This window comes from Rhinatrema bivittatum, chromosome 3, assembly GCF_901001135.1.
Source record: "Rhinatrema bivittatum chromosome 3, aRhiBiv1.1, whole genome shotgun sequence".
Taxonomy (NCBI): domain Eukaryota; kingdom Metazoa; phylum Chordata; class Amphibia; order Gymnophiona; family Rhinatrematidae; genus Rhinatrema; species Rhinatrema bivittatum.
The window spans coordinates 573765922-574054279 of record NC_042617.1 but is presented as its reverse complement, the minus strand read 5'-3'; the positions used below and the strand labels follow the sequence as shown (position 1 = coordinate 574054279).

The 288358-nt window shown below is 43.4% G+C and overlaps 1 protein-coding gene across 4 annotated transcripts; it reads left to right on the top strand.

Annotated features, from left to right (window-relative positions):
- Positions 1 to 79427: 79427 nt before the first annotated feature.
- On the top strand, positions 79428 to 268020 carry RGS17 (regulator of G protein signaling 17). Of its 4 annotated transcripts, none has more exons than XM_029596572.1 (6): positions 79428 to 79803; positions 146029 to 146061; positions 181056 to 181196; positions 207336 to 207413; positions 250323 to 250557; positions 266972 to 268020. In XM_029596572.1, the coding sequence occupies exons 3-6, from the start codon at positions 181081 to 181083 to the stop codon at positions 267158 to 267160; spliced, it is 618 nt and encodes a 205-aa protein (XP_029452432.1). In that variant the 5' UTR covers positions 79428 to 79803; positions 146029 to 146061; positions 181056 to 181080; the 3' UTR covers positions 267161 to 268020. The 4 variants fall into 4 exon arrangements, with proteins under 4 accessions (XP_029452432.1, XP_029452430.1, XP_029452433.1 ...); XM_029596570.1 differs by having other exon boundaries at positions 79431 to 79803; positions 207324 to 207413; XM_029596573.1 differs by lacking the exon at positions 266972 to 268020 and adding an exon at positions 252854 to 253035 and having other exon boundaries at positions 79433 to 79803; positions 207324 to 207413.
- Positions 268021 to 288358: the final 20338 nt, after the last annotated feature.

Genomic DNA, 288358 nt, shown 5'->3' with positions numbered 1-288358 from the left:
GAAGATTCTTCTTCTGAATCAGAAGCTAACAGTGCCAGCGCTACCTTGTCACCGCAAAGTTTTGCAGGACACTTCTGTCCCCTGGATGCTCTTGGGTGTGTAACTTTTGTCTGGCTAGACTCTGCCTCCTCTTCACTCTCCTCCAAAACTACAGTGCCAGAAACAGGTGCTGGCGATTGCAAAGTTTCATGGTCTGATTTCTTTTTTTTTGCCATGGAACTGCCATCCCCTACAAAGACGTTTGATTGCGACAGTTGCCTTTTTACCTGTACTGGTGGTGTTGCGCTGGTGTCTTTTGCGGTGCCTCCGCTGCCATTCCCACTAAGTCGCTTGCATCTCCCTTTCCCTGACATTATGGATTTAATGTCAATGAGTACTAGTGGTAACACTGCCCACTGTCCCACAATAATAATGTTCGGTCAGTTTAAAATAACTAAATTAACAGACCCACTCAAGAAGAATGCTCAGTCTGTTTAAAATAACAAAATGAACGGACCAAGTCAAGGACAATGCGGTTAAGTCTGTTTAAAAATAGCAGATTGAACAGACTCGCTGAAGGCCAATCTTCACTCTGTTTATGCCCACTGCCTGCCTGGCAATGCACGGAATGTGTCTGTCTGTGTGTGTGCAGTGAGTGCACAGAGAACAAGCTTCCTTTTCAGTAGATATGAGGCAGGGTACTCCCAGCCCTGGAACTGCTGCCCACCCAGCACTGAACCACTCAAGGACAATGCGGTTAAGTCTGTTTAAAAATAGCAAATGTAACAGACTCGCTGAAGGGCAATGTTCACTCTGTTTACAATGCCCACTGCCTCACTGTCTGCCTGGCAATGCACGGAATGTGTCTGTCTGTGTGCACTGCAGTGCACATAGAACTAAAGTAGATAGGAGGCAGGGTACTCCCAGCCCTGGAACTGCTGCCCAGTGCCCACCCAGCACTGAACCACTCAAGGAGAATGCTTTTAAGTCTGTTTAAAAATAGCAAATGTAACAGACTCGCTGAAGGGCAATGTTCACTCTGTTTACAATGCCCACTGCCTCACTGCCTGCCTGGCAATGCACGGAATGTGTCTGTCTGTGTGCACTGCAGTGCACATAGAACTAAAGTAGATATGAGGCAGGGTACTCCCAGCACTGGAACTGCTGCCCACCCAGCACTGAACCACTGAAGGAGAATGTGTTCACTCTGTTTACAATGCCCACTGCCTCACTGCCTGCCTGGCAATGCACGGAATGTGTCTGTGTGTGTGCAGTGAGTGCACAGAGAACAAGCTTCCTTTTCAGTAGATATGAGGCAGGGTACTCCCAGCCCTGGAACTGCTGCCCACCCAGCACTGAACCACTCAAGGAGAATGCTTTTAAGTCTGTTTAAAAATAGCAAATGTAACAGACTCGCTGAAGGGCAATGTTCACTCTGTTTACAATGCCCACTGCCTCACTGCCTGCCTGGCAATGCACGGAATGTGTCTGTCTGTGTGCACTGCAGTGCACATAGAACTAAAGTAGATATGAGGCAGGGTACTCCCAGCACTGGAACTGCTGCCCACCCAGCACTGAACCACTGAAGGAGAATGTGTTCACTCTGTTTACAATGCCCACTGCCTCACTGCCTGCCTGGCAATGCACGGAATGTGTCTGTGTGTGTGCAGTGAGTGCACAGAGAACAAGCTTCCTTTTCAGTAGATATGAGGCAGGGTACTCCCAGCCCTGGAACTGCTGCCCAGTGCCCACCCAGCACTGAACCACTCAAGGAGAATGCTTTTAAGTCTGTTTAAAAATAGCAAATGTAACAGACTCGCTGAAGGGCAATGTTCACTCTGTTTACAATGCCCACTGCCTCACTGCCTGCCTGGCAATGCACGGAATGTGTCTGTCTGTGTGCACTGCAGTGCACATAGAACTAAAGTAGATATGAGGCAGGGTACTCCCAGCACTGGAACTGCTGCCCACCCAGCACTGAACCACTGAAGGAGAATGTGTTCACTCTGTTTACAATGCCCACTGCCTCACTGCCTGCCTGGCAATGCACGGAATGTGTCTGTGTGTGTGCAGTGAGTGCACAGAGAACAAGCTTCCTTTTCAGTAGATATGACGCAGGGTACTCCCAGCCCTGGAACTGCTGCCCAGTGCCCACCCAGCACTGAACCACTCAAGGAGAATGCTTTTAAGTCTGTTTAAAAATAGCAAATGTAACAGACTCGCTGAAGGGCAATGTTCACTCTGTTTACAATGCCCACTGCCTCACTGCCTGCCTGGCAATGCACGGAATGTGTCTGTCTGTGTGCACTGCAGTGCACATAGAACTAAAGTAGATATGAGGCAGGGTACTCCCAGCACTGGAACTGCTGCCCACCCAGCACTGAACCACTGAAGGAGAATGTGTTCACTCTGTTTACAATGCCCACTGCCTCACTGCCTGCCTGGCAATGCACGGAATGTGTCTGTGTGTGTGCAGTGAGTGCACAGAGAACAAGCTTCCTTTTCAGTAGATATGAGGCAGGGTACTCCCAGCCCTGGAACTGCTGCCCACCCAGCACTGAACCACTCAAGGAGAATGCTTTTAAGTCTGTTTAAAAATAGCAAATGTAACAGACTCGCTGAAGGGCAATGTTCACTCTGTTTACAATGCCCACTGCCTCACTGTCTGCCTGGCAATGCACGGAATGTGTCTGTCTGTGTGCACTGCAGTGCACATAGAACTAAAGTAGATATGAGGCAGGGTACTCCCAGCCCTGGAACTGCTGCCCAGTGCCCACCCAGCACTGAACCACTCAAGGAGAATGCTTTTAAGTCTGTTTAAAAATAGCAAATGTAACAGACTCGCTGAAGGGCAATGTTCACTCTGTTTACAATGCCCACTGCCTCACTGTCTGCCTGGCAATGCACGGAATGTGTCTGTCTGTGTGCACTGCAGTGCACATAGAACTAAAGTATATATGAGGCAGGGTATTCCCAGCCCTGGAACTGCTGCCCAGTGCCCACCCAGCACTGAACCACTCAAGGAGAATGCTTTTAAGTCTGTTTAAAAATAGCAAATGTAACAGACTCGCTGAAGGGCAATGTTCACTCTGTTTACAATGCCCACTGCCTCACTGTCTGCCTGGCAATGCACGGAATGTGTCTGTCTGTGTGCACTGCAGTGCACATAGAACTAAAGTAGATATGAGGCAGAGTACTCCCAGCCCTGGAAATGCTGCCCAGTGCCCACCCAGCACTGAACCACTCAAGGAGAATGCTTTTAAGTCTGTTTAAAAATAGCAAATGTAACAGACTCGCTGAAGGGCAATGTTCACTCTGTTTACAATGCCCACTGCCTCACTGTCTGCCTGGCAATGCACGGAATGTGTCTGTCTGTGTGCACTGCAGTGCACATAGAACTAAAGTAGATATGAGGCAGAGTACTCCCAGCCCTGGAACTGCTGCCCAGCCAGCACTGAACCACTCAAGGAGAATGCTTTTAAGTCTGTTTAAAAATAGCAAATATGAGGCAGAGTACTGCCAGCCCTGCCTGGCACTGCCCAGGATAAAATGTACAGACTCACTCAATAAGAATGTTCTTTTTTTTTTTTCCCTAACAAAGAATCTGTTCTGTGTTGTCTATCAAATCTGGTTCTGTTCTGTGTTGTCTATCAAATCGGGTTCTGCTATCTTCTCTGCCTCAGCCTGCCTAAGCCCACCCAGCACGATCCCAATCCCACCTCCCCACTGAATCGCTGAAAATGTCCGTCAGTCCTCGTGCTGCTGCTGCTTTTATAGTGCTGCTGGCTCGTCAGGAAATCCTCAGAGAAGCACGGAATGACAGCGCGATTCGCTGCATTCAGTGCTTCTCTGAAAAGGTGAACGCAGATTCGCTGCGTTCCGGTATCCATGCCGACCTGTCCCACCCTTTCCTGTGAGTCACTGAGACTCACAGGACAGGGTCAGACAGGTTGGCATGGTTACCGCAGGGGCGCCGCCATTTTCAGGTAATCCGGGGCTCCGAGCTCGAGTCGCAGGTAATGGCGGCGAGAAAGCGCGCGCATGGCGATTCGCCGTATCCGACATATCTATGTTCATTTATGTCGGAAATCTGCTCGTATACGCCCCATCTTTTTTTTAAGTTAAAAAAAAAATTTGAGTTGCGTTTTCCATATGCGGTCAATCCGAATGCACATCCCTACTGGACTCTGCCTTGCCTGCCACCTGCCTCTGACCCTGCTTTGGATACTGGACTTTGCCTTGTCTGCCGCCTGCCTCTGACCCTGCTTTGGATACTGGACTTTGCCTTGTCTGCCACCTGCCTCTGACCCTGCTTTGTATACTGGACTTTGCCTTGCCTGCCACCTGCCTCTGACCCTGCTTTGGATACTGGACTTTGCCTTGTCTGCCGCCTGCCTCTGACCCTGCTTTGGATACTGGACTCTGCCTTGCCTGCCACCTGCCTCTGACCCTGCTTTGGATACTGGACTTTGCCTTGTCTGCCGCCTGCCTCTGACCCTGGCTTGGATACTGGACTTTGCCTGCCTCTGACCCTGACTTGGATACTGGACTTTGCCTTACTGCCGCCTGCCTCTGTCCCTGCTTTGGATACTGGACTTTGTCCCTTTGCTGCCTGCCTCGACTCCGGTCTGTCTATACTACTGCCCTGCTGGTAACTCCGGCTGCCGGCCCTGAGGTTCATCTCCCGCCGACGAGGAATCACGGTAAGCCTTTCTACCTTGTCATTGCGGCCCAAGGGTTCACCGATTCATGGAATTGTAACACTAAAGAAATAGATACACAAATAGGCACAAAGTAGATGAGAAAGAACCCAAGTTTTATTAGCAGACTTTTCCTGACAATAGAATATAAAGTTGATTTTTTAACCATTTTCCAGTTTAATCATTACAGCATAAGTAAAAAGAGATAGTAATGTCATTGAACACAACTGAAGCTGCACTTAGAGAATAGCCACTGCCACTGCCATTAGCAATGGTAACATGGAATAGACTTAGCTTTTGGGTACTTGCCAGGTTCTTATGGCCTGGATTGGCCACTATTGGAAACGGGATGCTGGGCTTGATGGATCCTTGGTCTGACCCAGTATGGCATTTTCTTATGTTCTTATGTTCTTCCTCTCTCTCACTGACACACAGCATAAACGTTATTCTGTGAGGTTCATAATTGTCCTCTCCTTTCTCAATTGTATATCAAAAGGGTCCTTTTGTCATTAATTTTCTCCTTCCTTTCTAGACAACATCTCAAAACAAGCCATTTAAACTTAAAGTTGACTCTACGCAGGGAATACAAATCATAAGCCTAATCTCAAAATCTTAGATTTCTATTGCCACAAATTAATCCACAGTACCTTCCTGAGTTTTATATCTGCAATTACTTGTTTGGACATCTTCTCATGCTGTGCTGAAATCTTGCATTGGTTTCAAGTTGTTTGCTCCACACTGGCAAATCATACCCTGCTAAAATATAATTTTTGTGTGATATCTGGAGGAGTTAAACTCAGATTTTTTTTACTGACCCATTCTACCCCTCTCTTTCAGTTTCCTGATTTTGTTTCTAATTTCTAAGCAAGGAAATATGTTCCTATCTCACAGAATGTAGAAGTTAATTGCCTGTCTCTATGAAATGGATTTAAAATTTTTAAGTATAGAAAGGTAAAATAAATTATATACAAATAAAAGCTTCTATGAATTCAATTTAATGTACTCTCTGCCGGCTGTCGGACACCAGCAGTTGCAGTATTCCAAAACACATCCAGGTCTTTGAAAATGATGTATGATTCACCACAAATGTATGCATAAAGTAGGTTTTAACTTATGGCTAATGAAAACCAAATTTTTGAAGTCTATGTTATTTGGGTTTCTTTTTATTAACCATTTTGCTGAAATTAGATATGTTTTTACCACATTTCAAGAATTAACACATCTATTCCAACATAATTTATGTCTTGGCTATAATTAAATTACCCCTCAAAGAAAATATATGGTATAGAGTTTTTAATTCATTGCCCAGTGGTCCTGTATTCTTAGAGTATGGCCAAGATAATTAATCAATTTCACAATTTTCCTGCCATTAACTCCATTATGTAACTGAATAAAGCTGAGCAAAGAACCACATTTCAACCTTTTTGTGGGCAAGAAGGATGGGACCCTCCATGCATAGATTATCATGGCTTGAATGCCATAACTCTGAAAGATCGCTACCCCTTACCTCTAATTTATAAGCTATTCAATTGCCTGCAAAGGGCCACGATCTTCTCCAAGTTGGACCTCCAGGGAACATATAATTTAATCTGGATACAAGAGGACGACGAGTGTAAAATGACTTTATGAATATTTGGTCATGCTGTTTGGACTGTGCAGTGCACCAGCCATCTTTAAAAATATGATGAATGAGGTTTTCAGAGATCTTCTCTATGAATGTGTGGTCGTATACCTAGATGACATCTTAGTGTTCTCTAAGGACCTGCAGACCCATCACCACGATGTCTCCAAAGTTCTCCAATGTCTGTGGGTTAATCATTTGTATGCTAAACTGGAGAAATGTTTATTCAAGAGAGAGAGAGAGCCTTCCATTCTTGGGCTATAAATGGGGGTTCCAAATAGACCCTGAGAAGCTCAAGAGTATACTGGATTGACCACAGCCTAGTGGCCTGCAGGCCTTACAGAGGTTCCTTGACTTTGCCAATTATTACTGCAGCTTCATCAAGAACTACTCCAAGCTAGCAGCCCCACTCATGGCCCTGATTCGCAAAGGGGCCAACACCAAGATGTGGCCTCCTGAAGATGTATAGGCCTTTCAAGACCTTAAGGCAGCTTTTCTCCAGGAACCCTGCCTCTGGCATTGGAATCCTCAAAGTCCCTTCATTGTGGAGGTAGACGCCTCTTCCAAAGGAGTAGGGGCCATCTTGAGCCAACACTCGCCTTCAGGGACCCTGCACCCCTACTCGTTTTTCTCAAGGAAATTTTCTCCTGCTGAGCGGAATTATGCTATTGTCGACAAGGAGCTTTTAGTCATCAAACTTGCACTTGAAGAGTGGTGCCAGTGGTAGAGGGAGAGCAGCATCATATTAAAATCTATACCGACCATAAAAATCTTGAGCACCTCCACCAGGTCCAGCATCTGAATCCAGGACAGGCTATTATAGACCTGCTCCCCCAGAGGGGAGGAGTTAGCAATCTGTTATAGATCTGCTCCCCCAGAGAGGAGGAGTAGCAATCTGTTATGAATCTGGCTGCTGGATATTCCGTTGAAGGAGGAATTAGCAATCTGTTAGTGAACACCCTGCCAGAGGGTGCAGTTAGCACTCTGTTACGGATCTTGCTAAGGAGTAGTGATCTGTTAGTGCTCTGCCCCTCCAGAGAGGAGTAGCAACTGTTATGCGTTGTTCCTGTAGAAAGATGAGCCAGCAACCTGTATGATCCCCACGGGAGATAGCTATGTGATATGGATCAGCTTCCGCAGAGAGAGGAGTAATGGTCTGATGTGGGTTGGCTCCCACAGAGTGGCATATGATAATTCCACTCTATTAGTGTAAGAAGTAACACTTAGTAGAAATAGTGAATCCCTGGGCCGATGGCAGATGACAATCCTCAAGAGGAGATCTTGAGAGGGACCACCGGCTAGGCTGGAGTATTGAGACAAACACAGATAGTTCTTTATTAGACTGGAAGTAGAACTACCAGAGGTGGCAATAGTGAGTTGATATGCCCGACAGGGCTGAAGTCCCTCTGATACTGGAACTACGATCTCTGAGCTGCTGAGCTGTAATGAGAGACTATAGGTAGTGAGTATGCTGGACATAACCTGTGATAGATGATACACTCACAATTGTAGATCTCTGTAGTGTCTTCTTTATGCAACAGAGAGTCTTCAGTATTCAGGAACAGGAGCCGCAGGCGAGTACTGGTTCCTATAGGCAGTCTGAAATAGAACTCACAATAACTGTGTATGGGATGGCTTCTGGAATAGAAAAGAGGCTAGAAGAGATTTAGGAACATAGGACCTCGTGGAGCGAGTACCAGTTCCTGTCTGTTAATCTGTAATAGTAATCCTTAAGATATTGGTATGCAATATCTTCTGAGAAAGGAATTAGGAACATAGGCTCTCGTGGAGCGAGTACCGGTTCCTATCTGCAATCTGCAATGGTAGCTCACGATCTCCGTACCTGCGATAACGTCCTTCCCCTATCTAACCCACCCCCCAGCCCTACCTAAATCCCCCTCCTAACCTTTATCCAGGAAGTTACGCCTGCCTCCAGGCAGTTGTAACTTGCATGCGCCGAATGTCTGCTGGCGCAGCAGGCCCTGACAAAGGCCGCTGTGTTGGGGCACTCAGCCATGCCCCCGGACCGCCACCATGCCCCCAAAACGTCCCGAGCCGACGTCACGCCCCCTGGCCACGCCTCCAAACCGCCCCTTTTTGCAAGCCACGGGACATATGCGCATCCTGGGGCTTGCGCGCGCCACCGAGCCTATGCAAAATAGATTCGGCGCATGCAGGGGCAGATTTCCTCAGGTTACGCCATATGTTACGTGCGTAGCCTTTGAAAATCTGCCCAATTATATCCAATCATGGCACTTAATTTACAGTAAAATACTGGAAGGCCCCCCTGTAAAAAATTTAGTATCACTCTGGATTTCACGACAGCCTACCATCCACAAGCAAATGGTCAGATAGAAAGGACCAACCACATCCTAAAGCATTTCCTCTGAGCTTACGTCAACACTCGTCAGGATGACTGGGCTGATCAACTCCCCTGGGTAGAGTTCTCACATAACTCTCATCCCTGCGCCACCACAGGTGTTTCTCCGTTTCAAAGAGTATATGATAAACAACCTCCTCTGCCGCTTCAATTAAAGGTTCCCTCACCAGCAGCACAGATGACCGCCGATGAACTAAAAAGACTATGGTGCCATACACAAATGATGCTGCAAAAAGTAGGTCTTAAAACAAAAAGGTTCACTGACCTTCATCAGAGACCTGCACCCCAAACAGTGAGAAAAGGTGTGGCTTAGTACTCCCCACCTTTGACTCAGAGTCCCATCTATGGGGCTTACCCCCCACTACATTGGTCCATTTTCGGTACTCTGTCAGCTGGGCCCAGTAACTTACCAACTCCAGCTACCCACATCGCTTGGATACATAACTCCTTTCACATCTTTCTGTTGAAGCCTTTGGTCTTATCCTGGCCCTCTCAAAAAAACTCCAGAACCACAAGAAGTAGCCTCAGAGAGTGACAACACATATCAAGTGTGGGAAATCTTGGACATGAGGAGACGTGGTCGGAGGTGGGAATACCTCCTCTCCTGCGAAGGGTACAGTCCAGAAGAAAACACCTGGGAACGGCCTCCAACATCCTGGACAAAAATCTGATCAAGCAGTTCCAAGCCTCTCACCCCAAGAAGCCGAAAACCTCAGGAGGGGGGATTTAGAGGAGGGGGTACTGTAATGCTCGCCAGCTGTGGGCTCCCACGACCAGCCTCATCTACCCGATGCTGCACCAGAGCAGTTGGGCCAGCCCTGGGCCTCTTGATAGTGGCGGGGAGTAGCCGCCACCACTGCCGCACTTCTTCTGGCTCTGAGCTGGCTGCCCAATGCCACTGATTCCACGGCCCCTAGCATCCAGCCTGATGCTGTGGACTCCCCTTCTTCACGGCAGGAATGCTGCCGACACTGCTGAGTCCCTCCTGCTTCTGGTGTCCTCCTAGGCGCACGCTTCTCTATTCCTCATTTAAGGGCCCGCGGCCCTCCTGGATGACATCATTGCTGGAGGACTATTTAAGGCTGGACCCTGCTTCCAGCCTTTGCCTTGGCAACAGGTCTCCTTGCTCTTTGCATTTGCATGTTGCTGCCCTGAATTCCTGAGTCCCCTGCTTCTTCTTTGTTCCTTGGATTGCCTTGACTTTGACTTCGGACTGGAACTCGACCATGAGATATGCCACCTGCCTTGACCCCTGCCTGGAACCCAACCATGAGATATGCAGCCTGCCTCGACGCTTGCCTGGAACCCATTTACAAGATACACCACCTGCCCCAACTGTTGTCTAGAACTTGCCCTCGTACTCTGCTGCCTGTTCCTGAACTGGGCCTACTCTCCAGTACCTCCTCTTCTTCTGGACTTCCATTGCTGCGGAGTCCTCACGTAAGTCCAGCTGACCCCAGCACCCAAGGGCTCAACCTAAGGGGAATGTGGGCTAGTAGTGGTGAAGCTCCAGCAAGGGATCTGCTCTTCATCAGCCTCGCCTACCGATGGTGGGGACCTGTGGGGCTCCTCCCCACAGGTGGCATCAACTCCCCCTCGGTCCAAGGGTCCACTAGCACAACAACTATTATGACTGATGCTTTATATTTCTTGATTTTATTGTTTGATGTTTTCTGAGGAAGGATGATACTTTAGTTTTTCCATATGTGCACCTCATACTGCCTGACTTGTTGAAGTTTCCAATTTAGTTTATGTCTGTACTTTTCCATTTATACTTTAAGGTCACTTTATATGGTGAGGATCTATCTGTGTTCTGCATGTGTGATTGAAGGTAAGTATTCTGCTAATGTGTCATTTCTATGTAGGGACCTATACAAGCTTGGGTTGTTCTGTTTTCCTAATAGGAGATATTCCACTAATTTATCTGATTACAAACGCACCCTCCACAACTACAGGATCACCATCTTAAAGACAAAAAGAGACTTCTATGCCCACAGAATACACGACCTTCAATTTGATGCCAGGACCCTATTCTCTTACGTCTCCCAACTCACAAAATCCCCTACACCCACCATTCCAGACGACCAAGCACAAACCAAAGCAGACGAATTAGCACTCTACTTTCAGAAAAAAACTGCAGACACATTAGCACGCCTACCGAACAATGCAACTCCACCCTCCATAATTTTCAATTCCAGGACTTATATTGGGGCCATCCTTGATTCCTTTGAACCTACAACACCACTGGAAATCGAATCTATACTTAAGAAACTAAAACCATCAAACCACCCAACAGATCACATTCCAACTAAACTACTGCTTCTCATCCCGAATACTATTTCCAGAGCATTGGCCAACATTATAAATTGCTCACTCTCCCAAGGAATCTACCCGGACAGGCTGAAAATCGCATCCCTCAAACCTCTCCTGAAGAAACCTAACCTCGACACAAGTGAACCCTCCAACTTCCGCCCCATATCCAACCTCCCTTTTTTAGCAAAAATCATGGAGAAAGTTGTTAATACACAACTTTCCGTATACCTGGAAGAGCACAATATCTTTCACCCATCCCAATATGGCTTTCGTAAAGCAGCTAGTACAGAAACCCTACTTATCTCCCTTGCCGACCACATCCTCATGGGCCTAGACAAAGGTCAATCTTTTATCCTAGTCCTTCTGGACATTTCATCCGCATTTGACACCGTGAACCACTCCATCCTACTAAATCGCCTAGCAGAAATTGGATTAACAGGATCTGCACACAGCTGGTTTAACTCCTTTCTAAGTAACAGAAGCTTCAAAGTAAAAATCAATAACAACGAATCCCCAGATGTCAAATCAACATTAGGAGTACCACAAGGCTCTTCCTTGTCACCCACACTATTCAATATATACCTCCTGCCCCTCTGTCAACTGCTCACGGACATAAAATTAAAATTCTATCTATATGCAGATGACGTACAGATTCTGATTCCCATTACAGAATCTCTCCCTAAATCTCTCGCCTTTTGGGAAATCTGCCTCAAATCTATAAACAGTCTGCTCACTAACTTGAATCTAGTTCTGAACACAAATAAGACTGAACTCCTAATCATCTCCTCGGACCACTCGGCCTTAATCAATCCACCAGCAGGCAACACCCAGATCACGCAAGTAAGGGACCTTGGAGTAATCATTGATAACCGTCTGAATCTTAAGAAAGCCATCAATAATACTACCAAGGACTGCTTTTATAAATTACAAGTCATGAAAAGGCTCAAACCCCTCCTCCACTTCCAAGATTTCAGGACAGTGCTCCAAGTCACACTCTTTTCCAAAACAGATTACTGTAACTCTCTTCTCCTCGGGCTCCCTACTTCATCTATCAAACCATTACAGATGCTCCAAAATGCTGCGGCAAGAATCCTGACTAATACCAACAGAGGAACACACATCACCCCCATACTACAGAACCTGCACTGGCTGCCAATCAAATATAGAATATTACACAAGGCTCTCACTATAATTCACAAAGTCATTCACAACCAACAACAACTAGACCTCCAGATTCCCCTCAAATTATACACATCAGACAGACCGATTCGAGAAGCATATAAAGGCACCCTGCAACCCCCTACAACGAAATCTACCCGCCTATCATCTACCAAAGAACGAACCTTCTCTACAGCTGGCCCAGCCATCTGGAACAAGATGCCCACAGAACTCAGATTAGAACCATGCCCGTCTACCTTCCACAAAAAACTTAAGACATGGCTCTTCATCCAGGCCTTCACTTAACCAACAGTTCCAGCAATTCCTCACTAATTCAGACACTGACTCCTACCTAAACTCTATGACAAGTGTAGCCTATACACTTACGCCTCTTCTCATCATATTATTGTATTATATATCTAATTTACATATTACTCCTTTTGTACCTGTACATATTACTCCTTTTTGTACCTGTTTTTCACCCACCCACCCTCCCCCCCCGCCCCCTCCCCTGTCTCGACCACCCCTACCCCTCTTTCCACAAGTTTGCTAGTTTTGCTCTGTTTCTGAGCTATGTTTTAAACACTGTTCCTTGTAAAGGCTCTGCCTACATATCTTTGTTTGTAAGTTATCTGTAAACCGGCACGATGTGCAAACGGTTGCCGGTATATAAAATTAAATAAATAAAATAAATAAATAATTTGTTCAGTTATGCTTTCTATCGCTCCGGCTATTCTAGCCCTCCAGGTTAATACCCCTTGTTATATGTAACTTTCATTTCATTTCTTGTTATATGGTTGACTTTGTTATTCCCCTCATGTTATTTGTAAACCGATCTGATATGAATTTCTTTCATGAAGGTCGGTATATAAAAATGTTAAATAAATAAATAAATAAAATATATTGGTGTTTTAGGGCCTGCTGTAATGTTTGCAGGGTTACCTTTTCATAAGGTGGTAACTGTTTGGGTGCTGACAGTGCTGTTTTGGAATGGGAAGTTTATCATATTGTAATTGCAATTTAACTTGCTCATGGACCAAGACCACACCCAACATGTGTTACAATAGTCCTAATACCATATGAGTTACAAGAGTCTTTTTGGCTTTTATGCAGGGTTTTCTGGTTGATACCACAGCAGTACATGCAAATGTAATATACATGCTGATGTGATATTTTTATTTCAAAAGACTATACTTTGGGTGTCCTTTTTCAATTAAAATATTTTATTATAAATGTGTAATTTTAAATTGTGTGCAGAGAGGGCCATGGTAGGGGGAAGCTGTAAGATTCACTTATGGTACCTAATACCCTTGCACTGACCCAGATTAGAAAAAGAATACAAATAAAATGTAAAAAAAAGAAAAACAGAATGAGGAAGGGCCAGCCCAGTAATTGTTTGCCCAGGGCTGCAGAAAATTTAGCACTGGCCCTGCATGGCGGCACCCTGTGGTGACTGCTGGCTGGGTTCTCACCCTTCGCCAGTGAAAAGAGATCCCACACAGTTGTGCCATGCAGTGATGCAATGGTGATGGACAAAGGGAGACAACAAACATGCATTGGCCCGGAGACCCTCACTACACTTCAGCCTGGGTGGTAGATTTTTTAAAATGTAAATGCTATCCTTTTTTGATGATACTGAATATCCATTGATCAGTAATAACTGTGTTTTAACAACCCCCCCCCCCCCCCCCCCCCAGAGGAAGGAGCACTGTATTTGCTTCTGACACGGCTTTGGCCTGCCTGTGTCTGTTGCCTGTCTCTTGCATGTGGTCTGGATTGAACCTGTTGCTTTTTTTGCAGGTGGTAACACTGTCTTTGATAGTGTTAAGAAGCAAATCACCTACATGAATAGTATCAGTGCTTTCTGGATGGCTGGTAGCTTCTCTGGGAGGCTGAGGGTTCATATGAAGAGTCTGCAGCTTTATACATTGTGCATTTATAATATTTACAGTTTCTCTTATTTTATCCGTGAATGGATTATCTCCTGTACATCTGCTAATTTTTCATACACATCTTGTGTTAGGTGCTTTAAACCATGCCAATATTCTGGTTGCTATAACAACCATCACTGCTCTGAAAGGAGTTTCAGACTTTATTAGGTGTTTTGAACACTTATTTGCTTCTTGCAAGTTAGAATGAAATTTTTGCTGGAGCTCTGGCAAAATCTTCTCTGATCTTCTGTAAGACATTGTCTAGATATTATGTCATCTGAAATTGAGGAGTGGAGATTCTGCTCTGAAGCGTTACCATCTGGTAGAAATATTTTCTCAGTGGTATCTAATAATTTGCACTGTTTCCCTGGCGAGATAAGACAATAAACATTTTATTTCTATGCTTTCTTCAATGCTGATTCCACAACTACTGAGTTATGTAGCAGTTGTAACCTGTCATGACTTGGGTAGCCCTTAATCTTATATTTAAGGTCAATTCTTCTTGCCATCAATGGTATCCAGATGTCTGGCTTGGTGCTTTGAACTCAAGTATCCCAGAATATTCTTCTAATGGATCTGGTTTATCTTAAACTGAAAATGGAATTCAATCAGAAATTTTTTGAATGAAAACCGGGCATCAAAGATACTTTAGATGTTACTGCTCTCTATTTCTGATAAGGATCTGGCAGAATTCCTGGGAATTCTAGCAACTGATCCTCTGAATAGTCATCATAGAAATCCTCAGTTCAGTGTGTGGCAGTGGTAAAAAAAGCAAACAGAATGTTAGGAATTATTAGGAAAGGAATGGTGAATAAAACAGTGAATGTCATAATGCCTCTGTATTGCTCTATGGTGAGACTGCATCTTGAATACTATGAGTAGTTCTGTTCACTGCATCTCAAAAAAGATGTAGTTGCACAAGAAAAGGTACAGAGAAAGGCGACCAAAATGATAAAGGGGAAAGGCTAAAGAGGTTAGGGATGTTTAGCTTGGAGAAGAGACAGCTGATGGGGGGATATGATAGAGGTCTTTAAAATCATGAGAAGTCTAGAATGGGTAAATGTGAATTGGTTATTTACTCTTACGGATAATAGAAGGACTAGGGGGCACTCCATGAAGTTAGCAAGTAGCACATTTAAAACTAATCTAAGAAAGTTTTTTTCACTAAACGCATAATTAAGCTCTGGAATTTGTTGCCAGAGAATGTGATTAGTGCATCCTGTTTCCAACAGTAGCCAATCCAGGCCACAAGAACCTGGCAACCATTGCTTGAGATGTAAAAGTCAAGACAGCAGCGGTTCACAGCACGTTCAAGTAGTTTGGAGACAAAAGGGAGAAGGGATATGGGATGATAATTGGCAGGACAAGAAGGATCCAGTGAGGGTATTTTAAGGAGTGGTATGATCACAGCACGACTGAAGGCAGCAGGGAGAGTGATAGATTGAGGATGTGACAGATGGCAGGGATGATTGCAGTGGAGATGGAGCTGAGGAATTGGGCGGGACCAGGGTCAGAGGAACAAGTAGTGAGTTTGGAGGAAGTGAGAAGATGAGCAGTTTCCTCCACTGTGACGTCAGGAAAGGAGTGGTGGAAGCTAGGAGAAGGGTAGAGGAAAGGAGTGGAGGAGAGGCAGGTAAAGGTGAAATAGTTGAAAACTCAAGACTAATTTTGTGAATCTTGTCAGCAATAGTCTAGGCAGAGAGAAGAGGAAGGAGGGAGGCAAGGGATGTTTGAGGAGAGAATTGAGAGTGTTTCTCACACACAAACACGCAAACATACACATGAAGGATCTGTCCCTCACACACACACACAGGCTCTGTCTATCACACTCACATGCAGGCTCTGTCTCTCAAATGCACACACACACACACACACACACATATGCAGGCTCTGTCTCTCTCATGCACACACACATATGCAGGCGCTCTCAAATGCACACACACACACACATATGCAAGCTCTGTCTCTCTCATGCACACACACACACACATATATATGCAGGCTCTGTCTCTCTCATGTGTACACACACACACACACACACACATATGCAGGCTCTGTCTCTCTCATGCACACACACACATATGCAGGTGCTGTCTCTCTCATGCACACACACACATATGCAGGCTCTCATGCACACACACACATATATATGCAGGCTCTGTCTCTCATGCACACAGACACACACACACACAACATATGCAGGTGCTGTCTCTCTCATGCACACACACACACACATATGCAGGCTGTCTCTCTCATGCACACACACACATATACATGCAGGCTCTGTCTCTCTTATGCACTCACACACACACATATGCAGGCTCTGTCTCTCTCATGCGCACACACACACACACATATTCAGGCTCTGTCTCTCTCATGCACACACACACATATGCAGGCTGTCTCTCTCATGCACACACACACACATATATATATGCAGGCTCTGTCTCTATCATGCACACCACACACATATGCAGGTGCTGTCTCTCATGCACACACACACACACATATGCAGGCTCTGTCTCTCTCATGCACACACACACCACACAGGCTCTGTTTCTTTCACACATGCATGCAAGCTCTGGCTCACAGCCACACACACACACACAAACACATATGCTTGCAGGCTCAGAGCTTCCCTTTCTTCAATTGCCCTCTTCTTCAGCTGCCAATGGAATGGGTTCCTCTGGTGTCCTCTGTTCCTTCTGCTACAGTGGGAGGGACTCTGTGACAGGCTGCTGGCCTCCCTCTTAAAGCTGCCAGCAGGATGGGCTCCGCTGGCTGCCATCAAGTCACAGGTTCTTTTAAATTTTTTTTTTTATGGCGTGGGTCATAAGCGGCAGCAAGAATGGCATTTAACCATATGGCCGATCCACAGATCTTACCATGAAATAGGCCCTGCAGCAGCAGAAGATGATGTCTGTTTAAATGTGACTTCTTCTGCTGGCTAGGGGGGGGGGGGGGGTGGGGAGGTGGATGGAAGCCAGGGATCACGTAGCTGATGGCTGCACCAGATCGGGCAGGAGACAGCAGGAGATGATATCGATTTGCCAACCTTAGCCACAGTGGCCTGTGCAGTTGCACGATTGCACACCCCAAAGACCAGCTATGCGTGAAGTAATAGGTTGTGCAGCATACAGCAATGATTTAGAAATATTACTAGGCTTGATCTTAGCCAAAAGGTCCTTCATCCTGGTCTCACTATAGGTTGCTAGATATAGTTGTTGAGTACGCTTACCTCAACATGACTAGATCAGATCATCACTGATTAATGGGATGGCTGAAAGGGGAGTGCAGCCATAAAATTGTTTTTTGTTCATTTTTATTTTTTCATTCATTTCATTGATTTTTCATTTAATTTGCATTTCTACTTAGTGCACACTAAAAAAAAAAAAATTTACTGTGCACTAAAAAATGAAAACAGAAAAATAAATACACATCCCTAGAGGCAGAATTCGGCAGCAGACTTTCAATGGGCTAGTAGTAGCCCTTTTCTGGTTTTGGCTAGTAGCCATTTTTATGTTAAGGTTAACGATGAAATATTTGATCCGAGGGTTGGAAGAGAAGGTCATGCTTGATATTTGTTGTTATAGGACATTTTAACCTTTCAACTGAATCTCAATGTTTTATCATATTGAATAATAAAGCTGTGGCCCTATTCTTCCACTTTTCAACTGTGAGCTTATTCAGTTGGGTGACTAAAGTAAGGGGAAAATGTGAATGCCTATGTTAAGAGACTAAAGGCATCAAGCATGCATATATATATTTAAAGCAAGACAATAAAAAAGATATTGTGCTCTTCTTTCCAATTAAACAAGTTGTTTCTTTGTCTTCTATTAGCAGTGGAGTCTTCCTTCTAAGAGACTCTCAGTAACTAGCATTCCAAGTCTCCTGATTGATGAACTGCAGTGTTTTACTGCCTTCTTGTGTTGATGCTTAGAAATGCAGAATGCTTTGTCTACCAAAACACTATGTTCACCGTGCGAAATACATTTTGTGACAGGCCAAGGAAACTGAGCATGTTCCCAAGGACCTTGCTTTTCCAGGAAGAGAATCCCAAGCTATCTACTGAATAAAAAAAAAAAGAAAAGAAAATTCTGTAGCAAGAAGAAGCAACAGAACTGAGACTCATTCCATCAGTTTATTTATTTATTTTTGAGGGGGAAAGTCTGACGAACAATCTCGTTCTGGAATCCAAATGTCTTGCTTTGTGTCTTGGACATGCAATCCTGAGAAAAGGCTATGAAACGTAGCACGGATTTCAACAGACACAGGAGGATGTATGAAATGAAAACTAAAACTACCTTTAAAGAAAAATGATTCTTCAAGTTCTTTCTAGAGAAAACACAGCCAGTTATTATGCTGGAGTGGCCTAACGGCGAGACCAGTGGGATAAAAACAAGGGTTCCCACCCCTCTACTCCTACTGACATGCATTAGGAGTTTATACAAGTCGCTTCATCCTCCATTGCTTCAGGTACAAACGTAGGTGCCAGTGCAATAAGTTGGATGTTAAAACTGAGTGCTGAAATTTAACTCCGATTCTTAATGTATGTAAACCTTACCCGGAGTATTTAGCCCCAAGGGCACACAATTGATTTCAGGGCTACTCTGGCTAGCTGACTCCTTCCCAGCTTGACTCTTGATCCCTGGGGGGATTCTTTCTAGGGATGTGCAGAGGCACCATCTTATGCTCCTACCATGTGACAGGGGCTGACCAATGGCACCGGTAGCCCCTGTGACATAGTAAGGGCAAAGGCTATCGGTGCCATTTTGATTACCGGCAGCCGATGGTCTGAGTGCAGGAGATCACTCCAGGACCCCCGCTGGACCACCAGGGACTTTTGGCAAGTCTTGGGGGAGGTCAGGAGGGTGGGGGTTTTGTTTAAATTTGCTCCTTTAGACGGCCGAGTAATTTGGTGAAGATTCGTTGTATTCGTGGGAATGGCGATACTTTCGCGACGCAACGAACACAACAAATATGGCCCTATATGTTGCGGATTGCCAATACGTTGCAAATGAATGAACAACCTTAATTCTTTCTATGGGGGGAGAATCTTGTCTATGCCCCAAGCAATGGTCTGTGATTCTGTGTGTGGTTGTAGATGTGGCATCCCTGGGAGGGAGATGCTGTGAAAAAAAACAGGCAGGACCCAGGAGCTGGGTCTTAAATAATAATTTACTGATTAGTTTAAGGCCAAATAAAGTCCATCATTAAATACTTGTGCAGTTACAGCTTATCTCTTTATAGAGAGAGTGTTTCAGTATGGCTGGGTGTTCTTTCACTTCAGCAAACTGGTTGAGCTTCCCACGGTGGTGTAAATTGTGCACTCAAAGCTCTCCCAGCAGCTTAACCAGGATTCCTAGGTCAGGTTCCCTCTTAGCATAGCAAAAACCCTACCTTACATCAAGCCCTGTGTCCTGGTCCCATGCTGGTGCTGGAGATCCGGATGGGGTCTCCCTGGTCTTACTTGATTCTTTTAGTTCTTCTGAAAAGTGACTCCTCGGGCTGAAAAGTGTTAGAGTGGGAATCTGCTGATCCAGCCAGGCTCCCAGTGAGGAGGGGAGGCCAAAAAAAAAACTTCCTCACAACAAACGAGTTATACTTTCTTCTACAAAAACCTTTATAGACTGGACTTCTGCTGTCACAGGTGCTTGCCACATTCATGGGGAGAATGGGCTCTTTGGTGTTCAGCCTCTGACCCTGGGTGCAGCCTATGAGGATGACTTTCCCCAAAGGAGCAGGGTGAAGTGCAGTCCTTTTGGGGTAGAGTTCTGCCAGCCTTCACGCACCTCACACAGCCAGACCTGTCACAGGCGCTTGCCACATTCAGGGAGTGAATGGGCTCACTGGTCTTCAGTCAAGGAGTGCAAGTTCCAAAAGGATCCAGGCCAAAAAGGATATCCTTACTGTAATTAAATGCCTACAATCCACTGGCAGTTTCTGCACAGTCCAAAAAGGGACGCTGGTGAGGCAGGGAGGCCTCACCAGGGAGGGAAAAAAATACTACATCTTGTCTCTCTGGTGCTTACTCTGTACTGACTCTAGCCACACCTCTTACTACAAAATGGCTGGTTGCAAAGGGCATGAATAACCAATCCCAGCTCTCCTAGGTGGGAGGAAGGCAAGAATTTTATTAACTTAAGATGCTTAGGCCACTATGAGGAAAGGCTAAAGAGGTTAGGGCTTTTCAGCTTGGAGAAGAGACGACTGAGGGGGGATATGATAGAGGTGTTTAAAATCATGAGAGGTCTAGAACGGGTAAATGTGAATCAGTTATTTACTCTTTCGGATAATAGAAGGACTAGGGGACACTTCATCAAAGCACATTTAAAGCTAATCTGAGAAAATTATTTTTCACTCAATGCACAATTAAGCTCTGGAATTTGTTTCCAGAGGATGTGGTTAGTGCAGTTAGTGAAGCTGGGTTTAAAAATGGTTGGATAAGTTCTTGGAGGAGAAGTCCATTAACTGCTATTAATCAAGTTGTCTTAAAGAATAGCCACTGCTATTAATTGCATCAGTAGCATGGGGTCTAATTAGTATTTGGGTACTTGCCAGGTACTTGTAGCCTGGTTTGGCCACTGTTGGAAACAGGATGCTGGGCTTAATGGACCCTTGGTCTGACCCAGTATGGCATGTTCTTATGTTCATTAAAAAATGTTTTACCTCAAGATCTTTTTCACACAATGGCACAGGCCCTGGTATTGAGCCACTTGGATTATTGTTGTGCCCTGTATGTAGGACTCCCTGAGAAGTTGACACGTGCTTTACAATTGGCTCAAAATGCTGCCACCCAACTTTTAACTGGTCTTTAAAAAAGAGAGCATGTTACCCTTTGCTGAAATGGTGGGTCATGTTCAGGTTGGTGACAATTGTTTTTAAACTTTTAACGAATGTGCCCTCTTGTGTTTTAAGAAATTACATAGACTGGTAAATTCAAACACAATCATTGAGATCAGAGGGTACTCATTTGTTGACTATTCTTTCAGTCAACAAGTATAAGTAGGCACAAATAAGGTCAAGAGTTGTTTTCCTCTGTTGTGGCAATTGAATGGAATAAATTGCCAGCAGGTCTCCATTTGCAGCAGGGCATGAAGTTGTTTAGAAAAGGCTTTAAGACCCTCTTTTTTGAAGAAGTGTTTAGGTGAGATAGGAAGGATTTAGCATGATTGTACTCGTGTTTTTATTTTTGTTTTACAAATATATGTGTGGCTATGTGTTGTATTGTGACAATTTTATGATTGTGCTTTTGTAATCCGTGCTGGAATTATATAAGGAAGCAGCGGAACAGAGTTTAAATAAAATAAATACATAAATAAAATAAATGGATAGCTCAAGCTGTTTAGAAAAGAGAAATGGGACTAAGGCATATAGTGATGGACTGGGGGGTCTGGTCACTTGTACATAATAAAAAGTAATTTAATTCCTGATGCAGTAAGCAAATGTTATGCTAATGCATCATGAGTTTTTAAAAGTGCATCAACCCACAAATTTGTATGATAAATACTTAGCGTACATAAAATCATGATTTATGCATAGAAGCCATATTTTCCGCATATATAAAATGGTTTGTGTGCACAAATCTGTTATGTGCACATTCTGCAGGTTCCGCCCCATAGATTAACACTGGCTCCAGAAACCTTACTCCGCTTCTGACTGGGAGTTAAATTTTCAGCTTTAGGAAACATGGGTTAAGCTTACACTCCCCTCTGCATTGAGGGGTAATTGATAATGCATTCATTAGCATCAGATTTCCATACAAGGATGCTAACCAATATATACAGGTTTGCAGGCACATTTTTTCTGTGCAAAATTCCTTACTGACTCAGGAGTAAAGTTAGCACACAAAGAATTGGTGCACAATTAAGGGTAAAACTGTGCACGCTGCCGAGCTTACCTTATTGCATGGGGCCCTTAGATTGTGGGTCCTCCCTGGGACAGAAATATACCTACTGTTCCTAAAATGTAACTCGCTTTGGGTTTAGAAAGGAAAGCAAAGCAATAAGAAACTATCATGCATACAATTTGGAAACCATTTCAAGTATTTTTGCCCAGAAACTGTTTTTGAAACATAGCTTACTGCTTTCTCAGCTGCTCAGATGTGTACAGATGAGCAATTTGTCTCAGCGATCATGCCTGCCTGCCTCTGTAAACAAAATTGTGATTAGATCAAGAGTGATCCAAAAACGGCAAGCTAAACTACAATCTGGAAACTAGCTGCTTCAGTAGGATTGGTTGATAATTACATGCTTCTGCCATCATTTTTCAGAATTAGGTGTTTTCATTATTTTGTTTCCTTCAAATTTCAGATATGAAAATGCAGGGAGGTACCATAACATTACATCAGCACATTGCACTACAAGTGAAATAAACAATCACACTGATATTCTTAAACCTCGGCCACAGAAGCTGACAACCCTCCAACACAACCCTCCCCTGGAGGCACATTTATCCAGTCAAGATTTGAGGATTACCACAATGAATATGCATGAGATAGATGGGCAGACAAAAAGTGTCCATTCATGAAGGATATTCCTAAAAGCTGACTGATTAGGACCTTCCAGGAGAGCGTTGTAGATCGCTGCTCTAACATGTGGTTTAGCTTTGATGGCTTTCTGTGGGGTAAAAGGAAAGACGGTGGTCTCCACATTTGCCATAACTAACTTTTTGTTCCCTTGTTCATGTGCAAACAGTGGAAAAGAAGAGATAGGTACCACTGCACAGAATGCTTGCACCTTACTGCTGGAAGAGAAATATTATCCATTTATTCATGCTTCACGTCATTTTTTTACTCAACATTTCAAGCATCCACCTCCTCCTTTGCAAATTATCCACTTTTCTCCCATGAGGTTCAGCATCCATTCCCCTTCCTTCTTTTGCTCTTCTAATCAATCCCCCCCCCCCCCCCCTGTTTCTGAGCTCTCAATTTCCTGTCTACAAAAGACACTGGGTTCGATTCACCCAGTTTGAGGCCAGGTAAAATGCTATGGCAAATAGTTTAGCAAAGAAGAGGAAATATTTTGGATACTATTTACCAATTGAAATGCGACCGCATTGGAGGTCAAATAGTGATGAATCAGCTATTAATGAATATATAGGGGCTGATGTAATAAGCTGCGCTAAGCCAACTACGGGTTTTGTACTCTGGTTTTAGTGAGGATTTTTCGGCACTAACCTGTTTTATGAAATAGAGGTTTTACCACTGAAAAAACCCCACACTAAGAAGCCCATGATATGCTTAGCATGGATGTCTGCAAATCACATCTAAACAGAGCTGTTAGCTATTACAGAGCAATGCAGAGAGCCACATTAACAGGGAGACATTTTAATGTGTGTTTTTAAATGCGGAAAATGCCAAGGTCGGGGCAGGAATAAAACTTATAGCACATTTCTGGTGGCCACTTGAATCTATTGTGTTCCTTGCTGTGAATACTGCAGTGCTTCTCCCTTGCCAAAAATGGTCTACATTTTTTTTTTTTTTATGGTTTGGTACAATTTGCAGGTGAGCTGAAGAATTAGATTGGCAGAAGCAATAGCACAAAGAAGAGAGAGGGAAGAGTGAGGAAGAAGTCACTTCACTGCTGAAGGAGAAGGGGGGGGGGGGTCCTGAGAGGAGCAGGCTGTCTAGGTTCAAGCCGCTTTCAGAAGGGCTCGCAGCCGCGGGCAGCATATATTTTGCCTGAAGCCAACACTGCTGGGATTACCAGAGACAGATGCGGTTTGAATGTATAGACTGAGCTCCAGGGCAATTATTTCGCTCCATGAAAAAATCAGAGTTGATACTGATCATCTAACTGACCCTGGACGTGTCATGCCAGGCTTGGTCAAGCTTCTCGCTACCTTGCAATTTTTTGCCACTGGCTCATTCCCAGAATACATGCAGCGGCCGGGGTGACTGACATGGACCAGTCATCGTTTTCAAGGCATTTCAGCCAGACACTGAGGGCTTTAATGAAAAAGGTTGAGTATTCATTTAACTGGCATTCGAAATGTAATGGGTGCAATCGATTGCAACCATGTCACTCTCACCCCCCCCCCCTTCCCCCACACACATACACACATGGGAAACAAATGACATATGGTAACGAGACCTAAATAAATAAGAAATCCAAAAGTGCAAGAATCCACTTAATCAGTCTAGAGGTCTAGAATGGGTAAATGTGAATTGGTTATTTACTCTTTCGGATAATAGAAGTAGGGTACACTTCATGAAGTTAGCAAGAAGCACATTTAAAAGTAATTAGAGAAAATTCTTTTTCACTCAAAGCACAGTTAAGCTCTGGAATTTGTTGCCAGAGGATGCGGTTAGTGCAGTTAGTGTAGCTGGGTTTAAAAAAGGTTTGGATAAGTTCATGCAGGAGAAGTCCATTTACTGCTATTTATCAAGTTGTCAGAGAATAGCCACTGCTATTACTGGCATCAGTAGTATGGGATATACCTAGTGTTTGGATAATTGTCAGGTACTTATAGCCTGGAGTGGCCACTGTTGGAAACAGGATGCTGGGCTTGATGGACCTTTGGTTTGACCCAGCATGGCAATTTCTTATGTTCTTATGTGATCTCACTTTATGCGATACAGGAATTAATTTATCATAGGACAATGACCTTCATATGGCACAGGACTAACACATATTGACCATGTTTTGAAGTGCTCTCATATGTGCTCAAATTATAATCATCATTCATGTAATATAAATTGTATTGCCTTATGGTCAGGTAAGTATTTTTTAAGCATATTATCTTTTGCAATTAAAACTCAAAGACCGTTGCTAACTTCAAATCTTATAGGAAAAAACAGCACTTTTGAGTATTTGTGCTTGTGCAGAAGTTTCTGAGTGCATCAGCAATCATTGATATTTTCTTCAAGATCCTTTTTCAACCCGACACTGCAATGTTTCGGAATGGATCTTCCTTTCTCAGGGATCATCCAGAGTATTAAGGTCTTCCTTCACAAAACTCCCGGGTTCTAAAAAACGCAGCACAAGAGTTTTAAAAACACGTAACTGATAACTTTAATAAAGCCCCATTGCATCGCTTATACGGCACAATGGTGTTGATAATAAGAACATCTCATAAAATATGTGTTGTAATGATCAAGAGACATACTGATATCAAAAGCTTTATAACACTAAAGAAGTTGCTGCTGTTGTCATCCGTTTTTGCGCTCTGTCAAACAGTTACAAGGTGGAATTGGTGGCCATTTTAAAGTGAAAAAGCACGTGAATGGTTCACTGTCAATCAAGTATTTGCAAGTTGAATCACATCGTATACCAGTTATCTACGAGGTCCCTAAAATCCATAAAACTTTTTTTTTTATAATTCTTTCTTTATTAGATTTTCAAAAAAGCTTAACAGCAATTCTTACATTATACATGCATAAATCAAGTAAATTGAATATAACAGCAATAATTCACAAAAGAAACAATTTCATACATAAAAGATTCTGCTATATTCAAGCCTTATAACTTGGGGGCCTGTTAAAGAAGCATCTTACATTTTCAAATAACTATTTATCAAGGAAGCAGGAGCACTAATTATTATTATTGGCTCAACGTTGGTGATTCTTTGTTCTCTAACTTTGCTTGAGTTTTATCCGTCAAACAATTCTCCAAATGTGAAGGTTGTGAAAAAATAATTTTTTTCCCCTGATAATTAATGCAGCATTTACTGGGGTACTTTAAAAAAAAAGTAGCCCCCAGTTCCAAGGCTGCATTTTTTAGGGCTAAAAACTTCCTTCTCCTAACCTGTGTTGGTTTGGAGACGTCAGGAAAAATAAAAACCTTCTGTCCACAAAACAATATATCTTTATTCTTAAAGAATGTTTCCATAATCATCTCCTTATCTCTCTCTAAGGCAAAAGAAACGAACAGGGTTGTCCTCTTAGTTATTAAATCTATTGATTCCTCCAAGAAGGTAGATACACCCGGAGAATCTTCTACCTCTCTCCCTGGTGCAGTATCTAATTGGCGTGGAAAATAATAAATTTTTGAAATAGCTGGAACCTCTTCACATACTAAAATTTCTCTTACATATTTCAAAAACATTTCTAAAGGTGACAATAATCTGGTAATAGGGAAGTTGACAATACGGAGATTTTTTATTCGCATAAAATTTTCCAAATTTTCCATATTTGCATGCAATATAACATTATCTGCCGTGTGTAAATCTTCCATTTTTTTAACATTATCTACTTCTATAGATAAATTAGACATAGTTGTTTCAATTCCATTTAACTTCTTCCCCTGTTCTTGTATTAAGATCTTATTACGATTTACAATTGCTTCTAAAGATACATTCATCTTTTGCAGGTTGGAGTCCAATTTGATCATCATCCTCCATATATCCCCCAACGTCACATTGTTTGTGTCAACGGTATCTAACCTTGCACTTTCAATGTTAAATATTGGAGAATCCTCACCCACATAAAACTCTTTTAACAACCCTCCTTGTAGACCTCCTTGATTCTGCGAATTGGTCTCTACGGGAACTTCTTACACATTTCATAGATTTATTTCTACAACTTTTTGTTCATCAGGCTATATCCTATGTCCAGGACACAGCACACATGTTAAGAAAGTTATCAACTAGTGGCTAATTAACTTCAGAAACTTTTCTAGTCAGCCTTGATGTAGAATCATTATATACAAGTGGGCTGACCTTGGGGGCTGTTACAGTCATTGCTGACCCCCAAGGAACCCTGGACCCATTTGTCTACTGACTTTGTGGTGGACGTCCCCCTCTCTAATGGCTGCAGCACAATTTGGGTCGTTATTGACCAAGTCTCAAAAATGGCTCACTTTGTTCCACTTCCAGGCCTTCCCTCAGCACCTGAATTTGCCCGGACGTTTACTAACCATATTTTCTGCATGCACGCCTGCCTAAGTACATCATCTCTGATAGAGGCCCACAGTTTACTGCCAAGTATTGGTACTCCCTTTGCCAGAAGTTCAATATTACATTGAATTATACCACCGCCTACAACCTGCAAGCCAATGGTCAATCAGAATGTACTAACTGGATCTTGAAAACCTTCTTGCGAGCCTATGCCAATGATCGCCAAGATAATTGGGCTTCCCTCCTTCCATGGGTAGAATTTTCAAATAATTCCCATGTTAGCATTGCCACAGGAGCCTCGCCTTTTCAGATTGTGTATGGGAGGCAACCTTCACCTCCACTGCCAGTACCATAAACCGTGCCATCTACAGCAGCCCAATTAACCGCACAAGAACTCCAGGATCTGTGGGTTCACACTGAGGAGATGCTCCGGAAGGACCAAAAGAACAATGGATGTGCATCGAAGACCCATACCACAATTTAAACCTGTGGACAAGGTGTGGTTGACCGCCGGCACATCCAACTTCGAATGCCTTCCATGAGACTCGCACTTCACTATGTTGGGCCTTTTTCTGTTAAAGCACCAGGTAGGGCCCATGACCTACCAACTGGGCCCACCCCCCTCTCTGGGAATCCAAAAGGTTTTCCATGGCTCCCTTTTTAAACCTTTGGTCCTCATATGGACATCCCGGAGGCAGCCCACACCCTAAGACATCTTGACTGAAGAAATCCAGGTTTGCCAGGTGAACAAGGTACTGGATATACGACGGAGGAACATAAGATGGGAATACTGCTCTCATGGGAGGGGTACGACCCAGAAGAAAATACATGGGAACCTGCCTCAAATATCCTGGACAAGAACCATCTAAGGGCATTCCATGCATCACACCCTAAGAAGCCTTAGCCTCTTGGGGGGTTTAGAGGAGGAGGAACTATTGTATTTGGCCAGGTTGGTTCAGTGACTGGCCACTCTCACCTCTCTCCTCGGGCTGCAGGGGTCCTGCCAACACCAGAGGGGCAAAGTTGCAGCCGGCACCGCAAAGGCCTGATGCACCACACTAGGGCTGCCTGCTGACGGCGAAGTGATACAGAGCTCCTCGCAATGGGAAGCGTTAACCTTGCCTCGGTCCAAGAGTCCACTCAGAGAGTCTGACCTATTGCCGAGGCATCTGATGCAGGTCAGAGCCTTAAGTAGGGGAAGGCCTACTTAAGGCTTAAAGGGCCCATGGTGGGAAATCCTCCATAGCACCCTGAGATGATGTCATAGGCCTTCCCCAACTTAAGGCTCTGACCTACATCAGATGCCTCGGCAATAGGTCAGACTCTCTGAGTTGCTGTTCCTATCTCTGCTCCTGTGCCTTGCCTATGTGTTCCTTTGTCTTTGGTGTTCCTTTGTTCATCTTCTGTGCCAAGCCTGCTTTGTGTTCCTGCCCTTCTTCTTCAGATTAACTCCTTATCTTGACTTCAGATCTCTTTTTGACCACTGTGGACCTCCGCCTATCTTGTGAACATTGCTTGCTACTTGCCTTCTAGAATGCTGCATGTCCTGTCCTCGGCCTCCTACTTGTTTTGCTGCTGGCTCCGACCTCTGCTTGGACTGAATCGTTTCTCTGCTCACTGGCCAACCATTGCTCTATCCACGGATTCATCTCAGCTCAGATGTCCCTGTCTAAGTCCTGTCGGCCCCAGCACCTGAGGGCTCAACCTAAGGGGAATGTGGGCTGTTAGTGGTGAAGTTCCCGTTGGGCCTCTGCTTCAGCCAGCTCTTCTGCTGATGGCGAAGTGATACAGGGCTCCTCGCAATGGGTAGCATTAACCTTGCCTCGGTCCAAGAGTCCACTTCTGCAACACCTGGAACTTAATTTTCAAACTTTAAGTAAATATTTCTTTGAACACCATGCTCGGACTCCATTGTTCTTTGCGACCTGAATGCCCAGTGGAAATAATTCCCACCTGAGAATATTATTGATCAGTGACCAAGAAGAGTGGGGTGAATGTGATTTTGATGACTGTAGCCATGGTTGAACCAGTGGCCCAGAGGTTTACACTTCCCCCCACCGCATGAACTTTCTGCAAGGCATGTATATGAAAAGGAGAGGTCCAGGACATAGAACAGCTACCTGAGGAACTTTTTGACACCCTAAATTCAATGCACCACACAAAGGGGTGATTACAGACATATTTATTGACAGATAGGTCTTGTTCTTCATTGGCATGACTCCATTTTGTCACATCTCTCTGATCCCTGGGCCACCAGTAATAGGTCCTGTACCCTTGGCTATGAGGTTTTCAAGCTGGTCTTGGAAATCTCTCAACCAAGGATGAAGGACCTGTGACACCTGTGAAACATAGGCCTGGAAACCACTGGTTCGATAGGCCCATGACTCATCACAGGCTGGCCATCTTTGTATCTGATGTTACTAGACTGTTCTGTAAATCACAGGCCAAAAGAAGAAAAGGAAAGGAAAGGTCTGTGATCCATTTGCAATCTGAAAAAAAGTCACAAGTAAAATTTTCAGATTGTTTACTTGACTTAAAAAAAATTGCACAAGTAAAAATTTAAGATTATCTTAAAAGTATTTGCATAAAATGCATGGTTGCATATGCAACAGAAGTCTACAAATTCTATCAACAGGTCCATAAATTGGAGAAACATTTGGAAGACACAAGCTACAGCCTGGCAAAGCAGATGAAGCATCACCCATCCAAAGGAAGAGTTGCAGAGCCACCATTTCAGCAAAACAGTGGTGATGAGTGAGCAGGAATGGAAGCACCATTTCTGCAGACTGCAGTGATGAGAACTGATGATGAAGATGTACCAACCTGCAAAAACAAGGGAAAAGAAAATCAAAAGTAAGACATGCAAATCAGAAGCCTAGAGATGGACCATTCAGTGCCCACTGTGGAACCAGTAAGAATAGTACACAGGAATATCAGTGCATACAATAAATACTCACAGGAGGAGAGGAGACCAGTGTTGGAAACATGGTGAGTGCTAGCTCAAGTACAAAAAATGGGTACATTTGGTGCATGTCGAACATCCTCAGCTCGGTACTCACCCATATGTGAGGACTACCATCCTGCTTGTCCTGTGAGAAAGCAAATGTTGCTTACCTGTAACAGGTGTTCTCACAGGACAGCAGGATGTTAGTCCTCACGAAACCCGCCCACTGCCCCGCAGTGTTGGGTTTGTAACATTTTGTTGTTTTATTTTTCGGCACTGCCTGTAGCTTTCAAATAAGACTGAAGGGGGACCCCTGCTGGCTGCAGGGTTAGTGCCATGCTGGGCATGCCCAGTAGGGGCCAGTCAAAGTCCTGGAAACTTTGACAGAAGTTTTCCGTGATTGGGCTCCATCCTGATGATATCACCCATATGTGAGGACTATAATCCTGCTTGTCCTGTGAGAATACATAATACATACCTACTCACAATTTATACATATGACACATAACATAAATTTTTTAAAAACCCACCCCAAAAAGTCTCATAACCCCCACCCCCAAAATCTCACTCTCTTCTCATATGCCCATTCATACACACACACACACACACACTTGTTCACTCTCCCACTTGCTCAATCATACACACACATGTTCATTTGCTCTCTCTCACGTGCGCAATCACGTGTCGTAAATGTATCTGGTCCATGCCAATACATGTTGAAAAAATGGTGCAGTGTATAAAAAAATGTTCTTCAAAAAGGCCATATACAAATTAGCTAAACTTGGGGCCATAGAAGCACCATGGCAGTGTCGTGAATTTGTTTGTAAAAAACATTATCGAAAATGAAATAACTATCATGTAGTGCTATAGTGGCTAATGACACAAGAAACTCCGTAGGAATACGATGAGGACATGATCTTGATGGAACATATTCACTGTATGATTTTGGTGAAGACATTTTTGGTTTCAAAATGACCTATGATTATAAATAAGGCAGAGCAGTAAAGTGTCTTTCACTAGTGATGACACCTAGTATGATGGTCATTTTTAAAATATCAGCATCTTCAATTCTTTGCAATATCTTTGAAGTAAGGTGGTTTATTTCATTTTTCAATACATCCATCAAACATACTGTGATAGTGCCTTACACCATGGGAAGCTCTGTGCAGTTTCTGCTGTAAATGCTCTGAAAAGGAATGCAGAGTGGTACCCTACCTGCTGCTCTACTTTAACATGTTTGTATCTTTCCCATCCCCTCTTTATACATCCACCCTACATTTACCCTGACAATGTTGCCTATATATATATATATATATATATCCCCTTTTTGAAAATATGTAACCTTTTATCCCCCTATTGAAATATGTAAACCATTGTGATGGCATTACCAAATGACGGTATATAAAACTCAATAAAGAAATAAATAATAAAGAAATGTTTCCCCCGAGTCAGTCAGCTTGACCCGGATTAGGAATGCTGCAGAGTCAGGGGTGAGGGAGATGCCTCTATGTGCTAGGGAAGAAGCCTCTCAGAAGGGTGGGTAGCTGGATGCTTCCAATGCACTATGGGAAAAGCTTCTCAGGGCCCAGGATTCTTGCTATGTCAGAGGTGGGGAGGTGGTGCTCAAGATGCTTGGAAAAGCGGGAGCTTCTTTTTATCTCTGGGCTTTGGGGAAAAGGAAATCCCCCCAAATAAATGTACCTCTCTGTTACTGTTACGGACTGGATGGTGGACCCTTGTGCCGGCCTGGCGGAACCAAAGCTACGCAAAGGAAGAAAGGCCGGGAGGCGGAACTTGGCTGGTGGGTCAAGTGAAGTCTTCGCCCTGGAGATCCGAGATCCCCCCAGGAGGAGCCCGTGAGGATCCAGACCGCTGGGACTTAGGTGATGGCAGCGAGGTATCAAAGCAAAGGAATCTTCACCCTGGAAGTCCTCGGTCCCCCCAGGAGGAGCCCGTGAGGACCAGGACCGATGGGACTTAGGCGACAACAGCGGAGAGGACAAGACGATTCAGAAGTCGGGGTGGGCAGCAGGCACGGAGAATCAGGAGCAAGCCAGAGTCGGAACCAGACGAGCAATCCAGTGGAAGCGGGTTCAGGAACAGCAGGAGCGGATTCAGGAACAGCTGGAGCGGACTCAGGAACAGCAGGAGCGGACTCAGGAACAGCAGGAGTGGATCCAGGAAAAGCAGGAGCAACTAGACATTCACAAGGAGAGACCTCGTTGCAAGGCGATTTGGTGAAGGCAGACGCCGGCTTAAATACCCTGCCGGCGTCTGATGTCATTTTGGGGGCTGTCCAGCACTTCCGGGTGCTGGACCTTTAAATAGCTCCCCCTCACGCGCGCGCGTTCCTTAGCAGGGGCAGGGCCAGGATCGGGCCTCGGCGGCGTCTCCCTCATGGAGACGCCGCCGCAACGCGGCCTGGCAGGCCCGGACCACGGCGGGTCTCGGCACGGCTCGGAGCGGGGAAAACGAGGTAAGGACCCAGTCGCTAATCTAGCGACCAGGACCGCAACACCTCTCATTTTGGGCTGGTTAGCATGGGGGGAATTTGGACTAATATGTGTTAACATATATCTTAGTAACCTTGGCCATGCTGCTGAGGGAATGTTTTACCATGCTGTCAATAAATAATTTTGCATTGCAAGTTAAGGCCTGTTTTAACATGAATAGAACAATTTTATCAAACTGCATTATAAAACTGTTTTTCCATGAGTTTTATTACATTGGCCCCCTCAATGTCACAAGGAAAGATAAAGGCAAGAAACATATCAAACCACTTAGGGTAAACTGGAAAAGTCATACCTTTCCTGAGCATGCTACAGAGGATGGTAGTCAAGGTTAGGAACTACATGAAAAGATACCTGCAAGCAAAAAGGCAAGATGCCCTGCTGCACAACAATAGTTATTATGATGGACATTATATTCCCCTGATTAATGCACAAAGGGGAAAGTAATGTAATGTAAGGAAAGCCTGGGAAGGAGATCCAGTAAGTATGTAAAAGCCTACAGCACCTGTTATTCCCAGGTGGTCACCCATCCATGTACTAACCAGACACAAGATCAAACAAGCAGTGTGGCTGTAGGCCCAGTATTTAAAAGAAATCAGAATAGGAGTCGGACTCCAACTCCCAGAAGGCATAGGGATTTTGGAAAGAGGAGGAACTTCCCAGGCTTTACCCTATCGAGAGGACAAGAGAGCCCCGGCGTGGTGGGAGAAGGGCATGAGATTGTCTGAAGGAGGTGTGGGGCAGGAACAGTAAGCAGCTCTACTAAACAAGGAGACAGAGAAAATGGAGGCGGAGATGAGCAGCCCTGAGGATGAGCTGGAGTCGATGGACTCGGGAGATCCCTCTAGCAGAGGACATGGAGATTGCAGGTCAAGAGCTTTACCTGAACACTGGTAAAGTGGGTGGATGGATGTAGTTGCGACCATAGTGAAAGGGGAGTTACAGACCCCGGCTGCAGATTACAGTGGAAGGTGGCAGTAGGGCCTGGTTCCCTAAGAGCCAGGCCCCTAGGGCACAGACAAGCTTAAGCTATGGAGAAAGCAACATGCAGGAGAATTAAAGTGAGAGTTTCTGTCTTATGACTGTTGTGGTTTGATAAAGCTAAACCACAGAGACTTTAAACTAAAGGGACAACCTGGGACCATGTTTGTTTAAGCCCAGCTCATCAACTGAGGTGAGAGGATTTGAACTTGTAGCAGCGATGCCCTGTGGAAGGAACAGGGTGGGAATAAGCAAGAGAGACAACCAGGGGTTCAGTTTCTTTTGTATCCAGAAGATGCCAGCCAGATTGTGACTAGAAAAGAGTGACCTGTGGCACGAACCTGCAACAATAAATACAGGGAAATACTAACAGGGTGGCTATAGCAGATCCTTCATAGGTGGTCTTCCAGACTCTTGCACTCCTAAACATTCTTCTCCATTGGCGTAACCGTAGCCCCTTTACTTCAGTCTTCTTGCTAACAAGAAGGCAGGGTGTTCTGCTTCAATCACTAGCTCAAAAGCAGTGTTGTTTTGAGGTTGAAAAAGCAAGAAATATATTAGTGGACTGAGGGCTGCTTTGCAGCAAAGTAATATTCCAGAAAAACTCTTTCATGCAACCTGCACACACTGGACCAATCAATTATTTGTGACAATCTGCAATCCTTCTTACACAGAGAGCCAAAAGATACATTTTCTGAATCAGAGGAAAAAACTCTTAAAAGAATCAGTCCAACAAACAAGGAAAAATAATTGGCAAAAGCACAAATACAATGGGAAATTCAAAGCATTACTTCAGAAACCTGACACGGGAATGATTAAGGTAAGTTTAAACCTAAATATGAACGACTATTAATTCCAGAAGAGGACAGTAAACTATAGATAAGATGATTCACAGCCAGCATAGAAAAAGAACAGTGAAACATACAAATGAGATTCTGTAAAACAGAACTCCTCCAAGATAGTTCACCTCAGAAGCTTTCCAAGTTGCCCACCCAACCATCAAGAAACAAGTCCTACCAATTCACCAGTAAGAGGAACATCAGAGCTCTTCTGCCGACACTGCAGCTTCTAAGGAGTGACGCTAATAGAGGTGCTTCGTTACTCACCATAGATATTCTCTGCCCCTCAAGATTGGTAAACTCTGTTTCCAGAGGGTTCCAGCAGACTGTTGGTGGTACGTCTTTGGAGGGGAAGTTTCGTAAGTGGGGGTAGGTGGATGCTTCTAAGCAGCGAGAGGATGCCTCATTGCGGGGGGGGGGGGGGGGGGGGGGGGGCAGAGATAATGCCTGCTATGCACTGGGGAAGAGCTAAGATTCTTGGGGGGCTTCCTTTATACCAAGGGGGTCTTGTTTGGGGGGGGGGGGGGGAGGTTAGGAAGGAGGACGATTTTTCATTGGGATTTGAGGGAAAGGAAATGCCTTAAGCTAAACGGTCCTTTCACATTGGATTAGATAACTCATGGAATTTTGGACTGCAGCAGGTATTACGTTTTTTTTCTTTATCAAGCTCACGGCAAATAGCAGGAGACAACTCTGCATAACCTATTTTATGTGGGCCTCTGGTAAAGCCTAATCTGCATATAATGCTCCCTCATTTACATGACAGTAAGAGCTAATTTTTCTCACTTTCACATTAAATCTGATGTAGGCTACCTTTATATGCAAGTTAAGGGGGTATTTTTAAATAGGTCACCTAGCTACTTTTACAGGGCAATTTTTAGACTGGTTTTAGAATTTGCAGACCCACGGGGACATTATCCCTGTGTGTCTGTATTCCATTTTCAAAAAGGAAAATGTGCACAGAGGACCCTTTACAAAATGCAGCCAATCACAGGAGCTCGATCTTGTTTTGCCACAGATGCAAATATATGTGACACAATTATGTACAGAGCTTTCAAAATGAAAGTCGTATGCATAGCTTTCCTCTCCCAGTCTCCCTACGTTTTTTGGGTTTTTTTTGCCATTTGGTAAAAGGATCTGTGCTGTGACTAGCATGGGTACTTTCACCTGCAGAGGAGGATGGACAATTTTCAGTGAGGCTTTTTACATGAGTAAATAGCTGTTTTACTTGTGTAAAAATCTTTAAAAAATTGTTCTCCCCATACACATACATTATGTACAATTTAAAAAAATAAACTATGCACCTTATTTCCCTTTGAAAATTAGGACATGCAAAGCACACACACTAAAATTGTGCATGTACTTAGCATGCATACAATTGAAAATCAAATGTATGTGCGTGCCATTGTATTGTAACATACTAAATGACGGCAGATAATCTTAATGCATCAGTTGGTCGTTCTTTCTCTGATTTTCTACCAATCTGAGTAAATGAGCAAAAAATTCCCATACACAAACCAATACCAGGTCCCCACCTGGTATTGGTCCCCCCCTCAGGTGGGCACCAATACCAGGTCCCCACCTGAGCCCTCAGCCTCCCTTCCACCACTGCCCTCCACATCTGACCCAAGCATGTACAAAATCTGCATCATTCCTGGCTTCTACCTCCCCTACTTGCAGGCCACCTCAGACTCTTTGATTCTTATAGACCAATACTAAAGCCAATAGCCTGATCCCCTTCCATATCTTCCTACCCAAAATTAGAGAGGGTGTTGTCCAAAATATCTAGCTTTCCCATGTTCATTTATATATGGATTTTAACCATCATAACATCATTCAGGTTACTACAGCCTTCTTGGAAGTCCAATGCATCGGCACTACTTTTGTTTCATGTTTTAACCAATAAAAATGTGTATTTGTTTGAAATGAATGGATAAAATGCAACAAATGAGACCATTTTCATTTCATTCATGGATTCCTGAAACAAATGGTGATCACAATTTTAAATAAAAATGTTTTATTTGTTTGTTTCCCATTTAAGTCTATGATCCATTAAAAAGTGCTGCAGATAGATTGGTAACTACAGCAACCAAGCAATCCCTTGTGAGATAGCAACAGGATTGGAGCTGAGATATAGGCAAGTAGACAGGATGAAGGGAGAAGTAGGCAGGTAGACAGTATGGAAGACCAATCAAAGTGAATCTTTTTTTAAACTAGCTTATAATTGATATCTGGGTCAAGTGATGATGACATCTTCCCACTGAAAATTCTGTGCATGTGCAAAGAAACTCCATGTCTTTGTTGGATTTCACAGGAAAAGGTTGTCTTTTCAGAAGACTGAGAGAGGCAGAGGCACTGCTTTAGGTCTCTGAGAGAGGCAGAGGCACTGCTTTATGTCTGTTCAATGGGGCAAGGCAGTGAACTGGAGATATAGAAGCAGTGAATAGTATTGATTTTTTTCTGTTTCTAACTCTGCACAATGTACTATATTGGTTATCCACATACTGATTGCAGTGAAGAGAAATGCAACCTTGCCAGCCTTCTCAGTTTATTCTCTTTGTGACAGTTTTTTTGTGTGTATGTGGAGTCAGTCAGCAATGTACACACATACACTGAGTATTTGTATGTATGTGTGTGACAGTGACATGTTTGCACACTCTGTGAGGGATAACCCTAGAAGAGTAGAGACTCAGTTTGTGCCAATTGCAACCTGTTAACTCTGCTTGTCACGTTAGCACTATGTTAGCTAAGTACTAAATTAAACTTAATCTGTCAACTTATTTGAGTGTGTGTATGACAGACAGCCACTTGGTCAATATTAGAGTGGTACTAGTCCACTCTCAACATCAACACAAGTGCCTTGTTGTACTCAAGGCCTGGGCTGCCGTTGACCCTCGAGTCCGGAGAACTTCCGTGTCCCTGGTTTCTGTCGATCCAGTGCCTGTTCCTATCTTCCAGCCTTGTTCCAGCTCCTGCTCCTTCTTCCTTGGATGGATTACCTTGGCTTGACTTTGGATTGGACCTCATGCTTCTTGCTTGCCGCCTTCCCCGGACTTCGGATTGGACCTCATGCTTCTTGTTCGCCGCCTGTTCTGGACTTTGGATTGGACCTCACGCTTCTTGTTCGCCGCCTGTTCTGGACTTCGGATTGGACCTCACACTTCTTGCTCACCACCTGCCCTGGACTTCGGATTGGCCTTCACGCCACTTGCTTGCTGCCTGCCCTAGATGTCGGATTGGACCTCACGCTTCTTGCTCGCCGCTTGCCCCGGACTTCGGATTGGACCTCACGCTTCTTGTTCGCCACCTGTTCTGGATGTCAGATCATCAGCGTTTCATCACAGGGGCCCACCTAAGTCCTGCCACTCCCCGGAACCCAAGGGCTCAACCTGCGGGGAACGGGAATGGTAGTGGTGAAGCCTCAGCCAACCGGCCCCTGTCATCTGCCAGCCTCGCCTCCTGACATTGGGAACCTGTGGTTGGTCTTCCTCCCAAGTGGCGTCAATCCCAACTCAGGCCAAGGGTCCACAACCTTCTTCAAGGTCTCAACAGTTTGCCAAGTCCATGGCCCCGGCAGAGGCCTCACCTCAGCAGGCCATACCAGGCCTTGCTCAGAAAATCCTAGAACAGCAGAAGGTCCTCAAGTCCCTTGCTTCGGCAGTGGACCGCCTCAGCCAATGCCTGGATTCCACAATATAACAAGGGCTGTCTGCTCCTCCAGCTAGGAATCTCTCCCCTTCCATGCCTGTCGCACGGCTGGTCCTACCGTTCCCAGCACCTCCATGCTTTGCCAGGGATCCCCAGCTGAGACACGGCTTCATTAATCAGTGCCACATGCACTTTTGTCTGTAGTCCGCCTTTTTTCCCATGGACCTTACCAAGATGACCTACATTCTCTCCCTTTTGGACAGTAAGGCCCTGGCTTGGGCCTCCCCACTGTGGGAGCGAGCTGACCCAGTCCTGCAGGATCCCCAAGCATTCTTTTCACTCTTTCAAACCATCTTTGACGACCCCTGGATGGCAGACAGTCTCCAGTACCACTTTGCTGCACTTGTGACAGGGGTCCCGTCCTATGACGGACTATGTAATCCAGTTCTATACTTTGGCTTTTGAACTTCTGACGCAGCCCCAATATAAGAGGGCGAAACTCGGCCTGAGTCAGGCTTGTTTAAAGATATATGTCTCCATATAATGATTCTTGAGTGGACATTTCTGGCTTCTAATCCACTTTCTTATCCATAAAGTGTCTAGGGTTAATCATACTAGCCCGCTTCCACCACAATATCCCCGTAGGCCACCTGCAACTTCAAAGCCTGTGTGATACCTGTGTGATACCAAAATGGCCCCTGCCACACCATGACTGAAAATTATCTTCCAACAGAGAAACTGGCAGCAGTGGGATATGGACCCACACCTCCTGAAAGACTTAATATGGTGCCTTAGACTGTGCGGCCGTGCTACCTCAAAGAACAGTGTGCACCTCGCTCAGAGTGCAGCCTAGACACCACCGGTGTCAGTGAATAACAGTCTGCCGCAGACCCTGGATGCTGTAGGAGCATCAACTACCGTCCACCTATGTGAAATCCTTTGAATCACTCACCAAAAGGCCCCTGTTTCAGCCCAGAACCCATAAGTTCATGGTACCACCAATGCCCTGTACTGACCTCCTCCAGAAAAGGAATGTCATCCTCTGTGATATGTGATCAAATCAAAAACAAATCACCTCGTTAATATTTTTCATACATGTAAGCAATGCTCATTATATATACACCCCACAAAATGGGTTATAAAATAATATGGTAATTTCACGATAAACTCCGGAGTCTTTTCTGATTCCCAGAGTGATATGTGCACAAAATTGGCTCCAGAGTACCTCTTCCAGGAAGTGAGCTCCCTCTCGCACTAGCCTGCTCACTTCCTGTTGGGCACTCCAAAACGCTTGCTGCCACCTCCAAATCTGCCCACACCCAAAATGGCCTTGGACGAAGACTGCTCTCCACTAACATGGCCACTGCTCCATTCCTGTGCCCCGAACAAGGTTGACCACTTTTTTTTTTTTTAATGTCCCTATCTCTCATCAGTCTCAGGGCTGGTCCCAGTTGAGGACCCAGTGGTTAACGCCTCCCGCCTCCGAATCACTATCTCCACAACACGTCCCGTCACCTCCCCACGTAGGCGTGAGAAATAGCTTGCCCAAGGTCATAAGGAGCATTCGTGAAATATGAACCTTGGCTTCCCTGTTCACAGCCCCACGCTCTAGCCACTAGGATACTCCTCCACTCCTTTTAGTGGCTTGTCCAAGGTCATAAGGGGGTGACAGTGGGATGAACCCTGGTTTTGTTGGGTGTTACTTCACTGTTCTAACCACTAGGCTACTCCTCATCTCTGGCATGTCCTGCTAACATCGGGGGCACTGCCTTCCACATGGCCCCCAACCCCGGCAGCCCATTGCTACCACCGAAGCCGCCCCCTACTTAGGTCTCCCCGAAAAGGTGGCAAAACCACCCTGATGCAGAGCTTCACCCCACCTGGCTCCCCACCACAGGTCCGACATGTGAGCAAAGTCATCCCCAACAAGACATGGACCAAGCTGCATTGCCCTTGGGGAGAGGGGCTGCCCATGACAGCCTGGCCCAAACCCAGCAGATCCACACCAGCTCTACATGATGCCTGTTGCAGGTGCCAAGTTCAAGCATCTGCTCTACACAGGCTGCAAGTGAACCGTGAGAGGCCAGCCGTAAAGGCAGCCACAAACAAGTGCCCTTTTTTTTTTTTTAAATATTACAAACTGACCCAATGGGAAATAAGAGGGAGGGAGCCATCCCACCCATATTCCACTTTTTGGAGTAGTCACTGGTCTATCTTGGTGCCCAAGAGGGAAGAGAGCACCCTTAGGGGGACAGACCCTGGCTCCCAGCTCATTCTCCCTGGCGCAGGGCCCCACCACCACCACCAGTGGCGCCGGACCCAGTCACCCAACACCCAGCCTGGCCTCCTGACCATGGCACTCCACTAGCCCAGCACTGCCCCCAGCTTCCTCTTCACCCCCAGGCCACTCACGGCCATCTGCTCTCAGCCCCCAGGCCAACAAGGCCCCCCCCCCACTGCACCTACAGCTCCCTCCCACCAGGGCATGCCCCATTCCCTGGATCCCTGTGAAAAGGGACCACATGCAGGCACTTCCCCACTGCTGAAGGGGTCACAATCAAATTCACACCCAAAACAAATGGAGGGAAAAGCGACCTACCCGAAAAGGGAGTGGAATCCAAGGACCCGGTCCCCCCCCCCCCCCCCACATCCCCCAGGCACGGGAGACTCCAACTCCCGCCTCCCCCCACCCACAGCAGGGGCTGCGCCACCCCCAGCCTCCTCTTTCCCCTGCAAAAGGCCCCGGCCCCCACCCATGGCAGGAGCCATGCCGCTCCCATCCCCCTCTCCTCTCCATGCTGCCGCCTGGGCAGGAAGCACCCGCAGGGCGTGGGCAGCAATAGAAGATGGACAGGAAGAGCTCTCACCTCTCAGCTGCGCCCTCGGCTTACCTGCCCAGCCGCGGCCAAGACCCGCGGCTGGGCAGGCCCCATCACAGGCATCCTCACTGGTAGACACGAGCCGGTAGACCAGCACCTGATGCCGGCGTGAAGCCCAGGGCTCCTAGCTTCCATGAGAGCTCGCGCCAAACCAAGGTAGAACCCCTGCATGCACCCTGAGCCCCAAACCATCAAAAATCGGCATGAGAAAGAGGATACTGATGCTGGCCAGAAGCGAAAGAGGCTGGAAGTGCCTTGGTTGCAGCCCTTTAAACGGGCCGTTATGTCATTGGACTGTGACTGCTTCTCCTCCTCCCTTCGCCTGGCCCCGTCAATGACGCGCCAGGCTGCAGAAGGGGGAAGGGAAGCCATGCCATTGCACTGCTCGCCACGGTCTGGAGTCCTACCGGTCAGGTACAACCGGACTGCCCAGCATGGCACGCGATTATAGGTGGGCTCTGGGCACGGGGGCACGAGCCCACCCATTGAATACATTATTACAGTAAACTGTACATAAATCAATACAGGTAAATAGGAGACAGATAGAAATAAAGATAGAACATTAATCAAAGAACAATAAAGAACAAAAGAACAGAAGACGTGAACACTTTCCTTATTCTCCCTCCTCTATATAAGCCAGTGTTCATGGGAAATCTGGAAGACTATGAAGAAACACCTCTGGTCTGGTCTGGTCTGTTCATCTCATCCAACTAAAATAAGCAAATGCTATGCTTATTTATTTTATTTATTTATTTATTTATTTTTTATTTTTCTATACCGAAGTTCCTGTACGAATACAGATCACACCGGTTTACATGATAACAACAAAATTCGCTTAGGAGCGTTACATATAACAAATAACATATAACATATAACAGAGAGCAACATAACTAAGGAGGCATCCAAATATGAAAAGAGTTTTAAACTTAATATATAAAGCAGAACATATCTAAATATAAACATGATATATAGTATAAACTTAGGGGTAGATTTTAAAAGAAGCGCGATCAGCCTACTTTTGCTTGCGCATCAGACTCAAGCAAAAGTACGCTGGATTTTAGTAGATACGCGCGGAGCCGCGCGTATCCACTAAAATCCTGGATCGGCGCGCGCAAGGCTATCGATTTTGTATAGCCTGCGCGCGCCGAGCCGCGCTGCCTCCCCCCGTTCCCTCCAAGGCCGCTCCGAAATCGGAGCGGCCTCGGAGGGAACTTTCCTTTGCCCTCCCCTCACCTTACCCTCCCTTCCCCTACCTAACCCACCCACCCGGCCCTGTCTACACCCCCCCCTTACCTTTGTCGGGGGATTTACGCTTCCCGGAGGGAGACGTAAATCCCCGCGCGCCAGCGGGCCTGCTGCGCGCCGGGCCGCGACCTGGGGGCGGGTACGGAGGGCGCGGCCACGCCCCCGGACCGCCCCGGGCCGTAGCCACGCCCCCGTACCCGCCCCCAAAACGCTGCCGACACGCCCCCAAAACGCCGCGACGACCGGGCCCGCCCCCCCGACACGCCCCCGACACGCCCCCCCTCCGAAAACCCCGGGACGTACGCGAGTCCCGGGGTCTGCGCGCGCCGGTAGGCCTATGTAAAATAGGCTTACCGGCGCGCAGGGCCCTGCTCGCGTAAATCCGCCCAAAACCGGGCGGATTTACGCGAGCAGGGCTCTGAAAATCCGCCCCTTAATATATAGTAAGCAGAACATATCATATCATATAAATTAACTTCTCGTAAATATGTATCGGTGGAAAACTATGGAAGGGTGGGTGGGAAACAAAGTGTGAGCCAATTACGGTGGGAAGAGAGGGGGAATAAACAGTCGGAGGTTGCCGGAACTAAGAGACTATAAAGGCTGGAATCTGGATTATGAGATTATTAGGAGTCCGGGAAGGCTAAGCTAAATAGCCAAGTTTTGAGTCTTTTTTTTGAAGGAAGATGGACATTGTTTTTGCCTGGAATCTGGATTATGAGAAGAATAGCATTAGGAGTCCGGGAAGGCTAAGCTGAATAGCCATGTCTTAAGTCTTTTTTTGAAGGAAGATGGACATTGTTCTTGCCTGAAGTCTGGTGCCAATGTGTACCATTGATGGGGTCCTGCTGTCGAGAGGGCCCTCTTTCTTAGGGCTGATTTTGCTTGTGGGGAAAACAGGGTGTCTTTATAGGCACTTCTAATGGGTCTGGATGAGGTGTGAGGTGTGAATTGAATGGTGGTGTCGATGGATGTGAGGTTGTGTTTAGCTTTATGGATAATCATGAGGACTTTGAAGAGGATTCTGAACTTGACGGGAAGCCAGTGGAGGTGCTGAAGAACGGGGGTGATATGATCTCTTTTTTTGGTGTTGGTGAGGATCCTAGCGGCTGAATTTTGAACCATTTGAAGAGGTTTTATGGTGTTAGCTGGGAGTCCGAGCAGGAGGGAGTTGCAATAGTCCGGTTTTGAGAGGATGATGGATTGCAATACCAGTCTAAAATCTTGGAGGTGAAGAAGAGGTTTTAAATTTCTGAGAACTTGTAATTTGAAGAAACAATCTTTCGCTGTGGTGTTCACGAAGTTCTTTAGGTTAAACTGATTATCTAGGATCATGCCTAGATCTCTGACAAAAGGAGATGGTTTGATTGTTGAATTGACCGAATGAGTTGGGGATGGTGATGTTGGGGGTTTGTTGAGGATTTATTTGAGATGATCAGAATCTCGGTTTTGTCACTATTTAGGACCAGGTTGAGTGTAGCAAGTAGTTGGTTAATTTCTTGGAGGCAAGTGGTCCAGTGGTTCAATGTTTTTTGAAGAGAGTTATTGATCGGGATGAGGATTTGGACATCGTCCACGTAGAGGTAGTGGGAAAGTTTTAGTCTAGTGAGTAGGTGGCAGAGTGGTATAAGGTATATGTTGAAGAGTGTTGGAGAAAGGGAAGATCCTTGAGGGACACCTTGGTTGGAGCGAACAGGGGGAGATTCTTTATTGTTGATCCTGACTTTGTAGTATCTATTGGATAGGAAGGATCTGAACCAATCATGGGCAGGGCCTTTGATGCCTATGTTAGTTAGTTGTTCCAGCAGGATGTTATGGTTCACGGTGTCAAAGGCGGTGGACAGATCAAGGAGGGCGAGAAGATATGTTTGTCCTTTTTCCAAGTTTAGTAATATAGTGTCTGCTAGTGAAATGAGCAGGGTTTCAGTACTGCGTGTTTTACGAAATCCGTGTTGCATGGGGGAGAGAATGTTATGCTCCTCAAGATACTCTGATAGCTGTTTGTTGACTATTTTTTCCATGATTTTTGCTATCATGGGAAGGTTGGCTATTGGACGGAAACTCGACGGTTCTGTAGGAGGTAAGTTTGGTTTTTTTAAAATAGGTTTGAGAATAGCGAGCTTAAGAGGGTCTGGTACTGATCCTTGGGATAGGGAGAGGTTAATGATGTCTGAGATTGGCTTGGAGATGGTGTATGGGATATTAAAGAGCAGGTTAGGTGGTATCGGGTCCGAAGGATGTGAGGATGGTTTTAGTTTTTTGAGGATATTTTCTACTTCCAGTGATGAAGTTGGTTCGAACGCATCGATCATGGAGTTCGGTTTTGGTAAAGAAGGGAGGGCGTGAGTAGGTATTCCATGATGGGTGTGCAACGTAGCGGTTAGGTTGATGATTTTTTCCTCGAAGAATTGTGCAAGTTCCATGGCTTTGTTGAGTGCAAAGTCATCTGGGATGGTAGGGGGTGGTGGCTTAGAGAGTGCCGAGACATATGCGAAGAGAGCTTTGGTGTAGTAGATGAAATGGTGGATCTTTTTTGCAAAGAAGTCTTTCTTCATTTTGAGGATGGTGATTCTATAAGCGATTCTGCTTTATATATCCCTTTATATATATATAAGGGTATATATATATTTATTTTTTTTTTTAATTTAAATTCTTTTAATATACCGATGCTCAAGACCAGGTCTTATCGTACCGGTTTACAGTGTAACTGGGGGAAATCAATTAACAAATGTACAGAAGGTAAAGTTACATTAAACAGGGAGCAAGAACATGGGAGTTGGAAGACAGGAAAGATATATAAACGAATACAACTAGAGAGTATTAAAAACAGTTAGATAAAACAGAATAATATATATAAAGGGATATATATATATATATATATATATATATATATATATATATATATATATATATCCCTTTATATAAATGCTTTATATATAAGGATTCTGCTTTATATATCCCTCTCTGCAAGTTAGGAGCTTCAATTTTGCACTTTTACTCAGGAAGGTATTTCAATACCAGTCTTTTGATCTTCCATTTGGTAAAGGACATCAGTTGTTTAACTTATTATCAGCTCATTGGTATGGGTACTACTCTTTAGTATTTGATCTTCCCAGGTGATAAGAAATACTAAATGTCTTAGTCTTTGATGTCCCCAGAGATACTGAATGTTCTTTGGGGACATCCCAGCTCTTTATCAGATTGTTGCCAGAATGTCTCAGGAAGGCAGGTAACAATTGATAATAGTGTCATGCCTTTGTACATTCTTTGTACTTATATGCAATATATTGTTTCATACCTATCAATCATTGGAGTCTGTTCTCATCCATTGCTGTCTATTCACGGTACAAAGTCTTCCAGAGATCTAACTAGTGTCTAAAATTTATTTATTTATTTTATTTATTTAAGGTTTTTCTATACCGGCATTCATGATAAGATCATATCATTCCGGTTTACAAATAACAGGGGGGTGCAATAACTTTGTTCTTTTAACAAGTGCAGAGGAAGCAAAAGTTACAATAAAACAGGGATGTAGAACTGGGGGAGGAAGGAGAAAGAATAGACAGGAGTAAAAAATCTTTACAGAGGTAACTTATTTACATTGTGCAGTAATGCCTGTTTGTGGCACTTGAAGACTGGAGTTTGCCATCACCGTGTTAGAAAGTCATAATGGTGAAAGTATGACAAGCACAGTTTTGGAGCATTTAGTCAATGAAAGTAAAGTGAACTTTAGCAAGTACAGAGGACAATCATATGACAATGCAGTACAGAGGACATTGTCAGACAGATATAACAGCATGCATTGTACATCTAGTGTGCAGGACATTCATTAAACTTCATTGGTAGAGCAGCAGCTGATTGCTGTTTGTAAGCAGTTAATTATTTTGCTGTCGTGCAACAAATTTACACTTTTTTGGTCCACCAAACATTTGGCAGTGTTGACATCCTGTCTGAAATGTGATTCATCCATGCCAAAAAATATATCAGATACAAGATAGGAAGTGTTGCAAGCCCTGTCTGTGCTTGGCCTGCGCACAGGCCTGCTCACCTCTCCAACTCCTCCACAGGTCCAGGGTCGGCCTCCCCAGCAGCAGCTGCAAACTCCTCCAGGCCTCGGCGTCCCGCGGCGGTGGTCACTGAGTCTTCCTCAGCGCACCAGGCCTCACGCGGGGCTTGTCATCCTCTGTGGTGTTGGCCCCGCCCCTAGGCGCGCATGCGGCCTGCCCAGTATCTTAAAGGGCCAGGGGCTGGTCCTAGCTCCGCGACGTGTCCTGATTGAATGCAATACAAGAGGAAGTGCCTGCCTGCACTTCCTTGCCTTGGCAATCGGGTCGACACCTTGTGTGTTCTAGTTTGCCTCCTCGTCTCGTCGCTTGTTCCAGTCTCTTTCCAGTGTCCTCCTGTTCCAGTGTTCTTCTGTTCCAGTGTCCTTCTGTTCCTACGTTCCCTCAGGTAGTACCTCTTGGACTGACTCTCTGGTGCTGACCTCTGCCTGTTCTTGACTACATTGATCGCCGCCCAGATACTGACCTCTGCCTGCTTGTGACTATGCTGACCACTGCCCGGATACTGACCTCTGCCTGTTACTCGACCATGTCTGACCTCTGGAACCTGACTTCTGCTTTGGCTGACTATTCTCAGACTGACCTTTGGAACTTGATCTCTGCTACTACTGACCTCGCTTCCTTGATTCTGGCCTTGATCCTAGCCTTGTCATCTCAGACACTGTTCTGGCCTTCTCTGGTCCCTCGGACCCTTAGCCTTGACGTCGACTGCGCACCCTTGATCCTGGTGGACGCACCATTGAACTTCCTTTCTGGGAGACCTTGCGAGGCCCAGCTAAGTCCAAGTGGCCCGAGACCCCAAATGCTCCACCCGGGGGTGACCACGGTATTCTAGTGGTGAAGCTCCAGCTAGCCACTGTCTCCTCCTGTGCTCTGCCTCCTGGTGGCAGGCACTTCCTGGGCCCGACCAGGGAGCCTACCAACCCTGCTCCAGAATAAGGGTCCACCTCCAGGTGCAACAGGAAGCACATGCAAAAGTAGGTGAATCAGAATCAAAGAATTATGACTTAATTGTTGCTGCACAGGAACAACTTTACGACAACACAATGAAAAACATAATTCAAGAAAAGAAGCTGGTATTATTCAAGAGAAAATGGAAGAATTAAGAATTTGTGTTCACGCTTAAACTTTGGAATAGTTTTTCAGTTTCATAAAATGAGCAAGGCTCTACAGGAAACTAATATAGCACTTGGGACATGTGCAAAGCTTTATGCATCACTATCCCAATTAATCACTGAAACCCATGACAAGTTTGATGAAATACAGCTAAAAGCTAAAGAAAGACTACCAAATGTGAAACACAAATGCGCAGTTAAAAAGAAGGAAGTAGAAACATATTGATGATGATAGTACATAAGAAGAACATAAGAAAATGCCATACTGGGTCAGACCAAGGGTCCATCAAGCCCAGCATCCTGTTTCCAACAGTGGCCAATCCAGGTCATAAGAACCTGGCAAGTACCCAAAAAAAGTCTATTCCATGTTACCATTGCTAATGGCAGTGGCTATTCTCTAAGTGAACTTAATAGCAGGTAATGGACTTCTCCTCCAAGAACTTATCCAATCCTTTTTTAAACACAGCTATACTAATTGCACTAACCACATCCTCTGGCAACAAATTCCAGAGTTTAATTGTGCGTTGAGTAAAAAAGAACTTTCTCCGATTAGTTTTAAATGTGCCCCATGCTAACTTCATGAAGTGCCCCCTAGTCTTTCTACTATCCGAAAGAGTAAATAACCGATTCACATCTACCCGTTCTAGACCTCTCATGATTCTAAACACCTCTATCATATCCCCCCTCAGTCGTCTCTTCTCCAAGCTGAAAAGTCCTAACCTCTTTAGTCTTTCCTCATAGGGGAGTTGTTCCATTCCCCTTATCATTTTGGTAGCCCTTTTCTGTACCTTCTCCATTGCAATTATATCTTTTTTGAGATGCGGCAACCAGAATTGTACACAGTATTCAAGGTGCGATACAGAGGCATTATGACATTTTCCGTTTTATTCACCATACCTAACACTGATGATCTATTCACACCAAGAGACAAGTTTTGAACACAAACTTTCCTTCCTTTTATTGATCAGTTACAGGCTAGTTTGAGCAAATGAGCAGTATTATTTGAGGTCATCATTAATACTTTTTCTTGTTTAATTAATTTAGAAGCTTCAGAAGAGTAGCTGTATGAGGGTGCAACATTGACAAAAAACTATCCTGAAGACATTGATCTAAGCCTTGTAGGAGAGTTGAAGCTATTCCATACTTATGGGAAGACAGCTTATGCAGGAAAAGGCAGCTTGAGCTTTCTTAAGTTTTATTAAGTTATCTACAGAGATAAAATTCAGTTGGCCTTTCCAAATGTTGAAACTATTTTGAGGTTATTTTTGAGTTTAATGATAACAAACTGTTCTGCAGAAAGGTCATTTTCACAGTTGAAAAGGATCAAGAGTGACCTGCAAACTACATTTCATCTAGAAAAGCTTTCTGCATTGAGCATTTTCTGTATAGAAAATGACAAAGTTTGCAGTCTTCCAATTGATGATATAGTGAGTGATTTTGCAGTTCATAAATCATGACAGAAAATTTTTAACAGCTTAGAGTTTATTTTACACTGTGCATAGAATATACTTGCATTTACTTGTCATGAACTTAAATACATGAGACATTTATGCTTGATCTCTGCTATAAAATAAATTCAACCACTTACTCTAAACTGTAATGAATTATTCTTTTTTTTTTTTTGTGAATTTGTGATATTCATTCTAAAGTGTTTTCATTTATAAGGTGTCCATTATCACTTATGTTTTTACTCCAAGACTTAGACAAACATTTTTTGAAGTAGCGAGGGCCTCTCAAATATAAATGGCTTATGGCCTTGCTAAGTATAAATCTGGCACTTCCCGGAGGATCCAAGTTCCACAAGCGCCACCCTGGGTGGGGTCATCTTCATAGTAAATATTCTGGAGGAAAAGTTAAAGAGTTTCCGTGAGCAAGAGGGAATGAAAGCAAAAGTGTTGCAGTTTGTGAATTCCTCTGACAGAAAGCAATACTTACATGTTTGCCATGGTTTGTGACCCAGAGTTGAAAGGGAGTATCTCCCTCTGATTCCAGAGTCTCACTTACAAGATGGAGATACTGGCAGCTATGGTACGTGGAATAGGGGTGCCAGAGGATGTAGTGCAAGAATGTAAGGGCATCCCAGAGAGTAGTGTGAGCATGAGCAGTATTCTGTCAGCTACTACTTCCTCCCCCATCTCAATACAGCACAGTCACATTGCTCCCACAGACCCATATCTCCTGACACAGGCTATAGCTAAAGCACCTGACAATAGACACCCTTGTCCACTCCATCAAAGGAGACCACTTAAGAAATGTATGTGACATTCTATCTAACAAAGCCCATTGAGGACATTGGTATATCAGGCACACAAGTCTTCAGTCTGGCAAGACCCGGCCAAAATGACTCAGCATTATCTTTCCTATCCATTAACTAGTGTGCCCAATGAATGGGTCTTCTCAATGGCAGGGGACATTGTGAGCCTTCATTGTTCAAGGCCGGTGCCAGAGTTCATGGAAAAGTTGGTCTTCTTGTAAAGCACTCTGCCTTTGGTTTCTAGAATTTCCATGTGAGAGACAGGTTGACTGAAAGCAGCTCGGTGAAATGGCTGCCACTCTGCCTAGCTGTCATGATCCTGATGCTCACCTTGGGAGTTTTGATATCTCTGTGTTGTTTGTCGTTTGGATCCCAGCCTAGTTCTCCCACCCTATTTCTTTTTTTGTTATACTGTTGTGTTTTGTACCCAAATTAAATTGTAAAAAAAGAAAAATACAAGTGTCTCTTCCACCCTACCTCTTTTGTGATTCTTCACCTTACTATTTTGTTTCACCCCTTGAGGATCCTGGCCTAGTTCATCTACCTTAACACTCTCTTGTTTATACTGGGGTATTTTCTCTCCCAAAAGACATAATGTTAAAAAAGAAGATACATTTCAAGTCTCTATTCTTATCCCACCTCTCTCCTGGTTTTATGCCTTGCTGTCTGACAATATTACTGCCAAGCCTGCCCCAAACTCTCTCTTGCTGCCTTGAACACCTGCCACTATGGGCACTATATTGCTGCTTTACAATGCCTTGGATTATTTATTCTATTATTGGTGCTACCTTTGCAGCTCTTTTGGTGCCTTCACTACCTTGTATTATTTATAAAATTATTGTTGGTTCCTTTGTCCCTCTCATGATGCCTTGTGGGTTTTGATGCCTCCATGCTATTTGTGATTCATCGCACTCTACACCTTGGGGGTTTGATGACTCAAAGCTGTTTATAATACCCCCATACTCTATGCCATGGGGTTTTTGATGCCTTTGTGCTGTTTGTGGTTCCTTGTACTGTACACTTGAGAGATCTGATGCCACTTAGAAACATAGAAGTGACGGCAGAAGATCATACGGCCCATCCAATCTGCCCAGCAAGCTTTCACAGTTATTTTTCTCATACTTATCTGTTACTCTGACCACTGAGGTCAGAGCCCCTATTGGTAACTTTTTGGTTCTAATTTTCCTTCCACCCCTGCCACTGATGTAGAGAGCAGTGCTGGCGCTGAATAAAAGTGAAGTATCAAGCCTAATTGGTTATGGTTAGTAACTGCCTCCATAAGCAAGCTACTCCCAAACTTATTTTACCCAGCCTGTGCAATTTAGTCCTTGTTGGTTGTCTTAATATAAATCCTCTTTTCTTCATTCCCCCTTCTGTCGAAGCAGTGAGCTGCACTGTATATGTATTCAAAGTTAAGTATTGGTTCGGGGTAGTAACCGCCGCAACAAGCAAGCTACTTCCATGCTTATTTGTTTTCCCAGACTATGCAATTCAATCCTAGTTGGTAGTTGTCTGACTGTAAATCCCCATCTTCATTCCCCCCTGCCGTTGAAGCAGTAAGCTGCACTTTATATGTATTCAAAGTGAAGTATCAGGTTTAATTGGATAGGGGTAATAATTGCCACAACAAGCAAGCTACTCCCACGCTTATTTGTGAATGCAAATCCTTTGTCCCACATTTCCTCTTGCCGTTGAAGCATAGAGCAATGTTGGAGTCACATTAACCATGTGTATGTTTATTGAATAAGGGTATTAATCACCAGGAAGTAGCCATCATTCCCACAAGCCACCCCCCATGCCTCTTCTCTTCATTCACATCCTCTAGACTTTATGGATCCACAGTGTTTATCCCATGCCCCTTTGAAATGCTTCACAGTTTTAGTCTTCACCACTTCCTCCAGAAGGGCATTCCAGGCATCCACCACCCTCTCTGAAGAAATACTTCCTGACATTGGTTCTGAGTCTTCCTCCCTGGAGTTTTAAATCGTGACCTCTGGTTCTGCTGATTTTTTTGAAATGGAAAAGGTTTGTCATTGACGTTAGATCATTAAAACCTTTCAAGTATCTGAAGGTCTGTATCATATCACCCCTGCTCCTCCTTTCCTACATATTTAGATTCTTCAATCTCTCCTCATAAGGTATTCGATGAATACCATACACCTTTTTGGTCGCCCTTCTCTGGACCACCTCCATCCTGTCTCTGTCCCTTCGGAGATACGGTCTCCAGAACTGAGCACAGTACTCCAGGTGAGGCCTCACCAAGGACCTGTACAAGGGGATAATCACTTCCCTTTTCTTACTCAATATTCCTCTCTCTATGCAGCCCAGCATTCTTCTGGCTTTAGCTATCGCCTTGTCACATTGTTTCACCGACTTCAGATCGTTAGACACTATCACCCCAAGGTTTCTCTCCTGCTCCGTGCACATCAGCCCTTCACTGCCCATCGAATACATTTCTTTCCAATTTCCACACCCCAAATGCATGACTCTGCACTTCTTGGCATTGAATCTCAGCTGCCATATCTTCGACCAGTCTTCAAGCTTCCTTAAATCTCGTCTCATTCTCTCCACTCCTTCCGGGTGTCCACTCTGTTGCAGATTTTATTTATTTTTTATTTATTTATCGATTTTTATATACCATCGGGGTCACTATCACAATGGTTTACAGATCTTAGTATCATCCGCAAATAGACAAACCTTACCTTCTATCCCGTCCGTGATGTCGCTAACGAAGATATTGAACAGGACCAGTCCCAACACCGACCCTTGCGGCACTCTGCTCATCACCACTCTCTCTTCCAAGTAAGTTCCATTTACCATCACACATTGTATGAGGAAAAAAAAAGTGTGAAAGCTTGCTGGGCAGACTGGATGGGCAGTTTGGTCTTCTTCTGCCGTCATTTCTATGTTTCTATGTCTTCTGTCCTTCAACCAGTTTGCTATCCAGGCCAGCACCTTGGCACTCACTCCAAAGCTTCTCGTTTTATTCATTAGCCTCCTGTGCGGGCCTGTATCAAAAGCTTTGCTAAATCCAAGTAGATGACATCGAGTGCTCTTCCTCGATCCAATTCCTTAGTCACCCAATCAAAAAGTCTATCAGAATCGTCTGACAGGACCTTCCTTGGTGAAACCATGCTGCCTCTGGTCCAGCAATTCTGCTGCTTTTAGATAGTTCACTATTCTTTCCTTCAGCAGCAACTCCAACACTTTTCCTCTCTGCTCCCACTCTTGTGAAGAGGGACTACCACTGCTCTTCTCCAATCACTCGGCACCACTCCCGTTTCCAGGGATCTATTGAACAGGTCACTCAGCGGAGCCGCCAGCACATCTCTAAGCTCTTTCAGTATTCTGGGATGAACCTCATCAGGCCCCACGGCTTTGTCCACTTTCAGTTTTCCTATTCTTCCCATACATTCTCTTCCATAAACGGAGTTTCATCCATTCCACTCCCCTCCGGTTTCTTGTTAATTAGTGTCGGTCCTTCTCAGGGGTCTTCTTCAGTGAACACCGAACTAAAGTATTTGTTTAATATTTCTGCCGTTTCTTTGTCTCTCTCCACACACTGATCCTTTTCACCTTTTAATTTCACTATACCACTTTGGACTTTTCTCCTTTCACGGATGTATGTGAAAAATGTTTTGTCACCTCACTTTACCTCTTTGGCAATCCTTTCCTCCGCTTGACTTTTCACTTTCTTGATTAATTTCTTCATCTCCCTCAGTTTTACCAGATATTCTTCCTTGTGATCCTCCCTTTGGGATTTTTTATATTTCTTAAACGCTGTTCTTTTAACTTTTATTTTATCAGCCACCTCCTTTATGAACCAGATAGGTTTCATTCTCTTCTTGCTTTCCTTTACTTTTCTAACATATATATTAGTCGCTTCAGTAATTGCTCCTTTTAGTTTGGCCCACTGTTGTTCCACATCTCTCGTTTTCTCCCATCCTTCTAGTTCTTCCTCCAGGTACTTCCCCATTTCAACAAAGTCTGTGTTTCTGAAACACAAAACCCTGGTCTTCGTGCGACTTCTCCGTATCGTATTAGTGATATGAAACCATGCCGTTTGATGATCACTGGTGCTGAGGTGGGCACCCTTGGTCAAGGTTGTTATCAGGACTCTGTATCTGCAATTGAGTTTGATTAGACCCTCCCCCTGATTGGCTTACTAAGTTAAACTTGTACTTTGCTGGACACAAGAAGCTTTAGTGCTTTCCTGTCTCCTGGCTAAGTACAGCCCAAAGTATCAGATTGACCCCTGGGACAAAATAGCTCACTTTCAGGTTTTAATATCAATTCTGCCCCTTACAAACAGTACAAGGGACAAACCTTGGCAAATAGACAGCTCTATTACATTAAAGCACAGATAAATAAATAAAATTGCACTTAGATTCAGCAGAGGTTCTGGTTCCTTCTGTTTTATTCTGTATGATTACATCTTATTTTTTAATCTGCAGCTCTTAGCTTCAGAGACAGATGGCATTGAATACCACTCTGAGTCTTGTCCATGTCTTCTTTGTCTCACAGTTTGTGTGTATGCAAATGGAGGCAGCATACATACATAGTTTAAGTGAGACTTTTTTTTAACACACTACAAGAGTTAATGGGTGTGGAATTGTACTATTCAACTATAGTACAATACATAGGCATAGCCAGCAAGTAGAAATGTCTGCCATTGGCAAGTATTCTAACTCTGCTTTCTAAGCAGTGCTACTCTTTTTGCTGTATGGCTCTGTACCTACCATTTGTGTTATTAATTGTCAGCACCATTGCTACTGCTGGTGCTCCAAGTCAATCTTAGTACCATTGGTTGGTTCATATTCTGCTTCTGTTGCCTTTGAGGTTCTTTTCAAATCCCCTACCCTTATGGTGCTTGCTGTCTCTTGGTCTTGATCTGTTAATCTGATACGTTTTACACTTTCTGCACCACTCTGGGACCGATGGGCCCTTTATACCACCCGTTTGTATCAATTTGGTTGGTTCCCTTTGCCCCTCATTTGGATCCTTGGGGTGCTCTTACCACTGTGGGTCACAGATGTGCACCTCTCATGGTGCTATGAGGTTTTCATATATTTATTTTTTTTAATTTTGTGTAATGCTCTATATCTCCCCAGCGGTGCCCTCTGGCCGCAGACTCCCCCAACATAGGCTCTTTGCACCATACTGTATCCAATGACTCTGACCAGGAAGCAGATTGTAATCCCTGAGCCTTATAGGCTCTGCAGCTGGGACTTCCTGTAGTGCTGGCTGATGGCATCATCACTGCCTCGAGATATAAAGAAGCTCAGAGCACCTAGCCAGAGCCACAGCAAGAGGTCCTTCTGGGATTCTTCTGCCAAGGTGCTGTCATTGCTCCTGATCCTGTTTCTGCTGATCTACAAGCCTATTTAGCTGTGCCTGTCCTTCCACCAATCCTTGCTGTGTACCTGCCTTGCACTGCTCCTGTCTCCTCACTTTTCCTGGTTCCTGCTTGCCCTGCATTTGCTTTGCCTTTGGACTGATTTCTTGTTGCTGACCCAGTCTGGCCTTTTGATGTTGACTTGACTTGCTACCTGCCCTTAGCCTGCTTTTCATCTCTGCCTGAACTCTGCCAGCCCAGATCTTAACCTGCTTTTCAGCTCTGCTTGGATCCTGCGCATCCTGTCTGAAGCCTGTGAAATGTCGGGGCCTGGTCCATGCTCACACAAACTAGGCTGAACTAACCCGACAGCAGTCCAAGTGCTCCTCTTCCAGAAACACAACATTTGATTGAAATACAAAAGCAGTACAGAAATAAAGAAAGACAGTCGGTAGGAAACATGGGGATGAACAAAAATCAAATTCTAGATAAGCATAGAAGGAACTGAGAACAATTCAAATTCAAGCCATACAACTCAGAATCTACGTACAGAAACTATTTAGTAGCAATATAATCAAAAGCCCCACCAGATTGGTGAAAAACTAAAACTTAGGTGGATCAATAAGAAATAGCAGGTTCCCTCTTGATGTCAATAAACCCCCTCTTGACTCAAAATCTCATATAGAGGAGACGGAAATATTAGATTTTAATTTTTTGCTTGCAAATTTCAGAAAAGTATCCCAAATTTTCAGTATTGTAATATTTAACTCTCCAATAGAATGTAATAAGCTCCTCAGAGAACCCAGACCATACTGTTTGAGTCCATATTTACAGTGGCGGCTTGATCGGTAACCTTCAGTATTTAGCCACAGTATGTTTCGCTGCCAACAGTAAGTTAACCACTAAGAGGATACCTACCCTTACATAAAAGGGTAACACTTGGACACAAGAGACCTAACGAGATGGTTTCTGGGTCAAGCTTTAGGTTCTGCCCTGTAGCATTAGATATCCACAAAATCACTTCTTTCCAAAACATTGAGACTAGATGCAGCTATGTACATTACAAATGTACATAGCTGCAAAATAAGAGTATGATTCTGCTAAATATCATTGTAAATAATACAATAGGACTTACCGGAGGTTTAGTCAAAACTGCTTCCTGTAGATCAGATAGGCAAGGTAATCAGATGACAAATTTGTGCCCAAAATTATGATGATGATGATGATGAAGATTCCCAAGTTTCTGTGTTTTGAATCATTTCTTTTGTCTTTCAGGCAGTGTGTCTCTGACCATCATGGGTCATGTCAGCCCTGTCAGCCATGGGTCACACTATCTAAACTCTGGGCCTTACAATGTCTGCATGCACACACACAAGCTGAGGAAAATTCTCAGCAGTTTCAGCAAATAGGTTGATCTTGGCTTTGTAGTATTTCATTTTGGATCACAGAAGTTAGCAAGAGTGTCATTCTTAAGGATGTGCAGCCTCATTCTTGTGTTCATTTAGGGGTAGATTTTAAAAGGTGCGCGCGCTACACGGAGCGCACACATCCCTGCCCGATTTTATAAATTGTGCGCGCAGGCATGCACAAGTTATAAAATCCGCGCTGCCTTCCCCCGTTCCCTTACCCCCACCCTTTCCCCCCTACCTTTATCATGTTTTTGCTTCTATTTCAAAACTTTCTTCAGCCCTGGGGCTGAAGTAAATTGTGCGCGCCAGCAGTTGACGGCTCGTGATCCCAGGCACAGCAGAAATGGCTGCTGTGCCTGGAGCCTCTGGCCCCACCCCACCCCTGGACCGCCCCTTTTTGCAAACCCCAGGACTTACATGCATCCGGGGCTTTACGCGCGTCGCTAGGCCTTTTGAAAATCCTCCGGATTTACACATGTAACCTTTTGAAAATCCGGCCCTTTGGGGTTATTTTTTCATTTTTTGGATTTTTTCATTGTGCCCTATTAGAAGAGAGGGTACACTATTAGCAAAAAACTGTGTACTTTATTTATATACCAACATTTGATCTCAATTGAGCTATCACATTGGTTTACATTCAGGTACTGTATCTCTATCCCCAGAGGTCTTACAATCTAAATTTTTGTACCTGAGGCAATGAAGGGTAACGTGACTTCCCAAGGTCACAAGGAGTGACAGCAGGACTTGAACCCTGGTCTCCTGGTTCATAGCCACTGCTCTAACCACTAGGCTATTCCTCTTATTTGCTAATAGTGCACTTTCTTTGCTAACAAAGAAGGTACAGAGAAGGGCAACCAAAATGATAAAGGGGATGGAACAGCTCCCCTATGAGGAAAGGCTGAAGAGGTTAGGGCTGTTCAGCTTGGAGTTGGGATATGATACAGGTCTTTAAGATCATGAAAGGTCTTGAACGAGTAGATGTGAATCGGTTATTTACACTTTCAGATAATAGAAGGACTATCCATGAAGTTAGCAAGTAGCACATTTAAGACTAATCGGAGAAAATTCTTTTTCACTCAATGCACAATTAAGCACTGGAATTTGTTGTTGTTGCCAGAGGATGTGGTTAGTGCAGTTAGTGTAGCTGGGTTCAAAAAAGGTTTGGATAAGTTCTTGGAGAAGTCCATTAACTGCTATTTATCAAGTTTACGTAGGGAATAGCCACTGCTATTAATTGCATCAGTAGCCGGGGATCTTCTTGGTGTTTGGGTATTTGCCAGGTTCTTGTGGCCTGGTTTGGCCTCTGTTGGAAACAGGATGCTGGGCTTTATGGACCCTTGGTCTGACCCAGCATGGCAATTTCTTATGTTCTTAACAGGGCACACTATGTTGTGAAAAAAAATTACAAAATTTAATGTGTTTGAAACAAAACAAAAACAGGTTCATTTGTCATGTTTTACACTTTCATTTCAAATGAATGCACATGCCTATGCATCAGCCTGTAGAATTAATTGTGTCTGAAACCTTATCTTCCATATTACGTGCAATATGTAACTCAATAGAACCAAACTTGACTATCACAGTGCCAGTAGTTCATGCTTTTGCTCCCCATTCATTTTTGAAATACAAGAGGGATAGATTCAGGAAGAATGTCAATGGTATTTTTTTCAAAGAGAGGGTTGAGAATGCTTGGAATGCCCTCCCAGAAGAGGTGATGAAGATAAAAACAGTAACAGACCTCCAAAAACATGGGATAAACACAGAGGATCCCTAACTGCATGATAATGGTAATAAAGTACTGAGCAACTTTCACTGAGCAACAGTTACAACACAAGGCAGCAGTGATATGGCAGCATTGTGTGTCCTGGAAGGCATGGGGTAACGTGCATGGAGCTGTAGTTCCGATTCTACACAACGGGAGTAAGGGTTGGATTCCATGTGAAAACATGATCTATTCTGCAGAGATCATACAATTGCTGCCAGGTAAACTGGATGGTCCTTACCAGTCATCATGCACTAGGTTACAAGGATCTTCTGTTTATTTTTGAAATCCATTACTGTGTTAGCATCTACCACTCATTTTGTGAGGGCATTCCAGGAATCCACCCTTCTATGAGAGAAAACGTATACGGATATTTTTCAAAGCACGACTGCTAGTTCTGCAACTTCCTTTCAATCCAAACAGGTTTACTTGTGCATTATTAAATCCTTTCACATATTTAAATGTGTCTGTCATATCCCCTCTGTTCCTCCTCAGCTCTAAGTTGTGCCCATTTAAGTTCTTATTTCTCTTATATAGATGTCAACATTTAAAGGATTTTTCAGGCAACGTTTTGAGATACCCAGACAAAATCCCAGATCGAAATATTCCCCCTGCAGACTCACTATCCAGACAAAATTTATCCAGATAAAAAGGAGGTGATGATGAAGGGATTCCAGGGGCATCATTACATTTTAGTCAGGTAAGTCTGGTTGAAATAATAGCTGTCATAATGTTACCCAGGTAACTTTAACCAGGTTTATTCAGCAGAACATTTACCTAGACAAATTTCACTGATATCCGGGTAGTTTCCCGGGTAACCTTTAGGGAGGTGCTGTTGTTTAAATCGAAATAGAAAGGGGGTCAATATTCAAAAGTCCACGTGTCCATGTGCGCGCCGTTCCCGACACACACACATGGATGCAGCTATTTTATAACATGCACGCGCCAACCTGCGCACAATGGGCCGGATTTTAAAAAGGTTACGTGCGTAAATCCAGAGTGCAATTAAGAAGCGCACTAGGAGGGAACTTTCCTATACCCCTTCCTACTCTGCCTCCCTTTTCCTCTTCTTCCTGACCCCTAAAAGCCCTTTCCCTATCTATTTTTTTTTTTTATTTCGGAGCTGGCACGCCCCCTTTTCCATGGCCTGGCACTTCTGCGCATATTGGGGGATACGCGCATGGCTGGGCCGTTTATAAAATGCGTTTGGCGCTCACACGGCCCGGCCACGCGCATAACCTCTGGATTTTACATGCGTGGGCCTCTTAACATTCGAGCGAAAATGTCTACAACGTTTACTATTTTATTTCATTTCTGAAACAGAAAAAATATTAATGAAATGCTCATTTTGTTTTGCCACCAGTCTGCCATTAAAAAAAAAAAAAGCTGACATTTTTAAATATCCCCTCCAGGCTTCCTCCCTTAAGCCTTCCCCCAGCCTCTCCCTTACACACCTTAAGCTCGGGCCCTCAGCAGGGACAGAAGTGATTCCCAATCACTCCTTCCCCACCAGTGTCCTTTCTATGTACACCAAAGGCAAACACCATTATGATAAATGTGTTGCAGTCCGCTCCGCGACCCTCGCGTCCCAGCCCTTACCTCAAAGTTCCAGCTGGGCCACTCGATGCCTGAACCAGCTCCGTGAGCGTCTCCGCGGGGGAAACGCCATTACCCTGGGCTCCATAGGCGTGCGCGCGCGCAGTCACGGTGCTGATATAGCCCGTTTCCCGCCAGAGCGCACTCCGCCCCCGCTCCTGACGTCAGACGCCCTAAAACTCCCCGCGGACCCTGCTACGATGCCTTGCAACCGGGTCCCTTGCGGTGCCCTGAGCCCCGGCGTGTGACTCCCTTGCACGCCGTTCCTGCCTGCCTGCCTGCTTGGTCTACTTCGTGACTTGCTCGCACTACTAACCTTTGGTTCTTGCCTGCTTTAGCATCTGTCCAGGTTCCTGCCCGGTTCCGCTCTGCCTGCCTTCAGCTCGCTGACTGACTTCGGCCCGCCGCAGTTCCTGCCCGGTCTCCTTCATCCGCTTCAGCACTGGCCTACTCAAGATCCGGACCAGAGATCACCTAAGTCCCAGCGGCCGGGTTCCCCCGGGGGGACACCTGCTTCCAGGGTGAACCTCCTGAGTCCCAAGCGGCTGGGCTCCCAAGGGCTTCTCCCGGGGGAGTACCAGCTTCCGGGTGAAGCCTACTGTCTACATCAGCCTGGTCTGCCTACCGGCCTGCTGCCCCGAGACCATAGCCCAACTACCCCAGGTCTCCCGCAGGCCGGCCTAAGGGTCCACTGTCTAGCTAGTCCACAACAAAATGGCATTGGAGGAGCAGGAGCAACTGGGGATTGCACCTGCTCCCAAGGAGGGGGGGGGAGTTATATATCTAGCTAATAGTATGAAAGAGAGATTCTGGTGGCCCATAGGAGGTGAAAGGGAGTCTAATGGGGGATCTACAGGGTGTGGGAAAAAGCCTGGAGGAGACTATTTTTAAAAAAAAGTCAGCCAGGTTTTGGTTTTAGAGGGCACAAAACAAATGAAAAAGAATGAATAAAAATTAGCAAGGAAAATGAATGCTTCAAAAATTAAAAAAAAAAAAATGAAACCAGTACCATAAACAAAACAATACAAAATAAAAAAAATTCCCCTGAATAATCTTAGTTACTTTCCTGCTCCCTAGCCTACTGAATATTGACCACCAGGAGTATCTGCTCTTTGTAGATCTTAGACCCATCTGCAAAAAGGCAAACTTTGCCTTTAAACAGTTAGGGGCAGATTTTAAATACTTGCGCGATCGCGTACTTTTGTTCACGCACCAGGCGCGAACAAAAGTACGCTGGATTTTATAAGATACGCGCGTAGCCGCGCGTATCTTATAAAATCCGGGGTCGGCGCGCGCAAGGGGATGCACATTTGTGCAACCTGCACACGCCGAGCCCAGCGCGGCCTGCCTGTTCCCTCCCCCCACCTTCCCCTCCCTTCCCCTACCTAACCCACCCCTCCGGCCCTATCTAAACCCCCCCCCTACCTTTGTCGGCAAAGTTACGCCTGCTTTCAGCAGGCGTAACTTTGCGAGCGTTGGCCGGCAGCCCCGCTCCGTCCTCCGGTCCCGGGGGCTGGTCCGGAGGCCTCGACCATGCCCCCGGGCTGGCGCCACGCCCCCGGGCCTGCCCCCAAAACGCCGTGTCGTTTCGGGAACGCCCCCGGACACGACCCCTCCCTCCCCTTTTCGAAAGCCCCGGGACTTACGCGCGTCCCGGGGCTTTACGTGCGCCGGCGGCCTATGCAAAATAGGCGCGCCGGCGCGCGCGGGCCTTTTAAAATCCGCCCCTTAGTGAGTAAAGACCTTTTGGAAGTTCCAACAATTCATAAGGCACACCTTGGGGAAGAAAGAGACTGTTCTATCTCCGTGGCAGGACCAATAATGTTCACTTCAATGCCTGAATAATTAAGAATGACAACAGAAACTAAGAACTTTAAAAAAAAGTCTTGAAATCTTGGTTGTTTCAACAAGCTTTGGGGGCAATAGACCAAAACAACTCTGACCTTTTTTGGGTTTGGCAGATTCTATTGTTTTAGTGTGATGTGATATTTTGTTGTTTTATATTGTTTAATATGTATGTAATGGAGTATTACCTACATTGAACAAATACAGATTTGCCATGTATAAGATTTTAAATTTAAAAAAAAAAAAAAAAGAAAAGGATAAAGGACAGTTCATTCAATCTGCCTTTATAGTGTTGTTATGGGAGAAAATGAATGATGAATATGTTTGTAGATAGTTTAATGTCTAGTGTTTATTATATGTCATGTTTGATGGTTTTTTTTTTCATTATGTATGTTTTTACTGTGAACTTCTGTGACTATTGGAGTGTGCAGTAAATATATAATTTTAAATAAATGAATAAATAAAATAACCCTTCCAGAATATCACTCATAAGTTTGCTGAATAAAACCAATCCCAGTAACGATCCCTGAGGAACCTCACTAATTACCCTTCTCTTTTCAGAGTGAATTCCATTCAGCACTACCCTCTGTTGTCTATTCTTCAACTAGTTGTACAGTGTGCTGCGGCAGTCAAAAAAGCAAACAGAATGTTGGGAATTATTAGAAAAGGAATGATGAATAAAACGGAAAATATCATAATGCCTCTGTATCGCTCCATGGTGAGACCGCACCTTGAATACTGTGTACAATTCTGGTCGCCGCATCTAAAAAAAGATATAATTGCGATGGAGAAGGTACAGAGAAGGGCGACCAAAATGATAAGGGGAATGGAACAACTCCCCTATGAGGAAAGACTAAAGAGGTTAGGACTTTTTAGCTTGGAGAAGAGATGGCTGAGGGGGGATATGATAGAGGTGTTTAAAATCATGAGAGGTCTAGAACGGGTAGATGTGAATCGGTTATTTACTCTTTCGGATAGTAGAAAGACTAGGGGGCACGTCATGAAGTTAGCATGGGGCACATTTAAAACTAATCGGAGAAAGTTCTTTTTTACTCAACGCACAATTAAACTCTGGAATTTGTTGCCAGAGGATGTGGTTAGTGCAGTTAGTATAGCTGTGTTTAAAAAAGGATTGGATAAGTTGGAGGAGAAGTCCATTACCTGCTATTAAGTTCACTTAGAGAATAGCCACTGCCATTAGCAACGGTAACATGGAATAGACTTAGCTTTTGGGTACTTCTCTTAGTCATACTCTTAATTCTTGCCTTTTGGTCCTAATTTGGGCTTTACATGGATCTTCCTCTTGGGCTCATGCATTCTGAGTTTTGTCCTTGCTCCTGTGCTTTTGGTTTTATGTTCCTGTTTTGTCCTAGTGTTGTGTTCTTGTCTGTATGTAGAGTTGTTCTTATTTCAGTGGAGGCTTTCCTGTATCCTATTTATGTAGTGGTCCAGCCCTGCTCCAGTGGACACCTTCAAGTACCCTGGTGTGAGTGTCCCTGCTCTTGCTCTCTAAGTCCTGCTGGTCACAAGTACCCAAGGCACTCAATTTTTTTCATTTTTTAAATAAGTATGCCACCTACTACCAGAGCTCTAGGAGGGTCACATAATAAAAAATGTATAATAAAATATAAAAATAATTGACTCTCCCAATCTCCGCTGAAAGTGAGACCTAGCAAATATATATGTATCTCAAATGTTAATCTCACCCTCCTGTACCCGCCATTCAGAGCTGATTAAGCCTGAGAGAAAGGAATAACTAAAGCCATGGATCAGTGCTAGTTAGCACAAGGATAATGCCGAGGAAACCAGCACGCCATTGAATTAGCGTTTGCCATTTTGAGGCAGGAGATATTCAAATTTGGGCCAGGAGAAGAGTCTGCAGAACTGGCGGAACTTGAGAGCGCGTTCCATTAAAAGGATACAAACTCCCCTGAGGAAGAAAGGATACTTTTTCGAAACACAGCTGTGTTTTTCGAAACACAGCTATGTTGGGAGATAAGTGATACGTTTTCTATACCTTACTATCATGGCGTTCACCATGGACATTTTCCTAGTATAAAATCTTACCTTAAAGAGGTTCACACTAATGGCGTTTTGACTATAAATATCTTATACAAAGCAAATAAGCCAAAAGCCAGTACTGGCGTCATATAGAATAATTTTACTATTTATTCACACATTGATTAAAATAAAGAAGAAACATAAATAACAAAAGGATTGGAAGGTTGGTAAGCTTATGATTACACTACAAAATTGAAGCAAGGCCGAGGAGGCATGCATTCATATGTATGAAACTTACCTTTTTCCATTCCATATTATTATTTTTTAATTAAAACAAAAAAATTGATACATAAAAAATTGTTGGGTACAGGAGGGTGAGATTAACATTTGAGATACATAATAAAATATAAAAACATATAAATAGAAAACAATAATATGGACTGAAATAAGATAATTCAATACAATAAACCAATCTTAAACTGTATAATAAAACTGTAAACAAACGAAGACTTAACAGCAACCAAATTCTTCCACTGCTAATAAATAAAGATCAAACAAAAGCCTGTTGAAATAAAAATGTCTTCAGCATAGATTTAAAAGTTTTAGAACAAGAAATCATCCATAAACTTTTGGGAAGAGAGCTCCAAAAAATAGGTGCAGCTACTGAGAATGCTTTCTCTTTTGTTTCAACCAGCCTAGAAAATCTTATCAATGCAACATCTAAAAGTCCTTGCTGAGATGAGCGCAGTGCAAGAGATGGATTAAATATGCAAACCACTGTGTTCATCCAAGGAAAAGAGTTCAAACTCAGCAATTTATAAACAAGTAGTGCCACTTTGTAATAGACCTGCTAGAAAATCGGAAGACAGTGGAGTTCATAGAGAACAGGGATAATATGCTGCCTTAAAATGCAAACAGAGATCAACGAAGCTGCAGCATTCTGTAAAATTAGCAAACCTTCAAAGCATATGCAGGCAACCCCATATAAATAGAGTTGCAATAATCTATAAGGGGTAAAATCAACAACTGAACTACAAGCCAGAGATCAGAAGCTCTTAAGTGTGGTTTCAATCCACATACTACTCGTAATTAAAAGAAAAAATTTGGATTACTGATTTACTGCCTGATTCACTAAGGCTTTTCTCCCATTCTGTGTCTATGATAAAATACCTTAAAGTTTCAGGCCCTTAATTTGATGATTAAAAGTTAGACCAGAATCAATAAATACTCCAAGATTCTTCATCTTATCGGCAATTGGAATTTGTCTACTCTATATGCATGAAAGAAGAAAGTCTCTCAATGTTAAAATGCTGCAATACAATGAACTTGGTCTTGGAAAGGTTCAGAGAAAGCTTGTTGAGAGTTAGTCACTAAACAAATAAGATTCAAACCAGCATAACACAGATCCAACAATATCACATTCTTGAAGTCTATAAAGGAGGACTTGATACTCTAAGGTGACAAATACTGCTGAAATATCTAACAGCACAAGATCAAAACTTTGTCCAGCATCAACTCCTCTTCGAATAACTTCAAGGCTAGAAATTAGAAGGATGCAAGGCACAGGCATAAGACACCTTGTATTCACACCTGTTTAAGCCCATCTAATCTGTATCCAGCCCACTCATACTTTGGGGGTCATAGAGGTGGAATTTGTTGCCAGAAGATGTGTTTCATTAAAAGTAGCATATAGCTGGGTTTAAATAAGATTTGGAAATGTTTTGGAAGACAGATCCATTAACAAGTATAGGTCACATCATTTGGGGAACACCAGCTCATACTGTCTGGAGCTAGGAATGAATAATAGGAAATTAATATCCCAATTAAGATATGTTGGATACTTCTTCCAAGTAACCCAGATTGGCTACTTTCACATACAGGATGCTAGGTCTGATCCAGTATGGCATTTCTTATATTCACCTGAATAGAGGAGCCATGATTTCAACCCTATCAGAAGAAGCATGACTGAATCAAGAGTCCAAGAATACTGGAGTAACCTGCACAAAATGACCATTATTATTACCCAAATGAGAATGGGGTTGGTCAGATACTTTGGTGGCTGTTTGGATTATTCCAAAATGTGATGATAAGACACAAAAAGAGGCCTAGGTGTTGGCTTAAGTAAGGGATATTAAGACCTATTAGCTATATCTAAATTTGGAACTAACTCTGAGCTCAGATTTGATAAAGTAATTTAAATCTAAAATTCAAATCCAAAGATGAAGACCATAAGGCTTGCAATAGCCTAAAAATGAGGTTGTGGAGACCAGCATTGTTACAGAATTTAAACATGTTTTGGATAGATATAGATGGCAATAGTTGGACCAGGGTTGAGAAGTTAGGTAAGGGAACTGGTGTTGGTTCAAATATGGGAATTTATATACTCATCAACCCAGAGAAGTAGAGAACTAGAGATGAAAGCAACTCGGCCGAAGGGATGGGCCAACTGATCCTTATCTATCATCATTTACTATGTACTATGAAATGTGAGGACATATTTCTTTACTAAGAGAGTGATAGATTTCTGTAATAATTTACAAACAAAATTAGTGGAAACCAATACTGAAACAGAATTGAAGCCTGCTTAAGACAAGTACAAGCGCAAGGTTGACAACATGAGTACAATGGGGGTGAGGGCTCAATCTTCTCTCTCTCTCTCTTTTCCATAAGAACATAAAATGTCCCATGCTGGGTGGAACCAAAAGTACATCAAGCCCAGCATCCTATCTCTGATAGTAGCCAGTCTGGATCATTAGCAAGTACAGAGTGGACCCAATCCTTGTTGCTCATTCCCAAGGATAAGCAGTGGATTTCCTTCAGTCTACTTGGCTAATAATTATTTATGGACTTTTTCTCTAGGAACTTATCCATGACTCTTTTAAACCCAGCTATGCTAGATGTCTTAACCATGTCCTACAGCAACACATTCCACAGTTTACACTGAGTATTGTGTGAAAAAATACTTTCTCCAATTTGTTTTAAATCTCTTACCTGCTAGTTTAATGGAGTGTCTCCTAGACTTAGTACTATTTGAAAGAGTAAATAAGCCTATAAGTATTACCTGTTTCATACCATTCATGATTTTATAAATCTCTGTTATATCCCTCTCAGTTGTCTCTTCTCCAAACTGAAGAGTGTTAACTTGTTTAGCCTTTCTTCATAGAGAAGACATTCTATCCTCTTTATCATTTTTGTTGCCCTTCTCTATACGTTTTCTAGTTCTGCCCAATGTTTTTCCTCACATTGGGCAACCAGAATATCACATAGTACTCAAGTAGTGGTTACACCACAGATCTATACAGAAGCATTATGATATTCCAAATTTTATTCTTCATTCCTTTCTGAATAATTACTAACACATTTTCAATTTTCAATAGTCTGCAAGTCACCAAATTAATTTGTAAGTGCCAATATGGAGATTTATGATACAGCTATATCTGACAGCAACATACATTGTTGAGAGCAATGCTGGATGCCACTGGGAGCAGCATGATTGTATCTCACTCCTGGCAGCCTTTGAAGTTTGGGGGATTATGGATGGGATACTAGAGTGGGGATAGGTGCTAAAGGTGAGCTGGAAAGTTGTGGATGGTGTTTAGGAGGAGGTCCAGAACTGCTCTGGGGTTTTGTTTTTTTTAAATCAGAGGAGGGGCTGATGGTGGGTCTTTAAGCTACTATGGCCCACAACTTATTCACATTCTTTATGGAGGTTGGGACTTTGGTGGTAATTGGCCACTATGGCCTGACCTTATTGTGAGTTATTTCGAGATTTGGAGGATTGGGACTGCTGGCCCTGAAGGGTTTTATTTTTTTAATTGTCTAAATGTTGAATAAAGTCAGTTAAGGCTAAAATTATCCAGGTAATGGTACTCAACCTTAAGACTTCGTTGAGCATGAACCTACTTGGCCAGCTAGATTTAACTGAAGCTCTACACCTGGAACCCACCTTCTCCACCACCATTGCCTCCTTTTGATCAGGCTAAGCTTTCTAGCCAGTTCAAACCTTGCTAAACCGTATCCAGTCAAGTTTGTCTGGCTAGGTTCTTGAACTTAGCCAGAAAAGCCCTTAGAATAGAATATTAATTTCCCATAGTTTTATTATTACAAACATTATCTCCCTCTTCCCTCATCACTTCCAATTTTAGAGTTGCAGTTTTATAGTTATATCCTGCAAAATTGCTCAAAGTAATTTTTACAAATTTTATTTTCATACTTCCAGCTCTTTTCTAACTTACATGAGAGAAAATCTGTTCTGAAATTAGTTTGAGAATTTTTCCATTCACAGAAAATCTCTGTAAGATACACTCACCATCACTAACAGAAATTTTCATTTCAGCACTATGGACAGCTCCCAGAACATCATTTCCCCTTTTCTCAAAATGTTCATATTAACTCTCTTTTTTAATAATTTTTTTTAAACTCTCTCTCTCAACCACCTCACACAGCTTCATCTGTCTGTCAACTCTAAAACTGTCATCTGACCAACTGTCAATTTTAGCCCTAACTCAAATTCTACACAGGGACAGTAACTTTGAAATAGCTGAACAGACACACATGTGCATGTGCCTATGCCAGCCTGTGCTAAAGGATGTGACCAACCATAACATAACACATGCAAGTACATGCTTGCATGGTATAAAATAGATTATATGTGCGTGCGTGTGTGCACAATTTTATATGGATGTGCACATGTGTGCCCAAATACCACCTCTACCGCCTAAGAGGTGGGATTTTAGGAGATATGCGTGCTGACACAATTACCAGTTCCCCTGTTTGTTCACAGTTTGCCCAGGTAAAGGATAGGACTTCCTATACCCCCCTAGTTAATTAGCCTATCTTTTACCCTGTTAGTCCTAACCCTTAAAACCCCACTAACCTCATATACATTATCCAGTGTATACCTATATTTATTACTATGCAACTTTTCCACTCCATTCTCCTCCTGCTCCAAGTTTCAGGAACCCTCATTCAATGTAACTTATCTCTCTTCTCTCATCTCTTCTACCACCTTCTCCGGTAGCCTCCTAGTTACATTTATTGTTTAGAGTTTCTCTTTAAAGTTCTCTTTACCCTTGTTCAATGTAAACCGATATGATAAGATAACCACCTTGAATGTCGGTATAAAAAAAGATTTAAATAAATAAATAACCTGTTTAGCTTTCTTTCTTTCAGGGCTTACACGCCATCCATAGCAGAAGTAAAGTTCTGCAGTAGGGGACTCCAGTGCACACTTATGTGCATAAATATTTTCACGCAGATTTCATTGAGAAATCCCAGAACACCTATAGCCTGTCAATACTATGCCTACCCCCCATCCCTTTTTTTTCAAAAAAAACTTTTGTGCACATACAAGTAGACATGCACATACTCATACGCTTTTTAAAATCCACACAGCATGCACCAGCCCAACTTCTGCACATATCTCCCAGCTTTGGCGTGCATATGGATTTTAAAATTTACCTTTAAATTCTGCTCATGCCTCAAAAGTGTCCCCTTGAAATCCTTCACTTTTGACTCTGTTTCCAGAGTCTCAGACTTTGTTTCCAGTTTAGACCGTATTTGGCACAATATCATTGGTGATGCCTGGCACTTCTGGGTTCATTGATAGAGGATTCTCTCCATTCAATTGTTCCTATAGTAGGGGGTAGTTCCCCCAACTGCTCTGCCACTTTACTGCCTTATTTCCACTCCTAGCTGACGTGGCTTAGGAACACCACACCTTGTGTACACTTCTGATCTTGTGGCATGATGCATGACTCATTACAATCCTGTAAGACCAACTGGGTTGAGATCAACCTACCAGACAGATATGACAACATGGACTGCCAGAGAGACCCAGCTAAATAATGCCTGCAAATAGTCACTAGAAGGCCAATGTAGTCAAGGGTATTGAATTTTGCAAAGTCCAATTCACATGTAAAAATGACATGTGCCCTTATGTTTGGCATAGGTGCACAGTTTTCTTTTCTTTTACATGCATAACTGTTATGGCCGCCGGCCGCGGCAAAAGCGACTGGGGCCAGTCACTCACCGGAGTGGTGGGGCCAACCGCCGACGTTGAGGCCAGCGTCAGCGGGCCTTTTCCGCGGCAGTGGCTGCCGTCTCCAACATGGCCACGGCATCCTCTCCGCACGGCTAGCCCCGCCCCCTGAAGTTTCTTAGGGCCGCGCGGGATTTAAAGGAGACTCTACAGGAAGTAGGTTGGGTTCCTTCCTGTAGGCTCCATCATCGGGGAACTATTTAAGGCAAGGTCTGAGCCTTCAGACCTTGCCTTGGCTTCTTGGCTCTCGTGGTTTGTTCCTGTATTTTGTTCCTGCATTTGACCGGCTGCAGAATATTCTTTGGTTCTGGACCTCTGGACTGGCTGCGGATATTCCCTTGGCATTGATCTCTGGACTGTGCTTAACGATTCCTCGACATGCTGGAGGCGCCAGCTTCTGATCCCACGACCTGCTGGAGGCGCCAGCTATCTGGACTACACGACCTGCAAGAGGCGCCTGCATCCAGATTTCCATCTATCACCTCCTGTGATCCTCGGGATTGGCCTCGCCTTCTGACGGTGGGACTTACGTTCATCGCCGGACCAAGGGTCCACCTCCCAAGTCACAACAAAAGCATATATGATATATCCAATGTTGTCTGCTGCACATTTAAAACTAATCGGAGAAACTTCTTTTTCACTCAATGCACAATTAAACTCTGGAATTTGTTGCCAGAGGATGTGTTAGTGCAGTTAGTATAGCTGTGTTTAAAAAAGAATTGGAGAAGTTCTTGGAGAAGTCCATTACCTGCTACTAATTAAGTTGACTTAGAGAATAGCCACTGCCATTAGCAATGGTAACATGGAATAGACTTAGTTTTTGGGTACTTGCCAGGTTCTTACGGCATGGATTGGCCACTGTTGGAAACAGGATGCTGGGCTTGATGGACCCTTGGTCTGACCCAGTATGGCATGTTCTTATGATTTGTAGCTGTGACTGCTTCTATTACTGTTTTTGTATTTATTGTATTCCTCTTGTTAATTTATCTTTGTTTATTGAATGTTCATTTATAGATGCATCCATGCTTTAATCCACTTTGATTATAATTTCATGAGGAGACAGACCATTAAAAACAAATAAATAAATAAAATGATATTAACTGTCATAAGTTACAATCTAGATGTTAAAGATAGGATGTAATTATTTGAGCTTCTATCATATTGATAATGAGTCAAAAGCTACAGTTGACTTTATCCACTCTGCCTGCCTCCAGCCTGTGTTTTGTGTGCAAGATGGGCAGAAAAGAGGATTGATAGCACAGTATGAGTGGCCTAGGGAATGGAAGAATCTCCGAGCCACATTCTTTCCTAGAAATATTAAAGAAAAATTGTGTTGGGAATAAATGGATTTCATCCTAGCCCTGAGGTATAGAAGCTTCATAGCATCTGTGGAAACACTTTTTATAGAAATGTGGTGGGGAATCGAGAAATTATGTAAATTGAGTTTCCAGATTTCCATATATTTCTGTGTGTGAACTGGAAATTACATAAAGTGAAGACTTTCTGTCTTAACTGAGTTTAGTATACTTTTTGGACACATTTTAGTGAAAATGTGTTAAGAAAGCCAAGATAACCTTCAACATGCCCAGTTCAGAAGTCAGCAGATGTTATTGGTACCTTATGATTAATAAATGATTTCTGTGGAAAGTTCTGGAAGTTTTGGATTTAGAAAAGCTGTTTTGGACTCTAGCCTGAGTGGATGAGGAATGTGTTTTTAATTTTGTATGTGCCTTGTATAGAATGTAAATTATTTTTTATTGTAATTTCTGTTCTTGTGAAGCGTTTGTGAACATTTATTTATTTATTTATTTAACAGCTTTTAATATACCGGTGTTCGTGCGGGCACATCACGCCGGTTTACAATAAACTTGAGAAAGGAGGAAAATTACAAAAAACAGGGAGCGGGTGAGGGAGCAGGTGAGAAAAGGGGCGGAACACATGAACACAATGATCATCGGTGAGAACCTAATTGTTCTGTGGCAGGAAAAAATGTTGCTTTCAGTCCTCTGCCAATAAGTTCTATTTTACAAACAGAAGAATTCGGTAAGCGAATCACATTATACCCAGGCTCGGACTGAGGCGCATGCAATGTCGGGAAGTGCCAGAGTGCAGATCCCGCTGCCGCTGTTGTGGCCCTACTCGCTGTACAGAGCGGCGCTGATCCTACGGCACCCAACTGCATCAAAACACTTCAGCGCAGGGCCCGTGAGCCCCTCTAACCAGCCCTGCAGCGTCCCACCCCTTAACAAAGTTTCCATGGTAAAGGGGGAGGTGGGGGGGGCAGGGTGCCACAGATCTTGTCATCACACGAGGACCTGCAAGCTCGGGGATAAAATGCTTTGCTGCTGCTGCTGTGGGGTTGGAATTGAGGCCCGGGACCAGCGGCAAAGGTCAGGGACTGGGCAAGGATGAAGGAAGGGGGGAATTCTCCTCCCACAGTCTTGGGGGATACCCTCTGATTATAGAGAAACCTAGGAAACTCCTATAACCCCTCCCCAAGTGCCCATGGTTACTCAAATTTTTAAATCCGGCCCTGCCTTGACCTACAAAACTAGTCAGGGTATGAAAAATGTCACTTTCCAGAATTCTTGTGGAGATTTTTTTTTTTTCCTTTTGAAAAAAAAAAGTGAAAATTAAACAGATTCGCTGCTCTGCTGTGTGGCAAATTCAGGAGTTTAAGCCTCATTCTAAAAAAAAATGAAAGCTAAAAGCACGAAAGCTCAGCAGGGAACAATATAGATGGCCCATATCAGGGACAGCTGAAGAGAAACTGCTGCCTGAGGTGAGGGATGAAATGGCACCTCCCCCTCCCTCCCCCCCGAAAAGCATAGCACAGGTACAATTACTGGAGAGGGACAGGGGAGGGGGGGGGGGGGTCTCCTTTAGAGTTAGGCCCTTTCAGCGATTTGATATTCTGGGGAAGGCAAAGTCAGTGGCAGGGATAATACTTCTAGGGAGCTGGCAACCCTACCACCTGCTGCCCATGGTTTCACAGTTCCCTAGCATCTTCCCCCCCCCACCCTGGGGATTTGGGTGAATGGTGGGAGTCTGTGTGTGTGGTACACACTTTCAGGGCCAGTGCAAGGTTATTAGGTGCCCTAGACAAACCTCACAGCTGTGCCCCCACCCCCTTCAACCAGCCCTTTACACACACACACACACACACACACACAATTAAAATCATGCATTTATTTTAAAATGTCGTATTAACCAATTCCTCAACCCCAACCTAAAAAAAAGGAGATTTTGCATAAAAGGGGCATTCAAAGTGCAACCTTCTGAGACAAAAATATCACTTACAACAACACGATTGATTACATTTACATGTGCTGCTGTGACCAACCATAAAACCCTACAGAAAAACACTTGGAATCTATAAGGTATTAGGCATTATGCAAAGCACATTGGGTATAGGCTAGGCCCTCAGAAAGCCACGACTAAATGGAATTAAAATTTAGTAAACTTCCCATACCAAAACAGCACTAACTGCCAGCCCTCAAAACAGTAACAACCCTTAAAGGTAACAAAATATACCAACTTTTAGTTAAAACAGAACAAACCTATCTGCTATTGACATCTAAACAGGAACTAAACACTAGCAGAATACCTCACCCTCAGTCAGAAATGCAGAACACAGATAGAACCTCACCAAATAAGAATATAATGACTATCAAGTCAGGGCTGGATTTAAAATTATAGCACCCATAGACAGAGAAGTCAGGGTAGGGGAATTTTCCCCTGGAAATCAGAGAACAGTAAGGGGAGTCCCAGTTTTCAGGCACCTTCAGAATTTGGCAGCCAAGGCACATGCCTGTGTTATCTATTTCTAAATCTAGCCCTGCATAAAGAATAATTTAAAAGAAGCATACAAAAACTGAACAGGAAACCACTACAAGCCAGACTCATATGCAGTACAATAATGCAAAACCAGAAACATCACCATTCCTCATAAAACAAAATCAAGAAATATAAATCAATCATAAGTTGTAAACAATAATAGTAAAAGAATATTTCAAAACAGATGAGAAACAGAACATCTAATAATTAAGAAGACATTAAACATTTCCCAAAATTCAATTAAATATTTCAAAATAGCAGACACATCAAACACCACCCAATAATAAAATCTAATAACAATAAGAAAATTTTGCACTCTCTATACCTGGGAAACTTTTGATTTCCAGTCACTCGAGATTGCCATGTATTAGTGGAGAGGAGGTAGAGTGGCAGGGGAAGAAGGAACATTCAAACTTTCTCCTCTCTCTCTCTTATGCACACAACTTCATACATACACACACACACACACACACACACATACACACAAACACTTATACACCTTTTTTAACCTTTCTCACTCCTCTCTTCATCCCTTTCCTTCTCTTTCAATCATCTTTCAGTTATTCACCCCTTCCCTTCCTACTAACCTCCCTTTCCTCTCACTCACAGCTCTCTGTCACTCCCCTCCCAACACCTCCCCATTCCCTCCATACTCTCTTCCCATCACCCCTTCCCTCTCAGTCACTCCCCTCACTTCCCCACCCTTTTCCTTTCCCTCATTCTCAACCCTTCCCTTTCCTGTCACACAAACCCACTTCCCTCCAAGTCACTCAACTCTTTACCCCTCCCTCATTCTCACCCTTCCAATTTCCTCTGTCACTCACCCCCTCCCTCTCAGTCACTCACCTCCACTCATCCCTCCCTCTGCCCTTCCATTTCTCATTCCTATACCCTTCCTCTTCCTGTCACACACACCTTCACTCCCACTCACCTCTACTCACCACCTCCTCCATGTCACTCACATCTACTCACCACTCCCCTCCACACACCCCTTCCCTTTACTCTCACCTTCTCACTTCCTTGTATTCTCTGTCATTCACTCCCATTCATTTCTTCTCTTCCCTCTGTCACTTACCATCACCACCTTCTGTCATTCACCTCCACCCACTCCCCTCTCTACTCTGCCACTCACCCCTCATTTCCTTGCCTCCCTGTCACCCCCTTACTCCCATTCATCCAGCCATACTCCCTCCCATCCACACTCCCACTCCGTTCCCTCATCACGATACTGTTGTTAGTAGCACCATTTATTTTCTGTAAACCGATGTGATATTTCAGTTCAAATGTCGGTATATAAAAATAAATAAATCACCCTTCCCTTCCCAACTTTTCATCTCAGTCACAATCTGCCAAATAACTCCCCTCTTCCTCCCAGGTTCTCATCGTTGTCATAATCCTGCCAGCGGGTCACCACTGATGCTGTCCTACTGGACCTCATCTGGCTGGCAGGGGATGGGAACCCCACCAGCATGCCATTAGAGAGGGCCACCTCACGAGGCCTCATCGTGAGGTGGCCCTCTCTCAGACATGAGTCCTGAATTTAGGACTCATGTCTGCTCTGCCCCTGCGTCTGTGGGTACTGAGGCAGGAGGAGGTAGCGGGATTGTTTCCCCACTTGTGCCACCTCACTGCAAGGGGGGGATATGGCTTTAGGGGCATAGCAACTGCTTCCATATTCTGGGAAAGTGTCTTGCCAGGCGAGGCTGTCCCTTCAGAGTGTGACTGTTCCAAGTTCTTGGTTTTCCTCCTGTGCTTGCCAGGAGGTTTCTCTCCCCCTGCCTGTTGGGTGAAGCTGTTCCCTACCATGAAGATGACCGGCCCCTGGGGCAGCTGTCACGGTAATTGGAGGGCTCATCTTTTCTAGTAATTTTTTACTCTCTTTTTTCCCTTGGGAATGGTCCCAGGGTTTGGCTGGGTGATGCAAGCTTTTTTTTTTTTTTTTTTGGGGGGGGGGAGTGGTCATTTTTGTTTTCCTTCCCCTCCTGCCCTGCTCACCCACCTCCCTCCGGGCTGCTGGGAGCAGACGGGTTCCCTTCCTCATTCCTGCCGGTGTTCCTTACTGCAGTGTCTGTGTTTGACTCCACAGTAGGGGGGCATCTGAGGAAGAGGTGGAGGGGAGGGGGTGTCAGTTCTCTTCTTCGGGAGCTGTGACTCTTTCGGGGAGGGAGGGGTGGCCCGAGCCGCCACAGCTACCAGCTCTGCTGTTAGAGGGAGAGTGCGCATGACTCCCTCTTGGAGAATGAGTAACTCGGTCATTGTTATTAGGGGGGGGGGGGGGCGGATGGTGAAAGCAATTTAAGGAGAATAAAGATGTAGATGAGGAAAAAAATTCAGGTGGGCACGTAAAAAATGTAAATGGATTTAAGGCTTCTAGAGCTAAACTCAGCAATAGGAAAAGAAAGGAATAAAAAATGAAATAAAGAGGAAGGGGTTCTTAGCACCCAATTTCTGCCTCTCTCTCTTCCCTCTCCCGCCTCCTTTACCTGAAGGCGGTTTTTTTTTTTCTGAGGGAGAGGACACTCTTTCCTCAGGGGGTTATGCCAGAGTTAAAAGAAGGGATAGAGCGGGGCAGGGGAAACCAAGGCCCTATGAGGGTTTAATCAATTAGCTGAAGCAGCCAATACCTGGGGCAGGTGTTGCCTCAGACAGCAGTTTGCCTATGTGAAATCGGGAAAAAGACAGCATTTAGGAGGTTTGTGCAGTGCAGGGAGGGAAGCAAACGAATTAGTGCAAGGATTAAATAAAAACCAGTTTACGAAGGGTTCTGTACCTGAAAGTGTTTCAACTGACCAAACTTAAAACGTGAGGGGAAGGAGAGCAAAGGGAACAGGAAGGCAGGGGAGTCTAGCATGGGCGCAGGGGAATTAACAGTTCCAGCTGGCCCCTGATCCTCTCTCGGTCGTTACCTGACTTACTAGCCCGCAGGACTTGCCATGCCCCTGCAAGGGGGATATGGCTTTAGGGTCATACAGCCACAGGAGGGCTTGTGCTGTGAAAAGATGGAAGAAACCGTGAGGGAAGGGTTGTGAGAAGCAGGGCCAGAGGAACCACTAGGCGAGCTAGGCCTGTGCCTAGGGCGTCGAGACTTAGGGGGCGCCGCGGCAGGCAGCAGAATTTCGAAAGGGCAAAAAGTGCCCTTTCAAAATTCTGCCAGCCCCCGACTCGCCCTGCCTCCCCCCCCCCCCCCCCCCCCAATGCCACCCTCCCGACGGTCCAGCGGAGGGCCCGAGAGCGATCTGCCGCTCCCGGGGCCTCGGCTGCTACTAAGCAAAATGGCGCCGGTGGCCGGTAGCCCCTGTCACATGGTAGGTGCTGAAGGCCACCGGCGCCATTTTGCTTAGTAGCAACCGAGGCCCCGGGAGCAGCAGATCGCTCTCGGGCCCTCCGCTGGACCGTCGGGAGGGTGGCACTGGGGGAGAGGCAGGGCGAGTAGGGGGCTGGCAGAATTTTGAAAGGGCACTTTTTGCCCTTTCGAAATTCTGCTGCCTGCCGCGGCGCCCCCTAAGTCTCGACGCCTGGTCTCTGGCTGCACGATCTTCCTTTCTTCGGCCACTTTATTAGCTAGACATGCTGCGCCGATCTTCTTTCTGTGTATGTGTACATGAGAAAGGAATGGTGCTTCTGTGTGTGTGTGTGTGTGTTTGTGTATTTGTGTTATGTATGTGAGAAAGGAATCTGCCAGTTTAAAAAAATGAAATGTGATAATACATATACCTCAACTTTTGTGCTGGTAGCGCAACTTTTGAAAAGTTGGATGAAAGATGAAATTACTGAATTTTAAGCATCCCTCTTCTGGAAAATAAAATGAAACTTAAAGTGGGTAAAGACAAATACTAAAGCAAAAAAAAAATTTGAAGTATTTAAAATGTTCATCTCAGCAAAATCACAAATTTAAGATACTGATGCCAGGTGGGGTTTGTTTGGGTTTTTTGAAGCATAATTTAAGCATGAAGACTAGAATAGTTCCAATCTGAAACAGTTTTGCTTTTTTTTTTTTAAGCCTTTAGAAAATGTATATTTTTAAATTACTAAGACTGGAATCTTCCCATTTAAAAGGGAAGCTGACTAAGGATTTCTTTTGGTTCCATATCTCCCACATGAATAATCATACGACTGATAGTTTGAAGAAAGACACTTGCTTTATTGCCTGAAAGCGTAAAACAAGAGAAGCTGTACGGTGTGGGTGGCTGTTCCTTGGGAGAACAGAACCTGAAGGAAGGGTGTAATTTCGCCTTCTGATAGGAATGTGGTTTTCTTATTTAATGGTTGGGAGCATCACTTTCACTTTTAGTAAAAGTGAAAAATGCTGCAAATGAAGGCAAGGTGCTTCTGTGAGAGTGTAATGTGTATGTGAGACAGGGAGGGTGCTTCGTATATGTGAGACAAGGAGGGTGCTTCTGTATGTGTGTGGTGCATATGTGAGTCAGGGAGGGTGCTTCTGTATGTGTGTGGTGTATCTGTGAATCAGGGAGGGTGCTTGTGTGTGTCAATGTGTGTGTGCGAGAGAGATGGAGCATGTTTTTGACTGGCTTGTGGCTGTGAGAGGGCATATGTGTGATTGAGCCTGTTTGTAAGTGAGATAGAACATGTATGTGATTGAGAGCTTGTGTGTAAGTGAACTAGAGAGCATGTGTGTGATTGAAAGCCTGTGTGTAAGTAAGAGAGAGAGAGAGCATTTTGTGATTGAGAAACTGGCCAGAGAAGTGATGTGTGTATATGTGAGAGAGACTGATCAGGGAGATGACTGGTATGTGTGTGCTTGTGTGTGAGAGAGAGAAAGACTGGTTGGGGAGATGATTGGTGTGTGAAAGACAGAAACTGGTCCTGAGGGTGTGACTGGTGTGTATGTGTGAGAGAGAGAGAGGAGACTGGTTGTGGTCCCTAAGGAAGAGGACTGTGAGGACAGCTTCAACAGCTACTGCTGCTTCTGGTGTGGCCTGCAAGGGAAAGGAGTAGGAGAACTGCTGGAAAGGGTAAGTAAAGGTGGCTTTTTAAGTTCATTTTTCTTGATTGACTACCATTTTAATTATTGGGTAGTATGTGATGTGTCTGAAATATTTTATTGGCGTTTGGTAAAGCTTTCAAAATTTGCATGAGTCTTTAATTATTGGATATTCTATTCATCAGCTGTTTTGAAATTGTTTTATTTGTATGATTTTATAATTATGATTAATGATTTATATATCTTGATTTTATTGATTTGTTTCACGAGGAATGGTGAAATTTTTGTTTTTCCATTGTTACACTGTATAGAGTCTGGCGTGATGCGTTTTACAGTTCAGTTTTTGTCTGTGCATTTCTATTTATACTTTATGTGGCTTTATTCTGTATTTGGTGAGGGTTTGTGTTCTGCATGCATAGACTGAGATGAAGCATTCTTTTAGCATGTGGTTTCTCTGTAGGGATCTGTAGTAGCTTGGCCTGTTCTGTTTTCATGATAGGAGGTGTATTGATATTTTAGATTCTGGTGTAATATTTGTGGTATTCTCTCTCATAGGTGGGGTTGTTATTCTTTGAATGTTGGCAAATATTACTGTGTTGATACGGGAGGACCATGCCGAAATATATCACAAATAGCTATGATGCCATATGAATTCGAAGATACAAAGTTTTCTTGTTGGCATCACAACAGTGCATGAAATTATCAGAACGTGTATATTAATTTTACCTCAGAATGTATGGGGAGGGGGTGCCAGACTGTAAGGTTTGCCTAGCGTGCCTAATACCCTTGCACCGACCCTGGTGAGAAGGGGTGGTGCACACAACAAAAAACTCTAGAAAAATAAACCCTAGCTGCCGCAGCAGTGCTACTGGGAACAGCCCTTCTGGCTGGTAGAAAAAAAAAAGGGGGGACTGTGCCCCAGGCAGGGAAACAAAGCTATTTGATTTTCCTCTCTTCCTATCGTTGGGTGGGTGTGCTGGTAAACTCTACCGTCACTCCGTCTCTCCTGCAGGCTTGCAGGGATTTTAAGTCCCTAGAGACAGAAAGTTTCTGCTTTTATTCGGAGTCGTGTCACTTTTTTCTTGCCTAGCAATCAACGACACTAAGCTCCTCAGCGGAGGCTATGTTACTGCTTCTCCCCCTTAAAAATCCACAGAAAAAAAAAATTATAAGGGCCATAATTTTTTGGAAAAAAAAGAAACCCTGTTTTCCCACAGAGCTACAGTGCACTACCTAGCTGCAGTCCTTTACCTTTTCTGTGGGCCGCTCTGTCTACCGAGCTCCAAAGGCATCAGGCTCACCCAATACTGGTTCCGGGGAGGAGGGAGCGGGTGAATCACTGATTTCTGGGCCCCACTCTACTTCTGGAAGGAGCCAGCTGCCATCCCCCCCTTCCCGCGTGCCTTCCGCCCCTACCACAAACCTCGGGAGCAAAAGGGGGCGCCGAGCCACGAGCCTCTGCACGAGCTCCGAGGCAGGCGGCGGCGGCGGGAGAGCCCGTCCCGGGCGGCAGTGCGCACGCGTGCCCTCGCGCGCTCCCTCGCCTGCTGAAAGTTGGGCGGATGGCTGTGCTGCTGCTGCTCCTGCTCCTCTGCTAGAGAGACCAGAAGCAGCCTCTCTCGGAGCCGTGCCACCAGGGTGAGTATGCCGGGGGGACGCCGAATAGCATCAGCCTGGCTGCGGCTTTTCTTTGTCGGTTCTACCGATGATCATGTGAAGAGGGTGGGGGGAAATGAGGAGGGGAGGGGGTGGAGTGCTAGTGCAAATGTGTCCTCAGGAAAACTGCTTTCATGCTGGAATAAAGGGCTAGCAAGTGGATCGGGGGGCTAAAAATGCCATCGTACATATGGGGATGCCATTTGCTGTGTAACACAGATGCATTGGGGAAGGAGGAGGAGGAGAATTTACCGATGTGTTGTGCCTGATGACATTTTCTCCTTTGAAGTCCTCTTCAGCCTGTGCATTGGTGGGTGCAAGGGCTGGATGTGCTATGCACCGTGTACCCAGCAGCGAGAGGATGCTAGAACTGGCAGCTGCAAACGAAACAAACAAACAAAAAAAATCCCTCCTCGAAAAAAACCGGGGAAGCTTGATAAAACGTGAGACGGTATAGATGCAGATAAAGATGGGCAACGAAAAGGAGCAACATGATAATGATTCACAGGTCTAAGTTTTATAACGTGAACAATTGAAGGGGTGGGTTAGCTGTCTTCACTGATTTTTCCTTTTTTTTCCGAGGGGGAGGAGATGGCTAACGGTTCGGTCGTCAATCTATTTTGCAATAGCCAAAAATAGTCGCTGTTTTGCTATTTATTTGAAGAGCGTGAGGAAATTGTAGTTATTACTAAATAGAGCTTGCAGCTGGTTTCAGTTATAGCGTAAAAAGAAAAGAGATCGAGGAACGCCCACTAAATCTATATTGGCAAATTGTGTCCCACTGCGCTTTGCATCCTCTGTGTGCCATAGCTTCCCTAAAAATACAGCTTTAGCGCGATATCTGGAGGCGCAGTCGTTACAGGTATTTGCAGCTCCTTCTCCCCCCGTGCGATCTCTTAAAATGTCGGAGGAACCGATGTTACAGCTACCGAGCCGTGCTGCGGCTTGCTGTGCGTTGCAGCTGGAAACCAGCGACTGCCACATCCCGGCATTCAAACAAATCCGACTTCACCTAGGCCATCGGTGCCAAACGCTTGAGTTATTTTGGTGAAGAGAGAGCAGACTTGGCAATAAAGTGCATGTGATCCTCCCCCCGACGGTCCCTTATCCGGAGGCCAGGAGTTACTGTAGAGAAATTCTGGCTTACTCCCCCTGTTCTGGAGGGGGAAAAGAGTCTCTCGCACCGGCAGAGCCGATTTTAAAGAAGAACATGTAAATAGGAAAGATGAAGTTGAATCACATAGTCAAGGTGGTTTTTTTTTTTCTTTCCTTTAACAGTGAATCGAAGCCGTGAACATTTCGTTTGAACAAATTCATTTGAGACTCAGGGTTCTGAAATATTTTGTTACATGTTAGGAACACCTGGAGCCTGGTTTACTAGGCTTCCCCCCCCCCCCCCCCCCCCATAGGCACAGAATGGGGGTCCCTTGGTGTGTGTTTTCTTTTTGAATTGCATGTTGCCTGCTTCCAAGCACGTCTTGTTAAATGTTATTTACTTTTCCAAGTCCAATTCCGATTTGGATGATTAAAGGTATTTAATAAATGGTTATTTTCTAGAAATAGAACAAATGAGTGCTTGACAAAATATATTTGGGACATTAGGAAAAAGACAAAAATATTGCCTCTTTTTCAACATGACATTTTTTTTGAAGGTTTGTTTATACACATTTTTATGAGCACCTGAAGAATTATAATTAGAAAATTAGCAACTGCAGATGTGTAGCAATAATTACTTTTTTTCTAGTATTTTATTTTTTATTAACAGAAAGCCTTATTCAGGTGACTGGTGATAGCACTATATAGCTACATGTCAATTGATGCTGTGAATTTATTTTTACATCTTCTTTATGGAAAATGTGCCAGTCCACTATTACAGTTGCTTTTGAAATCAAATAGATAGATGGTTAAACTGATTTTCAGATAATGCCCATAGTCTGCAAATTAAAGAAATGTTGCCATGACTCTGTGCAGCTGTTTTCTGGTTAGTCTGAGCAACCTAATCTACATATGTGCTAATGCTTCACCATCTCCACTAATCTTCATGAAATTATCCATTTTTTTTATAACTATTCAGAGATGTTGTGAATAGCATAAGGTAGTAGCTGTCATCGCAAGATCAATTTAATGCTTTAAAATCATGAATATGAGAATAAAATATATTTTCATTAACGTTCTTATATTATTCAATGTAAATTCTTATCTACGTTCAGCACGTCAAACTTGACCGAAATACATAACTCAATCTCAAAGTGGGATGACATTAGGAGGGCGTGGGACCCTGAAATACTGAAATTATAGGAATTGGGGATTGGGCTGCCATGGTGGTGCGGGACCCAGATTGATCACCCTCCCCCCCCCCCCCCCAAATAGAAAAACAGGGGATCATAATGGTAAGATGGGGTAGTTTCTCTGTGATTAAATCATGTGTTCATCTGTTTCTTTCTGTGTTTTAGATCTTTGAAAGCTGAGATAGATTTATAGTGAAGGTATGCTCAGTGGAAACCCATCCTAAAAGAAAAGGCCAAAATATTCCTTTTATCTCCATGATGAGCATCAGAGAGTAAGGGGGAAGTGAACAAAATAAAAAAAAATAGCTTAGCAAAATTAAGCAATTTATTAGAATTTGTAAAATTACATTAGCTCTGTTAAAATAGGCTCACAAATGTTCTTAATTTTATTATGGCTTACCTATTCAGTTGAATGTTGGTGTAAATTTCTGAAGGCATTAGTTGAACATGCTCAAATCCAGCTGAATTTGGGCACTTATAGAAAATGAAGGAGAATAGCTGCTAAGTGTCAGCACAGCTTGGGACTGAATCTTATTAACAAACACCTATATTAGAGTAACATTACGGGTATAAAATAAACTCTTGTGGATATTGAAAGTTACGATGGCCACAGGATGTTCATAATTCAGGACCCCTTTTGTACTGTCCCATTGCATCACAAATGGTATCACACATAATTTTCTAAAACAAAAGAATATGGGGGGTGATCAATCATATCCATCTGCAGCTGGCCACAGTACATTGAAAAAAAACAAACCACCAATGGAATATATGCCTAAGCACAAAAGAGAACCCGTGTCTGGGAAGATGAAAAGGGTATGATTATAAAAATCTGCTCTTTATGTTCTACTACTGTTAAAGAAAAGAACAAAGCATTGTTCATTTTCCAGACCAATGCTTACCCATTATAATTAACTGTATAATATTTGCATTTTTAGACAATACCATGCTACCATGAACAGAACTGGTAATAAGTGTTTGTTCTACAAATATCACATTTGTGTAAACAGAGGTGGAAAAAATATTTAGAAAAAAATATATGCACCAGCCTAAACTGTTTTAGGAACCAGGGAATTTTTTTTTTTTTTTTTTACTTGTTTTGTCTTTTTAATTTAGTAAAAAATATATATATATATATATATTCTGGTTCTTTTCTTTTTTTTATCATTTGATTTATCCCTTCTTCAGACATTTAATTTATTAAAATTGTATATCCCTCCTGTAAAAACATGTTATCCGGTCAGTGGAACAGTAAAAACATACATAAATCATTCAAAAATTAAATAATACAATCAAATAGATAAATATAACATTTTACTAAATAAACTAAATTATTAGAACAGCAAATAAAACAAAAATACACAGGGTGCCCAGTTAAAATAATCAAATTGGGTAAACAAACAGCATTATCAAATAAAACCACACAATACCGCATTCAAAATTAACAATCCCTTACAGATACAAATAAGCCAGAAAGTAGCATGTCATGTTTTATGCTGTTAATCTTTAACCTGAAATACACTAAGATATAACTGAAACAAAACTAACATGTTAGAAAATGCTTGATTGAAAAACCATGTTTTTAACACTTCCCTAAATTTTAAATAATCAGTTTGGTTGTAGAATATCTGGGAGAAGAAGAGAGTTCCAGAGAGGAGGTGCTTGAAAGCTGAATGACGTGTCCCTAGCGGATTCCAAACCAATGACAGAGGGAGGCGGAATGTAAAGATAGCCAGCCTCTGGCGAATATAAAATATGGACCGGAACATAATGGCCAGATAAAGGGGAAAACTGGCAGAAAGAGCCTGAAAAGTTAAACACAAGCCCTTGAATTGAATTTGATAAGATGTAGCTGATTCAAAACGGGAGAAATATATCAAATTTACGAAGTCCAAATATCATCCTAGCAGCAGTTTTCTGAAGTAACTCTTTTTTTTAATTGGTAATGTGAAATATCAATCAGCAAAGACCAAGAGTGTCAGATCCTGAGAATAAAGCAATGGTTGCATCTGATGAATAGATCTCAAATGGAAAAAAAACCATTTTGAACTATGGTCAAAATGTCTGGGGTCCTAGCTAAATTAGAGTCAAGCTGTAAGCCCAGAGCAGTCCCTCCTTCCCCTGAATCCAAGCATTTATCTCCACCCTCCCCTCCACCCCCACTGTCAAGACCCTCTTCTGCACACTTTGGGTTTGATGTAATAAGGTGCACTAATATTAGCACAGGTTTTCACTCCTGTATTAGCACACATTTTTCTGTGGCAAGTTAATTCTGGTAAACTATTTAACAGGGGTTTTAACATTAAAAATGGGTTAAACTAGGAGGGAAAACTAGTGTTACAGTTACATGGGATTTGCATGAGCCTATGCTAAAAGGCATTAGCTGTTTCTGAATAGGGCAGATGGCATAAAGCACATTTTCTTAATGCTGGAACTGAAACTCCTGGGTCAGAGCAGGAGTAAAACATGACTCGCGTTTCTGGTGACCATGTTATGCTATTGCTGTGTTGCTGTGGTAGTGTCTAGCTGTTTCTATCAGAGTGGACAGAGCAAAAGAATAACTTTACCCACCAGAAATGTGAGTCAATGCCACCCCAGAGCCAAGAGGGTAATTTCCAGCGTAAGCTCTCGAGGTGGGTGCTTGCGGCCGAACAGTACACCAGTGTTGTACACCCCAAATTTGGCAATACTGCTTAACAGTAGATGTCCATCCCAGGGAGCTTACACTATGTCACTCCAGAGAGCAAATTCTTGCATCCATAGTCATTTTGGCAATGAATGGCAAGTAAAATCAAAGCCTAAGCTCTCTGGGATAGGCACCTACATCTAGCTTAGCAAAGCATAAACTCTCCGGGGGGGGGGGGAGGAGGATATGCAGCTGAATAGGATGCCAAAGTCAGATGCACAGTACCAAAGCATTCACTCAGGAGAGTGAGTTTATGCTTTGATTTTTCTTGCCCTGCCTTGCCAAAGTGGCATCACATGTGAGACTGGAGCTGTGCATCCCGACTTGTGGCACATGTTGCTCTCATTCGAGGCCATTTTGACAAGGAATGGCAAATATTATAATAATAATTAAAAAAAAGGCAACTACAACTAGGTTCATAGAGAATAGGCTGTCTGGGTGGACACCAACTGCTGAACAATGCACCCTTTTTAGCACGCTGCTTGTACTGTCCAGCTAGTCAGAAAGACAAAGAGAACCTGTGACTAGCGCCTGGAAATGTAACTCCTGGGTCTGAGGTACAGTAAACTTGCATTTCTGGTGGCCGTTGTGCCTAGTGTGGTGCTCCATCTCGCACCCAAGAAGGACTTACAGATTTCCAATGTAAGTTCTCTTCAGCTGAAACCCACAGCTGAACAGTATGCTAAAGGTCGGTATGCACAAAACTGTGCACGCCCCAGAGAGCTTATGTTTTGTTGGGCTTCAGCTGTAATCCCCAAAGAGCTTACACTAGAAATATAACTTAACTCCCTCTTTTTGGTCTGAGGCACAGTAAACTCCCATTTCTGGTGGCCGTGATATTCTATTGCCGTGCTCAGAGTGAAGAAACAGCCACTGCCACATGAGCACGGCAATAGAATATCACGGCCACCAGAAATGGGAGTTAGGTTCAGATGGAGTGAAAGTTACAGAATTAAAAAAAAACAACCCAAAAACGCAGGAAGAAGGAAGTAGGTGCTTGAAGTTGGAAGGCGTGTGACCAAAATGGCTTTGCATGCAAGATTGTGCCCAGGTTGGGATGCCCAGTGCCAACCTTGCATGCAAGGCAGCCACTGGGCAAGTCATGCCAAGTGAAATCAAAGAGCATCAGTGCAGATTTTTCAGGTTAACTCACATTTCAATGCACTTTTCATTTAGCTGCTTTTTTATTCTCCTGTTTGATTTGCATGCCATTAGCTTACTGCATCTCGTGGGGAACCCCTGTTTTTTGAAGAGTTAAGTAAAACCTATGCTAAAATTTAACTCCGATTTTTAATGCGGTTTTTATTACATAGGCCCCTTTTGTCTTTCTCCCACCATCCTTTCCAGCTACCCCCCCCCCCACCAGTCCAGCAATAGCATCCCAGCATCTGCAGCTGCCACCACTCTGTTTCGGCTACGATGGCTGCAGCCAGGGGCGGATTGACCTATCGGGGGATCGGGCATCCCCCGGTGGGCCGGTCGCTCCAGTCACATGGTCTGCCGAGAGCGGCCGTGACAGAGCCGCGCTCGGCAGACCACATGATGTGTCCTGGGCCGACCTGGGCAGCGAATACCCGGGCCGGTCTGACATCATGAATCCACCGTTGGCTGCAGCTCTCCATGGCTCAGACCTTGTCTGTCTCTCTTTTGTTTGACCCTAGACCATGAACTATAGATTATAGGAGTAATGAAGAGGCCTATCAGACAGCTTTCATGGCAGGCAGGAAGAGGGAGAAGGCAAAGAGGCAAAGAGGGTTTGTCCTCCCGAGCCTCTTCCTTTTATTGTACATTCATACAAAGGCAGATGATGTGTCATTACATGATTGGCTACTTTCCCATAGCAACAGAAGAGTCATTACACCATTGGCTTTGGCTCAGGGGGTGTGCACGGATCATATCATTGGCTGCTGAAATCTATACCTCCTGACTTTGTCCTGCCTCTGACTAGGGAAAACCCAGCCCCTCCCCCAGGAATTCAGGGCCAACAGGTATCCTTTCCCAGGCAGAGAGGCTTAAGCACAAGTGATGCTTTTATTCAGGCAAATGTCAGGGAGAAGGGAAGTTAGTGTTTAAACCCTGAAATGGCTTGCTGGCAAGCGCATATTTCCCACATCTCACCCTTTCTGTTTTTGTTTAGGAAGCTCAATAAAGCTTTAGACCCTTACTGAAATCTGTTATGTCTTGGTATGGGCTGGAAATAGGGGAAGAGGGATTATGGAGAGAAGAAAGCTATAATTCGACGTGGTGTGCCAGCTGTCGATGAGCTTCTGAATCTCCATATCACCCAGAGCAGGTGCAGGTGGTGTGCCAACGCTGCAGGGCTCATGATTCCCTATTAGGCATCTTACAAGACATCTTTGTATCCGGGCTGAGAGCAAGGTTTCAATATGGATATGAGGTTTGGGTATGCACTGAATACAGCATCACAGGCAAACAATTAAGATAATTACAGTAATTATAATAGAAATCACCCTTTTTGAGACCAGAAATATCAGGGAGCCAGGACCATAGCCAGTCCCATGGAGAAGTTGGTATTCTGTCTGAAAATGGTGCATCAGCAACCATGGTTTCTATCTGCTCTATGGTATGTGTGAGGTTTGCTTTATAGTCTGATATGTACACACAGCAATGAGATCCAATTGATGCACAAACACCACCCTTTAAGGCTAAAATGGTTTGTAAGGTATAGCTGTTCTGAATGCCACTTCTCTAATCTGAGAGACTTTTGTTGTGAGTAGTTTTAATGCATGGACTGTCTGACTAAATATGGCAGTCGTCCAGTTAGCTAGGATGTGTAAGTCTCTGTAATTCATATCTGTTCCCATTGGGGGAAACAGGCTTCTAGCTATCTGAGTTTCTGTATACTTTTCTATGGGATTATTTATCGCCTCCCTTTTGTTACAGAGCCTTGCTTTGGGTAAATTTTTGACTGCATAGTACGAGGGAAGGATGTGGCCTAAAGTGCATCTGTCTCTCCATCTTGGGGAAATGTACATATATGCTCTACGCCCACATAACATCCATATGTTTCCTAACAGATTAGTGGACATGTCATTGGTTATCATTTGGGCTATATAACTACAAAAGGTAAATCCTTCATCCCCTCTATACTTTCTGTACCTGCTTGGGTCTCCCACTGCACATCCTGAAATCTGCCAATTGCATACATATATGGTATAACTATGCAAGTGTTCAGTGATTAATACAAATGTTCAGTTACAATATGGATATTTCCCACCTGAATACCCTTCCCATCCCCTGTATCAATAGTCCCAACAAAGAGCGGCAGTCTCTTGAATACAGCTACCAATGTGTAGTATGGTATTATTAACTGGAGAGTTAATGAAAACACCTCTCTGTAAAGGATAATTAGTCCATACTGTAAGGTTAAATGGTACAGCATGCATCAGTAGTTCTCCGCGGGCATGGGTTGGCATGTGTGTGCAGATCCAACAGTCTGTTCGATACAACAGGTGTGAGAAGTTCTGTGCATGTTCTGTGCATCGAGGATGTACCTGTGTTCTGTCAGAGTCCTTGTTCTGAAATCGCCATAGCTGGAGAAATAAGGCAAAGGAGGAGGATGCAGAACACAATTGTTAATGAGTTGGCATTCAGGCAAGAAAAAGCGGCTAATAAGTTCTCTGGAGTTTTCTCAAGGCCTTGCTGTTCTAAGAGTTGTGCAGATTGGTTGGATAGGGCCTTGATCTGTCCCCAGGTCATGTGGTGCTGCTTTTTGCAAGGAGTCCGGTCTCTGTCCTTCTGAGGGCTGTGGAGGCTCAGGGAGAAGTTGGGGATCGGGTCCTGTAGACCTGGACACCTTTCCATCTTTCCATGGCTTGATACCTGTGGAAGCAAGCAGAGAAACATATCCTCGTTCCCCATTTTAAGGGAACGGGATCGTACCAGACATTAAATATTCTATACAAAACTGATGGCTGTGGGTGACTAACCCTAGTCCCATAATGATTACTCATGGCTGTGGTCTTAAATTTGAACCTGATATGTTTAGATGATTTAAAGTAAACAATACTTTGTTCAGGGGGAAAATCCAGGGGCAATCCCCCCTTTTTTCTTTTTGTTTGGTCCAGAGCTCTTAAGCTCTGGACCAAACAATGGCTTGGACCAAACAGGCAATGGCTTGCCCTGTGGTGTTGTAGGGGATGCCAAATAAGTATTTAATGTTCAATTATTGACAAAATTCATGCAAAGGAATGGCTGCAGAAAGCAGAGCCATTATCAGTTTTCAGGACAGAGGGTAGCCCCATTATCAAGAATTTTTTATGCAGTGATCAATTTTCATTCAGTAAATTAGCAATAAATGTAAATTAATCGTTTAAAGGAAAAGTCATTTGCTGTAAGCTGAATCAAATGACAAGTATATTAGACATTACATTAAACATATGTTACACAAGACTGACATATATTCATTCATCTTGCAAATATTTCTTGCATCAAGACAGACAACAGATAACACATAATTTGAGCTAAAAATCTTACCAAAAAGTTATCAAAAACAAAATTAGATCAAGGATCAAAAGTCAAAAGGCGTTAGAAAAATGTTTGAAAATGTTAAAATAAGCTGCAAAGTGTTCATCTTCACATCTCCTCATGGCAGTGTCAATCTGGAAAATATTAAAAACTGGCATACAGCAAAAAATTACTAAGGTAAGGATTAAAGTGAACTTCTTACTTTTTTAACCTTGAAGAAATCAATTCTATCATTCAATTTAATAAAATCAATTTGGATTTGCAAGAAAAGGCTTGGGAGGGATTGCTTTAGAAGTAGCAACCTCTATCAGTAAAAATTATAAGGTTCAGAATTCTGTAAAAATTTGTGAAAAAGAAAATAAAACTGAAGTGTCCTTAAGACATGAGGACCGCAGATCTGAAAAATAAAAACTATTATACAACAGAATTATTAAAACAATAATATAATATAACTTGTAGAATAACATAGCGCCTCCTAGTGGAGACCCCATCATTACTTTATAGATTGCAACTATTGTTCCAGGTTGCAATCAATAATACTCTGAGCTTAAATTCAATGTGGAGTATCAGAATAGAATTTCTTCTTATAATTATTAGAATAGGAAATTAAACACGCTGTTTGCTCAGCTCTGTCTGCTGCATGCTAAAGTTTGTAACTACTATTAATCTGTCTGAGTTATAACATATTTAAACTAGAGAGAAACTGCAGGACTAAGTCCAGTTTTTTTTTCTTTTCAAAAGTTCTCCCTCCCTCCCCCATGAGTGGCTAGCAAGAGTTACAGAAAAGGGGGGGAGGAGCAGTGTTTCTCAAAAGAAAAGAACTGCACCCAAGGAGTTAATCCTTCAGTCAATAGAAACTTAAAGATAGCTTTGTTTAACAATTGACCACAGACAATGGCTTGGCAAGGGCTTGCTGATTCCTTGCAGGCAGATACTATTTTTTAAAAATCTGTGCGCTGGCAATTCAAGCAATTGCTTATAAACTTAAATCTCAGAGAAATGGAGTCATTTTAAATGTGAGCCAAATAAACTTTGCAAAAGGGAAATTTTCACATGTAATTTATACAGTATATTGTTCAAATCTCAGTACAGTTTTTAACATAAGCTCTGCATACACTTTGTGGGGGAAAATACTCTCAAAGTATGCAGATTTTTTGTAACTGAATTCAAATACTAATAGAAACCATTTTTTCCAATTCTGTACTGTTAGTTAATAGAAACCATTTTTTTTTTTCATAGTGATATTTTCTTTGCTTGTAACGCAGGAGTCTAATTAAATCTTTTTTTTCATATTGATATTTTCTTTGCTTGTAACACAGGAGTGCAGCTGCCTGGCCCAAGGTCTTATATGCTGATTTCTTTGAAGACCTGTGGGCATAGTCACTGCACATGGCACTTGCTGCCACACCCAGCTCTTTAATCCCCTTTGTGGTGGGGGAAGGGGGTTGCAGGCAAGATGGAGGAAGGCTAGTTTTTCTGACCTCAGTGTTTTCTATTTCCTGGGGTCTTTTCTCTGAGGTGGATGCAGAGGAAGCCACAGGAGCCATGTGAGTGTGTGTCTCCAGATGTTCTATTTCATTTTCTGTCCCCCTTTGTTCATGGTTCTTTTCTGTGATGGTGAAGGCTTGAAGTCCTTCTAACAATTCTGTTTCTGTAAGGTTTTCTTTCTGCAGTTTCTGCTGAAATTCAATGCTAATCGCCCCACCCAGGCCAGGTGGTGGCTCTATTGTTCTCAAGGGTTGCTTTTCTGAAGAAATGGGGAAGGTGTGAATTGCTTGTGCTTTGGGTGTAGGTATGAGGAGCTGAGGATACAAAGAATTTGCTGTCTCTGAGGAAGACTGAGAAGATGGGGGAAGGGTATGTCTGCCTGCTTCTAAAAGCACATGGTTTGAAACTGCTGTTTTTAAACCTTTTTTTTCTGTGCGTTCGATGGCTTCTGTACATTTTTGCCAAATTAATCTTTGCTTTATGGGAGCTCTGGGAGCCGTATGAAGATAATTGCCGATTGAAATCCATTCCTGGGTATTTAGAGTTCCAGACTCCATCGAATACCAAGGGCAACGGCAAGCTATTTCACTTATTAATTTTTCTAAGTCCCCCAGGCTGACTTGCACTATTTTTCTTCTGGTGATGAAATAATGATTATTGATGATTTGCTGCAGCTCTCTGGCATGTAGCCGCTGCTGTACAGTCAAATCACTACCCATGCTTACGAGTGTGGGGAACAAACTTGCTGAGAAATACTTTTAAAAATTACTAAGAAGTACTTTTTTTTTAAAATATTACGATTGCAAATCTGTTGAACGGTACGTACCTTTAAGCTATGACCAGCCGAAATAAGCATGGAGTTTATCATCACTGTCGCGGGTCACCAGATATAGGAGTAATGAAGAGGCATCAGACAGCTTTCATGGCAGGCAGGAAGAGGGAGAAGGCAAAGAGGGTTTGTCCTCCCGAGCCTCTTCCTTTTATTGTACATTCATACAAAGGCAGATGATGTGTCATTACATGATTGGCTACTTTCTCATAGCAACAGAAGAGTCATTACACCATTGGCTTTGGCTCAGGGGGTGTGCACGGATCATATCATTGGCTGCTGAAATCTATACCTCCTGACTTTGTCCTGCCTCTGACTAGGGAAAACCCAGCCCCTCCCCCAGGAATTCAGGGCCAACAGGTATCCTTTCCCAGGCAGAGACTTAAGCACAAGTGATGCTTTTATTCAGGCAAATGTCAGGGAGAAGGGAAGTTAGTGTTTAAACCCTGAAATGGCTTGCTGGCAAGCGCATATTTCCCACATAGATTTCAAATGGGATTTTTTTCAGCCCTTTCTGTGAAAATATGCATTGAAATGATCACTTCTCAGCAGGGAAGGCCAAGACATTTTGAATTAAATCATTAAACCCAGATCTCAATAGGTCATGTTCTCAAACTGAAATACTTCTTTCTCTTGCTCTTTTATTTCACATTTGATCACTTATCACCTCCATATACTTGTATCAGCATCGGTTCAAAAGTTTTTTTTTTTTTTTGTTTTGTTTTGTTTTTTATCATGTTGGCCAAGCTTCTGGAATCATCTAAAGAATTATATTATAGGCGATTGTACTTCACGTATAGGATGTTGTCATGCAATAGATCACTTTAGTGATGGCGATGTAAAAGAGTGAGTTGTGGATACAGGGGTGGGAAAAATTAGATTTCCTGGCATTAATATCATTTCTTAGACATAACATTCTAACATAGTTTTTGTAACTGAATTTTAATTGTTTGTTTTTCAGTTCCTTAATAGTTATATAACAAGGTATTTCTTGACATTTGTAAATCTAAAGACCCATAATATTCTTCAGTTGGCATTAATATATTTCGCTATAGCAATGCTGCATTGTTCTATGTATGCCCTGTAATACTAAATGGAGTTGGTCTGTATAGTACTACCGTGATGCTATGTGCATTATCATCAATCTAGCCACCCTTACAATCATGAAATGTTAGGGAAATTATGTGGTTTAATTGATCAGCCCCCCTGTGAGCAGACTTGCATGTATATAGCAAAAAAAAAATAAAAATGCACTAACCCTTTTTGTATAATTTCTGTATGATTTATTCTATATTTTTATCAAAAAGAATATATGCTAGCCCATGCCTGGGAACACTTCTTATATGTATCTGTAGCTCTACTTTCTCACTCTCTCTCACATACCTTCTTAATTTGAAGTCCTTACAGCATGGCCAGGGGGACAAGGATCTTCAGGATGCCTAGTAGGTTCTTGGGTACCCCTCGATGCCATCTCGTCTTCTGGATTTCTGAAGAGTCAGTGGTTGAACTGGCTTGGTTACCAAAAACCTCCCATTTTATAGAGGTTTGCTCCATAGGCTTGAATATCTCAGATCATTGTTGGATATTGTGGAAGCCTATATGAGTAGTGTCTTCAGTGCCTTGTTAACTTCCTTACAGTTGGTGGAGAATGGGGCACCTTAATGACTCTGTAATGATTGGTGGGCTCTTGTTACCAAGAGATATAGTGTGTCCGAGTCCCACATCCTGCTTTTGCTAGAGTTTTGAGGCCCCCTCCTCATCAGTATTTGTGCAGAGTTGAAAGGTGCTGGCTATTTCCAATGCTGGTCTTTAGTCTTTTTTTTAAGAAGTTTAAGCTTGACTGATGAAACTTCTTTACTGCTTGTTGTGGAAAGTCCCATATGTTTCTCTAATATTCTCTTTGAGGCCTGCCCCTTTCAGGCTTTAGGTGCAAGGAAACCAGCTCGTGTGCTGGCTTAATTGATCCTTTTCCTATCCCTGATTGAAGCCTATTTCCTATTAGCCAGCCAAGCTCTCTCATAACCAGGTTTCAAACTCTGCTGGCATGACTAGAAGAGTTGAAGATCTTGATTTTTTTCCTGGGTCCTTCAACTCCTTTCCTTATTTGTCCCACCAGATCAGTCCAGACACGTCGGTTTCATTTACCTATCCGCAGATGGAGATAGAGAATAACTAGAACTCTGCCATCACCTTATATAGGGTTCCATGCAGCCTCCGCTCTCCAGTAATCTCTGTCTTTAGCAGATGGTAGACAGATGATGTTTTGTAGCTGTCACTGCTTATAGGAAAAAGTGTTTACTCGTGGGGTATGTTACTAAGGGATCACTCCCCTCCCCACCCCTAGTTGAGTAGAGCTAAGCAGGGAGAGGGAGTTTGGTGGCCCCTGACCCATACTGGCCTTCCAGCTCTGGGAGGGAGGTGGTGATAGCCAGCAGCTCTGGTTCCCTCCTTCCCACTCCTGCACCCTCTCTACCTTTTTTTTTCAATTTTTTGGTAGAAGCTAGAACCAGTGGCTTAAGAAGAAGGTAGCCTTGCCTGGCATGCTAACTCCAGGAGAGCCCTTTTTGCTGCAGCAATAAAGCTAAGCAAAATAAAAAAAAAAAAAAAAATCATTGGGCTGAAGGAAAACTAAGACTATTCATGGCTTTCAGGCCATGGAGGGGAGGTGTGGTCAGAGCTATTCTGCCCACATGGAACCTTGGCTGCACATTCTGAGCAGTGGCTTTGCCAGTCCAGAGACATTGATCTGTGTGCTTTTAATGGTACTTCTGGCCGCGTTCAGGCAACAGGGCTCATTTGCAGGTACCACCAAGGTAGCGATCCCACCGTCAACTACTGCTGTTCCTGCATCAGAGGGTTTGCTAAAAAGGTAAGCTTGGGGGATTCTCCTCAGTGTCAACTTTTATGTACCTCTGCAGGCCCTGAACCAGGCCTCCCCGAGGGAGGAGGGGAGAATTCAGCACAGTGGGACAGCAATCATTACGGAGGAAAACTGCTTCATGAAGGAACTGTTCCCGGGCACACCTTTTAATTCCCACGGTTTTGGACATGTTCTAGCAGATGGTTGAGGGGCCCATTTTGAGTAAATGGGCCCCAATCCTCACAACACTTTTTCTCACCCTGAATTGGGCTTTCTCCACCAAGCCTGCTGCCTCAGGCAGAGATTCCTCTCAGCTTCCTTCCTCACAGGGGTTTTCCAGCACTCGGGGCAACCTAAAAGGCCCTAATTGGGAGACAGATGAGGACCCAGAAGGCCAGGAAAAATGACTTGAAGAGGGGAGCTGGAGGAAGGGATATTACCAGCTGGTAAGAGTGGTGAAGCTATGGTGGTATTTCTCTTCAGAAGGACAGAGACAATAGGGATGTTGCAGGTATTCAGTATTCTTCTAGCTATTTCTAACTCCCAAGTTCTTCACAACCTATTTGCATTTGGCAGCAAAAACATCTACCTGGGAAGAGCTGCTGTCAATCTCCTATGCTCTGGGTACCTTTGGCATTTCCAAGAAAAAGAAGTGGGCAATGATTCTTCCTGGGACCTGATCCTAGAAGCATTATTGGAGACCTACTATTTATCTGGACGATTAGGGCAACAGGAAGGAGAATTAAGGTGCAAACAGTCCTTTGAAATTCCACGCTGGTCTCAAACATCTCAAACCTCTATTGTACCCGAACAACTTCAGAACAATTCTTCAAACCCTCATTTTCTCAAGCCTGGATTATTGTAACGCAATTTTCTTAGGGCTACCTAAATCTACTCTAAAACCGCTACAATTACTGCAAAATGCCGCTGCACGAGTGCTCACTGGCAAAAGGAAGTTTGATCACATCTCTCCAACCCTAAAAAACCTTAATTGGCTACCAATTTCACAAAGAATTAAATACAAGTCCTTAACCATTCTACATAACGAAATTTACAAAGACAACAATTCCTCTCTGGATAACATGATCGCAATTCACAAATCACCCCGTTCTTCAAGATCTTCTGACAAATTACAACTAATCATTCCCCCCCTGTCATCTGCGAAACTATCTGCTACTAGAGATAGAGCCTTCTCGATAGCAGGACCGAAAGAATGGAACTCTATCCCAGGTTACCTAAGTACTATCAGAGATTCCAAAACCTTCAAAAAAGAACTAAAAACATGGTTGTTTAGCAATCATTCACAGACTGATATGATTAATCTTAGTCTTCATCTTGAACCCTAACTCTTTCTTTAATAAGTATCTTCTAAATTTAGTTATAAATTGTCTCCTGATAACATGTTATACTCTGCTTTTTGCCGAGATGTTATATCTATTATCTGTAATTGCGTTATAACTTATTAGTTGTTCTTTGTATGAAGTTGTTACACTGTAAACCGGGGTGAAGGCACTCAGCTATACTTCGGTATATAAAAGAATATAAATAAATAAATAAAATATGTGGCAATTTACAGTGTTACTTGTCCAGCATAGGTTAGTGCTGAAGACAGCACCTCCTGGAGAAATGTATGGCAGACAGTGTTCAAAAGTTTTAAGGAGGCCACCCGCTGAGATGTGGGCAAAGCCTTCATAACAAACACAGTCTATGACCTCCATCAAGACCTGGGTGAGAAATAGGGCCTTGGTGTTTCTTATCAGGCAGCTATTGTGGCTCCAAGATTTATCACTGGATGGAGTTTCCAGGGCTTGCTTCAGTAGGCTACCCTTCCAAGAAGATTCCTCAAGAACTAAGTCAAAGAGTTGGGGGAGGGGACGCCAAGCCCCCCTGTGTTTCGGTTCTGATGAACCTGGATTCAAAGAAGCAAAGCAAAAAAAAAAACCCCCTCATTGCAGTGGAATTGCTTTTCTAGCCTATCTCTTTTATGGGTACAAGAGAGTCCCCTGCCTGAAATACATGATGAAGGTCAAGGGGTCCAGTCCCTTACTGTGTAAATAAATGATCGGCTTGCTAATTTTGACTATTGCGTTTTTTGTTTTTTTTTTTCATATACACACAAAGAGCCCTCCTATCTTGTTGAAAGTCAAGATCTCAGGATTAAAGTGCGAGACTGTAGCCAGAACCTGTCGTAAGGAAAAGAATTGGAATCTCCAATTAGGTTGATCAGTGTGACGAACGCCAACTGGAATGGCTGTCCTGCATACTGCTGAGGGGCATTGGAACTTGGTAGAATAAAATTGAGAGCCTTGCAGAGGTTCTTGGTGTTGATCTATAGAAAGGATACTTTCTGACAATGCTGAGGCAGTGGCATATATGAATTGATAAGTGGGCACAAGAAGCATTTGGGGGAGCTCTGGTTCTGGCCCTGGCCAACTCAGGACCAGTTAACTTGCAGGACCGCAGAGAACTGTCCCTGATATCTAGGTAAAAGATTAATCCCTGACCAATTGCTTCCTGTTTGCACATCCCTATTAACAGAAGCACATTACACCTAAGGTTATTGGTTAACAGATCTCTGACACAATCTCCTTTTGATATTGCCCTTACTATGTGGCAAGTATTGCTCTGTGCACATTGCTTTCAATCCCAAACACACATTAATTGCCTGGGATCTACTATAGTTGTGAAGTGTGTGTCGTGGAGTGTCTAGTAGGAGGTAGTCTGCAGGTTCTGGGTTCTTTGTGTGTCTTCACCAGACCCACATGCAGCGTGATGCAGAACAGTGCACTCTGGAGAGGTGGGGGATGGAAGGTGGACAAGCTTCATACCCTCTCAGCCCACATTGCAGGAATCAAGGATTTTCAGGCAGATTATCTGATCTGACGCATACTGGACCTGGCTGAATGAGAGTAGCTGACTTGGCCATCTCCCTGATCCTAGGAAAGAAGGGCAGAAAGGGTCACCAAAGTTCTGAGATCTATTCAGTCAGAGAAATGTTCAGGTCTCATTAGGAATGGACATCATGTCTCAACCATGGCCTCCTTGCAGCCTGCTATATGTTTTCCTCCATGGATGCTCATTGGAAAGGCTCTTTAGAGGATCTTAGGTCATCAAGGAATGGTACTTATAGCAGCTCCTGATTGAGCCCTGGGTGTGCTGAGTTCATGAGCCTCAGGGTATAATAAAGTCTGAGGTTCCTTAAGAAGAGAGTCTCATCACAAGACTCAGTCCTCTTGGATGTCCTTTCTCCAGTTTGTATCTGGGTCTGGCTATTGAAAGGATGTGATAGAAGAAATAAGATTACTCAGAGGTCATAGCTACTCTCTTGCAGATGCTTGAAAAACCCACTTCCCTACCTTGTGTCAGGATGCGGATACTATTTGGAATGTGGTGAGTGGTATTTCCTTTCCAGACTATTGTCCCATTGGTCTGTGATTTCTTACAGCATGACCTTCAGAAGGGTCTGATGTTAAATTCCCTCAAGGTTCAGATAGCAGCTTTAGCATACTAATCCAAGGAGTATTTTTTGACATCCTCAGAGTAATGGATCATTTTTGCCTTCAGATGGGAGCTAACACCTCCATGGGACTTTAACCTTGTGCTTAAGGATTTAACTCCTCCTCCATTTGATGCTGCTAGGAATATGTTGATCCAGGTTTTGGTACATAATGCTTTCTTGATGGCTGTTCTATGAGGAAAATATTAGATGCTGCAGAATCTTCTTGTAGGAAGCCATTCCTGCTTGGCTTTGACAAAATATCTATCTGAACAGTACCACTGTTCTTAGCTTCAGTGGTATCGCCATTATATGAATCACAGTCTTATTATCAGTCTTCGTATATGATGATCCCGTGGGGACTTTTGAGGACCTCATTCTCCTGGATATGTGTAGGACTTGACTATAATACTTATAGGTTCCAAATACCTTCAGGAGATTGAATCATTTAGTTGTTCTGTTTGCTGTCCAGAAGGAGAGAGAGACTGCACCTAAGTTGGCAATAATCCATTCGATTTAGAAGACAACAAGCTCGGCCTATATCTCTAAGGGGCATAGGTCACTGAAATAGCTGCCACTTCTTTTGATAAGGGTGCAAGTGAGTTCAGGGGCCAAACCTTATCTGATCCTTCAAGGAGTAATCTGCAAGGCATCCACTTGGACCTCTTTGTTTTCCTTCTCTGAGTGTTGCTGCTTATATCAAAAGCCAAAGGGGAGGCTGCCTTGAGGCACTCATCCTGATGGCAGGCTTACCTAGGTCCCACTTGAATTAGAGGGTTGCTCGGGTACATCCCATGCATCTGTATTGGTCTGGTGGAATGAAAAGGAAAGACACATTTTGGTCTTATCTGTTAATTTTCTTAGCTTGAGTCCTACCAGCCCAGTCCAGGAACTTATCCTGTTTAAGTCTGGCTTTCTGCCTAACAGAGTCTCCCCATCACGTTTAATTTTCATGGTTGTACAACCTGAGTTATAGTGAGAAATGTTATGCTTCTTTTCTGGTGGAGTCTGCAGGGAGTGGTGTATAGCTGTCTGACTTGTACAGGAGAAAGATAAAGTTATTCAGTTGCTTTGATTCATGAATATTGACGATCTGAGGCTGAAGATCTGCAATGGTAGAGATCTAGCTCTCTATCTCCATCTGCTGGGAGGGAGGCAGAACCCATGTGCCTGGCTTCACTAGTAGAACTCAAGAAAAGAAAATTAGCAGATATACATTTCTCCTTCATTAAGTGTAAGTCACCATATCTTTTTATGGCTAATAGGTTACCAATACTGCCAATATGTATCTCTATGGTCAAACCAAAATGTAATTAATGTACCCACAGAAGGTTAGGATATGAAATACATATTGTAGCCGTGAATAGAAGTGTTGGCAGCTATCACAGGAAGTAAAAATTGCATGCTGAGCATTCTGTAGTTATCTCCATGGTGATACTGCATTGAACATTGACATACCCAACACTATAGATTTTGACCAGTTATGCAAGGTATATAATTCTTTATATTGTGGATTTTCATAGTAAATACATCAATGTGGCCACCTTTCTAAAACATAGAATGTTTTGGGCATTAGCTGTAAGCAGAGAATAATGCCTTAGGTCGAGGAGTTAAATGACTTTGGATTCATCTCCAAGCAAGACTGCTTAATGTTCAAACAATTCCAAATCAACTTGTCTGTCCTGTAGGAGTTGAATTTTAAAACTACATACACACAAATCCCTAGTCTAACCAGGTAAGTTACATTTTGAAAATCAACTGGGGGGTGTGTGCATGAATGAGTAGTAGGGGTGTTCAGAGCAAAAACTTTTCTACCAGTTTTTTTTTTTTTTCATTTGAAAATTTTTCAGGTTTTTTTTAAAGTTCAGTTTTCTTTTTTTTTTGTTTATGGTTTCATAAAATAGTGTACTATTTGCAAATGGTACGCACTATTTTAGAAATAAAGCACATTTGCAAATAGTGCATGCTATTTTCTGATTCCTAAAAAAGGAAAAAAAAACCCGAGTCAGAACCCAGGTGTCTCTCTAGAGACCCCTTGTACCTCCCCCCAAGCTGCCCCTGGAGGCAGCCGAAGTCACCCCAAAACATAATATTTATGAAAAAATATTCAGTTGACCCACACCCACCCCACAATCCCTTCCCTTTGTTAAAACAAACAGAATCCCTCCCCCAACTTTCCCCCAGATTTACCATATCTGCCCTGGTGGGGGCTCAGAGCATCCCCTTGGCTACTGCACCCAGTGGCTGAAGTTTTCCGAAATGGTCCTGGCCAGTCCTTAGCATGAGTAGCCTTAATCCCATGATAGGCAGCCCTTGTTACATGTTGGGGCAAAGGGCCGACTGGCACCATTTGAGAAATGGCAGCCACTGGGAGCAGAGTAAATACTCCCGGCCCCCACTAGACACCCAGGACAGATAGAGTAAATGGGGGGTGGGTCAGGAGGATGGGCAATGGGGGTCTGGCAGCTGGGGGGGGAGGGGGAGCTATCTTTCTCTTTTTTTTTTTTTTTAACAAAGGGAAGTAGTTGAGGGTTGGGTGAAGACCTATTACCTACTTGGTGGAATTGACCACCTCCAGAGATTGTTTGGGAGTGGGTGGGACAGGGGTCTCTGGAGACCCTCGGGTTACAATATCTGTTGAGGAAACCTGTGCGCATTATTTGAAAATAGCACAAAAAAGATAAAAACCAAAACATAAAATGTTGCAGGTGTTTTCCTATCATTTAGTTTAAAAAAGACATTTAACAACATAGACATTAGACAATGTTTTTTCATACAAAAGCACATCCCTAAACTGTGTGCGAAACATGATTTCATGTGCACTTTTACCCACACTCAATGTAGGCATTTTTGGGGCTGTGCTGGGGTGGGGAAAGCATTTACATACTTTTGAAAATTGAAAGGATGTATTTGCATAATTATGCTAGTATGTCTGTGCATGATGTGACAACCTGAACATTTTCAAAGTGGACTCTTATGTACTGGTAGAAAATAATTATAGACTTTAGCCCTATACACACTTTTTGAAAATTATCCTCCCTCAGTATAACTGTCTCCATAATTATATAGTATTATGAATATAATTATCAACGTGGACATCAGTATGCACATCTGTGTCCAGTATGCTATCATGTTTGAATGTGCTGATATCTTTATAGATAGATAGATATCTTTATTTTACACAAGAAGGGATACAAAACCAGCAATTGAATACAAAAGGTACGCCATAACGTGACTAATGAGAACAATACAACAATAGTAAGCCAGAGCAAAGTCACCATGAGAGTCCATAGTATCCCAATCTTGTGTTAAAACTTTTTCACGATTTTCCCTCACTAACATTCATACCATTCGTACAAACTCAATCATCCACTCCACAATCACACCATCAGACTCTATATTGCATTATGACTGATAAACCAGAACTATTAAGAAGAGAGTTCAAGTGCAAGTTATACAGAGAGCATCCTATTAATTACATTTACCATTTGGTAGTATATTCACTAGTCAAAAACATCTGCCCAAGTGCCATGGGTAACAGATTATACGTCAGTTCCCACAGCTTCATATATTCTGCAAACTTAACATCTGACCTTTCTATTTTGCATCCAGTCTGCAAGTTTTTGATACCACTTTAATAACGTAGGACTTACTGGATTGAACCAATTTAAGAGCACGTGTGCTTTAGCCAGCATTATCACAATATGTAAATATTTCACCACACTCTTGGTTGAGGTGTAGAGCTGAGTAATAAAAAGTCCCCAGTAAATGGTAGTTTTTGCTGAATGATGTTTTCAATAACGCTAAGGACTATTTTTCAGAAAAGATAAATATTCAGATAGTCAAAATGATCCAAGAAGAAAGCAAATACTCTAAAGTTGATATTATCATCCATCTGGGAACCAATGACCTTGTTGCTAGTAGCAGCATCCAAGCGGTACAGAGAGATTTCTAGTCACTAGCGAAGCAGATTAATCACATGGTGACAACCATCACCTTTTCAGAAGTGTTACCTATTCAGAGAAAGGGGAAGGAGAGGCTAAGCCATATTGATAACTTCAATGTATGGCTCAAATCCTGGTGTAAGGAACAAAGTTTTGGATTTATTGGGGGCTGGGGCCGTGTATGGAACAGTATAAAGCTATATGTCAAAGATGGCTTTACATCTCTCTGTGGCAGGAAAAAGGATCCTAAGAGATAAATTCAAATCCTTTGTCATAAGGCATTTAAACTAGAAGCCGGGGGTGGCAGAAAGAAATTAGAATGTCACCCCCCCCCCAATACAAATGCAATGGAAAAGGGTGAAGTGAATAACAAAACTCAACTAAATAAGTCACAAAAGGAGTCAAGAAAAGCAGTAACCTGAACGAGAAAAGCTGGAAAGCTATGAGCACATAGTTTGGGCAATAAAATCCCAGATCTCAAGCCTAATGGTAGTGGCGGACTTGGACATTGTTGCTGTCACGGAAACATGGTTCACGGAATCTCATGATTGGGATACAGCAATACCAGGCTATAACTTATTAAGGAAGGACAGAGAGGACAGGAAAGGGGAAGGAGTAACTCTTTGTGAGAAACAATAACCAAGCATTTGACCTGCAAGGAAGATGGAGCAAAGAAGAAGCACTATGGGCCGACCTAAAAAAAGATGATGGGACATCCGTTTTTATTGGAGTGGTTACAGGCCTTCAAATCCAATGGAAGAGCTTGACAGAGATCTGTTTGAAGACATCCAAAAGATGGGAAAGAAGGAAGAAGTGGTGATTGTTGGAGATTTTAATCTGCTGGATGTAGACTGGAGAATCCCTCCTGCACTCGTTGCCGTATTGCAAAATGGCGCCGGCCGTATGGCCGTATTGCAAAATGGTGCCGGCAGTATGGCCGTATGGCCGGCGCCATTTTGCAATACGGCAACGAGTGCAAGAGGTTGCTCCCGGACCCCCGCTGAACTTTTGGCAAGTCTTGTGGGGGTCAGGAGGCCCCCCCAAGCTGGCCAAAAGTCCCTGGAGGTCCAGCGGGGGTCCGGGAGCGATCTCCTGCGCTTGTGACGTCGGGGGACAGGAACCAAAATGACGCCGGCGCTACCTTTGCCCTGTCATATGACAGGGCAAAGGTAGCGCCGGCGCCATTTCTATTAACGCAGCTGTGGCCCGAGAGTGGAAGATCACACCGGGACCCCCCCACTGGACCCCAGGTAATTTAAAACATTTTGGGGGGGGGTTTCGGGAGGGTGGGGATTTATTTTAAAGGGTCGGGGTGGGTTTTAGGGTTGTTTTAGTGTGCCGGTTTTCCCGCCCTCCCCCGATTTACGATTTAAAAAAAAACAAAACCGCGACGATCAGATTCCCTCCCCCCCCCCCCAGCCAAAATCGATCGTTAAGACGATCAATCACACGATTCACATCTCTAATGATGAGTTACTTTGGTGAACAGAACTATAACTGATTCAGGGTCAAATTTAGTAGGCCATTCAGAAAGAACTTGCAGTACATAATGTCTGGATCGTAAATACGTAAAGAAATACTGGCATGGTATACCAAATTGGGATTGTAACTGGTCAAAAGAAAGCACAGAATGCTGAGGTACACAGTACAGAATTTTAAAAGATGGTTATCTAAACCAGGCAAAAAACTGGATTGTCCACTAAACTCAGCAATTTAGTTGCATGAGGAGATATCTTCCACTTAGTACAAAAATACTGCCAAGGCAACACAACTGGCCTAATTAGAACATGTTACTTTCCATGGTAAATCTTTATTCCTAGCATGAAATACTAGGCTATAGGATATTCAAAGGCTATAGGATATTCAAAATTAGATCTGGCACTTCAGATTTATATTGTGCATGATACCACTCCCAACAGTAACGCAAGTGACACACCATGCTATAGTAGCGAAAGTGAGGCAGTTTTAAACCACCATACTTTTTAGAGGACATAAGTATACAATAATTCAGGCGACAACGTTTTTCCTTCCATATAAAAGTTATGGCTTTGCACAACTGGAGCAAATCCAGCCATGTTCACCAAACTGGAAGCATTTGTAACTTATATAATAATTTTGGCAGGAGGGTCATTTTAAATAGAGCATATCTACCAAAATGCGATAAAGGAGGATCTTTCCATGCCAACAATTGTTCCTTAATTTGCTCAATTAGCTTAGAAATGTTAAGAGTATATAATATAGATAAGTCTCGCAGTATCCATATCCCCAAATTCTTAATTCCTTTAGACCACATTAATGGAAAGGTACCATGCCATGTGTTTGGAAGAGTAGTCGAGATGGAGAGAGCTTCTGATTTGGAAAAATTTATTTTTAGTCCTTCAAAAAAGCCAAATTGATCTATGATGGTCATAGTGATAACAGGGATACTTTGGATTCCACAGAAATAAAAGCATATCATCAGTGAAAAGACAAATTCTATATTCTTGAGTACCAAAATGAAACCCCTGAATCTCCATAGCAACTTTTTATTTTAAGTACTAGGGTTCAGCTGTAGGATATATAACAAGGGGGAAAGGGGACACACCTGTCTTGTACCACTTTTCAGTAGTAAAGCAGCTGAAATCTCTCCATTAATATTTACGCTAGCTGCTGGGTCAGAATAGAGTAGCTCAACCCAATTTATAAAGAGATCTGGAAGGCCATACTTCTGTAGCAGCCAAAACATATATACCCACTGTACATTGTCAAACGCTTTCTCGGCATCTAAACTAACAATGAGCCTATTCAGATTATTCACTTCCCCAGTAACCCCATTTCTATTTTTAACAGATTAGTTTGATCCGTAGCTATGAGGTCCAGGATGACTCATCTAAGCCGAGTAGCCAATATCAAGGTCAATATTTTTATGTCCACATTAATTAAAGAAATTTGGCCTGTAGGAGCCAGTGTACTTCAAATCTTTGCCAGGTTTAGGAGAAACCATGTTAAGTGCCCGGTTGATATCTGGATATCACATACCCTTATTGAGACAAGTCTGATATAGATTTTGCAGAGGGGACACTACTTCCTCTTTAAGTATCTTATAAAATTCAGCCCCAAAACCATCAAGTCCTGGGGCTTTCGCCAAAGATAACTTATTGATTGTAAAGAGTATTTAAGATTGAGAGAGAGGGCCAGCCAACCTCTGTCTCAATTGATCCAGAATTTGTAGCAGATCCAGGTGTTCAAAAAAACTTGGATCTCTATTCTATCCGTTTTTTTAGAGTATAATCATCGATAAAAATTCAGCATGATTTCAGTAATTTTTGTATTAGATGTATGTACAGTTCCATCAGAATCAGATTAGTGATAAAATGCTTGGGTTTAATGTTTTTCACCAATCTAGCCAAAAGCTTACCCACTTTATTCCCTTGATGCAGAATGTGCTGAACCTCTCTTTGATAGAATAAATGATTTAAAGACCTAGTTATTGGTGTTATCTCATCCTGTGGATGAGGTTAAGGATTGAATATGTTTTTTCTTCAAATCTTGCAATTGACCTTGCAAAAATAAGATTTCCTGAACTTGAGGCTTATTTTTGTGAGCCATATAGGCTATAATCTGACCTCTCAGTACAGCTTTACCTGAATTCCAAAATACATCACCCAATTGCCAGTATCATTAAAGACAACATACTCCTCCCATTTAGCCTTCAAGAATGCAGCAAAGTATTGCATTTCCTGGCTGCGGCAGGCCCGCAGTCGGCTCTACTCACCTCCAACACCCGGGTCCCGGACCTGTCCCTTCCTCCTTGGCAGCGGGAGGCAGTCGCCTACATGCTCATGCTCCTGCCAGGCTCCTCTGGTCCCAGTCGGGTCTTCCACGTGCGTTGAGGGGAGACGCCACCATCTCTTAGTTCCAGCCTGCCCGCCTTAGGCGTGCGCACCTTCACTGACTTTAAAGGGGCCACAGCGGGAAACCCTCCTGTGGCCCTGGATGATGACGTCTCTCAGCCTTGCTATATAAGGCGGGGTCCGCCATTCAGTCTTCACCTTGGCAACAGGTCTTCACGATTCCTGTCATGTGCTTAGTTGCTGCTCGTCGTGTTCCTGATGCAGTACCTGTTCCTGTTCCAGTCCTTGTGTTCCAATTCCACCTTCCTGTTCCTGCTACCCTTTGGATGGATTCCTTGGCTTTGACACTCACTTGAACCTGACCTTGTCTTCAGCTGCCTTGACTTCAGCTTGAACCTGACCTTGTCTTCGGTCACCTGCCCTGACTCTGAGTCGAACCTGACCTTGTCTCCAGTGGATTATCTTTGGACTTGGCCTACTTTAGGTGCCTGCCTACTCACAAGCCCGGACTTAACCTTGTTCCTAATTGCATGCCTGTTTCAGTCTGTCCGGGCTTCTGGAACCTGGCCTTGTCTTGACTTTGCTCCTTCGAACCCTGCATCTCTGCTGCTTCCTGGCACCCTGCCTTGGACACTCTCTCTCTCTAGGATCAACCATGCGGAGGCCTACTAAGACCAGCCGGCCCCAGTACCCAAAGGCTCAACCTGTGGGGAACGAGGGTTGGTATTGGCAAAGCTCCAGTCGGCCTCTGCTTCCATTCGACTCACCTCCCAATGGTGGGGACCCATGGGGGGTTCCCCATGGGTAGCGCCAACTCCACCTCGGGCCAAGGGTCCTCCTCCACAACACAAGGGGCTGGATTTTAAAAGGATTTCACGCATAAGGTATGCGCATAACCCTTTTAAAATGCCCCTGTGCGCGCCAAGCCTATTTTGCAGAGGCTCGGCGGCGCGCGCAAGCCCTGGGATGGGTGTAAGTCCCGGGGCTTGCAAAAAGGGGTGGTCGGGGGCATGGCCAGGGGGCATGGTGTCGACTCGGGGGCGTGTAGGCGGTCCGGGGGCATGGCCGAGTGCCCCGACACAGCGGCCTGTGTCTGGGCCTGCCGCACCAGCAGACAGCCGGCGCATGTAAGTTACTACTGGCCGGAGGGGGGGTTTAGATAGGGCCGGGGGGTGGGTTAGGTAGGGGAAGGGAGGGGAAGGTGCAGGGGGTGGAGGGAACGGGCAGCGCGCACAGGACTTGGCGCGTGCAAGGTGCACAAATGTGCACCCCCTTGCACGCGCCCACCCCGGATTTTATAAGATACGCGCGGCTACGCGCGTATCTTATAAAATCCAGCGTACTTTTGTTTACACCTGATGCGCGAACAAAAGTACACGCTCGCGTAGATTTATAAAATCTACCCCAAAGTCTTTATCATAGTACAGAGCTGGTTGTAGCCGCCACTGAAATGTATTCATCTTACATGCACTATGAAATCTAAAGAGATATAGGCATGGTCAGACACCATAATATCAATAGTAGAGGCACAAAACTTAGATTATTTTCTGATATCTGCAGATTTATTTCCTATTTTAGATTAAGATCCATGTACTTTAGAATAATAAGTGAAATCTAATTCTGTAGGATGCAATGTTCACCGAGCATCAATTAGTTGAAGTTCTTTCATCAAGAAGTGAACTACTTTGGTCTGTTTAGGCTAAGTTGATAACCACTTGGGTTTGGTATCCATGTCAGGCTGTAATGGTAAATTAAAGTCATGAATGTGTGCTCTTGTTTAACGACTATTCAGCAAAGGTGTCGGAGGATAGACGAGCCTTCTCAACGGTACGTTCAGAATTATTCCAGTGGAGAATGAGGTTTGTGCTTCGATATCCTGTGAGGCTTAAAGCTTTCCATGCAAGCAAAACAAGTTCTTACCTTTCTAGAGAGATGGCGCAGAAGTTCCTCTCCTCGTTTAAAACAACGGAGGACCCGCAGGTCGAATCTTGTCAATATTAAGTCCCTTAAAGTCCTTTTGCTGCTCAATCTAGAGACATATACACGCTGATAGGGACAGGTACCCTTGTCACATTTATTTCCTAAAAGCTAATAAAAGAAGTCAAAATAGCAGACAAATCAAATTTAATAAAGATTTTTAAAGATTTCCTGCTCTCCGTACCTGGGATCTTTAAAGTTCCAGTCACCCTGAGATTGTCATGGATTACAGAGGAAGGTGGGATGTACAAACTCTTTTCTCTCTCCAATACACACATATTTATTTCACACACAGGCTATTGGACTCATTCCCAATCTCACATACATGCTGCTTCACACCTACACCTCCTGCTCTCCTTTCTTTGGCCACTGGAGAGATTGGCTCAGCTAGCAGCCTCTTCCAGAGCCTCTCCCTATCTTCCACCACTTATGAGTAATTGCATGATTTAGACGTCTGGTATTCCTGGGCCTGGTCATGCTGTATGCCTGGCAGCAGGGATGTTTCCTTGGTGGTGCAGACAGGAATATATGGGCAGATTGCATGGACCGTTGATCTTTTTCTGCTGTCATTTACTATGCTACTATGCAGGGCAATTTTCAAACTGTCCACATTGCGATACAAAGTCCAATGTTACTTTTAACGTTACACGAATTTTCAGCGTATCTGACAACTTACAACACAGGGGAATTGGATCCTGTGATATATATGCTGCTAGCCCTGAAGCCAACTCAATTCCATCCTGAATATAAATGCATTATATAAAGCCTGCTAAAGGCCACCTTGAGTTGTTTTCCCCTCAGCACCATACTTCTCTCTCGGGGAAGATAACGCTTTTATTCTCTCTTCTGAAAGATTACTTCTGAGTAGCTGCTTTCTACCTGAACCATCTGTCTTTTGAGACTATATCTTGCTGGATTCATGGATCCCACCAGGATGGGGAGTAAAAAAATCAGATTGCTGGTTCGCGCAGTTGCGTCGCATGTCTTGCAGTATCTTGCTGGATATTGCAGGACATGGCATCTCATAGTATTGATAGCAGATTCCCTCTATTAGAGATCCGCTCCCTAGGAGCAAGAAAGGGCCTTTCTCTTGCTTAAGGGGAGTGTATTTCAAAAAATCTGCTCTGAAAAGGGACAAAACAGCCTCCTGCTCATGTTGTACCCTGACTTTCAGGGATTGATGGTTCCATCTACTCTGTCTTAAACAACATTTGCACTGATTCATTCCAAAGTTGTTCAGTAGAACTTACCCAGATCATGACTGCATGCATCCTTGGTTTGGAAGCTTGCATAACAGGCTGCGTGCTCAAGGTCGGCACTTTCGCCGTCCTCCTTCAGTGGAGGACAATACGTTTTACCCAGATCATGACTGCATGCACCCTTGGTTTGGAAGCTTGCACAACAGGCTGCGTGCTCAAGGTCGGCACTTTCGCCGTCCTCCTTCAGTGGAGGACAATACGTTTTACCCAGATCATGACTGCATGCATCCTTGGTTTGGAAGCTTGCATAACAGGCTGCGTGCTCAAGGTCGGCACTTTCGCCGACCTCCTTCAGTGGAGGACAATACGTTTTACCCAGATCATGACTGCATGCATCCTTGGTTTGGAAGCTTGCATAACAGGCTGCTTGCTCAAGGTAGGCACTTTCGCCGTCCTCCTTCAGTGGAGGACAATATGTTTTATCCTGAAGACGGTGAGGGTTTGTTTGACCGACAAGGTGGTCCTTGTCCATATAGATATTGATTCTACCTTGTGTAATAGCTGTTCCCTTTTAAAGAATGAGACTCTATTTAGCAGCAAGTCTTGAAGCCCTGTGCCAAGTAGGTGAAGAATCCAGGTCTGGAAGCCTCAGTGATCCCTGGTCAGGAATGGAGTTCAGATTTTCACAGGTACAAACCTCTGTTTCCCTCTCTTAATGACTTCTGCTTCAGGATATCCTTACCCTAGAGTCTGGGGTTTGGTAAGTTTTAGTCCAGTTATTCAGTGTACATGGCTCTGAATATCCTGAGAAGAAGCTAAGCATTTAATTTCCTCCCAGCTCCCTATTGTGGAAGCTCCCTGACTAAATGTTCATCAGAGATCTTGTCAGATTGGGGATTTCTTGAACATTGATCTGTATAGCTTAGGGGCCGTTTTTCTGTCCCTGCAGCTCCAGAGTCTGTCTGGTAATATCTCCTATTCCTCTGATATTCAGAAAGTATTTCAGGAGAGATGTCATGGTGCTGAAATCCTAGAACATTTTCCTCTTTTTTTTCCCCAGAAACCTGTTTAAATGCTTCTGCATTTCCACCTCTGTTGGATAACCGATGCAATTCAGTTTCACTTGGGTGAAATTGATCTTTTTCCCCACCATGAGGCAGTCATGTCTGTATGTTTTATATTAGGGGGGCTTCAGCTGAAACTCATCGCTGACCCTCCCAGTATGTTTGCGGAATCTCAGCTTAGTGCTCGCAATATTGTCAGCATAATATCTGACCTGTGCGGTCAAATTCCCGTTGGTAATTATTCGACAGGCGGGGTCTATCTGATACAAACCCATCTTCTTCAAAGTTCTTTTCCCAGTAAATGGTTCTAGGGACAATCTGGTCACTGCCTAGTATCATGCATAAGTCTATGAATGAAATCTGTTGTTGTTCTTAAAGTAATCCGGGGCAATTACTTCAGATCCGGTGCGATCTGAAGCCGCAGGTATTTTAGTCAGGTATTCTTCTTGAGATCAGTAAACCTAAAATGACTATAGCTAAGAGCCCTTTTTCTCTTAGTGTATTGTGTGTGCCTAGGAGGCTGTGGGTCTGGTGAGCCATGTCAAAGTCTGGGGCTCTGACTGCGTCGAATATGGATCTGTGAAATGGGAACTTCCCGCGCATGCTCACTGCACCACTGTTTTGGCAGGGGTTCACAAGACAAAATTGAATTTTAAACAGTCTTTGAGGTATAAAATCCAACTCCATTCCCTCTTAGGGCTCGTTATTGGTTCAGACTGCACAAAAAAAAAAAAAGAGAGAGAGAGACAAAACAGTTAATGTGAGGTTGACCTAACCCCTCCTAAAATTGTCATGCCTTTGGCATGGTTTAATTTTCCCTTTTGTTTTGAGGCAGCCTGTAGCTTAGGAATCTCCTTAGGTGAGGACTGCCATCCTGCTTGTCCTCCGAGAAAGTGAAGTAAGTTACCTGAAACAGTGGCTCCGTCTTCACAAAATCCTCCTGCCTCCCCCTGGAAGTGGTTTCTCCAGGTCTTATCTATATCATGGACTTGAGGGGCCGAGCCTGAGAAGTAGGGAGGTAGCTAAGGCTGCACATGCTATGTTTACCATGCTCAATGCTCAGTTCTTTTGGATGTCTGCACTTCTTGGCATTGAATCCCAGCTGCCAAATCTTCAACGGCTCTTCAGGTTTTCTTAAATACGCTTTTCATCCTCTCTACGCCTTCAGGTATATGTCCATTCTGTTGCAGATCTTAGCATCATCTGCGAAAACACTTCCTTCTAACCCCATATGGCAAGGTCTACTAATGTGGGTCCTTGCCCCCATGAGCCCCAGAGTGCTGGGACTGTATAGGGCGACCCAGGGATTTTGCGTTTAAACTGGATTGATAAAGGTTGTACTCCAGATGTGCGGCAGAGGACCTCCTGGGCAGTGTCGCCACCCCCCTGCAAGCTGACAGGTGCCAGGGGGGGAGATGCTTCAGGTTAAAAAAACAACTTTGCAATTGACTTGTGCTACTGAAGATGGTGCTGCTGACAACCCAGGCTGCAGGGAAGAAGAAACAAACACCTGACTTATGAGAGCCTATGGAGCTGGTCAGCAAACCAGGAAGCCCAAAAAAGGAAGAAAAATCAAAATTTTCTGTCTTGGGCAGGTTCTGCTATGGAAGTGACTTTGGAGGCTGGGCTAGAGACAGAAAGGGGGAATGAGGGAAACTAGTTTCCAGAGGAGACAGTTTCTTTTTGGGAGGTGGGCTGAAGGTATAGAAAGGCATACAGACAGCTAATCCCTGGAAAGAGATTCAGGCTACAGCAATGGGAGGCTGTGTGCTGTGAAAAAGGAAATAAGCATAAGATATGCCATACTGGGTCAGACCAAGGGTCCATCAAGCCCACTATTCTGTTTCTAACAGTGGCCAATCCAAGTACCTGGCAAGTACCCAAACATTAGATAGATCACAAGCTACTATTTCTTATTATTTATTTTTATTTATTTAAAAACTTTTCTATACCGTTGCTAAGTTGAATACCATCGCAACGGTTTACATGTAGGCACATATTTAATGTAGGTGAAAGTGTACTATAGTACATTCTAACAGGTGCCGTCAAAGGTTCGGTTACAAAAAATCATTAGACATATTCATTTAGTGAAGTAGTTCAAAACCATTTGTACCAAGGTACGTACACGGGTAGTTTTATCACACATAGTTTTATAGTTATGCTTATTGTGTAGAGTTCATAGACTAATCTACTGTAAAGTCCTAGGTACTGTGTGTTGGTGCCTTTCTGTCTTTTCCTGAATGATTTCTCTCTATTTTCCTGTCTCCTTGTAAAATGCTTGTTTAAAAAGCCATGTTTTTATGTTTTTCTTGAATGTCTTGAGATCACTTTGTAGCCTGATCTCTGGAGGCATTGTGTTCCAGATTATGGGTCCTGCTAGTGATAGGGCTCTTTCTCTCACTTGGGTCAGTCTTGCTGTTTAACTGATGGAATGGTTAGGAGGGCTTTATTTGCTGATTTGGAGGTTCCTGTGTGGAGTGTGTACCCGTAATGCTGTGTTTAACCAATCTGATTTCTCATCATAAATTACTTTGTGCATGATACATAGGGTTTTGTATTTAATTCTGTGTTCAATTGGAAGCCAGTGTAACTCTGCTAGGGTTTCAGTTATATGGTCCCTCCTCCTTTTTCCGGTTAGTATTCTAGCTGCTGTGTTCTGAAGTATTTGCAGTGGTCTTAATGTCATATTAGGTAGTCCTAGCATAAGGGCATTGCAATAGTCCGTGCTGGAGAAAATTAGTGCCTGTAGTATTGTTCGGAAGTCATTTTGAGTTAGTAGTGGTTTAAGTTTTCCGAGTACCATGAGCTTTGCATAACCTTCCTTTACTTTTAGTGATATGTGTTGTTTCAGATTGATTTCAGGGTCTATAATTATTCCTAGGTTACGTACTTTACCAGCTAGTTCAAATTTCTGGTTGTCTTTGAGTATTATTGATGTTTGACTGATTTCAGAATTTTTTCGTTCTAAGTGTAGAAATTCTGTTTTATCAATATTAATTACAAGTTCCATTTGTGAGTAGTTGTTTTATAATGCTTAGGTACATGTTGGCTAGGTTTAATGTTTTTTCTAAAGTGTCCTCTATGGGTAGAATTAGTTGAATGTCGTCGGCTTAAATGTAGTGCATAATTCCTAGTCCTGCAAGTAAGTGGCATAATGGCAGCATGTATATGTTAAAAAGGGTCGCAGATAGGGCTGATCCCTGTGGAACTCCTGTTGTGAGATTAATTTTTTCTGATAATGTGTTGTTGATCTGAACTTGGAAAAACCTGTTTTTTAGATATGAACTAAACCATTTTAATGTTAGGCCATGTAATCCGATTTCTTCCAGTCAATCTAGTAGTATTTTATGGTTTACTGTGTCAAAGGCTGTCAAGCATTAGTAGAATATAGTGTTTACCACTATCAAAGCCTCTCAGAATGTTATCTGTTAGAAAGAGTAGCAGAGTCTCCGTGCTGTAGTGTTTTCGAAATCCGTGTTGAGATGGGTACAGTATGTTATTGTTATCCAGGTGTTTAGCTAGCTGTTTCTGTACTGTTTTTTCGATTAGTTTAGCTATTAAAGGAAGATTTGATACTGGTCTGTAGTTGTTTAGGATAAGGAGATCACTGTTTTTTTTCTTAATTATTGGTTTTATTATTGCTCCTTTCAGTATATCTGGCATTGTTCCTTCTTCTAGGGATAGGTTTATGATTTTAGTCAGAGTATGGGCGACTATGTTTTTATTAATTACCGTCAAAGCAGTTTATGGAGTTATCTTCTAGGAATGTATCCAAACCTTTTTTTAAACCCGGTTACACTAACTGCTGTAACCACATCCTCTGACAATGAATTCCAGAGCCTAACTATGTGCTGAGTGAAAAATAATTTTCTTCAATTTGTTTTAAATGAGCTACTTGTTAACTTCATTGAGTGCTCCCCCAGTCCTTCTATTATCTGAGAGAGTAGATAACTGATGTACATTAACTTGTTCAAGTCGTTTCATGATTTTGTAGACTTCTATCATATCCCCCCTCAGTTGTCTCTTTTCCAAACTGAACAGCCCTAACTTTCCTCATAAGGCAGCTGTTCCATGCCCCTTATTTTGTTCACCCTTCTCTGAAATTTCTCCAGCGCAGCTATATCTTTTTTGAGATGTGGTGACCAGAACTGCACAAAGTATTCAAGGTGTGGTCTCTCCATAGAGCGATACAGAGACATTATGACATCCTCTGTTTTATTTTCCATTCCCTTCCTAATAATTCCTAACATTCTGTTTGCTTTTTTGATCGCCACAGCACACTGGGCCGACTATTTCAATGTATTATCCACTATGACGCCTAGATCTCTTTCCTGGGTAGTAACTCCTAAGAGAGAAGCTAACATTGTTTAACTACAGCAAGCATTATTTTTCCCTATATGCATCACTTTGCACTTGTCCATGTTAAATTTCTTCTGCCATTTGGAAGTCCAATCTTCCAGTCTCGCAAGGTCCTCCTGCAGTTCATCATAACCCACTTGAGATTTAACTACTCTGCATAACTTTGTGTCATCTGCAAAATTTGATAACCTCACTCATTGTATCCCTTTCCAGATCATTTAAAACTATATTAAAAAGCACCGGTCCAAGTACAGAACCCTAAGGCACTCCACTGTTTACTTTTTTCCACTGTGAAAACTGACCATTTAATTCTACTGTCTGTTTCCTGTCTTTTAACCAACCTGCAATCCACAAAAGGAGATCACCTCCTATCCCATGACTTTTTAGTATTCTTAGAAGCCTCTCATGCAGGACTTTGTTGAAAGCCTTCTGAAAAACCAAATTCACTACATCTACAGTTTCACTTTTGTCCACATGTTTATTCACCCCTTCAAAAAAATGTAGGAGATTTGTGAGGCAAGACTTCCCTTGGGTAAATCCATGCTGTCTATGTCCAATCAAACCATGTCTCCCTAAATGTTTAATGATTTTATTCTTTATAACAGTTTCATGATTTTTCCTGGCACTGAGGTCAAGCTCACCGGTCTATAGTTTCCCAGATCACCCCTGGATCCCTTTTTAAATATAGAGGTTACATTGGCCATCTTCTAATCTTCAGGTACATCGGATGATTTGAATGATAGGTTACAAATTTTTACTGATAAGTCTGAAATTTAATTTTTTAGTTCTTTCAGAACCCTGGGTGTATACCATCCTGTCCAGGTGATTTACTACTCTTCAGTTTGTCGGTCAGGCCTACCACATCTTCCAGGTTCAACGTGATTTGGTTCAGTTGATCTGAAACATCACTCATGAAAACCTTCTCCGGAACAGGTATCTCTCCAATATCCTCTTCAGTAAACACTGAAGCAAAGAAATTGTTTAATCTTGCCACAATGGCCATATCTTCTCTAAGTGCCCCTTTAACCCCTTGATCATCCAATGGTTGCCCACCACCAAGAGCTGGGTGTCTACAGTTCCAGAAGGATTGTACAGAACTAAGTACCGGTACTTGTTTCCCTTAGTTTAGCCCAGAGACAAGGAGAGAAGATATTTTCTCATAGTATCTTTATTCAGAATTATACAAGCTCAAGCCATGCTTCGACTGTCTCAGGTTGACTAGCTGGTGGGGAGCTGTTTGTGGGTTCAAAGAGCTGCTAAATGGACTTGAGTCCCTGCCTGGTTGTTCCTTTCTGGTTACTTGGCAAATTGAAGTTTCTTCCCTAGAGATGGCAACCTATTTCCAGTCAACAGTAATGCTGTTTACTATTCACCTTTTCGCCAGCATCCTGGGCCTCAAATGTTGTTTTCCGCAGATTATCAGGCTGAACTAGCCATGATGTCTGGGGGAACGTCCTCTGGTCCTCTATCTAGGTAGTGGAGCTCCTCAAAGCACACAGAGCTCTACTCTGTGTGACTGTGTATGTCTTCCCCCACATGGTTCCTAGCTTTCTTCAGACTTGTTTCTTCACGTTGCAGGCTGCACGCGAAGCCCTGTTTTCAGGGCTATAAGTTAACTGTTTGTTGGTGCTTGCTCTTAAACAGCGAAGTGAAAATGCCGAGACCACTTGGATTTAAATCTTACCAGGGTTGCAAGATTATGTCAGTAACAGATGGTCATATATTCTGTTTGATCTGCCTGGGTCCTAACCATAATCCCGCCAGCTCCAGGGACTGCTGCCACATGTTCCCGAAGGCTCGCAGGCAGAGAGTGGTGAAGACTGAAAAGCTGAAAGAGGCAACAACAGGATCCCACACTGAACAGTCTGCCCAAGGATCTACCCAGTCCTCTCCAGGGCCCAGACAGGAACCCCTGAGAGCAAAAGAGAAGAGGGCCTCCTCAGTAGGGCCCTCAAGCGATGGAAGGGCCCCGTGGAAGTGCGCCCATGCCACCCCAAGGCAGGGCGCGTCAGAGGAGCAACAACTTTGCAGACCCAGGGAAGCCGCGGATGATGCCAACACATCCACTCGACGCATCAATACGAAGCAAGACGCCGTACCGATGCACATGCATCAAAGAGCGGGAATTATGAGACAGGGTCAAAGCACTGGAGAGCGGCGTTTTGATGCACCTATTCACTGATCCACCGACACTCACCTGGGATACCATGAGGGTGCTCCAAAACAGAGGAGGCCTGCAGACCACTGGGTGCCACATGGGGCAGATACAAGTCTGTCACCTACAACTCAACCACCAACTCCGCAGGGGCCCTCTGTCCCAGATCTGGAACTGCTAACAGATGTGGAGCTAACATCAGCTCATGGGTCGATGGGATCATCTCAATCGTTCAAGGTCTTCTCTGACCTGTCATCAACTTCGAGGTGTAGATGGTAGGGCTCACATAGGAACATAAGAAAATGCCATACTGGGTCAGACCAATGGTCCATCAAGCCCAGCATCCTGTTTCCAACAGTGGCCAATCCAGGCCATAAGAACCTGGCAAGTACCCAAAAGCTAAGTCCATTCCATGTAACCATTGCTAATGGCAGTGGCTATTCTCTAAGTGAACTTAATAGCAGGTAATGGACTTCTCCTCCAAGAACTTATCCAATCCTTTTTTAAACACAGCTATACTAACTGCACTAACCACATTCGCTGGCAACAAATTCCAGAGTTTAATTGTGCGTTGAGTAAAAAAGAACTTTCTCTGATTAGTTTTAAATGTGCCCCATGCTAACTTCATGGAGTGCCCCCTAGTCTTTCTACTATCCGAAAGAATAAATAACCGATTCACATCTACCCGTTCTAGACCTCTCATGATTTTAAACACCTCTATCATATTCCCCCTCAGTCGTCTCTTCTCCAAGCTGAAAAGTCCTAACCTCTTTAGTCTTTCCTCATAGGGGAGTTGTTCCATTCCCCTTATCATTTTGGTAGCCCTTCTCTGTACCTTCTCCATCGCAATTATATCTTTTTTGAGATGCGGCGACCAGAATTGTACACAGTATTCAAGGTGCGGTCTCACCATGGAGCGATACAGAGGCATTATGACATTTTCCGTTTTATTCACCATTCCTTTTCTAATAATTCCCAACATTCTGTTTGCTTTTTTGACTGCCACAGCACACTGCACCGACGATTTCAGTGTGTTATCCACTATGACACCTAGATCTCTTTCTTGGGTTGTAGCACCTAATATGGAACCCAACATTGTGTAATTATAGCACGGGTTATTTTTCCCTATATGCATCACCTTGCACTTATCCACATTAAATTTCATCTGCCATTTGGATGCCCAATTTTCCAGTCTCACAAGGTCTTCCTGCAATTTATCACAATCTGCTTGTGATTTAACTACTCTGAACAATTTTGTGTCATCTGCAAATTTGATTATCTCACTCGTCGTATTTCTTTCCAAATCATTTATAAATATATTGAACAGTAAGGGTCCCAATACAGATCCCTGAGGCACTCCACTGTCCACTCCCTTCCACTGAGAAAATTGCCCATTTAATCCTACTCTCTGTTTCCTGTCTTTTAGCCAGTTTGCAATCCACGAAAGGACATCGCCACCTATCCCATGACTTTTTACTTTTCCTAGAAGCCTCTCATGAGGAACTTTGTCAAACGCCTTCTGAAAATCCAAGTATACTATATCTACCGGTTCACCTTTATCCACATGTTTATTAACTCCTTCAAAAAAGTGAAGCAGATTTGTGAGGCAAGACTTGCCCTGGGTAAAGCCATGCTGACTTTGTTCCATTAAACCATGTCTTTCTATATGTTCTGTGATTTTGATGTTTAGAACACTTTCCATTATTTTTCCTGGCACTGAAGTCAGGCTAACCGGTCTGTAGTTTCCCGGATCGCCCCTTGAGCCCTTTTTAAATATTGTAGGTGCCCCTGGAAAGCAGGAATAAACGGTGCCCCCTAGTACTGCGTGAGCTGGAATGTCCAAGAGCCCCAGCCTTGGACATTTTACTGGTGGCAGTGCCTCCCAGAGTGGGCCCAAGAGAATCCTCCCTGGACATACATGGGTCTTTGGCCTCCCAGGTGATGACACAAATCTCACAAGTGTTGACGCACTTCTTCTCCTCACTAGAGCAATGCCACAGACAGGAGGGACAAACCCCCCACATGGTGCCATCTCCCAGGAGAGAGAGGTCACCAACAGGCTGTAGGTTACTCCCCCGAATGTAGAACCACAGCTCTTGATGAAGCTTTTTACCCGCGAAACACTGGCAGATGCTGAGCTAGAGCAAAAGTGGAGAGCTCAATTCTTCATGAGCCTATACATAAAAATAGAGTTTTGAATTTGATCACCAGCTTTCTACATTCATTCGTCTTTTAGACCGCAAATGATTAAAAGTCCGGACGACCTCATTTTTTAAATCCGTGAGGTACGTTGTCAGAAAATGCTCTGTTTCTTGTGTGTGACAATCTCAAACATATGGTAATTTAACCAGTTTTGATTTACAGATCACAAGGGAAAGTACAACTATATTCCTTAATAAAATTTGACAAAAATAGTTCTGCTATAAAAACTGCTCTATGCTAGAGCATCAACACCTTATATTGATTTTTCATGCATGGGCAACATTTTCAATAAAGGTGTAATATGCTCCAGTTATTTCCTGCACTGCACTATTTTGAATGAGTTGTAACATCCTGAATATTAGCTTCGGAAAACCAAAATATAAAGCATTGCAGCAATCGAGGTTACCTAAAAAAAAAAAGTGCCTGAACAACAGTATGCAAATAAGATTTGGGTAACTGCAACTTTAACTGTGCCGGCACCCGAAGCTTGAAAAGTGCTGCTCTTGCAACTATCTTTACAGGCAGCCTCCTCATCACTCTGATATCCAAAATTACTCCCAGGTTACTTTGCCTCTGTCACAACTGGAATAATATCCTTAAAACTGATTTTCCAAAACATTGGTCTGGAATCTGTACACCAACTCGCAATACCAGAGTTACGTTTAACACTGAGAAACAACTTGTATTTCCCTAACCAGTCCTTTAATGCTTCTGAACAATCAGTAAACTGCTGTGTCGATAAAATGGTATCAGCATTAAAACTTAAATAGAACACAGCTCATCAGCAAGGCTCCAATAGGCCACGTTCAAACACTTAAAAATAAACCCTATCAACTTCAAATAAAGATTAAACATGGTAGAATATATAGTACAGACCCCTGCGGAATGCTTGACTTTAGGGACCTCCGCATGGAAGAGTTATCTCTCACCACTATCTACTGACTTCTCTCTGTTAAAAAGGAAGCAACCCAAGACAACACTGAGAAGGAACATCCAGTGGTGTGCAATTGAGCAAATAGAACTGCATAATCTACCACATCAAAAACCACCACAGTATCTAAACAGACCAATAATGCTTCTCTTCCTGAGTTCTTTTTGCAACCCAGTTGATACCGATCTGAAAGGTTTTTCTCCTAAATAACAGTCCAGCTGCAAGGCCAACCCATTTGTCCAAAATTTTACTAACCGTGAATAAAACAAAATCTGATGGAAGTTGGCCGGTTCTGTACTGGGTAAACTAATAACTTTCTGGACTGGATGTACCACTGCCTATATTTAATTCCATGGGCATTATGCCCTCAGCACATTCCTATCTGTTGAGTAATATGATACATTTATTTTGACATATTACTAATAGTCCAGAAAGGTGTGGGCTCTGAGAGGAAACCCAATCTTTTCAACTGGGCCACCTCTTCTATTACATCTCCATTGCTCATTAACTTTATCTTATACTAAGTGGGTAGTCAAAGTTTATCATTCTTGGGCCCCAGTTCGACAGTAATAGGAAAAGCAACTTCTTGCATATTCATTTGTAAATTTGAAATTTTGTCAGTGCCTCTCAACCAATCTCAATGGATCTCCATGTGATTGTGCCTTGGTAGTTATTGAACGCTGTTCTTTTGCCTTTATTTTTTCAGCCACCTTCTTTGAGAACCAGATTGTTTTGTTTTTTTTCTCATACTTTAGTTTACTTTTATTACATAAAGATTTGTTGCCTTTGTAATAGTCTCATTTAATATTGCTTGCTGTTATTCTACTTCACCTAACCTTTCCTGGTCTTCTAGCTCCTCCTCAAGGTATGTCCCCATTTTACCAAAGTCCATATTTTTGAAATCCAAACCTTGGATCTTCATCTGACTTCTCTCTATTCTGGCTGCTATATTGAACCATACTGTCTGATGATCACTGGTGCTCAGGTAAGCACCTGCCTGCACATTAGAGACATTATCCCCATTTATGAGCATTAGATCAAGTATCCCTTCCTCCCTCATAGGTTCCATCACCATGTTTGATCAAAACCTCTTGAAAGGGTGTTCCACTATCTCTTTAATTCTTGTAGAGTCTGCAGTAGTGATACTCCTGTCCACATCCAGAAGATTAAAATCTGTAATGAGCAACACTTCTTTTTCCTACTTTTTAGATATCTTTGACTAGACCTCTGTTGAGTTCTTCTGTTTGAGTTGGAGGCCTGCAGACTACGTCAGTGTAAATGGAAGCACCAATTTTCTTTTTTTAAGACAGCCCATAGCGCTTCTTTTATACCCTATGCTCAGGGGTGTCATTAGCAATGACCACATGGGGCCCATGCCCTGAATCTCCAGGTGCGAGCAGAGCAGGAGAAGCTCTGCGGGATCACCAGTATTTCCTGCAGACAGTAGTGGAAGGAGAGCCCCTGCAGGAATGCTTATGATTCTTGCAGCCGGTGGTGGAGTACGAGACCTGCTAGGTTGCTGGTGTTTCCTGCAGTTGGTGGGAGAGGAAGAGGTCCTGTGGAGGAGTAGCCTAGTGGTTTCAGCATCAGGCTATGAACCAGGAAACCAGGGTTTGAGTCCCACTGTTGCTCCTTGTGACCTTGGGCAAGTCACTTTATCCTCCATTGCCTCAGGTACAAACTTATAGGGTCATTTATCAACTATGTGAAAACACATGATGCGATCCTAATTTTTAAAAGGGGAGGAATTGGGGCAGAGTCAGGGGTGGGAATTTGGCAGGAATTCTCTGAACATGGGCTGGCTTTGCACTTTGCAAAGCCATAACACACGATATCACACATGGGTCGATACAGTACAGTGTGCTCCAACGGAGCGCACTGTTAGCCGGCATTTGGACGCGCGTTTTGGACGCGCAAGCTTTACCCCCTTTGGGTAGGCGCTAATTTCTGGAAGTAAAATGTGCGGCTTGGCTGCACATTTTGCTTTCTGAATTGCACAGGAATACCTAATAGGGCCATCAACATGCATTTGCATGTTGCGGGCGCTATTAGGTTCGGGGGGGTTGGACACGCGCTTTGGATGCGCTATTACCCATTACTGAATAAGGACGCGTGTCCAAAACACAGCCAAGCCGCACATTTTACTTTCAGAAATTAGCGCCTACCCAAAGGTAGGCGCTAATTTCTCTGGGCACCGGGAAAGTGCACAGAAAAGCAGTAAAAACTGCTTTTCTGTGCACCCTCCGACTTAATATCATGGCGATATTAAGTTGGAGGTCCCGAAAGTTTAAAAAGTACAAAATTTAAAAAAATTTTTTTTTAAATGGGCCCATGGCTGTCGGGTCGAAAACCGGATGCTCAATTTCGCCGGTTTCCGAGCCCGTGGCTGTCAGCGGGCTCGAGAACCGATGCCGGCAAAATTGAGCATCGGCTGTCAAACCCGCTGACAGCCGCTGCTTCCGTCAAAAAACAGGCGCTAGGAACGTGCTAGTGTCCTTAGCGCCTTTTTTTACCGCCAGGCCTAATTTAAATAAATTAAGATACTGTAATGTGCACACAGGAGAGTGTCCTGTGCATGTGCTCTCCTGTGATTTTACTGTAGAGAGAGAGAGAGAGAGAGAGAGAGAGAGAGAGAGAGACTAGCTATAAGGTCCTTCTAGTAGTTAGGTATTTATACCTCTATAGAAGGCCCACCTAGTAACTCAAGGTGAGGTTTAGGTAGTAGTGTAGAGGTTAAGGGCCACTTTGACATGTAGAGTGAGATGTACAAACAGTACACTCTTGTGAAGATTTGATGACTATCGGAGTGAGGAAACTCACACAAAGATGAGATTTGTACAATGTTCTCTCAACCTAGCTTGATGTTACCTAGGTTGAGAGAACATTGTACAATGTATGACTATTATCATAAAACATGCCCTTTTTAATATCGCATGTGATATTTACTTCTTTTTGATAAATCTAGGCCTTAGATTGTAAGCCCTGAGCGGCAGTAGCCACAGAGGCGTTCACGGAGCGGGATGCCAGTGGCCAGTAGTTGGTGTTCCACCTTCACGGAGCGGAAGGATGGAGGGCTGCTATTTCCAAAAAAAAAACAAAACAAAAAATAAAAACAGGGGTGGGTAAGAGTATGGGGCAAGGGGGTGGCCTGCTTGTTGCAGCGGTTGCTACCCCCAATTGAGCTGGATGTCACTTGGATGCAGATTCAAAGCTGCTCTCTAAATTGGGTGGAGGGGAATTAGGGCTGGAGGGTACTGGAAGCCAATAGTAACAGGTGGGAGAGAGAAAAAGGGAAAAAAAATGGATAAAGTGCGTAGCTTGCTGGGCAGACTCGATGGGCCATTTGGTCTTCTTCTGCCGTCGTTTCTATGTTTCTATGATAGGGAAATACCTATGATACTTTGAAGTGCTGAAAAAAGTGCGAAAAGCAGAATATAAAAAAAGACATTTCCTGGGGGGGGTGTGATTGTGCCCGGGGGTACGTGTGTCTGTGCATGAGTGATTGTGCCTGGTGGTACGTGTGTGTGTGTGTGTGTGTGTGTGTGTGTGTGAGTGAGAGAGATTGTACCTGGGTGTGTCTGTGTGTGAGTGCACCTCTGAATGAGAGAGAGAATGATATATGAAAGACAGAGGTTAAGGTTTGTGTGTCTCCTTCCAGTCTACAACAATCTCAGGGTAACTAGAAATCTAAAGTTCCCAGGTATGGAAAGTGGGTTAACTTTTTTATCTTTATGAATTTTAATAATTGGATGTGATGTGTCTGCTGTTTTGAAATATTTTTTGTGCTTGGTATTTTTTTTTAAACATTTTTGGATGTTATTTTATTATTGGATGTTCTATTCAACAGCTAATTTGACATTCTTTTTATTGATATGGTTGATGTTTTATATTTCTGGATTCTATTTGATAATTAATGAGAAGTGGTGATGTATATTTGTTGGTTCCAGTTCAGTTTTTATCTGCACATTTCTATTTATACTTTGGTTATTCTGTGTTTGGTCAGAGTTTGTGTGTGTTTTGCATGTGACTGAGGTAAGTTTTTATTTTTTTTTTTTTTTTGCTAGCATGCAGTTTCTGTGTAGAGATCTATAAGAATAACTTGTTCTGTTTTCCCAATAGGAGGTGTATTGGTGTTTTAGGGCCTAGTGTAATATTTATAGTGTTGCCTTTTCATGGATAGGGTTGTTATTGTTTGAGTCTGGCAGTTAGTGTGTTATGGTATGAAAGGTTTACTAAAAGTCTGAGTAAATTTTTTTGCAGGGTTTTGAATTACTGCATAGTGTTACTGTGGTGTTGCTACTACTGTGGATGATAGCAGAGCATGAATAATAATTTTCTATGATGTGTGTCAAGGAGAAGTGTTCTAGTCCTGCTCTGTACCCTTTGTTAAAGGAGCTTCTGTGAACGTAGGATGTTGTAGGCTTTATTGGGATTCTGACCTATCCTGTATAGACCCCAGTTTTCACTTTCAAAGGAAGACGTTTATTAATTGATGCTCTTGAATAAACTTTAATGATCATTTTAATAGTCGTTGAAACTGGCCAGGGGTTTCTTTGTTGCATACAAGGTTCTTCTGTCTACAGATGCCACTGCCCAGCATTTGGTGACAATGATGTAAAATGTTTGTAGCAGTGCCTCCTGCTTTATGAAAGAGGTGGGTGTGGAGAAAGCCTGTCGCAGGTTATACAGGGAAGATTCTCTGATTTCAGCTGCATAGGAATGTAGAATAAAGATCATTTGAAATTGAATATGTAAAAGTGTGGTGATGCCCAGTTCTGTGCTTTTACAGGATTGTTCTGGGGAAGTGGAGAAGCTCTTCACCATGATCAGTAATTATCAATATCCCGAGGGGGGCGAGGAAAGGGACAAGCATATGGGCCTGTGTACCGGTTCTTTTAGGCACCTGGTACACCCCTGGCTTTTCAGTTGCTCGGATATTCTGTTTGACGTAATGAGCTACGTACTTCTCCCCCTTTTCTGTTCACTCTGTCCTTCCTTAATGGTGTCTAGCCCGGTATGGCCATATCCCAATCACAAGAGGCTCTGAGCCATGTCTTTCTAACAGCAATAATGTCCAAGTCTGCCTCTACCATTACGGCCTGCAGATCTGAGATTTTATTGCTCAGGTTACGAGTATCTGTGGTCACAGCTTGCCAGCTTTTTCCTTGGGTTTGCTGCTCTTCCCTTGGGTTTGCTGCTCTTCCTAGTAACCTTTTCTGCTTTTTTTTTTGCTTAAGTGTGGAATATTGAGCTGATTTGATTTTTTTCTTCTCCCACTTCCTGAATTGCTTGGGGGTGACATTCCAATTTCATTGCCACCACCTGCCACTCCTGTCCTCTACTATAAATTTCTGATAATGTATGACCTGAATTTCTCACTTAGGATCCCCTTTTCTGCCAGGCCATCCTAACCTTATAGTCACTTTTTTACTGCTGCATACATGACCCCAGCCTCCAATATCGTTGCACTCGGGGGTGGACTCTTGTCCTAAGGCAGTGGAGAACTGCCTCCTGGTAGGGACTAGGAAGCAACTGCCCCCAGGGGGAGGAGCACTGGAGGAGACAGAGGCTAGGAAGAGCTTCACCACTGGAAGACCGAGGTCCCCCCGGGAGGAGCCCGTAGGGCCGCGGGTTGCTTGGAATTAGGTGGGCCTCGCAGGGTCTCCTAGGAGAATGGAAGTCCGGTGTGCCCACAGACAGAAGGAGAGCGCGGTCAGGTTCAAGACTGGAGGTCAGATGGAACAAGGAGGACCAGAAGAGCGTAGGTGATGACAAGGCTAGGAACAGAGCCAGAATGTAGAGACGTGGTTAAGCAGGCAGAGGTCAAGGTCCAGGAGTCAGTCCGAGGAGTAGTCAGCAAAGCAGAGGTCAGGTTCCGGAGATCAGATGAGGTCACAGGCAGGCCGAGGTCAGAAGGCAGGCAGCAGGCAGGCAGGTCAAGAAAAAGACTGGAGTCAGAAGGCAGGCAGCAGGCAGGCAGGTCAAGGAACAAGCCAAGGTCAGTACCAGTAAGACATTCCAGAGGTACTACCTGGGGAGATGAACAGGAACAGAAGGACGCTGGAGTACTAGGAAGCAGGAACAGAACTGGAACAGAAGGATCCTGGAACGAGACTTGGAACAAGACTGGAGCAAGAAACAAACGCTGTGACAATCTAGATTCTAGCACAAACGCTGACCCGATTGCCAAGGCAAGAAAGTACAAGCAGGGACTTCCCTATAACAAGGAATCAATCAGGGTGCGCTGCGGAGCTAGGACTCGCTCTTGGCCCTAAAAGAGGCCGGGCGGTCCGCGCGCGCGTAGGGGCGTGGCCAACACAGCCGAAGACGCCAAGCTCCAGCGTGAGGCCTGGTGCACAGTAGACGGCCCAGCGACCGCTGCCATGGGACGCCGGGGCCTGGAAGTGCTTGCAGCTGCTGCTAGGGAGGCCGACCCGGGACCTGCCGTGGAACCATGAAGGTGAGCAGGCCCGTGTGCGGGACGGGCGCGGACAGGATGCGTAACAAATATATATGAAACCACTTTTGTTACACCATGTACTGACATTATCTATATGGCTTAGCCTTTCCTTTCTCCTTCTATGAACAGGTAATATTTTGGAAAAGGCAATAGTCTTTGCCAAGTGTCTAATCTTCTTCCCTATATTTTGGAAATCTTTCTCTACTGCTTGGATACTGTTTCTAGCAATGTAATTAGACCCCAATGAATTATAACATTTATATTAGAGTCCCTACTTCTTTATTTCTATTGACTACATCATTTGCATTTCTACCTGCTGAGGATCCTGGAAGGAATTTAACTGTTGTGTCCCACTCAAAATAAATTCCCCAATTATGTTTTTCTGATGACCTAGTCTCCCAGCAGACAAAGCTTTTCTTTTATGAAACTTGGTAATGTTAAAGGGTTTCTTGGGTGCATTGGGTGACGTTTTTCTGTTAGACATCACTTCATTTTCTATTGCTGGAGCTTCTTCATTTTCCAATGCGGAAAATACAAGGGTATTGCATCCTGTGGGAGAGTGGGTATCTTTTTCCCAGGCTTTGTTCTATCAGAGCCCAGCGTTATCTGTTTATTCCTGCATTTCTGACTCCTTTGTGGAAGTGAGGTGGATATCCTAGATGCTGGGAAATCGGGGGTCTCTGGGACCCAGGTCTTATTCTATTAGAGCCTGCTGTAATCCATTTATTCCAGGGTTTCTGAATTCTCTCTGGGAGCTGCGGGAGATATTCTGGATGCTGCAAGCTAGGAGAGGTTTTGCAACCTAGACCATTTCTCTTTCAAATGAATCTGCTTCTTTTTCATTGCAGACAACTGAAAGCAAATTGGACAACCCTTAAGCCTCCAAATGGTACGCCGTAGGACATAAGCACCACAATTGTTGGACTGAATAAGACATTCTGCTAATAAATGTCAATGAGAATGGCTACTTATTATGTTATCTTGACTAACAGACAAGTTATGGTACTTGTATCTTATATTATTCATTTAACCTAAGTCCTTGGAAGAACTATTCAAGAAGAATTATCCTAGGGGTGGATGAGGATATAATTCCCTTTGTAGCTCCCTTTAAAAACAAAGGGTTATAGAATAAAGGCTAGCAGAGAGTTTCTTAATTCTAAATAGACAGAACATATATGTTCAAAAACTGAAGCAACATAGATTATTAGGCAGAATCTATCAGCAAGGAAATACAAGCAATATTTTGGCAAAGTTAAAATAAAATTTAACTCCGGAGGCTTATCCGAGCAATAAGGTCAGGTAGCTGTGTAGCTCTCAGAGCCACGTGTGCTCTGTATTCTACTTCTAACTAGAGTTATGTAGTTCCTTGGTGAGAGACCTTTTACAGTTCAAGGGTCTCCAAGCCCTGAAACTCCTGAAGTTACAAGCCCCTTTTTATTTCCCTTTAAAAACATTTATACATTATGGGGATCATTTTATAACAGCCCGCACAAGAAAGTTGGCAAAAATTTATACCAATTTTCAAAGCAAAATATGTTGTCTTTGAAAATTATCCCACTAAAACCACCTGCACACAATTATACCTGCTAAAATGCACAAATACAAATTTTGGGAAAAGTTTTGTACATACGTTTTGGTAAATCCACAAGTAATTATGTAAGAGCGATCCCTCCCTAATTCCATCCCCATGAACAGCTAAGAAAATAAGAAGTTGCCATACTGGGTCAGACCAAGGGTCCATCAAGCCCAGCATCCTGTTTCCAACAGAGGCCAATCCAGGTTGCAAGCACCTGGCAAGTACTCAACATATTAAATATATCCCAAGATACTAATGCCTGTAATAGCAGTGGCTATTCCCTACGTCAACTTGATTAGAAGCACTTAATGTCCAAACCTTTGCCCTAAACTTATCCTCTGGAAACACATTCCATAGCTTAATTATGCATTGAGTGAGAGATTTTTTTCTGATTAGTTTTAAATGTGCTACATGCTAACTTCATGGAGTGCCCCCTAGTCCTTCTATTATCCAAAAGAGTAAATACATTCACATTCACCCATTCTAGACCTCTCATGATTTTAAACACCTCTATCATATTCCCCTACAGCCGTCTTTTCTCCAAGCTGAACAGCCCTAATCTCTTTAGCCTTTCCTCATAGGGAAGCTGTTCCATCCCCTTTATCATTATGGTCACCCTTCTCTGTACCTTCTCTAGTGCAAATATACTTTTTTTTGAGATGCGGCAACGAGAATTGTACACAGTACTCAAGGTGTGGTCTCATCAAGGAGCGATACAGAGGAATTATGGTTTATGGTTTATTTGGTTTTCTATACCGTCACATCAGTGGGAACCTTCACAACTGTTTACAATCATTTAACAAGGAAAGTACAATAATATATAGTAAAAGAATGATGACAGCTATTATATATAAAGAAGTAAAACATTAGTAATAGTAGTTAATCTAAAATATTGTAGACTAAAGTTGAATAAATACCAAAGGACAATAACAATCGTGGGAGCACTGCTAAATAGCATAACTATGAAATAAACAAAAACAAATGCAAAAGGTTGATAACTGCTTATCTAGTACAGTCGGCTTATCCAGTACCTTCAGCTTATCCAATACCGTCTTTGTAGGCTTGTCGGAATAGCCAAGTTTTGAGTAGTATTTTGAAGAGTTTTGTGTTGTTTTGAAGCCTTATGTTTTCTGGCAGTGAGTTCCATAGGTGTGGTCCGGCTATTGATGTCGCTCTTTCTCTGACTGTTGTGAGGTTTGCTGAGGAGATTGGGGGAATTGCGAGTAGGGCTTTGTTTGCTGATCTTGTGTTTCGTTGGGGATGATGCTTTTGGAATAATGTCTTTAGGCAGTTGGGTTCGTCGTTATGGTTTTGTGGATTATTGTGAGCATTTTGTGTTCAATGCATTTTTCAATGGGTAACCAGTGCAGATCTTTTAATAACAGGGTGATGTGTTCTGATCTTTTGTGTCTGGTGAGAATTCTGGCTGTGGCGTTCTGAAGAATTTGGAGAGGATGTGTGGTTGTTTTGGGGAGTCCTAAGAGTAGTGAGTTGCAGTACTCAGACATTTTACGTTTTATTTACCATTCCCTTCCTAATAATTCCTTACATTCTGTTTGCTTTTTTTACTATCTCAGCATGCTGTATTGATTATTTCAATGTATTATCCACTAGAGTTGTGATTCGGCCTAACCTTTTGGTTTGGCCTTCGTTATCGGCCCGCCACGGGAAATTTTGTTTTCCCGCAGTTTGAGACTTTTTTTTTTGGATGCTTCGAAACGAAAAACTGAAACTCACCCCAACCTTTCAAATTTGATTAATTGCAACCCCCCCAAAACTTTCCAAAAGTCCCTGGTGGTCCAGCGGGAGTCCCGGGAGTGATCTCCCGCTCTCAGGCTGTCGGCTGCCAGTAATCAAAATGGCGCCGGTGGCTCTTTGCCCTTACCATGTGATAGGGGCTACCGGTGCCATTGGCTGGCCTCTGTCACATGATAGGAGCAATGGACAACTGGCACATCTTAAAAAATGGCATGGGCCATCTATTGCTCCTATCATGTGACAGTGGCCGACCAATGGCACTGGTAGCACCTGTCATATAGTAAGGGCAAAGAGCTACCGGCGCCATTTTGAATACTGGCAGCCGACGGCCTGAGAGCAGGAGATCGCTCCCCAGACCCCCAATGGACCACCAGGGACTTTCGGCAAGTCTTTGGGGGGGGTCTGGAGGGTGGGGGGTTGCAATTAATTAAATTTGAAGAGTTGGGGTGGGCTTGGGTTTTTTGTTTGTTTTTTTTCAATGTGCCCTTTCTCCCTCCCAAAACAAAACGATAAGAAAACCACACAAAATTTCATGGGTGTTCCTATCGTTTCGTCAGCCCCCTGAAACGCAACGAAATAGGAAATATCATCTTTATTTCCTATTTCTTGCAAATTAATGCACATCCCTATTATCCACTATGACACCTAGATCTTTCTTGGTTTGTAGCACCTAATATGGAACCTAACATTGTGTAACTACAGCAAGGGTTATTTTTCCCTATATGCATCACCTTGCACTTGTCCACATTAAATTTCATCTGCCATTTGGATGCCCAGTCTTCTAGTCTCACAGGGTCCTCCTGCATTTTATCACAATCCACATGTGATTTAACTACTCTGAATAATTTTGTATCATCTGCAAATTTTATTACCTCACTCGTGCTCTTCCTAGTCCAGGTAAACCTATGCACATACAGGACACACATGCATAAGTTTCTCTACATGTTGTGCAGGCAATTTTATTACCAGCAACTTCCGCCTGTAAAGCACAGTTTTATCCATAAAAGTGCATTTGAAAATCACCCCCTCGATTGATAAAAATATATGCAAATTTTAAATATTACTCTAGACCTCTATTCTTTATTATGCATTGAAGGCTGTAGTTAAAAAAAAAAAGGAATTCAGCTTAAGTTTTTGCTTTAAAGTAACCATTTGCCCTAACTAACAGTCCTCTCTCTGTCTTTTAGACAATTAGCAAAAGATGGTCAGGATGCACCCAGGAAGAGTTGTTTTTTAGCTTTCAGCCCTGTGAGTCATTCACAGTAGTCTAAAGGGAATCGCCTTGAAATGCACATTTTAAACTTTTATCCTTGTACTACTCCGTTTTTGGTGGTCTGTAAACACGCTGCAGCTTGGTCTCAAAAAGAATCAGGCGAAGTGGAAAATAAAATAACATTTTAAATGCTTTAGCACCGAAAATCAGCCTACCAGTTACCCAAAGAAAATAGGTACAGCACAAACACACTGGCTGTCCAAGCTTCCTGGCATTTCCTGCCAACGTCTTAAACAGGCTCCAGTTTTGAGAGGGAAAGTCCAATCTTTGGCCTTTCTGCTGACTGTGTGTTGTGTGTGCCGGCTGCAGCAAGCCCGCGGTCGGGCCCTCTTACCCCGTTTGCCTCCTCTAGTGCCTTTTTCCGCCTCTCTTGTGGCCGTGGGCAGCCGCCTCTGTGCTCGTGCTGCTCCTCCACGGAAGTCCTAGCTCCGCAGCGGGTCTCCCCGCGCGGCCCGCGGTGAGACGCCGTCATCCCGCATCGCGCCTCTCTCTAGGCACATGCGCACTTACTCTGACTTTAAAGGGGCCGCTGTGGGAAACCAGCCCGCGGCCCCAGATGATGATGTCACTGGGTATATAAGGCCGGGCACAGCCACTGCTTCCTTGCCTTGGCAACAGGTCTCCATGCATGTCGTTTACTAGTTGCTTGTTCCTTCATGTTCCTGGTTCCCGGTTTGTTACTACTTCGTCCGTGGTCTTGCCTTTCTCCTGATATCCATTCCTGTTCCTGTGTTTGTCACTACCTCTTGCCTTGCTTCAGATTGATACCAGGCTTGACCTCCATTTCGTCCGACTACATTACTGCCTGATTCCTGACCTTTGCCTCGCCTGACCACTCTCTGCTTGAGTCCTGGTTTGACCCATGCCTGTTTTGCCACTTCTCCTTGCCTGCAGCCTGCCCCGATCATAGCCTGTTCTTCCAAGCCTCTGCTGAATCTACTCTGGTCTTGGTCTTTCAGGCTTTGGCTTGTTCTTACTCAGGCGCCCCCTGTCTTGTTCCTGTTCTCCTTGGCGCCCAGGTCTCCAGGACTCTGCCTCGTCTGGACTTGTTCTCCAATCTCAACCACCACTGCTTGCCTCTGGCTGATCCTCTCATCATCTCTCGGATATCCTTGGCCGGAGGCCCACCTAAGACCAGCAGGCCCTGGTATCCAAGGGCTCAACCTGTGGGGAACGAGGGCTGGTACTGGCAAAGCTCCAGCCGGCCTCCATCAATCAGCCAGCTCTACCTGCCAACGGCAGGACCCTAGAGCTTGCCCTGTGGGTAGCGTCAACCCCACCTCGGCCCAAAGGTCCACCTCCTGCGCAACAATGTGGCAGTACCAGTACTATTTAGTGCCAAGCTATGAAGGCAGGTTTTGTGATGAGGGCCAACATATATCCAGTTCATTGCTTGTAGGTCCCCAATGTTCAGCTGGCATTGAATTTTGGTCCCTATCATCTGAACCAGATTGGAATTACTGCCCTCAAGAAGAAAACTCTGTGCCAGTCCCATGAGTCATCTAATGGTCTTAAAATAAATAATCACAAAGAATGAAATGTGAGTTCATCCTGGGTCCCCCCCCTCTCCCCCTTTCTATTCTTGTTAGGCCATGAAGGGCCTTTTAGAAAAGGCCAAAGCTTTATGTAAGAAAGAACATTGCCTCTTGTTACGACCATTAGTCAATTAGGGATCAACTGCTGAAATAAACTCGCCCACGGAGCTCTATACTTTAATCTCCTCAAAAGAAGAAATGTTCGTGCAACATGTGGGACAGAGGCCACTTAAAAGATGGTTTTCTTTTGTTCCAGTGTCAATGAAGAATACTTCACTTATTTTAAAGGATTGCTTCTTTTCGGAGGCTACAGTTCGAGATGTGCTCTTCAGCAAGTTAAAATTTGTTTTAGGTAGAAACGGAACTAGGGGGGAACAGTGTGCCAACCACTTTAATTCTTTAGAACCTAAGTGCGGCATTTAAACCGGTAACAGATATATCTTTTGTCAGGGACCGAAAGGTCAAACTGCTATTTAGAGGAAAACATACTGAAAACAAATCATCTTGGCAGGAAGACCAGAGCACCGCACAGAGCTGTCCTATGGGGGGGGGGACACCCAACAGAACCTTACCCACAAAATGGGAAATGGTTGTGTGAAAGTAAATCTCAGGAAGCCTTAAGAGAGCAGCGTGTGACTGACTGTACAGCAAGGAGTGTCGATGATGATGAGATATGATTTTGGAAGGGGCCATTACGGGAATGCTGAGCAACAGGATTTAAGGATAGGAAGATCTCAGTATGATAGGAAACACCTAAACTGTTATGTGTGGGGTTCTGTTTCATTCCATAGTGGAATGGAGATAGATATAGATACAGAAATAGTAAACTGAATGCAGCATATTTCATCTCTGAACCGTACAGAAACAAACAACCTTATCTGTAAAGTAGATGAAGTTTTGTGTTCATTTGATTACAGTTTTTACCAAGCCCTTACTACGAAGCATTCTCTGCTCTTGCTTTATTCAAGCTTCCTCATAGGCGTTCTGGACAGGTAACATGTTACAGTGTTAAGCACTGAGCAATCAACTTGTAATCTTCACCTGGAAACTTTGTGAGACCAGTCTTGCAAACTTTTCATGGCTTACCAAAAGGGAGGCGCCAATATACTTCGGTGATTATATTTGTTTTCCTCACAGTACTACAGTGTGAAGTGGTGAACTCCGTTTAAAAATAACACTGCCCATATACTGAAGTTTAATCTAATTAAACAGGCCGATTTCAGTACGGTGCGCTCAGGCCGATTCAGTACGGTGCGCTCAGGCTGAGCGCGCCATTAGCCCCTGTTTGGACACACATTTTTGACGTGCTATTATTACCCCTTATACAGTAAGGAGGTAATAGCGTGTGGAAAATGCGCATCCAACCCCCCCGAAACTAATAGCGCGCTTAACATGCAAATGCATGTTGATGAGTCTATTAGTTAGTCCCGCTCAATACAGAAAGTAAAATGTGCAGCCAAGCAGCACATTTTACTCTCAAAAATTAACGCCTGCCCAAAGGCAGGAGTTAAGTTCGGCCGGCAGCAGGAAAGTGTACAGAAAAGCAGAAAAAACTGCTTTTCTGTACACCCTCCGACTTAATATCATAGTGATATTAAGTCAGAGGCCCCCCAAAATAAAAAAAATATATATATCTGCCCACGGGTGGGAAAACAGACGCTCAATTTTGCCGGCGTCCATTTTCCGAACCCGTGGCTGTCAGTGGGTTCGACAACCGTCGTCGGTAAAATTAGCGTCTGCTGTCAAACCCGCTGACAGCCACCACTTCTGCCAATAAGGAGGCACTAGGGACGCACTATCTCAGCCATGCACCAGCGTACATGCACCCGTGTACCAGTTTGAAAGTTTGCCATTCCTGTGCTTTTTGGAATTAGTATGTAAAAAAAAATTTTTTTAAATAAATAGGTGCAGAAAAAGGGATTCCGAAGTGGTCATTGTTGAATTGGGGAGCCATTATGTAGCAACATTTGGAGTTGATGTAGCACTTGAAGAGTTCAAGAATTTAGGGCAGGGGTTTAAAGCAGCTGGCAAAGCCCTTAGAGTTCATTGTAAAGAGGGGAGTGTGTGGGAGGGGGAGTCTGTCATCTCACAGACTTCAACAGGCAGCTCATACATGTTCTAAAGAAGATGATTTTAGTGAGCCTGCATGGTGCATGAAAGAGAGAGAGCCTGCAATTCTGTATGAAAGAGAGATAGAGCCTGAAAATGGGCATGAGAGTGAGCCTGCAGGAGTGTATGAAAGAGAGGAGTGCTTAAATATGTGCACAATAGTGAGCCTGCATCTGTATATGAAAGAGAGAGCCTGAATATGTGCAGGAGAGTGAGCCTGCATGTGTGTGTATGAAAGAGTGAGAGCTTGAATGTGTGCATGAGCGAGAGCGCCTGCATGTTTATATGAAAGAGAGAGAGCCTGTAAGAGTATATGAGAGCGAGCCTGAATATATGTATGTGTGTGAGCACCTGCATGTGTATGAGAGAGAGTGTGTCTGCATGTCTGTACGAGAGTACCTGCATGTGTGCATGAGAATGGGAGCCTGCATGTCTGTACGAGAGCACCTGCATGCGTACATGAAAGAGTGAGAGCCTGCATGTATCCATAACAGAGACCCTGCATGTCTGTATGAGAAAGAGAGGGCCTGTGTGTGTGAAGGAGAGAGAGAGAGAGAGGATAAAGATTGTGTGGCATTCTTCACCCAAATCCACAACAATCCGGGAAATCAAAAGATGCCAGATATTTATTTATTTAATGGTATGGAGAGCTGAGGATTTTTTAATTTTTTAATTATTTTTTGTTTTTATTTTAGGGTGTTATTTCATGTGTCTGCTGTTTTGAAATATTTTATTGTGTTTGGGAAATATTAGAACAAATTTATATGACTTTTTAAATCATTAGGGGCCCAATATTGAAAGATGTCTGTTTAAGTAACTTGGCCAGATAACTTATCTGGCTAAATTACATGGGATATTCAGCAGCACAGCTAGGTCACTGAATATACACACATATATTTGTACTTAACCATATCAGTTATAATTGTCTAATGTAGCTGGTAAACTCATTCGGCTGACTGAATATTACTAATTAATTATTTATTTATTTATTTATTTAAAGCTTTTATATACCATCGTTCCATATTCAGTCACAATGGTTTACAATAAATAGTAAAATCAAGAAATTATAAAATAATCCAAAATTACAATAAATATATTAATAATAAAAATATATTACCAAAATAAAAATATAAAACTAAAAGACATAAAAAACTTAAAATAAAAAGTGTGCCTCATTCTTCAGAAATTCTTCAGTAAAACATCACTGCCAAAATAATATCAAATTATTCCATTCCCTCAAGGGCTTTTTTTAAAAAGCCATGTTTTTAGAAAAAAAATTTTTTAAATCATAAAATCTGCTTGCGGCCTTAATTCAGTCGGTAAAGAATTCTATAATTTGGGTCCTGCTAATAATAAGGCTCTCTCCCTAATCTCACTAAGATGCTCCGTGCATACAGAGGGTACCACCAAAAGACCTTTATTAGATGATCTTAAGTTTCTTTGAGGGGTATAAAGATGCAGTGCCGCATTGGGCCATTCTGTTTTTCACCGTTAACAAATTTGTGTAAAAGGCAAAGAACTTTAAAATCAATTCTGTATTTTACTGGTAACCAATACAAAGAAATAAAAATTGGTGTGATATGATCAAACTTTAGCATTCTGCATAATTTGCAACAGTCTTGACATACTTGCCAGGAGGCCAAGTAAGAGGGCATTACAATAATTTAAATTTGAAAATATTAGTGTTTGAAGTACAGTACAGAAATTTTCATGAGTGAGAAGAGGTTTTAAATGTCGTAATGTAAGGAGTTTATTATATCCATCTCTACTTTTCCTACTAATGTGCTTTCTCATGTTCAGGTTGCTGTCTATTTATTATTCCTAGATCTCATGCATGGATGACTAAGTCAATTTTGGTAGAGTCCTTTTGAAAAAAAGATGGGTTATTTAATCTGTTTTCTATTTAATAATATTTATTTTATTTATTTATTTAAAATCTTTTCTATACCGTTGCTAAGTTATCTACCATCGCAACAGTTTACATGTAGGCACATAGGTAAGTTTGGAGTAAGCGTTCTATAGTACATTCTAACAGGTGCCATTAAGTTTCAGTTACATTAAATCATAAAAATACGTACAAATGTTTAGTGATGTAGGTTCTGACCATGTGTACCTAGAAGGTACTTTTACAGGTCAAAAAAATCACATTTACTGTGTTATATTATTACATTCATTGTGTACTCAAGTTGTTAAAATATTGTAATGCACATTTAGGAGAACAGTGCTGTGTGCCGGTGCTCTTCTGTTTATTCCAGTGTATTTTCTATTCTCCGGTCTCTTTATAAAAGGCTTGTTTAAAAAGCCATGTCTTTAGACTTCTCTTGAATGTTTTGGGGTCTCTCAGTATAATCTGAGTTTTATTGAGGTTCAAAACCAATTTCATATAAACTAATAATTGTTTAATTGCAGAAATATAAATATAATAAATAGAAATAAGTTATGCGGCAAAGTCGCTCCACCCATTGCCTGCCCACAACTTATGCAGCTAACATTTTAGCCATGTAAGGGACTTATGTGGCTAAGCAGCAGCCACTAAATGTAAGCACATATTCAATGGCCGCTACTTAACCACTTAAATCCTACTTATTCGGCTAACTTAAGCTGAATGTTATTTGAATATTGGGACCCCTATGTTTGTTGGCTGTTTTGATATATTCATTGTTTTCATGGTTTTAATATTATGAATGATGTCTTATATCTCTTGATTTTTATTGCTTGATGCTTTGTGAGGAGTGATTGTTTCTGTTTTTCCATTGTTGCATCAAATAATACAGTTGGGCTTGTTGTGGTTACCGGAGCATGTGTGTGAGCGAGAGAGAACAAATGAGCCAATGAGCATATATTTGAGCAAGACGACTAATTAAGCCAGTGGGCCTGTGTGTGAGTATAAAAAAAAGCGATTGAGCCAATGAGCATGAGTCAGTGAACGTGTGTGAGCATGTATATGAGAGAGTGATTGAGCCAGTGAACATGTGTATGAACAGGAGTGTGAGTGTGTGACACAGTGAGCATGTCTGTGAGAGAGAGCATGTGGGCCAGTGAGCATGTACAAGAGACAGCATGTGACGTAGTGAGCATGTGTGTGAGAGAGAATATAAGGGAGTGCATGAGAATGAACGTGTGTTAAGAGAGAGAAGAAAGTTGTGCATATTAGAGATGTGATTTGGCCGAACCTTTTGGTTTGGCCTTCGTTATCTGCCCACCATGGGAAATTTCATTTCCCGTGGTTCGGCCGATTTTTTTTTTTCGGCTATCCCGAACCAAAAAAACCCCAACCTTACTGCGTTACGGGCCTGAAAAGGAGTACCGCCATCCACGATAGTCCCAGACAGCCTGTTTCAGGCTCCCGGGGGGGGGAGAGAGAGAGAGAGAGAGAGAGAGAGAGAGAGAGAGAGAGAGAGAGAGCGCCTTACTATAGTGCCTATGCCCTACATAGGTATTTTAACCCCTATGGGAGGGCCACCTACTAACTTGGGGTGGGGATTAGGTATGAGCGTCGGGGGTTGGGGGCCACTTTCGCATTCCACATGAGACCTACGGACTGAACAGTGGTCTCTAGTGCAGATTTGCTGGCCGTTGGAGTGAGGACGCTCACTCCAAGCGGAGATTTGGCCAACATTCTCTCCACCTAGCATGTTGTTGCCCAGGTAGAGTGTCCATCAAGCTAGGTAGAGAGAACATTGCCCAAACCACTTCTTGGAGTGAGCGTCCTCACTCCGACAGCCACCAAATCTGCACTAGAGACCACTGTTCTGTCCGTAGGTCTCAGGTGGAATGCGAAAGTGGCCCCCAACCCCCGACGCTCATACCTAATCCCCACCCCAAGTTAGTAGGTGGCCCTCCCATAGGGGTTAAAATACCTATGTAGGGCATAGGCACTATAGTAAGGCGCTCTCTCTCTCTCTCTCTCTCTCTCTCTCTCTCTCTCTCTCTCTCTCTCTCTCTCTCTCTCTCTCTCTCTCTTTCTTCCCCCCCCCTGGAAACAGGCTGTCTGGGACTATCGTGCACTGCGATAAAAGACTGAAAGAATCATCGTGCACTGGGGAAACATCGCATGCGGCGCTAATGTTTTCGTGAATGGCGAAAACATCGCCGCACGCGATTTTTCCCCACTGCACGAAAGAAGCCTCATTTGCATTGGTAATGCCCCCTAATGCGTTACCAATGCGATATTGGAAAATAAGGCCCTTAGTTAATTACAATCCCCCACCCTCCCGACCCCCTCCCCCCAAAACTTGCCTAAAGTCCCTGATGGTCCAGCGGGGGTCCCGGGAGTGATCTCCCGCTCTCGGGCCGTCAGCTGCCAGTACACAAAATGGCACTGGTGATCCTTTGCCCTTACCATGTGACAGGGGCTATCGGTGCCATTGGCCGGCCTCTGTCACATGGTAGGAGCAATGGACGGCCGGCGCCATCTTAAAAAATGGCACGGGCCATCCACAAAATATGACTGCTTGCAAGATATTACTCCTATATGCCACTGTATGCTGCATGAGTATGTCCAGTCCTGGAGTCCTCTGGAAGTAGCACTTTGTCATCTGGGAACCTAAATAAACAAGCATTTCATCTCAACCAGGCAGCACCTTCAGGGAAGGGAAAAGAAAGTATAACGGTGACTTTGCACCCTTACCAAACATTTTCCATCTGCCGGAAGATTTTTTGCATTTTTGAACCCTCCATAGGTATTGACCATGCCCCTTGTCTTGGCATTGGTCAAGCTCCCCACATATAATCTGAGTGGCACATGCTCACATTGTTTGGCTGTAAGGTTTTTGCTTGGAGAAATTTGCAGTTGTGTTTTCAGTTGATCTCAATGTACCCTCAGCCTACATACAGGGATTATTCAGGGTAAATCCTATTTTTATGCCTTCACAGACCAGAAGGGGTTTTTCTCTGTAAAGAGAGATTTTTGCCTTATAGAGAGTGGGCCTGTTTTTGACCTGAGCAACCTTGACGGGAAGCTACCATTTCTGGAAGGAGCAGGATTGGGCCTGCTTGCACTGCTCTCAAGGAGAACATTTGGGCTGAATAGACTTCTTGTTAATTTTATTCCTATTTTTCCTACCAAAGTTTTGAAGCATTCCGTTCCTTTTGTGCAATTTTTGGGAGAAGGACACTGATTCAGTCTGCATGATGGACAAAGAGATTATGATCTTTAGGCGTCGTTATTCTTTTGTTTATGATGATGATTTTTGCTATCCTTGCATGGATATTCTTTGTTACAATAAACCACTTTTTATTTTAAACACCACTCCTAGATTGCAGGTGGTTTTTTTTTTTTTGTTTGTTTGTTTTTTCCCCCCTGTGTCTCCATATCTAAGACTTTCTTGCTGAAGACAGCCCATGGGTTGCTCGCATAAAAAGGTCCATATACGGGCATATCTGGGCCAGGTGTGAGCCACGCATATTTTAAACCAGCCTAATTATGTGCATATGTGCGTATGCAGGAGCAACCCAATGTGCGGGGAAAAAGGGGCAGAGTAAGAACGTGTCAGGGGTGTTCTGGGGTGGAGCCAACATTTAAGGGCATAAATATGGACTTTAAATCCCATGCACACAGTGCATGTTAGGCTATTACCTGCTCTTATTTACTTCTGCTCTTGATGAGGTGTTAGTTTGAAGAAAAATCATTTTAGGCCTTAAACGATTGGGTGAGGGGGTCTGGGTAAACTGGGGTGAGTAGAGTCTCGAGAACCATAGAGGTCTGGATGACCTAGAAATAGACTGGGCAAACTAGGGCACTAATTTGTCAAACTGGCTATTTCCTTCATGTGCGCATGTTTTAAGATCTGCTTAGCTGCGTGCTTTATAGCCAACACATTTCTAAGGAAGATAAGCGAATAATGTTTGCACACCAGGTGCACACCAGGTGCATTTTAAATAGTATGCGCACACTTGTGTGGATGATTTAAAATTCCTGGGTGTGTGCACAGGTTTTCAGGCATAGGGACCCGGCCACTGGGCCAGGCTCCTGCTTTGGGCCTGGGTCTGGGCTGAGGCCTGGCACTGGCATCCAACCTCTAAGCCAGGTCATGGCACCCAGCCTTAGGCCTAGGCTGAGGCCCAGGCATCTGGACCTGGCCACCAAACTGGACCCTGGCATCAGACCTGGGACTGGGCCAAGGCCCAGGCCTCCAGGCTACAGGATTGGGCTTGGGCGTGGGCCCGAGACCCAGGTGTCAGGACCCAGCCTTGAGTCTTGGTCCAGACCCAAGGCCCCAGTGTCGAAACCTGGCCATTGGGCCAGGAGATGGTGTCAGATTTGGTAAGTATAGAGGGCGGGCTCATCATGAAATTTCCTGGGCCTGCGGCTTTGCTCAGGTCTCAGCCTTAGGCCCCTACATCGGGTTCAGGGTCTAGGCCAAGAACCAAGGCATTGCCCTCGGGCGTAGGCTGCAGTTCCATTGTCGGGTCATGGGCTGTGCCTAGGCGAACCCCAGGCCAAGGCACAGGAGTCATGCTCGAGTGTAGGCTGGGAGCTCTGCTTTGGATCTCCGCCTACTCTCTAGGCAAGTCCTGAGCTTCGGGCCTAGGCCTATACCCGACCAGTGCCTTTAAAAAAAAAAAAAAAAAAAGGTTTTCACAACAAAACAAGATTCCAATGAAATTTCATCAGAATGTAGCTTTGTTCTGTTTTGACAACAATCCAAAATGAAATAGGAAATTGTCTCATTTCCTATTTCATTTCTTCTGAATGCCCAAACCTCTCCGGTAATAGTAGGAATCATATATCCCAACCAACATATCCAGGAAGACAGTCAAGCTACAATAAACAGTCAGGAAATAAGAGACCACAGAAGCGAGGACCTCTAAAAGGAAATTGAAAGAAATCAGTGTGTTAAAGCAATTGTCAAAACAAAGTCCATATTAAACTTCAGGTTCAAAAATCACTTTCAAACCATTATGCACTCCACACACACACAAATGGGTCAGCTCCTTTGTTGTGCTCCTTCGTGCGCAGGACAGAGGCATGCACTACCACAGGTGTACAGCTCTTCTGCCATCTAGATCTCGTAGAGGTGGTAAGCAGAACATATCAAACAGAGACATACTGTTTGACCTCTACGATATCTACTGTGCTACTTCCTCTTTCAAACACTGATTATATATATATATATATATATATATATATATATATATATTTTTTTTTTTTTTTTTTTTTTTTTTTTTTTTTAATCCTCTGCTTCAGCGAAAAAATGTGCCATTTACTATTGATGTTGATGTGCTGAATTCAAATATGACAATTAAACCAATTGTAAAAGCTTAAACATCATGGAAACAATAGTCATTTTGCATTTGTCTATTGCATAGATATTACAACTTTGGTATATGTGCACTCTTAAATTGTAAACTTAGGCCTTTTCATTTATTTATGGACTTATAATATTTTATTTGTCCTGTTTATGTAACTAATCCTTTTGCTGATTTGATATTTATAGAAATGTTATGTACTGTGGGGTGGATTTTCAAAGGGTTACGTGCATATATATATGGATAGATTTGTAGCCCTTGTTCAGTGGCTACTCAGCTCTTCTTGGCTTGTGTCTTGTATTCATTAAATGGAACATCTCTTGTCACTGTCCAGCAATAGTCTGTAAACGAATTCAGAAGGGCATGGGATAAACACTGTAGATCCCTAAAGACTAGATGTTGGAAATGAAGAAAAGGCTGCATGGTGTGGCAATCACTACCCTTAACAGAAGGCATAGGGTTACTACCCTTAACTAGTTAGACTTGATGCCTTTGACTCAACTGCAACATTGCTCTCTGCATTGATGGGCTGCGGTGATTACTGGCACCCACGGAGAGAAGGAAGTGAAAGCAGGTGTTGGAGTGCGCCCCCCGCCTCCTACCGGTGCTGAACTGAGACATCATCTAAGTGCTACAGCTTATTTAAACCAATGGGCTGTGGTGTGCAGCTGAAGCCGTGCGCTAAAGGGGTGCGCCCTTGGGGGGGAAATTTGCCTCACTGTTTCCCCTACCTCTCTATCAGGCCATTGCAATATCTGTGTGCATTAAACGGGTGCTCATTCACCTCTTCCAGGTGCCTGATTTAATATTTAGATCGGGTGCCATGGTAAAAAGGAGGTGCTAGGGGAAATCGTGTGCCCCTAGTGCCTCCTTGGCAGCGGGCGCCCGGGAAAGGTGGCTGTCAACCGGTTAGGAAAATGGACGCTCGTTAATTGAGCGTCCCTTTACCTAACCTGCCCACTGGCACACTTTTTTTTAAAATTCTCCTATTTTGATTCCTCTGACTTAATAACACAATGATACTAAGTCAGAGGAACCAAAAAAAGGAACAGAAAAGCAGTATTTTCTGCTTTTCTTTTCTTTTCTTTTTTTTGGGCTCCTCAAGAATTAATGCCTGCTCCAGGCAGGTGTTAGTTTTTGCAGATTAAAATGTGCGTGTTGGGTGCATATTTTTTTTGAATTGGGGGAGAATAACTAATAGCCTCATCAACATGCATTTGCATGTGATGAGCGCTATTAAGTTTGCGGGGGGTTGGATGCGCGTTTTGGATATGCTAATCCCCTTCTAGCATAAAGGGTTGTGGACGTGCATCTAACCATGGGTCAAACAGTGCGCTCAGCTGAGCACGCTGTATTGCATCAGTCTGTATATGGGGAAAAGAGGAAAGGCAAGATGTACATCATTCCCACTGCTAGTGGTCCAGTGGGAGTGATGTACGACTAATTCTGGTATCTACCCCAACAGGGGCGAATGAGGGAGCTTCGAGTTCTTTAGGAGTCTTCTTAAGCCCCATGGTGAGTCTACCTCCTCCACAGCCTCTGATGGTGGAAGGGGCAATAATAACGCCCAGTCATTCTGGGAATGAACTTGCTCCTTTTGTTTCAAAAGCAACAAGTAATTTGGACTCTGCTGGATTGGTTGTGCCTTCTGTTTCCATCTGTCAAAACCAGCTGGAGCGTGAGATTTCTCCAGTTGTAATATCTTCAACGTCAAGGGTGAGTGGCCCTTGTCTTTCTCCTCTTGTGATAAGGCTGACTCTAAAGAAAGCGTTCCATTACTGGCTGCTTGGCTTCCTAATGATAAACCTGAGCTTGGGTGAAGAACCACGAGACATTGCTCTGATTGCTATCTGGAGACTGGTCAGTAGAGTAGAGAAAGTTATGTTATCTACTGTGTCTCAGCTCAGTGGAATAACAGAAGATACTACATGTAAATTGCAAGAGCATGAAGCGAGATTGGATTCAGTTGATAACTCAATTGCTACTATGGCTTCTCAAATATTTTCCTTACAAGTCATTGGGGGGGGGGGGGCGGAGTGTGGCTCAAATTAAAGATAATTTGCAATTGCATGATCAATTAGAGTCCTTGGAAATCAGATTAGGGGGAAGAATCTCAGGCTCTTGAATTTTCCAGGCTCTGGTTTGCTATCAGCCTATGAATCATTTAAAAAAAAATATCTAATTGAAATACTACTTTTTCCTGAAGATAAAATACCTATTTTGTCAAAAATTGTATCTAAATATAGGATACTTAGTGCCCCTTTGGGAGGGGGGTTAGATACTATGGTGATGGAGAGCCCTCCATTATCAGATGTTTCAGAGTCATCTACAGATACTGTTCCTCTTAGATCAACGTTATTAGTTTCATTTTCCTCCCAGCAAGACAGGGATGCAATTTTTCAGAAGGCTTTTAAAAATAAGAATATATTTGCTTTTGTGATTATAGAGTTCAGGTTTTTCCTGATGTACCTTGCATTACCCAGCTTCATAGGAAACAGTTTTTGCAACTTAGACAGAAGGTCTTAGACCCGGGTGCCACTTTCTCAAATATCCATGTAAGTGTTTGATTAGTTCTCATAAGAAACATGTTGTGTTTGTGGATCCATCTCATCAGAGATAAATCTGTGGTGTAATGAAATATACAGATAGTCAATAGTATAATGCTCTCCTATCCCTTATAAGAATTTTCTTTCCTTTTTATTTTGAAGTTCCCTAAATAAAGTGAACTAGATGAAGTATATGGACATGATTTATTGTGTATTCTTGATTATTTTGCCTGTGACTTTTTTTTTTTTTTCCTTATGTAAATGAAAAGCTTAATAAAAAAAAATTAAAAAGAAAAAAAAAGAAACTTGCTGGGCAGACTGGATGGACTATAGGGTCATTTTGTGCTGTCATTACTAAGTTACTTTTCAGTTCATTGCACAATCAAGCAATGATATCTGTTCCAAATCAGGACTGGTTAACTTGGCATATCTGTTTAGGCTTCAAAGTCTTCCCAAGCTACCATAAAATAGTCACATTTCATTGCACATAGACAATGCCTTTGGGACTCAGACTATTCAGTTGTTTGCTATAACCAAATGTTTTTTCAAAGCTATCAACTATACTTACAACACCTACTTAGTGGAGACGTTGCAGAAGAAAACATGACCAGAGAGTAGGGGGTCAACAATGACCATACATTCTTCATATAAGGAATGGACATGACTCTCAAAGAGCATACCAGGCCACATAATTTATTGGCCCTTCTATGCAATCCATGGTTTGTCATCTTTGAGCTAAATAAGTTCAGGTAAAAAGTTGGCAACAAAGAATCTAACATTATTTACTTGGCATCTGACAGAACTAGAGGTGTCTACCACAAGACCCCCACTGATAACCACTCCATCCAAGGACTGCAGCAATTACTGTTTCAGGGGTGTCAAGCCCTCCCTATGTGAGACAGAGAGTTGTAGGTTGCCTACATCCTTCCTCTTGGCCTCGTTCTTCAGTGCCTGCCACTTTTTTTCAGGTCCTGCACCTCCCTGTTTCCACAGTGGACAGCATTTACCTGCCTGGTGATGGCCTTGCCAGTTTCTTAGCTCATTACAGACACTGTCTGCCTTAAATATAGTAGCTTGGGGCCTAGCGATCTCAGCCACCACCATTTCTGCAGCCATGAAATTGAATTTTCTCTGACATCTTGCCCTTGCCACTATTGTAGTCACCTCAGAGAAACAGGTTAGCATTTAGGTGGGTAAGTTTTAAATATGAGTGGTTATGTTGATGTTAATGAGGAAACGAACAGTACAATGTTAATCACTTAAGTGGATAAGTTTTAGCTAGTAAAAAAAAACAAAAAAATCTGGTTACTGGCTAAATTATTTAATCGATTATATTCAAAACCTTTCTAGAAAAAGTATTTTTAGCAGGCAGCAGCTAACATTTGAGTTTTGATTTACAGATATCCCGTTTGTCGTAGGACCTTATGATTCTTAAGTGGCTAGATTACATGTAGTTAAGTAAACTAGTAAGCTGCATTACTGAGAAATGTGAGAGCTCTGCTCATTAGTCTGTGAATTCCTTTAGGTGTGATCAAGCTTTCAGGTGCAGGTGCTCAGGTGATAACAGACTGAAGGCAATATGCAAGATTAAGGTGACAGCCTTCTGTCTTGGAGAGGCTTATTCCACCTCAAAGACCAGGTGTGATCCGTGGTCAAACCTGATTCCTCTTAGGCATGAGATTGAGCCTTAGATGAGAAAAGGAAAATATATGATGCAAGGGCGATAGCTTATGCTATGGATCTCCTCCATAGCTTATGCTATGGAGGAGATCCATAGCATAAGCTTCTGCAGCGGCTTTGATAAGAATGTCATATGCCTTTTCCACTGTTACCAGTGAGGTCAAAAATGCAAAATGTGGTAAACTCTTTACTGACATCTTGTTTCTGCATCTCTCTTCAGATCATGTGGATGATTCCTGCTCCTTGTTCACTGGTAAGTATGGGGAAGACCTTTTAGATATTACATTGATGAGTGCACATGCTAATTGTTTCATTAGTATTTAGGGATGCAGTCTCTCTGTAGCCTTTTAGATTCTCAGGCCTTACAGTCTGTTATATCTCTCCTTCCACAAATCCTTCTGACCTTTCTGGACTTGTAACTACACTTGCTGGTTCTTTGTTCTCATCATTCTTTTGGGTTAGTAGATGACAGCAGACTATCTGTCCTTGGCTTTACTGGTCCTGGTGTTGCTAGCATTTTTATGACTGCCTTTTCCCAAAGATTTAGCAAAGACAACCTGACCTAAAACTCTGTGCATGCAATGTAGCACGAACCAGACTGAAAACACTGTCTCAACTGGCCTGTAGCCATCTGCTAGGCCTATATTGTTGCATTTTGGACCATTGAGATAGGCCATGGATAGGACCTGTTGGCTGCACACAGGAGTTCTCACTCCTCATGGATCTGAATGGCAGGTCTCTTACAGTAATGGGTTACCTTGTCTTTGATTCCATACAATATGCCCACCTTTTATGTGCAAAATCTGGGGCCTGTCCAAAGTCTGCAGATATGAAACAACTCTACTTTGCAGAGCTTAGTCAGTGGTTGGAACCAAATGATGGCTTGATATAGTAAGAAGTCTTCTACCACTCAAAAATCAGTATATGTTTTACAGTTCAAGCCCTACATGGATGCTTTTTAAAGTTTCACTTCTTTTTGTATACAAGAATTACTTGTGTGACTAAGTCTACTATTTAGTTAGTTTAACAACTCTACCACATATAGGTAAGTCAATATTATTATTCCCCAGTCCCCGACCACCACCACCACACACGCAAAAAAAAAAAGTGATTTTTGCATAGATTTTGCATGTCAGGTTTTTCATTTTTTCCTACCTCTTGATTTTGGAATATACTACACTATTACTGCAGTTTGAGAGTATAAATGTTTTGTGTACAGCTTTTCACACCACATGCTTTCCTGCATGTTACTTCAAGCCAGATTTTGAGTCATATCCTGAACACAATCCCATTGATGGCCTCCGGTATCCAGAAAAATATTGTGACATCTTGTACTCAAATCTACAGCAATAGAAAGAAAACACCAGCCAACATGGAAAGCTGATCATCCCAGTTCACAATTGCTTTATAGCCTTTTGTTTGTAGGTTATTCTACTTTGTACAGCTTTGCGGAAACTGTTATTCTTTGGCTTTCGATTTCAATCATGAGTACCTCTTGTCCATCCTCTGCCATTCTGGCTATGGAACCTTTCTAACCTACACAGTGTTTCTGATGTCCTCCTGCCTACACCTTGAAATCTTTCACCCCACACCTCAACCCACCATCACTCTCACACTTCCAAACCTCTCACACACACACACATGCACCCCAATACCAACTACAACTACCCTCCCAAAAAACACAAACCATACACCCTAACATTACCAACTCTCACCTCCCCAACATACTCAATCCCCCTTCACCTATCATTTTCACACATCATCACCACCACCCACTCTACACCCCCACATACTACCACCTACACCACTTCTATTCACATACACAGCCCTGTACCCCCAAATCTTCACAGACGCATCCAACTCACCCCTATTGCTCACTCCCTGACACACGCACACACCTGCAATCCAGCCTCACATTCCAGTGCACTTCAGCTCCCCCAATCCATACACACAAATTGGAAGAAGAGGAAGTGAGCCCCACCAATCACTTCCTGATGCCCACACTTCCTCCACCCCCATATCACTCACACCAAGAGGTGGGTGGGGAGAGTACAGAATGGGTCAAAATGGAGAGTTCAATTAAGGGAGGGGACAAAGTAGATAATTTGAGGGGGGGAATGTACTGTACATACACCCACACTCACATGCCCACACCATTCAATATGCCCCATAAGACATACACCAACCTCCTAAAACATGTACACGCCCCCAAACACACACACCGGGGTGGGGGGAATGGGGTGGAGAGTGCAAGGTGGAAAAAACACACTCCAACATCCCCAACAAATCCCCCCTCACACTCACTTTCCCACAAAACACACACACATCCACACACACACACAGTGGTAGCAAGGAAGGGCAGAATAGGAAGGGGGACAGAGAGTGCAGAGGGGGAAGGAATGTGCACACACACACATGCGAGGGAAGGGTGAAGATGGGATGAGTTTCCCAGGCACACACATGCCCAATGCATACAACCCGAACACCTCCTGATACCACTTGCACATTCCCCTCACCATCCTAACGTGTGTAGGGAGGAGAGGGGTTGGGGCAGGGGAGGATATATGCATATATCATAAAAAAAAAAAAAAATGTGAGAGGGTCTGGCACCTGAGTGAGCGACGTACCAGCTTCTCAGTAGGGTTCAAGAAGGTTTGAGGCCAAACAGGTGGTGTAGTGGACCCGGACCCAGAGGCAGAGAGGGTGTAATGTTCTGATCTGGAATGGGATCTCACTTTAGGATAATCTCCTCCTTGATCCCCTCTGACCCCTCATCCGAGTGATAGCAAGAGTTTTCTCCGCTGTCTCTGGCTTTCACCTTTCTGAAGATTCTTTGATCGATTGTCTCTTCACCAATTGAGGGATCTCCAGACTCTACACCCATCCGTGATTCCGGTAGATCCCCTGATTGGTTCCTCTGGAGGAGAAATACCTCGCCATCTTGGGCCTTTCCTCATGAGACGAACCCATACCTAGGTGTGTTCCTTCCAACTCCTCCCACCAAACCCTAAATGCAGCATTTTATATTGAAGGATCATTTCCTCTATAGGGCTCAACCCATCTTTCTTAAAGGAGAACGTATTCCATTAGGATCTGTTAACCACTCTTTCTATGTTCTGCTCCGTACACATGCAAAGTGAATTTCTATTACCACACATGATGCCATCTAGTGGCCGTTTACGATACTCAGGAAATTAGCAGTAACCAAACCCCAGGTTTCCTGCAGCAGAATTCTTTCAAAATTCTATGCCAAGAGTTAGAATTTTAAAAAATCTGCTATAGAATTTGCTATGGCAAATTTGCATAATTTTTCAGTTTCACACCTCTGTGCAACAAACGTCAATGCTTTTTATTGAAAATCACTCAGGGGCAGATTTTAAAACTTGCACGAGCGGGGTATATTTGTGCGCGCTACCCGGCACAGCCGCGCGCATGTTATAAAATCCGGGGTCGGCGCATGCTTTTAGCTGGATTGAGTGAGAGCAATTTTCAGAAAATTTACATAGCTACATTCCTATTTATATTCTTATCAAATGAGTCAGATAAATTACTAGCATTCAAGTAATCTTTAATATTCTAGCAGCTAGACATTTTTTTCCCTTGTATTGGAACACAGGGACAGTGTTTTGATGGCACCATTGTTGGCATGAATTGCATAATGATTTTTTTTTTACATCTTCTAAAGGGGAAGTAGTGATTATACTAAGAATTTTCTTCTTAAGTTTGTTACCACAAATGAGATGACATATGTGAGCCTGGCCGCGCACGTAACTCCCTTTTTTTTACGGGCGCTGGCTATTTAAAATTGGGTCGATTGTCTGAAAGTTTATACACATTTTTGTAAAATCCAAAATTATGTGGCTAATTTGAAACCACTCCTCAGCTCTGTCCTGAGGAAGATCTCCACTCACTTTGGGAAAACCTACATGTGAACAGGGATGGGGCGGGGCAGAGCTGGAGGCTCCCGGTACAGTGGCCATTTGCCGTTGTGCCAGGGGATCGTGCGCCGGCAGGTGCAAATTACACCAGCTCAGGAGCCGGCATAAGTTCTAAACCAAAAACAAAAAAGGTAGGGCCTTTTAAGGGGGTGGGGGAGGAGAGGGGAAGAGGGAGGGAGGGGTAGGTAGGGGGGTAGGAAAGTTCCCTCCCAGTCCGCTCCTTAATTGGAGCGGACTGGGAGGGAACCGGGGGAGGGCCAATCTTGTTGCCATGCGTAAATTGCATTTTTCAACACCCCCCCCCCCCCCCCCCCCCGCGCACGCTGCACTCGATTTTATAACATGCACGCGTATGTTTTTATGTTTTTAAAATCGACCCCAGTGTATACAGATAATTTGGCAGTGGTAAATGTGTGCAGGTAGATTTGCTCGGACAATTTTCAGAGCAGGCTTATGGGAGTTAGAGAACTTTGAAAATTAGGGGGGATTACAATATATGTACTCCAATTTGAATCACAATAGTTTTCCAAAGTCCTAATCTTACATCATTATTACTCTGAGATGATTTCAATCTGTATTAGGGATGTCAAGAAAAAATTTTCATTAAGTCATTATTGGTTGTTTGCATTTCCCATTGATTTTAATAGAAATGACACAAAGATCATGCTTTCTTTACCTATAAAAATTGTGGTTTTTTCCATTCAATTTTTATGAAACCTGAAGGCATTGAAGGTTCTTCCCTATAGATCACTGTCTGTGCTGAGTGAGAGGGGGTGCAAATGGCAGAGAGAGCATTAAGGAGGCTGGCATGATACCTATGGCTACCTATGGCTACCTATGGATACCTATGGCTACCTATGAGCCAAAGCAGCATCAGCAGAGGCATCAGTGCCCCAAAGCACTGAGAAAGGGGCAGGGCAGCAGGAACAATGAGAGAACACCCCAAGGCATGGAGCGAGAGGCAGAGGTATCAACACCCCCCAAGGCATGGAGTGCGAGGCAGAGGTATCAACACCCCAAGGCATGGAGCGCGAGGCAGAGGTATCAACACCCCCCCAAGGCATGGAGTGCGAGGCAGAGGTATCAACACCCCCCCCAAGGCATGGAGTGCGAGGCAGAGGTATCAACACCCCCCCAAGGCATGGAGCGCGAGGCAGAGGTATCAACACCCCCCAAGGCATGGAGTGCAAGGCAGAGGTATCAACACCCCCCAAGGCATGGAGTGCGAGGCAGAGGTATCAACACCCCCCCAAGGCATGGAGCGAGAGGCAGAGGTATCAACACCCCCCAAGGCATGGAGTGAGAGGCAGAGGTATCAACACCCCCCAAGGCATGGAGTGCGAGGCAGAGGTATCAACACCCCCCAAGGCATACAGTGCGCGAGGCAGAGGTATCAACACCCCCCAAGGCATGGAGTGAGAAGCAGAGGTATCAACACTCCCCAAGGCATGGAGTGAGAGGCAGAGGTATAAACCCCCCCATAGCATGGAGTGCGAGGCAGAGGTATAAACCCCCCCATAGCATGGAGTGCGAGGCAGAGGTATCAACACCCCCCAAGGCATGGAGTGCGAGGCAGAGGTATCAACACCCCCCAAGGCATGGAGTGCGAGGCAGAGGTATCAACACCCCCCAAGGCATACAGTGCGCGAGGCAGAGGTATCAACACCCCCCAAGGCATGGAGTGAGAGGCAGAGGTATCAACACCCCCCCCAAGGCATACAGTGCGCGAGGCAGAGGTATCAACACCCCCCCCAAGGCATACAGTGCGCGAGGCAGAGGTATCAACACCCCCCAAGGTATACAGTGCGCGAGGCAGAGGTATCAACACCCCCCCCCAAGGCATACAGTGCGCGAGGCAGAGGTATCAACACCCCCCAAGGTATACAGTGCGCGAGGCAGAGGTATCAACACCCCCCAAGGCATGGAGTGCGAGGCAGAGGTATCAACACCCCCCAAGGCATGGAGTGCGAGGCAGAGGTATCAACACCCCAAGGCATGGAGTGCGAGGCAGAGGTATCAACACCCCAAGGCATGGAGTGCGAGGCAGAGGTATCAACACCCCCCAAGGCATGGAGTGCGAGGCAGAGGTATCAACACCCCCCAAGGCATGGAGTGAGAGGCAGAGGTATCAACACCCCCCAAGGCATGGAGTGAGAGGCAGAGGTATCAACACCCCCCAAGGCATGGAGTGAGAGGCAGAGGTATCAACACCCCCCAAGGCATGGAGTGCGAGGCAGAGGTATCAACACCCCAAGGCAATGGAGTGCGAGGCAGAGGTATCAACACCCCAAGGCATGGAATGCGAGGCAGAGGTATCAACACCCCAAGGCATGGAATGCGAGGCAGAGGTATCAACACCCCAAGGCAATGGAGTGAGAGGCAGAGGTATCAACACCCCAAGGCATGGAGTGAGAGGCAGAGGTATCAACACCCCCCAAGGCATGGAATTCGAGGCAGAGGTATCAACACCCCCCAAGGCATTCAGGTGCAAAATACGTGGACGTTGATGTTCAATGGGGGTGAACTCTCAAAGGTATGAGCATGGATATTAAGTGAAAGAGAGATGGAACAAAAAGGGAAAAGGTACCATATGCTCAGTCACCCTGCCATTCACATGCTGATTCAGGGAAACCCAGGAGAGGAAGGTAGATCTTAAAGACCAATTGTTCCACCAACAATACTAAAGCAGAGCTTGCTCTTTAAATCTGTGCATTCCTCCCAAGTTCCTAGAGGAAAACTTATATATTGTCTGTGTCTCAGATTTAAACAAAAAAAAAGGCCAGGGTTGGCAGGTTCAAGCTTACTAATGATTAGTCCTGGCTCCTGCTTATCCCAGTAGACTCAGTTAAAATAATAAAAAAAAATAAAATAAAAATTCCACAAACCAGTAACCACAGCTCCAATGAAAGTGAAAAAACTGACTTTATAATATATCATTAGATTTTGTGCCATTTCGGGTGGTAAAACAACACAAAAAAAGCATATGTAATGGAGGTTCTCCTGTCATTTTAAAGTGACAGCATTTATAAGGAAGAAACGCATTGCTTTTACTCCATGTCCTCCTGCAACAGTGGAATCAGTTCAAGTCTTGTAAGGTACTGTCGAAGAGGCAGTAATCCTGTCGTCAGCATGAGGCACATATTTTGAGAAAGATGAAGTCTCGCATCATGCAGAAGGGACTGTAATGAATGTTGGAAATGACTGTGCTTCAACTTCAAAATCCCTAAAGTCTGTTCTTCTGATAAAAACCACATTTTGCGTGAAGAATGACTACTTACTTATCAGAAATGTTCATCATGGCTATTTTTGCAGGTTTAGGTTTCTTTGATTAACCTGCAGTGAAAGAATGTGACCAGTTTCTGTCCATTCTGTCTTTTCAGGAATAAAAGGATATCAAAAATTACTCCCCTGTAAAAGCATTAGAGCATGAATGGGAAGTTAGCTATTTTGAGGTCAATAACACTAAAGTGCACAGAATTTTGCAAATCCTGCTTCAAATGTAAAAAAGGCAATTTGTGCATCTAAATTGGGCTTAGGTGCACAATTTTCCATTTTTATGTGTGAAGCGGATTTTGCAAGGTCCATATTCTAAAGCATTTATCTGACCAACTCAGAAGTTACCTGGCTAAATGAATATTTGGGCACATATCCAGGTAAAGTCTAGCCCGCTAATGTTAGGAAACTGGAGTTTAGCTGGCTAAGTTAGGGGCATTCCAGGGGCATAACTGGGAGGAGTTGAGTTAGCCAGTCAAATTAACTGGTAACTCCAATATTCAGAGTTAAACAGATGACTTACCTGTCCTAAAGTTAGCTGGCTATATTCAGTAGTGGGGCTGCACTGTTGAATATCCCTTCAAAGTTAGCCAGATAAGTTTATCTGGCTAACTTTGCTATCTGAACTGTGTCTGAATATGGACCTCTTCTAGGAAACTTATGCGCATAAGTTCAATCTTCTAAAATGTTATGCAAATTCAAAGTTAATGAGCTGCTGCAATGCAAAATCATGCAAAGCTGATTCACTGTGTTTGCAGTAACAAAAGATGCACAAAAACTGAAGACTGGTTTTAGCAAAAAAAAAAAAAAAAAAGACTACTATACCTCAAAGATGCATAGTTATCTTTTTTGCAAACTTGTCCTGAGGAAACTGCTGTGTGTGAGTTTTTTCTACCAAGGCTTATTTGCATATGAGTCCCAGTAGAAAAGTTATGCACAGAAAATTGCAAATTCTGAATGAATTTTGGCACCCTTGAGTCCATCAGTCCTGTAGTATGCTATCTAAGTAAATGTTAAGGAATCTAAATATATATTAATAATTCTATGCATTTGGGAGAAGATGGCAGCTGAGAGAATAACTTTTAAGCAGGTAACAAATATCATTTATAGGGTAATTTTCAAAAGAATAAGTACTTTACCTATATAAATAATCTCCTGGAAAATTGCACAATGTATACATGTGTAAAATTATGTGCATACATACTTTGCATACTTTGATATGCCTAGGGAAGAGGCATTCCAGATGGTGGAGTCTGGGTGGGGTTGGGTCTTACCGCAAATACTTTTTGATTTTTAAAAGTATGAATGAAATTTAACTCATCAAAACTACATGCACCACATATCAGGTGTATTTGTGAACACACAGTTTTGCTGGAATAATTTTCATTGCAGACTTATGTATATGTCCACTTTGAAAATTGGTCTAAAATATGCACATTTGTGCTGGATAACTTTGCACAATGTTAAAGTATTCCCTTACAGGCAAAAAGTAATAACACATCTCTTTTCTGTCTATTGGCTCATATCCCAGAAGTTTGAATGAGCATTCCAATAAACAAATACAGAGATTCAGACCTAAATGCACAATCATGCATCTTTACAAGACAGATACCAAAAATGTTGAATTGGTTCATTTGATTTTTCTGGTTGCATAAAGCACCCAACCTGTATCATGCTTTTTTTTTTTAATTTAGAATTTACTCTGCAAAATCCAAAACAAGTATTCAGTATAGATTACAATTATATAATCACAATTAGTTTGTACCACCCTCAGCTCTCATTCCTTATTTTGAGTATGCATGCAGTCACTTAAACCTTATTCCCAGCTTGAAATACCAGAGAAAACTTAGTCCCTGAATACCAAACATTTAAATGATGATCAGTTCAAACACTCATGGAATGAGAAGGCATCAAGAGTAGCTGCACAGAAAGAAGAGACTGTCACAGCTATGATGTATGGAAGCTATGATGTATGGAAGCTTAGTAGTCTGAAGGAGGCAACTGGAGTTGAGATAGAAGCTGCAGAATGTGGATGGTGAAAAGCAATGCTTCTGTGTAGCTTGAAATGGGAGTCAAGAGTGTTCAGAGAGCCCAGTTCTAACTGAAAGAAATTACAGGAAGCAAATTATCCCAGGCATTCCTAGCAGAGCAAAGACAAAACAAAACAGGAAAGATCCAATAAGGAGCTCAGAATCATTGAAAAGACAACCAATCAAGAGATGATATAGTATGAAGCAAAATAAGGAAACAATATACTACAAAGGCAGAACAATTTACAGACTTAAACATAAAAATAGTTCAACAAAAACTGGAGGAATATTTGATTCTTTTGAACCCTAATTGAACAGTTACAGTTCCCCAGTAGATAGATCTTCAGAATGGTAATGCATCTTACCTTTTCTTCTAGGTTTATACATGCAATCTTGACAAGACAGAACAAAAAGCAGAGATTTAAGACAACCCACTTATTTTGTATCACATGGGTTAGTCACTTTCTGTTCTCTCTCTCTGGGGTAAATTTTAAAAGAATTACGTGCTTAAGTTATGCACGTAACCCTTTCAAAACCCCCCTGCGTCCTGAGCCTATTTTGCATAGGCTCGGTGGCACGAGCAAGCCCCGGGATGCGCCTAAGTCCCGGGGCTTTGCTGGGGGGCATGTTGGGGGGCGTGTCGGGGGCGGCGTGACGTTCGGGGCATTCCGGGGGGTGTCGGCCTGGGGGCGTGTCGGGGGCGTGGCCAAAGCCTCCGAAATCGCTCCCGGGCTGGGGTATCGCGCAGCGGTGGCCGATCGGCGCGCGCGAGAGTTACACCTGCCTGGCTACGCGCATATCTTATAAAATCCGGCGTACTTTTGTATGCGCCTGGTGCGCGAACAAAAGTACGCGCGGGCGTACATTTATAAAATCTACCCCTAAGTGTATGTATATATATTTATCTTTCTCTCTCTATGTATATATGTCTATAATATGCCCTTGCAGACCACTAAAGTGTATCCTGTATGTTTAGCTCTAAGATTTATCCAGCAAAGGAAGGTTTATCTAGAGTTCAGGTGGGAATATGTCTTGGAGTCAGGCGGTGATTTGTAGGAGGTTTTCCCCTTAGGGGATGGGTTTCTGGTGTGATTATAGAAGTGCTTCTCATGAGGCACAGGGTGGAGTTTGAAGGAGACTAGAGAGAGATTGAGAGGGCAATCCTGCCTAAGGGTTCTCAAGAGACTGTGCTGAGAGATTGGCACAGGGGAGTTTTGCTGACGTTTTCCCAAGAGTTGAAGAGCTGTGCAGGACAGTCTGTGAAGAGAGCAGAGCTGGATTGTGGAAGTTTGCTGTTTGCCGAAGGAACACAGGGAGCTTTTTCTAGCCAGCCAGGGGGATAAAAACTCCAGGGTCTGAGGGGACACTATCCTGCCTGGCCCACAGTCAGAAAAGTGTAAAGAAGAGTAATGTGAAACTGTGCACCTCTGTGGGTCTGGAGGAGAATACGAGACTTTCAGGGAAAGCTGAAAAGAGAGCTTTCTCCAAAGACCTTAGGGCTTAGACAAGTGAAAGTAGTTCTAGAGTATCTTGAACTGTGTAGAGTCTGAGAGGGGATTGTTTCTTGTGATTTCCTGCCCTGTTCTATGATGGTACCTGCTATTAGCCTGGACTTTACTTTTTTGACTTTTAACAATTCCTCTCTCTGTTTTGGATCAAACTGTCTATAATGCGGGCTCCTATTTTTTCTGGTTGAGTGCAAGTCCTTCCTTGGGTCTTACAGCTTTACTGGATGGAATCTTTTGCAGTTTGGCTTTACCTGCTAAGTGGCCCATGAACTGAGCCATCTTGATGCCACCAGTCACCATACCGTGAAGGAAGGGTGAAACCCCGCCCAATACGCATGACATCATCAATCTGTGCCCACAGTTACCATAAAGACGACTGGTCTGCAGGCGGGTTTGCTGCCAAAGAGCCGTGTCCTTTTGCTGGCACCTTCACTGGTATCCTTGCTGTTGGCTGTAGTATTTATTGATCCCAGTGATATTACTTTGATCATGGAGCATATATCCTTTATGATGTCAAACTCTAGTCCTGTTTATCAAGGTCAAGGCAGGTATAACTCAAGTTATTGTCCCACACCTAAATCAGTTACCAATGTAAGGACACTGATTTATCTTTCATGTTCTGCTTACCATCATCAATATGAGTCTTTTTATGCAAATGTATCTATTGATATATTAACACGCAATCAGTGGAGAAAAAAATTGATATAATTTTTTTCCAGTTTAGTGGATGGTAACATTGATCTATTGTTCTTGACGGAAACCTGGTTATCTGAGACAGTCTTATCACTATTACACTTAATCGGCCAAAACATTATTCTTTCATGCACCAGATAAGAGAGGGCAGATGAGGCGGTAGAGTAATTATTTTCTATGAAGCTGAATTAGAATTACATCAACTGCCGATTTTCTCTCGGGCATAGTTGTGAGAGTGTTGTTTTTAAGATAGACGCTTATATATTCACCCGTTTATATTGCCCTCCGGATGCCATTTGTAAGGATCTTTTAATTATCTCTGATTTTTATACTGCTTTATTATTAATCTCCCCCAAGGTCTTGATTTTGGGTGATTTTAATTTACATTCTAGATCTCTTGGGATATTCTCTGATTATGAGTCTGTATTGGCCTCTCTTCTTTTAAAGCTATTTATTTCTTTCCCCTCATCAAGATGGCCACATTCTCAACCAGGTTTTGATTTCGGATTATCTTTTACATTTAAATGACATACCTAATTCAAAAAGTTATTCCAGTTACATGGTCTGATCATTATTTGATTACTTTCAATTTTATTTATTCTGTGGAGCATATTTAAAAAAAAGTCCAAAGGAACAAATCTCTGTCAGAGATGCTGTAAACTTGGACTTATTCCAGTCTGAATGGCAGATAGCCAAGAGCAAGCTCAATAATGATTCCATCACTCAATTAGCTGACTACTTTCACTTAATATTGCATGAGATAAATGACAAAGTTGCTCCGATCAGACAGAAAAGTCTTGTACAAGCCCATAAGAGTACCCTGGTTTGATCAGACCTTGGTCCTTAGTAATATGAAAGGAAATGGCATAAACAATGCTCTGATTCCTCTGTTTTGCAATTCTCTCAGGCTAGGAACAAATATAAGCAGCTGTTTGAGTCTGGGTGCAAAATCTCCTTTACTTCCCGACCAAAAATCCTTAAATTGTCCACATGAATTGCTTAATCTAGTAAAAGGTATCAGCAGCAGTCCAAAGGATTATGATTGCATAATTCCATTTTCTGACAAAGAATATGCTTATCTTATTGATCAAGCTGTTACTGAGCTCATGTTTTCATATTACAAGTTTATCAAGTTGGGTGAAGGATTGTGGAAATGTGCAAGATAATGTTCATCCTAACATAGTAGATGCTCCTTTACGGGATACATTCGAAGTGGTTGGCAAGTTGGAGTTGGTGAATTTTATTTCTCAAGTCAAAAACTTCTTTTGTCCTTCTGCCCTTCTTTAGTTCTGCATTCACGAAGTGACTTTTTTTTATTGACACCTTACTTTTCTTATTCAATCCTTCATTCTCTAAGGATTGTGTTACACCAGTTTTAAAAAGGGCCATTTTGCGATAGATCCTAAAATATGGAAAATCAGTTATTGATTCTCCCTCTAGTTATTGACCCATTTCGAATTTATGCACACTGGCTAAAATTTTGGGAAAATATTTTATGTTCAGTTTACTGACTTCCTGAAAAATTGTAATATCCTTCATCCACAACAGATGTGTTGTTGTGGAATTGCCTTCCAGATTGGCTAAGAAATATAGAGGACCTCATAACTTGTTGCAAGAACTTAAAGCTTTACTGTTTATTGAAAAGTAACCACATTCATTAACGGATTTACAAATTTTAATTACAAATTGTTAGAATAAATTTTATTTTAATATTTTTATCCTTGTTTAATCTTATGTGTATTGTATTATTGTTCTAAATTATGTTGTGATCCGCTTAGCATGGGTATGCAATATATGCGGAATATAAATAGTTTTAATAAATAAACAATCCTGGTTCTGAGACTGCAGAAAGGTCTTTTCCCACCCCCTGCAGCTGGTGAAGGGGACGAGGGTTATAGATAAAGATATAAAGATGCATGTAACCCTCTTTTTATCGGGGTCACCTTCAGTAATTGCAGGGGTGGTGCATGATCTTTCTGCAGCCCTGGAACTGGGGAAAATTAAAGGATCAGAAAATCTGGGAGGCCCAAGGGGAGACTTGCAGAAAAACCAAAGCTCACCAGATAGTAGCTCCAAAATTAACCAAATTTATTTTAAAATTCCAATAATTCAAAATACGGGGAAAAAGAGAAAAAAAAACCCCAAAATCCATAGCACAAAATTCAGTTACAGGCCAATTCACCCTCAGTCCAATTTTACCAGAGGATTGAACAATAGCAAAAGTAAAAAAAAATCTGTCACAGTCTCCAGTCAGCACAAGTTCTCAAAGCAGAAAGTACTTCAGATATTGTCTCAGTTCTGTATCAGTTATCTATTTATTTACAAAATGTATATATGATTTGGTGGTCCTAGTTGGACCACCAAATCATCACACGGTCATCAAGATAGCAGACTCCCTTCCCCCTGCCTTCCCTAAAACCACGGTTCACTTCAGGAAACCTTGCTCTTCAGACATCCTAACTAAACACCTAGTTAAGGAACTGCCACAGCTCCACCTCTCAGATGCAAATACAGCCATCAAGTCTTGGCATTCTTTCATCAATAAAGTTGCAGACCGTACCTGCCCCCTAACTACCAAAGTGCTCCACAAGGCCCAAGACAACCGAAAACCTTGGTTCACACCTGAATTGAAGGCTATCAAACCTCTCCTCAGAAATAAAGAACATATTTGGCACAGAAATCCTTCTCCCACGACTCTAGCAAGCTACAAATCCACCCTCAACAACTACAGGAACACCATTTTCAAAACAAAGATTTCTTCGCAAAAAAAAATACACCATTTCATCTTCGATTCTAAAGCTCTCTTCACCTATATCTCTGCTCTCACCAAACCATCTCCACCATCCATTCCAGACAACCAAGCTCGCTCTAAAGCCATAGAACTGGCCAACTTCTTTGAAAACAAAATCATCAATCTCACCAAACCATTTGCCACTCCCAACCCTCCCATACCTCTTTCGTTGACATCATCACTTCAACAGACCGCAAGATTAGATTCATTCGAGACCACCTCCTCTCTCGAAGTGGAAAATATCCTTAAGAAACTCAAACCCTCTTCCCATCCGCTAGACTCCATCCCATCGAACCTCCTCATCTCAATACCAAATACCATTGCAAAACCCATCGCAGAAATCATCAATTGTTCGTTAACACAAGGTCTAGTTCCCGATTCTCTAAAGCAGGCCATCTTGAAACCTCTCCTAAAAAAACCCAATTTGTCAACATCAGATCCAGCTAACTTCCGTCCCATCGCCAATCTACCCCTCATCGCCAAAATCATGGAGAAAATAGTCAATAAACAACTCACAGAATTCCTGGAGGAACACAAGATCCTGGCACCGTCACAATATGGTTTTCGTAAATCCCTAAACACAGAATCCCTTCTAATCTCTCTCACCGACTCCATCATCCTGAACATGGACAAAAGACAATCTCACCTACTCATTCTCCTTGATCTTTCTGAAGCCTTTGATACGGTCAACCAATCAATCCTACTAGACCGGCTCGGGGACATTGGTGTCTCTGGAACTGCTGTTGCCTGGTTCCGTTCTTTTCTCAGCAATAGATCATTCAAGGTAAAAAATCATTAACAAACAATCTCATCCTATCAGATCGAACCCAGTTTTCATCTCACCTGTTTTGTGATGATTTAATTTGAGTTATTATGTTATGATTTGATGTTATGACCCGTTTTACTGTTAATTGCCACCACTGTTCTTTGTATCGCCCTGAGCGAATGTTGTAGTTACATTGTAAACCGATGTGATATGTACATTTTACAGGAACTTCGGTATAGAAAGGCTAAAAATAAATAAATATATATTAATATTGCTGCAATAAATTGCTGTGTGTCTTTTAAGCAAAAAAACAATCCAAAAAGGGATTGGCTAAACAGCTTTGGGCAGCTGACTCATAGTACATTGCAGGGGGCAATCAAGTCCTCAGTCTGCTTTGAACTTCAAGGAGACAGCTACAAGTACTTGTAGCTGGGGAGAGCTAAGGAAAAAGCTTAAATTAGCTAGCCAAATCTGGGGGTCTGTTCAAAATCAATAGCAGATACAGTGTCCATGATCAACCCTGGCCAAGTGTTAACTGTTTAACTCCCTCCCACCCTGCCCCTCTACCTACTCACCCCCTAGGTTTTTTTTCTGATATAGTCTGCCTAAATATATAACTAGCAACAAGATAAATTGGAAATTTGGTATTTCTTTAGGTGTTATCCATCAATGAACCACCTCAGCTCACGCTCAGCCTTTATCGCCCCTCCCTGTCCTCCCCCACCCCTTCCCACCACCCCTCCTACTCACTTCCCTTGCAATCCTCAGCCCCCCTTACCCCGCCCTCTCACCCCCTAGCAACCCCTCCCTGAAAGTACCCGTGCTTTAATGTACCCCTTTTCACTCTACCCCACTCGCCCCTCTTTCCCCCTGTTCCCTCCCTCCTTACCCCCCTCACTAGCATTTAACTATACATATGTACACTTGCCTCCTCATACTGTAAATAAGCCCTCATATGCTAATTTCTCAAGTGTACATGCCTCGTTAACTTTGTTTATAAGTTCTTTTGCATATTTAACCCTAACTTGAATGCAAAAAGTTGTAATTCTGCTCGTTGACTCTCCTCCTTTGTATTTCGCATATCACCCAGTTAGACCTTCCCTTGTTCATTGTAATTTCCTTTCTCAGTTACTTGTAAACCGACATGATGTGTCCTACGAATGCCGGTATAGAAAAGTGTTAAATAAAAAAAATAAAAATAAATTTACCAAAATGAGGACTATCCAATGTAACTATTGTGGAGACTTTATTCTGAGGGAAGTCATCTGGAAACTTAGGGCTTGCCCCATTTGTTCAGAACTCTCTTCCTTGAAAAAGGAGCTGGCTGAAGTTAAAGCTGAATTAGCTGCAATAAAGAAAGTTTCACCCACTTTATATTATTCAAGAATTAATTCCCTATTACCACAGAAAAAACAAAAGTCAAGGAAAAAGAGGTTTACAGTGGGCTCAGGTAGGATAAGACCTGTGACCCACAGACACCCATTCTTCACAGCTGTGCAGCTACCCCCCCCCCCCCCCACACACACACACACACACAGGGCATTAAGGAACAAAAAAACAATGGGATTACAGTGGGCTCTGGTAGAATTAGACCTGTGATGCGGCGGCTTTTAAAATCTGCTCGGCATGTGCAAGCCCGACATATTCACATATTCCCTAAATAATGCGCATGGCCAGGCCTTTCAAATTTACCTCTAAAAGTGCAATGGCAGAGGGAAGAAGAAAACCAAGGCAGGGCATAGTCCTGAAATCCAGGGAAAGACAGAGTATCAAGGAGAAGGTGGTGGTCAACAGTGTCAAAAGCCACAGAGAGGTCAAGGAGAATGAGGACTGAGTAAAGGACTTTGGCAAGGGCTGTTTCGGTGGAATGTAGAGGGCAAAAACCAGACTGGAATGCATTAAGTAATGGCTTGAGCTGCATGAAAGTCAAGACAGGAGCAGTGAACAGTGCATTCAAGTAGTTTGGAGGCAAAAGGGAGAGGGGAGATGGAACGATAGTTGACAGGATAGGTAGGGTCCAGTGAGGGTTTTTTAAGGAGAGATGTGATCACAACATATGTGAAGCTAAATCCATGCTAGCTCTTCCCCTATTTGGCCATGCTTATTCATAAGCCCATTGTATTTAATTTTCTTCTTAACAATAGCTTCCACTATTTTTTCTCCAATACCAATGTCACTCCTGGAGCACTTTTTTTTTAAATTGGTATTACATTGGCTACCCTCCAGTTCCCAAGTACAGTAACTTGATTGCAATGATATGTTACAGATTACCAGTAGCGGGATGATGTCACCAAATTTATGTGGCTGATTCATTCTGTTTGTCCTATGAGAATTTTGTTTTCTTTTTCTTGTTTGTTTTCACATTTTTATTTTATTTATTTAATTAACATATTTCTATACCGGTCTTCATGAAGGGATTCATATCAGGCCGGTTTACATGGAACTTAGGGGAGTAACTAGTAAACCAAACAGGAGAGCCGAAGCAAAGTTACATATAACAAGGAGATAGAACTTGGGGGCTAGAGTAGCCAGGAAGTAGAAAGACAACAATTAACAATTAACTAGAAGTAAAATACATATGAATAGTAATGGGACTAGTGCGAACGTCCCGTCGGTTGGATTGAGTCTGGGTAGAACACTTTAGAAGTGTTCTACCCAGAACTTTAAGAAGTTCTGCTTTAAGAAGTCTTTAATAAGACCTCTTAAAGCAGGTAGGAGTTTGCTATAACATGTCTTTTTTTTTTTTTTAATGAATACATTCTTCCATTTTTCTGCTTTGTCTTTTATAGTTTTTGTATCTAGTGGTTTTAAATGTGATTTTTCAAGTGTCTGATTGGTTTTAGTTTCTCTTTTTGTTTTGGGATAATTATTATACACTTACACTTCCTTACAGAATTCCATGGTGATTTTCAGAGCCATCATGTACTCGGGTCAAAATGTTCCTTTTTTTCTCTCTCTTCTTTTGAGAAGCAAACTTACTTTGGCATCTTTTGCTTATTACTGTGGTATTATTTTGTTGATCTTTAATACATTTATATGTTTCCTTTATATGCTGCTGCTAACTGTTTTTTGTTTGTTCATATCCAATAAGCCACACTTCATCAGTTTACAGTCTGCCCTGCTGTCTTTAGTTATGCTGATATTTTTGTTACAGTTAATCAAAATCTGTCTTCATCCTTTGCCAATGGACAATTTATCTAATTCTCTTATTTTTTGTTTATAAAATATTTGTAGATCAGTAGTATTTATTTAGCTTATAGATCAATAGAATCTTATATTATAGAACAGTGAATTGACTTTGGTGATAGAATTCATTTTACTGGGTGTCTCCACTCAGCCTAGGACATAGATTGCCCTCTTCTCAGTGTTGTATAGGGTAGATAATTCTACACAACATACACTATGGGCCATATTTACAAAAGGTTACACGCGCCGAGTCTATATTAAAAAGCCCCGGGACGGGTGTAAGTCCCGGGGCTTTACTAAAGGGGCAGGGTGAGGCAAGGCATGGGCGGGGCCAGAGGCCTCTGACACAGCGGCCATTTGCTGTTGTGTCAGAGGATCACGCGCCGGCAACCTGTGCCTGCCTCCAGGCAGGTACAAAAGGTAAGATAAACATTTTTGGGGGATTAGAGTAGGGCTAGGGGGGGAAGTTAGGGGAAGGGGTGGGAAGGTTAGGTTAGGGGGAAGGGAAGTTCCCTTCCAGGCCGCTGCGATTTTGGAGCAGCCTGGGAGGGAATGGAGGAAGGCAGTGCGGCTCGGCGTGCACAATTGTGCACCCCCTTGCACGCGCTGACCCCCGGTTTTATAACTTCGCGCGCAAGTTATAAAATCAGGCATACATGTGTGCGTGCTGGATAGCGTGCGCACATGTATGCCACGCGTGCTCCTTTTAAAATCTTGCCCTATAAATGTAAACAAACATAACATTTTTAAAAACATAGAAGTGGTTCCAAGTCATGGAAACAAACAGCAGGTAATAAGCTTAAAATCTTCATGTCTTTTAAGCTATGTTTCTTTGTAAAGAGAACCAAAATTTTTTCCAAAATGGAAGCGAAATTGGGATCTCATCCAGTTTAATAGCCATTTTGAATACGACCATTCATACATAGATGCTCATGCCATACTTCTTACATAAAGTGAAGACAAAACACAAAAATGAGTTCATCATTCACTCAAGTTGGTTTGTCTCTTCTAAAGAAAAAGTTGCTTAAAAGTGAAAATATGCCTAGAAAACAAAGGGGGGATAACTTTCAAACAAATGGGCGCAGCGGCATACACAGAAACATAGAAATGATGGCAGAAGAAGACCAAACGGCCCATCCAGTCTGCCTAGTAAGCTTTGCACTTTTTATTTATTTTATTTTTTTTCATACTTCTGTTAGTCTTGGCTCTTAGTAACCTTTTGGTTCTATTACCCTTCCACCCTCACCATTAATTTCCCTTCCACCCCCACCATTAATGTAGAGAACAGTGTTGGAACTGCATCTAAGTGAATATCTAGCTTAATTAGTTAGGGGTAGTAAACGCCGCAATAAACAAGCTACACCCATGCTTATTTGATTACCCAGACTATGTAATTCAGTCCTTGTTGGTTGTTGTCTGCATATAGATCCACTTTTCTTCATTCCCCCTGCCTTTGAAGCAGAGAGCTATGCTGGATATGCGTGAAGTACCGGACTTTCTCCCCTGCCATTGAATCAGAGAGCTATGCTGGATATGTGTGAAGTATCGGTCTTTCTCCCCTGCCGTTGAAGCAGAGAGCTATGCTGGATATGTATTGAAAGTGAAGTATCAGGCTTATTTGGTTTGGGGTAGAAACCGCTGTAACAAGCAATCTACTCCCCGCTTTTTTGTGAATGCAAATCCTTTTTTCCACATTTAAAGCATCTTAAGCTCTAACCCAAATTCCTTTTGTATTATGTTTTAATTACCTCCTGCCTTTACCTTTCTTCCAGCTTTTAAGCTTCCCAAGTTTTTACTCCTTGTTAAATGTAACTTTGCCTTATTCACCTCTCTTGTTAATTACTTTTATTTATTGCTTCAGTTATACCCTTGTTTTATGTAAACCGATCCGATATGGTTATTACTATGAAGGTCGGTATAAAAAAAGTGTTAAATAAATAAATAAATAAATTTCTTCTTGCCGTTGAAGCTTAGAGCATTGTTGGAGTCGCATTAACCGTGTGTATGTTTATTGAATAAGGGTATTATCTCCAGGCAGTAGCCATCATTCCCGCGAGCCACCCACTCTTCGTTCACGTCCTCTAGACTTTGTGGATCCACAGTGTTTATCCCACGCCCCTTTGAAGTCCTTCACAGTTCTGGTCTTCACCACTTCCTCCGGAAGAGCATTCCAGGCATCCACCATCCTCTCCGTGAAGAAATACTTCCTGACATTGGTTCTGAGTCTTCCTTCCTGGAGTTTCAAATTGTGACCCCTGGTTCTGCTGACTTTTTTCGACGGAAAAGGTTTGTCGTTGTCTTTGGATCATTAAAACCTTTCAAGTATCTGAAAGTCTGGATCATATCACCTCTGCTCCTCCTGTCCTCCAGGGTATACATATTTAGATTCTTCAAATCTCTCCTCATAGGTCATTCGATGAAGACCCTCCACCTTTTTGGTCGCCCTTCTCTGGACCGCCTCCATCTTGTCTCTGTCTCTTAGGAGATACTGTCTCCAGAACTGAACACAGTACTCCAGTTGAGGCCTCACCAAGGACTTTTCAAGGGGATAATCACCTCCCTTTTCTTACTCGATATTCCTTACTCGATACATGTGCATATGTGGCCACAAGCAGCTATACACAAGCATTTTATAAACTGCTCATATAATATATGTGCATTTTATAAAATATGCAATCTCTACCCAACACTATAAGCACGTATACAAGCAATGCAATGACATCATGAACATCTATAAATTGACCTCACGCATTTTTCCTATCTACTTTTAAAATATATGTGCTTATATTTTATATGCAGGCCCCACACACTGGAATACCCTACCCCTCAATCTCCGACTGGAACCATGCCCTTACAAATTCTGGAAAATGCTGAAGACATGGCTTTTCCACCAGGCTTTCCCAGAATAATTCTTCGCCATCTTCTGCCCCTTCCCCTGACCCCTTCGTCATCCCTTTTTCTCCAAAAGTAAACTGCTGAATGCGGTTGCATATATTTTAAACTTGTAAATATGTAAATATGAAATCCTCCTCCACGTTAATTTTTTCTATTTGGTTTCATTTGGTTAAATTTTGCTTCAACCTTTCTTCCTCTTTCCAATTTATCGATTGTCCCATTTTCACCCTCCCCTGTTTTTTGTAATTTCCAACTTTTCGTTAAAATGTAAACCGATATGATGTGTATTTTAATGTCGGTATATAAAAGCTGTTTAAAAAATAAAATAAACAAATAAATAAATATGCGAAAGACAAGTCCCAATTTAGACACACAAGTCAGCAAATTTTAAAACGTGTGCATAAATGAAATGAACTAGTTTACCAGTTAGCCTACCAGTTTTCCCTGTTCTTCTTCTCCAGGTCATTGAGACCTTCCTGGTTCTTCAGCCCGAACCTCCCCCGAGTTCACACAGACCTCCCACTCAGTTGGTACTACACGATGAAAACGTGTAATATCACTTATGCCACATAATTTACAAGTATAGAAATATGCGAGTAAGTTCCCAAATGTAAGCACGTGACTTTTAAAATAGCAACTTGAAGGAAAGGGTGCATGGGGGTAACCTGCACAGCAGTTATTACCCCTAATGGAAGGCATGGGGATTACTACCTTTAACCAATTAGCTTTCATGCTTTTGATGCAATTGCAGCATTGCTGTCTGCTTCGCTGGGGGGGAGGGGGGGGGAATAAAAGGGACTTGGATTCAGATGACAGCTACCACTGGGCCCCTAATTTTTATGGTCTGGAGTACTTGTAAGCAGACATTAGGGGAAAAGGACAGGACTGCTCCTGTGGCAAAGTCCAAAAGCAGAGCACATTCAGGCAGCACTGACTGAAGATGGGCTGCTCACCCTGTAAAAATATTGCTGACGCTGCTAGCAGTAATTTTGTTACTGTTTTGACAGTTGACTGGTTTTGATTGCAAATCTTACTACCCGTAACATAAGGCTTTGGGGGGGAGGGGGGGTAACCTGCATGGAGCAACAGTTACTACCATAAGAAACTTGCTGGGCAGACTGGATGGACCATTTGGTCTTTTTCTGCCAACATTACTATGTTTGTTGTTTCATGTTACAACTTATGGGCCAGATTTTAGTACCCACGCGCGGGCGTAGATTTGTGCACACAAGCCGGAACGCAGAAATCTATGCCCGGTTTTATAACATGCGTGCGCAGCCACACGCATGTTATAAAATCCGGGGTCGGCGCGCACAAGGTGCACACTTGTGCACCTTGTGCGCGCAGAGCCCTAGGGGAGTCCCGGTGGCTTTCCCCGTTCCCTCTGAGGCCGCTCTGAAATCAGAGCGCCTCGGAGGGAACTTTCCTACCGCGCGCCCCCCCCCCCCCCCCACCTTCCCCTCCCTTCCCCTTCCTAACCCGCTCTCCAGCCCTACCGAAAAAAACCCCTCTCCTTTGTTTTACAAGTTGCGCCTGCCTCTGGGCAGGCGTAGGTTGCGCGATCCCCCGGCCTAGCAGCCCTACGAAGGCCTCTGGCCACGCCCCCGCCCCACTCTGGACCACCCATGCCCCGCCCCTTTTTTCGAGCCCCGGGACATACGCGCGTCCAGGGGCTTGCGCGCTTCGCCGGGCATATGCAAAATAGGCTTGACGCGTGTAAATCCAGCTGGATTTACACACGTAGGGCTTTTAAAATCTGTCCCTATGAGTAGAAAGTTGGCTTTGCCCCAGGATGTCCCTAGACCTCTCTTTTTAATGCAAGTATCAACGTCCCAGGGTCTTCTAGAAGTCCCTTCTCCCCAAATATCAAGGTTATCAATGCACAAAAGAGCCCTTTGGAGGGCTAGTCCCGTGTTTTGGAATTCCCTCCCAGCACACCTGTGCTCCCTAAAAGACTCAAAAGATTTCAAGCGAGCCTTAAAAACATACCCGTTTATCATGGGTTTTTCTACCGACTCTGCCTCCACACAGCCTACTCCCTAAACCCGGCCTTCACTTGTTCCACTAATACACTGTGAGAATGCTCTATATGTACATAAGCTCAAGCAGTAAATTTAGCAGTAAAGTTTAGCAGTTTGCAAATCTCCACAGCTCTTATGAGCTCGCAGAACCAATGGGCCAGATTTGAAAAGCCCTGTGCGCGTAAATCCAGCCGGGGGCGTGGCGTACAAGGGGCGGGAGGGGGCATGTTCGGGGGGCATGTCCGGGGTCGGGGGCGGGCCCGAGGGCGTGGCGCCGGCCTGGGGGCGTTGCCGAGGCCTCCGGACCAGCCCCCGGGTCGGGTGATGGCGCGCCAGCAGCCCACTGGCACGCACAGATTTACACCTGCCTTGGGTAGGCGTAAATCTGCCGACAACGGTGAGGGGGGGTTTAGATAGGGCCGGGGGGGGTGGGTTAGGTAGGGGAAGGGAGGGGAAGGTGAGGTGAGGCGGAAGGAAAGTTCCCTCCGAGGCCGCTCTGATTTCGGAGCGGCCTCTGAGGGAATAGGCAGCGCGCGCCGGTGCGCCCAGGTTGCAAAAATGTGTACCCCCTTGCGCGCGGCCAACCACGGATTTTATAAGATACTTTTTGTTCGCACGTGGTGGGCGAACAAAAGTACGCGTGCGCGCTGTTTTTGAAAATGTGCCCCAATCTATACGTCTCTGTGCATTTCGCACAGATTTTTTTAAAGTTGTTCTCCTACTTACTGTGCAAAGTCAGTCAACGTATTTTATGTTTTTCTTTTGTTCCCTGCCTCAAACTTTGGAGGATGTGGGTAATAAATAATTTTAAATAAAATTAATTAATAAATGTATGACTTTTTATAAATATGGAATATGTGTGTAGAGCCTACTTAGTACTTATGTGCATATATGCTAAATTTTACATGTATATTTTTGAAAATTCACCCCAAAGTGAATATGAAGTAAGAAGCCAAGCCACTCAAAAACCAAATATAACAAGCAAAAATTTATATAAGTTGGCTCATTAAGGAATCAGTATCTGCAGAGAAATGGAGGTACGTGGTCTGTGTTTATTGAAACAGCAAACAGGAGCGCTTCTGCACGCAGATAATCACAGCAGACAACAGGAAATGTGCAGAAAGAATTCAATGTCCAAACAAACTGTTTTGTGGTATAATTTGTTTCATTTTAAATGGCAACTCCACAGTGTGTAGATTACAGCATTCAAAGGGATCCCCTTTGCATCTTTGAATGCTGTAATCTACACACTGTGTTGCCGTTTAAAATGAAACAAATTATACCACAAAAAAGTTTGTGTGTTCATTGAATTATTTCTGCACATTTCCTGTTGTCTGCTGTGTTTATTGAAATCTGTTTTGTGTCTCTCTTACAGAAGAGCAACCAAATATATGATTTAACACTATTTAAAAATAAATAAATAAAAATAGGGAAAATGCAAATAAAAATGTTTCTTTAATATTTTACATGAAAAATTATCTGTCAAAAACACCATGGTGTAGATTTTACAAATCTACGCGCGCGCACTTTTGTTTGTGCACCAGGCGCGAACAAAAGTATGCGGGATTTTATAAGATACGCACGTAGCCGCGCGTATCTTATAAAATCCGAGGTCGGCGCGCGCAAGGGGGTGCACATTTGTGCAACCTGCATGCGCCGAGCCCGGCGCGCGCTGCCTGTTCCCTCCGAGGCCGCTCCGAAATCGGAGCGGCTTCGGAGGGAACTTTCCTTCCGCCTCCCCTCACCTTCCCCTCCCTTCCCCTACCTAAACCACCCCCCCCCCCCCGGCCCTATCTAACCCCCCCACACCTTTGTCAGCAGATTTACGCCTGCTGGAAGCAGGTGTTAATCTGCGCGCGCCAGCGGGGTGCTGGTGCACCATCACCCGACCCGGGGGCTGGTCCGAAGGCTTCGACCACGCCCCAGGGCCGGCATCACGCCCCTGACACGCCTCCCGCCCGCCCCGAAATTCGACATGCCCCCGACACACCCCCTTTGCATAGGCTTGCGCGTGCCGCCAAGCCTATACAAAATAGGCTTGGCACGCGCAGGGGCCTTTTAAGAGGGTTACGCGCATAACTTATGCGCGTAACCCTTTTAAAATCCGGCCCTATTTTTAACATTCAAAAAAATATACTATAACAAAACATTTATACATATTTCAATATCCATTCAAAATCATAGAAAAAACATATCAACCCATATAACACAAATTTCTAGACCCCTGCCTCCCCTAAAATATAATGAACTAACCCTCCCCTCCAATTCTGCCCATTAAAAAGTAAAAATGCCTAAAAACCCACCCCATCCTAAAAAACCCCGAAAATGACCATTAAAATTACAGTGTTGAATTAATACCTAACCAATTCCTATGGCATACACACAAACAAGAGAGAGAAGAAAAAGAACTTTCTCTAATTAATAGATATTTAGACCAAATCCTCTCTTGTAGGAAGAGGGTTCTTTTTTTAAAGATTAAGAACAATCAAAACCATCAAGAACACCAAAACTATCTTCTTGGGGACATACAACACATCGTGGCACCCCAATCTCATACAAAGATATTACATCAGGAGCTTGCACTGCTGCTATCAACACAGCCAAGAAGGATCTGCACTGAGATCCTTCCCTTGTAAACATGGCATAGTGCACCATATAGGGACTATTTTTTTTTTTTAATGTTTTTTAGCGCCTTCTTCCTCCAGTTACCCCAGACCCTTTTAAACCCCTCAGGCTGTTTTTTTTTTTATTTACATCTCCTCCACGGCAGAAGTAAGTTTTTGCGGAAGGCTCATAAGCATTTGCCAGCGCATCTTTTGTCCTCCTTCCAGACCACGCCCCTTTTTGAAGGGGAGTGAGATATTCACACACTGGGAGATATGTGCGCATGCAGGTGGCTTTTAAAATCTGGGTGCGCACATGTCCTCAGTTTGGCGCGCGCCTGGCTTTTAAAATTCATCTCTAAAGTAGGTAAATGCTTTTTAAAATCAGGCCCTTAATTTTTTTTTTCAGTCTCCAGGTCAGATGTATTAAGCATTTTCCCCTTAGCCACAGGAAAGAAAGTTTTCAAAGTCATTTCTGCAGATGACAGAGTACTGTACCCATGGAAGTAGCCTTTTAGAAAACTGCTCTCTCTAAATATATGTGGTAAAGTACTCTTAGTAAGTTCTCTATGAATGAACGGTTACCAGCAGTGTCAAAAGGTGTTTCCGGTGGCAGGGATGAGTTTGCACTTATGCGTGCACTTATGCATTTCAAAAGCATGGACATCCTTTTTCTCCAAAAGCTATCCGAACAGATTAGCAGATGCCAACCAATGTCTGCGGATGGTTTTCCTGGGATAATTTTCAGAAGGAAAGAACACGTGTACTTTTACTTCGAAAATTAATGTAAAGTCTGGAGCTTATTTAGCCAGTTTTAAACTTATGCCCGTAATGGGAAAAATCCTTTAGTACATCTGGCCCTTGGTTGCTATCACCACTGGTATAACTAGACATCATTTCTACCCCGCCTTCTCCCCTTTACCCCTTTGTAGTTATTCAGCCGAATTGCTAAATCACAAAAGCAGGGGGAGCTCTGGAGTCTCAATGGGTGAATGATACAATAGTGCAGGGAAGAGGGCTTTAAGGGGGTCATTTATCAAAATGCGATAGGCCCTTACCGCATGCGAAAACGTGTTTACCGCATGCGATCGCACCGTTTCGTATGGTGCGATGCAAATTCCATAAATAGGAGGAGTTAGGGGCGGAGAGTGGGCTGGGTTAGCCTGTCTGTGAAGAGCTATTGCACAGCCATAATGCTGATTTTAACTATACCTCTTTGGATTGCGTTAGGCTGTGCGATAGCTGCCGTGAGCGTGCGGTAAGGTTTCATCACCATTTGTGATGTCTCCTGTAAGTCCGATTTCAGCTGAATTGACAGGTTCAGAGCCTTGGGGGGGGGGAGGGAGAAGGGGAGAGAGGGAGAGAGAGAGAGACTGGCCATAATGTCATGGCCCATAGGTAGGTATTTGTATCCCTATGGTAGGCCCACCTAGCTTGATGGATTCTCTACCTGGGTAACATCAAGCTAGCTTGAGAGAACATTGCCCAAATCTCATCTTGGAGTGAGTTTCCTCACTCCAAAGGCCAGCAAATCTTCACAAGACCACAGTTATGTTCGTAGGTGTCACGTAGAATGTCAAAGTGGCCCCTAACCCCCTACATTGTTACCTAAACCCCACCTCGAGTTACTAGGTGGGCCTACCAAAGGGATACAAATCTCTCTCTCTCTCTCTCCCTCTCCCTCTCTCCCTCTCTCCCCTTGTGTGTCTGGGACCATTAAAAATGGTCCCCCAGTGGTTGAATACAACAGGTCTGGCACTTATCACAGAATCTGAAAATGGTATCACAATTTGTGCTAACTTAGCTTTTCACACAGGTAATTAGCACAAATTGTGATAAATGCTATATTAGCATAAAACATGCCCCTTTTGCTATCGCATGCGGTACTTACCGCATTTTGACAAATCCAGGCCTAAATTTGTTAGGAAGTGGGCAACATTTTGGGGAAGGGGAGATCTTTTCCAAAAGTTCAGACTCTGCCGACACCAGGGTGGAACAGGCCGCTGGCACTCACCTTTAAAAACAGCATCTTTTAAACTAGATGATGAGGGGAAAGCCGTCTATCTGGAGCGCCTGCTTCGGAATGATGCAACCTTGAAGGATACTAACACATCAGGGAACTTACAGCTTTCCAACAGAGAGGCTGCAATACATGCAAAAGTGGCCCAGGTGCTGTTAAGTAATGAGCAGACAGAGTTAAAAGATTCACAGTTTCTCCTCTTAACTGATAAGCAGGTTGTTAATTCAAACAAAAAAATATACTTTGAAATATTTATACACAAATGCTAGAAGTCCAAAAGATAAAATGGGAAAATTGGAGTGTATAGCACTGAAAAAAGAGTTAGATACAACTGGCATCTCAGAGACCTGATGGAAGGAGGATAACCTATGGAACCCTGTGATATCAGGGTACAAATTATATTGCAATGATAGAATGGATTAAATTGGAGGAGGGGTGGCACAGTATTTTAGAGGACCTTGAATCAAATGGGATAAACGTTTTGCAGGTAACAAAGTGCACTGTAGAATCCTTAGGGATATAAATGCCAGTGAAAGGGGGAATAAAATAGCATTGGGTATGTATTGCCCTCTCTCTGGCTACAATGAATAGACAGACAGACAAATGCTAAAAGAAATTAGGGAAGCTAACAAAATTAACAGCACCGCGATAATAGGTGATTTCAATTATCCCAGTAATGACTGGGTAACTGTCGCATCAGGACATGCTAAGGAGGTGAAGATTTATTTTATTTTTATTTAAAAACGTTTCTATACTGCCTATACATTATTTAGGTCTAGGCGGTTTACACAAGTTAACATACATACATAAAGCACTGACATCAAACAAACGAATAGAAAAATAATAGAAAACAAAATAAATGTTGAAATTAAAAGAAAAACTGCCTAGATGAAATAAATGACTGCTTCATAGAGCAACTGGTATAAGAACCGTCCATGAGGGTGAGCTATTTTAGATCTAATCCTTAGTGGAACACAGGAATTGGTGCAAGAAGTCACGGTTTTGGGGCCACTTGGCAGCAGTGATCATAAGATGATCAAATTAGAGTTAATAACTAGAGGGAGAACGCTAAAGGATTCTACTGCAATAGTATTTAACTTTCAAAAGCAAAACTATGATAAAATGAGAAAAATGGTTAGGGAAAAACTGAAAGAAGCAACTGCCAAGGTTGAGTTTACAGAGAAAGATATAAAAGAGATACCCATGCCAGAAATGATATTTAAAAATTTTAGTTTGTTTTATTTAATATGGTATAATAAACAGAACACAAAATAATATAATAAAATTAAAATAAAAAAATATTTAATGTAAAAATAGACAATTGCAAAACATAAAATTAACAGAACCCTAAAATGAAGATTCAATATTAGAGAATACATTTGAATACAGTTAAAAAACCAAGCCAATAAAATGGTATTCAAACATAAACAATTAATTGTTTTTAAATAATTCTGCCCAAGTAAAGTCTAATCTAAAGGAAAGGCTTGTAAGAATAAATATTTCAAGGCTTTCCTGAACTTGACATAATCTTTCTCTATATGCAATGCTAATGGAAAAAAGTTCCAAAGGCTATGAAAAGCAAACGTCTCTAGTCCACTCAAGCCTGATAATTCCTCAGGAAGGGGAGAAAACAGTTCTTCCTGGGATGAAAGTAATACTCTGGAGGGCAATAAGAGATGATTAGGCTAGTGAGATAAGGAGTATCCCACCAAGGGGCCTTAAAAATCAGAGGTAATAGTTCAGAGGAACTGAAACAAATCTCAGTGAACCTAGAAGATATAATAATGCAAATTGAGAAACTAAATAGTATCAAATAACTTGGACCAGATGGCATACATATCAGAGTATTGAAAGAGCTGAAAAATGAAATTGGAGACATATTAGTAATTTTGTAACTATCTTAAGAATAATCTACAATACCCAAAGATTGGAGGATTGCAAACAACGCCAATATGTAAATCTCTCTGAATTTTTTAAAAGGGTTCCAGGGGTGATGCAGACCAGTCAGCCTGATGTCTGTGCTGGGCAAAATGTTAGAAACTATCATAAAGATTAAAAAAAATAACTGAAAATATAGTCATTGTATAATGGGACAAAGCCAACCTGGCCCTAGCCAAGAGAAGTATTGCCTTCCCAATCTGCTATTTTGTTTGAAGGTATAAATAAATATGTGGATAAAGGTAAGCCAGGTGATGTGTGTATCTGGATTAAAAAAAAAAAAAGTTTGACAAAATCCCTCATGAGAGTCTTCTGAGGAAATTAAAAAGTCACGATAGGAAGCGATGTCCTATTGTGAACTGGTTAAAAGAAAACAAAGTAGGGCTCAATGGTAATTTTCTCACTGGAGAAAGGTGAATGGTGGAGTTACCTAGGGATCTCTTCTGGGATCACTGCTCAAATGGGAACAGCGAGGGAGGTGAACAAATATGCAGATGGCACAAAATTATTCAGAGTTGTTAATTTACAAGATGACTGTGAGAAACTGCAAGAGGGTCTTGCAAGACTGGGAAATGGGCACGCAAATGACAGACGACATTTTAATGTGGAGAAGTACAAAGTGGTGCACATAGGGGAAAGCAATTTAGAATCGTAAATCGTATATCGAGCAGCACAGTGAAGAAACCTGCCTGCTATAATATTTTAATATAGAGATCTTTTGCCATCTAATTTGCCAGTGAATTCATGAAACATTTGGACTTTATGCACGTACTTATTTGTGATTATTGAAGTCTGATGTGTTTTCAGGTTAACCATATGTTATAAAAAGTCAGATGTTAGTTTAAAACGATTGTTTTGTATGTGTAGGCTCAATTGCTTTTGCTATATTTAATTGAATAAAACTTGTTTGCTTAAAGATTATTTATGCATTTGATGCATTAGCGTTCCATTTTTCTTCTATATAGTAATTTGTAATTTTTGGAACGCTTTAGTGTACATGTTTTGCCTTTTTTTGTATTTTTTTACTATATATAGATACAGATATAGATAAATGAATGTGTGTGTGTGTGTGTGCGTATGGGGATTGTAAAGAGTAATAGCTCCACCTAGTGACCTTACCACTTGCCCATTACACTTACATGCAAATAGATACAATGCATTTAAAGCGAATATTTCAATGCATTGAACATGCATGCTTTTTTCCTATTTTAAAAATGTGTGCATATTTTATGCACAAAACTAAAGTAGGACTTACAAATATCACATTTACATGCATAGATCGGTATATTTTAAAATACGTGTGCATAAATGAAATTACCAGTTCACCACGTTGCTCAGTCCAGATCGATACCCTCTTGGTTCTTCAGCCTGAATTGCCCCTAGTTCACTCAGACCTCACACCCTACAAAGAGTACATAATAACCACTCCGTCAGATAATTAGCAGCTGTAAAATTACACAAGGAAGTTGCCAAATTTACACACCTCTTTTAAAATAGCAACTTATGCACGTAATTGTTGGCCCAGCCCAGAAGCATCCCTACACCACTCCTTTTATGCGTCTAATAGCCGTTAAGCCCGTTAAAACGGGCGAGATTCCATCGGTCAGACTGGCACGGTTAGAGCCGCTCTGTTCTCCACAACTTCCCCTTTCCTTCCATCCCCTCTCATCTTTCCTTTGCTTCCCCTCTCACCTCATCTACAACCCCTTCCCTCTCCCAGCCCTCCTCCACTCTTTTTTTCTCTTCTCCAGAATTTCTTACCCTTCCCACTTGTTCCGTCATATCCTCTTCCCTTTTCCTTCCCCTCTCACCTTCCCTTTCCTTCCCCTTCTCCCCTCTCCCTCAGCCCTCCTCCACTCCCTCTTTTTCTTTACTCCACTTTACCCTTCCCACTTACTCACATCCTCTTCCTTCCATCCCTTCTCATCTTCCCTTTCCTTCTCCTCCCACCTCCACAACCCCTTACCTCTCCCTCAGCCCTCCTCCACTCCCTTTTTCTGTACTCCCAATTTACCCTCCCCACTTACTCACAGCTTCTTCCTTCCCCTCCCACCTCCTCCACAACCCCCGTCCCTCTCCCTCAGCCCTCCTCTTCTCTTATCCAGAACGCGCGCCTCACCACCGGGCTCCTTGCTGGCCCGCCTGACGCTTAGATACCGCCGCCGCTGCTCCATGGGAGGTCTCCGGGGGTCTCTCTCTCGCGCGCGCCTCTCCACCAGGCTCGTTGCTGGCCCGCCCGACGCTCGGTGATGATGCGTGCGCAAGAGAGAGACTCCCGGAGACCTCCCATTTCTGTGTCTGTGCCGCTGCTTCTCCCCGCGCGAGAGAAAGACCCCCCCGAAGACCTTCTGTGCTGCCGCCGTCGCCACTGCTCCTCCCCGCCGCTTCCAAGCAGCCCTCCGCTGCTCCATTTCTTCCCAACACCATGTTGCTGCCCTCTGACCGACGTGCTCTCGCGCATGCGCAGTAGAACTGCTCTCTACTGTGCATTTGCAGCACGTCGGTCCAAGCCCATTTATATGGTAGATATGTGCGTGCAAACCATAAAGTATGTGCATATGTTTTGTTTATATAAGCGATTATGCCAGTACATGTAATGAGCACATATGTGCACGTTTTTAATGTGCACAACATTTTGAAAATTCACCCCTTTGTGTCTGTAATTTAAATCTATCCTCTGTTCCTGCTTACTCAGTTTCCTCTCTTCCTCGTCATTCCTTTCTCTTTTACAGCTTATATTCTGGTCTTCCTCTCATGTCTTTATTATTTGGGGGGTTTCTATATGGCTGACTCTCCATAGCATATTATTTTCTCACATGTCCTCCTAGTCCCCACCTGCCATTTCCATTCCTCTCCTCACTGCTTCATGCCTCTTCCTTCCACATGATCCTCTCTTCTTGAAATCCTTCTCTTGGTTTACCTCCCCTATCAGCTCCTTCTCCCCAGTCCACACAGATCCTTTTCACCTCTCTTCCTATTAAGTTCATTCATCTAACCATTCATCCCTGCTCCTTATCATAGCCCATGTCCTCTCTCCCAGCTTGTATCCCCTTTCCACTTCTCACAGCCCATGTCACCTCTCTCATAAGAACATCAGAAATTGCCATGCTGGGTCAGACCACGGGTCCATCAAGCCCAGCATCCTGTTTCCAACAGACGCCAAACCAGGCCACAAGAACCTGGCAATTAACCAATCTACTCTTGCCCTCTCCCACCTCTCTTCTCCCATTCCCTTCCCCTCACTGTTCTTCCCCTCCTCTTCTCAAAGTCGGAATTCCTTTTCAGTTACTCTCTCAGCTAGTATCTCTTTTTTTTTTTTTACAGTCTGTCTTTCCATTCCCAACCTGCATTATGTCTCCTCCTCACTCCATCTCCCAGCAGTTCTCTGTTTCTCTCTCGCACTCATAGCTCCTCTGTCTCTTTCCCTTTCCTAATCCTTCCATCATGAGCTTTCCCCCATCATCACTGCACCTCAGGAAACCTGTCTGTCCTGCACTGCTGCTGCTCCCTGGTCCCCCAGCAGACAATCCACATTCAGGCGATAGACTGCATGGGGAGGCAGGAACCATATCAGAGGAGAGACCCAAGTGCTTCCTTCTTATCCTCCCCCTCAGCTCATTGGTCAGACACCAGACAAAGCTGCAGGGGAGGAGGGAGCAGTCTTAGAGGAGATGCCGACCTCCTGCTTCCCATTGGTCAGGCTTTCCACAGCAAACCAATAGCTGGAGGGAGGGGAGGGAACAGTAGCCGGGAGGCTGAAGCACTTCCTTACTCCCTTCCCCAGCAGCCCTGCCACATGGAGCTCTCCACTCCCAGTCTATAGGAGTGCAGGAGACAATTTTGGGATACTCAAGCAGCCACAGAGCTGGCGCCTTTGCAGCCTCTACATTATTTTATTTATTTCACAATTTATATTACGTCTATTACCAGACTTCCGTTCTACATGGATTACAAAGTAAATATAACAATAACATGAAACACCCTAATAACTAATACATAAAACTCATCAAATGAAAACTTCCACCTAAATAAAACATCCAGAATCAAAAAGCTTGCAAATAAGCCTTTAACTGCTTCTGAAAGAGTTTGTAATCTTGTCCTTGTCGCAGGGTTAGTGGCAACTGATTCCACGTAATAGCAGCTATTCTGGAGAATGCTCGATTGCAGGGGGTTTTTTGACTCATACAGTCTTAATACATGGGACAGCCAGCAATTATTTGATGAATTTAAAAAACAGGAAGCCTGATTCCAAGTAAGCAAACTTTTCAAATAAACAAAGCTCTCATCGTATAACATTTGATGAACTAATTGAATTCTCTGTTGTAGTGGAAGCCAAAGAAGAGCTTGTAATACTGGTGAAATGTGCTTTCTTAATGGATAATTAGAAACTAACCATGCAGCCGCATTCAAAATAATAGTTTTAAGGTGCTAAATGACAGGCGGGCAGGCAGTCCCGATGTAAAGGGCATTGCAATAGTCCAGCACAGACAGCATAAAAGATTGTACAAGAGTATGAAAATCATCTTTAAGATATATTTTAGTCTACGCAGCTTTCTCAGCTTGAAAAACCCCATCTTTATTTGAGGACTCAAGGTGAAACCTGAATCAAAGTGAAAACCTAGATTTTGCGTAGGATCATAAAAAGGAATTATTGACTCCTCGATAAGAATTGTAGGGTGGGGTTAAAACCTGCGCTGAGGACCCCGCTATCCATATGGTTTTGGTCTTAGTCACATTCAAGAACAGATCATTTGCGGGGCCATACCTCGTGCAGGTTAGCGTGCGCATATACTTTTTGAATATAAAAAAAGGATGCATGCATGTCCCAACACCCCCTCCTGGGACACCTGCTCCCAATTTTGTGTATAAATTGCACAGGGAATGTGAGTGGGAGTGGCAGGTATCCCAGAGCCATGGTGTTTTATTTAAATATATTAGGGTTGCATGGAGAGGGCATAGGGGAACATTGAAATGGTGATGGGAGGAGATATGGTTTTGGCAGGCCACATTTCCATATACCTTTTGGCTACAAAGGAGGGGCATCCTCTATTGCAGTGCTTTGTAAACTCAGCAGCATGAAGAGGATCGCTAGCAGTAGCCCAATGCTATATTGAGTAAGCCAATGAGCAGCCAATTTAGCTGATCGTATTAAACGGGAGATAAGTTCCACTGAATATCCAGCTAGTTATACCATGTTTTTACCCAGATAGCCAGTTTTACTCAAAATGGACATGCATGCATAAAATGCAACTGAAAGGTCTTGTGTATCTCAGAAAAAAAAACCACATGACCCACCTTTCTGCAGTATTTTAGATTGGAGCCCACTTGAACTAGTATAATACATTTTCAGTCTCATAACGGTATTTATAAACCTCATTAAACCTTTTGGGATATGCAGATCCATCTTCACAATATAACTGCCATCTGGAATAGGATGGAGTGGACACCATGCCCTCCCACTCCCAACAGCTAACCCAATTCATTAGATGTATGGTCTGTCCAGCCATACTATATCCAGTACTGTTTCTAAGTCAGCTCTTCTTACCCCTAGTAATGTCAGAATGCTCTTCTGTTTCTATTCACAGCCACCTGGGTACTGAAGCAGCTGAAATGAGAAAGAGGCAACAGTCACAAAATGAAGAAATACCTGCTGTGTCTCAAGCACCCGAAAACCAAAGGCCCAGCACGTGTTGCTTTTGTTGGTGTTGCTGCTGCAGCTGTTCATGGTATGTCATGCAGTCTGTCTGGTACCATATCTGGCCCACGTAAATAGGAAAGGGGAAACAAGCAGTTGTCACATGCTGGAGAGACGTATGAAGCTTTCTAGCAGTTCTGGTGCAAGGCTGTGGTCATGCATTCCCCTTTCCCCAGCTTAGCTCTGCACAAAGCTCCTTCCTGCCAGCAGCAGTGGCTCCAGCACAGTGCTCCCACCTTCGGGCCTCATTTTGTCACCCTCAAAGTTTGTAGTGTTCTAAGTGACTGCCTCCTGATAGCTTCACTTCCAGATGCCTTTTTTAAATGTTTTCTGCATTGACTTAACGATGGAGCATTTCTTGCTGTTGGCTTATCGTAAAGAATAACAATTTAAGGGCCTGATTTACCCAGGCTTTTCTCCCATTCTCTATCGAAAGGAAAAATGCTTAGTAATTGACCCCCAAAACTGAAATAATGGAAAGCCAACAATACGATTGAAATGACAGCTAGTGAATAATTGATTCCTACATTTTTTGAACTTCCAGAATGTGATACAAAATCAAACTGAAAGTATATATGCATCTGAAATTGTGTCTATATTTTTTATTTACATCCTTCAAAAGCACTTATGAAATTGGGGGGATTGATATATACGCTAGTAAATAACTTGCTTTAATGTAGAATAGGAATATTTTATGCTATATAGTAAATGTGTAATTCCCTATCTTTCATAAATTACAAATCCTTTTAATAATTAGCATTATTTATTTACTTTATTGACTTTATTTTCTAAAGTATTACCCAGTCAATTAAATCATGTTGTGTATACTACACAGTCAAAATGCAAAACTTCAATTTTAGCATAGGTCAATGAAGCATACAATGGTAACCATGAATGATGCAGAAGTTTCAGGATTAATGCAAATACATTCAGTTCATAAAAAAACATAAATATCAGGCCATTTAATGTTTTAGATTTCTAGAAGTTGCCTTTCCCAAGCTTCAATATGATGATTAACAAATAAGCAATAATAAAAGAAGGAAAATATCAAATAATCTATTACAAAAGCAATAATGAACCTCAACAGTAAAAGCTAAACATATAATCAACAGTCAATAAACCTATCCAAACCACAACATAATAGCAAGAGCACAGAAAAACAACACAGTTAAAATATAACAATACCATACAACAGGTAACATAGTAATGACAGCAGAAAAGGGCCAAACGGTCCATCCAGTCTGCCCAACAAGCTTCTTATGGTAGTATCTGCTCTCCATGCAGGTTACCTCATGTTTCTCTTAAGGGTAGGAACTGCTGCTCCATGTAGTTATTCGATGAGCCTTCTTGAAAATTCAGTCAGTGCTGACTTGTTTTGCTTAGGGACATGGCCTTAGAAGCAGACCTGTACTTTTTCACTTATGTGTACAGTAAAATTCATGGCCCATGTTGGTTGTCATCTGAATACAGTTCCTCTCCAACCCCCAGCTCCCACCATTAAAGTGGAGAGTGATGTTGTAGTTGCGTCAAAAGCATCAAGGCTTTGTTAGTTAATTGTAGTAATTCCTTGCCTTCTGTTAAGGGTAGTAACTGCTGGTGTGTAGGTTACCCCCATGCTTTAAGACAAGATTAATGTCCATTTCATAAAATTCCCTGAAACCAACCGATTAAAAGTAAGAGAACAAATTGCAACACTTAATATCTGAATAGGCATAAATATCTAATCAACAAAAACATAGGAAACTAAAACAATACAGATTAAAAACACAACCTAAAAACACAGAACAGATTACTTAGAACCCTATCAACAATCGACCCAGCAAATTTTAAAAAGGACATAACAGAAAAAAAGGATAAGATTAACTTAATCAACCCTCAGAACTTTGCCAAATGCAAGCCCAAAAATCCAATCTTTCCAGTGTCATCTGAAACTAGGTTATTCTGATTCAGCTTGGATCTCTCTTGGCAGACTATTCCACAGCCGAGGGGCTGAACTTCAAAGGCATGCTTCTGAATCCATTCAAACTACATGCTCTTGAAATAGGGTACATTAAGTAAATGTTCATGTGCAAAATATGAGTTCTATATATCTTATACCACAATAACTAGATCCTAAGATAGCAAGGGTTGGTTCAAAGTAGAGCTTTCTAAAATGGCGCCGGCCGTCCATTGCTCCTTCCATGTGACAGGGGCCAACCAATGGCACCGGTAACCCCTGTCACATGGTAAGGGCAAAGGGCCACCGGCACCCAAAAGCAGGAGATCGCTCCCTGGACCCCCGCTGGACCATCAGGGACTTCAGGCAAGTTTTGTTGGGGTCGGGAGGGTGGGGGTTGTAAATAGCTAAATTTGAAGGGTTGGGGTGTTTGGGGGAGTTTTCGGTGAAATTTGCAAGAAAAAAAACACGACCCATTGGAAAACAAAGCTTTCCATGGGTCACCTGACCCAGCATCAAAAAATGAAGCCCATCCCTAGTAGTAAGTGCCTCATTGTGTAGGTTACTCCCATGCATTGTGTCAAAGTAGCAAAACATATTCAAAATAAGACTAGCAACCAATATTATTTTCTTAGAAAGGAAATAATACTTTCCCTCCTACCAGTTCCTGTAAGTACTATGGCTGCAGCATTCTGGATCAATTATAAATTCTAGGTCAGCCTAATTGGCAAGCCAGCAAAGACTATTACAGTAATCCAGAGAACATGTAACCGATTCTTACATAACCAGCTTTAGGTCAGATTCAAGAAAGTTGGGGGAAAACTGATGGACAAAGTAAATTGACAAACTGAAGAGCAGTAAATCACCTGGACCAGATGGTATACACCCCAGGTTCTGAAGGAACTAAAAATTAAATTTCAGATTTATTCGTTAAGATTTGTAACCTATCATTAAAATCAGCCATTGTACCTGAAAACTAGAGGGTGGCTAATGTAACCCTAATATTTAAAAAGGGCTCCAGGGGCGATCCGGGAAACTACAGACCGGTTATCCTGACTTCAGTGCCAGGAAAAATAGTGGAAAGTGTTCTAAAGATCAAAATCACAGAACATATAGAAAGACATGGTTTAATGGAACAAAGTCAGCATGGCTTTACCCAGGGCAAGTCTTGCCTCACAAATCTGCTTCACTTTTTTGAAGGAGTTAATAAACATTTGGATAAAGGTGAACCAGTAGATGTAGTATACTTGGATTTTCAGAAGGCGTTTCACAAAATCCCTCATGAGAGGCTTCTAAGAAAAGTAAAAAGTCATGGGGTATGTAGCGATGTCCTTTTGTGGATTACAAACTGGCTAAAAGACAGGAAACAACATTAAATAGACCATTTTCTCAGTGGAAGGGGCTGGGCAGTGGAAATGCCTCAGGGATCTATACTGGGGCCAGTGCTTTTCAATATATTTATAAATGATCTGGAAAGGAATATGATGAGTGAGGTTATCAAATTTGCAGATGATACACAATTATTCAGAGTAGTTAAATCACAAGCAGATTGTGATAAATTGCAGGAGGACCTTGTGAGACTGGAAAATTGGGCATCCAAATAGCAGATGAAATTTAATGTGGATAAGTGCAAGGTGATGCATATAGGGAAAAATAATCCATGCTATAATTACACAATGTTGGGTTCCATATTAGGAGCTACCACCCAGGAAAGAGATCTAGGCGTCATAGTGGATAATACATTGAAATCGTCGGTGCAGTGTGCTGCAGCAGTCAAAAAAGCAACAGAATGTTAGGAATTATTAGGAAGAGAATGGTGAATACATTGGAAAATGTCATAATGCCTCTGTTTCGCTCCATGGTAAGACCGCACCTTGAATACTGTGTACAATTCTAGTCGCCACATCTCAAAAAAGATATAGTTGCAATGGAGAAGGTACAGAGAAGGGCAACCAAAATGATAGAGGGGATGGAACTGCTCTTCTTTGAGGAAAGGCTGAAGAGGTTAGGGCTGTTCAGCTTGGAGATGGCTGAGGGGGGATATGATAGAGGTCTTTAAACTCATGCGAGTTCTAGAACAGGTAAATGTGAATCAGTTATTTACTCTTTTGGATAATAGAAAGACTAGAGGGCATGCCATGAAGTTAGCATGTAGCACATTTAAAACTAATCAAAGAAAATTCTTTTTCATTCAATGCACAGTTAAACTCTGGAATTTGTTGCCAGGGGATGTGGTTAGTGCAGTTAGTGTAGCTGGGTTTAAAAAAGGTTTGGATAAGTTCTTGGAGGAGAAGAGCATTACCTGCTATTAATCAGGTTGACTTAGAAAATAGCCACTGCTATTACTAGCATCAGTAGCATGGGATATACTTAGTTTAGGGTACTTGCCAAGTACTTGTAGCCTGGATTGGCCACTGTTGGAAACAGGATGCTGGACCCTGGACTTGATGGACCCTTGGTCTGACCCAGTATGGCAATTTCTTAGGGTTCTTAAGGCAGACTTGGCCATTGACCACAGCTGAGATTACATATTCCATGTCGAGTGAAGTAAAACCCCTAGGCTATGAACTTCTCTTAAAGGTGGAAGACAGTGCCCCCTCTCCTTACCCCAGAACAGGTAAGACAATTAATTCCTTGGCCCCCAGATGTCTTAACTATTGCAGCTGAGTTTGACAACTGTTTCCCTTAAACAGTCATTCAAGACCCTTATGACCACACTTGTCCACAGAAAGGTAAATTTGAATATCAACTGTATAACAGTGGTAACCCACAGTGTTTCTGTAGAAAGATTTCACTTATAAATGCAAAATTCAAATATCCAACATAGAAACATTTCCAATATGCCATACAAAAATATAGGAAACTAGAAAATCGGTACTATTCCTATACAAGCTGCTAAAATTGGCTAGGCTTAGCAAGGTATCCATTAATTTCTCATGATTCATCGACTGTTTACTATAGAATATTATAACATTTTCTTAGGGCCAGATATAAGAGAATCAAATCTGATTACAAAATTATCAGACCAAGGAATGTGGAAGATAGATCCCTGTTGACGTTTTAGTCACAGTCCTTTGGGTAAAACCCATGGTCAAGAATATGTTTACTATTTGATAGTAAGCAAAATATGTCATAGTTTCCTACAGTACAATTACCGGATGCAAGGTAGCAAAATCAACAGAATTAAAATCTCCCAAGAGGTCTCTTAATTATATAGATGCGTAAATTGAATACCCCATTTGTCATTCTCCTACAGATTTCAATAGCAGACTTTTTTCATTCTGCTCTGTGCTAGACTGGTACAATAGACACAGGGACAGCATCTTTGTACATAATTCTGAATTCACCACTTCATCAATGAGCCTAAGGCTGATGATTTACTATGGACCCTTGATGAGTTAAATGGGACAAAATTACACTTTCTAATTCCTGCAGCCAGGTCTCAGTTACACACAAGAAATCAATTTAAGATTCCTGAAGAAGATTATTAGGGAATGCCATTTGTCTGTAACAGATGGGGCATTTACTGGAATAAATTTGAACTCTTTACTGGCATTATTCTGTCTCCTACTTGTCTAGATTTCCTGCTTTTTCCAGGTAAAATTTCATCCATACACAGTTTGCAGGAGAAAGGTTCAAGACAGCATTAGTAGCCAGAGTTGGCCAACACAGATCTCAAGTCAACAGATGGATGGTCTTGGCCAAGACTAATTGCTTGGCTGTGAGTAAAATAGGGCAGAATCAGAAAGCTTCCAATCAGGCAGGACTCCGAGGTACATACAAACCTCACTGAGAGTAAATAAGCTGTTCATACTCATTGAACTGTGATGGTTTTGGTAAGGCTTGATGATACTTTAAATCCAATTGGATTGTGGGTTCTTGATACCCTGTGGTATGGACCAGGATAAACAAGAAGGGGTTATAGGTTTCCCTGATAATCCAACCGGAATCAATGATGTTAGTAGACAGAGTTTCCATTGGGGTGGAGGAGACCATACAGGATAGTTCACCAGCCTTCCCATTTTGAGTACCCACGCCATAAGAAATCTGGTAGTTGAACTAAGAAAAGCATAAGGTCCAACCCACTTGCTGAGCATTCACAATCTTTGTCTAGGTTCTCTAGATTGTGATGGTCTATTAGTGCATGCACAACTTAACTAAAAATTAAAGTAAAAGCAGTCCACCAGTGAAAGAATAAAAATATATATTAAAAGATGGACTATAACAATGGGAGTTACAACCTTATGTCTGGTATCATAAAAGTGCTATTGTTTGTTAGATTAACAGGGTGCACAACCCAACTTCTGAATATGATAATTACTGCATAGAGTATAATCTTATAAACAGACCAGTTATTGATATCTGTGTATAATTTGTTTCAGTTATTTCTTGTTGCATCTAAAAGTTTGCATCATGCAAAGCATCATGCATATAATATTCTTGGTAAATGAGACTCTAATTATGATTGTTCTTATTAGTCACTGTTGCATATAATATACTTGGTAAATTAGACCCTAATTATGTATGTTCTTATTAGTCACTGCCTAGGGCCTCAGCGTAGACAGTAAACAAATAAAGATAAATAAATAAAGCCACTGTATTTTTCCCAAAGGATTTATTTACACAGTATCACTGCATAGTAAATCTGGCAGTAAAATACCACTGCTCAGCGTCCCCTGAAAATTGTGCATGCTGGCGGCCCCGGAGTGTGGGGCCACCAGGCCTTCAAGGAGCCAATTGGCCCCTGAGTTCCACTCCCCTGCTGCTCTTGGAGGCAGCCAAATTTGGAAAAAAAGGTTTTCCAAAGTTGTAGGAGAGGGGGTTGGGGTAGGTGGGTGAGGTCTGTGCCCAGCAGTTCAACCTTTGAAAACTTTTTTTTTTTTTTTTTGTAACTTCAGCCACCTTCAGGGGCAGCAGAGGGGTGGGACAGAGGGTCTGTGGAGACCCTCGGGGTCTTATCCACACTTGAGGAAAGAGGTGTAACTTGGGGGCCTAGAGACCCTTTTAAGGATTTGCCCCAGGAATAATGGGACATGCGTAGGCATCCTGATGCTGCTGGGAAAAGTTAGCTACAACTCAAGAGATGTAGCTAGTTTGGAATAAAATAATGTGGTTTGCGATTTATGAGGCAAGCCGTATTTTCATTTGTGTGTTTTAGGCTAGTAATGAGCTGATTAGCATGCATTTGCTTGCTAATCAACTCATCTGCATACTTCCAGAGCTGGAGCAGAATAACAAGCTACATTTTCTTTATCACGTGTTATTGTGTTAGGCCATTGACTGCGCAGTAAATATCCTAATGCTGCTTAGTAAATGAGGCCTTTAGCTTGCTAAAACATGAAATTCCAGCAGCAGACATGTCAGAACCGTATCATAAAAATTTGCACCGAAGTTTCTAACAGAATAAAGTCCAAAGTGTGCATGAAGTAAAAGCCCAAAACTATGGTGTTTCGGCTCTACATTGTGCCTGTACTGGGGGCAGAGAAATTGCCTGCAAAAAACATACAGATATTAACTAGTTTAGAAGGATTAAATTGCCAAGATATCTTCCATTTACCTGGCGGTAACACCAACTACTATATTTGTAGCTGCACCAGACAAACGTCTCAATAGCTTTTGAGCAAGGATGACACCTGGGCTTGTTATAGCAGTGGGGATATACTGTAATTAGGACCAGATAGAGAAAAGAGATAGGAATTCAACAATCTAAAAGCAGCTCCAGAAACACCGGGGCCTCGGTCTAGTCTGGAGCCCAAGCCCAAGCCTGACGCTGCAACCCGACCTGGAGGCCGGGTCCCAACGCCGGAGCCTAGGCCTGGACCCAGGCCCGATGACACAACCCAACCCAGAGGCCGGGTCCCGACACCTGGGCCTCAGCCTAGGCAGAGCCCGAGCCCAGGCCCGATGCCACAACCAGAGGCCAGGTCCCCCGATGCCTGGGCCTCAGTCCAGGGTCAGGCCCAGGTCTGGGAGCTCCTCTTCTCGGGTCCCCTTCTCTCTTTGGCTCTGCAATGCTCAGCAGTGACATCAAACCTTTACACATGGCTACCTCCTATGCCCTGTTTCTGAAAACAAAACATAGTCACTGACTGAACATGCTTGGTATTATGGTATGAGGAAACACACATAGAAGGCGTGAAGCCCAAGGAATAGTAAAGGCATCAGGATCTGGTGTTTTGGAACATTAAAGCAGTAGTTTGTGATTTGACAGGACTTAAAATAGATCTATCTGTGGTGGGCTCCAAATATTGAAAAGATAGTGAACCGTGCTGGGATGGCAAGATCGCTCATGAGATTAAAGTCTATTTCATCAAAAAGGGACAGAAAGTGGCATCTCCCACTATGAAGGAGGGATAACCAGTGGGGACACTGTGATACCAGGGTACAAATTATATCAGAATGATGGGAAGGATGAAATTGGTGGAGGGGTGGCACTATATGTTAAAGAGAGCATTGAGACAAACAGGATAAACGTTCTGCAAGAAACAAAATGCAATCTTGAATCTTTATGGATAAAAATTCCAGGTGAATAAGGGAAAGAAAATAGTAATGGGGGTGTATTAATGTACACTGGCCAGAATGAACTAACAGACAATGAAATGCTAAAAGAAATTAGGGAGGCTAACAAAATCAGCAGCACAGTAATAACGGGTGATTTCAATTACCCCAGAATTGACTGGGTAAATGTTACATCAGGACATTCTAAGAAATAAAGTTTCTAGATGAAATAAGTGACTGTTTCATGGAGTACCTGGTACAAGAAGAGAAACTATTTTAGACCTAGTCCTGGAACACAGGATTTGGTGCAAGAGGTAACAGTCTTGGAGCCACTTGGCAATAGTGATCATAACATTATCAAATTTGACTTAACTGGAGGGCGTGCAAAAAAATAAATCTACTATGACAGCATTTAACTTTCAAAAAGGTGGCTGTGAGAAAATGAGAAAATGGTTAGAAAAAACTGAAAGGAATAACTGCAAAGGTTAAGAACATATACATAAGCATAATTTAATGGGACAAAACCAACATGGATTTAGCCAAGGGAAGTTTTGCCTCACATATTTGCTACATATTTTTTTACTCAATGCATAATTAAGCTCTTGAATTCATTGCCAGAGGATGTGGTGAAAGCTATTAGTATAGCTGTGTTTAAAAAGGGTTGGGTAAGTTCCTGGAGGAAAAGTCCATTAACCATTATTAGAGTGGAGGTGCAGAAATCCACTGCTTATTCTTGGGATAAGCAGCTTGAAATCTATCTACCCCTTGGGATTCTGCCAGGTACTTGTGACCTGGCTTGGTCATTGTTAGAAGGATACTGGGCTTGATGGACCTTTGTTCTGATCCAGTATGACAAGCCTTATGTTCTTAAAGTGGCCAAAGGGGCATGGATTGGGTGGGGCAAGGGTGGATGTCAGAGGGGTGATTGACTGAGGGGAGGATCAGCAAGTGGAGTTTAACCTGGAAGTAAACACTGATTGCTGTGCCACCAGTCAAACATGAGGTGAACCCTCTAAACTACTGGTAGATAAGGCCTGGATTTATCAAAATGCGATAGCAAAAGGGGTGTGGTTTTTGCTAATATACAGTTTATCACAATGTGCACTACTTACCTATGCAAAGAGCTAAGTTAGCACAATTTGTGATAACCTTTTCAATATGTGAAAGACCAGATGTGTGTCCTGCATTAAACCACAGAGAGAGAGAGAGAGAGAGAAACTAGCTATGGTGTCATCTCCCTAGATAGGCATTTATATCTCTATGAGAGGCCCACCTAGTAACTCGAGGTGAGGTTTAGGTATTAGTGTAGGGGGTTGGGGGCCACTTTGACATTCAATGTGAGATGTATGAACAGAACAGTGCTCTCTTGTGAAGATTTGATGGCCTTCGGAGTGAGGAAACTCACTCCAAGATGAGAATTGGGCAATGTTCTCTCATACTAGCTTGATGGACACTCTACCTGGGCAACAACAAGCTAGGTGGAGAGAACATTGCACCAATCTCATCTTGGAGTGAGTTTCCTCACTCCGAAGGTCATCAAATCTTCACAAGAGACCACGGTTCTGTTCGTACGTCTCATGTTGAATGTGAAAGTGGCCCCCAACCCCTTACACTCATACCTAATCCCCACCTCGAGTTACTAGGTGAGCCTCTCATAGGGATACAAATACCTGTCTAGGGAAGAGACACTATAGCAAGTCTCTCTTTCTCTCTCTCTTTCTCTCTCTCTCTGAAGCAGGCTGTCCGGAAACATTGTGAACCACAATATATACTCACAATGTAGCCCAAATTGGATTAATAGCACAACTTGTGCTAAGAGCGTGTTGCGTAGCTGTTATCACAATTTGCAATACACATGCTTATTAGCATAAGGTAACACCCCTTTTTGGTATCGCATGCGATACTGTGCAATATTGGAAAATGAGGCCCATAGTGTGACTTTAATACAGTTCTTGTGAGTTTGATGTCTTTTCCCTTTGAACTTCTAAGTTACAGGCACCTAAAGTTCCTTTTCTGTGTAGTGGATCCCCTGAATCGGGCTTTATCCTAGACTAGTGGAGCCACTGGTCTGTGTTCAGGTCCGGACAGGGAGGAAGATTTCTCCTCCAGGGCTCCTGGAGCTGTCGATCACAATCTGTCACCACCTCATATTGTAGATCAAATAGTTCCAGGTGGTGGCAGATAGTGAAAAATAAGAGTGGGGAAGCCACACAAGGGTCCATCAATCCCCACAGGGAACATACAAAAAAACCTATGGAGTCCTTAGTTAGTGTTACAGTAAATACTGTCTTTTATTTTAGCTTAAAGAAGAGGATTCTAGTTAGGATGACAAAAATATGAATCAACATATATCCAATGATTAATTTAAAAAAATGGTTTCTCTGTTCATCCTCCTTCTGTTCTCTTTCCTTCCTGCTATTGCACCTTCATCCTGATTGAAAATATCTTCAGCAGTAAGAGTGGGATAACTAGGGTGTAGTTCCAGTTCCTACATGAACTGGGCTGGAAGAAAAAATATCCCTAAGCAAAAATACCAAACTGGGCTCCAAAAAGTCAAACTATTCAACTGTAATCCAAACTCAAAAGTACAAGTCCCTTGAGTTTTTGGCTCAAAAGGCAACTTCCTTCTCTTTATGCTTTCTGTTAACTTGTTGAATAAGATCTCTGCCTCCAGTCCTTTGTGATACAGGGAGGGTGCCCTTCCCTCAGGGACTGCTCCGTCAAAATCCAAAATGTCTTCCTGCAAATGTCTTCCTCAAAACCTCTTCTCCAAATGCTTGAATTGCCTTCTGTGAGATCCAGGGGGAATCTCCAGCTCTCCAGCCACCTTGCTTTGAGATCCTGGGGAAATCTCTTGCTCTTCAGTCCTCTCTCTTGAAACCCTGGGAAGGCTTCAGCTCCTCACTCTTCCTCTCTCCTACTCACTAACCCACTGAAGCACTGAGCATGCTTCATGGGTCTTTAACCCCAAAAAGCCTATCCCCAAAAAAGGTGGTGTTATAGCAATGGATGGAATAAAAAATATCAAAACCCCTCTTACTATGCCTAGACAGAAAAATCATATAGGGATAATATTAGTGACTGGCGTAGCCCCATCGCACCTACAAAGTATTATTTCTCCTAGCTATAACCTCAGCACACAGTGTGTGTAAACTGCAAGCTTTAGTAGCGCATCATCATTACACACACGGGTAAATTTTATAAATTTGCGCGAGCGCGTACTTTTGTTCGCGCACCAGGCACGAACAAAAGTACACTGGATTTTATAAGATACGCGCGAAGCCGCGCGTATCTTATAAAATCCGGGGTCGGCGCGCGCAAGGGGGTGCCTGTTCCCTCCGAGGCCGCTCCGAAATCGGAGCAGCATCGGAGGGAACTTTCTTTCCACCCCCCCGCACCTTCCCCTCCCTTCCCCTATCTAACCCACCCCCCCGGCCCTATCTAAACCCCCCCTACCTTTGTTGGCAGATTTACGCCTGCTTTCAGCAGGCGTAAATCTGCGCGCGCCAGCGGGCTGCTGGCACACCATCACCCGATCCAGGGGCTGGTCCGGAGGCCTCGACCATGCCCCCGGGCCAGCGCCACGCCCCCAGTCCCGCCCCGAACTGACCCCGGACACGCCCCCTCCCCGCCCCTTTTACGAAGCCCCGGGACTTACGCGCGTCCCGGGGCTGTGCCCGCGCGCTGGCGGCCTGTGCAAAATAGGTGCGCCGGCGCGCGTAAATCTGGCCGGATTTACGCGCGCAGGGCTTTTAAAATCCAGCCCTAAAAGTTTTGACAATAGATTTGTCTTAAGGACTCATCCTAAATTTTTAGGAAAAGTTGTAATTCACTTTCATATAAACCAAGACATCGTGGGGGTCTGTATACAGTAAGCTGTATTCAGTGAGATAACCGTCCAACTGAATATACTTGTTTAAAGTTATGCGGCTACATATTGTCAGTTAATATTAACTCTAACAGGTCATTAATTCAATAAGGCCAATTAGACCTAGAGTTATCCAGCCTCATGTGGCCAGATAACAAGCTGCTTACCCAAATATGTTCAGAGGTATCAGAGTAAGTAGCACACCTTTAAAAAATAAATAAATAGCACCAAGTCTCAGGCCTCCTGGCCCCAACTTCCCTGCTCACCTATAAAATGTGCCCCAATCTTAAAAAAACAATGTTCATTTCTAAAAGATAAATGCTGCCTGCCTGGTCCTCCAGTCCTCTCCCCCCTCCCTGCTAAAATAAATCTTAACTTTAGCCTTTTTGGACCCCCAACAAATATCCACTCTCTCCCCTCTCTCATCCAGGCACCCTACCACCCACCCGGTTACCTTTAAACTCACTCCTTTTGTCCTACTGGGGTCACTGTGCTATGTGATCCCGGTGTACGCTTCCAGTGTTACTCAGGTATTAATGCTGGACACATACTGTTTAGTATAGAAGTACGCTTCCAGTGTTACTCAGGTATTAATGCTGGACGCATACTGTTTAGTATAGAAGTACGCTTCCAGGCCATGGTATGTGGCCTGGGCTCCAGCCAAGGCCTAAGCATCGAGACCCAGTCTCTGGGCCAGGCCCCAGCATTGGACTTGGGTCCAGGTCGAGGCCCTGGCATTGGGACCTAGCCTCCAGGCTGGGCCACGGTATCAGGCCTGGGTCTAGGCTCCAGTCTAGGCTGAGGCCCAGGCATCTGGATCCTGCGTCTGGGCTGCGCTCTGGCATCGGGCCTGGATCCAGGTTGAGGTCCCAGCATCAGCACCCAACTCTGGGCTGGGCCGCGATGTTGGGCCTAGGCCTAGGTCTAGACGCAGGCATCGGACCTAGCCTTGGGCCTATGTCTGACTTGAGGCTCTGGCAAATCTGACCTGGCACACTCCTGGATATGGGTCAAGGTCCTGGCATCAGCACCTGGACTCTGGGATGGCTTGGCATAAGGCCTAGGCACAGTATCCAGCCTAAGTTGAGGCCAAAAGTTCAGCCTTAAGTAGGACAAGGCTTCGTCCTGGGCTTACACCAAGATGAAAGTCTTCAAGGCTGAGGCCAAAGTGTCAGGACCCAGCCTTCAGGATGGTCTATGGTGTTGGGCCCTGCCTGTGCTCCAGCCCAGATCAAGGTATCTGCCTTGATTAAGCTGAGTTTGCGTAGACCTACTGTGGCCTATGCAAGGCCGAGGCTTCAGCCTGGGCCTAGGCCTTGCCGGCAGATACCCACAGGCCTGGGTGAGTGGGTGTCAGGGGGGATTGTGGCCCTGGATTTTTTTTTGTTTTTATGGAAGGCCTTGGGAGGCCCCCTTCTTGTTGTTTTTGGCCATTTTTTGGGGAGGGGTTAAATGTTTGATTTGCTTTTTTTCACACAAATAAAACACATCAAACATTCCGTGAACCAAAATTTGTGGGAAAATCCTCCCAAAAACAGAACAAAAACTATTTTTCCCCCTGCACACCCCTACTATTTAGGGACTAACTTGTGAGCTATCTGTCTAAATGGCTTTTGAATATCTGCTCCTGAATATCTCAACAAAAGCTGAACAAGATCTTCACACTCTTGACTGTAGAAGAACATTGATACATAACTTGGAAAGAACTAAACCTTTTAGAGAGGCTTACAACTATTCCTCTCTTGATCCAGCTAAATGAGGATTACAAGTACAACCCAACCTTATCATGGCTTTCAGATTGTATTTCTTTGTTGTGCAAAATCTGGAAAACATCTCACCTCAAAGATCATCAAGTAACGGCTAAGTCTACCTATGTCTACCTCAGTGGCACATCTATGATCTGCCTCAATACCAGATATATGCAAAGCAGCTATTTGGTCATTTATACATACATCTGCCAAGCACTATTGCCTTGAAAAAGACTCTAAAGAGAGTTTTTGAGAGCCAGTTAGAAAAATACTAAGAAATGAATGGGAAGACTAAGAAATTCCCAGAACTTCTTTAAATTCCTTTAGTACCCACTGCTGTATCCATCTGGCCCCAGCATGGCTATGCTGTTGAATATCCCCCAGTAAGCGCTAATTAGGCAGATAAGATCCATCTGTTTAGACCTGCTATTATCCACCTAATGCTGAATATCACTACTTAGTCAAATAACATATTCAGCTAAGTAACACAGCCGCGCTCTGCCCACAATTTATCCAATTATTCAGATAACTGGATATTCAGCAGCCACTACACAGCTGTGTAAGCCCTACTTATCCAGCTATCTATCGCTAAATGCAGTTTATCCTCATTTGAAGTCTTGGGGGCGAGAGAGATATTTATTTATTTATAACTTTTTTTATACCAAAGTTCAGGTAACAGAGTTACTTATCACGCCGGTTTACATTCAACAGGTAGTAAATAATGACAAAATATGCCTTACAATGAATTGGCACAAGCCCTGGATAGGAAGAAGCCAGTGAAAATCCCTGGAGAAGGTTATAGCAGTCTTGAGGTGCATATCATGTCTCAGGCCTATATATATATATATATATATATATATCAGGCAATCTGTGCCTGATATATATGCACAGCAAAAATAACCTCTAAAGAGTGGGACAAAACCACTTATGGGATAAAAGTATCTTCAGTACAAATTAGAGGTGAATCTGTTACATGAAATCTTTATTCATGCACATATACACAATTCAAATATTAGTACTGTCTCTCACAGTAAATAATAATATAAAACTAATACAAATCTGCACTAATGGATCTCTAAGGCTACATATACAAACAAACAAAAACTAAATATGAATAAGAATGAGAGTTGAAAGATATTGTGTCTCTCAATGCAAGGTTGCAACGTCAACTCATTTATACAAAATTGTTATTCCTCCGTAGCAAATGGAAACCATGTCTCACATTGTGATAATGCAGTAATTAATTTAACCACATAAAGTCATGCACCTTTGATACAATACAAAGATAACAACCAGAGTTTTGTGATACAATGTTACATATTACAGTGGTTATATAAACAGAAGGACTTAAAAATAATGGTGCGAAAACACATGAAATTAGACGCCTTTTGATGAATCACAGAGTTAACATACATATTGTTGCTGCACTCAGTATTATTAATTAGTGGTATACTAACAAAGAATACTTTAAGGGAGGTGTTCTGTATTGGGAACAATTTGTTTAACCCTGTCAAAGACTGCAGCGGCCTCTCTTGCATCTCCTGCTGTAGAGTCCACTAACTGCGTCACCTCTCATTTCAGGCTTTATTCATCTTCATGGAAACCCTCTAACTTCTCTTCCAGAATATTTACTGTGATGAGGAACCCATCCAGGAATGCTCGTTGGGACTCTCATCCTCTGTGGCATCCTGAAAGGGCTCAGGACTTGAATCATCTGCCTCATTGCTACCTACCTAATGCTGTTGCCCCAGAGGGTGATCTCTGTTTCTAGAGGCAGGTCATGAAGGGGAATCTGCTGGTCCGCTAACCTCTGCACCGTCAGATAGCATTCCAGTGGGTGTCAGTATCTTGGATAAGCTGCTTATGAGGCAGCCTCATTTCTTCCTGCTTCTCAAAGAGCAGCCATGGTGAAAATGCCTCGCTGTTTTCCAGCACTTCTTCTCTGTCAGGCACTTCAGAATTTGACTGCCATGATCCCTGGCCCCCAGCCCCATGGCATTCCTTACTGCCAGGTGCAGCAAATTTGTGAAGCATTTAGGCTGCAAACACCCAAGGGAAAGGCAAGGTATAGATGAAATTCAAAGCATGAAAGAAGAGTGGGATCTGTGGGTGATAGTATCTGATAACCTTGAGGTGGCCAAAGAGGAAGATAAGGCAGTGGTAAAAGAGAGAAAGTTGCTTGGGTGTATAGGGAAAGGAATGATCAGAAAAAAAGGAGGTGACATTCCCCCGTGTAAGTCCCCGGTGACCCCTCGTTTAAAGTGCTCCATAACAATTCTGGAAACCGCACCTTTAAAGGGATATAGCAGTCTACTAAAAGAGCCCGTAGTCTTTATTCTAAAGCATATACGGACAGACTTAGGGAACGAAACATGTTTAAACTAGAGAAAAGAAATGATAGCAATGATAGAAATGATAAAGACATTTCATACCAGCAAAGCTTGCATGCAGAGGAGATGGGCAACTTTGAAAGGAAAGGAGGCCCTAGAACTTGGGGAGCATGGGATGACGGTGAAAGGGGTAGGGAAATATTTTAAGTGGTAGGTGGATGCGTAGAACAGCCTTCCCATGGAGGTGGTTGAGAGAAGGACAGCATGTGAATTCAAGAAAGCATGGAATAAACACAGAGGGTCTCTGAGGGGAGCGGTAGGAACTGGAAAGCTGAAAGGTTGGTGTGGATGGGCAGACTAGATAGGCTGTAATGGTCTTTTCCTGCCCCTGTGTTTATATCCCCTAATAGCCCCCCCCATCCTCCATTGCTTTTTTCACATCTGTACAACTGTCAATAACATTCTTGCCTCTCCGGCCTAGCTGCCGACCCTCCAGCATCTTTCTTATTGCTGTTAAGATGGTGCCTGAGGCATGACTGATATCTATCACCTGGGCATGCAGCTCAGCCCACCTGCACCCTGCTGCCTGCCCCTGCCTTGGCCAGCCGCCACCGTTGTACAGTCAGGGAGAGGAAGGCATGCACAGCCTTCTGGCTGGTGAAATGCACGCTGTGCTCCTCCGCCTTGGTCGGCTGTGGAACCAGTTGAACAGGGAGGGGAGAACCTGCCGACTGAATCTAGTCCTGGAGGACACATTTTGTAGCTGGAGTCTAAGAGCCGCAACAGATGCTTAAAACCCAAGTTCTCCACTATCTGCAGGGCCCAGTCATCCAAGACAATCATTTCTCTGGTGCACCTTCTCATGAGTTTTGATGCTGCTGGCTGCCTCGCGCCCAGGGGCAGTGCTATAGAACACCACTCCGTCTGCTCCATGGTGGCTTTCTTCTGCTTAGGGGCTGCTGGCATATCACCTGTCTGGTGGAAGGGGCGGAGGGGACAGCTTGGGAAAAAAAATCTTTCCCATTTCAGCCATTTTGCTACTGCTGCTTCCAGAGCCGGTGCAAGGGTATTATGTACCCTAGGCGAATCTTCTGCCTTGTGCCCCCAGGTCGCTCTACTCCCCCCCGGTCTCGACCCTGACTCCCACTTCATTCGCACCCGCCGAGCGTGTGCTTCTCTGGGCCACGAGCAGGTTGGGCACCACTTACGGCCTGCCAAACCTCTACTCCTCTTTGCTGCAAGCGGGATAGGCTCTGCTCGCAGCCCCACATGGCTGCTTTTTGGCGCCCCCTAATGGTTGGCGCCCTGGGCAACCACCTAGCTCGCCTAATGGGAGGCGTCGGCCCTGACTGCTTCTTTGAGTGGCAGTCAGATTATCCAGACTAATAAGGCATCCTCTGATGCCAGTGCTAGCAGGTGGTGGTTTTCTATGTGACATTGCGTACCAGTGTTTGTAAGATGCCCCAGTAAGATCCCTTGACCGATGGCCTTATAACAGTGATTGCACTTAGAAAATCACATGTAACCCTCACCCCAGTGTGCATCCTTAGCACCGGTCAGGGCAATAAACTAATTTGTAACTCTTTGGAGCAGGGACCCTGGCTAGCTCTCCGACCTCCCTTCCTTCCTAGGGTTAATGTTCATTTGTCTGGGGGAAGAAAGGAATCCCGGTGCGGGCTGACTAACTCTCCTTTCCTAACTCCCCGGGTGAGGTGGTAATTAATGAGCCTTGTGTGCGCTGGCAGTGCCAAATAAGACAATGGAGCCACTGGGATAGTGCCCAAATAAATCTTTACTGCTGCAGATGGTTGTATAATGACTAATACCACTGATCCATTAGTTCTTTACAGAACTTACCTCAATCTGTGCAGGAATGTCTGTCGCCCGCACCAGGGGAACGCACTCCCCTCCAGGGCGTTGGGAAAACAGATGTCCCCAGGTGGTGCAGGGTGTCCCTTTGATGTCCAGGTCACTCCTCCCACCTGGCTAAAATACCAGTTTACTGTCTCTGCACAGAGAGCTAAGCTCTCTCTCTCCCCCCGCCAGGGTTCATAGGGGCACCGGATGGGTGACTCCAAGGATGTTAGGCTTTTCCGTTACTTATTTGGTTGGTTTCTAGATTCTTTCGTTTCTGGTGCAATTCTTTCCCTTTCGTCCGTTGTGATCCCTGAAGCAGGACTCTTTGTGCTTCAGTCAGCAAGACAGGGCAGCCAAAAGCCCTTCCTGAATCTTCAACTCCGTCTTTTCAAAAAACTGAAGAAACTCACCGGAGAGAGCCCCCTTACAGCAGGTCCCTGACACCCCCCTTCCTCATGGAGGGTATGGAGGGCAGATCTTCTCTAACCCAGTGGTCCCCGTTCTCTGGGCCCAAGAGCTCCAGTAAGGCCCCCACCACTTACAAGATTACATTCCAAAAAAATATACCCGGAGTGAAAAATCCAGTCCAGCCAGTCAGGAGACTGGAAAGGAAAAAAACCTTCCCAACCCTTATCAGGACCACCAAACAGGACTTGCTTGGCTCCTCCGACTGGGCCTACAAAACAAAAAAAAAACTAGGCTCCTCTCTCACTCTGAATTCTGTTCCAAACTCAACGGATTGTAGCTGGGGAGCTGCTATATAGCAGTACCAGGGGACAGCCACTCCAGCCCCCGCAGACGGAGGGGCTATATCTGAATGGATCCTCGCCACCAAACCATCCTACACTAACCAGGGCTTACTGGTAGCAGAACAGAGTGTCTCTTACACATACGCACCAGTGCTGCATAACCTTTGCCTCTCACCCAGCGCCCCACTGGATTATCCCTCTAATAGAATTTTTGTACCAATTTATAGGCCATTCCATTTGGAATTTAACAGTACCTTACATGTTAACTTATTATTTATGGTCCAAACATGCGATCGCGAAAAGCAGTATCAGACTGACTGTATTTAAGCGTATTGCATTGCGTGAGACACGTGATGCTGGAGCAACCTTTATTATGAAAAGGCTGCTGGCAGAAAAATTAGGTAGAAGCAAAAGCTGGATTCAAAGGATGGAGGTAAGATGGCTGACGAGTGTTGATGGTCGACTTCTATGAGTCATAAAAGCCAAAAAATTATTAAAATTCCAGCAACAAGCAGAAAAAAAAGCTATTTTGAAAGCTAGCTATTAATTATTATATGTTTTAATTCCATCCTGCATGCTGATTGAAATGACATATTGCGTGTTTCTATCAGATTTCTGGTTGCTGCTGCTGCAATGGGGGAGGCAAAGGTTATGCAACACCCAGTACTCCCTCCCTCTAAAGTGCCTCCACACCATGAATATCCTCTCCCTCTCTGGCTCTTTGGATAGTGCTGCTGCTGGCTCTGGGGTTGAAGGCAGATAGATGAAAAAGGCCAGGGGCATCACTCACACTGTAACTGCACTGTCTGCTCTTTCTGGGGGGTGCACTCAACACCATCAGCATCATCTGCTGCCTCCACCTCCTCACTGGAAGCTAAGAGGCTATTGAATGGAGGCTCCAGATGCTCTTCAGCTACTAGCAGTTCAATATCCTCTGATTCAGGTAATCCAGGACATGGTTCTCCATCTGAATCCGTTTTTAATATACCTCCTCAGTTGGCTGAGAAGCAATAACTGGGAAGGAAGTCTGTGCTGGACATGGGAGCTGCACGTCTGCTGCCTCTGCACCTCGTATGCCAGCCTCCAGTGGTTCTGCCGCCTTTTGCTCCTGCTCTGAAATGAGAGGAGCAGGCAGTGTTGGCACATGCTCTTCCATCTTTAGCTTCTTATGACTTGAGCCTGCCACTCCTGATTCTCTCCTGCTAAAAAAAAATATATATATATATCTTTAGCTTAGAACTCACTTTTTTTCACTGCTGCTACTACTTGTGCTTGTGTCCATGGCTGGCTGTCTCTTCAAAGGCATCCAGTCATCTTGCCCCTGCCATTCTTCTGACTGCTACCAGTGCCTTCTCACCTCTTTCCACCCAATGGCATGATGGAATACTGACTAATGGGGGGGGGGTTTATGTCACAATATATGGGCAAATTTTAAAAGGGCGCACATATGCTCATCTTGCTGCGTGCTATTTTATAAAATATACACGTAGGTTTTAAAATATTCTTCACACACGTATGTCTGCAGCGTTACACGCATATCGAGCGAGGGAGCGAGAAAGAGAGACTTTATAGGGCTCAGCCTGACAATATATGGACTATTGTAAAGGGGTATTTTGATTCGGGGTGAGTTTTTTGGGAGGTGGTTGGGGTTTGGGGGGGTGGTGTTACAGAAACATTCAGAGGAATCCATTGTAAAATTGACATCATTAAAGATTTTTTGACCTTATAAGTGATGAAAATTCTAACGAGGAGTTGATTTGTACACTACAGTCTCTGCTAGCTGCATTGTACAAATAAACTCCTTGTCATCAATTCCATTTCTTAATTATGATTCTGACAGTTGAAATTGCTAGCTGGAAGCAGAGAAAGTTTCATAGCCTTCACCTGCTTTGTAAAAGTGAATTATCTTTATTTTCAAATGCTTAGACAACAGGTTAGAGGAGCTCATGGTTGTTGAAGATAGACAGAATAAACAGAATCAGACTGTTTCCTTGTGCAATTGTCTTCACATCTGAAGGCCTAACAAGTCAGTCAGTGTTTTGGGCCTTATTCATTTTTATTAAAGTAATAATAAATCCATCTAGGTGTCCAAACTTTTGCACATGCCATATTCACTCTTTTATTCAATCTTTTATTCAAATTAATAGTAATTTTGCATTAAAAATCACAGAAAGATGTGTTTTAACTTTTATATATACAGGTGATCTGAAACTTCTGTTTCCTCTAGGTTCTAATATTGATAAAACATTTTTCTACTATTCTGAGATTTTACAAATGATAAAATCATGGATGAGAGATGATATGTTTTTCAGTGTAACTAAGACTGAAGCCATACAGATAGCACGGTCTTCAGCATGAGTTTTAATCCCACCCTTCAATTGTTTTTGAGGGGTCAATTATTCATTTTTATGATCCTGTGCACAATCTAGGTTTTTGCTTTGACTGAGGTTTCACCTTCGGTCCTCAGATAAAGACGGTGGTAAGGTCTAGGTTTTTCAAGCTGAGAAAGCTGTGTAGACTAAAATATGATTTTCATATTCTTGTACAATTTTTTATGCTGTCTGTGCTGGATTATTGCAATGTCCTTTACATCGGACTGCCTGCCTGTCATTTAATGCCTTACTACTATTACTGAACTCAGCTGAAAGCACATTTCACCATTATCATCAGCTCTTCATTGGCTTTCACTACAAAAGAAAATTCAATTAGTTCGATAAATGTTAGCCGATGAGTTTTGTTTATATGAAAAGTCTGCTTACTTGGAATCAACCTTCCCATTCTTTAAGGGGTAGATTTTAAGAACGTGCGCGCGCACACATGGACGCCCAATTTTATAACGTGAGTGCACCGGTGTGCGCATGTTATAAAATTGGGGCTCGGCGCACGCAAGCGGGTGCATAATTGTGCAACTTGCACGCGCCGATGCCCACGATCTTCCCCTGGGAGGGAACTTCCCAACCCCCTAACCTAACCTCCCTTTCCCTTCCCCTAACCCGCCCGCCCCCTAGCCCTATCCTAAAAAAAACCCCGACCTTTATTTTACCTGTTGCGCCTACCGGCAGCCTGCCGGCACACAATCCTCCGACACGGCGGCAAATGGCCACTGTGCGGGAGGCCTCTGGCTCCACCCTGCCCCCTTCCCGCCCCTTTTTCGAAGCCCCGGGACTTAGATGCGTCCTGGGGCTTTACACGTATTGCCAGGCCTTTCTAAAATAGGCCCGGCACGCGAAACCCCACCTATGCGCTTAAATCCAATGGATTTAAGCGCATAGGCTTTTTAAAATCCGGTCCTAAGTTCATCAAATACTCAATTGCTGGTTGTCCTAAGTATTAAGACTGTACGAGTAAAAGAAAGCTGTAATGGAGCATTCTCCAGAATGGCTCCTGTATTGTCTAATCAGTTGCCACTAACCTTGCGACAAGTACAAGATTACAAACTCTTTCAGAAGCAGTTATAGGCTTATCTGTTTCGGAAAGCTTTTTGATTCTGGGTGTTTTATTTAGATGGAGTTTTTCATTTGATGAGTTTTATGTATTAGATGTTAGGATGTTTCTTTTTATTGTTATATTTATTTTGTAATCCATGTAGAATGGAAGTCTGGTAATAGGCGGAATATAAATTGTGAAATAAATAAAATAAAGAAATGTAGAAGGTACATAGGTGCCATCTCTGTGGCTGCTTGAGTATCCCAAAATTGTCTCCTGCACTCCTATAGACTGGGAGTGGAGAGCTCCATGTGGCAGGGCTGCTGGGGAAGGGAGTAAGGAAGTGCTTCAGCCTCCCGGCTACTGTTCCCTCCCCTCCCTCCAGCTATTGGTTTGCTGTGGAAAGCCTGACCAATGGGAAGCAGGAGGTCGGTATCTCCTCTAAGACTGCTCCCTCCTCCCCTGCAGCTTTGTCTGGTGTCTGACCAATGAGCTGAGGGGGAGGATAAGAAGGAAGCACTTGGGTCTCTCCTCTGATATGGTTCCTGCCTCCCCATGCAGTCTATCACCTGAATGTGGATTGTCTGCTGGGGGACCAGGGAGCAGCAGCAGAGTAGGACAGACAGGTTTCCTGAGGTGCAGTGATGATGGGGGAAAGCTCATGATGGAAGGATTAGGAAAGGGAAAGAGACAGAGGAGCTATGAGTGCGAGAGAGAAACAGAGAACTGCTGGGAGATGGAGTGAGGAGGAGACATAATGCAGGTTGGGAATGGAAAGACAGACTGTAAAAAAAAAAAAAGAGATACTAGCTGAGAGAGTAACTGAAAAGGAATTCTGACTTGGAGAAGAGGAGGTGAAGAACTGTGAGGGGAAGGGAATGGGAGGAGAGAGGTGGGAGAGGGCAAGAGTAGATTGGGTTCTTACCAGGTTCTTGTGGCCTGGTTTGGCTTTTGTTGGAAACAGGAAGCTGGGCTTGATGGACCCGTGGTCTGACCCAGCATGGCAATTTCTGATGTTCTTATGAGAGAGGTGACATGGGCTGTGAGAAGCGGAAAGGGGATACAAGCTGGGAGAGAGGACATGGACTGTGATAAGGAGCAGGGATGAATGGTTAGATGAATGAACTTAATAGGAAGAGAGGGAAGAGGATTGGAAAAGGATCTGTGTGGACTGCAGAGAAGGAGCTGATAGGGGAGGTAAACCAAGAGGATGATGGTGGAAGGACTGAGCAAGTTGGTGGTGTAATTGGTAAATTTATGTGCACATTTTAAAATATACCAACTTATGCACATGAATCAGGATTTATGTAAGTCCTACTTTAGTTTTGTGCATGAAATACACAGGCATATATTTTTAAAATAGGTAGGAAAAGAACATGTGTTCCATGCATTAACTATTTGCTTTACATTTTTATGTTTATGCCATCTATTTGCATGTAAGTATAATGGGAAGTGGTAATGTCACTAGGTGGAGTAATTGCTCCACCTAGTGACATTACAAAATTCCAAAAAATACAAAAAGCAAAACATGTAGACTGAAGCATTCCAAAAATTAAAAATTACTATATAGAAGAAAAAATGAAGCACTAAAGCATCAAATATATAAATAATCTTTAAGCTAAAAAGTTTTAAACAATTAATAAAAAAAAAGCGAAAAATATTTTGGAACTCAAACAATCATTTTAAAATAGCATCTGACCTTTTATAACATATAATTAAGCTGAAAACACATCAGACTTCGAGGATCACAAATAAGATTTTAAAGTCCAACTGTTTAGTGAATCCAAAAGCAAATGAGATGTCAAAAATTTGCTGAACTAAAATGTTATAGCAGGAAGAGTCTTCTTCGCTCTGTTCAATAATACAAAGCCCCCGACCAAATACCCTCCAATCCAGACACCCCCTAATCCATCACCCCTGCTCAGAGCATTGTGGTATTCCAGATACCCCCTAACCCACCACCCCTGCTCAGAGCATTGTGGTATTCCAGATACCCCCTAACCCACCACCCCTGCTCAGAGCATTGTGGTATATGAGCAATGCTTAAATGAAGAGTCTCTGGTGATCTAGTGGCCCCTCCCCCCCACCCCCTAACATAAAACAGCCAGGTGATGCCGTGGCCTGCCCCCTGACTCCCAGACTTTCCCCGTGCCTAAAGAAAATGACCCTAATAATCTGGTGGGAGCCCGAAGTGCACCCTAGCCTTCGGATCAGTCGATGCCATTTTCCAAAATGGCACCAACTAGCCTTTGCCCCTGTCGTGTGGTCTCAGCTCCAGTCCGTAAAACCCTTGTGCTGCTTTGGAGGAACAAGGTAACCTGGCAGGAGGCCATCGCATTGGTGTGGGTAGGAAGTGATCCTCTAGCTGGGACCTGCCCTCAAAGTGATGCTTTATCCTCTTGCACTGAGCATGTTTCTCCAGTGCTCCATGCCCAGGAGTTGGTGATTTGATCATTGGGAAAGCAAATAGGTGGGTGGATACTATAGTGGGAATGAGAATTGCTTGGTAACCTGCCCACCTGGTGTGAACGCAGTTGCTCTGACAGACCACAGAGATATAATGCTGGTGTAAAGCCAGCTGTCGAAGTACATGGGGGCATCAATGACAGAGGAAGGTGCAAGAGGAAGCTAAATTTAGGCTTTTAGGTTCTAGACCACCAGGGTCACTTTAGGTGTTGGGGAGGGTCCAGGGGTGTGGGGAGGAGGCAGGCCACTAGACCACCAGGGACCAAGTCCTTTCATTCAAACATTGAGGCCATTTTTTAATGAAATATACATGCCTCAGCTCAATCTCCAACATGCCAGCCTCTGGCAGCATCAAGGCGCTGCTGGAGAGAGAGGCTGGCTTCCTCCCAAGTGCTAATTACCATTTTTCTACATGGCTGACGAAAGTGCATCCTAAGCCGCTAAGTTTTCTATTTGTGCTTCATTATAGTCTTGTCTGATCTATGCAAACTGCTTTTGATACAGCCACGTGGGATTCTCAGTTGGTGATCTTATTCATTTGTATTTTTTTCACATTCTAAGGATGTTTTGTAAATGATTTGTTTAACTTTTGCATAGTTGTTTACTTGCACCAAAAAAACCCAATATTTATAGAAAACAGAATACCAGTATATAATTAATTATACTATGATTGCTTTAGCTGCACTATGGGCTTATATGCATGGATTATGATACCAGAAGGTGCCTGAGCCGTCTTTTCTTGAAATATCTTTAGTATTCAAAATGAATGTGCTTATAATATAAAGAACAGAAAAAGACACAGTACTGTACAGCTATGCATTACTTATGACCAGTGTAAAGTAAACATTGACAGCTTCATTTAGCTTAAAAGAAGGAGCATCAAATTTATGTCGAAACAACTGTCCTAGTATAGAGGGTCTTTGGATGAATTATTTGTTCTTATGTCAGATATTCTTGAGGGGTCACACATTAGCAACGTTTTCAGAATATCCCTAGTGAATACATATAAGATAGATTTGCATGCACACTGTCCCAATTTATGCAAATCTATCACATGCATGTTCTTAGTGATCTTCTGAAAACCTATCCAGTGAGCAGCCCTTCACCCCTGGGTTATGCTTTCCATTAAGTAGACTTAGGTTCTTAATAAAGTTTTCGTGGTGGGTTTCATTTGATTGTCATGCAAAGTCTTTTAATCAAGGTAGTGACGTAATACATTTAAAATTAATGGACTGATTAGCTTTCTCTTGACAAAATAAAAGTGTTGTACTACATTGCAGCCTCACTGTTAGGAATGAAGAGAGAGGTGACCATGCCGGAAGACAAATGCATACAACCAAAATGGAGAGTATTCAGGTGATTGAAGAGTGGTAAGTATTTACTCGATGATTAACACCTCTATAAAATGTTAATTTGTTGAGAATACTGTGGCCAGGTTTAAAGACTGAGCAAAAGCTCTGCAGTGCTGAAAGTACATCTCAATTGTTTTGGTGGAAGTTTGAGCCTAGAGCCAAATCTATTAGGTAAAACTTGCATGATTTCAAAATTGCACAAGGAAATAATTCAACTCATTTTCACAAATTCGTTTCTTGTTTTTTTGCATGAGTTTCAAATATGGCTGATATGCAAAACTGAGCATTCACGATTTCTCAGAATTTTGTAAGAGGGGTTTGCATTTTGCTTTTGCTCAAAACTTAAATCTGGCTCTACTTCTTTTAGAGCTCCACTCATTTAGATTATTTTTTACCTCAGAGGGTGAATAGAGTCAAAAAATCAAATAACCTTTGTAGAAGTAGTTATATAGGATACATTTGGCAAAAAGGAAGATTTGTCATGGCCGGAAAAAGATATTATCTATTTCTCCTCTTCATTCAAGCAATGAACATTCCATGTTCACATCACCCCAGCCAGTGCATTTCCACTATTTGTCGGGCCCAAATCTGTTTGATGCCTAGAAACAGCTAAGAGGTATCCTGTACTTTAAAAGTAATTTAATAAATATATTTTAAAATGCTAGTCAAATGTAACAGCCCTTAAATTGAGACATACCAATGTTTTTTTAAAACTTTAGCAATTCAATAAGTTAAGATGCAGATTCAGCAGCGAGATGGGAGCTATCCAGTCTCTTGCACCTTTTGCGACATATATTATTATCTATCTGTTGAAGAGAGGTTGTATGTTCACACTTGGTACAAAGTGCTATTAGTTCTCTGAGAACAAGTCTGATCTCAAGAGCAGACCTGAAGAAGCTGAAGCAGACAGGTACACAGAAGAGGCACTTAGGGACAGATTAGGGTGGTCCCAACAGTCTCTAAGCCCTTGTGCTGATTCAGAGCAGCAAGTCGCCTGGCAGGAGACATTCAGCTTGGTATGGTAGGAAGTGATCCTCTAGCTAGCACCTGCCCTCCAAATGATGCTTTATCCTCTTGCACTAAGCTTGTGTCTCCAGGAGTCCAGAGAGAAGGGTTTGGGCAGCCATTGTAGTTAGTGATTTGATCATTAGGAAAGTAGGAGGTTGGGTAGCTGGTGGGAGAGAGAATCATTTGGTAACCTGCCTATCTGGTGTGAAGGTAGTTGATCTCATGCACCACCTAGATAAAAAAGTTTGGAGAATACTGTAGAGAAGCCAGCTGTCATAGTAAATGTGTGCATCAAAGAATAGGAAGGTACAGGTGGGAGGTTCTGAAGGCTAAATTCAGGCTGTAAGATAGGAGATTGGAATCCAGAACTTCCATGGTGACATTCTCTGTCATTTTCCCTGTTCCATGTACAGGACCTCAGAGGAAGGCTAAGCTCCAAAGTCTTATTCTGTGGATGAGAGAGTGATGCGGGGAAGAGGAATTTGCATGTCTTAGGAACTGGAGAAGGGATAGCTTATTCCAGTGGGACAGACCATCTTAATCAGAGTGGAACTAGGCTGCTGGCACTAACTTTTAAAAAGGTGATAGAGCAGCTTTTAAACTAGAACATGGTTTGGAGGGAGGTATCTTCAAAAGATACTGGCAAACCAAGACAGTAAGAATGTCCCAATAGAGGGGCATTTGTAAAAGTTGAAAAAGCCCAGATGTTTTTAAATAGAAACCATGCAGATAAAATTGATCCAAATGCCCTTTGTCACCTGATGATAACCAGGTTGTGGGTACTTATAAAAATAGAAATACAAATAAACCTACTTTAAAATATCTGTATAGAATAGAGATGTGCATCGTTTTTTGTGTTTGTGTCGTTCTTCGTTTTTAGGCCGCCATGGAAAATGTAGGGTTTTTTTGGTTCGGGTCTTTTTTTTCGCGAAAAATTGATTTTTAGTTAGTGCGCGCTAACTCCCCGTTAGTGTGTGCTAATTCCCATTAGTGCACGCTAACTCCCCGTTAGTGCGCACTAACAAAAACCGTTAGATTTTGTTACTTTTTGTTAGTTTGATAGGGTGCACTAACAGGAGTTGGTGCGCACTAACGGGGCGTTAGCCCGCACTGACTCCCGTTAGTGTGCACTAATCGGAAAAATGAATTTTTGCAAAAAAACGGGAAAATCCCGATCTTTTTCAGGCTCCCTGAAACATGCCGAATTGGACAATTTCGTTGAAATTGTCCAATTCGGCAAAAACGAATGCACATCTCTAGTATAGAAATTCCAGAAGTCTGAAACATATGACTAGAGATTTGGAATGTATGGCATAAAAGGAAGATATAGACATAATACGCATTTTGGAGACCTGGTGGAAGAAGGATACCAATAGGGATGTGCTTCATTTTTGTATCTTGGGTCAGGCTACGTGTCAGCCAACCCGTGGAAAACTTTGTTTTCCATTGGGTCGGTTTTTTTTTCTCGGCAATTTTCGCCAAAAAAAACAAAACACCCAACCCTTAAAATTTAGTTATTTACAACCCCCCCACCCTCCGGGCCCCCCCCAAAAAAAAACTTGCCTAAAATCCGTGGTGGTCCAGCAGGGGTCCCGGGAGTGATCTCTCGCTCTTGGGCCATCGGTAGGCAGTAAACAAAATGGCGCCGGTGGCCCTTTGCCCTTACCATGTTACAGGGGCTACCTGTGCCATTGGTCGGCCCCTGTCACATGGTAGGAGTAATGGACGGCCAGTGCCATCTTAGAAAATGGTGCGGGCATTATTATTATTTTATCATTGTCTCCCTTTTTATAATTCAATGCCTCTGCAGTAGTTTAACATAGTATTCTTCTTCCAACGATGATAGCAAATTTAATTACACTCCAGTAATTTCAAAGGAGTTACATGTATAGAAGTATATCAAAATGTAAGTAGCTTGTATTCATGTACATGCTATTTTATAGACATAAAAGATACGCATGCATTTTCAGCTTCTTGTGCACATTTACCTGCACAAAAAAAAAAAGGGATGGTCTAGAGGTGTTCCAGGATGGGGCAAAAAAAAAAAATCATAAATTGCTATTTTAAAGTGATTTAAGCAAATACAATAGTCAACTTATTTGTACAGTTTTACACCTGCTAATTATCTAGAACAATTGATTATAGCCTCATGTGTTGTCTGCTGTTGGTTGGGTGAGAGGTCTGGGGAAACTTCAGGGTGAAGAACTAGGAGGGTCTTGATAACCTGAAGGATTAAGTGAACTGATGGAGGTACTGGCAAAATTATTTCTATTATGCATTCATATTTTAAAATATTCTGACTTCCACATATAAATCAGAAATGTATATGAGCAAATAAAATATACATGCGTATATTTATAAAATAGGAAATGTACACACTTTCAATACATTGCAGGTATTCATGTATAATCAAACATACATGAATTTTACAATCAATGCTTACCTGAATTGCGCAGGTTATAAAATACTGTAGTAGATCTCCATATGAGCATATATGGGGCCACATGTTTTGTTTTTTTAAGTTATCCTCATTAAGATCACTGTGGATCCAAGCAGATCCACCTTTATCTCTTGCACCAGATCTTGTGTTTCACTGAGAATTAGATCTAATGTGGTTCCCCCTCTTGTTGGTTCTACTACCAACAGATGCATAAAGCAGTCATTGATGGCATCCAAAAACGTACTCCCTTGCATTTCCTGATATGACATTTACCTAGTCAATTCTTGGGTAATCGAAGTCTCCCATTATTATTTTATTGCCCATTTTAGAAGCCAAGTCTAATCTCCATTAGCATTTAACAATGTGTACCCTGATCGGGGCCAAGCAGGCAGTAGTATATCCTTACTACTACATTCTTCCCTTTTACCCTTTGAATTTCTATCCATAAGGATTCCAGAAGTTCTATCCAAATGTTTCCTGCATATTTTTTTATCCTGTTTCACTCTATGCCAACCTTAACATATAGTGCCACTCCTTTCACTCATTTTAATTTTCTGGTCATGTTAATATAATTTGTTCCTTGGTATCAGTGTCCCATTGGTATCTATTAATATTAATTTATATATTAATAGAATGTATTAATGTATATATTCTAAAGTAGAATATTGTATTTTTTAACCTCCATTCCTAATCATAGCTTCCCCGCATAGTAGTTCCTTGTTTAATGGTCTTCCCACTCCCCAGTTTCATAATCAGTTCTACTGTAAAGCCTCTGTGGCTGCATTTCTGTTTATTGGTAACTGATGTGATGTTATTAATGAATGTCTGTATATAAAAATGTTGAATAAATAAAATGAGGAAATTTGTTAGAAAAAAAACTAAAAGGATCAATTCACAAGGTTAAAAACCTGCAAGATACAAGAACATTGTTTAATATTACCACCCTTGAGGTCCAGACAAAATGTGTCCCATGCATTAAAAAAAAAAAAAAAAAAAAGGAAATCCAAATGACTGCAAGGTGAAAGAAGCAATTAAAGCCATAAGTGCATCTTTCAAAAAATGGAGATCAAACGCAAATAAGGAAAATAGGGAGGAGCATGAGCACTAGCAAGTTAGATGTAAGAAAGTAGTAAAATTTGCTGAGAGGATTTGAAAAGAAGCCTGCCATAGATACAAAAAGAAGTAAAATGTTTTCCAAGTATATTCAAAGCAAAAGGCCTGTGAGGGAGTCAGTTTAGCCACTAGATGACTGAGGAATATAAAGAATGCTCAGTGAGGATAAGGAAATAGAAAAACTAAAGAATTCTTTGCCTCTGTCTTTACTAAGGAGGATGTTGGGGTCATACTCACACCAGAAACAGGTGATGACTCTGAGTGACTAGATGGAGGATGTAATAAATCAGATTGAAAGAAGAACAAATCCCCAGGACCAGATGTATTAATCTCAGAGTTCTAAATTAATCTCAGAGTTTTAAATGGTAGATTGCTTTGCAACCTACCATTTAAAACAGTTACAGTACCTAAAGCCTTACTTTTCAATATATTTATAAATATTGAAATATATTGAAAAGTATATATAAGTATATATAAATCACAAGCAGATTGTGATAGATTGCAGGAAGATCTTGTGAGACTGGAAAATTGGGTATCAGAATGGCAGATGAAATTTAATGTGGATAAGCGCAAGATGATGCCTATAGGGAAAAATAACCCATGCTATAGTTACACAATGTTAGGTTCCATATTAGGTGCTACAACCCAAGAAAGAGATCTAGGCGTCATAGTGGATAACACATTGAAATCGTTGGTTCAGTGTGCTGCGGCAGTCAAAAAAGCAAACAGAATCTTGGGAATTATTAGAAAGGGAATGGTGAATAAAATGGAAAATGTCATAATGCCTCTGTATCGCTCCATGGTGAGACTGCACCTTGAATACTGTGTACAATTCTGGTTGCCGCATCTAAAAAAAGATATAATTGTGATGGAGAAGGTACAGAGAAGGGCTACCAAAATGATACGGGGAATGGAACAGCTCCCCTATGAGGAAAGACTAAAGAGGTTAGGACTTTTCAGCTTGGAGAAGAGACAGCTGAGGGGGGATATGATAGAGGTGTTTAAAATCATGAGAGGTCTAGAACGGGTAGATGTGAATCGGTTATTTACTCTTTTGGATAATAGAAAGACTAGGGGGCACTCCATGAAGTTAGCATGTGGCACATTTAAAACTAATCGGAGAAAGTTCTTTTTCACTCAACGCACAATTAAACTCTGGAATTTGTTGCCAGAGGATGTGGTTAGTGCAGTTAGTATAGCTGTGTTTAAAAAAGGATTGGATAAGTTCTGGAGGAGAAGTCCATTACCTGCTATTAAGTTCACCTACAGAATAGCCACTGCCATTAGCAACGGTAACATGGAATAGACTTAGTTTATGGGTACTTGCCAGGTTCTTATGGCCTGGATCGGCCACTGTTGGAAACAGGATGCTGGGTTTGATGGACCCTTGGTCTGACCCAGTACAGCATGTTCTTATGTTCTTAAGCCTGGAGTGTGGTCAATGTGACGCCAACTTTTAAAAAGAGATCCAAGGTGATCCAGAAAACTATAGACCAGTGAGCCTGACGTTGATGCTACAAAAACTGGTAGAAGCTATTCTTAAAGCCAAAATTACTAACCAGATAGACATAGTTTAATGGGGGAGAGCCATCATGGTGTTTGCAAATGACTTTCCTTATCAATTTATTTTTTTTTTTGAAGCTTTAAACATGCAGATAAAGGTGAGCCAGTTGATATAGGGGTAGATTTTAAAAGAAACGCGCGGGCGTACATGAGCGCGCGCTACCTGGCATGCACACATGGACACCCGATTCTATGACATGCGAGCGCAGGTGCGTGCATGTTATAAAATCAGGGGTCAGCGCGCGTAAGAGGGTGCACAATTGTGCACCCTGCGCACGCCACCGCCTGTGACCTTCACCCATTCCCTCCCAGGCTGCTCCGATTTCAGAGTGGCCTGTGAGGGAATTTCCCTTCCCCTTACTCTTTCCTTCCCACCCCTTCCCCTAAACCTCCCCCAGACCTCTAACCTACCTTTTGTGCCTGCCTCTGAGCAGGCGCAAGTTGCGTGCGCCGGCAGCCTGCCGGCACACAATCCTCCAACACAGTGGCAAATGGCTTTGTATAGATCCATGGTGAAATCATACCTTGAATATTATGTGCTGTTCTGGTTGCTTCATCTTAAAAATGACATAGTGGGAGAGAAAACAAGATGGCGCCCTGAGAGGACGTACCTTCTTTTGCTCCGGTTCCAGATTTCCTTTGAAGCTTTTCATTGCGGCCGTGAGAGCCGCGGATACCTTTTTTCATGCCCCACAAGAGGAAAGGTAAAGTTCAGGTCTTTCCACCCGACCCAAACTCTGCCGCCGGACAGCGATTAATAACCGACTTCGCCCTCCAACCACCACAATTGAGGGAGTCAGTCCCCGCAGGAGAACAGGCGAGAGGAGAGCCATATTCTCCAGGGGAACTCTCACTGACCCCTCCTGACCTCAGAACGCTGGTAAGAACTTTGCCCCTAACAGCCGACCGAGGAGATGAGTTGTAGTCCGATGACATCATCGGACGAAACTTGCCAGGTGGACCAGACGCCGCGGGTGGAGAGGAGGGAGCTACTCCGGAACACCGAGAGACAGAGACGCCGGGAGAAGGAGGAGAAACGGCTGTGGTTATCCCCAGAACAACGGGAGAACAAGGCGAAATCGGCAGATTTGGGGTAAGAAACCTCTCCCAGCAATTTAACAAACCGGCGGTAATAACCCTAGATAACATCTGGGAACTTATAGCGGGAATGTCTTCTAAGCTAGACAATCAAACTCTTAAGCTGGATGAAATAGCAGCTAAGGTTGGAGTACTGGAAAAGGACACAAGTCATAGATTTAAAGAGCAAAATAATTCAATAAAGAAGATTAATGAAGATATAAAAAGCCTCCAAAACGCTAATAATACAATGGTCTTGGAAAGAATTTCATCTTTGAGAAGGCTGGAGTCTATTGAAAACTATATGAGACATCTCAGTCTGACTCTTGAATTTCCCTATTGTATCAGGGGAAATACCCTTGTTGTCTTTTAAAAAGTATGTTATGGAGGTATTAAAGATCCCATGTGAAGAGATACCAGCTATTAAAAAACATTTCTTTCTCCCTAAAAGAAGCAGCACGCCATTAGCATTTTCTTCTCGACCAGATCTACAGAATCTGACTGATTATTTAGAAAACTCAAGTGATGAAATAATGGATCGTGCAGTGCTTTTTGTTTCATTTTTTGATGAAATGGCTGTGTCATTGATCATGAAGAATTATTTCAAAAATATAAATGTTTTGTTTCATGGGGGTCTTATCTGTGTATATCCAGACTTAGCTAAGTCTACGCAGCAGCGTAGAAAAGATTTTCTATCCATGAGAGCTGAGACCATAGCATTAGGGGGAAGCTTTAAACTACGCTACCCCTGTAAATGTATCATTCAACTGGCCAGAAATACTTATGTTTTCTTTTTACCAGACCAGTTGAGGGGTTTCTTAGCTGGCAGGAGACCCCCCGAGGAATAAAGAGGAAAATAAAATAAAGGTGGTGGTTAGGGCACCTACTGTGAAATACTTTTTGTTATGTACTCCTTGTAAGGTTACTTTTCTCTCTCCATTTTCCTATATAACAAGAGATCTGATATAGAGATGATTGAATTCTGAGATTTAAAAGGGCTAGTTTAACCCTTAGATTATGTGAGTATAATATCTCTGTATTTCCAATACAAATGTTTTTTGTTTGTATATTTGTTAAAAAGTTGAAAAAAAAAATTAAAAAAAAAAAAATGACATAGTGGGCATAGAAAAGTTGACGAGAAGGGCAAAAAAAATGATATGGGGATGGAAAAGTTCCCTTATGGAGAAAGCCTAAATAGATTGACGCTTTAGCTTGAAGAAAAGAAGACAGAGAGGGGATTTCACTGAGGCAGGGAGGAGGAATAGCCTAGTGTTAGAGTAGTGAGCAATGAGCCAGGAGACCAGTGTTCAAGTCCTGCTGTTGCTCCTTGTGACCTTGGGCAAGTCACTTTAGTCTCCATTGTCTCAGGTACAAAACTTACAGGCCAGCACAGTAAAAGTCATGGGAGAGTGGGCAAACACCCACTCTCCAGGCACATGCACAGGCCACTCTCCTGTGTGCACAATTCTGTATTCAAATGAGGGCCTGCAGCAAAAAGACACACTAGCACATCCCTAGCACCTCTTTTTGGACAGGAGCGGCAGCTGACACTCAATTTTGCTGGCGTCGGTTCTAAAACCCGCTGACAGCCACGGGTTCGGAAACTGGACGCTGGCAAAATTGAGCATCCGTTTTTCAACCCGCGAGCCGTGGGCTGATTTCAAATTTTTTTTTTAACTTTTTTTAACTTTTCTGTGCGCTTTCCTGGTGCCCGGAGAAATTAACGCCTACCTTTGGGTAGGCGCTAATTTCTGAAAGTAAAATGTGCGGCTTGGCTGCACATTTTGCTTTCTGAATCGCGCGGGAATACCTAATAGGGCCATCAACATGCATTTGCATGTTGCGGGCGCTATTAGGTTCGGGGGGGTTGGACGCGCGTTTTGGACGCGCTATTACCCCTTACTGAATAAGGGGTAAAGCTAGCACGTTGAAAACGCGTGTCTAATCGCAGGTTAACAGTGCGCTCTGCCGGAACGTACTGTACTGTATAGGCCTGTTAGATTGTAAGCCCTCTGGGGATAGAGAACTACCTACAGTACCTGAATGTAAACCGATGTGATATCTCAGATTGAATGTCGGTATATAATAAATAAATGTGGGGGATACACCATGAAATTAGTAACTGGCAGATTTAAAACAAATCATAGGAAGTATTTTTTTCACTCAACACACAATAAAGGTATAGAATTTGTTGCCAGAGGATGTAGTCATGACATCTAACATAGTGGGATTCATTCAAAAGAGGTGTTGTGCTCCGCGGTCGTGGCACCCCATGACCGTGGCCCCTACCTTAGCTGCGGCGCTCCTGCACCGCGGGAGCCCCGGGGGAGGGCTCCGATCCTGGCCGTTGCCCCCGCACGGCCTCCCAAGCTGCCCGCTGCAGGGGGAACCATCCTGCTCCCCCCCCGCGGCGTCCAGCAGCGTCTCTCCTCTGATGGAGAAAATCAAAGATGGCCGCCGCCATCTTTAGGCGCAAGGCCGCGCCTCTTCATTAGCCTTAAAGGGACATGATCCCTTTAACCAGGCTCAGCTGTTCCCTATGAGCTTGGAGCAGAGGAAGTATAAAGGGAGACCCTCTGCTCATTCCTCGACTTGGCAACGTCCTTCGTTGATCAGGTCTGCTTGCTTCGGTGAGTTCCAGTGTCTTGATTCCTGGTTCCTGCTTCGTCTTGGTGTTTCTGGTTCCTGACTTCAGATTGGCTTACGGTGATTCTCTGGTTCCTGACTTCGGCTTGGCAAGTGGTGATTCTCTGGCATATGACTTCGGACTGGTGAGCGACGACCCTCTGGCACCCGACCTAGGACTCCTTCACGACTACCGTCTCCAAGGGCCCACCTAAGTCCCAGCGGCCCGGGTCCCTACGGGCTCCTCCCGGGGGGACCATGGGCTTCCAGGGTGGAGCTGCAGCCAGCCCTTGCACCGTCTCCTGACCTCTCAAAGGTCCACCTAAGTCCCAGCGGTCTGGGTCCCTACAGGCTCCTCCTGGGGGGACCACAGACTTCCAGGGATGAAGACTCAGTTCCTCTTCTCGTCTCTTCATCCGCTTCCGCAGTCACCTCGGTCTCCAGTGCCAGGGGTCAGCTGGTCCGGCCTCCTGTTCTGCCTCGCCACCCGACGAGAGAACCTACGGACCCTCCGAAAGGTATACATCCTCCCGTCGGCCAAGGGTTCACAACCTGAGCATAACAAGAGGGTTGGTCAAGTTCCTAAAGGAAAAGTCCACACACAGTTTATATCCAGGTAGGCTTGAGATAGTCTGCCCCCTTCTCTGACAGTGAAACCCAAGTAATAGATCAATTATTTGAAATCTGACAGGGACATGTGACCCAGACAGGCCACTGTCACACAAGGTGCTGGGCTTGGTGGACCTTGGTCTGACCCAGCATGGCACTTTGTTTGTGCATAGCATGGTTCCCTCCATAGGTATTAACATGCATGCTTGCTCTGAGAAGTGAAAGCAGGAAATGTGCAGAGCCGCTGAATCTAGAAGGCACAATGCCAGCCAGTGGTAATTTTCTTAAAAAAATAAAAATATGAAGTACCAGATCAGGACCAGCAGCGGCCTCCACTTTTCACTTTTTCCCAATGGGAAGCAAGTTCACAAAGGCTCCAGGTTTGCAGTCTGGCAGAAAATTACCATGGATGCCAGCCTATGAGCAGGATGACTGTGCTGGTGATCGGGTGCTGGCAGAAATGGGATGGTGAAGGCAGCATTCTTTGTAACACAGCATTGAGTCCTGGGGATTCAGGGTAGGTGATGCAGAGCCCTTGGTGTGTGACGGATGAGGCTCCAATAGTCAGTATCTGTAGCCTGGAGATCGCAAAAGGAAAGACTGTGATAGCAAGGCAGGGGTTGAGAAGTGCATGATGATATGTGGCTCATATATTGTGAATACTCTTCTTCATGGAGAGGAGAGTGGTGTAAGGGAAGGTGCAGGAAGGTTCCCCCCCCTCCCCCCATTTAAACACATGCCAGCCTTACATGCCAGTGGTTCCTCATGCGCTGCACCTTGCTAAGACATTGGAAGTCTGTTTCATGGCTGCAGTGAGTCTTGTTTCCCTGGGTAAGTGATGGATATTGCCCCTTGATTCCTATGGAGCTGAGATTAGTAAATATATCAGAGTATGCAAATGAAGGGAGTGTGGATAGGCAATTTTGGCTTCTTGTCGTTTCATGTTCATGTTCATGTTCAGTGTTGTTGCCCTACTCCTTTTCAGTGGCCTCACCAAGGACCTGTACAAGGGGATAATCACTTCCCTTTTCTTACTCTATATTCCTCTCTCTATGCAGCTCAGCATTCTTCTGGCTTTTCCTATCGCCTTGCTGCATTGTTTCGCAGACTTCATATCATTAGACACTATCACCCCAAGGTCTCTCTCCTGCTCCGTGCACATCAGCCTTCCTCCCCCCCCCCCCCCCCCCCCATCGAATACAGTTCATTCGGATTTCCACTCCCCATATGCATGACTTTGCACTTCTTGGCATTGAATCTCAGCTGCCATATCTTCGACCACTCTTCCAGTTTCCTTAAATCCCGTCTCATTCTCGCCACTCCTTCCGGCATGTCCACTCTGTTGCAGATCTTAGTGTCGTCCGCAAAAAGACAAACCTTACCTTCTATCCCGTCCGAATTGTCTCTCACAAAGATATTGAACAGGACCGGTCCCAACACCGATCCTTGCGGTACACCACTTAAAACCGCTCTCTCTTCAGAGAAAGTGCCATTTACCATCACACATTGTCTTCTGTCCGTCAATCAGTTTGCAATCCAGGTCACCACCTCGGCACTCACTCCTAAGCTTCTCGTTTTATTCACCAGTCTCCTGTGCGGAACCGTATCAAAAGCTTTGCTGAAATCCAAGTAGATGACATCAAGCGCTCTTCCTTGATCCAATTCCTTGGTTACCCAGTCAAAAAAGTCAATCAGATTTGTCTGACAGGATCTTCCCCTGGTGAATCCATTCTGCCTCTGGTCCATCAATTCTTCTGACTGTAGATAGTTCACTATTCTCTCTTTCAACAGTGACTCCATTACTTTTCCCACCACCGAAGTGTGGCTAACCGGTCTGTAGTTACCAGCCTCCTCTCTGTTCCCACTCTTGTGAAGCGGGACCACCACCGCTCTTCTCCAATCACTCGGCACCACTCCCGTTTCTAGGGATCTATTGAACAGGTCACACAGCGGACCCGCGAGCACATCTCTGAGCTCCCTCAGTATCCTTGGATGAATCCCATCAGGTCCCATGGCTTTGTCAACTTTTAGTTTTCCAAGCTCTTCCCATACCTTCTCTTCTGTAAACGGAGTTACATCTACTCCTCTCCCCTCCAGTTTCTTGTTAACTAGCGACGGTCCTTCTCCAGGGTCCTCTTTAGTGAACACCGAACTGAAGTATTTGTTTAATATTTCTGTCATTTCTTCATCTCTCTCCACACGTTGATCCTTTTCACCTTTCAATTTCACTATACCACTTTGTACTTTTCTCCTTCTCCGGCTAAATAGCACTGAATATTGGGCTCAGTGTATTTAGATTTTCAGAAGGCATTTGACAGTCTCTCATGATGGACATCTCAGGAAGTTAAAATATAATGGAATACGAGGCAGTGGCCTGTTGTGGAATGGTAAAAAGTTGGAAAGGTCAGCTTTCCAACTTTTGAAAGGTCAGTAGTGGAATAGCCTAAGGATATGTAGTGGGACTTCGTTTGGTTTAACATTTATTAATGATCTGGAAAAGGGAACAATGAATGAAGTGATCAATTTGCAGATGACACAAAGTTATTCAAAGTTAAAATAGTATCTGGCTGTGAGGAACTGAAGAAAATACTTGTCAAGCCTTGAGCCTTGGAGACCGGACACCTAAATGGCAGAAGAAATAGAGATGGTAACTTTAAAACCTGCGCGTGGGAGCATTCATGCGCGTATTCATCGGCTCACGCCCAGAGTCACTGTCATTTTATAACATACATACATATATGCGCCCATGTTGTAAAATAGCCTGACTGTGCGCACATGTGCATAATTTTAAGTCGACACTCACCTATGCTCGCAAATGCCACTTCTACCACGTGAGTGGAAGATTTGAAAAGAAGTACACCAATGTCATTACCAGTTTTCCCAGTTCCCAGGGATAGGACTTCCAAACCCCCCCTCCTGCAGTTTAATAGCCTTCCTTCTGTCCCGTTAGCCTTGTCCTTTAAAACCTTGCTGATTTGCCTAGAATGTTTTTGTATTACAACTTGCGCGTCTTCCATAGTAGAAGTAAAGTTACACGACAGGGGATCCAGGCGCATGCCCATGCGTGTAAGTATTTACGTGCAGATTTCAAGTTTGAATCCAGGAATGCCCATGCCCTGCCCTGCCTGTCCTGTCCATGGCCTTTTTATTTTCCTTTTCATTTATGCGCACAGCAGTAAATACGCAAGTGCTGGCTTTTAAAAGCTGCTTGACGTGCACAAGCCCGACTTGTGCATTTATCTCCTGGTTTTGGCACGCGCTGGGCCTAGTGCACAAATATAAAATGATGCACATAGGAAAAAAAAGAATCCCAGCTACAGATACACAATGCTGGCTTCTGTATTAGAAATTACCACCTAGCAAAAGGACTTTGGAGTTATTGTGGACAATATTTTGAAATCCTCAGCTTAGTGTGCAGGAACGATCAAAAAGGAAAATAGAATGTTAGGAATTATTTGGAGAAAAAAAAAACCCTAGAAAATATCTTAATACCTCTATATTGATCCATGGTGTGACCGTACCTTGAGTACTGTGTGCAGTTCTGGTCACTCCATCTAAAAAATACAAACTAGAAAAACTACAGAGAAGGACAACAAAAATGATAAAGGGGGATAGAATGGCTTCTTTATGAAGAAAGGCTAAACATATTAAGTCTTTCTGTTTGATTTGTAAAAGAGGTGACCGAGATGAAATATAATGGAGGTTTATAAAATCATGAGTGGGGTACAATGGGGACATATGGGATGCTTATTTAAATATTAAAACAAGGGGACATTCTCTGAAACTAAACCCAGCACATTTAAAACAAGTCATAGAAAGTTTTTTGGGTTTTTTTTTTCACCCCATGCACAATCCAGCTGTGGAATCTGTTGACAGAGGAAGTGGTCAAGGCGACTAACCTAGCGAGGTTTAATAGATTTGGACAAGTTCCTGGAGGAAAGGTCCATAAATAATTGAGCCAGGTAAACTAGAACAAAGCCTTTCCTTTCCCGGGGATTTGAGCAACAAGAAATAGATCTCCTTTGTGGGGTATACAGAGTGCCTGTAACCCAAACTGGAAACAGTCAGAGACAGGATAATGGGCTGGGGTGACACAGCATGACATAGCTTATGTGCTTTACTGAGAATAAAATATGGTTATCTTTCTTTTCTTTCTGCTGTATGATCAGATATAATCCTACAGCAGAAGGAAAGGAAAGATAGTAATATTTCAGAGATCATATGTACATACAAAAAAAAACCTGACTGTTAGAATGACATTCCTAAAAACTCCCACATTTAGATACAAAGTTAGTAAAGCTTATCATTATTATCATTATGGGACCTGTGCAATAAAGCTTGCCCTAAAAAAAGTTTTAGCATACAAGTCAATAAATTGTTGCATATTCAAATGGGACTTAACATGCTGTACAATAAATTTTTCCTAAAAGTGCACTAAGCTTAACCTCAATAGCATAGTCTTACTATTAAAGCAGATGTTAACAAAACAAAGTGTAATGTGTATGCTAGATGCCAGGATATTCCCCACACTAACCAGCCCAATCACCCCATAAAGATCCTGCCAACCCTCCTTCCCTCACTGCAGATCCCAAGCACCTCATACAAAATCCTGACCACCTCATATAACTACAGATGCCCCTTTGGAATATCTGCCACACTTGCCTACCACGAGAATGATGTAGCCCCCTCTGGGGACTTCCCAAGATTTCACCCCCTACCTCTACCCTGCCAGAATAGAGCGGCTCCTACCAACACAGCCACTGAACTCAAAATGATGCCACCGAGCAGTATTTCACAACATATCAAATGTAATTTAAATGTAAATTAAACTAGTGAAATGCCGCTAGGGGGCATCACTCACACATGGGCAACCATGCCAGCTGGAGAGTTCTACAGTCCCTCCTTCCGGTGGAGATGGGGGCACTGGATTGTGTCGTTGTGGTGAGTTTTTGCTCTGGAGGGGGCTTTGTCTTTGCCATAGGAGATGTTTTCTGGACGGGGAGTTGTGGGAGTGGCAAGGAAGGGCACCGGAGGAAGTTGTCTTTGCCGTAGTGGAGTGGGGGCATTAGGAGGCTTGTGATTCTGAGGGCGCCCACAAATTCTTTGTGAGGGATTTGGAGGGAGGATTTTACCCCCAGTAGCTGGCAATTTTACCTCAGGCCAGTTAACACATGGGATATTGGCATGGAATTATGCACTTTTGACTTTACCATGCATGTTAAAAATGTCTAAAGCAGGTGTTGAAATCTTCAGACTTTTATCTATCCTATGTCTAGAGCAGGTGTTGAAATCTTCAGACTTTATCTATCCTATGGAAAATAGTAGGAATGTAGCACATATCACGCTGTTTCCAGTGGCCCTAATAAATCTTAATTTGCATATGATGCTTCCTCATTGACATACAAGGTTGCATTAATTTTAGCACAAACTTGCTAATGTCAAGAGGGTGCATCTGAGCATACAATGCTAATGCCTAACGGCCGGATTTTAAATCTGCCACATGCGTAGAAATCGCCACTTATATGCGTGCTGGGCCCTGCGTGCACTGTGCACGTTTTATAAAGGGCCCGGGCAGGCACGCCGGCCAGGCCCCTGAAGTAACTTGAAGAATAATTTTTTTTTAAAAAAGGGGGATTTAGAGGATGGGGAGGAGAGGGAAAGGGAGGTTAGGGTAGGGGGTAGGAAAGTTCCCTCCCCGTATGGTCCTAAATTGAAGCAGACTGGGAGGAAACTGGGGGATTCCCGATCTCGTTGCTGTGCAAATTTACAAAGTTTTACCCCCCCCCTCTGCACGCGCCGCCCCCACATACATGCGCGGATTATAAAATTCATCACGTATGTGCGCGCAGCCCATGTATTTTATAACATGCGTGTGCCAGTGTGCACATGTTATAGAATCGGCGTGCACATTTTAAAATCTCCCCTTTAATGGATAGCACACTATTCTCAGCTTGCACAAAAGGTCCTTAATATGCACATTAAAGTTTACTGCCTAGTCTCCATAATGTTATGCAAACACTCAGTACGGGAGATAAAATCCACACTTACAAAACACCTGTATGTGATTTGCCAGAGCTGCCCCCTGATATGTGCACCCATCTGAAATCCTGCCATCCAGATAGACTGTGACCCAGCAGCTTTCTATACACCAAGAAGATAGTTCTTGCCTCTTCATTGATCTGATAAACAAAAGCAAGAAAAAACATCAGCCACCATATAATAACATATGTATGTTGACTGGATGATACTGCACTAAAACCTCCATTCATAGACTATTAATACAGCCAATGCATAAATAAGACACATCAACCAAACACATAGCCTCACATGTTACATTGTCTAAGAACAAATAATAAAACACACAGAACAGTACTTGGATGGGCATGCATGAGAATGTTTTAAACACTCTCGGTTTAATAAGACTAATAAAGACCAGCGTTATGAGTCATAAAAAAAAGTGAGAGGTTTATTTATGGAGGAAGACGGGGTTCCTCTAGGAGCAGAAGCAATACAAAGCAAATGGTGTATAGCTCTCAGCCTACTCAGTGCTAACCTACGACTGCACAGGCTTATGAGGGGTACCATCAGCCAATCAACAGGTATCTGCATATGCCCGCCCATTACCTTATAGCCAATTAATAAATTTATACATGTGTACGTTCTCTGTTACTATGGACAGGTGCCCCCCCCCCCCCCCCCCCCCCCCCCGCAGGTACTTCCAGAGAATAAGTCCAGTTAAGTTTCGTTTTCCCAGGTGTGATGTCATCCGTGCTGGCTGGTACCCTGGTAGGTTTTGTTTTCATAGTTCTTCATAGTGCTAGTGTCACGTGTGCAGGATATATTGATCTACTAGGTGTAGTTTTGTGCTGGCTATTCTTACATTCCCCCCTTTGAAGGGTTTCTCCTAGGAACCCTTCACACCTATCTGCGTCGCACATCGCCTGTCTTAGGTTGTTCCGCCTAGTTAAGGCTAATCCTTACTGGCTAGAGACTTACCCGTCTTCGTACCAATGTGCTCATTTTTCACAGATAGCTATTATGGGTGGTGGGGAATGGTTCAGTGTCATCATTGGAATCCAGGAGCATCAGGTTCAAGGTTTCAGCTTGGTTTATCATGATCTGTGCGCTGGTCTGGGTTATCAGCATTTCAGATACTTGGTCTCGGCATCTTCATAGGCAGATACAAAGGCATGGCAAGCAGAGGCAGACAACAAGTCCAAGTAAGGCAATCGTACACATGGAGCCAATTAAAATTTTGAATCCTGAACCTAAGCTAGAAAACCATGATCCAAAGGATCCGAATGGATCACTGATTTCAAGGCCTTTCCAGGTTTGCACAGGTACATGTGCAAGTGACATCATGTTGCGGGTGATCTCTTCAATTACTTCACCCTTGTCGTCTATTTGGAGACAACAGTTACTGAGGTTGAATTTCCCACATAGTCCTCCTTCTGAAGCTAATATGTAATCTAATGCTAGACGATTCTGGTAAATGGCATTCCGGAAACCCTTTTGCTGTGCAGCTAATATTCTCATTGATTTAGCAGTTTCATTAGTAATTATTTCAACAACAGCTTGCAGTCTTATAATATGATTTAGCATATATATCGGGGTTCTGTAACCCCAAGAGCCATCCTGAGCCCAGGAGGCTGGGTCATAATAAGCTACGATTCATTTGGAGGGGCCATTTGTCATCTTTCCAATTACCTATCTTAGGCTCTCTCTTCTTGCGCAGTTCTGAATATGTGCTATATAGTGGCATCCCTAATTGTTGACCCATTCTGAGAGGAATTAGGAAAAATGAAGGGTGAATGGTACCTATGGTGCATGTTCTGAACCAGTCATTCGGCAAAGAGGCATGTGCATAATGTCCACATATCCAATACAATCCACGTAGGGCAGGCCAGATAGTCGGAACCTTATAGGTCCCTATCATGGAAAGGGGCTCAGTGTCCCAGAAAGTTAGGTTGGGAATCATAGATGAGTTCAGCCAATGGGTGTAAATAATGGTGGTGGATGAGGTGTAGTTAAGGGTGGTCTGAGACATGCAAGAGGAATTGCCTACTTCCGTGACATGATCCACAGTGTAGGGTCTATGGACACACCAGGTGGGTATTATGGAGTGTGCTAGTAACCATCAGGCTTTGCTAAATCGTGGGGGTAGAACAAGAGAGGAAGCATTGTGCGGTATGGACCAATTCCATTCTCTGGCTTCCCATGGTCAGTTGTCTCCCATATTGGTACCACCACAGACATAACAGTTAGAAACATTAAGTGAGGTAGTAATGGCATTCGCAAGGTCAATAAACAAGTTTCGAGCAATCTGAGATATGGGAAAGGGCTCGTTAACATGTTGGTAGAATTCTTTAAAAATAGCAGAATGATCTAATGGACTTCTGCAGGTAGTTACCTTGTGGACATAGAAAAGACCTCCGGGATCAGTTCCTGTAGCGTAGATTCGCATACCAAAAACATTTCCCCATGTGCGTAGAAATTCAGATGGTTTAAAAAGGGTAAAATTGACTTTGTTACAAGTATTTAAGGTACAGTCTGACAAGCTCGGGACCAAAGTCAATGAAGCAGACTTGGGGGTTTTATGCCAATAAACTTCTCACTTTTTTATGACTCATAACGCTGGTCTTTATTAGTCTTATTTAACAGAGGGTGTTTAAAACAAGAACTACCTCCAACGTACCTACGTGGGTGTCTCAGTACCATTTCTGGAGCGCAGGCTGAATATTGGGAGGGCAGCCTTAGGACATTTATGATCAGCTCCTCAACTATCATCCTCTTGATCAGGCGGGCAATCAGGAAAATCATGATTGACGTGGCTTGAGAGCCCTGTGTTTGTCAAGGATGCTACAGCAAAGAAATTTAAGAGGCCCTTGTTCATTTCATATAACTAATACAGATGAAGGGACAATGGATTTTAATGAAGGGCAGCTGGTATAAAAAAAAAAAAAAAACAGACGGCGGGATGTAACTTCTTGCAACTTGCCTAATTACGAAGGATCTGTGTTCAATATCTATTTCTGTGACTTTGTAAATGATCCTTCTCTTTTATAAACACATCTAGTCTGCCCAATCTTGATGTAATACTATGAGTGTCAAGCAGGGTCAGGGGCAGATTGGCCTGTTGAGGCTTCAGGTATGCTCCAGTGTGCCAGTCCAACCAACACATGGATTGTGTGGTCACAGCGTCCCCATAGCTGCGGAGCCACTGTGACCAATATCAGCCCCTAGGAGTTCTTCCTGTACAGCGGGAGCCTCCCCCCTTGCTCCTGCTGAGGGGGGATATGATAGAGGTGTTTAAAATCATGAGAGGTCTAGAATGGGTAGATGTGAATCGGTTATTTACTCTTTCGGATAATAGAAAGACTAGGGAGCACTCCATGAAGTTAGCATGTGGCACATTTAAAACTAATCGGAGAAAGTTCTTTTTCACTCAATGCACAATTAAACTCTGGAATTTGTTGCCAGAGGATGTGGTTAGTGCAGTTAGTGTAGCTGTGTTTAAAAAAGGATTGGATAAGTTCTTGGAGGAGAAGTCCATTACCTGCTATTAATTGAATTGACTTAGAAAATAGCCACTGCTATTACTAGCAACGGTAACATGGAATAGACTTAGTTTTTGGGTACTTGCCAGGTTCTTATGGCCTGGATTGGCCACTGTTGGAAACAGGATGCTGGGCTTGAACGACCCTTGGTCTGACCCAGTATGTTAAGTTCTTATGTTCTTATTTTCTATGTGGTGGCTCTATCAGCCTGATCCCACTGCTCTCCTCAGACCTTCACCTCAACCACCATCACTGCTGCAGCGCAAACAGCTTGCCTGTGCCCTGGTCTGTCTCTGGTCTCTGTGAGAGAAGTGTGGGAGGCACGTAGGTGCAGAATATGCATGGTCTACAGCATAGTGATCCACCAATAGATACCACTGTCAGCTGATCCCATCCTGGGATGCTGTAAATAAAATGAAAGGCAGCAGGTGAGTGTTGCCATAGGCCCAACATGGGTGTCATCGGTGGGAAGTGTAAAGGGAGCAGCACATGATTAAGATACAGAGAATCTCCAGTGCAAGCTTTTAACAGGCAGCCACGCCCATCCTGAGAAACTGAAGCGGGAATGGAGACAACTGGTGCTCATAACGCAGTGGAGAGGTGGGTGAAATGGGAAGCAGCTGTAACTTGGCTGCAGTATTCCAGTCCCCACAGCTATCCTGCCTCTCCCAGCAGGAGGAACCCAGCAGATTTCCTGCTGCTGCCTCACCGCTGACCATGCTTGGAAACTTTGGATTTCTAGTCGCCCTGAGATTAGCAGAGGTGGAGGTTGCAGCACGGCGAGACCAGATGCACACAACTTTGTTCTCCTACACACACACACACTAACACACTCACATGTTCCTGCTCACTTTCACACACATGCATGCTCATTCTCTCTCGCACATGCTCACTTTTATTCTCCTATTGTCCCCACACACACACACACTCATGCTCACTTGCACTCACTCTTACCCACCCACATACACTCTCAGTTCTCTTCTTCCTACACAAACTCACTCTCACAGACATGCTCATTCATTCTCTTCCCCCAAACTCACCAGCAACAGCAGCCTCCAGCTTGGATCCCCGGAGCAGCAGCAGCCGCCTCTTCCTTAAGGTTGACTGCTTTTCACCTCCTCCTGTGCTGCAAAAGTGGACGCTGCCCCTTATTCTCACTAATCTTTTGGCTGCAGGGGCAGGAAATTGCCATGTCAATTGGCCAAGAAAGTGGCCGGAAACATTGCATGGGGACGGCTGTAAAAGCTGCGCTACAGTGGGTGGAGGAGGGTGGCAGCCGCACTGAACACAGTTTGTATGCAAGTTTGTGGAAAATAAGACTTTTAATTAAATAAAGGCAAGAGGATGTAAGAGTCACAAAGGGTAGCAATCACTGTTGAGTTCCTCCTTTTTCAGCCGTGCAGAACCAATGACGCTCCTTTCTTCTTCTCAGGTCCAGGCAGGTTGCTTTGGCTGCAGCACCTGGACTTTTACCAGTATTGGCCTGGAGAGCCGATAATTCCCTTACAATTCTGGAGACACTGGGCCAAATCCGGAGCGTTCCCAGGTATGCTGCCAATGCCGCCCACTGCTCTGTCCCCACCTTCCTTGTGCTCCAGTATGGTAAAAAATTAAAAAAAAAAAACCCAAACATCAGAACCTTCCAGCCCTCCCCATCCCATACCAAGGGGACGCCATCTTTGAGAGGGATCAGCAGGCAACCCATCCAGATCCTATTTTCCTGCATCCCCGGCTGCATCTCTCCTGACCACCAATATAAGTAAAAACATTTTTTTTTTTACTTATAGGTGGTAGCTGCCACTTGTGTGCTCTGGAGAGGGAGAAGAGTGAGTGAGTGTGAGAGAGTGAGAGAGTGAGGCAGAAAACATATGGAAGGTAAGTCAGAGCATGTGAGTAAGACAATGAGCTTGAGATGGTTTGTGTGTGAGCCAGCATGAGAGAGCGAGTCAGTGAGAGTGTGTGACTGAGCATACACGAATGAACATGCATATTTATAAGAGAGTTTGGGCACACTTCCCCTGTCCGAGTAAATTACAACAATCACAGAGTAACTGGAATCAAAAGTGGGGAGAGTGGGGCATTTGTTTTTTATCCTTATTTGTTTTATTTGTTCCAAGTTTGATGTGTCTGCTGTTGTGAAATATTTTATTGGTGTTTTGGAAAACATTTTTAAAATCTTTATATGAGTTTTTAATGATTAGCTGTTCTGTTCATCAGCTGTTTTGAAATATTATTTTTATTAATGTGGTTTTACTATTATATTTTACATATCTTGATTTTTTTTTATTGTTTGATGTTTTATGAGGCATGGTGATATTTTGTTTTTCTGTTGTTGCATTGCATACAGATTCTGGCTTGATGCAGTTTCCAGTTCACTTCTTGGCTGCATGATTATATTTATGGTCTCTTTATTCTATATTTGGTGAGGATCTGCACGTGTGACTGGGATGAAGCATTCTGCTAGTTTGCAGTTTCTGTGTAGGATCTATAGCAGCCTGACATATTCTGTTTTCCTGATAGAAGGTATGTTGGTATTTTAGGGCCTGGTGTAATATATGTAGTGTTGATTTTCCATAGGTAGGGTTGTTGCTATGAGGGCTGGCATTTAGTGCTGTTTTGATATGGAAGGTTTACTATATTATAATTGTAATGCAGTTTACTCATCACTTTCTGAGGGGCAAGGTCACACTCAACATGTGTTACATTAAACCTATTGCCATATGGAGTCCAATTGCATTTTCTGCTTTTTTGCATGGTTTTCTTATTGGCATCAGAAAGGTGCATGTAATAAAACATACATGTTTTTTGTAAGTGATGTTTTACATTAGATGCCTGTACTTTAAATGTCTTTTTTCATGTAAATTCTGTTATAAATGCATAATCGGACAAGTTAAAAAAAAACAAAACAACCCGCACGTAAAATTTGGGGGTTAGGTGTGTGGCTGGGCCTTGCGTGCGCTGCGCACATTTTAGAAGGAGCCCAGCCGCGTGCGTAACTCCTGTTACGTGCACAAGAGCCAGGCCTCAGCAAAGGGGTGGGGAGGGGCGGTCCAGGGGGCGGGGCTGGAGGCGGCCAGTACAGTGGCCATTTGCCGCTGTGCTGGGGGATCAAGCGCCAGCAGCTCCTTTGGAGGAGCAAAAGGTAAAAAAAAAAAAAAAATAGGGATAGCTAGGATAGGGATAGGGGGCAGGTAGGAGAGAGGAAGGGAGGTTAGGATAAGGGGGTAGGGAAGTTCCCTCCCAGTCCGCACGTGTATGTTTTTAAAATCTACCCCAATTTTCTTAGGTTATTTGGAGAGGGTTTGGGGGTTTTACTGCCATTTAATGTACGGATGGTAAACACCAGAAATTATGGTTGAGAAAAGCTTTGATTTTGGTAATAAAATCTATTTTGCAAAATTGGGATTCAGTGGAATTCTCTGATGACAATGGAAAAATACTCTACAATCATATACTTGTTATAGAACAGTATATATCTACCAGACTCATCTCCACCACGAACAGAGCCCTTTCTCTTGCTGGCCCATCCCTCTGGAACTCCATGCCTAGCGACCTACGCACTGAAACCTCCACACCCACTTTCAAAAAGAAACTCAAAACATGGCTCTTTCTTCAAGCCTACCCCCCTTCACCCTCGATAGCTAACCCCTCTCCACCTGTGACCCACCTCTAGCCTTTGCTTGCTACCAGCCCCCCTGTTTCCCGACCTCTTTCCCGCTAACAAGCACATGAAGCATCAACATACGTATTTTGGAATCCTTGTACATAACCCTATCCTTTCAATTTTGCTCCCACCCCTAGAATCCTTGTACATAACCCTTTCTGTTCATTTTTGCTCCATTTGAACCCCTCCTCCAAGTTACCTAGTCTTTGCTTTACCACTGTGTTTACCTGTTTTTTGTTCCCTGTAAAGGCAATGCCTATATATACCATGGTTCTAAGTTACTTGTAAACCGACACGATGTGCAAACTGTTGTCGGTATATAAAACCGTTTAAATAAATAAAAATAAATAAAATATAGATAAGCTGGGAGAATTTCAGAAAAAGATAAGCCTGTTTAGATACTTGGGGTGCATATATTTCTTTTTTTTTACACAAAGTGAGAATATTGTATTAAAGGACTTTTAGTTAGTTAGAGATTCTCTACTAAATACGCCATGGTCTGTTGATTCTTATTGGAAGCTGTAATTGTTGCCACTGTTTAAGATGTCATACTGGGGGGGGGGGTAGAGGAACAGTGTATGCGCTGGGGGAAGGATTGATCGGTAAAATTGTAAACTGTCTATTTTGTATTATTTTTGATAATGACGTAGCATTATGGAAGAGTCCAGCATGAGTTGTGTTTGTTTCTTGAACTTTCATAAACAGATTTCAATATAAATGCATACCTTTTTTTTATTGTATGTGGGGAAGATGAGGCTGGGATGGGGGGAGGGGGGGAGTGCAAGGCAGTAAGGTTCATCTAGGGCACCTAATACCCTTGCACCAGCCGTAGCTACACTGGCTCTGTTTGAAAAAGCAGGATTCCATCTGGGGCTGTGCTGCTTCAGGTCATTGGCTCTCCCCATTTTCAGCTAGGGCTTAATTTCTTTTTTGAAAGCTCTGAAGAATCACTTTTGGTTCACCTCTCCTATAAAGTAGATAGGCAGAGCAGAGCCTGATGAACTGTAAAAGCAGCAGACTCTTTGTAGAACACAGTCAATGGGAGTGCGCTAGAGTGGGGTGGGGGTAGATTATGGTGGGGGGCTGGAGAAGTGGAAGCAAGTCAGAGAAGGGGAGGGGGTGAATCAGGAAGAAGAGCTTGTGTGGCGTTGGTGAGGCTTCTGTCTGAGGAGGCTGGGCTGAGCTATGAAAGAGGGAACTGGCTGTGAAACCAGTGAATCTCCTGGAGCATGGGGATCCCTAGAAGGGTTAAGAATGGGAAAAGGAGGAGGCTGCATATCCAGCTAAATATTGGCAAACGTGGCCAGATAGTCGGAAAAGACAGTACTTATCCAGTTAAGTGTTCCTGACTTTTTTTTTGTCACTTTTTGGGGGGTTTTAAGTGCCAGTGCATCTCTGATCTGGAGTTAAGTTTCCAGCGCTAAGAAAATCCAAATTGGGCCAATGCACCTTTCTGCTTTGGGGAGTACTACTTAATGCCCTCATTTACATGGGATTTCTATACAAGGGCACTAAGCAGTACTCCCATTTTGGATTGCACACTTTCTGTATGCAAAATTCCTTGCCTCATCAACAGTTAATCTTGCAGGCAGACAATGTGCTTTGAAGTATAGGTAAAATGGTGCATTCAACTGAAAGCACCTTGCTACATCAACCTGTCAGTGAACACATGAGCAGCAGCACATCAGCAGAATGTGTGTCTGCCAATAAAGTTTCCTCAATCCAAAAAATCTGTCTGTGTGAATGTGTCTGACAGAGAGAGTGTGTGTGTCTGACACTAGCTGGCAGTGTGGTTGTCTCATTACTTGATAATTGGTTCAAGAGCCGATTGGTTGGTGAGAGACTTTAACAGCAGGCCAGGAATCCAGTTCTTCCAAATTCCATGTCACATGATGTACCTCTCAAGGGTTGGCTTGCAATGCTTTTGAGAGCTGTTGAAGCATATGCTGCACAGAAAGTACATGAAGGAGCCAGACAGGCATCCCATGGGCTGGTTTTGAAAAACAAAAATACCCCAGGCTGATATTTTTCTACAATCCACCCCTGAGAAAGAAATACAGGAGCTGATTGAGACAATATCCAACTAAGTTTTGTCTAACCGTAGGCAGCTGCATTGATGACCACAGTCACCAGAACACCCAACTAGTTTGTCTATGGAGGTGAAAGTTCTAATTAGCTGCTACTAGCTCCTTCCAGAGGCTATAGATGAAACAATTCATGGCAACTCAAATAAAAAAATATATATATATTTTGTATTATCAGTGTCCTATGTGCCAGTGTTTCTTTCTGACACTGAACTTTCATCAGGGCAGCATACGTTAGTGCAGGGGGTAGGCAACTTTTTCGAAGTGGTGTGCTAAGATTTAAATTGAGGGTAGGTAACTGATCCCCGAGTGTCACAAGCTGGTTGACATCCTGATCCGCCAGATTTCCTTCACACAACTCTTGAATATAAATTTTAATTGACATTCATTTTTAGTTAAAATATTCGAGTTATGTAAAAATATGAATAAAACTGATATTTCTTTCCTCGTGTAAAATCAAAATTAATACAAGGAGAAGAGAAAAATCTTCCTCCCTCCCTCCCTCCTCTTCGCCAATACATCCCCTATTAGCTAAGCCCTCACCTCAGTCCCGCATACAGACCCTCACCAAATATAGAAGTAAATGACCATAAAAAAGTATAACTAGAATAGTGCAGACAAAAACTGAACTGGAACCCATAGAAAACCAAACTCTATATGCAGTGTAACAATGGAAAAACAGAATCACCATAATAGTAAAACCATACCAATAACATAAATATTTCAAAACAGCTAATGAATAGAATAACATCTAATTATTAAAGACTCATACACATATTTTTTTAAATCTTCCAAACACCATTAAAGTATTTCAAAGCAGTAGACGTATCATATAACTCCCAATAGTTAAAACATAGAAGGATAAAAAACTGTTATCCAAATTTGGGAACTTTTGATTTTCAGTCACCCTGCGATTATCATAAATTAGTTGGGGTAAGGGAAGGGTGCACACAAACCCTTCTCTCTCTCACATATACATACTCTCAAAACACACATACGCGCGCTCTCCCACAATCAGTTGCACACACACATGCTCTCTCTCTCCCACATGCAATCACACACATACATGCTCTCTCTCCACATGCAATCACACACACGTACAATTTCCCTGTCTCCTGCATGCAATCACACACACATGCTCTTTTTCTCTTCCACATGCAGTCATGCACACACAAATGTTCTCTATCTCTCACATGCAATCACACATACACAGGCTCACTCACAAACACCCACCCACACACACCCTCACTGGTTCTCGCCCACCCACACACCTCCACAGAGGCTTTCAACCACCTACTCAAACACACATAGGGTTACCCCCACACCTACAGGCTTCTCACCCTCATCTGCAGGCACACATATACACGGCCTGAAGGCTCTTAGTCTTCAGTCGCCTGGAGGATAAGATCTGCTGGTGGCCACCAGATCCTCTTTTTTTTCTGCCGCTGTGGGATGAGGTCCACTGGCGGCCACTAGGTGCTCTCTCTCTTTCCTTGTCCAGTGCGGGATAGGCTCCATGGAAGCCTGCCAGAATGTGGGGTCGGCGACAACAGGATTTGCATTTAACCAAATGTCATCTCCTGCTGCCATGGGCCGGTTTTGCTGTGAGAGCTGAGAGACTATCCTCATGGCAGCAAGAAATGACATTTGGTTGACCGTGACTCCTGCCAGCATGCCCCAGTGATGCCTATGTGGCTTGCTGTTGCCTGCTTTCATCGGTAGCAGTGGTGACCGGAGTCTCCGCTCGATTGCTATTCGATGCTGTACCACTGCTGCTGTGTCACTAAAAATGTCCTCGCCTGCCATAGGCTGCCGACCCCTGCATCACTACCTAAATTTTCAGCAGAGAGCATTACTGCGGATTAATGAATGTACTGTACTCTCAAGCATGTGCAAAAACACCTTGATTTTCAAACAAGGTAAACGCACGTTGACTTTAAAAACTGGATCTATATGTGTTTAATAAATGTATGCATTTGAGGATGAGGTGCGACGTTCCATTTATGATTACAGAATTATAGTTTTCTGTTACACACATGGTTATTTTAAAAGGCATTTTCATGGGTAAGGATGTTTGGAATGTTTTAGTGATCGTGAAGGAACGGTAAGTAAAAGGCATGTTAATTTTTCGTCTTTGGCGAAGTAGGTGAAGGGATAGATGTCGGCTGTTCAATCTATTGCTGTGGGCCATACTGAGAAGCTTAAACGTTTGGGATCTCAGAACCTGGTATCTCAAGAGTTTAGAGCAGTTTCAGCTAAAGAAAGCACTGTTATACATAGAAAATTAGATATTTTGAGAACTGATGGAGGGCCCTTAATATTGACACTTAATTTTCCAAGATTTCAGCATATTGGTCCTAAAGAACTTGTTAAAAAAAATATATGAAAAAATATGGGTCGGGATAACTTCGGACAAGTGCGTCCTAGCCATCATCCGGGAGGGGTACTACCTGGATTTCCTTTGAACCCCTCCGGACAGATTCGTGGAATCCCCCTGCCACGACCTCCTCAAGAGGGCGGCAGTGGAAGCTACTCTATCCAGACTTCTGGCCCTCGAAGCCATAACCCTGGTATAGTGTACTCCTGTTAGCAGTTGGAGACGGATCAGATTTCAATCTGACGTCAGCCACTAGTACATATACCCCTGCAGGAAGTGCAGCTCCTCAGTATTCTCCTCGAAAAGCATTGTGGATATATGTGTGACTGACTGATTAACTTAGTAATATGATTAACTTAACTTTATAACTTGTTAGAACGTTAAAAATTGATTAACTTGAATAACTGGAACTGGTTGATTGACTATAGCTGGAGACCGCCAGTGTACTCAATCGGAAGGCGTCAACACCCGGCAGGGTGGATGCCCTAGGTAATGAAAGCATGGCTTACCCTTGATTCATTGAAAAACCATGTATAACGGCAGCCAAGGGTGGGGTGCTGAGTCCATCTGTCTACACTAAGGAAAACGAAATTATCAGGTAAGTAATTTCTCCATTTCCTAGCATGTAGCAGATGGACTCAGGACCAATGGGATGTATAAAACTACTCCCGAACTGGGTGGGAGGCTGCCCGTGGTCCATTTGGGATCGCCCTTGCAAATGCTGTGTCCTCCTGCGCCTGCACATCCAGACAGTAGAATCTGGAGAAGGTATGGATGGAGGACCACGTTGCCGCCCTGCAGATCTCGGCAGGTGACAGCATTCTAGTTTCTGTCCAGGATACTGCCTGGGCTCTGGTAGAATGGGCCTTGACCTGTAGAGATGGTGGCTTGCCAGCTTCTACGTAGGCCGCCTTGATGACTTCCTTGATCCAGCGGGCAATGGTTGCCCGTGAGGCCGCTTCTCCTTGTCTCTTTCCGCTGTGAAGGACGAAAAGGTGGTCCGTCTTTCGTACTGGTTCTGAGATTTCCAGGTATCTGGATAGGAGTCTGCCGATGTTGAGGTGGCGCAGACTACGGGCTTCTTCCAAATTCTTCAAGCTATCCATCGTTGGAAGCGAGATAGTCTGGTTAAGGTGGAAGTGTGAGACCACTTTGGGGAGGAAGGAGGGTACCGTGCGTAGTTGGATGGACCCCGGGGTGAGTCTGAAGAATGGCTCACGGCAGGACAGTGCTTGTAGTTCCGAGATGCGGCAGGCCGAACACACGGCCAGTAGGAATACCGTCTTAAAGTTAACAGATGGAGGGACAGATCTCAGAGGGGTCTGAAGGCGGATCCCGCTAGGAACTCCAAGATGAGGTTGAGGTTCCACAGAGGTAGTGGCCACTTTAGTGGTGGGCAGATGTGTTTGACTCCTTTCAGGAAACGTGATACATCTGGGTGCGAGGCTATGTTGTCGCCCTCGCTCCTGGAGCCGTAGCATGATAATGCTGCTATTTATACCTTGATGGAGTTGAGGGACAGACCCTTCTGTAGTCCATTCTGTAAGAATTCCAGGATCACAGGAACTGTAGAGGAGCGTGGCTTGACGTTGTGGTCTTCACACCAGGCCTCGAAAATTCTCCAGATCCTTATGTACTTCAGAGATGTGGAGAACTTGCGTGCTCAGAGGAGGGTATCTATTACTGCCCCCGAGTATCTGCTCTTCCTCAGGCGGGCCCTCTCAATGGCCAGACCGTAAGAGAGAATTGAGCTGGGTCCTCGTGAAGAATCGGACCTTGTTGTAACAGGTCTCTGTGTGGAGGCAGGGGTAGTGGATTCCCTGCCAGTAGTCTTCTCATGTCTGCGTACCAGGGTCTTCTTGGCCAATCTGGAGCCACCAGAAGAACTAGTCCCCTGTGTTGCTGTATCTTGTGTATGATTGCGCCCAGTAGGGGCCATGGTGGGAAGGCATAGCAGGGTCCCTGGTGGCCAGGTCTGCACCAGGGCATCGATCCCCTGGGACTGCGGATCCCGCCTGCGGCTGAAGTATCTGGGTACTTGAGCGTTGGATCTGCTTGCTAGAAGGTCCATGTCTGGGATCTCCCACCGATTCACTATCATCTGGAAGGCTGTGGACGACAGCTTCCATTCTCCTGGGTTTAGATTTTCCCTGCTGAGGAAGTCTGCCATGATGTTTTCCTTCCCGGCGATGTGGACGGCAGAGATCTCCTGGAGATTTGCTTCTGCCGACGCCATCAGGAGGTCTATTTCTAGGGACACCTGTTTGCTTCTGGTTCCGCCCTGTCGGTTGATGTAGGCCACAGTCGTGGCGTTGTCCGACATCACCCTGACCGCTTTGTCTCGAAGTCTGTGGGCGAATTGCAGGCAGGCTAGTCTGATTGCCCGCGCTTCTAGGCGGTTGATGTTCCATGCCGCCTCTTCTGCGTTCCACAGTCCTTGGGCGGTTAACTCTTTGCAGTGTGCTCCCCATCCGTGTAGACTGGCATCTGTGGTGAGCAGGGTCCAGGTTGGGGAGGATAGTCTTGATCCCCGGTTCATGTGGCTGGTCTGCAGCCACCACCGTAGCTGGGTCCGGATTCTGCCCGGGAGTGGTAGACGTACAGTGTAGTTCTGGGACCGTGGGCTCCATCGCGATAGAAGTGAGCATTGTAGGGGCCTCATGTGGGCTCGCGCCCATAGCACCTCTTCCAGTGAGGATGCCATCAGCCCGAGGACTTGCAGGTAATCCCATGCTGTGGGGCGAGGAGTGCTCAGCAAGGTCTGCAGCCAGTTCCACAGTTTTGATCTCCTTGTGGGGGTCAGGCTGACCTTGTCTTCCTTGGTGTCGAATCGGACTCCTAGTTATTCCAGCGACTGTGAGGGCTGTAGGGAGCTTTTGCTTGTGTTGACCACCTATCCTAGGCTTTCCAGTAGTGATATGACTCTGCTGGTTGCTTGGTGGCTTTCCTCCGGAGACTTTGCCCTGGTCAGCCAATCGTCTAGGTAAGGGTGAACGAGGATCCCTTCCCTCCTTAGAGTTGCCGCCACCACTACTATTACCTTGGTGAACGTCCGGGGTGCTGTGTCTAACCCAAAGGGTAGTGCCCGGAACTGATAGTTACGATCCAGGACCTTGAAGCGTAGGTAGCGCTGGTGTTCCCGATGAATTGGGATGTGTTGGTAGGCCTCCGAAAGATCCAGGGATGTGAGGAACTCTCCTGGTTGTATTGCACGTATGATGGATCGTAGGGTTTCCATGTGGAAGCGGGGGATCCTTAGGTGGCGGTTGATCGACTTGAGGTCCAGGATAGGCCTGATTGTACCCTCTTTCTTGGGTACGACAAAGTAGATGGAATAATGCCCAGTATTCACTTCCTGTGTAGGCAACGGGGTTATGGCCTCGAGGGCACGAAGTCTGGATAGAGTAGCTTCCACTGCCGCCCTCTTGAGGAGGTCGTGGCAGGGGGGATTCCATAAATCTGTCCGGAGGGGTTCAAAGGAAATCCAGGTAGTACCCCTCCCGGATGATGGCTAGGACCCACTTGTCCGAAGTTACCCCGACCCATCTGCGGTAGAAAAGGGCTAGTCTGCCCCTATGGCTTTTTCCCTTGGATGGGTCGGCTGATTCTCATTGTGGGGTGCGGCTGGGGTCTGTCCCCGAGCTGGTTCCCCTCTTGTACTTGTTCTGAAAGGACGGGTTCCTGCCCATAGGGCGGGGTACTTGATAGTTGCTCTTGTAAGGGTTGAAGCGCTGCGAGCTTCTGCCCCTGGCGGACCTGTGGAAGGGACGCTGGTTTCTCTTCGTGGTAATGGGGCGTCGCCCCATTTGTTGGCCAGTTTCTCTAGTTCGCTGCCGAACAGGAGGGATCCTTTGAAGGGCATCCTCGTGAGGCGCGTCTTGGAAGAGGTGTCAGCTGACCAACTTTGAAACCAGAGTTGTCTCCTGGCCGCCACTGCGGACGACACTTCTCTGGCTGCTGTGCGCACTAGGTCGGAAGCAGCGTCAGTGAGGAATGATACTGCCAGTTCCATGTCTTCTCCCGGGATGTTGTTCCTGGCTTGGGATGCCAAGCCAGGAACAACATGTCCCTACATGATTGCAGCCATGTCCCTACAGATTGCAGCAGGCCGCAATCTGTAGGGACATGGCTGCAACTTCAAATGACTGTTTTAGGATGGCTTCCAGGCGCTGGTCATGTGTATCCTTGAGCGCCGCTCCTCCCTCCACTGGGATGGTAGTGCGCTTGGCGACCACGCAGACTATAGCGTCCACTCCAGGGCATGCCAGAAGCTCCTTGGTCACTGGGTCCAGGGGGTACATGGCTGACAAGGCTCGTCCCCCTTTGAATGTGGACTCCGGAGCATTCCATTCCAGGTCAATTAGCTGTTGTGCCGCCTGTAAGAGAGGAAAATGGCGAGACGTCTGGCAAAGGCCCTCCAGCAGGGGGTTCGTTCTAGGTTCCCCCGAGGTGCCTTGTCCCGGGATAGCGAGTTCCGTTAGACATTGGGATACGAGGTCCGGGAACTCGTCCTTTGAGAAGAAGCGTTTCATGGTTCGGTGTGGCTCTGTCCCCGAGGGGAGTTCCCCCTCCTCCAGGGCTCGACTTCCTCTTCGGAGAGATCCGTGTCCCCATAAATGGGGCTTCTGGGTGGTGGGAGCCTGTGCCTAGGCCTCGAGGGTCCTGGAGCATGAGGGTCCTCCGGTGGAGTATGTGGCTGATCAGCCAGAGGTTCAGTTTGCATTTTGACAAAGGCGTGAATCCCCTTGAATAACTCCACCCAAGATATCGACGTGGGTCTAAGTTGAGGGGCGCAGGTTCCCTGGGGGTCCCCGTCTGTGCTGTTAGGTCCGGGGTACCCCCTGAGGAGCTAGCGCTGGGCCCTGGGTGGGACTGGCCCTGACCTGGATCTCCCAGGGCTCCTCACAGTGTGTGCACAGGGCGTCGGCCTCCTCGCTCTGTGCCGCTCTGATGTGGCATGCAGGGCAGAGGCCTTGAGCTTTTAATCCTGTTTCTGGAGGTGCCATCGCGTAAGCTCTTGTGCGCTCCAGAGCCCCTGAGATGTGCGCGCAGATATGCGCCTAACCGTAGATATGCGCCCTGTTCTGTGCTTGCAACTTATGCGCGCAAGGTTTTATGTGCGCGTAAGTTTATGCGCACAAGGATTCTTGTGCGCTTAGATCGATTTGTGCGCTCGGATAGAATGGCGGGTGGCGCGGCGAATAGGGCCAAGATGGCGACGGCGAGCATGCGGCTAATATGGCGACCTCCTCGGAGGGTCTCCACATGGACAGACCCTTGGAAATAGCCGGGGCCTGGCCCTGCTAGGGCGGATCAACCCGGTGGCACTGGTTCCGATCGGTGACCTGTGCTTCTCCTCGATCCTCGGAGACCGGATTCTAACAAGATTTTTACCTTACCTTGTCTTCAGCGCTTCCCGGTTTCGTACCGGGCAGTCTTCGGCTGTGGGGGGAGAGGGCACATACCTTCACTGCCGCGCTCGAGGGGTGCACCCACTGCCTCTCAGCCATGCCCGAGGATCGGGGGCTAGGTCCTCGCTGCAATTCGGCCGCCGGACCGAGGCTCACCTCCGAGGGACCACGGAAATCACCTCTGGAATCTCAACTGGGGGAGGGACCCGAGGGAATCACCGCAGGAGAGCGGGGCTCGTCTTCAGGTAAGTTTTCCCCTTTAATTTTGGTTTTCTTCTTTGGATTTGGTTCAAACGCTGCGAGAGCGTGCAGATAGTCCCTAACTGCTATGGAGACGGAAAATACATGTTTCTGTATAAAAGATTATTTTGCATGTATTTTGTAAAATCTATTAAATTTAAAGTTTAAAATTAAAAAAAAATATATGAAAGAAGTCTTGTGTATTTCAAAGAAGGCATTGCCCTCCCTAGCCAAGGTTTTTTTTATTTGCCATTTAAGAAAAAGGATATTAGAGCGTTCAATATTTCTTCTGTTCCACCTGGAAGTTTAAATTAAACAGTTTTCTTGAGTAGTCAACTGAAGTGGTAAAAGATCATGCTACTTTGTTGATTTCGTGTATCTCTAAGTCAGACAAAATCTTATAATGAGACTTATTTAGTAATAAAGATTTTTCTTTTATGGGTCAGAAAGTCTGGGTTTTCTCAGATGTTTGTAAGCAGACTCAGAATAAGAGGTGATCTATCCTTCAATTGCATGAAATTGTTGGGTTTCGGGGAGGAATCTTTTCCTAAGATATCCTACTAAATATTTATCTGGCAGTAAATATACTTTTTTTGAACCTAGTCAAATGAAGACCTTTTTAGATGGTAGAATTACTATGGTCCTGCATCTATTTCAGAGCCTGTTTGATTTGCAGCATTGTGTTTGAAATTCTCTGGCCTCGTTTTACCTTTGTAAATTGTTTTTCTTTATGTGAGTTCCTTAATTCTTTCTTGTGATCTCTTTTGGGGACTACAGGGAATTATGCTATTGAATTTCATAGTTGGATGATTTTTTACATTATAATTATTTTGTATGGTATACTCTATTTTTTTGTCAAGCAAGTTTATCTTGCTTGCCTAGCTTGAAAATGATATATTAAGGAGTTTAATAAAGAAAAAAATGCACTTTACATGCATAAGTAGGCTTTTGAAAATAGCTACAATATATGCTATTGAATTGACAATTGGTTTTACACATGTAAGTGCACATTAAGTGTGAAAATGAGCTTTTGAAAATTGCTACAATAGTATGTTGCATTTACACACGCAACTCCTTTGAAAATTACCTGCATAATGCAGACTTTGTCCAGAGCACAGTTTAAAATTGCTATCATAAACACACCCTTGAAATAGTCATGGGGAATGTCTTATCTGTATGCAAAAGAACTGATATGCATAGTTTAAGGCTGTTGAAAATCCTCATTACGAACATATAGCCAGCTGACACATGCAGTTCCTTATTTTGCACATCTAAGTCCTGTCTGAGCTTTTGAAATGTAGCCCAAGCAGTATGTGAATAAAATACCGCTTCATTTCTCCTCCTTGCTTCAGTCTTTCCATTCCCCACTGTTGAAAAAAATGGCACCAACCTCATTTGCAACATTCTGAAGCCAAAAGAATTACAAGCAAAATGGCTCGTTATCCACATATTTATCTAAAATGCTACTAAAGCCTATAATCAAGTTAAACCATGCAGTTAAATCCAGGAAGTAAATGATGACCTCATCACTACAAGACATGTTCCCAAACAAGCTTCGCTATCACCCTGGTAATAGATATGATATAAACAGACAATAGAAACTTGTCCTTGGATAACAATCCCTTGATGAAGTTGGTTACATGAAATGAGCACCCTTTACTGGGATTAAATAAGCAATTCTGGTTTGTAATATAAATATGGTACTGTTATAAGAGTAGATATATTGATGAGACTAGAGTCACAGCTCGATACAGTAAAGTGGGGCCGCGGTTACCCTGCTCCTAACCCGCTTTCTACTCACTTTTCGGCCGCGTTAGTCCAACCCGCGATACACTATCCCCTTTAACCCATTCTTACCGCCTCTTTAAATCCCCGGGTAACCCCTTCCGCACACGGCATGTATATCAGATGTAAACGATCAAATTAGCTATTCCCTCCCATACAGTAACGTGCGCCCTGACTATCGCTATTTTACCCTGCCGTTTTGCCGTGCGTTTAACCTGCTAACTTACCGCCTACCCTTACCCCTGCGTTAGAGGCAGGGGTAATGGTAGACTGCAAACTTTCCCCCAAAAGAAACCGAAAATCCCCTCCTCCTGAAGCGGCTCGACATGTGGCAACTTACCTTTTGTTGCTTTTCAGCCCCTTCCCTTCTCTGCCGCCCTCCGGAGGGGGCAGCCGGCGGCGAAAGCGGCTCGCAGCGGTCCCCCCCGCACAGGTCCCGGTTCTTCTGGCTCGGCAACAGCTAGGGCTCCATCGGCCCGTCGATTTGGGCGCTCCAGCCTAACCTCTGCACAGCTCCCAGACTTTGCCAAAAGATGGCACCCAACTTGCCTCCTTACAGCATCTATGCGCTTTCATTGGCTGGAGCGCCCAAATTGACGGGCGCTCCGGCCAATGAAAGCACGCCCGTCTATGTGCGTTTGGAGGGTATGTGTAGGGGAGGAAATGAACTGCGGGTCTGAAGTATGTTTGGATGATGGAGGTTGAATCGCAGGTGATGGTAGTGTTCGGCGTACTTTGGATAATGGGGACAGTGAGAATTGTTAGATTGGGGTACACTGGGCAGATTTCTAGGTGCTGGTAGGGGGGGAGGGCTAGTAAGGTGGGTTTCCAGACTCGTGCTAGATAAATTTTATGGACGCTGTAAGGGGAGGGGAGGCAAGTTGGGTGCCATCTTTTGGCAAAGTCTGGGAGCTGTGCAGAGGTTAGGCTGGAGCGCCCAAATCGACGGGCCGATGGAGCCCTAGCTGTTGCCGAGCCAGGAGAACCGGGACCTGCGCGGGGGGGACCGCTTCGAGCCGCTTTCGCCGCCGGCTGCCCCCTCCGGAGGGCGGCAGAGAAGGGAAGGGGCTGAAAAGCAACAAAAGGTAAGTTGCCACATGTCGAGCCGCTTCGGGAGGAGGGGATTTTCGGTTTTTAGGTTTTCATGGGTTAAAATTGGGATCCACTTCCTGGTGCCTGTCATTTCAAATGTCATTTGAAATGACAGGTACCAGCGCACCCAGGATACTGTATAGGCGCTGTATTAATCGCCTATACAGTAAAATGGGTTGCGCGAGCCTAACGCTTCGCCTAACGCTTCGCAGACGCGGCTTGCATTTGCAAGCAATTTAAATAGAGTATCGAGTGGTATGTGATCAGAACAGTGCGTGGGGCAAACGAGGGTGCGCCGGACACTGCCGCACTCTTTGTAACGCGGCCTTACTGTATCGATCTGTGATACTTGATGTTGTACTTCTGTTATATTGCATGGATGATAACAGAGGCGTGTAATATTTTCATTTCTGGGGTAAAATGGGTAATTATATTTGTATGTGAGTGTATTTTCTACTTTTAAGACTGCATTCATTTTGAAAAAGACATAACTGGGTCTCTTTCTATAATGTGATAAACAGACAAAGTCACACACCATTAATACAACTATGAATTTAAATGTTATCTTTAAAACCTAAAAGTCATTCCCTGAAGAAGTATTTATTCTCTAGTACATGCTGTCTTAATGAGAGTTCTTTGTCAGAACTGAAATATTGGTGTTTGAGGCATGTAATAATAAATAATGCATGTGGTTACATTTAGAGTACCAAGAATTGTTTCATCTTTAGCTGAGATGCGTCTGATTTATGGATATATATCAGCCTTGAAGCCTGAGCACCAAAACAAGGAGTTTTTGTGATTAAGTACTTTAAGATTGTAATTGGGCATCTATTCTACTTCTCCTTCCATATGGCGATGGGAGATACGACTGGCATCAATTCTTTGTCAGCAGGTGAATGCTCCCTCAGTAAATCTAGCATACGTGTGCCGCCCAGGAGATTAGAAGCTCTACAGGACTTCGATGAGATTGTTTGTTTATTTGCTCATTGTGTTGTGAGCCTTGTGGGAAGGGGTATGCAGTCAGAGTAACCGGACAGCCCGGACACCCCCGGGCTCTATTTCACCCCCACCCCTGCCTAGCTGGACTTCACCAATTACACACAAGGAAAACACAACTTGGATGCAAAGGCTGCAGCTGTTTATTAGAGTCCCTAACAGGGGAGTCTGTTTTAGGCGCCAAGTCCAGTCAATTAGGTTTACAAAATTGCCACTGGGCAGGTGCCGAAAACACTGTTTTCCGCCCAAGTGGAGCCCCCACGGGGTCTCATGTGCTGTGAGCTCCCGGAACAGGCGTCATGACCACAAAGCACCAGATGGGATCTCGGCCCGGGCCACTACAGAGCAAGCCCCACTGGAGCCCCTCCCCATGATCCAGCCATCAATCCGTCAAGGCCCCAAAACTGGGCCCGACAATCATCATCCATGGCAAACGAGTGAGTACCTTTAGGCTTCTCACGTACAATTGGCGCCTCCCAGCTTCCTCCTAATGCCTCAGCATTTACAAATGCTTTCCTGGACTCTGTTGCTGCCGCCACAACAGAATAACATGCAGGCGTAAACTGGCTGTCTTACAAAAAACTCTTATCTACTCAGCTATCTAACAATTAACTCTCTCTGCTCAAAGGGGGGATGGGAGGGGAAGGTGCTCCACTCGGGGGCCGAGGAGGAAGAGACTGAGCCAAGGGGAGCCGGCAGGTTTTAAATTGCCCACCGGCCATTCTTCCCCAGATGCAGTGGTGCGCACTTTCACCTGGCCAATCGGGTGACCCGGCATCGGGACGTGCCCTGTTAAGCGTAGTAATCGCCACTCCATGCAGGTTACCGCCAAGCTTTTCTATTTATTCCCATCCTCTAGCCTTTAGGGATCCACAGTGTTGAGAGGTCTAGAACAGGTAGATGTGAATCGGTTATTTACTCTTTCGGATAGTAGAAAGACTAGGGGGCACTCCATGAAGTTAGCATGGGGCACATTTAAAGCTAATCGGAGAAAGTTCTTTTTTACTCAACGCACAATTAAACTCTGGAATTTGTTGCCAGGGGATGTGGTTAGTGCAGTTAGTATAGCTGTGTTTAAAAAGGATTGGATAAGTTCTTGGAGGAGAAGTCCATCACCTGCTAATAAGTTCACTTAGAGAATAGCCACTGCCGTTAGCAATGGTTACATGGAATAGACTTAGTTTTTGGGTACTTGCCAGGTTCTTATGGCCTGGATTGGCCACTGTTGGAAACAGGATGCTGGGCTTGATGGACCCTTGGTCTGGCCCAGTATGGCATTTTCTTATGTTCTCCCATGCCCCTTTGAAATCCTTCACAGTTTTAGTCTTCACCACATCCTCCGGAAGGGCATTCCAGGCATCCACCACCCTCTCGGTGAAGAAATACTTCCTGACATTTCTGATGATGTCACCGCCCCTGACACTGGGCCAATCAGGTGGGAGCAACGTCACAGGTGGCACCGCTGCGCCACAGCACCCTGCAGCGCCGGCAACACACTGCAGTCACCATTCCCACCAAGCGGAGGGAGTAGGGTCAGAGCTCCCTCCCCTCCAGGCCAAAGCAAGGCACTGGCATGGCAGGAGAGGCCACCCACACAGGTGCATTGGGCACCCGATTATTCGCGGTGCCCGCACATCCTTGCTGAGAGGCCACCCATTAACCGGGGCAGCCCGGAAACCCACGGACTCTATTCCACCCCTCCCCAAGCCTAGCTGGACTCCGCCAATTACACACAAGGAAAATGCGACACATAATTTGGATGCAAAGGCCGCAGCCGTTTATTAGAGTCTCCCAACAGGGGAATCTAATTTAGGTGCTGAGTCCTGTCAATAATGTTTACAAAACTGCCACTGGGCAGGTGCCGATAACTCTGGTTTCCACCCAAGCGGAGCCACGGAATCTCACGCGCTGTGAGCCCCCGGAACAGGCTTCGTGACCGCCAAGCACTGGATGGGATCTCAGCCCGGGCTGCCCCAAAGCAAGCCCCATCAGAGCCACTCTCCACAATCCAGCCATTGATCTGTCCAGGCCCCGAGCCCGGGCCCGACATTGATCATCCGTGGCAAACGAGTGAGGGCCCTTAGGCCTCTCACTTACAATTGGCACCTCCCAGCTTCCTTTTATGCCTCTGCATTTACAAATGCTTTCCTGGACTCAGTCGCCACCACCACAGAGGGTCTGGCATGAATGGCCAAGGAAGTACCGTTCCACCCGCACGTAACTGACCGCTCTGCTCAGGGGCCCAAGGAGGAAGAAACTGAGCCGAGGGGAACCAGCAAGTTTTAAATTGCCCACCGGCTGTCCTTTCCCCGCTGCAGCGGCGTGCACTCCCACCCGGCCAATCGGGTGACCTGGCGTCGGGGCACATCCTGATGACATCGCCGTCCCTGACACCGGGCCAATTGGTGGGGAGCAACGTCACAGGTGATGCCGCAGGACCCCGCAGCGTCGGCAACATGATGCCGTCACCATTCCGTACCACGTGGAGGGGGCATGATCAGAGCCCCCTCCTCTCCAGGCAGAGGCAAGAAACCGGCGCGGTGGGGGCGGCCGCCTGCATCAGGCACCCGGTTACTCGCGTTGCCCGCACATCCATGCTGGGAGGGGCTGCCCATCTAGATGCCTGCTCTTTTCCCCCTCGGTAGTTTTTTCTGTATTCTGCTGCCCTTAGAATTGAATGTTTGCTTCCCTAAGACAGGTGGAGAAGTGAATAAAGCCTTAGAATGTGCAAAGGAACAGAAGTATTGTTTATAATCCTTCTTTATGAACCGTCTTACTCAAGCATGAACTGGTGCAGGCTGAGGACCAAGGAAAAGACGGCATTTTTTTTTACTATTATATGTTAGCATTCCCAATTTTATGTACACTATTCTCTGTGACAAAAAATAAATATAGTAGTTTTCTTTTGATCATAAAATAATTACTATCTTTATCATCTTTTTTTTTTCCCATTGATTGATATTGAGTTGGAAAAGGGCATCATTTGAGCATGGCATGTGACTAAGCATATGAAATCATTTAAACATGCTAAGTATGTTTCCTCTGCCCTATTCTAGATGTTATTTGATATCATGAAGACAGCCTGTATTTTTCTTTTTTTTATAAGAAATAAAATGTAAAAAATTGTCCAACAAGGACCATAAAGCCGATCTATTCTACCCTCTCCTGATGGAGTGCTGCAGAGCCTATCCAATCGCAAGTTTTACCATCACATCTTCGTATGTAAGGATGTTCTGTGCTTGTCCCATATTTTCTCCACCTCCACTGGGAGGTTGCTCCATGAATCCCCCACTCTTTCTGGAAATAAATATTTCTTTGTTTCAGAACTTCCTTTCAGTTGAAAAATGCTTCTTTCTTAATCATTAATACCTTTCAGATATTTGAAGGTTTCTTATCATACCCTCCTCTCTTCTACATATTTAGTAGGGATGTGAATCGGATGCCCGATCGTTCCCGCTTTCGGGATCGTCTGGCCGCGGGAATATCTTGTTTTCCCGCGGATCCCCGTTTTTGGGTTTTTTTTAGTGAAAAATTGTTTTTCGGGTTAGTGCGCGCTAACGGGAGTTAGCGCGCGCTAACAAAAATAGCAAAAAGTAACAAAAAAAATAACAAAAATAAATGTTTTTTTGTTAGCGTGCGCTAACTCCCGTTAGCACGCACTAACACAAAAAACTATTTTTACAAAAATTCGGGGGGAAAAGTGATCGTTTCTTTTTTACCCGATATATTAATGAATTTAGAAATATCGTACAATATTTCAATTCGTTAGGAAAACAATTCACATCCCTAATATTTAGGTCTCGTCTCATTTCATAGAGCTTATACTGCAGACTCTGCCACTTTAGTAGTCCCCCTTTGGACTGTCTCTAATCAGTGGTAGGAGGGCTCTCGCATCCCTCCTGCCACTGAAGATCTGAACCCTCCGGAATGGAAAGCAATTATTCCAGACAGAGGAGGAGAAAGGGGTTGGGGGTCCAGCTTATGTGTGAGTTGCCCTGAGAAGCAGTCTAGGTCGTGGGCTTGCTTTGAAATAGGGTCCAGGTCTGTATTGGGGGAGGGAAGTTGCCTTAAGAGGGGGTTCAGGTCTGTAGCAGAGAGGAGGTTGCACTGAGACAGGGTCTGGGATACTATCCCCCATACTAAGTGGCTCCTTTGCTTAGAACTGGGGATTTTGACTCGCAGTGTGCAGACTGAGAAGTTAACGTGTTTTGAAACAGATGTTAATGTTTAGCCCTCAGCGGGAAGATTGAGAACAGCACATCATACTGCGCTTGCCCACTAAAGCCTCATTTACAACCAACGTAAAGTTAATTTGTAGGCAAGTACCCACTCATTTTCTCAAGTAACCAGTAACGTTGGTCAGGATTAGATTTGCATTCATGTAAAACGCTGGTGTATATCATGCTACTTTTTCTGTATGCTATGTGCCAGCTTTAGGTTGTAAGACTAAGCTTCTTAGTCTTAAAACCTCACCTCTACACTTCATCCTTTTACTAATATATCTGTAAAACAAGAAATGACTTTCTTGTTTTATCTATCCTTCCTACTGCCTATTTATTTTACCCCCCCGCCCAGTTACATTCTCCTTGTTGAAATGTATTTTCCAAGCTTTAAGTTATTATGTGAACCGGTATGATGTACCCACTAATGCCAGTATATAAAAGTTTCTAAATAAAATAAATAAATAATAAATAAATAAACAGAAACAAAAAAGTTGTCATCATGCTTTACTGCTTTAAGTAATTCTTTCTGTGTGTGCATCTCTACTGCTGTTTATCCCTGCTTCCCTCAACCTTTCCAGATAACCTTCTCCTCTTTGTGATCCTTAGAATGGTTTCCATGCACATCTTTTTGCCCATCTTAAACCAGTATTGAAATGAGGCTGTTAATGCATTGATCTGTTCAGAGAGTGAGCCATTCTAAAAAGCAGTTTCATTTTCCCAAGACATACGAGGCCTCACAGCTACTGTTTTTAACATAAGATGTCTTGAGCTGTAGTTGCCGAAGTCATTTTTTTTCTTGAATTTGGATAAACCGAGCCCATATTTGGCATATATAAACATTTGTGAGGAGAGAATACAACTGGCATCAGTCAACTCCTCTATGAAGACCATGGCAACGACAATCCAATGCATAGCAGCACACGTTAACTGCTATTAATGCCCGGTTGCGGCTTCCTTGCCACAAATAGCATTTCACTTAATCTAGCACTGACTAGGTAACTAGCACTGAGCTGATTTTGTGTGACTGGTAAATAGTGAAATAAATGTCCTCTTTCATTTACAGCCAAAACCCCACTGCAGATGAAATACTGTCATGGTCTCAGAACTTCGACCAGATGATGAAAAACCCAGCTGGAAGGAACCTCTTCAGAGAATTCCTACGAACTGAATATAGCGAAGAAAATCTGCTTTTCTGGCTGGCGTGTGAAGACTTAAAGCATGAACAGAACAAGAAAGTTATTGAAGAAAAGGCTAGGCTTATATATGAAGATTACATTTCTATACTTTCGCCAAAAGAGGTAAAACTAAAACTACTGTAACAGCAATAACCGATCAGGGATGATTTGTGAGCACATATAGGCTAGCATAAGCATTCTTCGGTGAACAGTAGATATAATACTGACCTACCAGGCCAATGGAGTCTTCCTAAGGAATAACCATAAGAGAGAAGAAAAGGTAACCATCTGAAGAGAGAGAGGAGTAAGGCCAGGAGAGGAAAATAAGAGGGTACTCGGGTAACTATCCTACAGTTACTCTCTGCATATCACTGATGCAAAAGGAGCATGGAAATTCAAAATGACTAGATCAGTAACATTACTTCCTTTCTCTTTTTAAGTGATGCCATATTTGTTCAGTACTTACACAAACAAGCCAATGCATTAGGGAAGAGAATATTATGGACAAAAAAGGTTAAAGGCATAGAAGTCAATATTCAGGAAAGCCTAGAGCGGACAAGTTGTCCAGCTGATGTTCACTTTAAATCTAACTGGCTATATTCAACATGGAGCCAGTTAAGTGTCTGCAAGACAAAAAAAAAAAGAAAACGTTTGCAGGCTTATAGGCCCAAATCCCTCACCATGCTTTAAAAAAACTAAATCTGATGTGGGGCTTAACGACCAAATCCCTGTTCCTCCTCGCCAAGGCCCCCCAAAAGATTTTTAAATTGTTGCAGGCCTCTCGCCCTTGAAATTGAGCAGCTGTGTGTGATCTCCCTCCCTCCCTCTCACAGCCTTCCATCCCACACGGCACCCCCACCACCAGCGGGGGATGGACTGTAATGTTAGCATTCCTGGGGGTGTCCCACCTAACTTTGACAGCCACGCTGGTGGGCGTAAGCTCCCGGCATTGCAGTCGGATAATATTCGCCTTTACTACCACAGCAAAACCGGACGCCATCAGGAACGCTAGGGTTTGATCCGCGCTCCTAATGGCTCCAGTAATGTATAGGGGGTGCTGGGTGGGTTAGCAGTATTCCATTTAGAGTTACAGGTGGGGAGGGGGGATAGGAGGGGACCCAAAGGCCACATATATTTTCTGAATTTGGGGAGAGGGTGGGCAATGGGCCCATAACATTTTAGAATCTTTTGAGGGCCTTGGGGAGGCGGCGGCGGGGGGGAGGGGGAGGGGGGGTTCAGGTGCTAAAGCTTCACAACTGCTTTAATTGGTTGGGGGTTTGGGCCTGCATGCCTGCAAATATTTTGTTGTTTTGCAGCCACAGAACTAGATAACTTTAGATCTGCTCTGAGGACCGAAGGACTTAACCTGGTTAAAGTTAGCTAAAGTTAAGCCACCATCCCCGGGATGCCTCTTTTTTTTTTTTTTCCCCCCAAATATGTTTAAGCCAGGTAATGACTTGCTCAGTTGAAACTTATACAGAGAGTGGGGGGAGCACTTAAACCCCCCCAGGTTTGTCCAGCTAACTTTGGACAAGCCATTTTGAATACTGACCTCATAAAGACTAACCTTATGGAGTATTGTATTGTTACCTACCTGTCAGTAGCAGATCTATCCCTCGTTCCAAGATATCAGATATAAAAGTCTTAAACAGAAGACAGAATATGGGGTGTGCTCATGGGTTACCTTCATTAGCCGTATGGAACTAGGCCCAGGTTGTTCTAGCATTTTGATGGCAGTACTGCTGTGCACAACTATTGAGGAACTGCTATTCACCTGACAGTAAGCCGGTGGTAATCATGCTTTCTTCACAGAATAACATTGAAAACTGATCACTGTGCTGCATTTGAGATCTTGTTTAGAGATGATATAACTTTGGTTGGCTCTTGTTGAGTTGGGAGCAGATGAGAGACAACGGGGTTACTAGAATTATTTTGCACCCTGAGCTAGGGCACTTTAGGAATTATTGTGCATATAAATGGGACTACGCTAATGTAAGGAATAAATCCTACATAGGGCTTCTGATTTTAGGTTTTAACCGATAAACCCCACTGAAAACAACGCCAATGCAAAAAAAAAAAAAAGGTATTTATTCGATAAACAGCGGAAAATCATCACTTCCCCAGTTCTCTCTCACCCTCCTTTGCCTACCCTGAATCCTCCGCTTTGTTTTGTGCCTTTTCCATGCAATTGACCCCTCAGCTGCATAAATGTATGTATTTGATTCAACCAGAAAAGGTACCCAACAAAAGTATCTCTGCCGCGAAAACACCGATAATCACCCCCAAAGAACCCCTAATTAGCTGGAAAATTAAACCCCTAAATTTGCCATTTATAAGCACCTAAACTCAGAAGCCCTAATTATACACCACTGCCACTGGCTGTCTCAGAGAATGAAACGATTATTTTTCATTGTTATAGCCCTGTAAGAAGCAAAGAGGCAACATGAGATTACAGGAGAAAAGTGGATATGTCTGGAAAGAAAATAGCAGGCTTTGTATAAGACAGACCCTGAAAGGTAGCAAGATGATGTAAGCTCTGTATGGGTGAATGAAAGGAGGGGGTATTATCAGATAAATAAAATAAATATACTTTCTGCTTCATATTTCTCCAATTCTTTTCTTTTTTTTTTTTTCCTTGCTTTGCGTAGACTCTTTGTAGAGCCCAAACCGATCTCTTTCCATGATAGCAGTGGTATCATATGGCTCCTCTTGTGCTATTGCAGTTAACCATGTCGGTAATGCAAGGACGTGTAACGTTCTGAGGGCAACTGTCGATACCCACGGGGAGCTTGCGGCCAACGCGCCCAATGCCGGGTATGCTTGCACCCTCAGGCAAGCAGTCGCCAAGTCCATACGGAGAATTGAAAGCAAAATCTCCATGCATGTTTTCACTCCCTCCCCTCCAACCCTGACTCCCACCCCAACCCAACTCCCATCACTTTTTCATGCAGGTAGAAGTAGGCCGTGCTTTGCCTTCGTACAGGGGAGGGAAGGGGCAATTTTCAAGAGACATTTGTACATGGGTAAATATGCATTTAACCGTGTAAAAATCTTTTGATTATTGCCTCCTCCGTGGCTGCATTTAATAATTAATTCTAACATGCAGTGGATTCAGACAAATCACTACTGTGGAAATGGCAGAAGACTGCAGTTATCATGCGCTTAATTTTCTAAGCCAAATAAACTGGTTACCTGAAACTTGCCCGCCCTCAAAGCAGCTAAAAGGATGCAAGATGTTTTACAAGATGCATACTTGTAGCTGCATTTAAGGGAAGCGTTCCCTGGGGTGGATTTTGGGAAAATAATGTGCACAGATTGTACTTAGAAATCTCTGTGCCTTATTTTCCCATTTACATTTTACCAACACAAAAAGCAGATGCAAAATTTGTGGCTACTTTGTACCCATGGCAATTTTCAAAGGGAAAATGTGCACTTTCCCTTTCAAATTTAAGCAGAAGGTACTTTGCCCCTAAGATGGAAAGTTTGAAAGTCACCCCCAATCTAGTGAGCAACCAGAAGTTCTTTATAGTACTCTCTTTCTCTTCTCATGCAAATGGACATTTATATTAGAATATTCACAGTCTCCTGGGGTTGGGCATAGGGTCTTGTTGCTAAATGAATGCATGAGGGGAGCTGCTTTCTGAGGAAGAAGTTAAAACCAGTAAACCTGCAAGTACAACTGGCAGCTGTTCCATCTAAATTCGTATCAGAAGAGATAACTGTGATGGCTAGCGGTACATCAGGCAATACAGAAGTGGCCTTCGTGGCATCACACCGTCCAAACAGCACCACAGAAAACAGCTGCTGGCAGTGAAACTGAAGCTGGAACCTCCCCGCAGCATGAACATGAAGGTGCCGAAAAAGATGAATCGTGCTACAAGTAAAGGAATTAAAATGAAGATGGCTTCCCTTAAAGTGACCATTAACAAAGAAAGGTGTGCAAGAACTGGAGGAAAGGACTTTCTTACTAGCACTGTTATATGACAGTCAAAATCACTGCTGAACTGAAAAGGGATTTTGAAGGTGCAAATGAGAGGTACAAAACTATTGACAAACTTGGAGATTAAGAGGGAATGGAAGGTGATGGAAAATTAATGGAGACATTTCTGTTAGTTAATGGAAATTCAGTGTATGGAGGACTTACAATAGTTTCATTTATTAGAAAGCTTGAAAAAAAAGTCACTGCCACTGGACGCCTACACTGTGGGAAGGAGAGAAAATTATGCTCGCAGATTTAAACAAAATTGTAGGGAACCTTCCCCTCACTAAAAGGCATATTCCTTTTGAATGGAGAGCTTCTGTGTAAAAATCATTAAAGAGAGGTTTGGGTTTTGCTCCCCCATGTGGGAACTGCAGATGGTGCATCCTAGCTGTTTATCATCCCACAGCACCATCTATCTTGTGGATTTTTAGTTCCATTTTCTATAGGTTACAAACTGGCTAAAAGGCAGGAAACAGAGAGTAGGATTAAATGGACAACTTTCTTAGTGGAAAGGAGTGGGCAGTGTAGTGCCTCAGGGATCTGTATTGGGACCCTTACTTTTCAATATATTTATAAATGATCTGGAAAGAAATACGACGAGTGAGGTTATCAAAGCCTTTATATTGAGGGTAATCATATGGAAACTTAAGGCTTGCCCCTTTTGTTCAAAACTCTCTACCTTGGAAAAGGAGCTGGATGACTTTAAAGCTGAATTAGCTTCAATAAAGAGAGTCTCAGCCAATGTACATTATTCAGGAAATAATTTCCCCTTACCACTGAATAACCAAAACTCAAGAAAAAAGAGATTTACTGTGGGCTCAGGTAGGATAAGACCTGTAACCCACAGACACCCATTATTGAAAGCTGTGCAGCCCACAACTCTATCCCCCCACTCACACAGGCCATTAAGGAACTTTAAAAGTATTACAGTGGACTCTGGTAGAATAAGACCTGTGTTCTGGAGACACACACTGTATCAAGTGCAACAAGTACAAAATGCCATCTCTGTATTAAATTCTGAAGAAGTCCTTGAGAAAAAGATTGAAGTGTTATCGGAAAGGAGAGAAAAAACCCAATGCACACAGAAATTCCAGATCAGAAACCAAAGAAAAAAGCTCACGGTGATGGATGACTCTGTCATCAGAGGCATTAATCTCTTCCCTTGCACAAATGCAAAGAGAAAAGTGGATAACAAAACTCAACTAAATAGGTCACAAAAGGAGTCCAGGAACAGCAGTAACCTGAATGAAGAAAGCTGGAAAGCTATGAGCACAAATGCTCGTAGTTTGGGTAATAAAATCCCAGAGCTGCAAGCCCTAATGGTGGAGGCGGACTTGGACGTTGTTGCTGTCACGGAAACGTGATTTACGGAATCTCATGACTGGGATACGGCAATACCAGGCTATAACTTGTTAAGGAAGGACAAAGAGGATAGGAAAGGGGGAGGAGTGGCTCTTTATGTCAGAAACAATATCCAAGCATCTGAGCTGCAAGGAAGATGGGGCAATGAAGAAGCACTATGGGCCGACTTAAAAAAAGATGGGGCATCCATTTTTATTGGAGTGGTTTACAGGCCTCCAAACCAAAAGGAAGAGCTGGACAGAGATCTGGTTGAAGACATCCACAGGATAGCAAAGAAAGGAGAAGTGGTGATCGTTGGAGACTTTAACATGCCGGATGTAGACTGGAGAATCCCATCTGCAGAATCTAATAATAGTAGAGAAATAGTAGATGCCCTGCAAGTAGCTTTGTTCAAACAAATGGTAATGGAACCCACGAGAGAAGGAGCTATACTCGACTTAGTGCTCACTAATGGAGATAATGTCTCAGACGTCCAGGTTGGTGCCCACCTCAGCACCAGTGATCATCAAACAGTATGGTTTAATATCACAAAAAAGACACGGAAAAGAAGCACAAAAACCCAAGTTTTGATGTTCAAAAACACAGACTTTGATGAAATGGGAAAGAACCTGGAGGAAGAACTAAAAGGCTGGGAAAAAGAGAGAGATGTGGATCAACAGTGGACCAATCTAAAAGGAGCAATTACCAAGGCAACTAATCTATATGTTAGAAAAGTAAAGAAAAACAAAAGAAAAATGAAACCTATCTGGTTCTCAAAGGAGGTGGCTGACAAAATAAAGGCTAAAAGAACAGCGTTCAAGAAATATAAAAGATCCCAAAAGGAGGAGCACAAAGAAGAATATCTGGTAGAACTGAGGGAGACAAAGAAATTAATCAAGATGGCAAAACGTCAAGCGGAAGAGAGGATTGCCAAGGAGGTAAAGAGTGGTAACAAAACATTTTTCAGATACATCAGTGAAAAGAGAAAAGTTCAAAGTGGTATATTGAAATTGAAAGGTGGAAAGGATCAATGTGTGGAGAGAGACGAAGAAATGGCAGAAATATTAAATGAATACTTCAGTTCTGTGTTCACTAAAGAGGACCCTGGAGAAGGACCGTCACTAGTTAACAAGAAACTGGAGGGGAATGGAGTAGATGTAACTCCATTTACAGTAGAAAATGTATGGGAAGAGCTGGTGAAACTGAAAGTGGACAAAGCCATGGAGCCTGATGAAGTTCATCCCAGAATACTGAGGGAGTACAGAGATGTGCTGGCGGGTCCACTGTGTGACCTGTTCAATAGATCCCTAGAAACGGGAGTGGTGCCGAGTGATTGGAGGAGAGCGGTGGTGGTCCCGCTTCACAAGAGTGGGAACAGAGAAGAGGCTGGTAACTACAGACCGGTTAGCCTCACTTCGGTGGTGGGAAAAGTAATGGAGTCACTGTTGAAAGAGAGAATAGTAAACTATCTACAGTCGGGAGAATTGGTGGACCAGAGGCAGCATGGATTCACCATTGGAAGATCCTGTCAGACAAATCTGATTGACTTTTTTGACTGGGTAACCAAGGAATTGGATCGAGGAAGAGCACTCGATGTCATCTACTTGGATTTCAGCAAAGCTTTTGACACTGTCCCGCACAGGAGACTGGTGAATAAAATGAGAAGCTTAGGAGTGAGTGCCGAGGTGGTGGCCTGGATTGCACAGAAGACAATGTGTGATGGTAAATGGAACTCTCTCTGAAGAGAGAGCGGTTTTAAGCGGTGTACCCACAAGGATCGGTGTTGGGACCGGTCCTGTTCAGTATCTTTGTGAGCGACATTGCGGAAGGGATAGAAGGTAAGGTATGTCTTTTTGCGGATGACACTAAGATCTGCAACAGAGTGGACACGCCGGAAGGAGTGGAGAGAATGAGACGGGATTTAAGGAAGATGGAAGAGTGGTCGAAAATATGGCAGCTGAGATTCAATGCCAAGAAGTGCAGAGTCATGCATATGGGGAGTGGAAATCTGAATGAATTGTATTCGATGGGGGGAGAAAGGCTGATGTGCACGGAGCAGGAGAGGGACCCTGGGGTGATGGTGTGTAATGATCTGAAGTCGGCGAAACAATGTGACAAGGTGATAGCTAAAGCCAGAAGAATGCTGGGCTGCATAGAGAGAGGAATATCGAGTAAGAAAAGGGAAGTGATTATCCCCTTGTACAGGTCCTTGGTGAGACCTCACCTGGAGTATTGTGTTCAGTTCTGGAGACCGTATCTCCGAAGAGACAGAGACAAGATGGAGGCGGTCCAGAGAAGGGTGACCAAAAAGGTGGAAGGTCTTCATCGAATGACTTATGAGGAGAGATTGAAGAATCTAAATATGTACACCCTGGAGGAAAGGAGGAGCAGAGGTGATATGATACAGACTTTCAGATACTTGAAAGATTTTAATGATCCAAAGACAACGACAAACCTTTTCCGTAGGAAATAAATCAGCAGAACCAGGGGTCACGATTTGAAGCTCCAGGGAGGAAGATTCCGAACCAATGTCAGGAAGTATTTCTTCACGGAGAGGGTGGTGGATGCCTGGAATGCCCTTCCGGAGGAAGTGGTGAAGACCAGAACTGTGAAGGACTTCAAAGGGGCGTGGGATAAACACTGTGGATCCATAAAGTCAAGAGGCTGTCAATGAAGAGTGGGTGGCTCGCCAGAATGACGGCTACTGCCTGGAGATAATACCCTTATTCAATAAACATACACATGGTTACTGTGACTCCAACATCACTCTTAGCTTCAACAGCAAGAGGATATGTGGAAAAAAGTATTTGCACTCACAAAGCGGGGAGTAGCTGGCTTGTTACAGCGGTTACTACCCCAAACCAACTAAGCCTGATACTTCACTTTCAATGCATATCCAGCATAGCTCTCTGCTTCAACGGCAGGGGAGAAGAAAAACTGATACTTCACGCATATCCAGCATACCATGTTTCCCCGAAAATAAGACATCCCCCAAAATAAGACCTAGTAGAGATTTTGCCGAATTCTTAAATATAAGACATCCCCCGAAAGTAAGCCATCCCTTGTAAACAGGGGCAGATTGACCTATCGGGGGATCGGGCTTCCCCCGGTGGGCCGGTCAATCCTGTGACGTCATTTTTTTTTTTTAATAAAGTTTCCAAAGTATTAGGGGCAGACGCGAGCAGTGGTATCCCGAGGGGAGCCAATGCCCCCGGGTGCAAGGAGGCTCATGCGGCCGCTGAGCCTCTTTGCCCGAAGAAAAAGATCACGTTCAAACGCGCTGATGCTCTTTCTCCTTCCTGCCTGTGCGGCCCCGGAAGTAAACGTTGCCGGAGCCGCGTGGGCAGGAAGGAGAGAGAGCATCAGCGCGTGCAGAAGAGGAGCCGCCGCGGGCTGCTGCGAATCCCAAGTCGCAGCGGCCCAAGAAGAGGAAGAGGCCCGGTAGCAGGGCAGAGGAAGAGGAAGATGCCCGAGAAGTTCAGGGCCGCTGCAGAGCCCATCCTGCGGCGACCCGCGAAGAGGAGGCCCAGAGGTGAGAGAGAGGCTGAGGGTCTGTAGAGGGTGCGTGCGTGTATGAGATGAGTTGAGAGATTGTGTGTGGAAGTGAGGATCTGAATGTTTGCAGAGGCAGCATGTGAGAGCCTCTGTGTGTGTGTGTGAGAGAGACAGCGTGTGACGGTGAGAGCCTATGCTTGAGCAAGACAGCATGTGGGAGTGAGAGAGAGCCTGTGTGTGTGAGAGTCAGACAGCATGTGCCAGTGAGAGACTGTGTATGAATGATTGTATGAGAGAGAGAGCATGTGAGAGTGAGAGCCTGTGTGTGTGTGTGATCGAGAGAAATGCATGTGAGAATGAGAACCTGACTGTGTTTGAGGGAAGAAGATGGAGAGAAAAGAAATACGGAAGAAAAAAGGACAATATAAAAGGAATTGGCAAAAAAATAAGAAAGGGAAGGTGGAAAAAAAAAAAAGCCTGTGACCAACCCATTAGAAAACTAACATCAGTCAGCAAAGGTAAAAAAAAAAAAAAAAATTACTTTTTAGTGATTGGCACATGTAATCTTTGGGAATGTGCAAGAATAGCACTTTCTCTATGCGGATCCCACAATGTACGAGATCAGCATGGAGAAAGTGGAAGCCCACGGGGCCTGCACAGAGGAGGCAGCAGAATGGGCTTCAGTGTCAGTAGCAGCAATCGGCGCCTCCCCAATAGCCATGTGGCAGCAGTGACAGTGGCATCAAGATTACTGACATCTGGGGATGGTGGCAGTACCAGTCGGGGGACCCCTTCCAAGCAGTGTGCAGAGGTTCAAAAGCAGCAGTCAGCCCAAGCTGACTACCATGAATGCTGCACACTCTTACCTCTCTCTGACAGCACACTGGTGAGGCATGGCTGACGCAGGGGCAGCCAGCAGCTCAACGGTATTAGACATCCCCTGAAAATAAGGCCTACTGCATCTTTGGTAGCAAAAATTAATATAAGACACTGTCTTATTTTCGGGGAAACAGGGTAGCTCTCTGCTTCAACGGCAGGGGAAAAGAAAAACTGATACTTCACGCATATCCAGCATAACTTCAACGGCAGGGGAGAAGAAAAAAGGATTCACACTCACAAAGCGGGGAGTAGCTGGCTTGTTACGGCGGTTACTACCCCAAACCAAATGTGCCTGATACTTCACTTTCGATGCATATCCAGCATGGCTCTCTGCTTCAACGACAGGGGAGAAGAAAAACAACCAATAAGGGCTGAATAACATAGTCTGGGTAAAACAAATAAGCAAGGGTGTAGCTTGCTTATTGCGGCGGTTACTACCCCTACTACCCCTAAATAATCAAGCTTTATATTTCACTTGGATGCAGCTCCATCACTGCTCTCTACATTAATGGTGGGAGTGGAAGGGAAATAGAACCAAAGAGCTAAGAGAAACAGATAAGTATGAGAAAAAAATGTGTGAAGCTTGCTGGGCAGACTGGATGGGCCATTTGGTCTTCTTCTGCCGTCATTTCTATGTTTCTATGTTTCTATATGTTTCAAATTTGCAGATGATACAAAATTGTTCTGAGTAGTTAAATCACAAGCAGATTGTGATAAATTGCAGGAAGACCTTGTGAGACTGGAAAATTGGACATCAAAATGGCAGATGAAATTTAATGTGGATAACTGCAAGGTGATGCATATAGGGAAAAATAACCATTGCTATAATTACAGGATGTTATTGTTAGGTTCCATATTAGGAGCTACCACCCAAGAAAGAGATCTAGGCATCATAGTGGATAACACATTGAAATCATCGGCTCAGTGTGCTGCAGCAGTTAAAAAAGCAAACAGAATGTTAGGAATTATTAGGAAGGGAATGGTGAATAAAACGGAAAATGTCATAATGCCTCTATAACGATACATGGTTATGCCGCACCTTGAATACTGTGTACAATTCTGGTCGCCGCATCTCAAAAAAGATATAGTAGTGATGGAGAAGGTACAGAGAAGGGCAACCAAAATGATAAGGGGAATGGAACAACTCCCCTACGAGGAAAGACTAAAGAGGTTAGGACTCTTCAGCTTGGAGAAGAGATGGCTGAGGGAGGATATGATAGAGGTGTTTAAAATCATGAGAGGTCTAGAACGGGTTCATGTGAATCAGTTATTTACTCTTTTGGATAATAGAAAGATTAGGGGGCAAGTTAGCATGTGGCACATTTAAAACTAATTGGAGAAAGTTCTTTTTCACTCAATGCACAATTAAACTCTGGAATTTGTTGCCAGAGGATGTGATTAGTGCAGTTAGTGTAGCTGTGTTTAAAAAAGGATTGGATAAGCTCTTGGAGGAGAAGTCCATTACCTGCTATTAATCAAGTTGACTTAGAAAATAGCCACTGCTATTACTAGCATCAGTAGCAAGAGATAGACTTAGTTTTTGGGTGCTTGCCAGGTTCTTATGGCCTGGATTGGCCACTGTTGGAAACAGGATGCTGGGCTTGATGGATCCTTGGTCTGACCCAGTATGGCATGCTCTTATGTTCTTAGGCAGGAGCTCTCTGTCTCCTATTTTCATTTATTCTCCTTATTTATGGGAAACCCCTTACTTGAGTTTTCCTTGTTGAGGTCAGCCTTCCGTTGACAGGAACCTTTGGCTTGCTTTGACTCTTATTTCGTTTTTTGAGAATCCCCTGTGAGAGACAGTTCCCCTTGTGGCATTGGATTGGGGTGCCCCTGTGTTCAAGGCTGGATTTGGGTTAGGGCAGACCTGCAGTGCGCTGTCTCTCCTTCAGAGGATGGACCTGACAGTGACCTGATGCGGAGGAGTTTCAACGTAGAATTTACTGTTTTTAGAATATGTCTTCTGCTTCGAAGCAAGGAAGCTTTACTGCACCCTTGCTGTCTCTTGCTTGATTTTTTCCCTTTTGATTTCATAGGCTATTTTTGTTCACTGGAAGCTGATGGCCCTTACTGCCTGGGACTCAGTAACCAAATTAAAGGGAAAGTGGTGTCTTTTACATGGAAAGAAAACACAGTCCAATTTTAAAAGGGCACACGCATGCTGCATGCATTTTAGAATGGGCCTGGGCACGCATGTAACCTCCATTGCATGCAGAAGTGCCGGGCCCTGCAAAAGGGGCAGGCTGGGGGGCTGGGACAGCGCCATTAGCTACTGTCCCGGGGAAGTGTGTGGCTGCGGCACGCATTACTTTCTACTGCTCAAAGGAGCAGTTAGGGTAAGTTAGGATAAGTTTAGGGGTCGAGAAGAAGAGGGGAATAGGTAGGAAGGGTAGGCTTGGGGATAGGAAAGTTCCTTCCCACTCCTTAATTGGAGCAGACCGGGAGGGAAATTGGGAGGCCTGATTGCGTCACCGTGCATGTGGGACCGGTACATGCGTGTGCTGACACGCACATGTTATAAAATAGCCACGTCCATATGCGTGCGCTCACATACTTTTTTAAATCTACCTTTAAGACGTAACTAGCGCGCAGGAGCATATTGGTACGTGTGTGTTGGCCTATGCCCAGGGACGCAGCTATTTTATAACACGTGTGCATAAGTCGGATGATTTTAAATGGGCGTGTACCCACGTCATTGCCAGTTTACCAGTTCATCCGCCGGTTCACCCAGTTAACAGCTAGGTCTTCTCATACCCCCTGCTATGCTAGCCTGCACTGCCCCCAGTTATCCCAGATCCTTAAACCCCTCAGGCTTGATCCTTTTATTTTATAGCTTACTTGTCAGCCATAGCAGAAGTAAGGATATGCAGAAGGGAAGCTTGGCGTGTGCGGGGCGTGTAATTATTTACGTGCACATTTCTTTGCTAGGCCCCAAAACTCCCATGGCCTGCCCAGACCATGCTGACAGATGTGCATGCAGCGGGTTTTACATGCATATCCGGGTGCTTTTTAAAATATGGTTGGCGGGCGTGAGCCCGGCTTGTGTGCGTATCCCCTAAGTGATGTGAACGCCAGGCTTTTATAATTCACCTTTAAGCATGGAGGAGTGCCGCTGAAGAGCAGGATCCCTGCCAGTGGCATAGAGGGAAGGAGCGCTGAAGGTAGCACAAGAACCTTTTTGCTCCTAAGGCAGAATACAAAGGAATATAAAGAACCCTTCAGGTGCTGAATAAGAAGTTAAAAGGATTTAAAAACGGGGACTAAATTCTAACCACCATCATTTGAATTTTTTTTTCCATTTTCTAGTTCTGTTCTGCACCTGTTGCAAATCTTAAGTTCTTATAATCATTATTATTATGAATATTGCTGTTTTATTGTAGTTATGATATTCTCTGCATTTTTGGAAAGAGGATTCATAAAAGAATAAATTGATATTTGTTTTATTACATAATTGGATCTGATGTTTCTGTTAAAATTCTGTTACTTTTTACGTGATGTGTATTTATAAACTGCAATAAATAAAAATAAAGGTATTTTTAATGTTGGTAAGTGCTTGAAATAATAGAATTAAAATATTTTAAAGCATCACACATGATGAAACTACTTAGAAATCTATTGTCAGATGCACTCTATACATAATTTATTGATATGAGTACAAACAGTAAGGCCTAGACTTGTATGTCAACTGCCCACCCATGTTAACCTTGGGTCCCCCCCAAAAAAAATTTCATTTCTGGCTATGCCACTGGGTCATTCTCTCACATACTCCCTCTCTCATACACACGCCCATGCTGTGACACACACACAGGTTCTCTATCTCTCATGCACACACAAACTCTCCCTCACACACACATACACAGGCTCTCTTTCATATACACAAAGACTCTGACACGTGTGTGCGCATGAAAGAAAGAACACCTGGGTATGTGTGTGTGAAGGAAAGAGTTTGTGTGTGTGTGTATGAGAAATATAGAACCTGTGTGTGTGACAGCATAGGAATGTGTATGAGAGAGAGAGTATATGAGAGAATGAACATGTGTAAGTGTGTGTGTTTGTGTGTGAGAGAGAAGATAGCTTGTGCGGTCCCACCTCCCTCAATCCATGACAATCTCAGAATGAGTGGAAATAATTAAAAAAAAAAAAAAAAGCCCAGGTATGGAGAACAAGAGATTTTTTTAATCCTTATTAATTTTAATTATTTGATAATTCTGCTGTTTTGAAATATTATATTGGTGTTTTGGGGAATTTATAATTTATTTAAATTATTGGATGTTTTATCAGATTTTTTTAAAATATTTATTCTTTTTATTAGTATGGTTTTACTATTATGATTCATAATTTATATTTCTTGATTTTATTTGATGTTTTATGAGGAATAGTAATGTTGCTCTCAGACAGCATCTATCTTGTTGTGATTTCCAGTTCAGTTTTTGTCTGTACATTTCTATTTATAGTCTCTTTATTCTGTATTTGCCTCCAACAATGAACTGACACCTGTGAATATATTTCATGTAATCTATGAGGTATTAAATATCATCTGAATAACATGTTGTATCCATTTTTTAAAATTGTTGATGCAATGCTGTGAAATGATTTTAAAACTAGTTTTGTCGGGTGGCTAGAACTGGCTGGGACTTTCTTTATTGCATAATATAGTGTCCTTTTAAAGTCTTATAGCCAAGTTGGAAGATACAATTAATGACAGGCAAGGTACAAGTATTTATTTATTTGACTTTTCGCGTGCGATAGCAAGCAGGGGGCAGAGTTGGGTTGGGGCGGGGAGGAGGCGGACGCGGCAGTATCTTCATTGGCGGTGATAAGGTAAGCCACCCTATCGCCACCAGAAGCGTGCCCAATAGCGCTGCCTTTCACAGTGGCGCTATTGGGTGCGAAAGCCGGCAGCGATAACACCGCGGTGGTGCGATCGCTGCCGGCTTTCGCAGGCCTGCCCCCCTCCCCGTTACCACCGGGATTCACCAATTCTCTGCGAGAATGGAAAATCCGGGCCTAAGTTTGTACCTTAGACAATGCAGAGTGATGTGACTTGCCAAGGTCACAAGGTGTGCAAGTGGGATTTGAATCTCGGTTTACTTAGTCTAAAAGTGTGCTCTACCTCTTTGTTGTTTAGACAAATTGTACATTTTTGTTATAGATCTTGTGGCTCAATTCTGCTGGTGATGTGTGATCCAGGGATGCATGATTAATAGAAAATGAAAACATGGGGGGGTTTTTTATTCCATAGATACAGCATTTCTATAGCTAGAGAATGTGTATTTATATATTCCTAAGGCCAACACTGGAGTAGTGGTGAGGGGAGAGTGCTGACATCAGGGTGAGAAAATATGCCCACCGCCGCTAGGCCATGTCAATCAGGGGAGGAGGGGGGGTTGCCCTTCTCCCTCTTCTTCACAGTCTGACTCCCTCAACCCTTGCCCCCCCAGGACCAGAGATCAGCTGAGTTGGGGGTGAGGGGGCTGCCATCAACGATTTTGACGCAGGGCGCCATTTGCCCTAGAGCCAGCACTGAATGAAAGAGGCAGGGTCTCTTTCTCCAGCTTGCAGCCGTACAGGACCCAGCTCCCTGTAGAACATTTGTAAGCTCCAGGGAGGAACTGCCATCTGTTTTATTGGGACATGGGGCAAGCCATCCTCATGTGACTACCATGGGGCTGCATCCGTCCACACTGTAGGGAAATCTCAGAGTACTGAGCAGCATTGCCTTACGCGGATTAGCAGTTTGCATCGGCTGGCATTAATATCCATTGATGGACTGGCAATTTGGGGATTGTATTAATCTAACTACTACCTCTGAACCTGAACCTTTGCCTGCTGTGTCCTTAAAAGGTGCAATCAAGAGAATTCCCCCTTGGTTTTCCTTCTCCCTACCCCCATTAACACCATGCTGGACACTGCAGTTGGAATATGCACGGGCCACAGCTTTATTAACAAGAATACAGCACAATAACCCAAGCCAAACTTTCAAGTCCTGTATAAATACCCCCCGCCATGTGACATAATACTGGTTAAGCAACTCCCTCAGCCAAAATCCAAATCCATAACCTGCCCTGTACTAGATGGGCTCCCTGTCATGTTATTCCCACTCTCGTCCTCCCACTCATCAGCCGAGCAGTTCATGGGGGGGGGGATGAGCAGCAGTAGCAAAGCCGCATCAAAGTCCTTATGCCTCAGGTACCCGCCAGACAAACCGACTGCAACAGCATATATAGATGTGACTGAATCAGCCCTGGAAAGCTGGTCCATGGGCAGATACATGAGTGTTGTCTGTGCAGTCTCTTTTCCAAATTTCAGTTTTTTGAATTGTGTCAAATAATAACAACTGATGAATATATACTTTTACAACAGTTGATATTGGGCAAAACCTGAATTTTTCTCTGTTATATTCCTCTTTCTGGGTAAATGTATTTTGCTTGAATAGAGCCCAGTATGGACAGGCAGAGAACGTATGCGTTAATTGACATTACAAAGAGTGGATCATTTTTTTTTAAAGATTGAAAGGAAATGTTCAACAGATTAATATTTGCTTATAAGCAGTTTAAGAACGATAATCCTCGGAAGCAGCAGAGAAACTGCGGGTGACATGATTTCCTCATCTTGAATACAAAGGGGATGTACTTGTAGATGTTTGAACAGCAGGCTTCACCATAATAATAGTGTAATCCCATTGAAAGGACACCCACTGAATTTGTAGATAAAACATTTCTAGCAGCAACTGTTTTGTAAAACCGTTCTCCTAGGTTTGTGAAATAGTTCGATGCCTCAGACTCTGTGTTCGCAGTTCCCTTCATTAATGTCTCATATCTTCCGTGTTGTCTTCAGGTCAGTCTTGATTCTCGCGTACGAGAAGTGATCAACAGAAATCTGTTGGATCCCAGCCCTCATATGTATGAAGATGCCCAGCTTCAGATCTATACCCTCATGCACAGAGACTCTTTTCCAAGGTTTTTGAACTCTAACATTTACAAGGCTCTTGATCAGAGCACTGTGGGCTCAAGTTCTGAAACTTAGCTCTCACCCTTTTGGATAAAATTTGATTTTCATTTTTTTCTTTTTGGGAAAACAAAGTAGTTTAATAACACCTGAAGCTGAGTTCCTGGAGAACTACAGTTTAGCACCACTCAGGCTACTGTGAAAGAAAAGTATATAGTCTTTGTCTACATTTTATCCAAGGTCTTTCAGACTCAGATATGAAGAAAAAAAAGGATAATAATGATATTGTCAAAATATTTGTTTTACATTGCCTTTTGCTTAACTGCAAGTAAGCAAACAATGATGTATTTGTAGTTATATGAGCTATGAACAGTCTTTCTGTGTTTCCTCACAATGCATGTGCAAGATGAGACTGATTCAAATTCTATTTGGTTGTTGCAATATTTATCCGATAGCATAAACTCTATCTCTATTTAAGGACACTTTTTTTTTGTGTGCAATATTCTTACACTGAAATGACTGAAACAAACCGCCGTATTGGTTTGTAACATTTTCAAGCATAAAAAAACAGGAAATTCAGCTGTGAGCGTGGGAAAGCAGCATTGTGTATGCAATACTGTATCAGATACACTGTTTATGAAGCCAATATGTCTGTACAGAAGTAAAAGAGCTATTTGTCATTGTTTATTGAAAGCAAGCAAAAAAAAAACAAAAAAACCCTGGGGATTCCTTGGGTTGTCCACTGCCAAAACTGTGGCATCTGTTGTTGCAGAGTTTGCTATGTCAGAGAAGCACAAACCATTTAAAGGGATCCGTGTCTGAATGACAAAATCTTAAGCGCTGATATTGTTTTTACTTGTTATAGGAACAAAGACTCTTTATGTACAATTCAGATGTCATATATTGTAATTGATTTATTAAAGACTGGCTTTCCAGTTGTAATACTGCTGTGTAATGTTATGTACTTTAGAAAAAAAAAATAACAGATACAAAGCTTGATACTTTACTTTTTTTGAATATGAAAAAAATTTAATAAATAAAAGTTTACATATATGTAGCATTTAAACATTTTGATAAAATAGCATGCTGTGCTTTTTTAAGTTAATTAAAATGCTGTATTTACCAACAGTAATGCAGAATGCACAGTTCTCAGCTTCAGAGCTTACTGATTTTTATGTAACTCATTGAAGAGAAGGAACTGTAGACATGATATCTTGTTGAAACCAAACATTTTAGCATTCAGTAAAAGTGAACAAGCAGCACAGGATCCCAGTCTCCTTGCTGCCTTATATATTGTTTATACCATTGCTTTCCTGGCCTACCTGAAACATAATTGCCTGACGTTGGTCTTCACTGTGTACATTTGTTTTAAAAAAAAAATATATATATATATAAAGTATGTCATCTCCATGTTTTTTGGAAAATTAGCATTCTTTGCCAAACTAATATAAATATATCAAAACACAGGGCTTGATTCACCCAAATTCAGGATTTGGAGAATTAATCACATCCTATATTTAAAAATGTGGAAAAACATGGTTCAGAGGCTCTGCATTTTGCAGGAAAAATGAATAAACACCCTTTCTACAGATTTTAAACAAGTCCAGACTCTGATTCCAATATACTATTTGTTTCATTACAACTAGCTGAAAGGGCCAATATAAAATGACTGCCAAGAAAAGGCAACTTGGCGTTAAACTGGAGTTTGGTTCTCTGATATTTGTGAGTGAGGGGGAGAGAGTGTGTCTGAATATCAGAGAAAGAGTGTGTGCATGAGACTGAAAGGCAGTAAGTTTGAGAGAGAGAGAGAGTGTGTGTGTTGTTTATCATTGTATAAAAGGGTAATGAAAATTTAATACAGTAAGTAAACGGCATTGCACGAGAAGCAGAATATTTTTGTAATCGGCTAGGTTTACTAGGTTTACTTCCTGAAGGAAAAACAATCTTCTTGTTCCCTTCGGTTTCTGCTAGTTGCTATTTATCATTCACTATTCACTATTTGCTGTCTTGGTTTATTGTATGCATGCATGAAATGAACAAAGCCTGTCAGCTTTTATAAGATCTTTAAGCTACTTAATAAATGTTATGTTTAGAAACTGAAAGTGTGTTTCGTCACTGGCTATCTCTCAAGAGAGAAACCAAGCAGGGAAAGTTCAGGGTTTTAACATTTTTTTTTTCGATCCCGTTCAACATTTTGTGGAGAATGCGGGCATCTCCCTTCACACCCCATAGCCAAAACTAAAAGTACATGGAATGTGCCAAAAGCTCTCTCTAGGCAGGTGCTCTTTGTCCCATTGCGATTAGTGTGTGCTACTTGAACCCCCAGACCTGCAGGAAACATGCAAATTGCTAAAAACCTTTTAACATTGATTTGCCTCCTAATTTACATTTCCCTGGCCTCATTTTGGGTGGGAAATCCTCATCTGACAGTAAGGACTCCAGATCACCAGATGCTGCCCAGCAAAGTGCTAGGCAGTAGAGGTTTTGCAGCATGAGTGGCACAGAAGTGGTGGCAAATTACATACATGGCTAGAGTGGAGGAGCAGCCGAGTGATTAGAGCAGCGAGCTACAAGGCAGGGAAAGCAGGGTACAAATCCCACTGCTGCTCTCTGGGACCTTGGGAAAGTCACTTTTTCCTCTGTTGCCTCAGGTACAAACTGGAAGGTAAATTTTAAAAGAAACGCACGGGCGTCCATGTGTGCGCGGTTCCCGGTGAGCTCACCTCGACACGCCGGTTTTATAACATGCACATGTTATAATATTGGCTACTCGTGCGCACCTGATTTTATATTGGTGCACGTGTGTGTGCGTGAGTGCCAACTCGCGTGGGCAAGGGGGGGGGGGCATTTTATAAAATGCGCATGGCGATGGACTGGGCCTTTCCCCAGTTCCCTCCCAGTCCGCTCCAATAAAGGAGCGGTTTGGGAGAGAGCTTCCTACAACCCCCTACCTACCCTGCCCGACCTATAAATCCCGTCTAACAAGTTGCACTCACTGGCCGGCTGCCACCGCGCACTTCACTGGAACAGGTGCTGCCCCAGCTGGCCCCCACCTTGCCCATAGCCCGCCCCAGCCCCCCCCCCCTTTTTTTTTTAAACCGGCTCGTCCGCGCGTCCCGGGAGATACGTGTGTGGCCGCAGGCCTTTGAAAAAGCCTGCGGTGTGCGCGTGGCCAAGGTACATGCATATCACCCGGTATCGGTGAGCGCCGATGTTTATAAAATTCACCCATTAGAGTGTAAACTCTCTGGAGACAGGAGAATACCCTGAATGTAATCTGCTTTGAAGATCAGAATATAAAATAAATATCCATGATGCTCAGTTAACCTTTTCTCAGTATGCAGAGTTTACTGTTGACAGCACCAACATCTGCAACTGGGCAGATTCAGCACACCAAGCATTCGCTTGCCGTGATTTCAGCTCAAACTAAGGGCAAGCGGCCAAAAACATTTACCAGCATTGTAGTCACCCTACTGCCTCATTTAATTATAGTCAGAGCCACTTAATTCAGTTGAGTTTCATAGGAAGCAACAAGTGAAAAGGCAAAAAGTGAAATACAAAAATATTTCATTCTTAGTGGAAAAGCCTTTTCATAACTAGAAGGAAAAAAAAACCAAGTAACTCTCTTTAGGCATTAAGAAAGTTTTATTTCTTTTCGTATAGATAAGCCTCTTTCAAAAACCCTTTGCATGCTTTACTTTGACTTGGCTCCTCTATGAGCAGCACTGTACATCAACAAGGAACGTTCCCTTCACAGACTTGTCTCAGCAATGCCGCACGTCTTAAGTCATCATTCTCCACTGAAGCCATCCCAGGGTAGCGTACACTGGGCTGTGCTGCGCAAATCAGCCTAGCACAGGAAGGGTAGGGAGACAGAGAAACACAAACATCCAGGATCACACAGATATATATATTTGAACATTTAATTATGCTCAAATAAACCAATAAAGTGGGTTTGATATTCCACTAAGCTGCACTTAGGCCTTCCTTCCAATCATTATGATTTTATTGTAAACCAGTTTGGGGACTTGTTGAAAATCATTATAACAAAAATAAATTATCACTACCATTACCAAATCAGAAATGTGAACTGCGTATTTTGCATAGCTGCAATCATTGGCTTCTATCTGCCACCACAGTAGTCAGATAAGGGCTAAAAATGTAGCTATTTTAGTTTTCCCCATTATCTAATCATCGGGCCGATACAGTATTGGACGCGCGTTTTCGATGCGCAAGCGTTACCCCTTATTCGGTAAGGGGCCGAAAACGCGCGTCCCACCCCCCCCGAACCTAATAGCGCCCACAACATGCAAATGCATGTTGATGGCCCTATTAGGTATTCCCGCGCGATTCAGAAAACAAAATGTGCAGCCAAGCCGCACATTTTGCTTTCAGAAATTAGCGCCTGCCCAAAGGTAGGCGCTAATTTCTTTGGGCACCGGGAAAGTGCACAGAAAAGCGGTAAAAACTGCTTTTCTGTGCACCCTCCGACTTAATATCATGGCGATATTAAGTCGGAGGTCCCGAAAGTTACCAAAAGTAAAAAAATAAAATAAAATATTTGAAGTCGGCTCGCGGGTCGAAAACCGGACGCTCAATTTTGCCGGCGTACAGTTTCCAAGTCCATGGCTGTCAGCGTGCTCGAGAACCGACGCCGGCAAAATTGAGCTTCGGCTGTCAAACCCGCTGACAGCCGCCGCTCCGGTCCAAAAGGAGGCACTAGGGACGCGCTAGTGTCCCTAGCGCCTCCTTTTGCTTGTTTTTACCGACGGGCCTAATTTGCATAGTGAATCGCGCGCACAGGAGAGTGGCCTGTGCGTGCGCCGGGCATTTGCCCGCTCTCCCGCGGACTTTACTGTATCGGCCGGCATGATAGATAACAGTACTTGACAAGGTAAGATCTTTCATACTTTCTCTAGCTTATCTATCCGGGCAGCATAATGTTTCAGACTACTACTAGCTTAGATTAGTTTATTATTTTGTTTGACTGCTTTTCTCGAGTAGCATATTTGTTTACTTTCATGTTTACATAACATGATACTCAACTGCAACGGATTGTTGATAGTTGATCTGCCCTATCTTTGAAAGGGGTTAATGAATGTGTAGCTAATGAGTTATTCATAGCTTATTATGTAGTCATGCCATGAATGTGGTAGTGATATGTTAAATATCTTTTTCTTTCCATGTTTTTCGGTCAGATACAAGCGTAGCCAACACCATCATGTTGTTGCAAATTATTCATGGAAGCTTTCTCCTTATCCAGTAAAGGGATGCTCAGCTGCAGGATAGGATATATCCTTATTGATGCAGGAGTGGCCAGAGGGATATCTTGCCCTAAATGGTTGTATGTGACATTTCCATTTCTCTATTCCCAAAAATGTTTCTTGTAGTCTTTGTCAGCTGCTTAAATTGATGCATATGTGTATAGATGCTACTTTGCTTTCGTGGTGTGTTTTTTCTAAGTTGTTTGTGTGAACACCTGAGAACTGTGTTCAGTATCAAAATCTGTTTCTTTTATGGCAAGAAATATAGCTTCGCTTTATGGCATCATCCATGTTGCAGGTATAGTCTTTTTTTGCCCTTCACAGTGTTATTTGTTAGTCACAGTATTTCATACCTTGTTGTTTTCTAGTTCCAGGAATAGTGGCTGTGCACTAGGATTTTGTGGGAAGCGTAGTTGTCTATAGGCCTTTAATTCAGGGTTTGATGTTTGATTTTACAATATTATCAGTAATGATGTTGCTAAGCTTTCAACTTTTCATGATGTTACAATATTTTCATGTGAAGATTTCTTTTTTATTTTTCAAAGCAGCAACTCCATTGCTCAATTGTCAAACATGAACAGTTCTCTTTGCATCTAGTCGCATCTAAGTTTCAAAGTGTTTATCTCATCCCTCCCGATGCAGCCTTCGGGCGAAACATGGGTCCGTGTCGGGGGACCCTAAAGAGAACTGTTCATGTTTGACAATTGAGCAATGGAGGTGCCGTTTTGAAAAATAAAAAAGAAATCTTCACATAAATTATTAAACTCTTGGACCTATTAAGTTTCTTTGCATCTCCTTTGGTATTGGATATTGATGATTTGGAGTGCACATCTTTGGTTCAATAATATGGATACTGGCTACATCAAGCCCTATAATGGTACCATCGCAAGGCATGGGTTAAGTCTCCAGCACTTACCCGCTCCCATGCGGCAGGATGCCCCCCGGCCCCAGCTGCCATGCTGTCGCGCTCAGCTCTCCGCTTAGGTGCAGGTGCTCCCCTATGTGCATAACCTATGCGCACAAGGGTTGGGAAACCTCGGATTGGCACACTTGGATGACGTCCAAGGCTACTTAAGCGCCAACTCCGTGCTAGTTTCTCGCCTCAGCACTAGGTTCCCTTGGGTCCGAGTGCGTGTTGCTAGTTGTGGCTTGTTCCTTACTCATGCCTTGCCAGTTCCTATCTTGGTTCCTTGTCTCCTTGGTTGCCTTCTCGTTGTCTTGTTCCCTGCCCATTCTTCTGGATTTCCTGTGCCCTGCCTTGCTTGTCTTGTTAGTCCTGTGAGATCGCTTCCGTGGAATTTTGACCTCGGCCTGGCCCCTGACCACTGCTGTCTGCCCCAACCTCTGGCTTGGTATCCTTTCTGCTGCCTGTGCTGACCTCTTGCATAGTATCCTTTCTTCTGTCTGCTGCCTGCCATGACCTTTGCTTGGATTGAACACTTGCTCTGGGCAATATACCAGAGATCCACCTAAGTCTTGCTGGCTGCCAAAACCTAAGGGCTTTACCTGCAGGGTAGGCGGTTGGTATAGGCGAAGTTCTAATCAGTCCCACCTACGGGCTTCTCCGCCAACTGCCATTGCAGGCCTAGTGGGTTCAACCTGATAGGCTGCACCAACCACATCACAGTAAAAAGGGTCCACTTTCTCCAACTGTGTTACAACATGGGACATGAAAATATTAAAAATTACAAATAATGGAACCAAAGATGTGCACTCCAAATCATCAATATTCAATACCAAAGGAGATGCAAAGAAACTTAATAGGTCCAAGAGTTTAATAATTTATGTGAAGATTTCTTTTTTATTTTTCAAAACGGCAACTCCATTGCTCAATTGTCAAACATGAACAGTTCTCTTTAGGGTCCCCCGACACGGACCCATGTTTCGCCCGAAGGCTGCATCGGGAGGGATGAGATAAACACTTTGAAACTTAGATGCGACTAGATGCGCGAACAAATTTACGCCCACGCGTATGTCTGAAAATCTACCCCATGGTGCATAGTTTCATGAAGGTTTGCTATTCTGTGGAACAGATTGTTTTTCCTCTCTCACCTATAGAATGACACCCTTATGAGCAAGAAAAGGAAACCCCCCTCATCATCAGGAAGCAGATGAACTGACATCATGCTGAAATATTCTTATCCTTCCCTGCAAATTCACAGAGGGCAGAGGAAAACATTTTTGATACATTCTTGTGTCAAGTGCTTTCCGTTTGACTCTACAGAATCTGCAGTGATGAATATTCAAATGAATCTATGAGTGTTATGGTGTTATAGTTGGTATTTTTTATGATGGTGAACACAAAGTAAAACTAGTGCTAAGCTTAGTGAACATAAGAACATGCCATACTGGTTCGGACCAAGGGTCCATCAAGCCCAGTATCATGTTTCCAACAGTGGCCAATCCAAGTCACAAGTACCTGGCAAGTACCCAAACATTAGATAAATCACAAACTGCTATTGCTTATTAATTACTGTAATAGCGGATTTAACCTCTAGGAACTTATCTAAACCTTTTTTAAACCCAGTTATACTAACCTCTGTAACCACATCCTCTGGCCATGAATTCCAGAGTTTAACTATGAGCTGATTGAAAAAGAATAGTCTTCAATTTGTTTTAAATGAGCTATGTGCTAACATCATGGAGTGCCCCCTGGTCCTTCTATTATCTGAGAGTAAATAACTGATTTACATTAATGTGTTCATGTCCTTTCATTATTTTGTAAGCTTCTGTCATATCCCCCCCTCTGTCGTCTCTTCTCCAAACTGAACAGCCCAAACTTCTTTAGCCTTTTCTCATAGGGGAGCCGTTCCATGCTCCTTATCATTTTGGTCATCCTTCTCTGCACTTTCTCCAGTGCAGCTATTTCCTTTTTGAGATGCGGTGACCAGAATTGCACACCATGGAGCAAATACAGAGGCATTATGACAAGCACCATTTTATTTGCCATCCCCTTCCTAATAATTCCTAACATTCTGTGTGCATGTTGTAATATTGCCTATGGCCATGAGTATAATATATGCTTGGAGAAAGCCTTTTGTTTTGTAAGGAAAGAGAGTGGCATTGTTTGAAGATTAATTTAGTCCTTAGAATAAGTATTTATCAGTATGTGAAATGCTGTTAGGGGAATATGACTTGCATGCAGGAGGAAAGTCTGTAATGTGCAAATGTAAGGTGTGAGAGAATGAGTTTGCAAGAGAAAGCGGTGAATGCATGGAAATTAAAGCACAGAGCAGAATAGGAAACATGTTGGAAATGTAGATTCTAGCTGATAAGAGAAAGCCTTGGGCCTGTGGGATAGGCAATAAATAAAGAAATAAGCAAGCCAAAGCAGTTTTTCAAATGTAAAATTGTTTACATAGAAAGTAAGGAGAGCGTCATGGTTGCTGCAACACTCTAGCCCTATAGTTACACCAAATGGAGGCAGGAATAAATATATTCTGGTATGAGGGTGTTTAGAGGTGAATAAAAGGATAGTGTGCTTCGGGGTGAAGAGGTGCTTGGGGACATATTTGTGGGTGGACTAGAAGGTATCCAGGAGACAGTTTTGAACAGCTTGTGCTGTTTGTAACACATACACACACACCTTCCTGGCAAAGGTTCAGAGGGGAAACCACATGCATTGTTTGCCTTGGAAACACTAGCAGCCATAGAGCACGTGAGCAGAAAGGGGATGGCTGCTCTGCACCTGATACCTGTACTGGCAGCCAAGGGAGAGGGAACAGAGAACAAATAACATACATACCTTTCAAAACCAAATGTGTGCATGCTGTTTGTTTTCTTTTCTCGCCAATCTAAACACGTCCCCAGGAATGCCTCTTTTAAACCCAGCTAAAAGTGCAGAGGCGGGCAGTAATAAGCCAATCCAGTTTACCCAGGTAAAATGTCCTCTGAAGGCGCCTCTATGGTGGCTCCTTCTCCTCCAAATATTTTTTTCTAAGACATGAAGAACACCTATTGTGTGTCAGATTCTGGGTGAATATTATAAGGCAGCTGCGGTTCAGCAAAACTCGGTTATTTCTTGCTGTTTGGTTTCCAAAAGACCAAAATGATTTTGGGTGAATCAAACCTTTAGCGACCACAGTGAATCAATAAATTTGAATAAAGAGCTGAAACGCATGAATACCTGCTGGAAAAATAAATGGCCTTATACGTCAAAGAATTGTAACATTTTCTGTTCACTACCTCTCTTTTTTCTTTCCTTCGCTCTTTAATGAATGTGTTGCCAGTTGTCCTGTTTTACAAGTTTAGAACTTGAAGCTTGCGATTGCGTAATTTTTTTTCTGCATGGACCTACATTCAAAAACCTGTTTTAAAAATGCTGTTCTTTTGTAATTTGTATAGAATTCAGGAGAAAAAAAATGAAAAGGGCTATTCTCTGTACCCTATGCAAATATTTTCACTGTTGTAGAGTTTGATAGAAAAAGGAAGGAAATAAAAATATGGCAAATGTGAAAAGACAATGTTTTGTTTACACTGCTGTTGTTGACTATCCTACCGTATTCAGCACTCTTGAATACATTATTTATGAAAATGTGATAAACTGCAACACAAATAATCATTACAATCATCTCTTGAATAAATACCTGTTTTGTCTCAAATTGTTACTGTGTTGTGCCATGCTTTTTTAATGGGGGCGAGAAGTATTTGCCATATGGAATAAACCTTTCATTGATCTGTAGATAGCATGATATAGATGGCAGGTTTAATGGTAATATTTGCATAAATCGAAAACCCTACTTATTTGTACTTTATTGAAGAATTAATGTGTGAATATATGTGTATATATATAATCACAAAACCACTTAGAGTTGCCTTTTCTATTGTGAAATTTTGGTATGCGTGAAATAAAACTGAGAAGAATTTGCTTCATTTGAAAATTGAGATTACTATGAGTTTGTGTGTTGGTCTTTATGGCTCAATATGATGCAGAAATTGAGACTACATAATAGGAAAACCAACTATGGTTAAAATGTCTATGTATGTAAATCATTAAAAAATGTATATGTGTGTAACATGTTTTTGGGAGTGCATTGCCAAAGTTAAGGCGCCATATTCACTCATTTATAATTTTTGCCCACCAAAACCCAACTTTTCTGAAATTCGGCAACCAGGTTTATAGTAGCAGACCCTTCCAGCCTATAAAATCGTCATTTTTGAACAGTGCAAAAACAAGAAAACAGGTAAAACGTTCCAAGTCAAACATTTTTATATAGGCTTTGATTTTTACTTAGCTCAAAAGCAGCCCACAACAAATATTTTCAAGCCTGCATGTTTTACTCCAGACCCTTCTCTTGCTGCTGCTGCTGCCTTTGTCGTTTTTCTTCAATATCATTCCCTTTCTGGATCTTTAAGGGGTGATCCCTCCTTTATTGCCTCTTCAACCTCCGTTGTTCCCTTGATACCCCATTAAATCCCAGTCCCCTCCATTGATGCATCTTGCATTTCATTCTCTTTCTGCCCCTTTTATTCCAAATCGCTCCCTTGCTGCCTCTAAAGCACCATATACAATGGTTTAAGGTTTTGAGTTGGTGTGTCCATTGCAGTAAAGAAGATAAACATTCATAATCCTTCTCATTCCTCTCTTCACTGATTTGTTTTCAAGTTTCATTTTTTTACCCAGGAATTTATCAGGAGAAATCAGTGGAAAGAACGACTCGGCATTTTTTTAGATAAATATCTTTTTTTTTTTTTATTTATGCAGTTTACAATAATTACAAGAGCAAATCTTGATGTGGAAAAAAAAAGAAGATTACACCATAATACAAAAATATTAATCTAAGAAATCAATAACAATTTCGATATCTCTTCATTTTAAAGTCCTCAAGAGGGGGGGGGTGGATCTCCATACCTTAAAGTAAAAGTATATTTGTAACTTATTAAAGAAAAATACCGAATGTAACAGCGACATATTATAGATAAATATCATTTTGTTCCTGTAATAAACACTGATAAATATCCTTGGGGGAAAATGAAATAAAAACTGAAAATGAAGGTCTTTCCCTCACAGCATTGTTCTCCTTATGGGATCCCTTCCATACACTGGTTCTTTGCCAAATCTTTCCCCAATATCTCATTCCATCATAGGCCTCTTTCTTCTATATGCCTGTTCTTTGCTGTATCTTCCTTTATATTTGTTTCTCTCATGTTTTTCTTTCTCCCAGTAATACTTCCCCTCGTAAGAACTGCCAGCTTGGATCAGACCAAGGGCCCAACAGTGGCTAATCCAGGTCACAAGTATCTGGCAGGATCCCAAATATTAGATTCCATGTTGCTTATCCTAGGGATGAGCAGTGGCTTTCCTCACGTCTATTGGTTAATAGCGGTTTATGAACTTTTTCTCCGGGAACTTGTCCAAAACTTTTTAAACGCAAATACATTAATTGCCTTTACTACATCCTCTGGCAATGAGTTCAGAGCTCACTTGTGCATTGGGTGAAAAAGTATTTTCTCTGATTTGTTTTAAATGTGTTATTTAGTAACTTCATGGAGTGTTTCACTCCACTCATGATTTCATAGACCTCTATCATCTCTCAGCCATCTATTCTCCAAGCTGAAGAGCCTTATCCTCTTTAGCCTTTCCTCATAGGGGAACTGTTCCATCCCCTTTATCAGAGAGTAGGATTAAATGGACAATTTTCTCAGTGGAAGGGAGTGGGCAGTGGAGTGCCTCAGGGATCTATATTGGGACCCGTACTTTTCAATATATTTATAAATGATCTGGAAAGAAATACGACGAGTGAGGTAATCAAATTTGCAGATGATACAAAATTGTTCAGAGTAGTTAAATCACAAGCAGATTGTGATAAACTGTGAGACCTTCTGAGACTGGAAAATTGGGCATCGAAATGGCAGATGAAATTTAGTGTGGATAAGTGCAAAGTGTTGCATATAGGGAAAAATAACCCATGCTATAGTTACACAATGTTGGGTTCCATATTAGGAGCTACTACCTAAGAAAGAGATCTGGGCGTCACAGTAGATAACACATTGAAATCATCGGCTCAGTGTGCTGCAGCAGTCAAGAAAGCAAACAGAATGTTGGGAATTATTAGAAAGGGAATGGTGAATAAAACGGAAAATGTCATAATGCCTCTGTATCGCTCCATGGTGAGACCGCACCTCGAATTCTGGTCACAGCATCTCAAAAAAGATATAGTTGCAATGGAGAAGGTACAGTGAAGGGTGACCAAAATGATAAAGGGAATGGAACAGCTCCCCTATGAGGAAAGATTAAAGAGGTTAGGACTTTTCAGCTTGGAGAAGAGACGGCTGAGGGGGGATATGATAGAGGTGTTTAAAATCATGAGAAGTCTAGAATGGGTTAATGTGAATCAGTTATTTACTCTTTCGGATAATAGAAAGACTAGGGGGCACTCCATGAAGTTAGCATGTGGCACATTTAAAACTAATCGGAGAAAGTTCTTTTTCACTCAACGCACAATTAAACTCTGGAATTTGTTGCCAGAGGATGTGGTTAGTGCAGTTAGTATAGCTGTGTTTAAAAAAGGATTGGATAAGTTCTTGGAGAAGTCCATTACCTGCTATTAATTAAGTTGACTTAGAAAATAGCCACTGCTATTACTAGCAACGGTAACATGGAATAGACTTAGTTTTTGGGTACCGTAATTGCCAGGTTCTTGTGGCCTGGATTGGCCATTGTTGGAAACAGGATGCTGGGCTTGATGGACCCTTGGTCAGACTCAGTATGGCATGTTCTTATGTTCTTATTTTGGTCACCCTTCTCTGAACCTTTTCCACTTCTCCTATAGCTTTATTAAGATATAGAAACCAGAATTGCACACACTACTCAAATGGGGGTCACACTATGAATCGATACGAAGGTATTATATTTTCCGTATTATTCTCCATTCCTTTCCTAATAATTCCTAACATTCTGAGTTGAGTATTTCAAAGTATTGTCTACATGACACCTAGATCCATTCCTAATATAGAAGAACATCATGCAATTACAGTTTGAACTACTTTTCCCCTTTGTGCATCATTTATGTTTATCCACATAAAATTTCATCTGCCATTTGGATGCCCAGTCTCTAAGTCCTCCTGTAATATATCATAATCTGCTTGTGATTTAACAGCTCAGAATAATTTTGTGTCGTCTTCAAATTTGTTTACCTCATTCATTATTCTCTTTTCCAAATCATTTATAAAAAATATTAAAAAGCACAGGTCCCAGTTCAGATCCCTGGGCCATTCCACTATTTACCTTTCTCCATTGAAAGAAAACTGATCATTTAGTCCTACTCTCTGATTCTTGTCTTTTAATTAGTTCGAAATCCACGATATACATTTCCTCCTGTCCCATGACTTTTTAATTTTCTCAGAAGTCTTTCAGGAAGGATGTTGTCAAATACCTTCTGAAAATCCAAATAAATACCATTATCCACATGTTTATTAACCCGTTCAAGATAATGTAGCATCCAATAGATGAGTAAGGCAAGACTTCACTATGCTTAAAACCATGTTGACTCTTCCCCCACCCATCCCCCTAGGGCTGGTGCAAGAATATTTGGTGCCATAAGCAAACTTTTGACCATATACCTCCACCTCCTAACTTTACCTGCCTGTGGCAGATCAAGCACAGGGCTCCTTGCTGCCAGTGGCAGTGACTCCAGCACAACACTACCTGTTTTTTTGGTGATATTGGATGTGGCACAGCGAGGCAGATATATGTATGTTTAGGAATCAGACAGCTTAAGGGCCAATTTTAAAAGCCCCGTGCACATAAATGGGCCGGGCCGGAACAGCACCATTAGCCGCTGTCCCTGCCAGCGCGCGGAATATACTTCTGCTTCAGAGGAGCAGTAAGTATTGAAATAAAAAAAAGAGAGGGTCTAGTTAGGATTAGTTTAGGGGTCAGGAAGGAGAGGGGGAAAAGGGAGGAAGGGTAGGTAGGGGTAGTTCCCTCCCAGTCCACTCCTTAATTGGAGCGGACTGGGAGGGAACTGGGCAAAGGCCCGATTGCGTCACCACGCGTTCTATAGAAAATCCCCCCCACACACCCACACTTGCGAGTCGTGGGCCGCCCGCATGTACGCGCGTGGATATCGCATTTTATAACACGCGCGGCGACGCACAAGGCCGCGCACGAGCTGCTTTTAAATTCAACCCCTTATTGTTTAGAGAGGCTTATGGATAATGAATAGGTTTTCATACATTATTATGTATGATTTTATCATATGTGTAGTATGTGCTTATGTGTGTCACATGTTAGCCACGCTGGATGGATTTGCAAATGTGGAAGCAGCGGAATATAAACTTTTAAATAAATAAATCTCTCTGGGCTTCATACTGGCGGGAGTTTTTCCACCCCCAAAATTTAAGGAACTCTAGCCGACCATCTAGTTTCTAGAAGCCATGGTCCTGCTTCCCCATTAAGCCCTATCTCTCTCTATATTCTGTAATTTTATTCTTTAGAATTATTCTATGATTTTCCCCAGCACAGACATCAGACCCCTGCGCCCCTCTTGTCCGTATCCGTTCCTCTTGCCATTGGGATGCTGTGTGTGTAAAAAGGTGCACAGTAACCATTATACTGAAAAGGTTAATGTTTGTACGTAAGGTATATGATATATAATTTATTTTTGCAGGAGGTTTAATCCTCCTTGCTTGCCAATAGTCATTATATCATCGGGTCCTACTGGGCTCAGATAATAGGGTCTTAGCCCCTGGTATTGCACGAGTTCTCAGTCAAAAAGGCCAAGAAGAGACCATTCTCTGCTAATGGCTTAGATCCTGAACTTGAATCCTGGCCAAAAAGAGGCTTGTGTTACTCTGGTTGATTTCTTCGGAGCAGAAACCAGCACATTACTTTTAACAAAGTATTTGTTAAGAATCTCTGTTCTGATTTTTGTTTTTTTCTTTACACATGCCAAAGCAGAAACAAACTTCAAGCTTAAGCATGGTTATGTTGGATTGGATACTAAGCTCTCAACCTTAAATTGGTCTATGTATATATATATATATATATATGTTGTACTACAGTAAAAGCTGCATTACAGCTTTCCATCAAATGAATTTGAAATGCATTCCATTTGAGCATCACCTTCACATCAATGTATTTGGAATGCAAATGGGAATGCACATTAAATTACTTTTAGAAAACTAAAAGAACTATACTGTGCTGTGTTTATAAATATGAAGGCACTTGGCTGAGCTGTAAATCTAAAGTTGATTTTTTAAAAAGAGATTTTACATCTTTGACAGCTCAGTTGAAACCTTTCATGCAGTTAATACTGACTGAATATCTGGAGTTTACTCAAAAGAAATGCTGACTTAAAGTCAACTGAATTGGCAAATTCAACATTTTCCACTGAATGTCCCTTGCACATTCAGCTGCATGTGGCCACATCAATGGTTTCGACTGGACCCCTGGTGAGTAGTCTAGTCTACCAAGAATATTTTCTAGCCTCAGAGGAAATGTGCACAGTAAAGAACCATAGGGTTCTTAATAAACTGGGCACATTTCTTGTAGTTTTAAGTTTTCAGAAAATATTGTACATAATAGTATACTAGCACAAGAAAGAAAATTTGTCTATAATATAGAAATGATAATTGTGGTGGCTCCAGGAATTTCAGAACAGGTGACGCAGTTGATTTTGTACAACTCCGTCTTTTACTTTTGTGATAAGCAGTCATATTAAATTATCTGTCAGAATTTTTTTATTTCTACTGACAGCAATAAATAGGCATTTTGAGATTTGAATGCATGATTTATATTAAATAGTAGCCTAGATCATAGCTGTAGAGCTGCTGACTACAGATATGATTCATACTTCTAGCAGAATTTTTTTCATTTGTGAGTTAGAAAGTCCAATATTGCACTGATCTGATATAGACTTATTTCCCATGTAGACCGTACAAGACTTACTGAAAGTAGCAATATACCTAATTTAGGGAACCAACACAATGTAGATAAATGAATATTATTTACAGTATTCACTCTGTGTATGTTTAGGCTGACACACAAGTATGATAAGCTTTTACTTTGTTGCTGCTTTTTATATCATACTGTCTAGATAGAGACTAATTCATTTTAATGTCTCTAATGCCACAAATTACATTCTCAGACTGGATTTACTACTTTGGAGGTTCCAAAATGGAGCTAAATTTTCCATTTCTGACTGTATTGTAGAAGATAATGCATATAGTTGCAAAAGGATGCATAAGAATTGATTGATTCTTATCTTTTGAATTGATAGCATTGCAGTGATGTAATCTTGACAAAAGTTACTGTAACCCCAATTTGCTGTACACTGATTTAATTGTTAAAATCTAAACATTGTAACCACTGTTCATTAATTGTGGAGAAGAGGATGAATGCCTATTATGTGTATCCTTAAATATCCTATTATAATATATGCTTGATTATACTTTTGCAGAGAATTTGTTCATTTTATAATACAATAAAATATATTTATTTAAACTCCTCATGTTTTGAGTATCAAGAGTATATCTAATGATATGTTACTAGTATGGCCAGAGAAGGTCTGAAGGGTCTCTTGACTTACTGCATATGTTCACATGACACCACAACCCCTACACAGAGTTGTGTGCTTACTGTACGGTATTTAGAGTGGTTTATCTTGCAAACATAAATCAGTCATTTTACTGTACATTTTCAAGATATTCTTTCTCAGCACTCACAGGAGCTAATGATCTCCCCTTCCTGTCATCTTCCCATACCCCCTCACCCTCTAATTGCCTCGGTTTGACCTATACAATATTACACTGGACTTCATTGGTTTAAGATGGAGAAGATATTTATTGGTTCCAGAAAAGTAGCAAATCTACATCAATTAACTACTGTACACTTTGGGTGGCCTTGCCCTCACCTGGACACACACAAGTTTCCATCCAGTTTTAATTTTGTGATGAATTGTTTACTCTAGGGCTGGCCATGACGTGCCCTTGTCTTGCCAGATTCAACACTTCATGGTGAAGGACAAGGTGTCAAAGCTTGGCCTTTAAGGTTGTCCAGTCTAAAATGATGGCAGCAGTAGTGGGTTCCTCTACTACTGAAAGCAGAGATCTTTAAGTCAGACGTGAAAGCGGCAGCACACATTAAGGTCTTCAGAGGGGGTTGTTTCCTCATAGCATGATCCTAGCGTATTGCAAGAGGAGAGAGAAAAGGAAGAAAAGATGAAAAAGGTGAAGAAATTAGAGAAGGAGCAAGAATGCTTGGAGGGGAGAGGGGATTTCAGTTAGAATACAACATACACATGTACCATCTTGTCATCCATATACCTTCTTCCCACCTCCTCACCCTCAACTCCCCTAGGAGGGCAAATACTGAGATAGGGAGGAGGTTCGGGGCAAGGAGCCTAGGTGTGTGGCAGGGTTGCCAATTTTGGAGAAATCTAGAAAGCAGAGTTGCTTACCTGTAACAGGTGTTCTCCCAGGTCAGCAGGATGTAGTCCTCACATGTGGGTGACATCACTGAATGGAGCCCTATCACGGAACACTTTACTTTGACTGGCACACTGAGCATGCCCAGCATGCCATTATCCCTGTAGCCACAGGGGTCTCCCTTCAGTCTCATTTGTAGCAATAGGTGTGAGCGAAAAAATAAAATAATAAAAAGTTCTCGGACCCAACTCCTTGGGGTGGCGGGTGGGTTTCGTGAGGACTACATCCTGCTGTCCTGGGAGAACACCTGTTACAGGTAAGCAACTCTGCTTTCTCCCAGGACAAGCAGGATGGTAGTCCTCACATTTGGATGATTAGCAAGCTACAGGCTGACTCATATTTGTGTGGACCAACAGCGTACAACTTGTGCAACAGGCACAACAACTGGTGTACTTTTGGTAAAAATGAGGCAGCCTGAAAATCACAACAGGTGAATGTGGAAGTGTTGCAACCATCCCTTCCCGATGGCTGCAGACCACCAACCTTTCTTTCTTTACTCCTCCTCTTGCTGCGGATGGACGCCTGGCTACCGCAGTGTCTGCCTGCCGCCCTCTCCATCGTTCCCGGATCGGCTTGGGCGCTGCCTACCACCATGCTCCACTACTACCTTAGGGCGCGCGTGCCGCGTGGCCCTCTCTCTTATTTCCTATTTGGCGCGAACCTCAGGGGCGTCCCCCTGTGATGACGTCATGCTGCCCGGATGTTTAAAGCCTACATTGTTTGCTAGCCTTTGAGTTAGCAAGGAGGATGCTTACGGATGGGATTCGCTCTCCGTACCCAGCTACTCTGCCTCCAATTCCATTGGACTCTTAACGTTAACGGGGTACCCGCTCCTCGGGGGCCTCACTTGCTTTTCAGGTCGCTATCAGGAAACCGGTACTCGCTCCTCGAGGGCCCATGTTCCCTGACTCGCTGCCTGCTCATACCTTCTCTTCTGCCTGGAAGGATTCGCTACCTTCAACACCAGTGGGTACTACCATCTTCACCTCAGAGCTGTTCCCTGGAACCAGGTACTCGCTCCTCGAGGGCCTGCCTCTGTTCCAGCCCTGGTGCCATCTCCTACGTGGAGACACCACCTTCAAGCCTCTCAGCTCCTCGAGGGCCTGCTCTCCCTATCCTGGGGTTCTCTATACTGGGGCTTGTGCATATTCCACTGAACTCATTATTCTCAGTTCTTTCCACTACAGCACTGCTACCGGAGGAGTCGCTGTTCCAGCGCCTGAGGGATACTAGCCCAGCCGAGATACTTCAACTGCTCACCACTGTCACCTCTGGTGGCTTCATCACATTGTCTAATAAAAGATCAATCTCTGTATTTGTGTGTCCTAAGCTGAGCCTGACCTTTGGCCCCTCACGGGACTTCCCCCCGTGGGCATGGTCAGCTGCCACAGTGTCCAAGGGTCCACCCAAACCTCACTAATTATAGCAGGAAGGAGTTGGCATTATATTGGAAATAAGTTCTTCAAGACAGATTGCCCAAAGGCAGAATCTTGACGTCCTTCCTTGTCCAGGCAGTAATGTGCTGCAAATGTGAGAAGAGAGCTCCATGTTGCAGCTTTACAGATCTCAGCAATCGGTACTGAACGATAGTGTGCTACTGAGGTTGCCATGGCTCTTACTGAGTACGCCTTCACTTGTCCCCGGAGAGGAATGCCTGCTTTTTCATAGCAGAATTTGATACAGTCTGCTAGCCAGTTGGAGAGAGTTTGTTTGCCCACTGCAACTCCCGGTTTGTTTTTATTGAAAGAAACAAAGAGTTGGTTGGATTTCCTATGGACTGCAGTGCTGCCTAGGTAAAAAGCAAGTTCACGTTTACAGTCCAAGGTGTGAAAAACTCTCTCACCCTGGTGAGAGTGAGGCCTTGGGAAAAAGGTGGGTAAGACTATAGAATGATTCAGGTGAAAGTCAGTTACCACCTTAGGAAGGAATTTAGGGTGAGTACGAAGGTCCACTCGATCATGGAGGAACCTGGTATAGGGTGAGTATGTGACAAGTGCTTATAACTCACTGACCCTTCTAGCGGATGTAATGGCTACTAGGAAAAGAACTTTCCATGTAAGGAATTTAACATCTCAGGAGTGCAAAGGCTCAAATGGAGAACGCATGAGTCTTGTAAGTACAACGTTTAGGTCCCATTCGGTAACTGGTGGTCGTAGAGGGTCTTAATTTGTAAAAGGCCCCTCATAAACCGACTCACAAGGGGTTGCGCTGCTGTCGGGGCATCCCCTATTCACTTATGGTATGCTGAAATGGCACTGAGGTGTACCCGTACCGAGGAAGTCTGGAGACCAGAAAGACATGATTTAATGGAACACAGTTAACATGGATTTACCCAAGGGAAGTCTTGCCTAACAAATCTGCTTCATTTTTTTGAAGGAGTTAATAAACATGTGGATAAAGATGAACCGGTAGATATAGTGTATTTGGATTTTCAGAAGGCATTTGACAAAGTCCCTCATGAGAGGCTTCTAAGAAAACTAAAAAGTCATGGGATAGGAGGTGATGTCCTTTCATGGATTACAAACTGGTTAAAAGACAGGAAACAGAGAGTAGGATTAAATGGTCAATTTTCTCAATGGAAAAGGGTAAACAGTGGAGTGCCTCAGGGATCTGTACTTGGACCGGTGCTTTTCAATATATATATATAAATGATCTGGAAAGGAATACGATGAGTGAAGTTATCAAATTTGCGGATGATACAAAATTATTCAGAGTAGTTAAATCACAAGTGGATTGTGATACATTACAGGAAGACCTTGCAAGACTAGAAGATTGGGCATCCAAATGGCAGATGAAATTTAATGTGGACAAGTGCAAGGTGATGCATATAGGGAAAAATAACCCTTGCTGTAGTTACACGATGTTAGGTTCCATATTAGGAGCTACCACCCAGGAAAAAGATCTAGGCATCATAGTGGATAATACTTTAAAATCATCAACTCAGTGTGCTGCAGCAGTCAAAAAAACAAGCAGAATGTTAGGAATTATTAGGAAGGGAATGGTTAATAAAACGGAAAATGTCATACTGCCTCTATATCGCTTCATGGTGAGACCGCACCTGGAATACTGTGTACAATTCTGGTCGCCACATCTCAAAAAAGATATAATTGCGATGGAGAAGGTACAAACAGGTTTTCAATCACAAACTTACACATATAGGTTCACAACTGTAAACTTACATTCATGCTCTCTCTCTCAAAGGCAGGCTCTCAATCACAGACATACGTGCTATCTCACTCACACACATGCTTGCTTGCTTATTTATTCATTCTCCCCCCCCCCCCCCCCCGGAACTAGCAGCAGCCTCCTCCCAACCCTAACCTCCTTCATTTTCAGCCCTCGTGGAGGAGGAGTCCCATCGGCTGCGGGGGTTGACGCTCTTCTTCATTTTCCTCCGAGCCACGCTGCACATTCTTCAGACCGCGCCTCTCTTCTGTTCTTCGGGCTGAAGCTGACCACACTTGCATGGTCTCTTCTTCCTGTGCACGCACCTGCTGCTCACCACTTCCTCTTCCGGGCTGCGGGGGGCGGGAAGAAGAGAGCATGCCGATGCTGATTCGCTGACTCCAGCTGTCCTGCCGCG

What these genes read in the sequence shown, in the direction of transcription:
- RGS17 (XM_029596570.1), top strand. Translation starts at nt 181,081, where the DNA reads ATGAGAAAGAGGCAACAGTCACAAAATGAAGAAATACCTGCTGTGTCT. An exon ending in ATTCAGGTGATTGAAGAGTG is followed by an intron (nt 207,414 to 250,322) that starts GTAAGTATTTAC and finishes TTTCATTTACAG; the next exon opens with CCAAAACCCCACTGCAGATG. An exon ending in CTATACTTTCGCCAAAAGAG is followed by an intron (nt 250,558 to 266,971) that starts GTAAAACTAAAA and finishes TGTTGTCTTCAG; the next exon opens with GTCAGTCTTGATTCTCGCGT.